Source organism: Phaethon aethereus (genome assembly GCF_964289735.1).
Source record: "Phaethon aethereus genome assembly, chromosome: 2".
NCBI lineage: Eukaryota > Metazoa > Chordata > Aves > Phaethontiformes > Phaethontidae > Phaethon > Phaethon aethereus.
In genome coordinates this window covers 6,315,320-6,603,677 of record NC_138582.1, presented here as the reverse complement: position 1 = coordinate 6,603,677, position 288,358 = coordinate 6,315,320, and the positions used below count along the sequence as shown (strand labels likewise).

General features: G+C 41.2%; 1 protein-coding gene across 1 annotated transcript; it reads right to left on the bottom strand.

Moving 5' to 3' along the window:
- Positions 1–61,518: 61,518 nt before the first annotated feature.
- On the bottom strand, positions 61,519–209,814 carry FAM135B (family with sequence similarity 135 member B; the record flags this gene model as incomplete). The annotated part of the gene is made up of 19 exons (XM_081996627.1): positions 61,519–61,724; positions 63,066–63,179; positions 68,698–68,808; positions 69,367–69,518; positions 69,813–69,910; positions 72,524–72,615; positions 74,924–75,090; positions 76,839–78,912; positions 79,959–80,113; positions 83,710–83,783; positions 85,884–86,039; positions 90,297–90,346; positions 93,058–93,211; positions 117,597–117,723; positions 127,496–127,669; positions 129,554–129,624; positions 139,330–139,469; positions 172,755–172,834; positions 209,738–209,814. 19 exons carry the CDS (start codon positions 209,812–209,814, stop codon positions 61,519–61,521), a joined length of 4,272 nt encoding a protein of 1,423 aa, XP_081852753.1.
- Positions 209,815–288,358: the final 78,544 nt, after the last annotated feature.

Sequence of the window (288,358 nt, the reverse complement as noted above, 5' to 3'; positions counted from 1 at the left end):
GCCGGCTGAACATGAGCCGGCAGTGTGCCCAGGTGGCCAAGAAGGCCAACAGCGTCCTGGCCTGTATCAGGAATAGTGTGGCCAGCAGGAGTAGGGAAGTGATTGTGCCCCTGTACTCGGCACTGGTGAGGCCGCACCTTGAATCCTGTGTTCAGTTTTCGGCCCCTCACTACAAGAAGGATGTTGAGGTGCTGGAGCATGTCCAGACAAGAGCAACGAAGCTGGTGAAGGGTCTGGAGCAGAAGTCCTCTGAGGAGCAGCTGAGGGAACTGGGTTGTTTAGTCTGAAGAAGAGGAGGCTGAGGGGAGACCTTATCGCTCTCTACAACTACCTGAAAGGGGGTTGTGGCGACGAGGGAGTTGGCCTCTTCTCCCAAGTAACCAGTGACAGGGCAAGAGGAAATGGCCTCAAGTTGCACCAGGGGAGGTTTAGATTGAATATTAGGAAAAATTTCTTCACTGAGAGGGTGGTCAGGCATTGGATCAGGCTGCCCAGGGAGGTGGTGGAGTCGCCATCTCTGGAAGTGTTCAAAAAACGTGTGGATGTGGCACTTCAGGACATGGTTTAGGGAACATGGTGGTGCTGGATTAATGGTTGGACTTGATGATCTTGAAGGTCCTTTCCAACCTTGGTGATTCTGTGATTCTGTGATTCTGTGAAATCTTACGCAGAAGCAGAGATCACGAAGACAATTACTTTCTAACAGGTTTCACAAAAGCAGCAATCTGAGTAGAGAAAGCTGTTCAAATGTTCATAATTTTGTTTCTAAAAACTTTCATGTGCTAACTTCTGCAATCAAATATGGCAGCCTGCATTTCACCATCAAATTCTATATTAAGAGACTGAGATATAGGAGAAGAAATTCTTTATAATTAAACACTTGATCAGCTGAGAAACACAAGTCTGTAGAAACCAGTCTTCATTAACTCTGCATCTCACAAGCTACTGGAGTTCGATTTGCTTGATTTTGTTTTTAAAGAAGCATTACTAAAGCATTACGTTTCTTCATTTTGCTCTTGCCTTTTTTCTGATGAAAGTGGTAAAAAAAAAAGAAGGAATGAAAAAAGAAGTTGAAAAGTATAAGGTAAAAGAGTTTCTCTTCTCCTGTGAGAAAAGCTGAGAACTGATGGTCATTTATTTCTGATCATTTTGTTGTTTGTTGTGAAATATAGTGCTTTTTAAATCAGCTGTCACAGAGCCCACTGTACCTCCATGCAGCTGCCAGAAAATATTCCTGCTTGATCTGCTTTTGTGTATTTTGGGTGTTGGCTCTAACTCACCAATTTTCCTTCAAGGAGCGATGCATTGGCAGTATTCTGCAAAAACCCCTGAGGAAAAGAGGGGTATTTGAGACAGGATTTCTGTTGTTCACTTGTTTGTGGGGAAGTTCAGGGTCAGAGCAGGGAATGGCTGATTTTTTTTTTAAGTACACAGTCTGTGATGATCGTCCTTTTCATATAAGGCAGCCGCACATGGGGGAAAATGATAGAACGTGCAGAATTAATCCCACTGAAGTCCAGCCAAGAGCTGGCTGTATACTGAGTTCTCTACCTGGGAAATGCCAGATGCCTGTACATTCAGGAGTGCAAAAATTACCATCAAAATTACATGTTTGTCCAGCTAAACAGCTCAAAGGCAGAAGTGACAACTGCAGAGGTTATTATTAGGTGCACGGAGTGGTCCCCGCTCCATCCAGGGAAACCCAAAACATCCATGCAAAGTGGCTCTGTACAGACTGGTCCCTTTGTCCCTGACTCCAAAGGACTTGCACACAGCCCGAATCTGTTGTGATTCAACTCTCCTTTTTTTTTCCTGACCCATTTCTTTCTAAAAAACTCAGCAGGTGTGATGGAGGGAAAAGCTGAAACTAACAGCACCATCTACTGGGTGTATGACATTATTTCCTGATTGATAGAGTTAATTTTAAGCATTAACGAATAGAGAAAACAAAGAAGAGCAACAGATCCTCAGGGGTATAGGATGTTCAAAGTCTTTTTCCCATAGGGTGGGATTTTTTTTTTGAGGGAATCTTAAATACAAAAGGAAATTAATTTATCTCTGCTATTTCTCTAAGAACAACCTGGACTGCTTAGCATTGCTGTATTTTGGACAATTATTCTTGTGGCTAGTAATACAGATCAAAATTACTTTTGCAAATAGGGAATGAACAGCTGGGTCAGATTCGTTTAAAGCTTTGCTTTCAAATCCAGGCTGTTTCAAAAATGAAGCAAACAAACTAAAACTAAACAAAACCAATCAGAAGTTGTCTATATCATATGGTCTTGATCTAGTTCCATTAGAAAGATGAGGAAGCTGAGAAAGAATAAAATGTATTTACGATGAAAAAATTCTTGGAAGCAACTGGACTCCATGCTCCTTTTACCTGGGTTTGCAACATGAGCTTGGGAGGCTTCTTGAAGGGGAAGCACAGACATCTATTTTCAAGAGAGGATTTTTGTCTGCATTTTTTATTCTTAGATAACAAGTATCTCTTAGCTGGAAGGCTATGGGTAGGCATAAATTGAAGCAGTGAAGAAGGAGTGTTGATGGTTTTTAAATACTCATTAACAGTCAGTTGACTGTCTCAAAAATGCAGTTTTGTGAACCTCCTTACAGGGACTTTGCAGATATCAGAATATTTTTCTCAGTGCTAATTCATACATGTAAAAGCTGTTCCTCCACTAGACTTTTCTGCAGCAGTCTATTTGTGTCGTAAAAGCCTGTCATCATCAAAATAAGTCACGGAATATTTCATTCCCTTTTGGTTCTATCTGAGATGCAGACGCGGAAAGGCAGACTGACTTCTGCCATCTCAAACCATTTCAGTGAAAGGCATGATTCTTCCCATCACACCCACCAAACCCACTATGCCAGAAGTTTGCTACAATTTATCCCTACCACCATGAGATGAAACCAAATTTATTTTATAAGCCGTTTCTAAATGTTAATGGTATTATCATCCTTGAGATATAGTAGTGTAGCTGCAGAAAACAGCAAAAAAAAGTAGTGTGCATAACATGAAATTGAATGATCCAAATTAAACTCACATCTGCCTTTAGCTAGAGGCAAAACACCAGAGCAGAAAAATGAGATCTGAGGAAGCTATAATACTCCACCAACAGACAAGAGCTTCCTCTGGAGGAGATGAGGCATCTTCTGAAAAGTAAAAAAGCCCCATTTTTCTGACAAAGTGAACGAGGGCAAAGACCAGTTTGTTCTTCTTCAGGCTTCTGGAAAAACATTTTTTATACTGGCTTATTTATGTCGTCTTACCTCTAAAATTAAAAATCAACTGCTTACCTTAGTACCAAAACATCTCTTACCCTAGCTTCCTTCAGCAGTTTCTCATAAGAGCACCCAACCATCCCTTGTTTCTGCCCCAAGGAGCTTATGCTTTAAAGAACAATCAGACTGACTTTCTCTTTCCTAATTCAAGACCAGATAGCTGTCTCAATTACAACGCAGTTGTATTGTGATTTAGAGGGGTTACACTTTGCCATTGCACACCTGCCTGGGGGATGCACCCTTCACAGTATGGATGGATGCAGGATTATAAACTGGTTCCTTTCAGGGCTACCTGATGACCCTTCTGAAGAGTGTCCCACCTGCACAGGGTCAGAGCCTGGGGCAAGTAGAGAGGACACTGGACACCAGCTGTAGGACTCTCGAAATGGGGCACAGAACCTGGGCTCGACTGGTCACATCTTAAGAGAGCACGGAATTCCAAACTGATCGGAGTGTAGTACCAGAGTCATAGAGGAGGTGGTCACTCATGTAGCGTCATGCTTGTTTTTTCTGTTTTGTTTTTGTTTTGCTCTTTCCATGGAAGTTACTCTTATTTTCTGTAATCAATTTAACTTTCCTCTTTCCTGGATTTCAAGACAGGAAATTATACTAACACCCCTTGGTGATGTGATTTTTACTCTACAGTCCTCAGTCTTTCTCCCAGATTCAGCTTCCTTCACAGGGGAAATTGATACTGAAGTGATATTTTAGTGATTTAAATAGTATCAGATTAGTTTTGCTGGAGAAAAAAAATCACAAGTAGCAATTTACCCTCTACAAAAACGTGTAAACAAGCACTTATTTCAGGATTTTATATCAATTGATGCCTGGCTAAAAGGATTTCCCAGGTGGTCATAGTGAACGTAGCTTCTTCCATTAGCCTCCTGGTGTGGTGGGAGAGCTTTTTGCAATATGAAAGGAACATTTTGTTAAATGTCCTCTTTTCCATCCATGCCTGCACGGCATCTTGCCATAACATAGCTAAGAAGTGTTAGAAGGAATTCACGTTTATGAATATCGGTTGGAGTAGGTGTCTGTAACAGATTCTGTCACTGCACACGAGGAATGAGCTTTCATTAACAAACACCAAAAACACACTTACAAGACAAAATAAAGCTTCTACTTTGAAAAAGCTTTAAAAATCCTTTTTTCATTCACAAAGCTCTAAGCAAGGAGAGCATTCTCCTGGGAAGAATGGAAGGGTAACATGAGGGAGTCATGCAGGTTACTGACACACTTTCTGGTTTCTACCTCCTGAAGAATGACTCTGCATCTCTCCCAGTCCTCCCACAATATCTGTTGATTCTGTATTTACCGAGGAGCTGCTTGCTATCAATCCATTCATGACTCCACCAGGGAACATTTGAGCCAGAAGTATAAAGCCAGAGTGACATTTCAGATCTTTGGTGATGGTCTTGACCCCATCTAAAATTATTTCTATTAATTGGAAAGGATGAAACAACTCTAATGGCCAAAAACTGTGGTCCTGTCCACAAATGACACACTAAGTGGAGCACTCATCAAGAAACCATTCAATAAGAACATTATCATGCTGTAAAAGTGCTCAAGTTATATCCTTAACTCCTGGATTTTGAGAAGGAAGAATAGGTTTCTGAAACAGATCTGCAGTTATAGTGGATGAGTCCTAACACTCAGCTACAGCTGATTCTCCCTTGTGACCTTGAAGTTTCAATGACACTCTGAAGTTTAGACATAGGTAACATCTCTGTTACAGCAATAGGAGGAGTGAGTGTATTGTAGTGTGTGCAAAACTGTTCTAGTCTAGGTCTGCCAGAAGCACAGTCCATGCCTGAGGCTGGAAATAAAAACCAAGAAGAAAGGGATTCTCTTTTTCCTTCTTCCCTTTCTCAGCTCCAGCATCCATCCTTACTCAGAGATGATCCTGGAACAAGGAAATGGGGAGAAGGACAAGAAGGAAGACTGAAGCCAAGACAGGGACTTGTCTCTGCCTCCAAAAACCTCTCAGCAATGTTGGGTAAGAAGAGTAGGCAACTTATCTGGGGCCCCAATTATTCAAGCCTGACCGTAATATCCTCTGTGAATGCTACAGTAAAAGCAATGCTTCACTGAGTCTTTTTGGTGCTTACATGACTCTCTAAGTCAGGTTCTTTCTTAATGCCAGTGCCCTAATTCATCTATTAAACGTGCTGGATTTTAAACCATCTGCTGGCCATGGCCTCTGTGCCTCTGACATGGGCACCATCTTTTAAAATGGTGCCTTTAACAAAGCTATTCGCCAACTTTTAACCCTATCTTTAAGCCAACTAGATTGATTGCCTACTTGATCTAGTCCCCTTCGGGCCTTTGAGGTCTCTTTGACTCTCATGGTGCTATTGGTATTGCTTATTTGAATGTATGATCTGGATGTGTTGCTCGAAGGGCTGCTGGCACCTGTCCTCTGTGATCCCACCACACTTTCTCTTATTAAAGCTGCCATCACTTTCATTCTGCTGGTTTTAGGTGTTCATTTTCTTTCAGCTTTGACCAAGTATTAGATTCCTGACATGCAGTTAGCCCATGGGATACACATCAACATCTCTCAGTCCTGATCGAGATGAGGGCTTAGAGATGCCTCCAAACCAAGGGAAACCTGTACATATTCACTGATGTGCTGCAGGTCTATTCCCAAACTTCTGTACATTGTCTTCATTATTCTGGTGGACAGGTGAAAAATAATCACCGCTTACTGGTTTTGGTGGCTAAACAAAAGAGCCATTACAGGACATCTGAGTCACAGGTACACTGTTTTGTGACTCTCTCTGCTTGTCTTAAGCTAATCAATATGGTGTTCAGAAACCCAGAAGGAGCTCACTGTTTTTCTCAGTATGCATCACAGGAAAAGTGTGTGGAAACCTGCTCCATTTTCCAACACCATTATAGTCTTAATAAGATGTTGAAGCAGGAGATTAGAAAAGAGGATTTAAGAATCAAATTAGACAGGGTTTACAAGTATGCTTGAGAAGTGGGGACAACACAACGAAATTTGAAATTTCAGTTAGAAAAATCTAGGATGTATAGGTTGTCCAACAGACCAAATGAACGCTGCAGGTAGGATTTTGGATTGGTCCCAGTGGACTGGTAGAATTCAGGATATTTCTGGCAAGTGCAGAGATGGAATCATGCTTCTTTCCCAGATGAATCACGGCAATCCAGGATTGAGGTCATTGACAAGACAATCTGGGACATTCCTGGCTGGTGAATAAAACCAGTACATCTGTTCCCTGCAATAATAATCCCCTAATCTCCCATTAGATGTTTCATGCTATAAAAAAACCCCACAACACAAAACAGAAAAACAACAAACAAACAAAACAAAACACAAAACTCTTAAAGTATAAGCAGTCATTTAATTTAGAAATAGAAAGAAATCTGTTCAGTCATTTCTGTTCTTAAATACCCCCAGACAACTGAACAAAACCCATCTGATACAATTTAAATAATTTACATGCAAAGGTTTTTCAAGGTAATTCTGTATGTTGCCTATCCTGAAGGTAAAAACTACACTTTGCAATGTGGCTTCATTTCACCTTCCTCCTCTCTCTCCATCTTTCCCTTTTCCCCTCCTCATCCGCTCTCCACCATGCTATGGAAGTGGGCACTGATTTATCTTCTCAGAAGAGCCACTGGAATGGAAGCACAATGCTGGGTCTTCTTTTCCTGTTGATCAATAATAACATGAGAAAACAAGATATGGGAAAATATGACTAAAGGTAGTCTGATGTGCAGTCTGTACCATGGTTCCCTCTGAAGTAATGCAGGAGCGATGGTGCACTGTGGTGGCAGTTTTATGTGTGTCTATGACTTGTATGTCACACAACAGTACTTTGCACGATAGACTGGCCTAGCAGACAGCCATAACATCCCCAGAAGACTTCACATCATCTCTGTAGCACACCTGCTCCAAAAGGAGCATTAGATACCAGATGTCCACCTGGAGTGGAAGTCCAGGTCACAGTTCAAGACTGATCCTATCCTGGCTACTTTATGCCTGGCTGTGCTTTGTCACGCTTGTCCCAGAACTGCGACCATCTTGGCTGAGCTGAGCTTCCCAGCGCTGTTCTCAGCTCTGGGACCTGGTTTGTTAAACTAGGCATCCCTGGGCAGTTTCCCCCCAGGAATTTCCAGTTAATTTTAAGTCAAAGATATATACACAAGAGATGGCTTTCAGGCATGCTCTGGGCAGTGATTCCTATCAGCTGATTTAGTTCGCCCCTCACTGTAGAGCAATTTTAGGCCTCTGATGCCTAGATCATGCATTCCTCTACATGGCAAGAAACATAAAAGTTGAGCATTTACATGGCTCAGTGAACCTCACTCCTAGAACATTAGGCTTACTGATTCTGAAATGTGGCTCTGATGCCTTCTTTCAACATAAAAAACAGAGCACATTAAACTCTTGCTTATTGCTCCAGTGGGTTTTAGTGTTGTGGCTGGAAATAAAAGCTTTTCTACTAGCTTAAGCATGGTGAGAAACCTCCACTGTGGCTGCGCTGTATCCTCTGGGCACACTTTCTCTAGGGTTATTCCCTTCTCTTTTCCACAGGGTCTATACCAGCCCTGTCACCATAGCATCTGGATGCCTTCCAGCAGAGGATTAACAGCTGTCGCACGGCTGCTTCCTGTCTTGTTCTTGTGCCTGAGGAAAACCAGGCTGACACCCTTGCACAAGGACCAGATCTAGCTTAAATTATCTTTTCCCAGAAACAAGATCCCTACTCTTGTATTTAAGTTAGTGTACAGAAAATTATAGTCTTCTACATAAATCAGTCTTTCTTTCTTCCTGTCTCTCTCTCTCCCTCCTCCTTCCTTTCTTTCCTCCCTCCCTCCCTGCAATCCCTCCATCCCAGATGTACAGGTATGAACTGCATTGTCTATTCTACCTGCAAAACCTGTTGTAAGTGATCAGCTGAGCTTCTATAGAAAGACACAGACACATAGTTATAACGTGTTTAGTGATATCTGTGGCAAACTAATTACACGCAGTCCTAATCAAAGAGATTCACAAATAGAGTTCTGCTAAGAGATGCTACAGGTTTGGGATGGGAATCCAGATATGCAACTGGGTTTTATCTCTTCTTCATTTTTTCCCCCCAAAGTCTTTCTCTGAAGGCTGTGAGAAAATAAACGAGTCTATTCACAGATGTAGCTGTTTTATTAAATCAATCTCCAATCAACCACAAAAGTGAAATGTAATTCAGCCTCCTAAGATAGAATTGGCAGTTCAAGAAAACGTTCAGGGCTGACGACTGACCCAGGGCATTAATGCATTCCGCCTTCTGCCGTGTGCTCATTTTTCTTGAAAGTCACCACCCCTGACCTGACCCAATTTGAAGAAAAACATACCCAAAAGTCAGTGTAATCTTGAAAGCAGGCACCACGGCTCTGATGAGGGTGACCGTCTCAGGGAGGAAGGTAAGGATTTGTCCTGCCACATGAGCAGCAGCTGCACACTCCTAAAGCAACAGCTGACATTAGATGCGTGGAAGGGAAAAGCAGGATTTGTTCCCTGTCTCCCCTCTCCTGGCAGGTGTCAAGGCAATAAAAAAGTGTCAGAAGACTTTGGCTGCAACAACAGCACAAAAAGAGGTGGGGAAAATCTGTCAAGGAGTTAGAAATGGGAAGATAACAGATATTTTTTGTTTCCACCACAGCTTTGTATGTGTCTGTGTGTGTACAAGGGACAGAGACAAACAACAACAACAAAAAAAAGACAAAAAATGACACTTTGTTCTGCTTAAAGCTTTTCTTAAACACGTGTCTTGAAAACCCACTCCCCCCCACACCTGGTATCATGTAAGAAAAGTGTTTTTCCCTTACAGTGAGATCTCAAAATTAGTGCTTATTAACATAGTACTCATCATCAATCATGTATTGTCCATTCTTTATTGAGCTAATGCCTTTACCATGCAAATATTTTCACAATTTTTTAAATCCTCTAGTTTTTTTATTATTCATTCCATCACACACTTACTTCTTCACAGTTTAATCTGTTTGTAGTCTGCAGCATTCACCAGAAATAACACAAAACCTCCAGCACATCTGAATCAAAGATCTTTGAGGGAAAAAAAAAAAACAACCAGTAAATAAATCCCTTCCTATAATACCTTTTATATTCTTCCCATAAGAAATTCACTGTCACACAGTGTTCTTCACTCAGACATTATTGTAGTTTAGATGGAGAAGTACCAAGTATAGTTTAATATCCCATCTTTAATCTCCTAAGATTAAGCCTTAATCATCAGGCAATGAAGTATCCTGAAAGGAGAGAAGGGGAGAGGGGAGGAGGACACAGGTAACTCATTTGTTTCAGTGCAGCTCTTGCATTTTGTATTAAAATATTTAGATAGTAATTGATTTTCCATTCCCTCTTACACAAGGTGAGTCAACCACATTGTAAAGGTCTTTCTCTCCATGAAAAGGCATAGCAGGACACTGGCATTACTGGTAACCTGTACCTGCTAGACATGGAAAGGGGAGGAACTGAGCCTTCTTTGCAGTTTGTTAGAGGGTTTTGGACATTGTATTGCCAAAATAAGTGAATCCTGAGAAGAGATGGAAGTGTCTGGGAAGCCTGGAGGCAAACTCCCAAATCTTTGAAAAAGTTGGATTTTCATCTGCCTTCTCATAATTTGTTTTTTGCTACTCTCTGTCCAGGGTGATGTCTTCTGCAAGTGCCATTTCTGTGTTCCCACCTCTTCACCTTCACCATGCAGGGAGTCCTAACATCTCACCAATTTAGGAGGTGGGAAATCTGAATCTCTTAGGTGTCCAATGTTCATGTCCCTGGGCTGAATGCTGGAGGAGTATTTTCGCCTTTGCTCTTCCCTTCACCAGGAATACACACCAATTTAACCATTTCTAAGATTTCAGAGGGTACCAGAAGTATTTAGAGCAGTACAATATATTAGTTCATCCATACTTTCTGACAGAATTTTACTGGCTTGTGGCAGTGACAAGAAAAGAGAAGACGTCTATCTGGACTACTGCAAGGTCTTTGATGAGATTTAAGCTGAAAGAGAGTAGTTTTATACTAGAGATAAGGAAGAAATTTTTCACAATGAGGGTGGTTGTGAAACCACCAGGTTGCCAGAGAGGTGGTAGATGCCCCAACCCTGGAAACATTGCAGGTCAGGTTGGACAGAGCTCTGAGCAACTTGATCTGGTTGAAGATGTCCCTGCTCATTGGAGGGGGGTTGGACGAGATGACCTTCAAAGGTCCCTTCCAACCCAAACTATTCTATGATTCTATGGTTCTAAGATTCTACGGTTCTACAATTCTATGGTTCTATGCCTGATACTGGTGTCTGCCTAGAAGAGGACAGCGAACACTGGAGTGAACCCAAAGCTTCTCAGAAGTATAGGTCAAACTTACATTACCACCACCACCATTATAAAGAGGTGCCTGTTCTGGGTTCCCACAGGGAAGGAATACTTTCTGCTACTCCCAGCAGTCTGCTGCTGACTTTCTATGTGCCTGGAGCAGGTCATCTTGGCCCTGCACTCCTCAGCGCTGAGAAACTGCCACCCCAAGGGCTAGGAGAGGACTCTCACATCCATTTCACAGCTACACTGACCCCAGCACCAGCCCAACACTACAGAGCAGTCGTGGAGAGACTAAATGTGCACATAGATTTGGCTTACGAAGGCAGAGGGAGAGCACAGTCAACAGGAGGGAGAGCAGCAGCACACATAATTATACGAACAAATTGATGCATCTCCTCGCTTTTTGACCCAAACTAGCAAGGATACTACAACAACCAGCATGTAATTTCTCCCAGTCACTGACCATAAGAGGCAGATAGTATCAGCTCACTAAAGACAAGAAACTGCTGCTTCTTTCAGATCGCAATTTAATTAACTGTGATTTTCCTAACAAGCACTTTTTTTCTTTTTCATTACTACAAAGAAAAGGACCCAGGGCTGATCCCACAGGCTTCCAGGCTTTCAGGACAATAACAATTTAATGAGACAACTTCTGTTGTGTTTGTCCTCCTGCCGCAGGCACAAACACTCCACGGGCTCACAGGCATGAGCTGAGAATGGAGCCAGCCCACCTAGGACTCAAGATGCAACTCGGACCTTTTCTGTGAGCAGCTTCCAAATCGGAGCCAAACTGTCCTGAGGCTTTTTCTGTTGTGGTTTCAACAGTCCTGGACATTTTCAGACACGTAACTGTTTAAGAACCTGGAAAAATTTAAAATGTAGATTATTTTGCCAGTGGCCTTGACTCTGCCCCCCTTTCTTCTCCCAGAGGGACCCTCTTCTATTTCTGTTCTATTTCTGAGGCTTGCAGGGAGGGTCTTGGGAAAGTCTGCCATGATTTTAAGTTAATAGTGCCATCTAGTGATATAAAGGACACGTGTTTCTGAGTCACCAGGCAGAGCTGCCAATGCTCATGGTCTTCCCCCGGAATTAACCAGCTTGTATAATATTTAATAATGTCTCTGTGGCATCAGGGTGACCTGTCCCAGAGGCAGGCAGAGTCTGCATACATTCCTGACAGCTGTCCTGGAGGTGGGAGCAAGGGTGAGATGACAGCATCCAGAGCTTGGGAAAAAAGGAAACCTGTTGCGATCTGTATGTGAGGTTTCAGGATACTCTGCTTAGCACCTACAGGAGTGGGGGAAAGTAACAAATCCAATCCTGTGGTGCCCTTGAATATTCCTGGTACATATGTACACCTCTATTCCACATACGTATATAGATATTTGTGAATATATGCATCTGTATGTTCCTAGCAGCATATTTCAATATGTGCAGAATCCTCAAAATTTAGCAACCTGATTCCCAGAGGCTGTATTTCATTGATCTATTTCCAAATAGGTGAAAAAGGCATGTGGACACACACGCAGAGAATAACCAATCCTAAATGACAACTATATTTATATATGCACGATCATTTGAAGTATTTCACTATGGTGACATAACCAAATATGTGTAAAAGCTCATTTTTAAAATTGAGATAAGTGAGGTAAAATACACCCCAGAATTTGAATTTTCAGCAACAGGTGCAACAAAAATTTATTCTCACTCCCATTGTGAAACTTTTTCTCTATACTCCCCCCATGTGCCATTCAGAGTTTACCTTCGTGCCTGTCGCTTAAGATATGAATAACTACCTGAGGACTTCTTTTTAAGCCCAGAGCATGTAATGACAACACTTTCTGTGATTTATTTTAATGAGAAGGCTAAGCACTATCATGAAGCCAGACTCCAAGCAAATCATTCATTCCAGCTGCTGAAGGAGTATATTGGATGACACTTTTCTGTGCCGCCTTATAGCTAAGGGAATGAAATGGGGTACAAAAGTGTTCTTATTTTCCTGAATAAAAGATAGGAAAAGTGGGTCTTGAAGAAAGGTCTGCAGGGATTTGTACCAGAATGCTTCTGTCAAAGATCTAAAAGGAGACCTGGCTGCTCTTTGCTTTCCTTGTATTTATTCTGTACCTTATGTTTTGCAGTTTCTGCTAATGACTTCAAACAGTTGGGGCAAAATAGTCCGCCTCTTTTCCTTTCCTTGCTCATCGTTTCTCTCTGGTTTTAATTACTGGTGGCATTTGTTTGTTTGTTTCCCTCTGACACTTCATAGTTTACCCAGGGGAGCAGGGTGGGATGTGCTGATGACAGGAGCAATACGGAAATTTGTCCAGAATCTGGATGGCATTTTTTCAACACACATTCAGGGTTGAAATGATTTTCAGGCTGCAGTCAGAAGGGCATTTTTGGGACAAAGCTCTGCAGATATGCAATGTATGGTTTGCTTCTAGAATCTCATGGACAAGCCCAGAGAGTTGTGGTGAACGGAGTTAAATCTAGTTCTGGGGCCAGTCTTGATCAATGACACAGTCTTGATCTCCTGACACAGCTGGTGAGTGAGCCCACCAGGGGAGGTGCCTTGCTGGGCCTGCTGTTTGCAAACAGAGAAGGGCTGGTGAGAGATGTGGTGGTTGGAGGCCATCTTGGGCTTAGCGACCACGACATGATAGAATTCTCAGCTGTGAGTGAAGTAAGGAGAGGGGTCAGCAAAACTGCTACCATGGACTTCCGGAGGGCAGACTTTGGCCTGTTCAGGTCACTGGTTGAGAGAGTCCCTTGGGAGACAGTCCTGAAGGACAGAGGGGTCCAGGAAGGCTGGACAGTCTTCAAGAAGGAAATCTTAAAGGCGCAGGAGCAGGCGGTTCCCATGTGCCATAAGAAGAGCTGGCGGGGAAGGCGCCCGGCCTGGCTGAACAGGGAGATTTTGCTGGGGCTCAGGGAAAAGAGGAGAGTTTATCACCTCTGGAAGAAGGGGCAGGCAACTCACGAAGAGTACAAGGATCTCGTTAGGTCAAACAGGGACAAAATTAGAAAGGCAAAAGCCCAGCTAGAGCTCAGTCTGGCCACAGTCATAAAGGATAACAAAAAATGTTTTTACAAATATATTGACAACAAAAAGAGAGGCAAGGAGAATCTCCATCCCCTACTGGATATGGCGGGGAACATTGTCTCCAAGGACAAGGACAAGGCTGAGGTACTTAATGCCTTCTTTGCCTCAGTCTTTAATAGCCAGTCCAGGTATCCGCAGGGTATTCAGCCCCCTGAGCTGGAAGACGGGGATGGAGAGCACAATGTACTCCTCATAATCCAGGAGGAAGCAGTCAAGGACATGCTAAACCACCTGGACACCCACAAGTCTATGGGGCCTGATGGGATCCACCCGAGAGTACTGAGAGAGCTGGCAGAGGAGCTTGCCAAGCCACTCTCCATCATTTATCAGCAGTCCTGGTTAACAGGGGAGGTCCCAGAAGACTGGAGGCTTGCCAATGTGACGCCCATCTACAAGAAAGGCCGGAAGGAGGATCCTGGGAACTACAGGCCTGTCAGCCTGACCTCTGTACCGGGGAAGATTATGGAGCGGTTAGTCTTGAGAATGCTCGCAGGACAAGTGCAGGACGACGAAGGGATCAGGCCCAGCCAGCATGGCTTCATGAAAGGCAGGTCTGGCTTGACCAACCTGATCTCCTTCTATGACCAGGTGACCCGCCTAGTGGATGAAGGAAAGACTGTGGACGTTGTCTATCTGGACTTTAGTAAAGCCTTTGACAGCGTCTCCCAAAGCATTCTCCTGGAGAAACTGGCGGCTCGTGGCTTAGACAGGTTTACTCTTCGCTGGGTGAGGAACTGGCTGGGTGGCCAAGCCCAGAGAGTTGTGGTGAATGGTGTTAAATCCGGCTGGCAGCCGGTCACAAGTAGTGTTCCCCAGGGCTCGGTTCTGGGACCGGTCTTGTTTAGTACCTTTATAGATGATCTAGATGAGGGAATCAAGTGCTCCCTCAGTAAGTTTGCAGATGACACCAAGTTGTGTGTTGATCTACTGGAGGGTAGGAGGGCTCTGCAGAGGGATCTGGACAGGCTGGATCGATGCGCCCAGGCCAACTGTATGAGGTTTAATAAGGCCAAGTGCACTTCGGCCACAACAACCCCATGCAACACTGCAGGCTTGAGGAGGAGTGGCTGGAGAGCTGCCCGGCGGAAAGAGACCTAGGGGTGCTGGTTGACAGCCGGCTGAACATGAGCCGGCAGTGTGCCCAGGTGGCCAAGAAGGCCAACAGCGTCCTGGCCTGTATCAGCAATAGTGTGGCCAGCAGGAGTAGGGAAGTGATTGTGCCCCTGTACTCGGCCCTGGTGAGGCCGCACCTCGAATCCTGTGTTCAGTTTTGGGTCCCTCACTACAAGAAGGATGTTGAGGTGCTGGAGTGTGTCCAGAGAAGGGCAATGAAGCTGGTGAGGGGTCTGGAGCACAAGTCCTATGAGGAGCGGCTGAGGGAACTGGGGTTGTTCAGTCTGGAGAAGAGGAGGCTGAGGGGAGACCTTATCGCTCTCTACAACTACCTGAAAGGGGGTTGTGGCGACGAGGGTGTTGGCCTCTTCTCCCAAGTAAGTAGTGATAAGACAAGAGGAAATGGCCTCAAGTTGCGCCAGGGGAGGTTTAGATTGGATATTAGGAAAAATTTCTTCACTGAGAGGGTGGTCAGGCATTGGAACAGGCTGCCCAGAGAGGTGGTGGAGTCGCCATCTCTGGAAGTGTTTAAAAAACGTGTGGATGTGGCTCTTCAGGACATGGTTTAGGGGACATGGTGGCACTGGATTAATGGTTGGACTTGATGATCTTGAAGGTCCTTTCCAACCTAGTGATTCTGTGATTCTGTGATTCTGTAATATCTTTATCGACGATCTGGATGAGGGGATCGAGTGCTCCCTCAGTAAGTTTGCAGACGACACCAAGTTGGTTGGGAGTGTTGATGTGCTGGAGGGTAGGAGGGCTCTGCAGAGGGATCTGGACAGGCTGGATCGATGGGCCCAGGCCAACTGTATGAGGTTTAATAAGGCCAAGTGCTGGGTCCTGCACTTGGGTCACAACAACCCCATGCAACGCTACAGGCTTGGGGAGGAGTGGCTGGAGAGCTGCCCGGCAGAAAAGGACCTGGGGGTGCTGGTTGACAGCTGGCTGAACATGAGCCGGCAGTGTGCCCAGGTGGCCAAGAAGGCCAACAGCATCCTGGCCTGTATCAGCACTAGTGTGGCCAGCAGGAGTAGGGCAGTGATCGTGCCCCTGTACTCGGCACTGGTGAGGCCGCACCTCGAATCCTGTGTTCAGTGTTGGGCCCCTCGCTACACGAAGGATGTTGAGTTGCTGGAGCGTGTCCAGAGAAGGGCAACGGAGCTGGTGAGGGGTCTGGAGCACAAGTCTTATGAGGAGCAGCTGAGGGAACTGGGGTTGTTTAGTCTGGAGAAGAGGATGCTGAGGGGAGACCTTATCGCTCTCTACAACTACCTGAAAGGGGGTTGTGGTGAGGTGGGTGTTGGTCTCTTCTCCCAAGTAACCAGTGATAGGACAGAGGAAATGGCCTCAATTTGCACCAGGGGAGGTTTAGTTTGGATATTAGGAAAAATTTATTTATGGAGAGAGTGGTCAAGCATTGGAACAGGCTGCCCAGGGAGGTGGTGGAGTCACCATCACTGGAGGTGTTCAAAAAACATGTGGTCATGGCACTTCAGGACATGGTTTAGTGGGCATGGTGCTGTTGGGTTGGCGGTTGGGCTTGATGGATCTTAGAGGTCTTTTCCAACCTTAATGATTCTCTGATTCTGTGATTTTATAAGTTTTTCCTAAATCATCGCTGGGTTTTGCAGGAAGTGATTATACCGGCAGTGCCCAACATCTCTCGCATTTTTTTCTTTGACACATCTTATTTGGATGTTTTGGTCTTTCACTATAAAACTCAGGTTTCATGTAGACTGCCCCAGGGTTTGAAGTGTATGTTCTGTGGACTAAACATTAATTGCATTGTTTCCTGTGAGTCTGAGGACTGGACTTTATGACACTAAAGGTCGCCTTGTACTCCTAATATCATTTTCTTTTCCTATTATTTTTTGTAGCATTATTTTCTTTAAATCATAAAATAGCTACAGCATCTATCTTGAAATTAAGTTGAAAGACTAGGATACGATCAAAGAAAGCCTGGAGATATATATCCAGGGACTTTTTTTTCTGTCTCTCCCCCCACCATTTGTTGCCAAAGACTGCAAAAATAAATGCACTCCTGGAAGACTCTGTCTGAAGGGCTTGTCTAAGGAATAGCACATGGCTACAGTGAGGAGCTGCAAGGTCTAACTGTTCTTTTCCTGATACAGGCAGGGAAATTATGTATATATGTGACACACAAAGACTAACCACAGTCCTGCAGCCTCTAAAGATCTTGCAGAAGAACGTTCATGCACACCAATGTGTATAATGTGTTACACACTGTGCTTGGGTTTTAATGGCTATGAGTATCTAAAAAAAATGCCTCTCAGTCATCCTGATCAGTGGGTCTATTGGATGTAAAAATCAGTTTGAAAGCTCAGACGTTTTTTCAGAAGTGGGAAAGAATTTCACACCATTCTGATTGCCTTTTGCCTGTAGCTAAAATACGTCACGTACGTACACATACCAATTACAGCCAATTATGAACTGACTGACCTGCTGTGACATGGAAATGTCAGGCTTTAATTTGGATTAAAAAGGATTAATTTGCCTTTGTAGAACAGAGAAGGTAGAACCCACAGCAGTGTTCAGGTATCCGGGATTTGCATATCTTTGTTTATAGCCTTTGGATATAGGTTGCCTGACTTTGTCTTTACAGGGTCCTTATTAGGGCCAGGTGGAAATGTGTCAGTGTGGGATCTTGGAGGGGATCATACCTGCATGAGATGTTGTATTGTGGCCAAAGCCATGCAGCAACACACCAATTTCCTTCTCTTTCCCTTCCCAGGATAGATCAACATTACACCTGTTCCTGGTGAACAGACATATAAAGATAAATATCTGGTTGTATTTCCTGCAGATTTTTATAGTTGATTTTCTGTCTGATGTATAAATTGAGAACCAGAACCTGCTCCTTGCCCCATGCTACTTCCCCCCCATATTCCTATCTGGTTTTTTAAGATCAGTGGCAAATCCATTTTGTGAGGATTGGGGGAGGGGGAGGAGGGGGAGAGAGGGCATTATCTAGGTTATAAAGTCTTGGGTCTTGGGGTTATCTAGGTTTTTTTGATGGGAACACAGAATCACAGAATCACTAGGTTGGAAAGGACCTTCAAGATCATCAAGTCCAACCATTAATCCAGCACCACCATGTCCCCTAAACCATGTCCTGAAGCGCCACATCCACATGTTTTTTGAACACTTCCAGAGATGGCGACTCCACCACCTCCCTGGGCAGCCTGATCCAATGCCTGACCACCCTCTCAGTAAAGAAATTTTTCCTAATATCCAATCTAAACCTCCCCTGGCGCAACTTGAGGCCATTTCCTCTCGTCCTATCACTAGTTCCTTGGGAGAAGAGACCAACACCCTCGTCGCCACAACCCCCTTTCAGGTAGTTGTAGAGAGCGATAATGTCTCCTCTCAGCCTCCTCTTCTCCAGACTCAACAACCCCAGTTCCCTCAGCCGCTCCTCATAAGACTTGTGCTCCAGACCCCTCACCAGCTTCGTTGCCCTTCTCTGGACAGGCTCCAGCACCTCAACATCCTTCTTGTAGTGAGGGGCCCAACACTGAACACAGGATTCAAGGTGTGGCCTCACCAGTGCCGAGTACAGGGGCACAATCACTTCCCTACTCCTGCTGGCCACACTAGTGCTGATACAGGCCAGGATGCTGTTGGCCTTCTTGGCCACCTGGGCACACTGCCGGCTCATGCTCATCCGGCTGTCAACCAGCACCCCCAGGTCCCTTTCCGCCGGGCTGCTCTCCAGCCACTCCTCCCCAAGCCTGTAGCATTGCATGGGATGCCACCTTCTTCTTGCTCTTCAGAGAGAACGGCAAACTGATAGGTTGGTAGGCAAATGCCTGCATGCATGACAGTTCTGTGGCTGTGACACGTATTGTTCTTACCCCTGAATGCAACGTGTGTGCTCAGTAACTGCTGGTCCCTGCCTTTCTCGAAATACTCATGTCAGGTTTCAAAAGAAGAATGTGTTCTCATGGAACTGAGCGAGATAACACTTGTGTTTGGAGCAGTGGGTATGAAACATGCCTACAGAGATGAAGTTGGTCCTCTAAAATACAGAGCACTTGACTCCTCTATGCCTGTGCTTTGGCTTGTTGGTTTCTATATTAATCAAAAGATAAGGGACTGAAGGTGGTGTCTCTGTACACCTTGTATGTACAGCCATCCCCCACAGGCTCTAAACGAGGTGGGACTAAAACCGTGCAGTCAGAGCAAGCTGGTGGTGGAGCAGTTTGAAGGCCAAGACTTAGATCAGACATTCCCACTCCTATCTTAGCCTGGGGTTTGCCACCTCTGCTCTGCATCCTGCATGTCTCTGAGTGTAAGGCAGGCAGGGCCACGTCACAAGTAGCTTTATTCTCTTTTGGGAGAGTCGCGTTAATTAGCATTCACAGGTCTGGGCAAGGACTCTTTCTCATCCTCACAGTCAACTAGTGGCCACTGAAGCTTGCAAGTCATGCTATCATGCCCTGATGAGAAAGAAAAATGTCTTTTTCACAGAAGGTCTGTTGGGTTTGGAGGGGTGGCATTTTACCTACTGCCTCCCCCAACATGGCTTAAAGGGTTAGATATCCACCTAAGGTAGTAATTTAAGAGGGTGATTCACCTGATCTGTTTCAATATCAGTCTTAGGATGAGCTGATTCACCCTCTGGAGGAGCATCTCTCTGTCCCTCACAAACCGGTGAGGAATCCTAAAACACCTAGCTAGTATCAGCTGAATGAACATGTGTGTCTAACGTGATCCATATGGTATCTCCATATGATCAAGTCACTCTATGCTCAAAAGAGTCAGTAGAGTTTATGAACCTTCTAAACTTCACTGATTATATTAAATTACCTTTTTTAACTATAATAACAATGCAGATTCCTGGTGCTGATGGAGACGCCTGTGCTACAAACATGTAGAAATGGATGAGAAGAACCGTGCACTGGTTTATGCAAAACCCCGCATTTTTTAAATGGGTAATGTTAGGTGAGAAGAATCCCACTTTTTGTGGTCATCCCGATATTTAAAGCAGAAGGCTTTAGGCAGGACAATGGTCTTTAGTTACTTCACATTTCTGCTAGTCTGTGCAGCTCTCTCATATGTTTTATGGAGAGGTTGAGGTATATAACATGTGTACAAAGATGTCAGAGTGCTATGACTCATATCGTTTCCCATTGACTTCAGTGGGAGCATGGATTACAAAAAACCCCCAAAAAACCCTAAAGAAAGTAAAACTGTAAATAAGTAAAAACCTGAGTAAACACAAAATGTTTCTATGACTGGAACAAAAATGGTCTTTTCAAAAATGCAGTATTGCTGGATCATGAAATCCATTTTTTAAAAAGAAACCCTCTTTGGAGCCATTTCAGATTACTGTTGTTAGTCTAATTAGTAATGGGTTTGTCACATTCCCAGTTTATTCACAGGAGAATGCATTCTAAAAGGTTGCTGCCTTTGAGCTCATTGAGACTGTATGTGCCATTACAGTTACAAAACTTATACTTTTGCTTATTTGGAAAAATTAGAGATCTACCTGAAATAACCCCTGACACATTCAGACTGCATAAATAAGTTCTTTTACATATTCACACCATCAATACCTTGTCTCATTTGTTCTACTCCTACCTACATTTCTAGGAAACACCTTCAGCCCAGAAAAAATGCTATGAATATTAGAATTTCTTTACACTTTCATACCTCATGAAAGAGAGCATTTACTAGCATAAGTCTTGTTTTTCATAAGACTCTTATACTCATTTGCAGCTATGACGCCAGAGTGAATTGCAGCTGAGCATGGATACAACTCTGTAATGCAAACTCTTTCCCAGCAGCTTGGAAGCAGTTATACCAAACGTAATGGAAGGCATTGACATGAACTGGTATGGGTCAAGAATGCAGACAGAAGACCTTTAACCTTTAGTCTCAGTGCTTTTTTACCCTGTTACAGCCCAGTGATGTTTTTAGACCAAAATATCTTTAAAATATCCATGTAAACCCAAATCAGCCATTTATTTTTGTCATTTTCCTACCTTTAATTCTTTTTTTCAGTCTTTCCTTCAAGAACAGTATGGTATGTACAGAACAGCGTATATACATACATGCATTTACAGCGACATCATATAATTCAAACCTACATATCTCTCCTAGAAAGCTGTGCTGGAGTGGTTAAAGACACTCATTATTCCTTGAGTCCTAAGGCAGTACAAGACAAAAGATGGAAAGGAAGAGAGGGAAAATGTGAGAAAAAGAGATCACGAAGAGAAAATGACTTCCCTAAAGAAAGCTGTTGAAACAGTGAAATTGAAACCAAAACACACGTAACGGGGAAATGCCATAAGCATGGCATTCTGCATGTATTAAGTGCCAGGGAGAACTGATTTTCTATTTATTTGAGTGGAATTGGTGTTTCAGAGTGTAGTCTGCTGCCACTGAAATCACCAAGAAATTTCATAACAAGTGGGAATAAAATTAAGCATGGTAAGGTATCATGGGTTAACTAGGACCATATTGAGGACTCTACAAGGATGGACTTGCAAGCTCCTTTTAGAATGAAAAGGTAATAAAGTGACCATGATGGATAGCTAAAACAGAGACAGCAGGCTAGAGACCTGCATCTACAAAAGGTGTGAGCAGTACTGAGATGATGGTAATACGCTTCAACACATCCTGTGCTGAGCTAAAATTCTGTAGGTGAACTGGAAGCTTCTCAGAATTAGCAAACCAATAGCAGAGAAGGGAAGAATTATAATTATTTAGCCAAGTGTGAAAGAGAGAGAGAGAGAGAGTAATGAATACGTAAAGTTTAAGAACTTCTCCAGAGAGAATTTTTTATTTAAAACTAAAGAAAGAGAATATTGTGAACAAAGAAAAGTACACCATTAATGCAATTACAGCTTTAGACTCATATTATAGACAGAATTGGGCCAGCTTTAACCAGAAGACCCAGCATTCATTATAATTTATTTAGAAAAGAAAATCAAGACGCTGAAAATTCAGTGAGCCGGTGGAAAGGAAGTAGGATCCACAGAAAAATAGGAAAGGAAAGATAATCAAAGACCCAGCCAGGGCTTCATGTCTCTTCTCTTTCCTTTCTTGTCTTCAGACCCACAGCGCTAGGAAGAGACACTTTCTCTGATTAGTACCTATGTTCCCATCTTTTACCCTGGAAAATATCCTTACGTAAAAAACGGGTTGCCACTGGGAGAGAGAAGAGAAGAGAAAGAGAAAGAGAAAGAGAAAGAGAAAGAGAAAGAGAAAGAGAAAGAGAAAGAGAAAGAGAAAGAGAAAGAGAAAGAGAAAGAGAAAGAGAAAGAGAAAGAGAAAGAGAAGAGAGAGAGAAGAGAAGAGAAGAGAAGAGAAGAGAAGAGAAGAGAAGAGAAGAGAAGAGAAGAGAAGAGAAGAGAAGAGAAGAGAAGAGAAGAGAAGAGAAGAGAAGAGAAGAGAAGAGAAGAGAAGAGAAGAGAAGAGAAGAGAAGAGAAAAAAATTGTTGATTTTTGCCCTTTTTTTGTCTAAAACATTACTTTCTTTTTAATGTTTTGCATTATCCGCATATTTATTACTTGTTTCTGATACCACACTGAAATCAGATTGAATAGGAATTTCTCTGCATATGATTATATCTCTTTAGCCAGATGTTAGTGGCAGCAAAGACAACAAATATCAGTCTCTCACGGTGGGTATTTTATTTTTAAAATAAATAAGATGAGAGGCCAGGTCATTATACAGCCAGCTTCCCTTTTATGTGCCAGGAAAACTGAAATTCCACTTACTTGATAATGTTTGTTGGTCTTTCCTGCTTCACAGTCACTCACAGCCTTTGAAAACATGAAAAATAGTGATCTTTTTATCTTTTATTTTTTTAGGAACAAAAGGGAAAAACAGACAAGAGAAACATGCAACCCATGTAGATGGATTTAGAGATGATTTCAGGCATGGACAGCTCTGTTCTGCATTGATCAAAAGGCTTAACTTCCATGAGCAGAAGGCAGGCAGAACTTTTGTTGACAAGAATTCTTTGTATGACATTATGGGACATTATTCGTGATACGACCATCAGAAATTATTAGAATTTAACATATTTCAATCATCTATGCTCAGTTGAGCACGATAATTGTTTCTCTTTTCAGAGGTAAATGCTAAATTAGGTAAGTAAATTATTTTCCTTAAATTCTCCAGCCTATTTGTTTTCAGGTAGCAACCAAAGTCTTTGCTTACTTCCAGACTTCTGTGTGCTGTGGGATCCTGTTTTGCTAGAGGGCAACTGCTGCCACCTGAAAAATAAGTGAAAATGTTCCAGAAAAAGAGAATGAACCCACACTGTGTGGGAGCCTGGTTGTCTGTGACTGTGGTCATGGTCCCTTCTAAAAATGACCAGAGGCCCATGCAGCATGGCAGGTTTCCGCACTAAGCGGACCGCTTTTCTCTTAACCTTTTCCTTTCTTGCATGTTCTTGGTGCTCCGTGTTGTTCACATGAGTGTGTACGTGCATGTGCACATAGGCCTCTGTGTTTATGTGCCTGTAAGAATGGATTGGCTAAATTTGGACTCCAACAATAGACCAAATAGTGGTGGTAGTACTTCCACTTACAGCTCCTCAAAGCCATTCCGGAGGATTTATTCCCCCTTCATTACTTTGCACAGTGTGTAACCTCATGCCAGCAGTACTGGCATCCTATGGTCCTGGTATGGTCTAAATCCTAAACACTAAATACCTGGGGAAATTGTAGCTCAAGTTACCTGAAGCAACACAAGAAAGAACTACAGCTTCTTCATCCGTATTTACCCAACAAATTGATCTTTGTGTAGTAGGTGCTGGATGGCTCACGCAGGTATCTACAGAAGCGTACTCAGAGAGTTGGAACCCTTAGCCTCCTTCTGTGCAAACTGTCTCATTAAGTAAATTTGTGTTGCTATGGAAACACAATACCTAGCACATGAATTGTGTTGGCAAGGGAAAAAAAAAAAATGCGTTCCTTTAAAGTTCCTCAGGGCTGACCATTCCCTTAGGGAGGATCTGCGGTAGCAACAACTCTGACTCATTTATTTATGTCACTGAAATCCCTACAGGAATCACGGGACTAGATGCGCTCCTCCTGAGCCCGTCTTCCCCCCCCGACTGTTCATCCTTCCCCTGTTTTAGACGCACAGTTGGTTCTGAGAATTGGATCTTCTTGCTAGACTTTTAGGATGTGAAACCGATTGACTACAGCCACCCTACCCTAAGGCTTATTTCTTTTTATCAACTTAACAAGTCCATGGCAATGTTTGTTGTCAAAGAAAATTGAGGCAGAGACTTCCAAATGATTTGTTTTCTCACAGTTATCAGACACAGTGTGGATGGAGAGAAAACAAGGAAGAAGTTGCAGGCACCACCCCTTCATCATCATATCCAGATCTCAGAACACACTGCTGTTTTGTTCTAGCAAGAAAAAAACTACCATACCTCCAGTCATCCTTGCTGTACACAAAATATGCATTATGAGAGAGTGTTTATCAAATCTGAACAGAAGTTGATGTAAAATTCTGGAGAAACAGCAACTGGCGTTAGTGTAGCACAGAAATAGTACAGGCAGCGCAATGCAAGCCCGGAATCCGGAAAGCTGCTGGGACACTGATGTAGCAGCACCGGCAATGAAAGGACTGTGGTGAAGTCTTCAAAACGTAAGAAATTTACCTTATTATTTATGTTTACACATTAGTAACGGGTTCGAAACTGAACTATTACATTCTTCATTATGACAGCCGCATGCATTTGTATTCATCACGTTTTATCGGTTGAGAACAGACATTGAAGTAACTTGTTTAAGAAGTTGTTTAAGAATATGTAGCAAGCCAGTGGCATAGCCAGGAGTGCAATTTGGTAACAATATTATGCTACCGGAGACCAAGCCTGGGCTAGCAGCTGCGTAGAAACATAAGATGTCTTTTCTTCAGAGTTTGCACTGATATTGTTAAATTATCTGACTAAGGGCTAAGCAAATTAAACATAAGGACCTGTCAAGGATCAAAGGAACAACGATAGGTGAAGGAACACTAGTAACCTGATCGGTGAAAACCTAATCACTGAAAACCAGAGCCCTGAACCAGCTGCTCCTCAGACTATCAAAGGAGAAGGACTAGACCATTATCCTGGTGTGGAACCTACCATGAGGAGCCAGCCAAAGACAGTCCCTCCCCAGAAAGCGGTGCAGACTAAAAGGGTTATTGCCTAAAGGGGTTATTGCCTAAAGGGGTTATCACCTTGTGGAAATGCTGCTTCATCTGAGGTTTCCTGATAAAAGTGCTGAAAACCTGTTATTTCCGAAGTTTCTAATTGGCTTCATCAAATGGTACCGGGTGACTGTAATGACATAAAGTTTGGTTGGATCATTCTCCACACCAGACAGTCAATACTGAAAATTTTTGATACATAGCTTGGAGCTCACTCAGATATGAAACCTTCCCCCAGCCTTCCCTATTTTTAATTCTTAAGATTATCAATGGCAAGTTTTGGAAATGGCTGCTGATTCTGGGTTTCCTGCTTTCCTGAGAGCCAGCCTTGCATGAGCAGAGCCTCTGCACCCACACAAAACTCAGGAATAGACTAACTAAATATTATATCAGCTGGGACTTCTGCATCCCAGTACTGGAATGACTACATCTATCTCGGATTGACATTGACTATGAGAGCATACATGTATGTATACTGAGCAAACGAATCATACTTTATACTGTACTGGACATTCAGCATCTTCACGGTCCCCAGTAGCTACACTTAGCTCTCAGGGAATTGCCTGAGATTGCAAAAATGAGCATCTATTTTTTCCTCTCTGTTCTGGAGACAGATGCTGATGGGCTAGAGCCTGGATTTACATAGATAGTTTAGAGGAAAACCTAGGTTCTTTAGTATTGTCTTTGTTTTCTTAATATACCATATTTTGTTGGCACATATGTACTTCATAAAATATATATAAAACATTATTTCAAAAATAAGATTTTCAGATATTAAGCTCAGGACTGCTCTCTCAAATAGTTTTTCAACAGCTTCTTCCACAAAATTTTATTCTTAAGCATTTAATTTCAGATTCTGCAAAGTAGCACAGTATTATAATCACCATTTAATTGATGTTTTAATCCGTCTGTTTGTCTGAGTAAAGGGAATGTCAATTAAACAGCAGTTTTGCTGTGAAAATATTTAAAAGCTATGCAAAAGCAAAAAAGGGGCCTTGACATTTCACAGCACTGACGTCTACCTGAAAATATTTTCTGTTTTAGTGAAATATGCAGTGAAAATGTATTTTTGATGCAATATATGGATCTCACTTGAATTGCAGATTTTTTTGTCCGTTGAAAAGAAGATGCTAGGACCTAGTTGAATAGACCAGGGATTAGGTTACAGACTTAGTGCATGCTGTTTGTGAAATGCATGGTTCTGTTTTCTTTTATAAATATGAGAAAACTTTATTGCCTTTTTCCACATGCTTTCCGTGTATGAAATGGAGAAGACACTGACCCAATGATGAAATCTAACGATACATCTTACAGAAAAGATAAATAATTTTTGGACAAGAGGCTGGAGAGCAGTCCCATGGAAAGAGATCTGGGGGTTGGGGTTGACACAAGCTGAATATGAGTCAGCACTGTGCCTTGGTAGCCAAAACCACCAACCGTGTCCTGGGGTGCATCAAGCACAGCATTGCTAGCCAGTCAAGGGAGGTGGCTGACCCACTCTACACTGCACTGGTGTAGCCCCACCTTGAGTACTGTGTGCAGTTTTGTCGCGTTAATATAAGAAGGACATCAAACTATTACAGTGTGTCAGAGGAGGGTGACCAAGATGGTGAAAGGCCTTGAGGGAAAGACTTAGGACTTAGGAGGAGCGGCTAAGGTTCAGCTTGAAGAGAAGGCTCAGGGTTGACCTCATCACAGTCTACAACTTCATCAAGCGGGGCAGTGGAGGGGGAGGTGATGATCTCCTCTCTCTGGTGACCAGCAATAAGACACAGGGAAATGGGATGAAGCTGTGTCAGGGGAAGTTCAGGTTGGACATTAGGAAAAGGTTCTTCAGTGAGAGGATGATTGGCTACTGGAACATGCTCCTGAGGGAAGAGGTCACAGCACCAAACCTGTCAGAGTTCAAGAAGCCTCTGGATGATGCTCTTAGTCTTACGGTTCAGTTTAAGGTAGTACTGTGAGGTACAGGGAGTTGGACTCAGTGATCCTTATGGGTCCCTTCCAACTTGAGATATTCTATGATTCTATGATTCTATGTTTTTCCTATAGGCAGAGACTGAAGTTTTGCCCTGAAGTTAGCTTTGGCTCAGAAATTAACACATTCCACTTATAAAACATCTCTACATATATATTTATTACTAGTTGTAATAAATAACTATTTACTATATGGTTGTAGTGATGTTTCAGAATAATCATTCTGCATTTGTTTTCTTTCTTGTCAGTGGGGTGCTACTCTATGTCATCTAGGTTTCAGTTCAGATCATGCTGAATCAGACACCAAGATTTGTTTACTTCGGTTTTATCAAAGAAGATTGAAGGAGATTTTGTTTGTCCCTGCGAAACATGGGATGAGAAAAGATAGGATTAATGACTGAAAAAATGAATATGTAGTTAACTCTGAGTTAATGTAGGGGACTGTTTCTGATTATGAGACCCATATTGCCCTGGAAGAGCCTCTAAGTTGTTATAGGGAGGCAGAACATCTACTGAGGTGGAGGTCTGTCCTCTGTTGTGGCTACTCTGATCAGTGTCCTGATTAATTTGGAAAGGTATAATGGAAGAATCCGGGTAGGAGAAAGGCAGTCACAGTGAGAAAAAATTACACTAATCGTTTAACATAAAGACTAGTACAGCACCTGAACAAACTGCTGATGATGGGTGGGAACATTTAGTGTGGCCTAATCTGCAGTTAAGTCTTATCTCCACCCTTAGATAAAGATGGTATCTGCCAACACTCTTTGAATGGCAGGGCACATAGGGGCAAATCAGGATGAAAGACAGAAAGCAAAAGTGGAGAAAAAGAAGTGAAAGAAGGTAGCTCCCACTTCTCTTTGAATACGTGCACCTCAACAGGATTGCACTGACATATCTGAAGGTCCAGCTTGAGCTTCACTGTTTAATTTACCATTGTTATTTCATTCTGTCCTCCTTCAACCACCAAGATTTCTCTTGACAGATATTCACTTGAAGGCAAGAATTAAGGACAGGGATCTTCCTGGGCTGAATAAAAAGAAGCATCTCCAGCGGGTTGAGGGAGGTGATTCTGCTCCTTTACTGCGCTTTGCTGAGCCCGCCCCTGCAGTGCTGTGTCCAGCTCTGGAGCCCTCAGCACAGGAGAGACATGGACCTGTGGAGCAGGTCCAGAGGAGGGCCACAAAAGAGGGATAGAACACCTCTGCTGTGAGGACAGGCTGAGAGAGTTGGGGTTGTCCAACCTGGAGAAGAGAAGGCTCCGGGAAGAACTTCTTGCAGCCTTCCAGTACTTAAAGGGGCTTATAAGAAAGACGAGGACAGACTTTTTAGCAGGGCCTGTTTCAGCAGGACAAGGGGTAATGGTTTTAAACTGAAAGAGTGCAGTTTTATACTAGACATAAGGAAGAAATTTTTCACAGTGAGGGTGGTGAAACACTGGCCCAGATTGCCCAGAGAGGTGGCAGATGCCCCATCCCTGGACACATCCCAGGTCAGGTTGGACGGGGCTCTGAGCAACCTGATCTGGTTGAAGATGTCCCTGCTCATTGCAGGGGGGTTGGACTAGATGGCCTTCAAAGGTCCCTTCCAACTCAAACCACTCTATGATTCTATGAAATCTAATTTCCAGAGCTGGTTCCTTTAAGTCTTTCATTAGCAAGTTTCTCTTTGTAATATTCACTCATTTGTTTTAATTAGTGAGAATTCTGTAGCCTACAAGAACAAACAAACATGCAAGGAAAAAAAATAACAAAACAACAACAGAAGCCTGATAAACTTTCTTACAACTATTTGTTTTTTAACAGATTTCCCCCAGTCCCTCAGGAAATATAACATCCACAGCACCAGCCCACCTACTCTGTTGACATATTTAAATTCATTTCCTCTCTGGCTGACTTGCTAAAAATACCGTTTATCATCAAGCAGAGTCTCCAGTAGAAGCACCTTTTTCCCCCCACCTCTTTTGTTCTGTATTCATTTACTACTATTCTCTGTCAAAGAAGATATTACCATCTAGTAGCCTTTTGATTTTCTTTCTTTGGGTTTGTTTTTTTTTTCTTAAGGTATGTCCTGGTATGCATATCTGAACTTTCAGGTGCATCTCACCTATTTCTTATGTACTTAGGTGAAAGACTTTCAGACTCAGTGCACATTCAGTACAACTGAGATCTCATCCTCAAGTAGGCTATTTAGTAAATCTATAAAAGTAATAAAAATAGTAATGACAGAACATTCTGCAGGTTTATGAGTGGACTGACCATGGGATGCATCTAATCTAGCATCTTTTCTTTCACATTTGTTGCAAGCTATTTTTTTTCTGTATCTAAACCTCCAGTGTCAAGGCGGATCAGTAAAAGCTTCCTGATTTAAAAGATCAGTTATTGTTAATGCTGGTTATACACAATTTTAATTGTTTTATAGCTATCTATTGTTTTGCAGTTAGCTTTTTTCATCAGGCTAGACCTTGAAATGTGCTGGCATGATGCTTTTAAGATCCTCTGTGTGCTAAGTAGCCATGCAGAGAATAAGATGGGCTTTTTTAGCAGGATGAGACATATGTAATTAAGACTACAGCATTCATATTGGACAGAATGAAGACTGCAGATTATTCTTTTTCTGAAAGAAGTGTTCATGTAATGGGAAGAAAAAGGATGCACCCGTTGAATGGACTTTCAGGATGTCTTGGTAAAAATAGACAAAATACTTTTCCTTCCTTATATTTCTTCCTTTTTTATGCCCCACTCCCTGAATCATACAGCAAATAAGGAGTAATAATACCAATAACAAAATCAAAAAGGCAGCCCTCTACGAAGATCACCCAAACTTCCCCCACACACTACTGCCTACTCCTCCCCTCACCCTAATAAACAATGTCGATCACTTTATATAAGCAAAGCCTTGTATCTCAGGAAACAGCCCGGCTTCTAAAAATCAGCTGAGCTACTTACAGCAAAGTGGATTTGACTTTATCACTAAATCGTAAAAAAGCAGGATTAAGGATTGTTTCCTTTTCAAGTTCTCAGGCTTGTGCTTCAAAGCAGGGTAGAAGCCTACCATAAAGTGTGGCTTCAGCGCTGAGAGCTAATCCCTTTCCTTCGTGCAGTGGTAGGGGATTTTTTCCCTCCACTGAGATGCTGCCCTGTATTTACCCATCTCTGACGGTGCCACTGAACAAGTTTTGTTCTTCCTCTCAGCCCTCAAAATAGGAATCTTGTCCTCTGCTTGCTTCATTAGGCACCAGATAGCTCCAGTTGAGGTGGTTTCTTTCAGGGGAAAAAAAGATGCCATCCTAGTGAATGAAGTAAGGGAACTGTAATTCTGCAGCTCTGCTCCTGAGCAGGAGTTTGAGGGATGTGGGGGCAAACAGGGGGAGAGCAGCCATTAGGGCCATTCAGAGCATGCAGACATCAAAGCCTCCCTACGCACTCAGGAGCCCACCTCGGCTTCATGTATTATGCAGACTGTGGAGATTCTCTTTGATCAGGGGGAAAATGAGAAGAAAAAGCACGGGGAAACAGCCCAAGAGGGTTGCTTTGCAAGTGAAGAGCTGCCTGCTCTACCGCAGTTACCTTTGCTTTCAAAGCTCTTCCTTTTGTCTTACCACTTTTCAAAGGATGGAGAAGAGCAGCTTTGTGTTTGATTCCCAGGTAAGGCCTCCTGGGAAAAAAAAAACCAAACAAAAAACAAGGAATAAGCAGGAGGCTGAGGGTCTACTTCTGTGAGAGGCTTTTAGTTAGCTTCTTTGTTTATACGTAGTGTCCTAGTTTTTAGCCAAGGCCTTAGTAACACATAAAACCAGGCACAGTTTAAAGCAGAGAGGAGCAAATCAACGTCTCCTGCAAGAATCACTGTGCTCTACCTTGTTGCCTTGCCTGGGCAAAGAGCAGGAAGGGTATATGGGGAGGGAACAAGACTCTTTTGAAGGCTGAATCCTTTCCTGTCCTCCTGCCGTTCCAGCTCTGTATTTTCTACAGTGTGGCTATTGCAAGCGGAAGGCTCCATCTGCAAAGGAAGATTCCTTTCCTTTGCTCAATACTGGTCTGATAAACCATGTGAGGTCTAAGGACTGTTGAAGTTGGGTCCATTTAGGACGGGATAACTTCTGGTTGCCTTATACTTGGCAAACCTAAAGAGCTACAGCAGATAATCAGGCTATCGGTGGCCAAATATATATCTGCTTGTTGGGCCATTTGACTATGTCTATATTCTACTTAGGCAGTGACAGAAACTTGTTATATGATACTGTTAATTTGTTAAAACAGTGTCTGGTGCAGTTTTGGTCAGGACCAGCTGGCACTCTCCAGACAATTCCCAGGCACTTAACCATTCAACACACGCCATGGACCAATTCCAAGAAGCATATTAGATGCAATCACCCTGTTTTGGAAGGCAAGAGAGTTTAATAGTGTAGATATGGACCACTCCATGCCAGTAGAATCAGTGTCAGAGGAAAGTCCCAGTGCATTTAATTTCATAGTAAACATGTACACCTGGAGCTGGGCACCTAATTCCTAACTGTTGGCATAGTGAATTACTTTTTTCTTTAAATCCATCCATTCTTTTCTGTATTCAATCCCTTTTTTCTCAATTTCCCCACCTTTTTGCAAGAGTAACCCTGCAGAACTCTGGCAGAAGTAAAGCAAATATGAGTTACAAAATTCTGAAAGCAAGGAGTCTAGATATTCAACTTCTACGAATTTATAACATACTTTTCTTGGATTGTTTAGAAAATTCACCTTAAACAGATGTTCAGATAGTATAAGTAATAAAATGAATAGAATAAATGCTATCCAGCTCACCTGGAAAGCACTCATTACAGCAAATAGCATATGCCAGCGTACCCCAATAATAATATTTAATTTCACAAAAAAAATATTTCCATAATGTTATTTGTGAGGCATATCTACAGGAAAAAAACACAATGTGTGCTCCCCATTTATTTATATTTTTTAAAGGACTTGGCGGCTTCTTCGCTTGCTGAGAATAGTCCCACAGCAGATGTCTAATGGCACTTACCGAGGTCCTGGAGACCAAGTTGATAATAACTAAAAAGTGCAATTACAATAATTTTCTCAGAGTGCCACTGGGTAAAATCCTCCCTGTTACTGTGCACAGGCTTTTAAGCAATTTTCAATCTGTGCCTCATTATACAGTTAGAAACATGTTCTTTCTCACCCCCAGACATTTGGAAGGATAAACAGGAGTGGAAGGGCTTTTACCTCAGCACTATTTTCAGGGTTATTTTCCCATTTTGTTGTGCTGATGAGGCTTTTCTCTCAACAACTACAGATTGCATCCTGTTTTGGTCCCAGTGAAGTGAAATCAAACTCAAGAAGGTAATTCAATTGCATGGCTAGCACATGAAAGCTGACGACAATTTTCTCCTGCATAGACTGTTCCATTTCTGAAAGTTCACAGTTACCTTTTGGTCATACTTTGAAATTACAGGGACTTGAGGGCAGAAACTGCCAGTTATTCTTTGTAACTTTGTTAAGTTGCACTGTTTAACACAATGTGGTCCAAGGGTGGATGAAATTAGGATGTAATGTCCAGCAGCAGGTGAAATTCTAGTGTTGGCGGAATATTCACTATAGGGTCTCAGTGGTTCCTTCTGGTCATAATATTTGTCAATGGGTCCAAAACTCAACTCTTTGAGACCAATTTTAATGGTATTGTACGCATAACTGAGCAGTAAATTACATATCCTCATCGATGACTGATTCAAAAGGGAAGTTAGACTTGCAGATCATGAGATAAAGACTGAAACTTGAAAGTCCAGGGTGTCCATTTGAAGTGACAGATCAATAACGACAGTACCATGTAGTCATATACATGTTTTTAGCAGGCATAGTAATTTTCTCCTTTGTATACTGTACTGCACTAGTATGGTTTGAAATTACTGTAATGTCTGAAAGCCAGCAGCATAAACGAGAAATTATTTCTTTCCAAGGTATTTGAGTGAGGTAGGTTTCTGTGTCTTTTTGAAGGCAAATGGAACTTTGATTTTCAAATAATTACTTGAGGACAGGACTTAAGCTAAATTATTCATATACTTTGCAAACATAAGCCATGAATATATTTCCTGAAAAAATCCTACTTTTCTCTTGAAGCAAATCTCACATTACAGCTTACATGTGAAATTTGTTATGTTTGCCAACTGTGACTGGTCCTATTTTTTTTTCTTTACTCATAGCTGACCATGACTATTTCTGTAAATAGTCAATATTAGCTTCCACTCTCACTCTTTCCCTGTTCTTGACCTTTCTTTTAACATCTGAAAAAGATTTGCTGAATGGAGAAAAGTTCACTGCTCTCAGACACAATGAGAATCAAATTATGATTCAGAGACACAGGTCTATGTAGGAGTATGATATTTGATTGAAAGGCATTTCTTAGCTTGCAGAGCTCAGCTCATTTTTATTGCAGAAAACAGCATCTTGGAACCTCAGTTATAAAATCACTGACCAACACCTTAGGGAAAGCTCAGCTTCCACCTCCCATTATTCTCACCAGAAGGCTGCTTCAGACCATAGTGCTTGGTGGCTGGAAGCCTTTTATTTTCAGCCAAATTAATTACATAGTTTCCATATCAGAGTTCTTTTTTGTGTTCTATAATTTTTCCTTCAAAAAAACAACTCTTCTTCTACCTAAGTGTTACTTCCTTAATGCTTACAAGCAACATTTCTGCCCCTTTTACCATGATTTTTTTTTTTTTAGTGAAGCTTTTTAGGTCTTGAAAGATTTTACTTATGCTCTGTTTTCACGTTAGTTTGTTTATACATTCCTTCATCTCCTTGATTCACTTAACCATTTTTGAACATTTATTGGACAGAAGTAGCCAGAGCTGTACGTTCAGTTTCAGATGAGATTTTACTAGTATCTAGTATGACAGATAAGATCTATGAACTTTTCTCTGTTTTTTTTTTTAATTTAATTGTTGTTTTATTTTGTCTTGGCTTTTTGTTGAGTTCTGTTGAATTTTATCTCAGTTTTGCAAGCTCCCCTATCTTTATCCTCAATCATTTCAAACATTGCATGCTAATCAGATGCAAGAAATGGATTTGTATCTATTCAGAGTTACTTCTTTGCCTCCAGCCTCACTTTTGTCCTGTGACAAAATTGATGACATGCATCAAGGACATACAGTATAGCACTCTGTGAGTGCAACTCAGATCTACCCTTCTGGATGATGCCAGAAAATGCTAGAGGGGAGAAGGGTCAGGTGCTTCGCATCCACTGCCTTTCTGTTGCCACAGGAAAAGGAGAGCATAATGCTGCTAAAAAACCTGTTCTTCTTTCTTTAGACTGTTTTATACATCTATCATCCTGGACTTCTTAATATGGTAATCTCTATAGCATAGGAGCTATCATCTGCTATCATCCTTTATCTGCTCATTTTGCCTCCCTGCTTTCCTTTCTTCCTCTTCTTCCCTTTCTTCCTTCCTTCCCTCTGTGATGACTTTTTCTCCTGCCAGCATCATCTCAATAGTTCTTTTAAACATGCATGAGAAAACATGAGATTTTGATTAATTGCCTGTAAAATATGAATCCTCACAATGAGAGGAACTGCAAATTCAGCCAGGTGTTTGGGGCCTGGTTGGCTTCCCAGTTACATCTTACGTGTCCTCAGACACTGATTGACTTATGAACTTCCCATTGTGTTTAAAGGTATGTCAGCTGGCACCTTGACAGCATAGGGACCAGGGACAGCTGCGATTGTTGAACAAACTAGATGGTATAATTATTTCATGGCCCTTTTAAGAGCAGGGACAGGACAAAACTCCTACCTGCTGGAGGGTAAGAGGGCTCTGCAGAGGGATCTGGACAGGCTGCATTGATGGGCCGAGGTCAACCGTATGAGGTTTAACAAGGTCAAGTGCCGAGTCCTGCACTTGGGTCACAACAACCCCATGCAACGCTACAGGCTTGGGGAGGAGTGGCTGGAGAGCAGCCCGGCGGAAAGGGACCTGGGGGTGCTGGTTGACAGCCGGCTGAACATCAGCCAGCAGTGTGCCCAGGTGGCCAAGAAGGCCAACAGCATCCTGGCCTGTATCAGCACTAGTGTGGCCAGCAGGAGTAGGGAAGTGACTGTGCCCCTGTACTCGGCACTGGTGAGGCCGCACCTTGAATCCTGTGTTCAGTGTTGGGCCCCTCACTACAAGAAGGATGCTGAGGTGCTGGAGCGTGTCCAGAGAAGGGCAACGAAGCTGGTGAGGGATCTGGAGCACAAGTCTTATGAGGAGTGGCTGAGGGAACTGGGGTTGTTGAGTCTGGAGAAGAGGAGGCTGAGGGGAGACCTTATCGCTCTCTACAACTACCTGAAAGGGGGTTGTGGCGATGTGGGTGTTGTTCTCTCAAGTAACTAGTGATAGGATGAGAGGAAATGGCCTCAAGTTGCACCAGGGGAGAATTAGATTGGGTATTCAGGAAAATTTCTTCACCAAGAGAGTGGTCAAGCATTGGAACAGGCTGCCCAGGGAGGTGGTGAAGTGACCATCACAGGAAGTGTTCAAAAAACATATGGATGTGGCGCTTAGCAACATGGTTTAGGGGACACGGTGGCACTGGATTAATGGTTGGACTTGCTGATCTTGAAGGTCTTTTCCAGCCTTAGTGATTCTCTGATTCTGATTCTGTGAAAATAACTCTGTTTCCTGGCCAGAAGAACAGGCGTAGACCAGGTAGAGCCATATTCTTCTCTACTGAAGCGAGTATGCTATATAATTTAGATCTAGTGCTAAACAACTTACTGTCCTCCCCCAAATAACATTTCATTTGTGAGGAGTCCCAGCCAGCTCTGTCCAAAAGCATAGTTATTGCTAAGCATAACAAGCCTCCGAAGAGAAAAGATAACACAGAGACTTTGCTATTCGTCATGGTACAGTATTGTAGAAAGTAACAGCCAGGAAAGCTGAACTAAGTGCCCATTACACAAACACCACGGTGCCCAAGCTACGAGCTTATTGGGAATCTTCTGTATTTGAGAGGCTTAACAGGCACTTTGTCAAAAGCCATCAGTTCCAGTTTGATGGCAACCAAATAACAAAGCAAGAGTGGGTTTTGTCTCTGGTTTGACTGAGGACAAAACCTTCTCAACCTGATGGGAACGGGCAGTAGGTCAGACTAAGAAACATAAATATATAGCTGACAGTGTTGTCGTGATTTAGCCCCAGCTGGCAACTAAGCCCCACGCAGACACTCGCTCACACCCCCATGGAGGGACGGGGGAGAGAATTGGAAGAGTGAGAAAACTCATGGATTGAGGTAAAGACAGTTTAACAGGTAAAGCAAAAGCCACACACACAAGCAAAGCAAAACAAGGAATCCATTCCCCACTCCCCACGGGCAGGCAGGGGTTCAGCCGTCTCCAGGGAAGCAGGGCTGCATCACGTGTAATGGTTTCTTGAGAAGACAGACACCATCACTCTGAATGTCCCTCTACCCTCTCCTTCTTCTTCCCCCAGCTTTATATACAGAGCATGACGTCATATGGTAGGGAATGTCCCTGTGGCCAGCCTGGGTCAGCTGTCCCGGCTGTGTCCCCTCCCAGCTCCCCGTGCACCCCCAGCCTGCTCGCTGGCAGCCCAGCATGAGAAGCTGGACTGTCCTTGACTGCTCAGCAACAACCCAAAACATCAGCACCTTATCAACATTTTCTCATCCCAAATCCAAAACACAGCCTCACACTGGCTTCTGTGAAGAAAATTAACTCCATGCCAGCTGAAACCAGGACAAGCACTGACCTGCCTGTGGTGACAGCAGGAACTGTATGATGAGGCTTTGATTTCCATCAGCCTTTCCAACACAAAGTAAACATTTCTGTTCAAAAACATACAGCTACTGCAGTGAAGAGAGTGAGTGTCCTGAAGGGACAGGTACCTTGGGAAACAGTTTTCTCTTATTTGCATTTGATGTAGTTTTTTATAACCCCAAAGTGCGTGTGACACACTGATTAGTGTGGACATTATCCACCTCTGCCACTGGTGAAGACGGAGTGGATGAACAAGACCTTTGGTGAATTTTGCAGCCTTTTTCTTTACTACAGATTGAGAACAGGCACCTGTGAGCCCAAACTGAATGCAGCAATACAGGGTATCAGACTGATAGAAATTTTGGAGCTCATTTTTTATGTTGTACCTCTTGTATCTTTCCTCATGAGATAGATAGAAATTTTAACTTTGTAGCATCACGAGATTTTAATCCCCATCAATAGATACAGTGTAGGTTAAAGTTGGTTTAGTGTCCAGATGAGCACAATGGAAACTAAGTTACTAATGCTAACTCCTTTCAGAGGGAAAAAAATGTTGGCTGGTTACTAGTAAAAGAGGGTAGATGTGTTTTTAAAGGGGAAAACCAAAAAAAATAAGAGACATCACAGTTCACTTCATCACTTAGGAACCCCAGGAAATACTCAATAAATTTAGATACCTTAATGTTAAACATTAATTTCAAAGGCAATAAATAAACTTTATAAAATTAAGTCTATACTAATGATGAGTTACTCTGCTGCTAAAAAGAAAATGAGCAGATCAACATATCTAAAGACCAAGCTTGAGCTTTAGGTTTTTTGGGGGAGGGTTGTCTGATAGGATGTCCTGCTTACAGAAGAATTTAACATGTTAGTGAATTCTCTCCTCCCATCAAATTTAGATGAAATTGGACTCCAGCTGACATGCTTAGCAGGACTGTATAAGCCTCATTTCCTCAAGAAAATAGTTTACAAAATAGCTGAGGGAATACTGAAACATTTTCACCCTGAAAGAAAAAGTGGAGCATTGATACTCCTTCACCACCACACAACTCCTTTATGATAGATTGCAAACATCTCCTGCATGCACTGACAATCAGAGGATGTGTTTAATTGATTCCACTTTTCCATTTTGTCTTTATCAAAGAAGGGGTCAATATTTGCACTGATTGGGGAACCATCAAAAAATTTCTGTTAAAAACCTCTAAACTACAAAACCTATAAGCACTCTTGTCCAATAGGAATATTGCTTCAAAATTGCCCCAGTGAAGATTAATCAGATGGTTAAAACATTGTGACTGATCTGAGGGTTTTCAGGGTCTCACAATTGGGGTTTTTTTGTGCCTACTTTACTTGTATCTTTCCTCTGTGAAGGGTGAGAACAGCAGAGATATCTGAAATAGCTTTGATTAATGTGTCTGAAGCTTTAAAAACCTCTGACAGAGTCTTGACTGAGTGCTCTCTAAACAAAGACTTTTTTCTTTTTTTTTTTACATGAGTTTTTCCCCCTACTACAGCATTCCTTATTAATTTCCCCTACTCCACATATTTCATTCTACATTAGGACTGTACTTGGTCTGGCCTCTGATGTCTTATTTCAGCCATTTTCCCAGTTGGAACAAGGGGGATGGTGCACCCAGCCCTTGAGGACATTGAACTTGGTTGGACCTACAATAATATACTATCAAATTAAAGTTAAGGGAGGTAGAACTTTCTCAGTGCAGATTTAAAGTTGTACCACAAACTCTTCTAAAAGCTAAGGACCACTATGCAGAAATTGTACTCCTGGAATATGCTTCTTCCAATCAGCCTATGGTAGAGGGTGGGAATAAAACTGATAAACCCCTTGATAGTAAAAAAAATTCTACTCAATGTACTCAGTTCCCCTCTGGAAGATTAATATTAATGAGCAATTTGCACTCCTGTGGGAAGTGCACTGGACAGGAGGGCATTCAGCACATGCTGCTGGTGAGGGCAGTCCTAAAGAGGGAGAGAGAGTTAGAGGTATGTTTTGGTGTTTCAGTCTGCATAAGGAGACCTTTATTATGTGGTGGAAACTTTATTCCAAGGCAAACTGAAGGACATTGCAGTATGGCTCAAAGGAAGGTGGAAGAATTGTGTTCTTGGGAGTATTTTTTGTGGCTTGAACTTTCCTTTTCCTTTTATTTGTTTATGAAAAAAGCCCATATGAAAACCTTTCACAGAGAGGCTGTGGCATTCACTATTTTAGGTTGGTTGAAAGCAAGATCAGCTGAACGCAGTCCTTTCACTTGTCCTTCATAGGAGTAATTCCACTCTAGCTGTTAGATCCCAGGGTAATGCAGAAAGTAGTGTCTGTGCCCTAAATCCTCCCTCCCTCCCTTTGGAATGGAAGAGGAAGAATGGTGGTATAGTGTGATCCTGTTATTTACCTGAGGAAGCCAAAAGGGCTGAAGTGCTTCCACTTTACCTCTGACACATTTTCACCTTGGGTTTCATTTCTGGAACCGAGCTGTTTACTGTGATACGTGAATCTGACCTGAGCTAAAGATGCCAGCCCAGAAATTAGGCAAATGGACTTGTTCTATCTCAAGCAGACAAGTCAGCAATATCAAGGCTTTTCCAGAATGCCTCAAGAGAACTCTAGCTTGGAAAGACTTCTTCTAACAGCCATTGATTTCCATCCGTTTTAACAAAAAGAGGAGACACATAGATGGCTATTGTGATATCCTTAGAGATCAGCAAAGGTGGTGGTTGATAGCAACAGAAGAATAGTGAAATGTTGACCCAGTTGATGCATCTGTTCTTCCAGAGAAGACAACACGGGAAGTTTTCTAAACAAATACAATGAAAAAAAAATCTAAAATTAATCTAAAATAGAAACTTGTTGCTTAACTTTAACAACTCCAACAGCTGGCTGCCTACTAGAGGGATTTAAGAGGATTTCAGGACTTAAATGTGATTTGTCTTTTTGCTGTTTTTTGTATTTATACCATCAAAATATGGCAACAAAGAAAACATGAATTTATATAACATTAACAACAGAGTTGTTCTTATGCAGTGCTAATCTTTCTCTTTTTATGAATCATCTTGTAGAAAAGGAAGTGTAGAGCACCAGAAACCCAGAAACCTAAGCAGGTTTACAGAATGTATCTAGCATATGTTTTCAGCTGAGCTTTGACATGTTACCAGTAGAATGGATTAAGCTTTTCAATACAAACTCCAGCATTATTCTTTAAAAAGGTTAAGGATGTTCAACCCCAAAGGAGAAATCCAGAGTTGGAGTATCCAAGTGAGAGATCTGTTCCAGTTCAGTATTTTCATGTTCTCAAATGGAAAAATACATCCAATCTTTCATATAAACTTCATGTCAGACAAGTATTCCCTTCTGATGGAGGACATGTCCATATCAGAGATTCACTGGCCATTTTAATGAAAGTCTCTAAGAAACACAAAGGTGGTATTTGACTAATGCCTTATGGCAATTCCTGTGTTAATAGCTTGATCCATTGAAATCTTCCTGTTAAATTCCAACAGGCTCTGTGTCCTCATGCATTTTGGTAGTACAGGAGCCTAACATAAGCCCATAGTTTTGTTAATAAGAAGCAGCAAACCCTGAACAGCCTGTAAAAAAAAAATCAGATTTGTAAGAGTTCAGAGGACAACTTCTAAGAAAGTCATGATGTAAAACACAAAGAAAGCCTATGGACACTAAGCCATGTGCTGGGTTTGAATCTCCAGTTTATGTCACCTGCAACTGGGAAAACATAAGGAAACACTAATTCATATACCTTTGGGATACATGATGGTAGTCTAGAAAAGAGAAATTATTTACCAGAGGCAAAATTGTGCATCGGAAGAACACACAGCTTTGCCTTTATGGCCATCCCATTTTGTGCACCTGGTTCTGTGCTTGGGCATGGTGTGCACCTACCTGGGGTTGCTTCTAACATCATATTCTTCGCCTGTCATAGTCCTGCCGGCGTGCACAATGACAGTCAAGGAAATGCACAGCCCGTTGCATTTGTAAGAACCTGCACTGACATCATGTGTCTGCCTGGCAAGGGGAGGACACCTCTTCCTCAGGCTTCTCTTGTGACTGTCCACTGACTGACTGTAGGACTAACAATCCCTGTGATTTTTAACCGATCTGTTAGTGATTTGCAGCTTGGGGAGCCAATGTAAAAGTAATAAAAACTGAGTCCGCTTCTGTTTTCCTTCTGAAAATTTCCGGTGGCAAAGGCCGTTCTTTGTGTTATGTACAAATTAATTCTGCAGGTTATTGGGGGCTGGTAATGACACCCTCCTGATCTACTTGTGTAGTCAGTGGCATGTCAGCTATGAAGGAAATGACATGGCCATGCAGGTGCTACACGGGATTCAAAGTTTACTATAGAGAATAGAAACAAAGATTTTCTGCCTGTTTAGCCATGCCAAAGACTTTTTTTTTCAAAGACATTCACAAGGACACAAGGCAGATGCCAGTTTCACAATCACTTCTCCCTGTAGCACAAAATACTCCTGGAAAGTTCACATCTAGCCCAGACTGAACCACACATGGAGACTCTCCAGTTACTATTACCGGTGATTTAAAATAGCTTTCATTTTGACTAGCTGTGTCTCCCTGCCATGTAGAGATTGCTTTTATGATTTATCAAAGCTTCTTAAGGATGTTCTTTCTGAGCTGCCTGCTGCTTCTTTACAGTTAGCACAGTAGTGTGCAGCACTAGAGAGATATTGCTGTATATGTTCCACATTAAAGATCAGACAGGGTAATCCATAAATAACTTTGCAGCTATAAAGCTTGTGGCAGCTTTGGATTATAAAAGCAGGCAAGATGAGCGCTTGTGGCAAGAGGCTGTACAATTTAAAGTGAGTCAATTCTGTGATTTTGATGTCCAAGTTCACCAAAATAATTTGAAATTTGGTAGAGAAGTCGCCAGACTTGCCTAACAAATTGATGGAGTATAGTCAGTGTTTCCTGAGATAGTCTATCGCTACTCCACAGTGCAAGGCAGACTTCCCGTATTTCTGCTGAATAACACCATCACTCTCTGCAGTCCCTGCAACGAACACTATTTTGAAATCCCACCTCATGCTGCTTATGGGATGAACCTATTCTAGATGTAGGAGCAAAAATTGCTATTGATTAATGGCTGAGATTGAATACAAAATGCAGTACCTGTGCGATGAGAGGGAGAAAAGGCAAGCAATAATGAAAGACAACATTTCCAATTTGGGTGTTGATTCTTATTTACAATATCATGGCTCAAGGAAGAAAAGGACAGCCCAGGTTTCATCTGCCTCTCCAAACATGTGCAGCTATTAGTTGCCTGTTTGGACAAAGGCCTACAGCAGAATTAACTGTAGATAAAACAGACGTTAATGTTATCTCTGTGTGCGTGCGTGCACGCATGTACGTGTGTGTGTGTGCCCGTGCGCATGTGTGAATATATGTCTCACACCTCTGACTGAAATGAGAGAGGAAACCTCATTGGGTCATGATAATAAAAACCTGATCAGATCACTGTGAGCTTTCAGGCACCATCCAAGCTGAAGAACAGGTTGCTAAGATCACCACTCTGTACGTATCAGTGCCTGAACAATGACACCTGGAAGGATGAAATGCAGAAAGCCTACACTCTTCTTCTGTTCTTGAGTAATTAGGTCTCAATTCCAGCACAGTAATGAACTCAAGGTCCAGCAGACAAGTTTTGGCTTATTTGTTTGCTAATTACAGTCTTTATTGTGTCAGTATGTTTTTGGGTCTGCACTAAGTCAGATTCTTTAGTTTTAAATTTGTGTCCTGACTTTCCAGCCAAATGTCCATCATGTTATCCTTGGTAATAGGCAAGGCAGAATCACAGAATCAGAAAATCATTACGGTTGGAAAAGACCTTTGAGATCATCAAGTCCAACCATTAACCCAACACCATCATGCCCACTAAACCATGTCCTGAAGTGCCATGTCCACATGTTTTTTGAACACTTCCAGAGATGGTGACTCCACCACCTCCCTGGGCAGCTTGTGCCCATGCTTGACCACTCTCTCCGTAAATAAATTTTTCCTAATATCCAATCTAAACCTCCCCTGGCACAACCTGGGGCCGTTTCCAGTCCTTCTGTTGCTAGTTACTTGGGAGAAGAGGCCAACATCCACCTCACCACAACCCCCTCTCAGGTAGTTGTAGAGAGCGATAAGGTCTCCCCGCAGCCTCCTCTTCTCCAGACTGAACAACCCCAGTTCCCTCAGCCGCTCCTCATAAGACTTGTGCTCCAGACCCCTCACCAGCTTCGTTGCTCTTCTCTGGACATGCTCCAGCACCTCAGCATCCTTCTTGGAGTGAGGGGCCCAAAACTGAACACAGTATTCAAGGTGCGGCCTCACCAGTGCTGAGTACAGGAGCACAATCACTTCCCTACTCCTGCTGGCCACATTATTGCTGATACAGGCCAGGACGCTGTTGGCCTTCTTGGCCACCTGGGCACACTGCCGGCTCATGTTCAGCCAGCTGTCAACCAGCACCCCCAGGTCCCTTTCCGCCGGGCAGCTCTCCAGCCACTCCTCTCCAAGCCTGTAGCGTTGCATGGGGTTGTTGTGACCCAAGTGCAGGACTCGGCACTTGGCCTTGTTAAACCTCATACAATTGACCTCGGGCCATTGATCCAGCCTGTCCAGATCCCTCTGCAGAGCCTTCCTACCTTCGAGGAGATCAACACTCCTGCCCAACTTGGTATCGTCTGCAGATTTACTGGGGGAGGGGAGCACTCGATCCCAGTGAAGAACATACCTGTCTAAGCCACAAGCTGCCAGTTTCTCCAGGAGAATGCTGTGGGAGACAGTGTCAAAGGCTTTACTAAAGCCCAGGAGACAACATCCACAGCCTTTCACCTGGTCATAGAAGCAGATCAGGTTGGTCAAGCAGGACCTGCCTTTCATGAACCCATGTCAGCTGGGCGTAATCCCTTAATTGTCCTTCATATGCCCTGTGAGCACCCTCCAGATGAAACTGTCCATAATCTTCCCCATTAATGAGGTCAGGCTGACAGGCCTGTAGTTCCCGGGATCCTCCTTCCGGCTTTCTTGTGGATGGGTGTCACACTGCCAAGCCTCCAGTCTTCTGGGACCTCCCCTGTTACCAGGACTGCTGATAAAAGATGGAGAGTGGCTTGGCAAGCTCCTCCGCCAGCTCTCTCAGTACTCTCAGGTGGATCCCATCAGGCCCCATAGACTTGTGGGTGTCCAGGTGGCTTAACAGGTCCTTAACTGCTTCCTCCTGGATTATGGGTGGGTTATGGTGCTCTCCATCCCTATCTTCCTGCTCAGGGGGCTGAATACCCTGCGGATACCTGGACTGGCTATTAAAGACTGAGGCAAAGAAGGCATTAAGTACCTCAGCCTTGTTCTCACCCTTGGTGAAAATATTCCCCCCACATCCAATAAGGATGGAGGTTTTCCTGTGCTCTCTTTTTGTTGTTAATATATTTGTAAAAACATTTTTTGTTATGCCTTATGACCGTGGCCAGAAGAAGGATGTGTTTGTGTTGGGGGAGCAGGTTAGAGGAAAAGGAGAGAGAAATTGGGATATAAAGATTATGAGAAGAGTCGGTGTTGCAGCTACATGTATAAGTTACATCTGTGAGAGGAGGACCAAAGCACTGGTATGCAGACTGGTGTCATGCAGAATGCACTGTGCTTCCAGGTGTTTAAGAGGCTTTAGACCGGATTCACTTTGGGCTATATACAATAACATTTTACTAACCTGCCTACTTGCTTTTAGTTCTCAAACCATAAAAGAAAAAAAGCACTGACTGATCCTGGTCTTGAAAACACAAGAAAAGCTCGTGGGATTTTTTTCTCTGCTTCACATCTCCCATGCTTGCCATGGAGTTATTTGTGATTCAGCTTATGTCTCAAGGGCACACATGTCCCTTGTTTTTGTACTCCCCTAAAAAGGTATCATCTGTCCTGCTTTTGGCTGGGATAGAGTTAATTTTCTTCCTGATAGCTGGTATCATGCTGTGTTTTGGTTTTGGGATGAAAATAACTGTGATAACACACTGATGTTTTCAATTGTTGCTCAGCAGTCAAAGACTCTTTAGCTTCTCGTGCTGGGCTGCCAGCGAGCAGGCTGGGGGTGCACGGGGAGCTGGGAGAGGACACAGCCAGGACAGCTGACCCAGGCTGGCCAAAGGGACATTCCATACCATATGACGTCATGCCCAGTATATAAACTGGGGAGTTGGCCAGGGTGGCGTTGCAGTTCAGGAAATGGCTAGGCATTCGTCAACGGGTTGTGAGCAACTGCATTGTGCATCACTTATTTTTTGTATTCTTTTTCTTTATTATTATTACTATTATGCCTTCCTTTTCTTCCCTATTAACCTGTCTATCTCAACCCACAGATTTTACTTTTTTTTTCCCCCTGATTCTCTCCCCCATCCCACTGTGACAGGAGGAGTGAGCAAACGTCTGTGTGGTGTTTAGCTGCCTGCTGGGTTAAACCACAGCAGTATCCAAAGGGCCAAACAGAGCCTTTGCCCCCATATAGGCATCTACCTATTGCCTTTTAGAAAAGAGACCTGTCTTTCAAAGTATTGCTTTCACCTTACTTTATTGGTCTAGGAAACACATGTGTCTCTGAAATGTAGGCTAAAATCTAGACAAGGTATGGACTGTACCATAGATCTTTTCAGAAAATACCTACCTCATCTTGGACAGTCATGGCAACGTGCCATGGCATTTCTTCACTAGGAGTCCCTGGCACAGCACTAGAACCTGATGAGGATGAAGTTTACCATATGGTACCACATTATGACTTACAATAATAATAATGTATGTTTACCTTTTTTTTTAATAATGGACTGAAAATACTAATTTGGACCAGACATAAGATAACTGGCATTGGTTTGACTTTCTAACATAGTTGTGCCAATGAGTTTCTCCTGATATTGTCGAGAGTATCTGCTTATCTGCTTGTCCCGATTGCTTTGAGGTGCATTCTGCTCAATTCCAGAAAATATGTCAGCTCCTGTAACATTTTGAGGATGGGCAAATGACTAGTTGGGATTAAGGTGAGGACAATTCATTTTCTGCCTGTGTGAGTTGAATGTAATTATAATCAAAAGGGAAATGCATTTAATCAATGTACTAATTATCCCCTCCTTCATGCCAGTCCTTTTGCTACTTGTTATGATTGAGAAATGAGTCAGAAAAAACCTATCTATACAGACACAGGCACAATAACACAGCCCTTCGTTGGCTACTAACCAGTTTGCAACACAAAGGCAGCAATACCCTAAATTTTGCACTCCCTCCTTGCCTGTGTCAGGGCTTCCATCAGCTTCTCCATGTATTTGCTGTTTTTTGGAGTCTCTGTTGAAGACACCATTGAACACCTTTTTTTCCACAAGAACTATCTGAAATAGCGTAAAGATACACTAGGTAGGGCCAGGAAATTTCTTCTGGGACTGTACTCTGCTGTGCTTCACTTCCTTCCTTTCCATTTCCCAAGACAAATACTCAGTGATGGATGCCATCATACCACACTATACCACTGATGGCATCAGCAGTCTGTAAATACCTCTGGTGTAAAATTAAACAAATAGACAGAGAGGGATATATCCTTGCTAGTAGATAAGGATAAACAGATGCTTGTGTTGCTGGTGTGCAGCAAATAATTTTAAGTACTGTCCTGGTTTCAGCCAGGGTAGAGTTAATTTTCTTCACAGAAGCTAGCGTGAGGCTATGTTTTGGATTTGGGATGAGAAAATGTTGATAAGGTGCTGATGTTTTGAGTTGTTGCTAAGTAGTCAAGGACAGTCCAGCTTCTCATGCTGGCCTGCAGCGAGCAGGCTGGGGATGCACGGGGAGCTGGAAGGGGACACAGCTGGGACAGCTGACCCAGGCTGGCCAAAGAGATATTCCATACCATATAATATCATGCTCAGTATATAAAGCTGGGACAAAGAAGAAGGAAGGAGTGGAGGGACGTTTGGAGTTATGGCATCTGCCTTCCCAAGAAACCATTACGTGTGACGGAGCCCTGCTTCCCTGGAGATGGCTGAACCCCTGCCTGCCCATGGGGAGTGGGGAATGAATTCCTTGTTCTGCTTTGCTTGTGTGCGCGGCTTTTGCTTTACTTATTGAACTGTCTTTATCTCAAACCATGAGTTTCCTCACTTTTACTCTTCCGATTCTCTCCCCCGTCCCACCATGGGGGAGTGAGCGAGCGGCTGCGTGGGGCTTAGCTGCCAGCTGGGGCTAAACCACGACAAGTACACATATATTTTTCTGGAAGTTTGTGGAGCAGAACCAGAACTTATGGCTGTAGCCCCTGTTCATATGACTGGACAAAAAGCTGAAATGTCCTTTCCTTGTTCTGTTAACTGGTATAGACATTGCCATAGGTGCATGAAGAACTAGCAAACCCCTCCAACCCGAGCCCACTGATTTCGGTAAACCTCCTGATGGCAGTACACAGCTGGGTATAAGGAAATTCACAGCCTCAATGTACAGGGCCGGAGGAACTCACATCTTCTTATGAATGAAACTTATGAAATGAGTTCTTAAACATTAAACACAGAAAAACCTAAAAAAAAATGTTCAAGCATTTAGTAATTTTCCATCGATGGGGTTTTGCTGCTTCAAGGTCTCATTCATTTAATCAGTCAATAAGAACTCCATATTAAAGGACTTTTAGGCCATAATTATTTTATTTAATAATTACTGATTCAGTATCTCAGAGCTATTTTGCATTCTTCAAACAGAAAGACAGTCTGTATCATCCATGGTGCTTCATAGAGCTCATTTATTCTCTGGCTTCATACTCGAGAATATTTCCTTCTACTTCTCTTTATTGCTGTCACCATGTTTGCCCCATACTACATGAACAAAAGGAGTTGGGGAACTTACTGTCTAAGTATCAAGAACCACACAAAACACAGACAAAAGGAAGCAAAGATTTTATTGACATTTCTTTACACAGAACACAAGCTACACAAAATGCCACAATAAAGCATATGTAGAAAAATAGTAGAATCATATTGGCACTGATGACTATTCATTATTATTATTATCATAATCTTATTATACAGGTTTCATTGTAATCATAATAAATAAGCATTAAAATTTCACAGTGGCATTATAAGCTTTACATTCATGATCTTATTTATACAAGGGACCATGTCAGATTTCTTCAACGTTTTTGTATGATCATGATTCAAAGTAGTAGATTTAAAAATTAAAAGCCCTTTCCCTTAACCTATAAGGATCTGTCCACATTAATCCATTGACTTGATCCCTTGGAGAGGTCTGCATTTGTCTAAAAAGACATTACTTTTAAAACACAGTTGATCAACTGGAGAATTGGCCTTTAAAAGAACCCAAGACATTTGCTATCTTCTGGTGGTCCAGCTGTGAGATGCCTGAATGCTACTGGCTGCCATGCGGCAAGATCCTTAGGCTGTATAAACTGCTTTATCAAGTTAATCCACAGGCGGATCTGGCCCATTATATCAAAGTGCATTTGAGCAGCATTTCTCAGGATCAGACCTTTAGTCAAGACCTTGTGAATGCTGTTGAGTCAGAACCTACATTTCAAGAAAACTGATTTACATCTTCATTTTCCCTAAAATGTCATGGAATTGACTCAACTGCATTTGTCTCCACTTTGTGAGATCAGTTTTGGTTTTTTGATATGTCTCACTTAAATCTTGACAGACATAGTTACAGAAAATTGAAGGGTATGGCAGTTGACAAATGTTCATTAGGGAAAGGGAAGTAAATTAGAGAGAGGCAGAATGGAGCATGTGTTGTAAATCTTAATGTTTTAAAAATAAATAATGAAACAGTACAGATTTTCCAAGCTCACAGCCTCTAATTATTGCCTCTTTTGTCTGATTTTAAATATAATTTGTGAGAAACACAACTGCCTCAATCAAATGTAATAAATGTATTATTTAAAAGTACGATCTCTAGTGTCACAGGACAGAATCAGTTGTACTTATATTCAGACCACAGAAATGGTTATAATTAAAAATACCATAGACTACTCATCTGCAAAATTCAGCCTCAGTATAAAGTTACTGTCTTTAAATCCAAATTTGCAGAAGGTTGTACTTACTGTTACATGCACCAGTTGTATCATGCATATTGCTTGCCCTGAACAATCAGCCTTAAAGGAAATACTTGGAGAATGATATAACTCTGATGCATTGCTCTGCAGCCTGTGTGCACAAACATGGGCATGTATATCAATGCTAGTATTTTACATCCACTATGCATGGATACAAATGGTTAGTAAGTCCAGGGGTCAGCCTCTTGATATTCTATAGTTTGTTATGAAAAAAAAAATTGAACTGCTTATAGATTAAATCAATTACTTGAAAGTCAGCCTAATAGTATTTTTCGGTTGTTTATCTGAAAAAAAACATATTATTTCTTTTAAAAAATTATCCAGCTTTGTCCTTGTTAACTAAAAATTATAAGCGTGCTTAAAGAAAACCACTTTCAGAGTTAATTACTTTCAAGAAATAGCAGGTTTTAATTCCAAGAGGTATTTTCTTATCATTTAATAAGTAGAACATAACTCTTTGAAACATAAGATAAGGATCTTCACAGAACTATGCTCCTGTCCTCTGAATGCTATTCTACATGTCAGTTGAGAAACAGTTAGGTATTACCACTGAGCTGAGAATTAATTTGGCAGTGTAAGAGGGTCCATCTGAATCCGTACTGTACCACTGAGAATTTATTTCTGATGACCTTGCTAACTTTAACTATTAAAAAGTTAGAGACTGCGCTTGAAGGTTACAATTTTAATTCCCTTTAAAGAGAGTTTCATCAAGGTTTCCAAGACTCTCAAACCAAGATATTGGTTCAGCATAAAAAACAAAGTAATTATGTTATGTTTGTACATTGCATACAGGGAAAGATATGACATCAATCAAGACCTGCCTCACAGATATGTTTTGTTTGGAATCTAAAACAGATTTTTCTAATTTTAAGTGCCCCAGTGTGAACTTGCAGCATGGAACGGAGGGATAGGAGAGAACAGGCTTCATCTATGTCCTTGATTTGCCTAAATTAGCACCCATTACGATAAGCTCCCTCTAAACAAGAAAGAAGGACCCCCAGCAAGCAAGTCTTCCCAGTTAAGGTTTGTACTATCCACTGAAGGTAATTCTGTGTATAGCAAAAGCTTAATTTTCTGATATATCAGATGCTGTGGCTAATTGTCTAAGCGTAAGTGGAAAGATGGAGATTTAAGGTCGGGTTTCTTTTTCTTTTAAAGAGGATTTGAGTATATATTAAGGGATTTATGAAAATTATTGAGGTCCTAGTCTAAGACTGTGGTTAAAAAAACCCTCAGTAATAAAGGGATTAATTGTTCAAGTCCAAGAAATCCAGTCCTGGGTTGATCTGTTCAGCATTTAAGAAAGACTACTATTAGAGACAAATCCAGGTAACAAAACTTAGACATAAATTTCAATTTATTTCTGAACTTTGTGTTTTGGAATATACCGATATGTGTTTTGATTTTGACCTGAGATTTTCCCAAACATACAATAATATTCTAGAATTATTTACTTTGGTGAAGTGGATAGGGCTTGGGAAACCGTTGGTTTTGCTTTTTCCATCATTACTGTGATCTTGGTGGAGGTATATTTGTGTTATATCATAGACAGAAGGAGGGTTTATCCTGCATCTTTGCCTTCTCCCATGCTCAGTCTATCAGAGTTATATCTGAACTCTTACTCACTGGGAGACCCTAAAAGGCATGGGACAAAACACCAGTGTATCTTCTTTCTTGGCAAAACACACATAGTGGAAAGTAAACCTAGTAAACACTAGCAGTTGCAGTTTTTTGGTGGCTTTTTTTTCAGACATGTAATCACAAAGGAGTACCATGGCTTGTCTAGAGTGATCTCTCTCATACTTCATAAGAAGATTTAATGACAGAGAAAGGAAATAGCCAATTTCCCAAACTGGATGCATAGTCAAATATATACAAGACTAAAATTAGTAAGAAGAGTGGCAAAGCTGATAAATCATTGGCCTATCAGCTTAAAAATGAACACTTGGTTGAAGAGGATGGATGTCAAGGAAAATTAAAAAATGATGACACACTTCCTGTCTCAGGAGATAGGGCAGCTGGGTTCGACAGGTTGCATTGACCATGGAAACCACGGAGGTGGTAGATAGCACACATTAAATTCAAGACTGCTTAGATAAGATTGGTCGACTAATGGTGTGCCAAGAATTTGACAAATGACTGTGCAAAACAAGATCTCTCCTCCAATGAGGTAGATGAAGCCAGCAAACTGCTCCTACGGAAGAGATCTGGAGGATGACCAAAGTAAACTGTAAACTGCCCCCAAAAGAGACAGAAACCTGTTAGACTCAACAATCACAAGCAGCTTCTAAGTATGGTATGATATACATACACCACGTATGGCAACATACATTCATTACATATGGGAACATAACATACGTAAGGGAACAGACATTTTCTGTATGCATATGTATGTAGGCTATACCACCCATATGGTATATATGGCATGCAAGAACTACATTTTGTATTATCATTTGCACTGAAAGTGATGACGCATCTTAGATCAAAAAGGTTCCCGTAGTCTCCTCTTCAACCTTTCCAGTGCAAGTAGCTGCATATATGATAGTGTATCAGAATTGCCTTGACATCTTTCCACACTTAGGATTGATGCAGGTAGTCTTACCCCTATAAAAGTAGCAAAGAGTAAGTGAGCATTTCTCCTGGATTGGGACAGCTAGATTTCTACTAGCACTCATGCTTTCAGGAAGGAATGAAAAACTTAAATTAGTTGCTAGAGACTTCCATGAAAATTGAAATATTGGGACTTTCAGCACCAGATGATGTTATACTTATTTGCATAACCCCATTTATGGGAAGTATAGAATAAGTGAGGCCGTCACAGTACTCAAACCACCCACTCCAAAAAACAGAGTTGTCTGAGACTGGACTTTTATATGGAGGAGGTTTTTTTGTTCCTTTGGATAAGCTGTTTGTGTTTGTAGCTGATAGCTTGCAAAGACAGAAAGGCATGCTGGATTGCAATAGGAGTAGTCCTGTTCACTGTGTCACAGTTTCCTATTTTCAGAGGCGGAAGCTACTTGAAGATGTGCAGCTCCATGCAGACAACCCGTGGATTTCTGGCACATATACGTATGTGTGAAAATCAGTTTTGGACAGATGTGATTAGTTTACTACACAGATAATAGGATCTTCCAGCACTTTGAGTGAAAGTAGAGAGCTGAATTTTCAAAAGCAGAGAAATCAAGTTTCAAGGTTGTAATAGAAGTTAATTTAGTTTGACCTTTTGCATAAGAGTTTAATACATATTTATTCTTGACGCTTTTATCCTATGCAGGGAAGGCCTGACTCATCTGCATTTAAAGCAGCTCTGCACTGATTAAACTGTTTTCATAAACATTTCTATTGAGGGTATGGATGTCTCCTTAGGGAAGTGCCTGTGTATTATACAGTCTTATTATTAAAACAGAGAAGAAACAGCAACAGCAGCTCTTTCAGAGCTGTCAGGGAGCAGCATTCCATCGACCTGATGACCACAGGGGAACTGATCATCTCTGCCTGCCCTGCAAGGACTGAGCAGACTCACATCAGGCTTCTTCCTTATCTGTGCCTGAAGTTACCGATGACTAAAATCACCTCAAATAAGGTGATTTTAACCTGCAAAACCTCGAGGGAAACAATTAGCATGTCAGTGAGCATGCCAAGTGTGCAACGGGGGGCCAGATGTATCATGTGCTGAAAAAGGGGCTCGTAAACGGTGGTGATATGCCACAGGTCACGACTCATTGCCCTTGCGAGTGCTATTAACTTAACGAAGACAAACAGGAACAACGAGTAAAGATGAACCCATCGGGCGATGCAAGCCAGAAGCTTGCAAATTGTGGCCACTGGAGAACAGCTCCAGCTCTTCAGATTAAAACCTGAGTTAGGAAGAGGGTATGAAGAGACCCCACAGCCAGTGAGCCCCTCCTGAGGGGAAGAGGCACCAGTCTGCACCAGAGCGATCATCCAAGGAAGACTGCCAGTACCTTGAGTGTCCTAAACCCAGTTCAAGGTTGAGAAACTGGAAAGGGCCCAGCAAAGGGCTACCAGGACGGTGGGGTGTGTAAGCACATGGCTTCTGAGGAGAGGTTGAGAGTCAGGTTTGCTTAGTCTGGCAAAGAGGAGACCAAGTGACAATCTAAGAGATGTCTGCAGGTATTGAAAAGGGATTAACAAGTACATCAGAAACAAGATCTTCCCCATGGAATAAAAAGGTGGTATAATAAAAGGTAACAGCAAGAAGTTGCAGCTTGGAAAGTTCAAATTAGATTTTTTTCTTTTTTTTTTCCTTAGGACTGAGGTACAACATTTGAAAAGGTAATAGCAAATAGTTGTAGTATGTCCAACACCAGACATTTTCAAGACTCAGCAAGACAAAGACATGGCTGACCTTACCGTGATGCTCATGATAATCCTGCTTTGAACAGGAATTAGACTGGGAAACTTCCAGCAGTTCCTTCTGAAACAAAAAATTCTGTCATCTGTAATATGTTTGGATAGGTGGATAACAGTTCACATAGAAAGGGCTGAAAAAATTTAGAATGAATGTGTGAATATGACGTACCACTCTTAGGTAAGTGGAATGACAGTGCTGAATACGTTTGTAAATGCATGTCTGCCCTGACTTCCCGGTCTCTGGAGCAAACACTAGCAACTGAATATTCACTGTGGCAAGAAGCTCTGTGTGTGGCTCTAAGTGGCACTCTTAAAGGTATTGAGGGCTTTTAATTTATTTCACGATGATCTGGACCAAGCTTATAGAATGTTTTAAGTACAATAATTATCTTTTTTTTTTTTTTCTCTTTAAAGGGGTATATCCCTCACTTAGTTCTGTCATTTTAAAGGGATGCTAATCACCAGTACAACATTTTTCTCTAATTTCTAGAGTTCTGTTGTGAGCAGCCATGAATATCACAGATGGAAGGGAGGGAGGAAGGCAGGGAGGGAGGAAGGCAGGCAGGGAGGGAGGGAAAGAGGAAGGAAGGAAAGAAGGAAGGAAGGAAAGAAGGAAGGAAAGAAGGAAAGAAGGAAAGAAGGAAGGGAGTCCGGCACAACTGGGAGCATATGACAATGACACAGAGAGAGTATGCTGAAAGACTGTCCAAAGCAGGCTGGAGTAAACCAGTGTGAACTGAGTACAACACCTATACAGAATCTGTAAAATAGCTTCTGTCCATCACGAAGCCCAAATTAGCCAAGGGATCTGTATTTCAGCCTCCCACTAAAGATTCATGAAGGATAAGGTTGAATTCTGGGAAAAGTTCTGTTGGGACACTTAATGAAAATCTCACATAGTGCACATGAAAATGCAGCTTGAATTTATCCAAATCCGTCATGGCTTAATCCCAGCAGGCAGCTAAGCAGCACACAGCTGCTCGCTCATACCCCACCTCAGTGGGATGGGGGAGAGACTAGGAAAGGTAAAAGTGCAAAAACATGTCTTGAGATAAAGAAGGTTTGAAAATTAAAAAACAGAAAGGTAAAAACAAAAACCACCCAAAGAGAAAAAAAGGGGGAAAAATCAACAAAACAAAAAAACGCCAAGTGATGACAAAAACCCCACAATTGTTCATCACCAACCTACCAGTGCCCAGCCAGTCCCTGAGCAGTGGCAGCTCCATCAAACCTTCAACCCGCTCAGCTTTTATTGCTGAGCACACCATTATATGGTCTGGAATATCCCTTTGGCCAGTTGAGGTCAGCTGTCCCAGTGGTGTCTCCTCCCAACTTCTTGTGCACCCCCAGCCTACTTGCTGGTGGGGCAAAGTAAGAAGCAGAAAAGGCCTTGATGCTGTGTAGGTGCTGCACAGAAATAACTAAAATATCCCTGTATTATCAACACTGTTTTCATCACAAATCCAAAACTTAGCCCCATACAAGCTACTGGGAAGAAACTTAACTATATCCCAGTCAAAACCAGTACAAAATCTAAAACCATTGACAGTGCTTCAACAGATCGTAGAAAGTAACTGCCTTGTTTGGATAGTTAGAAAATTTTGTAGCTTTGCATGACAGCAAGGACAGAGGACTAAAGAGAAGAGGAACTCATGGAAGACACAGGCAAAAAAAAGCAGGAGGTGTAGTCAGATCACGGAAAGGTGGCCATGCTAACTCGGGCATCACTGGACAAAGCAGAGCAGTAGCTGAGGGCAATTTAGCTACTCAGAGTACAGCAAATTAGGGGATCCATGAACAAAGGAAAGAGCAAGAGGGACAATCTTGCTGTGGTCACATTTGATCCAAAAGGCAAAACCAACCCAGAGGAGTGAGCTGTAGCTAAACAAGTACCACAATATGTATTTTAGGCCTCCAAAAATTAATGGACTAATTTTTACTACAGTGATGATGTGTGCACACAGTTGTGTTATATTTCCTTAGGTTCCTGAGACCCTGGTACTATAGCTTGCCATAAAGGAACTGCATTAAAGAGTTAGAATGTTTAGGCTGAACTCTGACTCCAACAGACCTAGATTTATACTGATTTATACCTGAAAACAATTCAATGATTGAATACACACTGGAAATTTGGAGGAAGTGTAAATAAATATTAAAGACTGAGGAAGAAATTATCAATTATTTAAAAACTTTCAACATCAAAATTGCTGAGCATATGTATTGAAATAAAACAAAACATGTCATCAGAGTTCTCCGTGGACATGACCTTCAGCATCCAAATGACCAGCTGGAGTGAAATATGTTAGGCTGTTCTGATAGTAATTTTTAGTGGAAATTTAACTCCACAAAGAAAATAATCATTCAGCTAGGCTGACAAATATTAGCATGCTGAGACCACTGCAGAAGTGCCCCGTGACTATGCGTCATATATAAAGTTTCATGGGACATTTGCATAAAGCTTCACAAAGGTCTAACCCTGTTATTAGAAGTTCTCACCTTTCTTCTGCATCACTACTTAGATAGTTCAAGTGCAGAGGTAGAAAGGAAGAGATCATTTCTTAACATGCGGAAAGCACCAGAGGAACCTACAAATTCTAATGAAAGCTTTGGCTTGAATTCTCAGTTTTAACATCATCTTGTGACAGCTTTCTCTCTCAAGCATGGTTCTTCTCTGGCAAGGGAACAGTGAAGAGGATCGGTCAGTGGATATTTATGAAGTGCTTTGAAACAAAATAGTGCTCAGTATTACTGTGAGTAATTTCCAAAGCTCTGTGCTAAGGTTTTAAGCCCTTAGAATACAATCCTTTAAAGCTAAGCAATTTCAACTTCCTCTGTTGTCAGTGGACAGACCTGATTTTGAAAACAAATCAAATCAACAATCTCATTAAAGAGAAAATGGGCATCCATTGGAGACTGGGAAATGACACGTTTCTGGCCAAATTTTAAAGGAGCCTGATTAATTTCTTAATTGTTTGCTTTTGATCAAGCTGTACAGTCAAACTTACACCTAAGCATGAAAAACTGAAGAGCTAATGATGAGGGATATTCTCCAGTCCACAAATGCTGGTCCTCTAATTTTTGTCTACATCTTAAACACACAAAAAGTGAGATTTATAATAAGTTCCCTGGTCAAGGAAGATGTGTAAGTAACCCTGAAGGCCACCAAAGCACAGAACAGGGCCACTCCTGCAGACTCTCAGCAGTAGCTACCTCCCTTCATTGACTACATAGAGAAATTAAAACTTTTATTTTAGTAGTACAAATTAATTTTGCAATTAATTTTTACGCACACATTAAGTGATTAAATTAGGCAGGCTAAATTCTATCCTAGAAGCAGAAACATATCCAGAGGTTTCTCCATGTTTTATGCAGGTCAGCACGCAATTGTTATCAGGAGATTGAAAAACACTCCCTTGAAAATCCTCAGCCCAGCTGCAGAAAGAACTAACCTTTTTGTCCCTCATCTACTCACACCTAATCACTACTGCAACTTCTTTCCATCCATATTCAAGAAACACATCTTCCATTTCAGAAGAGAATAAATTCATTCAAAAGTGGAGCTCAATGGGCTCTGTGAGCCCCAAAACAGTGGAAAATTTTCATCCAGCTATTAATAAAGGTGTGACAGCCACTGAATAACCACATTGTTTTCAAGTGCTTTAAATTTTTTAAAATAGTCAATGCTAATCCTTTAAAATGCTATAGACTGCTTTTATTTTTTATTTAAAGATTAAATAGAGATTGAAGACAAGTCAAGGCAACTTTGTGTCTTTTCACTATGTCCTATGAACTTATCAATAAAACTGGATAAGTTTTTGTTCTTTCTTCCAGAATTACTGTGCCATTCCAAGCTAGATAACTGTCACTGAAAAGGAAATGGTTTCAATGGTCAGGTGCTATTTCGAAGCACAATATTCCTCTTTGGGCCTTTGGGGTGCGGATAGAAGCCCATAAGAGTTCCAGCAATGCATAGAATTCATCTAATCAAGTGTAGGTGTCAAGTAAATGGATAACTAAATCTGGTATCCTGAATAGTCAGTGGAAAAAAACAGGCTAGAGAAAATTAGACGAAAAAAGAAAAATACGTCTGATAAATCACACCCTAAAAGTGCATCTTTCCTTCTACTGATCATATAGGAGTTAAACTCCCCCTATTAGGCCACAGACATCTACACCACAATTGCCTAAAGTTAAGTGAGGTGATACTACTCTGTGTTGAGTTTTTCAATTCTTTATAAGTTTGTTTTTTATGATGGGGATGGTGAGACATTGGAACAGGTTGCCCACAAAAGTTGTAGATGCCCCATCACTGGAAGTGCTCAAGGTCAGGTTGTCTGGGGCTTTGATCAACCTGATGGTTGATCATAGCAGGTGGTTTGGACTGGATGATCTTTAAAGGTCCCTTCTGACCCAAACCTTTCCATAATTCTATGAAATTCACCCTTACTGGTGCACTTTCCTGTCTTCCTTCCTTCCCCCAGTCTTTGCCACTGTCTCTCAAAGCCCCGAGATCCTCTGTCTTTGCTGTTCTTTTCCTACATGTGGGCTATCACCTTTCCTTGAAAGAACTACTCATCTTGGCTACAGCCCATAATTCATCTTTGACATTGGCAAATCTCAAAAGACAAATGCACTTTATTTGTTGGAACCAGGAGATCTACCATGCTGGTTGTAAGAGTTCTAGATGCTAAAGAAACAACCCCGCATTGCTGGCTTTGTTTTTTTCTTAACTAAAGAATCCTAATGAAGTGAAGGGAGTTTCACTTCAAATACAGCTAACGTTAAGCCCAGAGCTGACTCTGGGCATGGACAAGCTACAAAAAATTTCATGGTTGTCCACTCCTCTGTCCAAGTTCTTGAAATGCTGTCTTATCCTCTGTGAATGTGAGAGTTTCGCTGAAGAATTTAAGCACTGCCCCTATATATATATCAAGCCAAGAGGAGCTTGTGTGGTTTGAAGTACGGCTTGTACAGTACTGCTAATGTACTTAAATGTACTTAAAAAGGCTTTATGTGAAAGGACAATACATTAATGTTCAAAGGTCAAGACAGAAACAAAGATGTTAACTGTGAAGTTATTTTGCTGCTTGTTATGAAGGTACTTCTTAATATATATTTCTCTATATATAAACCACAAAATTCTGAAAATAAGTCTGTCTTGATTCCTATAGTTTGATGAAGTCTAACCACTTAGGTTTTTTTTATATTATAATGACAATGAAGATTTTTTTTTCAATAGATCCTACACAGTTAGAGCGGATTTACAATATTCTGAGTCATTATCAAGGCAACATCCCATTAAAAAAAATAAAAGAAGAAAAAGAGAGGGAGGCTATTCTGAGAACCTTAACATGAATGCTCAGCCAATGTTTCATACAATGTTCTGCCAGCATAAGGTAGATAAAAATCTGTGTCTCATCATTTCATGAGAATGACATCTCCCAGATTTTTCTGAGGCTCCATAGAAGTTCTCTGCCATAACCCACAAAGGGCAAGTTGTACGGACCTAATCCAACTCTGTAAAATCCAACTCCAACTCTGCGTACAATCCAGCTCCAACTCTGCAATCAGACTCTGAGCCATGGAAGAACATTGTATGTATAAGAACACGGAAACCTTTAGGTAGGTTTGTCGATCAGTCAGAGCACTGGGAGCAGTTTAGAGTGTGAAAGTGAACATACCGAAAGGGCCACCAACTTCTGCAGCAATACAAAAGAAATCTTTTCACATTTCCCTTCTCTTACAATCTCGATAACAGAAGGCTGGGAATGCTTCCTAATGAACACGGCAAGGCAAGAAACTACCGAGCTGAATGTTAGAACAGGTACACTGGTATGTTGCCAGACTTTGTACACTCAGGATTGAAAAAGTTGGTGTGTGAGACCTTGAAATGAGCATACTTCTTTGGACAGACTATATTCACACACTTACATTTGGCATGTAAATATGTGTAAACTAACCTCTCTCGTAATGTTTTTCAAAATTTGCTGTTGGCAGACTCCTGAACATTTTCTAAAAGAGGAGCAAACGCTCATACAGCACACTGAAACCTGCCGATGGCTGGAGATGGCTTTTCTTTCTTGTTTTTCACATACTCCTTAGAAGTCCACATCTGCGGCTCAAAACCACTGTCCTGTATAACAGCTTAACCTACATGTCCCGTTGTATTTAGAATTCTGTAAATAATTTACCAAGGAAGAAGTAAGCTGTGACATGTAAGTGTAGCTGTCACTAAAATGTTGGGGCCAAAAAGTGGTAAAAGACTTCCCAAACAAGAAGCGGGAACCAGAAGTTCTTGATTCTTGACACAATTTATTTGTTAACTGAGTAAATCCATCTTTTAGCTTTAAACTGTCAATTTATAACAGGGGAAAAAAGAGAAAATACTATCTACCTATTTAATTCAAGTACTGAGGTAATACTTAATGATTAAAAAACTTGTCAATATTGAAACACACCATGTAACTCTTTCTATATAATTTCTGGCCCTTTGTGGGGCAGATGATTTTTAGGTGCAATATACCTTCCTATTTTCAGGTGATCTTAATCTCACCCTTTTGTATATTCCTTGTTTCTCCTTTCTATTTTAAAAAACATGCCTATATTTTCAAAACAGCCTTATTCTTTGGCACCCTTTACCAGTCTGCTAGCAAGTCTTTTAATGAGCTAATACTGTGTAAGTTTTCCACTTCTTTTGAAAAAAAACCCTAGTTTTACTTTTTGCATGTACAAATATTTCCCTGTGGTTGAGAGGTTTTTTGTTTTCATTTTTTAACTCTCTTATTTCAGAAACCTCCACTATCTTGATCTTAATTTACTGATGAGAGTCTTGACAACAGAAACCACCTTTGTCTTTTTTTTATAGTTTTTGTTACACGATAGAGAGGGCTGGTCACTTATGTTTTTAAATAAATTATGTTTGCATTAAAAAATTGCCTGTCTTCCAAACAAAAATAATTGTGAAGAATTATTAACCTTTTTGAAAAAACTGCTGTGACATTGAAAATTTATCAAAATGGTATGAAAATGTATAGAAAGTTATTGAAATTTGTCACTTTAAACCTGATAACTTTTTGATAAAAAATTTAACTATAAATTGGAAAAAAACCTAAAAAAGTGAAAAATGGGTTCTCTTCCAAACCCTTAAAAACAACTTGGGTATCTTTGTATGAATAAAGTTTTAAATGTTTCAACCAGCTGTAACCATATACTAGTTAGGACTGTATAGCACTGTAAATGGGCATTATTAAAGCTTTAACGGAGCATTGCAGAGGAGCCTAAGAAAACATCCTTATATTTTTAACTTTCCACAAACCTTACCACTCTATGTCTCCTGCCTATTTTTATCTGATTGTTTTTTAGGAGTATTACTGGCTAGATTTTTGATTTCATGTCGGAGTAATACATTTTAAAAAAATAAAAATTTGTTGGGATCCATGTACTTAGATACAAATGTAAAAGTAAAAATTGTACTTCTGATGTTATAACAAGCACAATAATGGTCCTCTATAAATGTAAACAGACGACATGTTAATAGGTGCCACTGATATTTTACAAGTAATCCAATAGACTCTTGGTTTGATAGCTTCTAACTTGAACAAAGTTCTTCCTAAATTAAAGCTGTTTTTTTAAAAAAAGGACAAATATCATGATATCTTTATTCTATGTTAAATATTTCACTCCTTTCCATTATTTGAATGTATGTATGTGACAAATTATTACCAGTAATGGCACCATCCAAATGTTTTCCTTCAACAAATGGAAACATTGAAACTTTCATAAATGTTTTTCAGATGTCTCAGTTCATCACAAAGTAGGTTTTAACCTGAGTTCATATATACTTGTTTCTTCTTGTGTTAACTACCCCAAAAGTGCTACAAATATATAGCTTTGTTAATACATAAATAAGCATTAAATCAAGGACAGCCAAATTTCTGGGTTAATATTCAGGAGAAACGTGAATCATATTTGTCCAATCACATTTAGAGAATTAGCCTTCTTATTCTAATTCTGTACTTCAGAAGTGGCTGATGTATTTACGTGGACAAAAAACATAGAAACTCAAGAGGAATATTTGTTTCTTCCAAAAGCACCAATATTTGGAAGCTTGAACGCCTTAAAGCCATAGCACTTTATTTTCTGAAACAGAAATGGAAATGGAGGAGTTTGAAAGTCCCATCTGATCTCATTTCTAGCTGTACTCTTTTGGCTAAGGGATTCTCCTCCGCTCAATGAAATGATTTGCCTCTGTTGCCCTGTACTTCAGGCACTATTTGAAGTAGTTGAGTCCTGCCACGAGGAAAAACTTCTCCAGGAAAAGTTCGGAGTCCAGCACGGCAATGTGGGCAGCCCGCCCTATCAATGTGTTGGCGGTGTTTGGCAGAGCATGAAACACGTTGTGTCTGATCAAAGTGCAGTCTTTCGCCCCAATCAAAGGCTGGAGAAGATTGTTAATCATTTCTGCATAAACAGGACCTGCAAAAGAGTTTAAGTGTCACACCTACATGCCAAAGATGCCATATCCCCTTTCCTTCCAGTATTGTTTAACTATATCGCAATGAGAAGGAAAATGGAAGCGAGGCCAAAATGCAAGACAGCAGTCAATTTAAAAGATTTGCCAAGCGCCGGGATGCTGTTAATCTAATGGAGGCACTGGCCATCCAAAGAGGTCTGCTGAAGCTGCTAGCACGAAGAGTGGGATACTCCTCAGCATTTAGTCTCATTTCCTTTGTGGTGGAAGGAAACACTCTAGTTTCCTGCAGGGGAAGAGGGTTGGACTCACTTTGTCTGTGAATACAAATGCAAAAGGGTCTGGCAAAACAGAGAGGACCATTCAGGTTTCTCTGGGGAATCTAACGCAGGAAGAACATCGTGCAGATAGCTGAGGAGTTTATAGGGCAGCAATAATGGCTCAGGAAACCTGAACTCATAAATGATCTACACTGAATATACATCTGGATCCTGATAGGTCAAACATCTCCCTGAGGAACAACCACTGGAAGAAAGAGTTAGAAAATTACCTTTTAATTCATGTCTGAGGTAGGGTAGAAAGAGCTGTAATTTAGATAAGATATGTGAAGGCAACCATGTTCATTATTGCACCTGAGTGTCTCTTTCTACTTCCAAGGAATACCTCCATTCCTAGGTAATCACATATGTGAAATGGGTACAAAATTACACTGAACATTATTTCTGGAAGTAGTATCAAACTGAAGCTGTGAAACATTTTATAAATAAAGGAACTGCTAATATCAAATGCAATACTTGGGGCCATACACAGCCTGAGCTCACAGGAGGGCTAGGCCTCTGATGGCATGAGTCCACATGTGCTTTACAGATTTTATTACAAACCAGTATGATTTTACATGTGTCACTTAAATTACCTGGCAATCATCCCAATTATTGAAAACAAAAGGAAAACCCCTTTGGACTTTGGACGTGCTGAGAGAGATTTCATTGTGTGAAACAAAGACAAGACAGTACTAGTAATTCAATAGACTGCAGAAAAATATTGTCAAGAGCTAGTTCTATTATCATCACTTTTTAAAAAATAAATTAGAGGGAAGGGAAAGCAGCAGTAAGAAACCTGGATTACGACCTGATTGAATTTGTGTTCATCAGATAAAGATCTTCTTAAAAAGCTGCTTTTATTGATTTCAGTCATTTCCTGTGGGAAGAGAACACTTCCTTCCTTATCAAATAAACCTTTCAGTTTTCATCAGGCTGATGAAAAACCCATCTAATGCAATGACCTCGGTTACAAAAAAACACAATTCCTCAACAGCTTTGTAAATATAGAAAGGATCTTAAACATACCTGTGTGTCTGTCTTTAAGGGCATTTTTGCACATTTCTATTCTTGCTGAATGAAAAGGTACATATCTGTCTTGGGGTGAGGCCACTAACACGACATTTTTAAAGTACTGAAGACCTGTGGCAAATGCATTAAATACATTTATCACAATGATGTACAGCAATGAAAATATTATGTCAGCATAACTACTTCACTTTCAAACACATTTGAAAATCTACAGTGCAAAATAGATTATAATAATTAAAACATGCAACATGCTTAGAAAGATTCATAATAGCTTAAATGCATTTCTGATGCTTCTGCAAACTATTTATTTGTTACTTATCACCACTCATACAGGTTAATTGTGTGTCAACAAAAAAAGTAAGAACTGTCCCTCTTCAAAAAAAAATATTTGATTAAAACCTTGATCTTAATATTTGTGCTTCTATACACTGGAAACACACGTACAGTCCCACTACAAAGAGGGGTTTTGGATAAATAAATGATCACATTCAAAAATAACACAAGAAATTAGTACAATTTTCAAAGAAAATAGAGAGAGGTAGGAGAATAGGAACCAGCGTCACTGTTGTGATGTCATGCTATCATATCAGTGTTGAGGGAGGCTCGGGATCCAGTCCCTGCATTCAGCAGTCTCTTGATAAACACACACTGCTGGTACATGGACTGGAAACCAGGAATCCGTCCTCTTCCCTGGAGGCAATGAGGACAGGATGGGCTATGGAAACAGGCTCCTGCTGTTTGCCCTGTCTGTGGTCTCTTGAGCCCTCCATCACCCACATTCAGCAGAAAGACAAGCAGGCAAGTGGACAGAGATGATCTAGTCTGCTAGTCCGGAGAGCAGCCTGAACACAGAACAGCCATGGGTTTGACCTTCATCTTTCTCTCCCCCTTATGGAAAAGGGGCCCAGAACCAAGTCCTTTGATTTCTAGATTTCTATAGAGAAGGTAATCATCACCACCACAGTCTTGATGGCTGCCTTCATTACTCCTGGCTGAAGTTGTCTATTATTTTCTTCTTGTGCAATCAAATTCACTGAGTTTGTGACTTCAGTTTGGGGTAAAAGGTAGGAGATGCATCAGTGAGTGTTACCATATCTAAAATCTTATGTGAAGACATGTAATAGGGAATAATGTTTATTTCACAGAATCACAGAATCACTAGGTTGGAAAGGACCTTCAAGATCATCAAGTCCAACCATTAATCCAGCGCCACCATGTCCCCTAAACCATGTCCCAAAGAGCCACGTCCACACATTTTTTAAACACTTCCAGAGATGGCGACTCCACCACCTCCCTGGGCAGCCTGTTCCAATGCCTGACCACTCTCTCAGTGAAGAAATTTTTCCTAATATCCAATCTAAACCTCCCCTGGCGCAACTTGAGGCCATTTCCTCTTGTCCTATCACTAGTTACTTGGGAGAAGCGGCCAACAACCTCGTCGCCACAACCCCCTTTCAGGTAGTTGTGGAGAGTGATAAGGTCTCCCCTCAGCCTCCTCTTCTCCAGACTAAACAACCCCAGTTCCCTCAGCTGCTCCTCAGAGGACTTCTGCTCCAGACCCCTCACCAGCTTCGTTGCCCTTTTCTGGACATGCTCCAGCACCTCAACATCCTTCTTGTAGTGAGGGGCCCAAAACTGAACACAGGATTCAAGGTGCGGCCTCACAAGTGCCGAGTACAGGGGCACAATCACTTCCCTACTCCTGCTGGCCACACTATTCCTGATACAGGCCAGGACGCTGTTGGCCTTCTTGGCCACCTGGGCACACTGCCGGCTCATGTTCAGCCGGCTGTCAACCAGCACCCCCAGGTCCCTTTCCGCCGGGCTGCTCTCCAGCCACTCCTCCCCAAGCCTGTAGCGTTGCATGGGGTTGTTGTGACCCAAGTGCAGGACCTGGCACTTGACCTTATTAAACCTCATACAGTTGGCCTCTGCCCATCGATCGAGCCTGTCCAGATCCCTCTGCAGAGCCCTCCTACCCTCCAGCAGATCAACACTCCCACCCAGCTTGGTGTCATCTGCAAACTTACTGAGGGACCACTCGATTCCCTCATCCAGATCATCTATAAAGATATTGAACAAGACCGGCCCCAGAACCAAGCCCTGAGGAACACCACCTGTGACCGGCCACCAGCCGGATTTAACGCCATTCACCACAACTCTCTGGGCTCGGCCATCCAGCCAGTTCCTCACCCAGCGAAGAGTAAACCTGTCTAAGCCACGAGCCGCCAGTTTCTCCAGGAGAATGCTGTGGGAGACAGTGTCAAAGGCTTTACTACAGTCCAGGGAGACAACATCCACAGCCTTTCCCTCATCCACTAGGCGGGTCACCTGGTCATAGAAGGACATCAGGCTGGTCAAGCCGGACCTGCCTTTCATGAACCCATGCTGGCTGGGCCTAATCCCTTCATTGTCCTGCACATGCCCTGTGAGCACTCTCAAGACCAACCGCTCCATAATCTTCCCCGGTACAGAGGTCAGGCTGACAGGCCTGTAGTTCCCAGCATCCTTCTTCCGGCCTTTCTTGTAGATGGGCGTCACATTGGCAAGCCTCCAGTCTTCTGGGACCTCCCCTGTTAACCAGGACTGCTGATAAATGATGGAGAGTGGCTTGGCAAGCTCCTCCGCCAGCTCCCTCAGTACTCTCGGGTGGATTGCATCAGGCCCCATAGACTTGTGGGTGTCCAGGTGGTTTAGCATGTCCTTGACTGCTTCCTCCTGGATTATGAGGAGTACATTGTGCTCTCCATCCCCATCTTCCAGCTCAGGGGGCTGAATACCCTGTGGATACCTGGACTGGCTATTAAAGACTGAGGCAAAGAAGGCATTAAGTACCTCAGCCTTGTCCTCGTCCTTGGAGACAATGTTCCCCGCCATATCCAGTAGGGGATGGAGATTCTCCTTGCCTCTCTTTTTGTTGTTAATATATTTGTAAAAACATTTTTTATTATCCTTTACGACTGTGGCCAGACTGAGCTCTAGCTGGGCTTTTGCCTTTCTAATTTTGTCCCTGCTTGACCTAACGAGATACTTGTACTCTTCGTGAGTTGCCTGCCCCTTCTTCCAGAGGTGATAAACTCTCCTCTTTTCCCTGAGCCCCAGCAAAATCTCCCTGTTCAGCCAGGCCGGTCGCCTTCCCCGCCAGCTCTTCTTACGGCACATGGGGACCGCCTGCTCCTGCCCCTTTAAGATTTCCTTCTTGAAGACTGTCCAGCCTTCCTGGACCCTTTTGTCCTTCAGGACTGTCTCCCAAGGGACTCTCTCAACCAGTGACCTGAACAGGCCAAAGTCTGCCCTCCGGAAGTCCATGGTAGCAGTTTTGCTGACCCCTCTCCTTACTTCCCTCACAACTGAGAATTCTATCATGTCGTGGTCGCTAAGCCCAAGACGGCCTCCGACCATCACATCTCTCACCAGTTCTTCTCTGTTTGTAAACAGCAGGTCCAGCAAGGCACCTCCCCTGGTGGGCTCACTCACCAGCTGCGTCAGGAAGTTCTCCTCCACACACTCCAGGAACCTCCCAGACTGTTTCCTCTCTGCCGTGCCGGTAGGTTGAAGTCCCCCACAAGAACAAGGGCCAGCGAATGCGAGACTTCTGCCAGTCACTTATGGAATGTCTCATCTGTCTCTTCATCCTGGTTGGGTGGTCTGTAACAGACTCCCAGCAGGATATCTGCCTCATTGGCCTTCCCCCTCATCCTTACCCATAAGCACTCTACTCTACTTCACAATCTTCGATTTCTATGCAATCAAAACACTCCCTGACATACAGAGCCACCCCACCACCTCTCCTTCCCTGCCTATCCCTTCGGAAGAGCATATAGCCATCCATTGCAGCACTCCAGTCATGAGAAGCATCCCACCATGTTGCTGTGATGGCAACTACATCATAGCTGTCGCGCTGCACAATGGCTTCCAGCTCCTCCTGTTTGGTGCCCATGCTGCGTGCATTGGTGTAGATGCACCTGAGCTGGGCTATCGATTTCAACTCTGGCACGCTACCCCTAGGTTCAACTCTAGTGAGCCCGGTTTTATCCTCTCCCTCCTCCAAATCTAGTTTAAAGCCGTCTCGATGAGGCCTGCCAGCTCATGAGCAAGAATCCTTTTGCCCCTTGGAGTCAGTTGCACTCCATCAGCTGCGAGGAGGCCCGGTGCCGTGTAAACTGCCCTGTGGTCAAAAAACCCAGAATTCTGACGACGGCACCAGCCCCTGAGCCATGTGTTGATCAGGTGTGCATTTCTTCTTTCAAGACAAGCATAAGGAAGATTTAAAGAGATTGAAAAGTAGCAGGGACTTCTACTTTAAGAAGAAAGTCAGAAATTACTGGAGGCTTGAAGAGTTATCTGGGAAGGTAGGCACAACACTGCTTCTCCCTCTGTAGATTCTCTCAATTAGTTTTGGGAGCAGGGTGCTAGCGTTAGGGACACCTCTATTTTGACTCAGTATGCCAGCTCATATGTTGACATCTGGAGCTACCTACTTCAGATTTTTTGCCTAAGCATCTAACTGTATGATTCTGACTTTACAGACAAACTCTTCACATTTAAATTTCTGCTTTCTGCTTTTGCATGGACAACACCTTCATTTATAGCCCATTAGATCTCCAGTCTACCAAGCTAACAAACAATGAATTGCTTTGACTCACAGCACATGCTTGGGAATTCTTTGCTCAGGAGGTTATGATGTGCGCTTCCTGTGTAGACCCAGTTTTATCTGAACAAGACTAGTAAAGCAGATGTCAACTGTACTCTATAGAAATGAGAGCCAGGGAATCAAAGAGAAAATTCAAATAATGCCAAGATACAGCAGCTTCTTACCGTTGATTATGTCATGTACTGTGTTCATGAAATTATGAAACAGCTCTATGTCTGTCAGACTGAGAATTAAGAAGTTAAATTTATCTTAACATAGTCTTTGTTTCCTATTAGCAACATACCAAAGTATGAGAAGAAAATTAAATATCAAGCAGTGACCTCAGCACCAGTTTGCTTACACACAATATTAAAAATAACTCTTAAAAGAAAACATTCATTTGAACAGAAGGATCATGCTTGCTTTCTTTTCTTAAGAAAAGCCTGATTTATTTAATTTATTCATGACAGACCAAGGAAGGGGTAAAAAGATCTCTATTTAGACATCATTTTTCCAGTGTGAGGCCATACATCTCTCTCTGTAGTACAAAGGTGTCACAATAGACATGAACAAAATTTGTTCTTCATCTGAGAGAGTCATATTTCCTAGAGACAAGAGATGTTAATCTTAAATAAAATATACAAAAGGAAAATTGGTTTTCATCTAGTAGCATAAATTAAGCAATGGTGTCCTGTCAAGAATGATATTTCTTGCTTCCAGAATATAAACTTAGGTGCATGTTTACTACAGCATGGAAGTTTTATCTGGTGCTAAGAGTTTGGCATATATATTCTCTGATAACTGGCACAGGAAAAATGCACAGATAAAATAGATACTAGGTTTTAGACAGAGTAGCCCTTCTCAAAAGCAAGAACGTTTAAAGAAAGATCATTAACAAAACGCAGATTTCCTTTATTACCTGGAGGACATGGCAGTCCAGCACAATCCTTTGGAATAACCCTTGATACTTACACAGCTACATCAAGCCCTACTCACCCGTTTTTTGGCTGAGCTGATAGAGGAAACACTTGCGCAGATCCGCATTGTCCCTGAAGGTCAGTTGCAAAAGTGACCCGGATTTTTTCAACTTCTGCATGAGCCATAGACCTGGAATGAAAATCTTTGCATATTTTTATCCTGTTTGCTAATTATTTACCAAGGTGTTTGAAGACGTGTGCCTACAGTAAGGGTAGCACTGTAACTCAATATAAGTCTTTGTTTCCTCTTTTATTGCTAATCAACAGGGAGAAAAGTCTAAGGGCCTCACTGGATTATCCATGTCATGGTAGTATTAACATTCAGGAAGGCTAAACTGTGGGACATTCCATTCCCATAGCACTGTAAGTGTCTTCTTCAGCCTTGGAGATGCCTCTCTTTATTGGCAGTGTACAGAGAAGTAGAAGAATACAGTGAAAGCAAGGTAATCTCTCACTGCTGCACACCCTTGGGTTTTCCAGGGAGCACTGTGCCGGACCTTGCAGTAGATACTGAAAGTCCCTCTCACTGCATTTTTTTTCTGTGTGAGTTTGAAGTCATCGTCAAATATTTTCCACAACTTCACTGTGCAAATCATGTTGTTACAATTTATTGCCACCTCCATGTGTTGCTCTCTGATGCCCTCTGCCATGGACTGCAGCCAGTCATAGCTTTCCCATCAACTCTTACCTGTACTAACCAAAGTACTGTTGTTGTAAAGTGTTCCCAGGTGAGGCCCAGACAGGGACAGGAAGGTGTGCAACTTGTTGAGGTAATAGCGGAACCTGGGGCGAGTTAGTACAGATCGAATAATGACGTTGCCAAGGGAATGTCCAATGAAACTGTTGGGAAAGAAAGAATTACATCAACACAAAAACCATCTGTGGTTTATTTAAATTAAACATAAGTGTGGCATAAATTGCTCTTGAAGGGACTCCATCAGGGCCTTCAGTAACATCCTTTAGTTACCTTTTCACATTTTTCCAGCATAGTAGATACTCTTCCATCTATAACAATGTAAAAATTCATCTCACTGATTCAATGTCTTTTGACACAGGGCATTTTTGGAAAAGCTAACTTCATTGAATGTTGCTCATGTAACTCAGTTACAGACTATTAACTATCGGAATGCTTACCTTATTCGGGATATGGAAAGGTTGTACAACTGGATATGCTGAATAATTTCATCCAATAATCGGTCAGTCATTGTATCAAAATCAGCAAAAGTATCAGTCTGGTAAAAAATTGAATGAGTCAATTAATTAAAATATATTGCACTTATTGCAGACTGATGTTATTTTCAAAGTAAAACACAAGCAGAAACGTAATAACCAGTCCAAATTTTCTTATACATACTCAAGGGGACAATATGGAGATTTTTCTCAGTCTCCAGGTTTTCTAAAAATTGAAGTTGTCCTTTGAAAACAGGGTCATAAAATTTCACTTTCAGTTTATTAGCAAGTAGCTTCCAACTAGTATTGGAAACTTACTCAAGGCAAGTATTTTCTTTCTCACATAGCATCAACAGTAACAATGATATCATGGGTCAGTGTGGGTCACATAGCTTTCATTAAAGCCCGTGTGGAAATTCACAGTCCTCAGTGAGTTCGTAGGTAAGGTAGGACAAAATTTTCTGTCACAGAGACGTTTGACTCTACGTTATGCCTTTTAGCTTGAAGAACACAGCCTGAGAACTCAAGTTAGGACTAGAGTAACCCTACAGTTTGTATGGCATGGCAATAGGCGCCTGTGCAAGACAGTTCATATTTATAAGGGGGTTAAATTACCTCCTCTTGTTCCCTCTCTTTCTCTACCGACTGTGCCTCTAACTTTGGCACATGTCATGATAGAATAAACCTGGACCAACGATTTATTAATAGTAAGATTAACAATATTAGGCTGAGGGATTCCAGAGTCGTAAGTATGATCTTAAAGCAGCCTGACTTCACACTGGTGCAAACTACTAACACTCAGCTGCTTTAGATACCATACTCTGCACATGGAAGTAAAGCTTTTGGCATTTAGGATTTAACAGATTACTATGATAAAATACATTTGCTGCATTATACACTGACATGTGGGTTATGCTGATGTTAAGGATGTAATCACAAAATTATTTGACCACCTTAAAGAAATGCTGTGTGTTTGTTATTCAACAGTTATCAGTAAGAGAATGAGTGCTACAGAGAGACAAAAAATTGCTTGCTTGCAAGAGTACTGCCAGTTGTGATAGAATAAAACAAATAATATCTTGTCCAGTCTATACAATTGCAGGCAGATCTTATTCAGAACTGTGTCATTTGGCAATCCAACAGGACTCTAAATCAAATTTGTAACTAATGAGAAGCCACAAAAACAACCATCAAATTTTGGAACAGCTATTCAGAGCAAACATAACTAATTAATGCTTTTGTGACACAACTCATCTTGCTAATTGCAGCTTTTGCAAAGGAAAACATGAGAATATTCATTTTGCAATACAGCCTTAAAATAAATGTTCTCATAAACTACAAACAGTCCACTAACCTCCTGCCTGTTTGTTTTGTCTGCATTGATAATTAATGATTTCCTCCTAGGTTCATCATCCCAAATCTTTCATGTTGTTTAAAAGTGGAAGAATATCAGCCTGAACATTAATCATAAACAAAGTACATCAAGTATCATATTTCACCTGGTTATATCTCCATCCTTTGGTATCATCACAGCCTGATTGAGCTTGCCAAATGTACCACAGATGAATGCCTAAAAAGAGTAATTTACATTTTCCTCTATAAGGAAAACTTCAGCTAAACAACTGATTTCTTGGGTCATTTTCCATGTGGTTCTCAGAGCAGGGAAAAAAGGGTGAAAGGATGCTTTACAGCACCCAAATAGTCATCAGACCACATGGGTTCTGTTTCCAGTTCCATGGGAACTTCCTCACCTTCCCAGACCATAAGCACACTAAAAGTGCCCGTTATGGGCTCTGCATAATGTTAAACAGAGATGTTCTAAGATGTTTCATTCTCTGAAAACATGAGAAGAGGCTTTGATGCAAGTTTGAAGTGGTCTCATTATTTTCATCTTGCTGACATTCATTGTGCAGGTATGCTGCTGACAGAGGTGTGCACTGGCAGGTGGCAAGTTCACAGACTAACACCAACTGGCCACTTCAAAATATAAAAGCTGTTGAACGAAGAAGGTTGGAAAGCTTTGAATCAATTTTCTCAGATGTTCATAAATCAGAACCATGTTTCTTACTTGGGCACTGGAAATCCTTATCTTGTGCAAAAAGTTAGGCCTTTGTGTCATAAATATGGGTTTATTGCAAGGCAAAGCACAGAATTAATTTCTGTTTCTCTGCCTAGACTAGCACTGAATTTTTCTGGAAAACATTTATCATTCATGGAAATAAATCTTGCAAACATTGCAAGAGGAGAAACAATGTCCGATTCAGCAAAGGAAGCTGACAACAGCTGCTGGTTATTCCACATCCTCCAGAGAATTTAGCACCATGAAACTTGCTGCTTTCTGTTGGTTCTGGTTTGCCTGGCACCCAACAGGCTGCTAAGTTTGCAAACTGACAGGATAAATCAATTTTCTTCTTCTAAGGTCTAGTCCTATGAGTGCTAATGTTATTGCCTTTGACTTTAATGCCAAGAATATTTTTTGGTGGGTTTGAACACCCTATCAAATTAGACAAGAACAGGACCAGACCTTTCCACTAAATACTACATAAAATTCCTGGAATTGCCCAGTGCTTTTGCTTCATTCAGCTGGTGAAAAGGCTTTACAGCAGGCCCTGTTTCAGCAGTGTCAATTGCTTGTAGGAGATCTAAAAGAAGACAGAAATTAGCTCTGTAAGTACCTGATTTCTTTCAGACATTAGGAAGTCCAGTTTTCCACCTGGGAGTCCCAGTTCTATAAAAGTCTTTACAAGCCGCAGATCTGCACTGTTACCTAGAAATAAATGATATTTTATAAGAAGTAATTCAACGGAAAAATAACTAATATAGAGTCAATGTAATATATTCGTCTTCCTATAAATCTTGACACCAGGGAGCGCTTGCTAAGAGCTTCTACGACAGCTCACCACACGTAGGACCACACATTGCAACAGCAGGAGAGCAAGAATAGGCACAGCCTGCACAAGGTGGGGCTGCGCCTCACCTCCTGCTGCTGGGGACTGCATACATGGTGGGGAAGAAAGGGCAAAGATCAGGCCCAGAATAACTCTGTCCCCTATTTGCTGAAAAGCAAAGGTGAAACAAAAAGAGAAAAAGCTGAGGTCTGTCCTTCCATCTTCACAGCTAGTGAGACTCCCAGGGGACACGGCAGCCCTGCCAGGGACCTCGGCACGTGTGCTGGGTGTATAGGGCTGTACCTCCAGATTTAGAGTAGCTTGCCTCCAAGTATTCACAATTAGAGACCGTGCTGAAATACTGTCAGACTCCTAATATTTTGGGAGATGCCCCATTCCATACCAGGAAGTCTCAAAGTCTTCTGAAATGTTTTGTTGGAAGAGGAGGTACCTCTGCCTCATGAGAAGGACATTACTGCCACTGAGATATTGAACGGCAAAAAGACTTTGCTTAAGGCAGCAGGTGTTTTTTACCCACCTTTCTGAAAATGTCTGAGATTTCATAGACTTTATGCCTCCTCTGTAGTTTCAAGGTTAACATCTACATCATTCCCATTGATACCAATAATTTTTCAAGAGAAGTTTCAAGTTTAACATAATTGTTTTCTTTTTAGAAAGCATATATGTAAAAAATTCCAGGTCATGTTTCCTCTGCAGTGAATAATTATTTTTATTCTCTCACTTTCACAGAATCATGGAATCATTAAGCTTGGAAAAGACCCCTAAGATCATCAAGACCAACCATCAACCGAACACCACCATGGCCACTAAACCATATACTGAAGTGCCACGTCTACATGTTTTTTGAATATTTCCAGTGATGGTGACTCCACCACCTCCCTGGGCAGCCTGTTCCAATGTTTCATTACCCTCTCAATAAGCAAATTTTTCCTAATATCCAATCTAAACCTCCCCTGGCGCAACTCGAGGTCATTTCATCTCGTCCTATCGCTAGTTACTTGGGAGAACAGACAGAATCACAGAATCACAGAATCACTAAGGTTGGAAAGGACCTTCAAGATCAGCAAGTCCAACCATTAATCTAGCACCACCATGTCCCCTAAACCATGTCCTGAAGCGCCACATCCACACGTTTTTTGAACACTTCCAGAGATGGTGACTCCACCACCTCCCTGGGCAGCCTGTTCCAATGCCTGACCACCCTCTCGGTAAAGAAATTTTTCCTAATATCCAATCTAAACCTCCCCTGGTGCAACTTGAGGCCATTTCCTCTTGTCCTATCGCTGGTTACTTGGCAGAAGAGACCAACACCCACCTCACCACAACCCCCTTCCAGGTAGTTGTAGAGAGTGATAAGGTCTCCCCGCAGCCTCCTCTTCTCCAGACTAAACAACCCCAGTTCCCTCAGCCACTCCCCATAAGACTTGTGCTCCATACCCCTCACCAGCTTTGTTGCCCTTCTCTGGACACGCTTCAGCACCTCAGTGTCCTTCTTGTAGTGAGGGGTCCAAAACTGAACACGGTATTTGAGGTGTGGCCTCACCAGTGCCGAGTACAGGGGCACGATCACTGCCCTACTCCTGCTGGCCACACTAGTGCTGATACAGGCCAGGATGCTGTTGGCCTTCTTGGCCACCTGGGCACACTGCCGGCTCATGTTCAACCGGCTGTCAACCAGCACCCCCAGGTCCCTTTCCGCTGGGCAGCTCTCCAGCCACTCCTCCTCAAGCCTGTAGCGTTGCATGGGGTTGTTGTGACCAGCTTTTTAAAGCCAGACACTATCTACCCTATAACAGTGTGCGTGGGTCTGTGTTAAATATTGTTTACATCGTGGTGACATACTGCAAAACAACTAAGCATCTGCAGAAAGACAAGAGAAGTTACTGTAATGCACCCCTCTTGTACACAGAAGGACTGATGTACTTTGGTGTAGAATTCTGTTTAAACAACAACAAAAAAATTTGCAGCATCTATTTCTTAGAGCAAATATTTAATATTCTCCTAGATCCTTTCTTACAGTGGACTGAATGACATAATAAAGACTAAACACCCAGCTAAGATAAATACTATCCTTAGATTCTCCATTCTTGTACACTTGCTGAACATCTGCCCTTTTTTTTTTTCACACCAAAATGACTTCCAAACAGCAATTCCTCATGGCCTTACCATCCAGTCCATGGACACAGACAACTAGGTGAATTCCATCTTCCAAATTTTCTTCCTCTTCCTCTGGTGGAAAATATGGGATATCAGAAGCTAGTACAGATAAGTCACTGTACAGAAATCCTTCAATCTTCATTTCTTTTTTAAATTTTTCTTTGGCCTGATAAAAACTGGAGAATACATTAATTAATCACAATAGAACTGGCTATTCTGCTATATATATATACTTCTATATAACAGCAAACCTTCAAACTAGAAATGAGGAGGCTGGTATTTGCAAGAAGTTAAGTTTGCAACTTTCAAGTAGAGACCTGTATACTATTCTTTATCTATTCTGATTGAGTGAAAACAGAATGCAGGGAAGAAAGTCTGTTTCTGAGTCATTTGGCTACATACAGGGAATAGCTAATGCCCGTTAACACCTCACACCTGCCAGAGGAATGAAGGATTTACAGAAAATCTTCTGGTGGCCCATAATAGTGAGAATAAGATACAGAATTAGCAATTTTGCATCTTACAATGTAATCAGCCATATAGATTCTGAAATACAAAATGTATCATTTTGATAGCATGACATGCATTTATAGGCAGGTAGATGGTGTTCTCCCCATTCCTCAAACCGTGGAGTTAAGGAATGCATCTCATATGGTAGATATTTTTGGTTTGACTTGGTTTCAGGTTCTTTTGAAAACATTTAGTAGCTAAGAGGAAGAACAGCTCAGTGCTAAAAGAATTAAGTTAGCCCCTTCCCTGCTCAAAGCCTACAATTTGACACAGAAATTCACCCTGAGGCATTCTGCTAGCTGAAAATGCCAAACTCTTCAGTGGCTTTTTGACTTAGCAAAACTTATCCAGAGCTTTTAGGAATCACTAATCACATCGTAAGTGTAGAATTAGGTAGAAAACTAGGATTGACCAGGTTAGGAGATATAAACCTTTAAAGCCTGGGGACTGCTTAAAGCCACTTGATATAACGATGAGCAATTACTTATATCAGCCCTACTGACTTTAAAGGAATACAAGAACGATAAATCTAGCATTTGAGCCATGGACCTGGAGGCCCTTGATTCATGTGCATGAATACATGCTTAAATACTTTGCTTCACAAAGAAAGAACAAATTTTGTGCTTAAATTAAACAGGACTTACAGCACAGTTTATAAAACAAATCTCAAGATGTTTTCAAAAAAATAAAAATAGAGCCTTGGGTAGCAAATGAATGCACATGCAGAGAGCCACCATTCTGAGCCGCTGAATGGGTTGAGAAATTCTCATGATGCTATTTTCCCTCAGCACAGCAGAGGAACCAAAATGTAACAAAAGTATACATGTGCTAGCATGTCAGTCTGTGAAATGGGCCACTGTGAAATCAAGTCCATGATGTTGCCCTTTTGCCATGGGGAATGAAGCAAGAAAAAAAATCAGTATCTCTTCTCCAGCTACACAGGATGCCAATTCTCCCATTTTTCCAGTTTGAGAAGCTGAAGCTAAGACCCTACGAGCCAATCTGTGCACCTGTTTCATAGTTTAGCTAATGAGCACAATTATCTAAGCAGAACAGGAAAACAAGTTATGGCACTGCCATAGTGAATTGACTATCTGGGATCAATACCCACCTCTGGGTAATGTTGACATCAGGAAGGAGGGACAGATCTTAAAGTCTATTTAGACACCTAAATCTTATTGATTTTCATGAGGATTAAGGACATAATGTCTTTGACCCCAGTCTCTCTGTGTTTTCATCCTTCCTGTCTATTTAGATTATTTATTCTATATAAACCATTTGTCTATTTGAATTATTTATTTTGGATGTCTCAATGCAAGCTTACCCTATGCTTACTGTATTAGGGCCTGGAACTTTGTCAGGGTCTCTTGGCATTATAGTAATTTTAATGAAGAGAGTAATTAGACATTCTTACTTCAGCATCCTTTCATTGGTCTCTTCATCCTCCTCATTTGAATTGGAAGAGACAACTCCAAAAGAGCCCAGAGGCTGGTGTGTGATGGGGAACGCAGCCTGCTTTGCAGAGAAGCCCACCATAGCAGGGGTCTCTTTGAGCACAGAAGAAAAGGGAAGACACGTGGCTGTGCAAGAGACAGACAGATTAACCACATCAACAGCCTTTCTGCTTTCCAGTGCTACTCCCTCCGTCGTCATTGAATGAAACCCGGTGCCATTAGCCACAAGTTTATGCTCTCGACTCTCGAGTTTCTGAGGATATTCAGCCTGGTAGGATCCTGCAGCAGGGTCTGCTGAGGCAGGTGAGTCGTTGAGCTCAATTTCTTGCAACCCCTGCATTTCTGCATACACTGCCGGGTTCTCATCAGCAAGAGAGCTTCCACACTCTCCTTGCATTAAGCCAAACTCAGTTGAGGTCTCTGAAGGAGCTGGAACAGGATAGCAAAAATCTGTTACCAGCTTTATGCTTTGTGGGAAACTCTCCTCTCCTGAAGTTCTGCTATTGGAGTAAAAGCCTTGTTGTACTTTTAAACCATCCGGCTTAAGTTTATCTTTTAGATCCTCAATGCATGTATCAAACTTATCGATATTCTTCTCCAAGTAATTACAAGCCCTTGGTGTTTTTAAGCTGCACTCACTATTGATCTCCAGTGACTGGCATTCAGAGACGTTATCTCTGAGCTGCTTTGGACAAACGGGTAGTCTTGCACTTTCCAAACTACAGTAAGTCTCTGGAAAACCTTCCTTCTCCTCCTCTCCTTGTAACTCAATGTTACTGCTACTGTGTTTGGCAGAGGGTTTGGGATATCCTCTTCGTTCTAGTTGTCCACTTCCAGTGGTTATTTGACACTCAGAAAAGTCCACGACTAATTGCCCATCTCCACACTGTGTTTCTGTGCAACTTTTTAAATTTCCTCCTGAATCTCCTGAGGTTGCTTCACTGTGTTTGGATATATCGACCTCCTCCCCAGGCTCTTCTGGACTACTGATCTGAGGAGCAGAGACAGATTTGGTCAGCTTGGTAAGCTCCACTTCCCTCTCCTCTTCCTCAAAGGGCAAAGAGCTAATGGATGTGAGTGACGCTTGGATCCCACTGGGCAAGCTCGTATTGCTTTCTGTTTGGCCACCCTCCAGGGAATTTCGGTGGATGACGTGTCTTCGTACCAAGTGGTGCAAGATCTCTCGATCACCGGGCAGCTCCAGTGCCCGGCTACGAGCATCAGACCATGCCACTGAACTTGGTTCACTTTCAATGCCTGAATCGGATATTATAGAGGAGGATCTTTTTATAACCCCTGACATCAGGGTAAATTCTTCACACTCCTCACCTCGTTGCTCCTTTGTGAACAATTTCACTTCAAAGCTGTGGGTGGGCAAAGCTTTCAAAACAGGGAGCACAGTCTTGGTGTCTGGATCTCCTGTTTTTTCAAGACTGGTTAATTCATTCAGTGCAAGCGCAGATGAAGCAAAATTATTCTCAGGATGGCCAGATTTGGCTGCTTTATGTATTTCAGTCCTGCTTTCCAAGCCATCAGTTCCACATGCTCCACACTCATACTGAGCACTGACAATTAACACAGGCTCACTTTTGTGGGAATCCTTATTGCTAGGTTTCATGTCTTCATATGTAACATCTGCCACAAGTCTATTGCCTTTTAATAAAACTTCCTCGGATGCTTTAAAGTCTTCTGATGTGCATTCTGTATTGCCTAGATCTGAGTCAGAATTAGTTTCCTTACTTGAAACAAAAATATTTTCAGGTTTCCTTTGGCTGCCTTTGTTCACTGTACATACCTGAGACGTGGAGTGGTGGTTTAAACCCTCAGCTGTATAAGCAGCACCTTCAGTACCACTGCGTATGCAGGAGGGATTCCCATTTATCCTATCTGTGTGTATTATCAGAGTACCTTTCCCAAAGTCTCCTTTCATTACTGCAGTGGCATCATTTGATGTAAAATCTTCATTGTCATCTATTATATCCATTTGGGTGTTTGCAGGAACCTCAAAATCTGGGAAAACTTCCAAATTCTGATCTGAAAGAAAGAAAAAAAGGAGTGGTACCTGCAAGAACACAACAAATTACTCCAAGTGATGCGGGACTTTGAAAAGTGATTGTAAGGCCTATAGAAGTATGTATATTTATACTATATAAATTATGCATACATTAGAGCATGTTACAAATGCAAATGCCAAAGTGTATTGAACTAGAATAACGCTTATTAAATTATAGTTAGGCCAAAGAAGACAATATCAATAAAATATACTTTCCTCAGTATAATTATATCTAAACTGCTAGTTTCTACAGTGTAGGTAAGCAAAACAGAGCTGACGCTTCTTTGTATTCCTGCTGTCATATGACATTTTTCATAGCATAACTCCTACTTGTAAGTCAATTTAATACTCAGTTTACCAGTTTAAATATCTGTAATGAGCATTGCCAAAATTTAGGTAGTTAGATAACTCTGGAAGAGTGGAAATTTTGGACCACAGGTCATATTTACCACACTATGGTCAAGTACAATATTAGTACATATTGCTTGCTTGCTAATCTTGGGTAAAAAGGGAACCAAGGGCTATGAGGTTTTAGTACAAATCTACAGAACTAAATAATTTCTTAATTGAAAATTTGATTTGTGTGTTCAAGAGGAAAATATTTTTTTGGAAAGCAATGCTGCCTTTCAGGGACAGTGTCGGGCTTTAAGCTGAAATTATGGGTTTTTTGTTCTGCGTTTTCTTACCACTAGATGTCACACTGGGGATGACATTCACAGTGGTGATTTTCCTTTAAATTTGTACCGTAACAAAAACCCAAAAGGTTTTGTGTTCTTTCTAGATTTTGCCTCCAGCTCTTGTAACTAAACAGCTTACTTTGAAGATGAAAAATATGAAGTTACAGGAAATGCTCCAGTTTGCTGCTAGGGAAACACAGAAGAATTCAACTATATTACATAGTGGATCCACTCTGATCCACGCCGGAGTCAGCCCACGGAATGTGAGATTGCTTACCTTGGGCTGGGGAAGTGAACCTCCCTCAGCTCAAGCTGTCTCATGAAGCTGTACCTTGTGGTGTTTCTCTCACCTTTGCAAGGCGTATCCATGTACCTATCTTCAAAGATAACTGGGAGCGTGTTCCAGTCCCCATCTATGTCGAGGCATTCTGCTGGAAGCGGGGGCATGCTGGTGAAGTACTCCGAATTACGAATTTCTGTAGAAATCTGTCCATGACTTTGGATCCTGGCAGCAAAGTACAAAAGAAATTGAGTGTTCGAGTAGTTATCGTGCTGTTTCTCCATCACTTCTGCAAGGCCAGCAGCAAAGCTGGATGCGTAGGCAGAAGACAGAGGAAACGTGCTTAAAAGAAGAGGAGGCAGCACTGCATGATGGCGGCGTACCCAGCGCTCCTAGGAGGTCTCCAGTGAGTCGATTTCTATCTCTCCGTTAGAGATACCAACAACTTGTGCAATCTCTCCCTCCAAAACCTCTGTCTTCCTGAGATTGTTCCAGCCGCCCCTGCCCCCGGCTCCTGTCAGCTACCGTAACGCATTGCTGTCCTCCCAAGCAATAATCAAAAATGTAGCTGAGCAGTACAGGAGGAACCAAGGCCAGGAAGGATTCATGGCAGGCCCTCGATCTCACTTACAGCAATCCTCAGAGCACTGCGATATCTCACATACCTATGCACCTGGAAGAGCTAAAGAGCTAAGACACATCAATTCAGTCGCTGCCTGTTGACAAAACTAGAATAACTGTTTCCATCTTTTGGTCTATGTAAAGTGCTACCTGGCTTTTATCAGTGAATGTGACTTTAAACCGGCACACGGATGTGGATTCAGCTATAATAAATACAATAGTTTTTAGTTCTGATGAGCTTTCCTACATAAGCATCTTCCTCAAAAAATGGGGAAAACATCAAATACAAAGTTTGTTTATTTGTGTTGACCCTTGGACTAATTAGTCTGTTTATCCCAAGGATTGAAGAGGAAGGCAACAAGCTTTTCCTACACTGTCAGCTGAAGGCAATTCTGCACAGATCCCACAGGACAGCACAATGGTAATATTTCAGATTATCATTGGCAAAAAGCAGGTAATCATCATGTGGCAGTTATCATGAGGAAAAAACACACTTTATATATTATATATTATAATATTATATTATTTATATATATTTTATATTTATATATAAACTCAAACAGGTTTGTAATTCAATTGGTCTGTCCTTATGCCTGCATGGAAGATTCCTATAACCAGACACAAATACCTTGTTTTGACCAGCATATCAGCTTCAACTTCAGAACATAATTGTTGCTGTCTACCATTTACTCTTCCTTTTAGGCCAGTTATTTTTTCCTCAAAGATAAATAAGTCATTGGTTGCTAAAACATGACTCAGAGAGGAGACACAAACAGCTAACTGCTCATTCTTGCCTGCAGCAACACCTTGGTGTTTAAAGTTACCTCTTAGCACCATAATAAAGTTCTCACTGACATATTAATTAGTAGCATCAGCATTTTACTAAAGACCACATGTAAAGATAATAAACTAAACTTGCTTCAAGACCAATCTCTAGCATAAGACATGAATCATTGATATAGAAAAGTGTGAGAAAAATATTTTTTCTGTAAAATATTGGGAGGATATGTCACCTGCTAGAGGGTACCACCCTGTGTGATACCCAACCTGTTGCAAACGGTGTGTACTCTTCTGTCTAAGACATCAAACGTTGCCAGGCATGTAGGTGCATGGCCTCACACAGAACTCACAACAGCACTACAGGAGGAAAAAAAAAGCTCTTGTCTGGTAACAAGGAAGAAAGAATTGGGGGAAAAAACTGTTACTGTTTGAGGTGATTGTACAGCACCTGGCACGCTGAGAGCTGATATCACTTGGAGCCTCTGTGAACCCAGTTAATAGTCCTGTCTTCCACTCCCAACATTAATAATACTCCAGGACTCAATAATACACTGAGTCCACTTTTCTAACTGCACCACCCAGCACAATCAAAAAAAAAACATGACTCTGCCATGAAGCCTGTATAGGCCAAATTTACTACCTAGATCAACTTTTAAAATTTGTAAATTATTTTACTTTCTTTTACTTAGTTTCCTTGGTAATTATGGAGGAAAAATTATGTTTATCTGTGGGAAATGTGTTAGTTCTGTGGCTGCCTGGAGAAATAAAAGCACTTCATGCAATTAGGCTTCCCCCTGTGCAAAGTTATATTTGCTTGAACAGGGCCATGAGCGTCTGTGCCCTCACCCCAGGATCTTGACATGGGGATTTCCTTGTACATAGCTCACTTAAAACCTGACATGGGAGGACTAAGTAAGCACAGCTGGGCCCCTGCAGCCGTGGTGCTGCTCTAATTTGGCAGAACAAGGTAGCCTTGTACAACCACTAATGAAGTCATGGCCCTTTCCACCAACACTGAATCAGCCCTAATGTCCCTAGTGACAAATCTGAGAAAGTAATTTTCTTCTTTGCACTAGGTCAGAAGCAAATGTGTCACTTAAGCCTCATCATGACAGGACCTGATGTCATGACCTTTAAGCTTCGTCTGAAAGATGGATTTCCAGGCTGGTAATGCTGTGGTCCCCCATGGTGACAGGCTGTTTCAGTGCACAAATAGTCTGGACATCTCTCATTACTCAGAAATTCAGATCTGAGTATCTGTCTTTGAACTCTGCCTTCAGGGGTCATGTCCTGAGTATTATCATATAACTGTAGAGTCATAGAATAGTTTGGGTTGGAAGGGACTTCTGAAAGTCATTGAGTCCAACCTCCCTTCAATGAGCAGGGACATCTCCAACTAGGTCAGGTTGCTCAGAGCCCCGTCCAACCTGACCTTGAATGTTTCCAGGGATGGGACACCTACCACCTCGCTGGGCAACCTGTTCCATCATAAAAAATTTCTTCCTTATATCCATGTGTTCCACTTGGGATCATTGGCTAAAACTGAAGGCAGGATTTGTCCTGCTGAAGCTTTAAAACTGGCTCCTCATACTGTGCAGCTTGGCTCCAAGCAAGAACTGTCAAGCAGAAGGAAGTACTTACCTTGGCAATGTTTTACAGAGTATTTTTATGAATGCAGGCCAGTGCAACATTTGTTTTCACAGAATATTTTGCACTGTTGATTCTCCGTCAATTAATTATCAACCCTGAGCTCACATCACTCCAATGGTTCCTCCAGCTAACGTGGTGGTATTCCCCATTCCTGTCCTCCACTCCTGCATTGAGTGAACATCCCCAGCTTTGCATTGGCCATTTAATGCTTCTGTCTGCATTTAAAGATCCTTTCTGCTATAGGAAGTAGAGCTGGACTAAACACCAAAAGAAATCCGTGACTGCCTACCCCCGAAAATTTATATTAGTGATGGTAAAAAGCAAATTTTTAAATGCTAAGCTTTTGCTGCTTGTCAGCAGTTATTTCTCATTAAAAGTGCCAGTACTGGGTCTGGTATAGTGTGTTCAGGAAGTTAATTAAAGACATCAAAAAATATTTCTGCCTGCCCTGAGGATGATGGTGTTGGTGGAGATACATTCTGAAGAGAAATGCAGCTGAGAAGAGAGGTGGGGGGGAGAGGATCTCCTGCACCATATCCCTAGAATATATAAATCTTGAAATTAATAATCTCTGGAGCCTGATTGACGCCTCTTACTTTTGACACTGATTTCAGTGGGTTTAGAATATGGAGCTAGAACGGACCCACTGACTTCTCTCAAACCAAACTGCTCCACATCCAGCATAAAAAGACCTCAGTCTTGATTGTAAAATGTTCTAAACTACATTTTCAGTCATTCCAGTGATAGGGGAGAGTCAATGGGTTACTTACAGGCCTTCCTGGAATGTGAGCACAGCAAGTTTCTGGTGTTCGGTGTAGAAGAAGGCTTCTGAGAATCTCCTCACCTGAGGGAGAAACACAGAGGTTAAACCTAAGATCTGCTGAAAGGTGCCAAATACCATCAAGCTAATGAAAGGGCAGTGACTGTCAGGACCGGATTCCTCTGTGTGCTCCGTCTGCTTTGTACCACTCCAGTAACTTAAAGAAACAAAGAGCTCAATTCTGCTCTACTTTTCCAGTCCAGCACAAAGCAGCTGGTGGTGCTGCTTATTTTGCTGGGAGTTAAGAAGTGTCCCTTGACAGTAAATCAATATTTGCATATGTGCATCTTCTGACTACTTTTCTAAAAGCTGTCAAATTGACCATTTTGTCCCGTAATCTTAAAAAGGGGAAGATCTCTTCCTTTCCCAACATGCAAATCATACAGCAGCAGAGTGAGTTACTAAATTAGAACAATTCATATTTGATCATCTCTTCTATGCAAACTTCCACAGTGACTCCCAAGAGAGCAAAGAAAGTCGTCTATATCAGCCCAGAGGAGAGTAAGCCCTATCATAGTAGAAACCCATCTGCCTATGTCATGATACTTACAAAGGAGAGCTCTTCAAATCTCTTCATGGACATTAGATCTGTTCAGTGTTGGATAATCAATTACAAAAGAGCCAGAGATCTGAAGCGGCTGGCAGAGCAGAGAGTGTGAAATAAGCTGTACAAAATTCAGTGCTGCCCTGGAATAAGCTTTGAGTTTCAATGAATCAAGCATAATATGCAATCAAATGTACTAAGCTGTTAATCTGCAGCCCATACATTAATAATAATATTTGTAAGAGTGACCTCTGTTACAGTGTCAGAAAATGGCAGCGAAAAGCATATGTCATAGCATCTTGGCACCTCCCTAAAACCCAGCTGTGCTTCAACAGCTTTCTAAAAAAAGGACTAGCATCCCTTCAAAACCATTTTATCTTAATAGTATGACTTTTCATCTAGGGCACTCAGATTTTTTTCCAGATCTGGGAAAGTATCATTACACACAGCTGATATGGGGAGGAACTGAAGAACACAAATGTATGCAATTCGCCTGCCAAAGCAGGCAGTCAGCATCAGTGGAGGCTGGAACCACAGGCTGGGATTCACCATGCTGGAGCTGGGAGCCTATAGAGTTGGTTCCTCTGGCTGAAAGCCACACAGGTCCTCTTAGAGTCCAAGTGAGACCTAGTCAAAATAACCAGGGGAGTGTCAGCATCGGTTACTTAGTCACCTCTTCCTGAATTTTATGCCTCGTTTTTGCAAGCTCAACTGTGCTCTTGGGGAGAGCAACCAGAGAGTTGTTCTTGTTACTCTGGAGAGTAAGTGGACCTCAACTGAATTTGACAGGAATCAGAACATGAGCTGAAATGTCAATAGCTACACTGTAGATGTCTAAAGCTAAGCAAGGTGAATCCTACCCTTTTCTCTAATGATTAGATCAGACTATGAGTTCAGCTCAGGTGATGTGCTGAACTGATGTCCAGTCAATAACCAAAACTGTCCTAAAGGAAGACACAGCACTTGTTGAACTAAGCAGATAAGCAGATCTGACAAAGTTAGCTCAAAAGACAAGTGCTTTTGTGCCTTCTTTATTACCAAGTACAAGAAGCAATATCCACATGAACAATATTAATATTTTGTTCTGTGCACCTCACTAGGAGAAAGGCAAGAACTAGCCCTATATACATATATGTGACACAGTGAAGAAAACAAATATATATTCCTCGTGGTAGTTTTGTGAAAGAAGTTTAGAGAAAATAATCTTTTTGGTTATTTGTCATTGTGATGATTGTGCTTTCTAAAACAAATGTTTATGATTTATGGATATACAGCAAGTACAGGCGATATCGACCTCTTCCCATTCACCTCCTGTTCCATGTTAGATTCTGATGTTCAAGGTGCACTCATTTTGCACAGGATCCTGGGTCCCAGAAAAGCAACAGACTTCATTCCAGAAATTGAAATCTGTAATTTCAAATCCTCTGCTTCACCTCCTCTTCACCTCTTGTCCTGCTTACCCCATCTCCAGTAAATACTGACATGGGCAGTATAGTATTGGAAACCCGTATCCAGATAAATCATTAACGTCTATCAGGACTCTACCATTACTGAACTTGCTTTTAACTACGTGACGTTACCCTTAACATGTGATGTTCCTGAGTCAGATAAGCTGTGACTTCTGGATGGAGAGTTGCCACCTCCAGGAACTGGGTCCACAGGGCCAGGAGGTGGGAGCAAAGCCAGGAGAGGTCCTTGCTTATCTGTTCTGCTATCTTCTCCGGATTGCTCAGCAGCTGGAGGAGAGAAAGGACATTTTGAGATCAAGACAGTGGGAAAATCAGTTAGAATGTTAGATTAAGTTCTTCTAAGAACAACAACCCCCCAAAATTCCTCTTGATTTAGAATTATTATTAAAGCTACTATTTTCAGTTATTTTACCCCAAATAAAGCTATTGAGATTTTTGCTTTTACTCTTTAAAATCCACATATTTTAGCGCAAAGGGTCTCAGCTACAATTGGAGAGCAAGATGTGGGAACAGACTCAATTTTTGCAGACACTTTACTGGGAAAAAAAAGTCAACATGGGTTCCAAATTAACCACCAGATGGTGCTGGATGCTCTGAAATAGTAAACCATGGCCCATCATCTGCTTTCTAATAGCAAAAGAAGCCTTCTCAGCCATGTCACACTAGGGTACCAGATGGGTGATTGGCGGGGGGGCAGGAATGAACAACAAAACCAAAACACTGTGTCCTCAACACATGATGAAAACAGACATCCCAGAGTCCGCTGTTGCTTCTCTCCCACACCAGAACATGCTGGGGCCCTCCGTGCCCCTCAGCTCTAGGCTGCAATTCTGCGCTAAAGCCCTGCGGCCCAGGAAGCGCATGTCAGCAGCAAAGCCTCTGCATACCCAACACCCTGGTTTCACAATTGCTTTAACAAGAGCCAGACATTGCATTTTACCTCCATGTTTTGGCACAAAGAGTACAGAACTGAGCCTTCGTCTATTCCTAGGGTCCCTCCCCTTCCATGAAACAAGTAATACTACCAGAAATAGTCCAGAAATGATACTAGAGGAATCTCTTATCACTTCTTGGCTTTTTTTTTTTTTTTTTTTTGGCTAGGACAGCAGTCTAGCTGAAAGCTTGCTCATTTGTCACATTTTGTTATGCAGGTAGTTTCCATATTGGTGACACTGCAAACAAATCATGATTAAAAGTGAATTGTCTGTGTGAGACAGAGAAACAGAGAAAACGCCTGTGTGGCTAACACAGATATTGTCACTGAGTTCACATTGTTTGGGTGCTATTCTGTTTTAACGACGAGTCCAAAACAGCACAAGCTCCAGTACACATTTTGTTACTGGAAAAATCAGGGGGGTGCCGGTAGACGATAGATTCTGCCCAAACATTTCTCTTTGCAGAGTCAGGCACTACTTTATTTAACAGCACTCGATTTTACATGCTGTATGTAATTTGTCATTTTTTTCTTTTAGTCAGTCAGCTGCCTCTTACGCCATATACTGAAAGCACAGTCTTCAGAGAAGATTCATTATTAACGCAGGCCCTACTAGGAATAGTTGTATGATGGCTGTTTCTCTAGTTTATTGGTTCTTAACCTTTTGAATATATGGAAAGGAAAGGAAAGGGAAAGGGAAAGGAAAGGGAAAGGGAAAGGAAAGGGAAAGGGAAAGGGAAGGGAAGGGAAGGGGAAGGGGAAGGGGAAGGGGAAGGGGAAGGGGAAGGGGAAGGGGAAGGGGAAGGGGAAGGGAAGGGGAAGGGGAAGGGGAAGGGGAAGGGAAGGGGAAGGGGAAGGGGAAGGGGAAGGGGAAGGGGAAGGGGAAGGGGAGGGAAGGGAAGGGAAGGGAAGGGAAGGGAAGGGAAGGGAAGGGAAGGGAAGGGAAGGGAAGGGAAGGGAAGGAAGGAAGGGAAGGAAGGGAAGGGAAGGGAAGGGAAGGGAAGGGAAGGGAAGGGAAGGGAAGGAAGGGAAGGGAAGGGAAGGGAAGGGAAGGGAAGGAAGGAAGGGAAGGGAAGGGAAGGGAAGGAAGGAAGGAAGGGAAAGGAAAGGAAGGAAAGAAAGGAAAGGAAAGGAAAGGAAAGGAAAGGAAAGGAAAGGAAAGAAAGGAAAGGAAGGAAAGGAAAGGAAAGGAAAGGAAAGGAAAGGAAAGGAAAGGAACGGAAAGGAAAGGAAAGAAAGGAAAGGAAAGGAAAGGAAAGGAAAGGAAAGGAAGGAAAGGAAAGGAAAGGAAAGAAAGGAAAGGAAAGGAAAGGAAAGGAAAGGAAGGAAAGGAAAGGAAAGGAAAGGAAGGAAAGGAAGAAAGGAAAGGAAAGGAAAGGAAAGGAAAGGAAAGGAAAGGAAAGGAAGGAAAGGAAAGGAAAGGAAAGGAAAGGAAAGGAAAGGAAAGGAAAGGAAAGGAAAGGAAGGAAAGGAAAGGAAAGGAAGGAAAGGAAATGCCTGCTTTACTTATGAGTGTCTTATTGCACTGACAGTCCAGGGATTCAGTTCCTCAGAGCAAAACCCAGCAATTACAACGATCACCAAATGTGATTCTTAATCGACAGGGTTATTTAGGAGTTATTTTTGCTTGTTTGTTTACAAATCAATCATACAATTAAAAAAATATTTCCCTGCCACTTTCTCTTACATTGAGTATCTGCTGTGTTCTTGGGTTGAGTACAAAGCTATGGCAAGTTAAACTCAGGTTTTTCTTCTTTTGTTTTTATTTAATTTTAAAGATGGACCTGGATCTGGTAACACAGTGGTAATGGGAGACTAACCCCACAGGCTTCTCTCTATATGGTTGTAAAAACATTTTCTTCCTTTATAAATGTCTGGGTTTTGCATGTTCTGCTGGAAAGAAATTGTTTCAGTTCACATAATCCTAGAGGCAAAATACTGAGACAGCATTGTAAATACTAATCTGTACACCATACAGAGATACACATGACTTCAGGACTTACACTGCAGTGACGGTCAACACTGCGCCTATGTCCCACCAATATTGTACAAGATCTCAACGTTTATATCTTGAGAGTCTTTGCAAATTCACTGTCTTTATCATCAAATTGTGCATAGATGGATAGAAAGCTATCATCCCAAGCCACCAAGGCAAAACCTTTTCATGGTGTAAAGGAAAACCAAAGTTTTTATAACACCCCAGAGATCCAGCTGTTCCAGCTGTTGTGTTTGCCTGTTATTATGTGTTCCCTGCAGCTTTCAAACAGCAGTGAAAGCAGTCTGGTTTTATTAATATTGCCATGCAAAACAAGTCAATAAGCTTTATGTGAGAACATGAACTGAACAGGAATAGAAAATACAGAGAAATTAATGCTGGCATTTTCGGATGTGTGCCAAACTAATGTAGACTTTCTGAGACTCATAGAAAATAAGCCCAAAGGAGACTCTAGATTGTGTTGTCTGATCTCCTATACGCTGACAGCTTCAAAATCTAGTAGACCTGAGCCCAATAACTTATGTTTCTCTAAATCAAATTTATATGAAATCAGATTTCTTGCAGAGTATCCAAGACATAACTTAAAATTAAGAAATTTGTTATTTCAAACATTTTTCACCCAGGGCTGACAAACATTAGCCCACCATTTGTAACGGGAGTGTGAATGTACTTTCAGTTTTGTTTGGTTTCACCTTCTCTCCATTAATTGTTATTTTGTCATTCTTCTTTATTCTGTCCTTTCTGCTAATGAACTGAGCAAATCAGATCTATTAAATCTGATTATAAAGCATTTTCCCCAATGACCAGCTGACGTGCATTTTTTCCTGGCACCCTTGATGACTTGTCTGTGTCTCACTTGAAATAAACATGGCAGAAGCAAGTTCAAGAGAATAGTTCAGTCGCTTCTGTGCCAAAACCATTTTTTTCCTCCCATGAGCTTCCTTACGCATTTAGGCTTTTTTATTTGAAAAAAAATGGTTGTGCAACCTGCCAAAGGATCTTTTCTCCTTCAGCATAAAAGCTGAAATTGCAACCTACCCCCAAATCATTCTTTTCTGCATACTCTGATACTCAGGGCTAGGCTTGCTGAAGGATGTTAAAGTAATCTAACTAGTGATAGGACGAGAGGAAATGGCCTCAAGTTGCACCAGGGGAGGTTTAGATGGGATATTAGGAAAAATTTCTTCACCGAGAGGGTGGTCAAGCATTGGAACAGGCTGCCCAGGGAGGTGGTGGAGTCACCATCTCTGGAAGTGTTCAAAAACGTGTGGATGTGGCGCTTCAGGACATGGTTTAGGGAACATGGTGGTGCTGGATTAATGGTGGGACTTGCTGATCTTGAAGGTTCTTTCCAACCTAGTGATTCTGTGATTCTGTGATTCTGTAATCCAGGTGGTGACTTGATAAAAGTGACAGAAACATCTTGTGGCTAATCAACATTATGTGAAATTGTTGGTGGAAGAGAAACATTCAACAAACTTTCTGCTGGCACCAAATTCCCTTTCTTCCTGCTCTGATACATGACTGAACTGTCTCAGCGCACTTGAAAAATGGACTTGAAAAAAATAGGGGCAGATTCTGTTGAAGAAAGTACCTGCAGCTCCATACAAAGATGTGATAACGTCTCTTCCACAGATAGTTCCTCTAGGGAAAAAACACAAAGAAAGAGATCAGGATTGAGAACAGTAGATGTGAAATGTTAATGCTTTTCTGTTTATTCATGTGAGAAATAGGTCATTTGATATCTTTCCCAACAGACAAGTCTCTGTTTGGAGTTGGGCACTCCACAACCCACCTTGTACTTGCAGAGGTGCAGGTACAACTTCTGCGTGTGTAACCTGGACCAATAAACCTGTAGGAGTGCTGGAAGGTTCTTGTCAGGACAAAGACAACAGAATTTGGCTTTTTGTTGTCTACCCTCTCTTTTACTGGAAGTTTGCTTATTAGCCTTTGGTATTTATGGCCAACTCCAGAGCTGAATGCAAAGTGTTACCATGGCAAAGTCTGAGGATATGATGTGCAAGAAATGTTTCTCCATATTGCACTACACAGGACTGTGTAAGAGATACCAGAAATAACTGACTAGTAAAAGATTGGGCATCTCTGTACTGCCTTGTGGAGTGTAAGGACCTTTCCACCCCTACAGCAAGCAGCATTGCTTTGATGTGGTCTTGAGAGAATCCAACACAGGGACATTCCATTTTAAATGCAGCCACAGACTATAAGGCTAAGGAGGACAAGAATAAACTCTCCAACTTTGGCAGCTTGATTTTGCAATGTGGAACTTTCTAATAGTATCTGTAAAGAAACAAAGCAGAACAACCAACAGGCTAATCCCCTCCTCAGTCCCCAAATGACTCTTCTTAAATAGTACTAAAGAATGAGAAAGGACAGGCTGAGATGGGTAGCACCTTGAAAAAACCCATCCTTAGCTGGTAAAATTTGGGAAACAATCATTCCCACTTTTAATGCCTAAACTAGGATAGTATTTTTTTTTAATACACTACTCAGGGAGCTAGAAAAAAGAATCTAGAAATTCTGCAGAGATTTATAGTCTTGGCTTTATCTTAAATATCTTTAGAAACCTATGACAAGATTAATCTGACCAGTATAGAAGTTTACAACTGAATGAGTCATTTATATTCTTCCCATGGTCAATGGAAAAAAAAGAGCAAATACAAGGTGCCATTCATGCCATCCCAAGGTAGGAAGCACTACTTGTCAGATAACATATTTTACTGTCCTAAATGGGACTTGTGTTTCTCCCCAGTGACTGCAAGGAGAGAGATATAAAAATTTGTTTCATATTCAACATACTGGGTGAATCCCACACCCCGTGATTTTGCTGAGTTTTGCAACAGGTGTCAGAAGATTAGCTTTAAAACCAAATCTTCACTAGATTTTCAGACTGTGAATAAAATGATGCAAATAGCACTCTGTTTAAGAGGCTAAAGAGAGTATTTGCATTTAGGAAATTTGCATGCGTTACAACAAGTATGTTTGCAAATTAAGTGCCAGCTTCAGTGCCAGTAGTCATTTGAAACCCAAGCAAATTGTATTTAGAAAGCCAGTATGTGCGTATCTGGGGTCGTTCTCGAGTTCTGGTCAACCAACCATACATAACTCTGCCATCTCCCAACCTATAAGCCTGTCCAGGTGAGACATAAATCATCTACTAAGGTGCCTGATAACCAAGATGCCTGAAGCATGAGTTTTGTTGCATGTTGGATTCTGTCTGAGAGACAGAACATAAGTTGAAAATAAAAATGCTGTACTTTTTTTTTTCTTTCTTGTGGCTGCATTGAAAAAAACAATATGTGCTTTTCCCACCCTATGAGTTTTAGGTTATCTTGAAGGGAAATATATGTTGGGGAACAACACACGAAGTGGAAAATAGGAGCTATCAAGCCCATAAGTCTGTAAGGCATAATGTATTATGTTTGATAGTTCTTGTATACAAGCACTATACAGTGAAACAGGAAAATGCTTTTTGCTCCTTTTTAAAATCTGCTGACCTATGCAATCAACTCTCCTAATATAATTATCTCTGCAACATAAAAAATTGATAACTTCAAAACCTGCATAGAGAAATACAAAGACACAAAAACACAAATGTGAAATCATGAGCCACATTCCTTCAATTCAAAGAAACAGGTGGGAGAGCAAGAATTAGTCAAGGATGCGCCTCATTTTCACAGGAGCTCATGCTGTCGTTACAAACATGACTGAACACAAATTACAGAGCTCCATCAAATCCAGCCAGCCAGCACTTGCACATTGGACCAAAAAGGCCTGACCAGCCAAAAAGAACTTCTGCCAAAACCAGAAAATCTATTAAACAATTGAATTAGGAAGAAAAGCAGAATCATTTTAAAGAGCAAGTTGCAATTATGCAATTGGCAGGGAAGAAATACACTGCAAATTGCAAATGAGGGAGTATGTTTCATAAACACTCATATCATCTTTCAGATTTTTCTTTTCAGTTTTAAAAAAATATTTGCTCAAGAGAAGAAAAAGTGCTAGTTTTTCCCAGATCTCGTGGCAATTCAGAACGGGAAGTTCAAGTCTTCAAAAAGCAACTGAGACCAAAAATCACTGAAAGGCAAGTATGTGGGGAAATTTATCAGAATATTTTGCCCATTTACACATCAGGCCACCTTCAGTTCCTGTAAAAGGATTTATATAAACTGAGAAGGTGGTCATCTTTAACAGTGTGCCAAAATAATCACTAATCAAAACAGAGGGATAAAAATCCTCCAAAAACTCTGAGCAGCCCAAGAATTTTGGTATTGAAATGTGTATTGAAAATGCAGCACTGTACAATACTCAGTGATTTTAAATGTCTGTTCACTTACCCAACTTCAGCTGTGGTAAATCAGGAATCTCCTTCATGATGAGGGTGTAGTACATATGAAGTCCTCTTTGAGCATTCAAGAGAAGACGACAGAGGTCCTTATGCCATTTGTAAGCGTGCTGCATGCAGTTTTCAGATGGGACGTAAAAGCTGCCCTGTGTAACAAAAGTACCAAGAAAATAAAATATAGAGATTAAAATTCATGGTCTCCATTTGTCCTAGACATTTCCACAAAAATCCAGTTGTGGGCAGCCTTTCATTTCTAATGAAGCAATTGGCACCAAAGAGATTTTAAACATCCCTACCTCCTAGCCACTAGCTAGCTGGATGTGTAGCCGTAATAGTATCTCATTCTACATATACATTTTGCCCAAACCACACCGAATCTATCAAGTCCCAGCAATGCTGTCACGTGTACAAAAACCCTCAGTCCATCAGTCCAACAGAGAAATCCATCTCTGCCCTTCACATGACCCACTGTGGAGCCAATGTCTCCCCACAACTCAGACAGTGCTGTACAAAACACGTCCTCTCTACTCTAGGGATGGCTACATTCACTTTCTTTTTTCCTCATAACCTCTTATCCCCTTCTGCAAAGGTTGTAGCTTGAGAGTATTGTGGTATGCTTTTTTATTAATATTAGTGGAAAAAAAATGCAGATGGCATTGCTATCCTGTCAGCGAAAGTAAGCTACTCTGTACTCCAGGATCAATGTCTAGATTAGTATATCTCTTGTGGGAGAAGATGTAATTGGATAGATCACAGCATGTTTAATACAAAAATTTCCCAAACAACACATTTAGACTCAGAACATAAGCTGAGTTTGCATTAAAGCACCATAAATCAAAGTTCTCACTCTGTCAAAAAACACTGCTTCTACAAATTACTCATATTTTAAATTTGCACTGCTCGGATTTAAAATAAAACTATTTATTAAACTGTGGTTTTGTGCCCAGGATTTCATGAGGAGTTGCAAGCAGTAGTATGACAACTATCAGTAACAGCTCATATTTCTGAGGTTTCTGTATACATTTTACAATTTTTATCCAATGATGCAGTAGAAGGATATGTGACTACTTCCTAATCAATTATTATATCTGATTGTTTTTCCCCCAAACAGATGTACATAAATTATCTGTATTGCAGGAGAAGAAAGGGTTATGAAAACAGAGAACTGAAAAAGCCACCTTGGTTCTCTGTCCTTGAGCTTTATGAAATATCGCGTAAATTGAGATACATCTAGATCTCCTTTTTACAGCATATGGGCTGCACAAGGGCACCAGGATAGGACCTGCATTGTTGCATGGCCATGGAGAAACATGAACAATTTGTGACTTAGTCCACTGCTGGTCATTGACGGGGTAAGAATAGAGTTTCTGCATGCCAGCTAGTTACTGATTGCCTTTTTGGACACTGGCAGTCCCAATAGCTATGCTCTCTGGAAGTCCCGGGTAGCAGTTCTGCCGACCCTCCTCCTTACTTGTCCACGAATTGAAAACTCTGTCAATTCATGATCACTGTGCCCAAGACAGCCTCCAACCATCACATCAACCACAAGTCCTCCTCTGTTCACAAACAACAGGTCCAGCGAGGCATCTTCCCTAGTTGGCTGACACACCAGCTATGTCAGGAAGTTGTCTTCCACACCCTCCAGGAACTTCCTAGGTCTCCTCTCCACCGTATTGTATTTCCATATTTATTGTTAAGTTGAAGTCCCCCACAAGAACAAGGGCTAGCTATTGTGAGACTTCTCCCAGTTGCTTATAGAATACTTCATCAGCCTCTTCATCCTGGTTAGGTGGTCTGTAACAGACTCCCACCATGATATCTGCCTTGTTGGCCTTTCCTGATTCTTACCCATAAACACTTGACCCTTTCATCACTATCGTCAAGCTCTAGACAGTCAAAACACTCCCTAACATACCCCACTGCCCCTCATTCCTTGCCTATCCCTTCTGAAGAGTTTATAGCCATCCATTGCAGCACTCCAGTTGTGTGAGTCATCCCACCATGTTTCTATGATTGCAATTAGATCATAGTTTTCCAGGTGGACAATGGCTTCCAACTCCTCCTGTTTGTTGCATTGGTGTAGATACACTTCAGCTGGGCTATTGATCCTGCCATCTTTTTCTGGGAGAAGACCTAATTCCTGTGGGACTGTTCTCAGGTGCTTCCATGGTTTCCAACACAACAACAACCCTTGCGTCTTTGCTGCCACGTGGATCTCCATCCCCTGCCTCCACTGAGATGGCTGAGGTGTTGCACAGGACATTTCAGATGTGCTCCAGTGTACTCAGCACATCATGGAACATACTGAAGGACCTTGCTAGCACACCATCCCTCAAACATTGGTGTGCTGCCCCCAGGCTTATCTTTAGCGAGCCTGGTTTTACCTCTTTCCCCTTTCAAATCTAGTTTAAAGCTCTTTCTATAAGCCCTGCTAACTCTTGCACAAAGATTCTTTTCCCCCTTTGAGACAGGTGTAGCTTGCCTGTCACCAGCAGGCCTGGTGTCGTACAGATTGACCCATCATTAAAAAAAAACTAATTCTGCCAATGACACAGTCACAGAGCTAGGTATTGATCTCATGGCTCTTCCTGTTTCTTCCCTCATCATTCCCTGCAACTCAAGGATAGAGGAGCAGACTGCTTGTGCTCCTGATCCCTTAACCAGTTGTCCCAAGGCCCTGAAATCTCTCTTGACCGTCCTTGCACTGCTTATTGTAACGTTGTCACTGTCTACATGAAAAATCAATAACGAATAGTAATCTGAGGGCTGTACCAGAGCAGAACATTTTCTCATCACATATTTAACCCGGGCCTCAGGGAGGCAGTAGATTTCCCTCAGAAGTCGGTCCAGGACTGGCCTTCTGTTCCCTTCAGAAGAGAGTGTCCTATGACAATGACCCATCTTTTTTTCTTTATGGAAGTGGTTTTGATACAAGGGCTTAGGCAACACCTCCAACCTAGATGAATCATTGTCCTCGTCACTCCTTGGTTCCATTTGCAGAGCCTTGTACCCATCATGCCGGGGCAGCTGGGAAGGTGGGGTGGTCATGGAGGAGATGTGCCTGCTGCACTGGGCAGGAACTCGTTGCCATTGCCCCCATCCCTTAAGCCGCCGTGTTCAGCCGGGCGGAGAGAGGACAGGGACTCCTCCGTACCCTGTGTCCTGTCTGCCTGACAGGCCTGTCCCAGGGAAGGCGGGTGCAGTCCCCATAGTCTGCCTCCCTCTCGCACTCCCTGGTGCTCCCCAGCCTGCTCTCCTCCTCCCGGAGCTCTGTCCCCGAGCGGAGGAGCTCCTCTCCCCGGGCGCACCTCCCGCAGCCGCGCTCGCTGCTGCGTCCGGCCCTGGCGTGAGAGCAGGGCGCAGCCGGCAGCCCGGCACCGGGCTGGCAGCGCGGTCCTGCCGAGCTCTGCCGGGGAAGCGGCGTTGGTCGTGGTGGGGGCAGAGCTCAGAGAGGACGGGGCCTTGCGCCGGGTGGGTGCCATTGCTCGCTGCTCGAGCCGGCAGAGCTCCGGCGCCCTTCTGCGCGCCCTCACTGCACGAACCGGAGCTGCTCGCCTCAGTGACAGGCCTCATCAGCACTGCCGGACGAGCTGTGGGCTCCTGCCAGGTCTCTCCACTCCCCTGAGGTTCCCCCGGTTCAGCAACCCCGCTGTGCCCCGCGCTGGAGCGCTGCGCTGCCGATGCCGCTGGCACTAGAGCTGCTCACCTCGGCGACTGAGTAAATGTAAAATACGTCACAGTTTCTTGCTTCTCATTGGCGAAACAGAGAAACTAGTTTTCCTACGTGTCAGGTGAGCACCTAGGTGTGCACATTGTGCCAAAAAGGATATATCACTTAAGGTATGTTTGCAGGGTGTAATGAAGGATCACGTACATATAGTTTTATTTTCTCCATTTCTCTGTTTACTGAGCAGTGACGACATAAAGAAAAACCTAGTCAAAAGCCATCTAAAAACAACTACTTGGTGTTTTGGAATTGTAAAGTCTTCAGTTCAATTTGATCATGTTCTGCAACACTAGATCCTAACTCTGGGTTGTCACTAGCCCTTGTCCATCTGTCCTCTAAGATGTTTTTCTAGATGTACCCGGCCAAGTAAAATAGCCTGTAAAATCAACAATTCAAATAAACTTGAACACATCCCTGTTGAATACGTTTAAATAAATCAGCCTTTTAAATGAATAGGTGTCCTCTGTAATGCTTTTTTCAGTCACCAGATTTCTCCTATAATTAGAGTGTATTACTTTATAAATGTACTTTTCCTTTATAATAAGAGAAAGGAAAATTAAATGAGAAATGCAAACACTGTAATTAAATAAGGTTCATGCCAAATCATTATTCAAATGCAGAGAACAATTTGTGAATATCCATTTCCAGTGTACTAAATCCATCTAATATCACAAGGCACCAACTGGATTTTATGCTTTGTAATAGTACAAGTAAGTTACTTGTATTTGTTTTGAATTAAAGTCTTTTCACAAGCTATGTTAACTGTGTGCAATGTTCAACAATAGCACTAACAGTTGGTAAATTAGACCCTTTACATTTAATCTAATTCAAAACATCATTTCACAATTCAGATACAAATTCAAATTGCTTGTCAAGAATTTTAAGATGCTAAAAAGCCATTCCAGACTAAATAGACAAGTTTTGCAGTCTCTAGCGGCATTTTATTAGCAGGCAGAACTAGCTTACCTTGCCTACTTCTGGTGAAGATCTAGAAAACTGCTTGAAAAAGAGGAACAAATCTCAGCATCCCAAGATGAATTCAGTTTCTGAGAGCACAGTGTCTGCCCATTTGTCTGCCTGCCCATGTTTGTCACCTAACGTATAAATTTTATTTTATCTTCAAACCCACTGAACCAGGAGATTCTTCATCTTTGCTTTGGAGACTGTTTTCTAAGACAGGAGATTTACTGTTATTTGGTGGTGGGAAATGAAGTTAGAGTTATGGCTTGAGCTAATACGTTAGTGTTTACACCTCATTATCCTTTTTTTTTTTTTAAAAAAAGAAGATTAAATAATTTCTCGTAATTAGGTATATGAATGAAGCATACGGGCAGAAGAATACTCTTTCACGTGTGTAGGAAAGAGGGCTGTTTGTACTCTATAATTAAAAAAGAAAAAAACAAAACAGGAAGAGAGCCAGGAGTTATATCATGCAGCTTACATTATGCCAGTTATCTTATGCTTGTTAATTATTTCACAAAAATTTACAACTTCAAAGTGTTTGCTAAAAAACCCACCCAACCAACCAACCAAACAAAAAAACCTTAATTTATTGGGATCTTTGCATCAGGTAACACTTGTACGGGAATCCAATCTCCTGAACAGGACAGTTGGTTGCTGTCTAGATGATGCAAGTCTGCATTGCAAGGGTCTTTACAGTGATCTCCAGCTGGAGCTGGTAGGAGTCCCCCAACTGTTGCTCTGCTGAATTCCTACATCCAGCCGGGCTGTGGTCCTGTGTGACCACTCCAGCTCATGCATCATCCATTGTTATTCAGTATCTTAAACTAAATGCAAAATATCTGATTAATATCTCAACTGTTAATGTAGGACTGTTCTAGCAAAACCTCTGCATGAATACTTGCTGTTGACCATCCGTAAGAATCTCACCTGTTTTCAGCAAGGTCACTTCTGCATCAGGAACCTCCCAGCAGAGTCTCCGGGACAGCCAGATTGGCCACCTAGATGTTATATTTATAATATGCTTACAGCTCTTGCCACCTATGATAAAATGCTTTATTTTACAGAAGCTGGCAAATGCTTTCAAAAGCATAATTTCCAAAAGATTCATATTACTTATGTTGCAGTTAAGACAGAGACCCCAATAAAAACAGAAGGTCTGCTATACCTAGCCCTCTACAGAGACAGAAATCAAACATAGATTTACTAACTGGATAAAATTATTTTAGGTTCTTCTCCTGACCTTTGTTTCTCTCCCTCCTTTAACCCTGTTTTTTATTTTTTGCTAAGAAACTAATAGTAGACCCTTTTCACATGAAGGGATGCACATGTTGAGGGAGATGTGATATATCCCTCTTAACCAAATCAGTGTCGTGAATGTAAAATGTAAAATCTACAGCTTGAGCAGAGGGTACCAGTGGTGGGATGAGGACAAGTTCTTACCCCATTTACTGAAACTGGTTGCATGTCAGAAATTATTTTTGTCTTAAAGAGGTTATCATGTAAATATGCTAAATGGAACTCTGAGAGAAGACCGAAGACGCAAAGGATGTCTTTTTCTGAGATCCAAAGTGGTTTGTATAGCAGAACTGACATGAAATCCAAACAAAAAAAAAAGAACCTTGATGTTTTGAAATGAAGTAGTTTCAATGAGAATGTTTCATGAGTAGAAAACCAGAAAAATCATGCATTTAAATAAATATAATAATAATTTGACTAAGAATATTTTTCTAAATATATATGGTATGTATATAAAAAATCCTATATGTATACACACATGCGTGTATATATACATGTTTACATTTCCATTCAACTATAAAAAAAAAACCAAAACAAAACAACTCCTACTCATTAATTCACTCATCAATAGAAAAGAACTTCTAGATCCCTGTGCCAGACAGTGAAAAATTATTGGCGTATCTGAAACCATACCATAGTTCAAAGACATGAAAGTTCCACAGTAGCCAACTTGTGGATGCCGTTCTGTGGTGACAGATTGTTTCTTCTTAGCCTGGTTTCCTCAGCAAACACTACATATTGAATCACACTGTCTGTGTATGTGCCACTCTGCCAGTGCTCACAGCAAGTTTTCAAAATGGTGGCTGAATTTAGCCTTCTTTGAGAGGTAGGAAAAAGTCCCCAAGACATTAAATGCCTAAAGGTGTGGTGAAAATGGGTGTTCAAGAAAGAAAAGGGACTTGAAATATTTGTCTAACAGAAAGACTGTAGACTATGTATAACAGGCATGGTACACAAAGGTTGGTCCTATCTGGGGGGAAAGCAATACACCTCTGCGTTCTCCGTCTGGCAGCAGCAGATCTGTGAACACAGAACTTTCCAGAGGGATGGGTGACAACCACATAAGCCAGCTCCTATAAACCTCATTCCTCTAATATCCCCTAACAGGAAGACGGGAGAAACAGTTATGGAAAACCGGGAAAATTAAGTACCTTCCCTCAAACAAAGTGAAACCGAGAACCAGACATGTAAGATAAAGAGATATATTGGACTAAGATGCACTTGAATGTGCATATTCTATCACCTTAATTAATTGACTTGCTTGTATTGATTTACTAGTCTGCTATATGATATGATGGTTCATTACCCAAAGCTCTAAAATAAAATAAAAATAAAATTTATGACATTAGTAACACTAATCAAAAATGTCAATAAAGGACAATGGTTAGAAAGACATATATGGAATTATTTATATTTTGCCTCTCACTAAATCTGTTATGTAAGAAAACGTACGCTGGTATTTCATGAATAAAGATACAATTTGACATTTATATTAACTCTTAAAGTTAGAGTTATGTTGTCAAAACCACCAGGATGATAATAAAGAGAAAAAATAGTGAGATTGGAGTCTGATTTAGTGATAAATTACACTTTGTACAAAATTAGCAGGAAGAAAGCATTTGACTTGAGACCCTTGAAAAACAGGAACCATCAGTCTTGAAAAAAAGGCCATCCTCTGAACAGGTAGAAGAGAATTTTCCTGGTCAGCTCTAATGGTTGTGTCTCGGGATTTCAATACTATAAGTTACTGTTCAAAGCACAAGCTATAGGTTTCTTAATTACAAGTGGCTGAGAAAGAATTTAATAGGAAAATTTAAATCTAAAAATACCATTCTAGTAAAATGAAATGCTTCACAGGTCACATAGATTTCCTTTCAAGTTCGTCTAGGAGGAAAACCTGGTGAAACACTGACAAAGTTCCAAAAGTATTGACACTCTTAGAACAAAACATTTTGATTTTTCATTTCAAATAAACCTTCTGGCTTTTTTTTTCATTTGCTTTTGTGTCAAGATCATGTTCAGATAGGAGTATATAGTATAGTTTGAAAGTCCAAAACAAAACAAAAATTATGCACAGGTGTTTTGGTTTGTTGTAGCTTTTTCCTAGATTTTTCTTTTAGGGGACATTTCGCAATTCATTAATTTCTATTCAATAGAAATTAAGCCAAATTCTGAAATCTCCTCAGCTTGTCTGAAATCTATTTCCTACATCATTTTGAAAACTGAACCTAACGTCTAGAGGTCAAGTTACATCTTAATATATCATCACAAGCGCCTACAATCATGATGGCTCTTCATGTAAAAGCACACATAGGGGATTCTATAGAAGTCTTTAAACAATTCAGATGAAGGGAAAAAATTCCATTTCCTCCACCTGATCTCTAGGGTTATACATCACCACAGGGAAAATGAAAGCCATAAAGACTTCTTTAGCAGTAAATTAAGCACTGGGGATGACATCTCATGAAAGTTAGAGCAGGTATCTGATAGGAGGTATACTTCTTCCAAGATGAGCACTGAATCATCTGACACAAGAAAAGTCATATGCTTTCTGTTCCGTCTGTTGGATATATGTATGAAAATGACACATACCTGTCCACATCTTCATCTTGTTATTAGCAAGAGTCTGTGTAGAGAATATTCACAAAGCACGCTGAGGTTCCCTTTGTCTAAGAGATGATATAGCTATGCTGAATAATTATTTTATGGGAAAAAAAACGTGTCTGATTTTCAAACTGTTTGAAAATAATTGTTTATGGAAAAAAGGGGCCAGCTTAGATGCATCGCTAGACAGAGAGACAGACATATACATATAAAAACGCATTCTTTATATGTATAAATACACACACAGAGATATGGTGTAAATCTGACCTCCTAAACAAAATAACACAGTGGTGATGTCAAAGACTGCCTTAGTACATTGTCCTTCTTGATTAAAGAGAGTCCACACTCTTTACTCACAGATAGGGAAAGCAAATCCAGTCTTGTTGCTGTGATCAAACTGAGCTGAAGAATTGCCTTGTTATTACACATCACTGTAGGCAGCAGGCATAAACTCAGTTCTAAAAGGACAATTATTAACACTTTTTTGTCTCTCCCACCTCACATACTCGCTCCTATAGAAGGAGATACTGTTTAGTGGTGTAATGCAATTGCGCCGGTAGAATCGGCATTCAGGACAACAGAAAGTACCAAAAACCTTTTTCATTCAATTTTTACACATAGCAATGGGGAAGGAAACGTTCAGCTGCTGCCCTGGCTGGGGTGTAGATGACTTTATGCTCTGTAATCATGCAGGTTAGCAGCTGGCAGAGGGCTTTGGCCCTTTTCATTAATGGTATGTACTGCCTGACACGAAATACATGAATAATAAATAAATAAATACATGTAACACGGGATTTTATAGCATCTTAATATTTTTGTTTTTAAAAGTTTGCAATTAATTACATAGGTATCAATGATCAAAACTCTAACACATAATCCCGGTTTGCTCACATATGAATGGTGAGATTAGTATCTAGTAAAACTTTCATATTTGGACTGTAAACATGATAAACTCAGTTTATCATCCTGGACCCCCTTCATAGCACATAGAGAGAAACAGGCATTTCTGAGCACAGTACATCCCCTCTACTTCAATGTTGATGTTACAATGCATTATTCCCTAGAAATGCTCCTTGCTTTCCACAGATTGTGTATGAAGGAAAATTAAACTAGAAGCTTGGATGCAGACAATTCAGAGATGTGCAGAGAATTTTCACCCCAGCGCTTACGTAAAAAATAAATAAAGTAATTCATATAGTTTGGAACTGTCTTTTCCTAGTGAATTGTGACATTTTAGGGCTTAGAGGTAACAGAGCTTTTAATTTAATTTACTTTTTTAATTCTCTAGCTTTTGGAGAAAGAATCAGGATTTAATTGGGGGATTATATTTATGTCAGTCTGGAAATACTGAAATATCAATGGCAATAAAAACAACACATGAAGATTAACAGGCTCTGTTTTTATATAGCAGTTGTCATTTATAAAATCTGAAGTGCATCATAAATAAGTCAGTACCATTTTCCATATTTTGCATTTGAGAAAACTAATGCTCAGAAGATCATCTGAGCAGTTCTTTTCAGGTGCAGGCAGAGGGAGAGAACTGCAGGGCATCCTGAATTTGAATAGATATTTTCTTCCCTCAAACAACATGAATGTTTCAGACACAATTATTCGGATTTTTCATTCAGCGATAACAGTTGGCTCCAAGAAGCTGACAACCAGTCCCAAGAGCGTGTATTTGTCTGGGTCTAGTGTGAGCTTGGAGATCCTCTAACTTAGAGACAAAACAAGAACTGGAAGGACTTGTGATGGAAGTGAAGAGGTGAGTAGAGAAGTGAAGGTCCCATCTTGTGTTGTCCTCACAGTGTACCCTGCAGGAGGGTACGGCTAAAGGAGGTACAAGAGCCAACTGAAGATACTTTGCCAGAGCATATGGGCTAGTTCAGACCCGACAAACAAATTAGTTAAAACCAGTTCTCTTGCAGATGCTATTTCTCTCATCGTGTTTGGCACAATATGCTATTAAACACAGTGAACTTCTGTCATACTCCATGCACTGAGCTACTTGGCTCAGTGTTGCTTTCTGATCCACAGACTCAGAGAAAATGGCCACACTGAAATGTTCTTTATTTAATAAAAGCTACAGCGAGGACCACATCTTCCTATTTAGAAATGCCAGGCTCTATTAAATACTGCCAGTCACTGCCAGAGAGAAAGTGACTTCAGACTTAGATATCTGTTCATGTGTGACTAGAGCTACGGGAATAATTGATTTTACACTTAGGTGCCCAAACAGGGAAAAAAAGAACATGTTAGGTCAACTTAGAAAGAAAGTATTTCCTTGTTCAGAGTGAAATGAAACACTTCTTTTTTTTCTTTTTTTTTTGAAGACATTTTGATACTGATTGTAAGTTACCTAATTATGGTGGTTTCGTATGTCAAGGCTTAAGCACCATAACAGACCTTGCACACCTTCTTAATGCACTACAGATACAAATCAAAACACAACCTTAAACTCATCTGTCCATTGTGAAGTGAGACAAATTGCCGTGTGCTGAATCATGTAACATAGCACAGGATGCCACAGCATTTTTTTTTAAGCTGGGGAACAGTAAACAGTAGGTTGCAGAGAGGATGTTCATATGGAAAATATATTCCAGCCTACTATAACACATGCCTATTTCACGGTTTCCCCCAAAGGTGGCGGACTGAAGTCAGCAATTGCATCACCCATTCATATCTCTGATGACAGTATTTGGGCTCTCCCACTTGTTAGGAAAATGGCATACCAATGGACTACAACATATAGTTGTAGGCATTCAGTTTCAGGAAAGTCGCAGTACACTTGTCCCACCGCCACTCCATTTGGGCTTTCAGAAATTTTGTTCCTTTTTTTCCCTTCCAAACTGTTCACTTGAAATTGCCTCAAAATTCAATATCACAGTGATCAAACATTTGATGAGTCCTACTTTTAAGGTCGAGTATTATCACTGGAAACAGAGGAAGAGGGTCCTGACTCATACTTTGCCACTAAGCATAGGGTCAACTCAGCAGTCTCGTTAAAGAAATCTACCTAAACAACCAAATTCATTTTGTTTATGCAGCAGATCATGACAATGAAAACTTTGCTTGGGCCTAGTGAAATTTCTCAACAAACTGTGCTTGAGTTGTGTGAAGACCTTGAGAGAGAAGCACATAAAGCTGCCATTTTAAGCCTAATAAGCACAACCACTTGCATCCTGCTACTCTCTTAAAATAAAACTATACTCAGCTACAAACATATCCATATATGGAGGAAGAGTTAATTACTTCAAACACTGGAGCACCAACTTGATATAAGATAAAGGATGGATTTTTAGTGTTACTGCAGCCTGAAAAAGTAGTTTATTTTGAAGACTATGTTTCAAACCAGGAGGTTGAGTAAAAAGTATCAGCCAGGAAGTTATGGTACTTACGACCCTGGTGGTACACAAATCATGCACAAGTTATACAAAGCAGGAACTTGAATTAGAGAACTGTATGTGATTTGAAAGGTGAGCTCATTGGTGCAGCCTATCGACTATGTATTAGCATTACCTATAAGCTGAGCAGAGGGGAAAAAACATCTGCGACTAGCGAGTGGGGAATTTGGTGACAAAGTGAACATGGATCCACATCTATGGGGACAGAAAGGGAGAAATTAGATGGGGATGTAAGACTGGAGTCTTACTTTGGAAGATGTGCAATAAGAAATGGGAGGAGATGGATTGCTGATCACTCCAAGAAGTAGTATCCTGTTTCTGTATTTCTTTTTTTCGTGACTGGTGTAAGACATAAAAGTAGAAGTAGAATTTGCTTCTCAGATATCATTGAGATGAGTGCGTTTGACATTTGTGCAAAAGAAAAGATTCAAAGACAAAGACAAGGATCCTATTGTCCAAAGAAAGAAATATATAACAAACAAGTGCAGAAAGGATCCAGCAGGGTTGCTGGAGCATGTCCAGAGAAGGGCAACAAAGCTGGTGAGGGGTCCGGAGCACAAGTCTTATGAGAAGCTGCTGAGGGAACTGGGGTTGTTCAGTCTGGAGGAGAGGAGGCTGAGGGGAGACCTTATCGCTCTCTACAAGTACCAGAAAGGGGGTTGTGGTGAGGTGGTTGTTGGTCTCTTCTCCCAAGTAACTAGTGATAGGACGAGAGGAAACGGCCTCAAGTTGCACCAGGGGAGGTTTATACTGGATATTAGGAAAAATATCTTTACTGAAAAAGTGGTCAAGCATTGGAACAGGCTGCCCAGGGAGGTGGTGGAGTCACCATCCCTGGAAATAGTCAAAAAACATGTGGACATGGCACTTCAGGACATGGTTTAGTGGGCATGGTGGTGTTGGATTGACGGTTGGACTTGATGATCTTAAGGGTCTTTTCCAACTTTAATGATTATATGATTCTATGATAATAAAAAGATTGACAAAAATCAAGTCCTGCTTAAATGTGGTGATGAATTTCCTCATTTCCTGTTCACATTTTGCAGAAAGGACCTTTATGATTTCAATGCTGCCACAAGCAAAATCTGAGGACCATTACTTAAGCATTATGAAATATAAAATAAGAGATATTTCCTTTTCTTGGGGAACATAGAATTCAAAGAGGCTGGACAAAACAAAAACGAACAAAAAAACCCCACCCAAAAAACGAAACCAAAAATACCCAGAAACCCCAGGATCTCCATGCATTACAGCATTTCTCTATATTCCCAGTCAAGCTAAAGGCCTGAGCCTTTGCTTTAATCAAGACCCACTGGTATTAGCTGTAGGGAACACATATCTACTGTCTTGCAACATGGCATGGTGACATCAATAAACCAAGAATTATTTTAATAGAAAGGGTATTTTTGATGTGTTGTCATTCCTGCCTATGAACAGGGTGTTTATGAATTGCACCACTTACTTTTCAGACTACTTCTGCAGGTGGACAAGATCACTGAATCCTTACTCTCACTGGATTGGCTTCTGAAATGACTTTTACAATAGGTATTATCTGAAAATAGCTTCCCAGTGGGTCATTTTAGTTCTTGATCACACAGAGTCTTATAGGACAGAGGGATATGGCACCAACCATACCCACCCAAATCTATTTATTTGGAAGTTTTGCCCAGAATTCAGTCTGGAGACCTCTAAAATGAGAGCAGTTGTTGCATGCTGGTTAATTTGCTTTGTCTTTACAAATGGAGATAAAAATTAGAATAATCATAACACTATTTCTGATCTCTTCCTCAACTTGGTAAATTTAAACATTAGTAATGCTGTCAAACAATGGCTAAAGAGGAAATATTTAGTTGTCTCTTGGCAGTGACAAATTACTTCAACCTTTATGGGTTCAATTTTTTAAGCAGTTTGACATTTCGTTACTAAGGCAGATTTTTATTTTATTGTTTCTCTCAGTCTGTTGCACAGGCACACTTACCAAGTAGGTTCCTATGAGTCACATGCAGGTGGGAAGAAATCATGTCTCTATTGATAGCACTATTATTTCTTTATTATTATTTGCAAATGTTCTTGCATATCCCCTTCTTTCTACTTGGTACATGATTGACTTTTCATTTTTCCCCAAAGATGTGGGCAAAATATGCTGGTTTGTATAGGCTCTGTCAAATTGGACCAGAACAGAAGTCCAAGAAGTCTTGTGTTTTGCAACTGATCATAGTTAAGTATCAAATACTCACTGAGGAGACAAAGGTAAAAAAAGAAAAGAAAACCCCAACCTAAGTCCTGACAATTCCAGAAACTGCGTGCCTTCAGGCAAAGTCTTCCTCAGATTGCCCAAATATTGCCTTATGCCACAGCCCTCACGGTTCCCATCCTTTCTGAATGAGGACTGTAGGAATTGTCAGTGTTGTCATTTTGAACAATTGTGGCAAACTGCTAAGTTCACAGAAGCACGTTCCAGCAATGTGTTATACCAGCTATCTTATGGTCTATAAAATTGGAGAAAAAGAGAATCCTTTTATTGATTCTAAATATGCTATTTTTCCGGTTACCTGAATTTTGTCTATACTTGTATTATGAAAAAAAAAATCAACAGAAGATCTTTTGCAAGATCCTTCTCTAAGGATTGTTGTAAGACAAAGACAGACAAATAATTTTCCACTCCTTCCCCAGTCATTTTTCTGCAGAAAATCTTGTGGTTAAGAGAGTTCCATTACTCGGATAGTTCAAGTTTTCAAAGTCACCAAATGAGGTCCACTGGCTTTTTCTCTTAGCAACGTTTGAAAATCTGTTCTTTCTGGAGTATTACTGTATTTCAACCAATCACACCCCAAAATAATAATTTACAGCCCTGGTTACAGGCACCTTCCTTCTTGCAAACAATTATTCTGCACAAGAAATGCTCCACTCTGGCCTAGATGCTATATTGCTGGTCTGTTTTCTTTGGTGTGGGGGGAAGCCTTTCGCTGCCAAGAAACAGCTTGATGTCTAATACTGTCATTATGCTGCATTCTTGAAGTCTTCACTTATGACACTCACAGGCAATGAATCATTTATAGCTCTTTGAAATGCATGCAAATATATATCAAATTGGAAAGCCGATTATAAAACAATATACAGTCCTTTTTATCACTTCAGAAATCCACAATTTCTATGTTAACACTGAAACAGAAGTAATGGCTAATCAGAAACTTTCCCGGGCATGTTACTTTAAGGCAATTACATTAATTTGCGATAATTTATTGCAACAAAATGGGGAACTTTTGAATAGCTGGAGCTGTATAAATTTGCATAAGTATTACATTTGCACAGGTTCATTTTCCCAGCCCAGTAGATACCTCTTGTATTATGCATAGTACATAAACCAGCCTTCAAGTAATTTACACTCAAAGACAATCAAATTTCATGAGCCATGAGTAGCTCCTTATTTATTCTGTAGGCCATCATTTTATGGTTTTAAATAAAATACTTCTAGTGATTTTAGTAGAGGAGAAAGAGGGTTTGACTGACAGCTCTGGAGACTCAAACTGTACGTGTTTACAAAAGAGGCACAGTATGTGAAGCAGAAACAGTGCCTTACCACCCCCAGGAACATGACTTAACCCTGCTTTGGAGGTACCTCTCTGTTCTATTCAGGCCTTCACCCTTGCTTCTCATCAGTCAACAATGCCTACCAACGCCAGGTAGGCTTAATTCCAACAGCGACGTTGCAGATTACTTCAAGACATAACAAAACCCTGTGAGATGACAATGACTTTTGGTTTGGGTCATCAGAGAGCAGATGTATAGTGCCTCCACTCACTTTATGGCCCTCCCTTGCATGCGGAAAGAGTTTGGGAACATCTTGGGAACAGGGTGAGGAAGAAAAATGATGGGAATAGGCTGCTGGCCTTATCTGACTTACTAGAAATCAGAAGCTACAGATGAACGATACTGCAGCTCCTTCACACCTCATGACACACTCAGCTACTCCGGGATAATACAGAGACTGAATGCACAGACAGCGTCAGTGCACCAGACCCTGTTCAAATACTATACTATGAAGCTGGGAACAGCAGAGTTATACACTATTGTAAAACCAGGATGACTGGAAGCTTGATTTCTCAAGGTTTATGCTAGTCAAAGAAGTAGTGTAAGCTCATATGCATACTGACTGTGTCTAGCTTACTCTAAATAAATCTTTACACTCAGATTCTCACCCGGATACTCATATGTCTAACCGCCTGAATACTCACACACCTTTCTCGGTTATGCAAAGAGCTTCCTTGAAGCGTTACCCAATTCTGCCCCAAAATTATCTTTTTGCCACTCATCCAAACACTCAAATCAACTTTAGGGGAAGTTATTCTTGTACAGGAGAGCTTCTAAAATTATTCTTATCTTTCCATGAAGCTTCAAAAAATGCTTTCTCTATATTGGTTAAACCTTTGCTAACGTTATTCACCTCTGACTGTCAATACTTTTTAGAATCATAACACGCAGACCCATCTCTGTTCTTTTAGCCTATTTTTTCTGTTTGTCAGACAGCTTAAACTGGTTTGAGCCTCAGAGAACTTGTGAGATCATTGGAGCAGGGGCAGTCGTTTGTGCACAAGCTGATGTCACAGGGACTGCGCTTCTAAGTGTTCCTCTCGGACACTGCACCAAAACTTAAAATTCGTATTAGCTGTGAAACTGATTCTTGGGTCATTATGGCTGGCATGGTGGCTTTGAACAGAGGTACAGGCTCTTGCTGTCACTTGAAGATTTGTTTCTACAAAACACGACAATGTGTTTGGAAAAAGAGGGAATATTTTTTCTCATTCACCAGTCCCTGAACTGCTGTCTGGGACACCTGCCAATAGCAAAGATTTAGCTTCCAGATGATGGATCTCGACTGTGCTGTTGTTGGCATCTGTGCTCCTGTTGGAAAGGACGTCAGCTCAGAAGCTATGAGAGTTGATTAGGTCTCCTTTCAAGACTCTCTCATCATCAGTCAGTGGGAATTATTGTAGTGTTCTTTAGGGCATATGAAGATAATTTTTCAACAAAGTACCACTGGGAAAAAAGTACTGAAAAGAAAGAAAAACTGAACCAGAGAGCACTCTATCAGAAAGTGAAGAGCAGCCAAGTCCACTTCCTAAAGAGAAGAGTAGAAAGGCTGCTCCTGCTGCTCACGGATTCCATTTCAGGGAAGAAAGAAAGAAAGTCACAAGCCCCCTCCTATAAACGTCCTCAAAAATCAATGCTGAAATCTATAGAAAGGGAAATATTTAACTGAGAGAATGTCAGTCGGGTGAATGACTTTACAAGACACATCAGTGGGTTTCAGCCTCAAAGCAAGAAATTATGGTGATGGGAGCCAAATAAGTTCTTCCGGTTCATAACAACTGTAATAGTAGCTGTGAAAGAGAAATAGACTCTCTGTGCTCAGTCTTCCTTTTACCATTCTACTCACAAATACTCTAAATTAGCCCTAAAAAACTTCTTTTCAGTTATACAACTCTAGGTGTGATTGACTTTTTCACAGTGGTATGCAGAGAAACGGGGAGATTTGTAAGGAGAATGCAGCAGTCTGATACTTTCCAACACATGAGCATTGCAGAAAAATAGCAAAATAAAAGGTATAAGAAGTGGGACTTCCTATGCAAATTTTATTGATTTTCAAAAGGGACCAATATTAGCTGTCCAATATGAGCAATTCCTGAGGATTTTCTCCAGAAGGAGACACTATCGCTGTCCTGGCTGGAGTCTCACTGGAATCCCCACATGATTTCATGACATTTTCATTGAACACCCACAGTGAAAAGATAGGAAAGCTTTTTCAACATCATGTTTTAGGTCTAATCCCAAATTAATCTCAGTTTTGAATTCTGTCTTAATGCAGGTCATTGCCTTGTTGTACCCTGCATATACCAGATCAAAAGGGAAGAGCCACAAAAAAGAAATATGCCAATGATTAAAGAAACCGGTTATTGTCACATTATTAGTTACCATGTTTTCTGCCACAGCTAGGAAATCATTTAGTTCTTTCTAAAGATCAGCCATTTATCTTCAGGCAACTGAAGATTAAAGATTTCATCAGTAATTATCACAAATGGTGCCCCGAACACACTGATTAAAGATACTTGTCGTTACACCTTATAAAGAACAGTATATCAGCTCTCTTACTACTTCAGAATAATTACGCGTTGGACATCTGCTGGAGTCCCAATCACAACTAATCACCATTTGCATAAGCAACACACTGAAAGAATCCTGTTCCTTTAAAAGCACCCATTACAAACGTGTGCTAACACACGAAAGATGTGTTCTCCATACCACACATACACCCCTCAAAGCAGAGAAGTCCGAGACCAAAAATAAAGCCATTTCCATGTAAAATTAGCAATTCAGGATGAAGTTCTGATGTAAGATACACTTCTGCAATCTGGATTAGTTATATGGAGTAATTATAAGCAAAAGCTATTTTAAATACTGGTGTTGTTCTTTTTTTAATTCAATTTTTTAAAAAATGTTAAATAATATATAGCGGCTGTCTTATGTACTCCAGTTCTAAATTGGTAAGATCAGAATCTTAACTATACCTTAAGTTTGCAAATAATCAGGCATTGTTTGTAAAACATCTCCCTTGTTACACAGTTAAGAAAAAGAAAAAAAAAAATAAAATAAAAAAATGCTTGGCAACTTCACAGCCCTCTAGACACATCAGGTATTGTTTTTTCTAGCGGGAGACAGAGAACCTTTTCTAGTTTCAAAGGGAAAAAAAGATAATAATACACATTGCCCCTCCTTTAAAGGGAACAGGAGAGTTTAATCTTTTGCAAAGTTTTAGTTCTCTTGCAAAGATAACACCTTTTTTTTTTTTCCTTGCCTTGCCTTGCCTTGCCTTCCCTCACCGTACTCCTCTCCCTTAGCCTTCCCTGTCTGCTCCCTCCCCTTCTCCTTCTCTCTCTCTCTCTGTCTTTCTCAAGCAATTTTGATTTGGGGTCAGGACACAGCAGATGCCCTGGAAAAAAAAAAAAAAAGAATAATGGAATGAAGTTAGAAAGATGGCTGCTGTGCCGATAAATACGACAAAGGGTAACAGGAATCTCTACAATAAGGTTCCTATGTCTGAAGAGGAATTAAGTTCACAGCTATGTATTCCTCTTCTCCCTGCTAAACTGGGATTTCAGGGCATACTGCCATTCCCACAATGGGTCCTACATGGCCTGTTCTCTGATGCACAACCTTCCCTTTTCAAGAAGTGAAAAAAGTGAAATATCGTGGCCGAAGAGCTGTAACTTGGGCTATACAGAAGAAAAGAAGAGTAAAATACAGATTATTCCTATGTGACATGCATTTGAGTAATGTTTTGGTGTTAGGCTGAAACAGCCTAGGTTTTTCATACATTGCTGAAAAGATGAAAATATTAGCAAACTGTCTGTGGAAAACAACTCATCATCAGTGCAGTTTTATTTGAATGACACTCCTAGTTCTTCTATTATGCCAGGCATAAGCTTTATGTCTTTTGGGATAGCTAGATCAATGCTAGATGGAAGAAGAACGCTTCTTATCCAACACTAGTGCCTTATTAATGGGAAGTCATATGATTAATCAATCTGACTACTTAGAAGTCAATTTATCTGCAGTGCAACTGTTATCCAAATGAAAATAAGATTACTGTGAGTACAGTTTATTAATAACCCCCAGTATGTCATTGACTCAACTTGATTATAACACAGCAGGCATGTGATGCACAATATTACCAAGACATTAAAACAGCCTGACAACAGTGGATACCGAAGAGGTGTATGGTACAGGGTAAGGCAGAAAACACCTGAAGTGTACAAGACCATTCAATTTTCATTTCTTCAAAGAATATTTTCTTTTTTTTTTTAATTGTGGATGTAGATTCTGTAGGTAATTTTCAGTGTCCAGCTCTTATGGCTGCTGAGATCACCTGAAAGCATGAGTCAGGGTGACGTTCAGATACAGACCTTGTACCATCCAAACAACCCCTTGAACTTCCTCACAGGGAAAAGCAATTTAGCACACCCAAAGTGGAATTCAGATGCCCCTGAAGGAAGTCAGTCACACACAGCTCGTGAGTCTGTTTCATCCCGCTAGATCTCCCAACCCTGCTGTAGATATGATCCTATTTTGAACATATTGTTAATCTACCGTGATATATATTCCCTGTGAATATAGGTTATGGTCTGAAGAGAGCTTAAGAAATTACTAGTAAAATTTCTTATTCTGTAGATTTTACTCTATTTTTTTGACCACAAAAATATTTTCCTTCATATTTATCTGATAACAGAAATTTCTTATTTCAACAAGAAATACCTTTGTTGTCTTAATTTTGCTTGAAATATGTCCTGGTTTCTTCTGGGACAGAGTTAATATTCTTCCTGAGAGCTGGTGTAGTGCTGTGTTTTGGATTTAGAATGAAAAAAATGTTGATAACATACTGATGTGTTTAGTTGTTGCTGAGCAGCCAAGGACTTTTCAGCTTCCCAGGCTCTGGCCTGCCAGCGAGCAGGCTGGGGGTGCACGGGGAGCTGGGAGGGGACACGGCCAGGACAGCTGACCCAGGCTGGCCAAAGGGGTATTCCATACTATACAACATCATGCTCAGTATATAAACTGGGGGAGCTGGCTGGGGAGGGGCTGTGGTCCCTTACATATAGGCCCCCCCCCCTTTATATATACTTATATATTACTTATATATACTTATATACTGAGCCTTCTTGCTAAAGTCAGAAGTGCAGAATGAGGAGCCTTCAAGATCTATGATTAAGCAGTGACACCTCAGCAACCCAAACACAGATTAGCTCGGGAAGTGGCAAGAGGAGCTGACAGACTTTCTTTAGAAATTAAGGCAGTCACTTGCATTTTCAGCAAGGAAAAAGCAAATCAATTGCATAAACTAGATGAGAACTTCCAGTCAATCTATGGGCCTAAAACGGAAAATCATCTCTCTGATGCACTCATGTTTTATGAGGAAGGAAGAGGTAAAATGGGATGTATGACATCTAGAGATGATATGTCAAGATAAGAGTCCTCTACTTTGTATTCAAGACATGTCTGGAAAACATGACTTAGCAGTATTAACATCAGATTTCAGTACAATTCTGGTTTTCCCGAGGGCTTACCACTACTCTGCCAAAGCTATGTGCTCAAACCTTGTCTGAACCATGTGTGGTGGGTTGACCTTGGTTCACTGCCAGCTGCCCACCAAGCTGCTCTATCACTCCCCTTCCTCAGCAGAACAGAAAGAGAAAAATAAAACAAAAAAGTCATGGGTCAAGATAAGGACAGGGAGAGCACCTACTAGTTACTGTCAGGGGCAAAACAGACTCTACTTGGGGAATTTAATTTAATTTCTTGCCTATTAAACAAAGTAGAATGAGAAATAAGAATAAATCTAAACCCACCTTCCTTCAGGGCACAGACACATGCTCTGGCATAGGGTTCCCACGGACTGCAGTGGGGCAACCTACGTCACCACGGTCTTCATCACAGGCTGAAGGGGAACCTCTGCTCCAGTACCTGGAGCACCTTATCTCTTCCTTCTTCAGTGACCTTGGTGCCTGCATAGTTGTTTCTCTCACATTTTCTCATACTTCTCTCTCACAGTTGCTGCACAGGTTTTTTTACCCTTTCTTAAATACGTTATCACAGAGGTGCTACCAACGTCACTGATGGGCTCAGCTTTGGCCAGCAGTGGGTCCATCTTGGAGCCAGCTAGAACTGCCTCTGTCTAACACGGGGACAGCTTCTGGTGTCTTCTCACAGAAGCCATCCCTGCCTCCATCCCCTTCTACTACCAAAACCTTGCAACGTAAAACAAATACACCCCGCCATTAGCCCATCTACTGAGTACGATGACACTGGTGCGGGCAAAGTTTACTTTTGTGATCAAGTCTACTTCGGGACTTTGTAGAATTTAGGCCAAACCTATGAAAATTGATAAAGTGCAGAGTTAGTAAGTGCCTCAGACACAGTAAACCATTGATTCCCTGGGGTTTTAAGCCATTCAGTTCCTAGACTTGAGGAAGAGGGTGCCGTAGGAATGATTGAGAGTTCCTACCCATTACAGGCTTCTGCTCAAATGAAGGTGTTCTGGAGAAATAATCTGGCTGAAACCAGGGTGGGGAAAAAGCTCATTTTTGCTTTACTCACAATAGGTAAACCTCAAATAAGGGAAGTGTCATTTGTTTGCAGACTTACAGAGAACTGAATAATCAGATTCAGTTCTCTAGAGAAGACATCAGACAGAATATACTTGCCCAGGAAATGCATCTTAAGAGCTTAAGCCTGGAGACTTCTCAGATCAAGGAAAACACAGTAATGTACATAAAATTAGAAGGATCCAAACTCAGCTTTGCAGAGATGAAAACAAAACAAAAACCAGGATAGCCCAACATTAACTGTTTCACAGTATTTTATGACATAAAAAGGAACTAACTAAAGTCTCTTTAAAATTAATTTTCCCGTGTCCTGCTGCCCAGTGAAGCTTTGTCTGCCGTGGAAGACAAGATATGTTAATTGTTTTAGCATAGATTTAACCAGTTGCATCAAAACAGAGTAGCTTACAAACAAAACAAAACAAAAAAGTGTGGCATATATTAAGGTATCTGACAGTTACTAATTTGGACACGCAGTAGGCAAGGTCCAACCAAAAATATATATAGTGAGTAGAGGCCTGCAGTTTTCGTCTAATGAAAAGGGTAGGATCCATTCTCATGTCCACTGATGGTGATTGTAAAATTCCCCAAATCTGGACATGTCTATACTCCAGTTGAAGTTACATTTAACAAAAACATGCAAACAACCTGAAATGAAATTTCCAAATTTTTAAAGGGAAGTAAACTTGACCCAGTGCAAAGCATTGTGGCTCTGTAAGAAGTATAACTCCTCTTCCTTCAATTTCTTATGGCTTGATATCAACTCCCACATAAAGCAGCGGTCAGTCATAAAGCCCTCACTTGGAGTTAGGTATAGCCCCATAGCAGTTTCTTTTCTAGATCTGGATTTTTATTTTTCATCTTAAAATAGAAGACATAGTCTTGCTCATTATCATCTGTCATGGATAACATATGCAAAAAGGCCATCAATGTTTATTAAATTAAAATGCTCAGGTCAAGAACAGATGTCATTACTTATAGAAGTTTCTAAAGCTAAGCAAATGCACATCTGACCATGTGGAGATGGAATGTGCAGCATTATATTTATGATTATTTGGTGTGTGACGTTTGGATGACCTGCAGTGTAGCAGAGTGCTAAAACCGGTTCATGACAGAGTGCTTTTGCTTTGGTATTTAACAGATCACCGCTAGGATAAGAATTATGCTGTCATTAAAAAAAAAAAAAAGTGCCTATAATCAAAGAAGATTAGTTAACAGAGACAGGTAGAAAATAGAGTTTGCAGCTAAGGAAAATACTTGGAAAGGAAACAAGGTTTCCTAATCACAGCAGACTAAGATTTTTACATGGAGAGTAAAAGGAGAGGTGGAGATTTAGCCTTTCTATTTATCTTCTTGCAATAAAGTTTTATACAGAGGATAATGAAAAGTAGGAACGACTCTCCAAAACCTCTCTCTTGTGTGATGTGCAGAGATGTACAAAGATTAGTCTACAGAAACAAACACTTGAATCAGTTATTTAAATTTGTATGATGTGAATATCTACCAGAGAGGCAGAGGCTGAGGCCAGTGTGTTTGCCAAAAGCATACAATGACCCAATGGTTTGGTTAACAGCCTCAGGCCAAGCATTCTCTCAGTTTGAGTTAATTCTCTGGTAGTTCTTCTGCACCAGCCACTCCAGGCTAGCATATTTTTTAATATTTATACAGAACAGAACAGCTTGGACAGGAAAGGTTGAGGGAAGCGGAGGGCAGCATGCTAATCAGAACCTCTGAATCATGGTTTCCTAACAAGTTAATGATTCCAGTATTCTGGGTTGAGTTTCTAGATCTGAGGAAACATTTCTGAGAAAAACCACTTCAAAGCTAGCACGTAAAAAAAAAAAAAAAAAATCCAACCAATTAATCATTATTTTCCAAACAAGCAAATTTGTACTAAAAGTTGCCCAACAAGCTCTCCTCTTCACCTGCAGTAATATGATCAAAGGCATACACTGACCTTGAGTAAGGCAATGTGTGTAACACCCCATCACCAACACACATAACACTCTACTCCAGACAGGAACACTTCCTTTACAATATCCTTAAAATTGACTCAAGTCCTGTCTGTCAAACATAAGTCCTGAAAGCAAGGATCTTTTACTGAATAATTAATTTCACCTTACAACAGACACCTTCTCAGGTGAACCCTCCCTTAAAAATGTCATTGGCAATCAGGGGTATATCCATACATCTTGAACTTTTCTGAAATGAAATGAACACCCAGGTGTATCCAAGTGCCAGGTGGTTCATGCAGAAAGGCTTCAAGGGTTCTTCTTCCAACAAAATTCCTCTACCAGTGACATAAACCAGGGCATGTTCTTCACAGATAATGTGGACCCTTTGTGTGACCAAGTGGAAGTAAGACATCGTTGTTTGTTCTCCTTACCTCTGAAGAAGTGGGTTTGCAGTAGCCAGCTCCAAACACTAGATTTTCTAATGACATACTGGACTGGTCTGGTCCCACCTCCAGGTTGCCTTTACCCAGCCATGAACCTTTCCCTGGACGAGCAAAACTAAAAGAAAAATTGAGAAGAAAAATAATCAGAGAAGTATTGTTAGAGCATAGTGATTGTTGTCCCAGTGCTGTTTCTTTCCTTAGAATGTGTTTGCAGTTTTGGTCTTGTTGTTTTTGTTGTTTTTTATTTTATTTATTTCAAGCTGACACTGTTAAGTCCATATATTTCCCTTTCAAAATGAATTTTGTCCAGTATGCACTAGCTCAAATGATGTGAATTGAGCTTGCTTTCTTGGCATTCAGTCCAGTGACTTGAGTGTTCTTCTTCACTTAGTCCTTCCTCTGCTGTCTTACAGACCTTTTTCCAGCATAACGTCTCAACAATCATACAATCATAGAATCACAAAATCTGTGGGTTGGAAGGGACCTTTTCAGGTCATCGAGTCCAACTCCCCAGCAACGAGCGGGGACATCTTCAACTAGATCAGGTTGCTCAGAGCCCCGTCCAACCTGACCTGGAATGTTGCCAGGGATGGGGCATCTACCACCTCTCTGGGCAACCTGAGCCACTGTTTCACCACTCTCATTGAGAAGCATTTCTTCCTTATATCTAGCCTAAATCTACCGTCTTTTCATTTAAAACCATTATGCCTTTTCCTGCTGCAACAGGCCCTGTTAAAAAGTCTGTCCCCACCTTTCTCAGAATCCGCCTTTACGTACTGGAAGGCTGCAATAAGGTCTCCCTGGAGCCTTACAATACAATACAACCTTTCCATCTATCCACACAGATAATACTTTTACTCAGCTTCTCATCAGCTTGCATCTTGATTGATTCAACATCTTTTCTCTGGCGTTAACCACATCACCCTTCCTCTTTGAAGGAAGAGGAAAGGCATGATCTCTCTTTACTATCAATGTCCTTTATAGTTCATCCCAATCTTTTATAAGTTTACTTCCCAATTCTCACTGTCCCATGACATAAGTTTCCAGTATCAAAATGACTTCAGCCAAAACCACGCATTTCCTTTTGCTGGGGCCAGTCCGTTCATTTGCGATGTGTTCTCTCACACCCACATGCAACACAAATTTGGTGTTATCCAAATCCTTCCTCAAAAGCCTGATAGAATTTAAGGTTTTTAGTGCTGAGGTCGTTACAGCTCAGTGCTGACTATTATGGTCACTGTGTTCCCTTTTGACTACATCTATATGTTTCCTATCCTACAGCATGAACCCTTTAAGAGTGGAACATCTTGTTTGGGGTTTACTCGGCGTCAAGCCCAGCAGGGTCGCGATGCATAGCTACGGCTTTTCCTCTGGATTAACCTGAGCAACTCTCTACATCCAAGTTAACGATGTAGGCTGCCTTTATAGTCGCTGGAGAGGACTTGGCATTTCCAGGGTACAAGTCATCTCATTCTGAAGTAATGATATCAAATAGGTCAGATGAATTTCACCCTCAAAGTGCTTATTTCTTATTGTGCACTATAAAGAGAGGCTAGGATGACTGCCTCAAACAACTGAACTTAGGTGAGATAAACCCTGTTGCTAGTCCCTGTGATAACATGTGCTATACGTAAACTACATCAAGATTTCAAGAGAGAAATCAGGCTACTTGTGGTGAATACATTAAGCCAAATTATTGCATCTAAATGGCGATGCAAGCAACCACAAGTGTTCTTAAAAAGCATGTAGGCAAAGATGGAATCGAAATAATGAACTGCAGAGAAAAAAAAAACCAAACAAATTTGCTTTTCACACTCAGGGCAGAGGTAATGGCACTGAGTTTGTGCTGCAGCTTGCAGACTGGGATCACCATTTACAGGCACCTGCTGCCCATCCAGGCATCCCAACTTACATCATACTCAGGAGATCTGGTTTCCTTGGAAGAGCAAAAGCTTCCAAGATGGGGAGCACAGAAAACAATTTAAAACTATAATGTGGCAGAACGAGAAGCCACAGGGCAGTACCATTCATTCTGCCAAAATTCTCCAATCTGAGGTTAGTCCTTTATGTAGATGTGTATCATGCCAGCTCAGAGCAGCCACAATTCATGGATATCTACACCTGATTCAGTTTTTAAGGACAGACAAGAGTCCTGACTGCTGTACAGAAACACACACCAAAAGAAAGGATGCTTATGTTAAGGATACAAAACAAAACAGAGGTGCAGCACCCAAATAACAGGTGAGGTTCTGATGTGCACGGAAACTCAGCGATGTGTGCAACATCAGAAAAAGAATCTCAAGCAAAATTAGGAATTGGGCCAGTTTCAGAAGGTTAATCACAAATCCCCAACTTGCCTCTAAGTCAAGACTGCTCTTTGTTCTATACCCCTAATTCATATACTGACAAATAGGACATCCTGCCACAGGACGATGGTGACCTTAGCATATATCTGGCCTCGCTTATGTATATATTAATTTCCAGCTGGCTGCTTCTAATAAACATGAAGTCCTTCCATGTATTTCCTACATGCAACATTTAAGATTAAAAAAACAATAAATAAACTAAAGCAATTATTAAGAGCCAAGAGATAAACATTGCTCTGAATAATTTCAGCTGTTTATTCAATGATGTTGTCTGCCCTGGTCTGCTGGAAAGGCTCAAGAAGCAGAAATAAAAATGATTGCTGTGGTATCAGAGAGAGAAGCTTAAGTAAATGTCACCTGCACACAAAAAACTCCTCATCTGAATATTAGCAAAGCTTTCAAAGGTTTTAAGGGAGAGAAAAGCACTTTTTAATGCCTTTTTTATTTATTTATCTTTTGATTTTACGACAGAGGAGGATTTTAATCTGTTGGTTTTATGGAAATTGATTTCAGATAGCACTGTAAAACAAAGATTTGGGGGGGGAAACCTGCCCAAATGTCATCTGTCTGTTGAGGGAAAGTTTAACTGGAAGGCTTACAAACTGTTGAGGTTCCTCTAATGTTTTCTGAAGCACATAATACTTGAAGACATTTTTTATTAGCAATAACAGGTTAATTTGTTACATCAAAAATTATTTTTTCTGTATTTAGTTTTTACTATTATTCCTGCAGCCATGCTCATTTGTATGAATCTTGAACCTGGGTTATTTATGTGTCCATTTGGGCTATGTTTTACTAGCATTGATTTAATATCAACATTTAGATCCTTATCCTGTACGTTAACCTTAGCTTTTATTTGGAGTCAGGATTAAAAAAGGTCAAAAGACATAATGTGTGTGTGTCATAGAGAATGAACATGTGTGCAGAATTATTAATATTTTTCATGAAAGAAACAATTTATTTTTCCTCGGGTTTTTTTTTCAGCTGTTCTTTTGATGACCTTATCCATGAGGTGTCTTTATCCTTCAGAGGACTGTCATACTTCTTATAGTAGCCATCAATGGACACACACTACAATAAACTGCCTTGAAAAGCACGTTTTTTTCTTATGGTATAGCCTGCAAGATACCAGCAATCAAAACTTAAGAACTTTCTAACTCAGACGTTATATTCAGGCAATTATCTCCAGCAGTCATAGTTATCTTCCATGAATTTGTGTCCATGCCTTTTTGATTTATACTTTTGGCCTTTCTATCATCTTTTGGAATGAATTACACGTTGTAACATGTGCTGTGATTTCTGTCAGCTTTGAACCTGCTGTTAGAGAACAGAACGTGGCACTTTTTAGTTTTTGTACGGTGCAAAATGTTAAATAATCATTCCCTGGTTCTTATATTCTGTGGACAACTCTTTAATATATAAACCAGATGGCAGTTCCCTAGCATAAGAAATGGATTGACCTTGATAAATGTTAATTCAGATGTGTTATTGAAGTAATTCAGAATAAATGCTTTAGGCCAGTTTAATCAAATATGATATTCTTTTTGAGATTAAACTGACCCAAAATGAAATAACCTTTTTTTAATTTTGCATTCAATTTTTTTTTCAAAATGAAGAGGGTTTTTTTGGTAAGCAAAACTTAATTCTAGATTTCAGCACAATGGGGCAAAAGAACTAACAGATTGGGATCTTCTGAATCTTGCTTGGGATAAAACTGTCTTGCATTACATGAGATGATCAAACTGTAAAAAAACCCAAAACAACAACAAAAAAAACCCACACCACAATCTTCACATTTTTATTGACAAGAAATTTTAATCTTGTGACTGAACCAGGAGTGGAAGTTAAGGAAATGAACATGCATCCCATTTAGGTCAGACCCTATGGAGAAATCACTTCTTTTTCCCTCAGTCCCTTATATGTAAAATATTACTGATTTTAAAAACTAAAAATATAAGTAAGTCCCGTAGAAATAACACACTTTAGAATCAACCCCCCACATCCTCCACTGACAGCACTGTTTGCATTTCACCGGGAACTTCCTTCTAGCCTCCCACAGATCAGGAAAGATGTAACGCACAACACTGATTTCTCTCGCTGTTTTAACTCAAAACATTAATATAGCTTTTGGAAAATTACTGCTGGCATGTGGCCATAGGATTCATGGTTGATACCTTATTTGTTTTTGAGAATAATATGTGGATATTTACAGTTGTGCTCCCTTAGACAAGTTTCTCTCTTACACAAGGAGTCTCACTAAGATACAATCGCTGACTGGAAAATATTATCATAAAATCATAGAATCATAGAAGAGTTTGGGTTGGAAGGGACCTTTAAAGGCCATCTAGTCCAACCCCCCTGCAGTGAGCAGGGACATCTTCAACTAGAGCAGGTTGCTCAGAGCCCCGTCCAACCTGACCTGGGGTGTGTCCAGGGATGGGGCATCTACCACCTCTCTGGGCAACCTGGGCCAGGGTTTCACCACACTCATTGTAAAAACCTCCTTACTTATATCTGGTCTAATTTTGCCCTCTTTCCATTTAAAACCATTACCCCTAGTCCTATTGCAACAGGTCCTGCTAAAAAGTTTCTCCCCATGTTCTGAGCTTCTTGAGTAAAACTATAAGATTTATTAAATTATACTTTGTAATGGAAACCGATCTCTCTCCCTAGATCCCAAAGAGAGGGAGAATCTGTTTCGAAACCTCTAATGATTTTGATTGCTGGCAAATGCTGGTTCATTTGCTCTGAACACCCTTAGTTGCTATAAAATTTCAAAGCAGGCAAAGTCATGTGGTGATATGTATTCAGTTTTGGGTGGGGTGTCAGGGGCGTTTATTTGGGGGTGGTGGTCTTGAAAGTTTGACTCAGAAATAGTCAGGTTTTTCTTATGTGACTTCTCAGCTGGTAGCTCGATAGCATGGGTTGTCAAAGTGGAGGTTTATCTTTGCAGATACAAAACAAACAGTAACAAAAGAAAATTCAGAGGGAAAATTATCCAGTTATTATGCAAGAGTTCTTAGAGGAAAACAGTATTATTTTAATAAACATATTATGGAAGCAATAGCTCTTTACTGCATAAATATTCCATTTTCTTTCTACAGATTAATTTATTTGCAAATGAGATGGAGCGGGAAATATAAGTCATGGATTTTGCTACCGAGCATTACATCCGTGGCAGTTTCAGATATAAGCTGCCCATAAATAGGTGCCAGCTACACTTACAGTTGTAGAAAAATTGATGTGACAGTCCACACCCAGATTAAAGGTGTACAGGGTAGTACAGTGTGCGTATCACATATAGATATGTCACTTGTGCTTTTGAGGAATAGGAGGATGCCTGGGAATAAAAGAATTTAGGCAAGATAAAATTGCTCAGGGATGGCCAGGGTTGACTGATTCCCATGCGGTGGAGCAGAGCAGAACTGGGTCAGGGCTGAAACCTTGAAACACCCTGTGTCCCTTTGGTTCTGTTTCTTCTTCCCAAAGCAGAGCAAGCTCAAGGCACTGAAAAATTCAGTATCTGCATGTGTCTTGATTTCTCCACCTGCAAAATGTGTATTATGTAATTTCCCCATCTCAGATGTCACCAAGATTTCTTGTTTCTCATACAGTGATTTGGATGTGGGCAATTAAGAATTAAATAGTAAGAAGTAAAATCCTGAAAGTATATATGAAAGTGGGGAAGAGAATAGAAATTTGAAAACATCCAGAAACCTGAGGAAATTAAACCACTTCATTGTGCAAACAAGAGAAAACCAGTTTGCCAACTGTTTGTGATAAAGGATCTTGTTTATTTGCAGCAATTTCAAGTCTTGGGTGTTTTTTTGTTTTTTTTTTTTTTTAATTCAGGTTAAAAATGTTTTCAGCTGAAGCCCAAGCCAGAGCAAGTAAAACTGCAGATGTTGTGGCCATCAAGTGAGACGTATTCTGCACAGTCCTCAAACAAAGCCTGGCTTTGGGGAGACCAGTCTGTACAGATAGTAGCAGTCTGGTGCTGAAACACAGCTCTTACATTTCCAGAAAGCTTTCAGGGGAAGAAAGTAAAAATCATCTGAAGTCACCGGTTAAATTTTCAGTAGAAGACAAACCAACCATTTCTTATCGTCCATGCTACGTCATAGGAAATAGAGCGTATGAGGCAATGCGTTCAGTGGGGGAAACTGCACGTCTGTGAAACTATGTATTCTGGTACTTGTTTCAGAGATTATTTGTGAGTTGTATTTTTACTTATAAATAGTAGCATATGCTAAATCCTTTTGGGAAGGAGTGGTGCAGAGGTCTATGGAATTAATGAAGCGGGTAACCATCCATGTTTCTTGCTGTTTGCTCCCTAAATGAGTCCAATACAAGAAAGATGCTGACCTTGCAGCATGCCTGAGGCTAAGGAGACCTGCATGCTGTAGAGGTGGAAGTGTCTCTTTTGGGACAAATCGAAATATTTCTTGAAGTCTGAACTATTCTGGAGCAAAGCACCTTTTCTAACAGCTGGTGCTGGGCTAATAATTGTTGATTCCACTTATAGACTGGGCCAAAGCCGGTGACAGGGAGATAAAGGAGAGGTCAGTGCCTCAGGCCAGAAACCAAACTGATCTATACGAAAGACGAAACAGAAAACTGGAGTGCAAAAGCCCTCACTCCTCCTCGCCTTCCTCCTGCAACCGGGTACTCACATTTCGTGAGCTTAGGTAAGAGAATAAAAAAGGTACTTAAGCAGCTTGTGGAGGCCAGAGCATTCAGCAGGGGAGTACTCCCAAACCTGAACAGCGTTCACTTTTTCTGTTCATCTCTTCTCAGACTTGCTGGGGTTGTCTTCTCTCACCCCGGGCAGCACGGCGCTGCCAGAGGCAATCTTTTTACTTCCCAAAGAGAACTGTCACTTCTGTGATGTTAGGAGAGACGTGCCAGCCAACTCCTGCTCTAGATTCTCCTCTGTTTCTCCCACATCCTAAAAGTCTGAAAATACTGCGCTGTGATCCGCAGCTGCCAAAAGCACCGACCTGCGGGGCGGATGTCGCTGCGGAAGGGCGAGGGGCTTGGGGTCTGCAGCGGCACAGCCCCAGCCCTGCAGAAGGGCCGGGCTGTAGGGAAGGCGCAGGTGGGGGGAGCAATGTTTCAGGTCACAAAATTTCCATCCAGAGTCCTGCAAAGGATCCCAGAAACATGAATTTCATTCATCCTCCGGTGGGCAAGAGGCGAGGGCTTCAAAGTATCAAACCTAATGTAATATTTATCGTATAAGAATTATTAACCAGGACAAACATCAATATAAAAATGTTCACTTGTCAAAAAACAGGAGGTAATGGAGACACCCTGACAAGGTTTGCCCAACAAGAACTATTCGTGGGCGTACATTGCTCTGCAGGGAAAGGCCTGAATCGGTCTTGATGGTTTCCTTATTGTTTTCACTGTTTAAATACAGACAACAGTATTTAACAGTAATTTGCCAAGAGAGGTAACAAAATATGAAAAGCTGAGTCCACAGGGCACGTGTGAGCAGATAGCTGTGATTCAGGCCAAGCTGTTTTCCTGGACACCTTCAGTAGTGAATTTCATTTTTATGTAATGTGAGATCTTTATTTTCAAGGCAGGTCTAGAACTGTTATTGTTTTACATTTAAGTGTATATACAGGCGTAGAAATAACGTGTATATACATGTAAAGTACATACTATCATGGGACAGTTTAAGGTGATGAACTAAAACACAGTGAAACACTACATAGATATTTTTCCCAGAAAATGTAACTATCTTGTGTTTATTTTTGCTATAATGTGACAAAAAAGACTTTCCAGTCATTCAGGTCCTATTGTGTTACAAAAACAAAGATCTGATTTTACAAGTAAACTTTTTTTTCTATGTCCCTAGTAAAGTCCAATGATAAGTGATAAGCAGGACACCTCTGAGCTGGGAGAAAAGCAAGTAAGATTTAGTTAGCTGGTTTTGTTTCAGACTGCTTGGAACTGGTATTTCTTTTACACTAGTGTCTTCACCCTGATTTATACTTAGAGAGGGCACGATATATTCTTCAGGTTTTGAATATTTATCAAGAGGAAGATAAATCCTCAGTATCACACTTTAAAGTTATTTTACCGGCTTAAGTAAATGAGATTTTATATTGTGTTGTCAAAAATCTTCACTCTGCTGCGTTAAGTAAAAATAAGGTATACTTCATAAATGTCCACAAAATCCTATTTTAAAAGCTATGATAATCTGATTATGGAGTAGTTGCTCATCATGAGATTTATGCCTAATAACAGTAACAAGTCTCTGCAGCCCCATTCATTAGAGGATAACAAAGCACTGAAAACAGTCATTAAGCCTGATAACTATTGTTCTTTCACCCTTTTGTATAGCAGAACAATGGGCAAATTATCTGAGCAAATTTATCTGCTTAGAAGTCGTCTGCTACAATCTAATGCACTATTTTAAAAGTCAACACATAGCAGGAGAGAGATACAGCAGTTACCTGTATCTCAGCAGCAGAGGAAAGGACAGGTACATCAGTCTGATCTACTAATATGACTCACGTCACGGTCACAACTCAACCTCTTACAACCTTAATTCATCCTATGGCATCACGTACAAGCAATGCCTTTATACAAACGGAGAACTGAAGTAAAGGTGTATTAAGTCAAAACATGAAACCCGAGCAAAAAAGAGTACAGGTTCATCTTTTCTTTCTGACACAGTGCTCTTTGCACAATATTTGACAAAATTAAGAGTCTCCTGGTCGTTCGGTAAACAGCAAGGAATAAGGGAAGCTGAACGGTGCTGAACACTGCATTTTGCTTCGGGACCAAAGGAGTTCCCTCCCCCTCAGCACTCTTTATCTCCCACGATGACAAGATCGGACACAAAGTAAATTGTCAGAAAGACCTTTGCTTCCCCTCTCCTGCTCTAAATATTAGAGGATATTGACCTCCGGCCCTGTTTTATTTGAAGGAGTTCTGAATTATTTTCTTGTCATTATGAATCAGATAACATAAATAACACCTAGACCCCATGGCAACTAGTATTATACTGCTGCACAGTTAAATCGAATGATGCTGCAAAGGGAAAATTAAATGGAGCCTTACCCAGTACTGACTCACGCATGCCTCCTATGCATGTTATGAATTATGCTACTGCAGAGGCCACAGATGAGATTAGCGTCTAACTGTCCTAAGTGCTTTACAAAACAACAGGGGAACAAAATGTAAATGCTCTTAGTTGCTTTTAGACTAAAGAGGAAAAACAGTCAAGGAGAAGAGAATTTTCACTTTTGTCATGTAACAGGTGGGAATAGAGAGATCAAGACTAACCAAAATTTCTGAACCTCCACCCAAAGATTTTGCTGGTTTTTGATCAGAGCCCTAGTGACTTATCAAGGGAAGGAGCCTGTGTCAGAGGCTGGCTCTAAACCCCAGTCTCCAGAACCCTAGCCCATTAAATTATCCTCTCTGCTTCGCCTATACAATAAGCAAATGAACTCAGAAGACGGATCTGCTCCGTCTTTCAACAGACATTTCTGTGTCCTTTACCTGATCAGAGGCTGGTGTAATGCTACCAGTGACGCATGTACCGTGACGGATATCACTGACAGGTGGAAATAGTCAAACATGACAGGAACATGGTGGTGCAGACCTCTCCGGGCGTGGAAGTGAAGACACAGTGTACGGCTGCTGATCATGGGGATCGCTGGAACATCCCTCAACCTGGAAGAGAAAGGTTTGCCAGGGTTAGTGAAAGCTTGCGTTGTTACAGCCTGCAACTTGCTACAGGCAGCAGGCTGGGAGACAGCTTGAGGTGAATTTTTATCTCTTCCCAGCTTCTTAAGGTTTTACATAACTGATGAGTATCCTGTGTTGTACTTGTGCCTAGCATAAACATAAACATAAACATAAACATAAACATACATAAATTATAAATAACAGATGTAGAAAATATATATAAATATACTGCATAAAAGAAAAATAAATGTGATGCAAATCTGGTTTCCCCTGGTGATTGTCCTTGATGTCCACTTATGCACTAGTTCTGGGGCCATCAAGAACTAAGTAGCAAAAGGAAATGCATTGTCCAAACTGCTCAGCTTATTTGAGTGTTCATAGCCAGGACAGCCCACTACTTGTGATTTTCAGTGTAAGAACAATCAACTTGGGCAAACTGTGGAAGTCAGAAGCAGTCTGGTGTCAGAGAGAGCTGAAAATTTTCAGAATACCTTTCTAGATAGCTGATCTTCTGAAAAAACTTTTTGCAAGAGGTCAAAAAAAAGTTGGTGAAGTAACTGCAGAGAAACAATACAAGTTGGACTGGCTTCTCCTTCTTTCAGTAAATAAAACCCAAGACTTTAATTTAAAGTTTGGTTATTCTGGAATAACTTTCCTAGTGTGCGGTCAACCACATGACATCTGAGCCACCGATAGGTCAGGTGACTGAGATGTGAACCTAGAGCATGCCTAACCACATTGTCCCAATGGAATTGAAACTCACTTCTAAAGAAGAATTGTTTTACAGCATTAAAGACCCTTCTGAAGCCAACTGTTTCCCAGACATAAGAAAACCTATGATGAGATGGTTGAGTATGGTGCATGGTTAGTCCCAAGAAGTGTTTCAATGAGATTTGCAGAATATCATTTATAAAAATCACTGCTTTTGTTTATAGTAAATCAGATTAATCATTCACATGATAATAGAAATTAAATCTAAGTGTTAGAGCACAATTTTATAACTTGAAAGCTTCGGTTCTTTTTATTCTTGGCTATTGCTTAATGTTTGTTTTGTCTCTCTTATAGACCCATCCGCATCAGAGTTGATGACTGATGGTCTAGTCCCACCTGCCTGAGAGAACAACTTTTCACCTTACATATTTTGAAGATGAAAGAAACATGTTCTTGAAATTTGTTTTGGTGTGGTTCATTATGGGTATGAATAAAATCACATGGGGACAGTCTTAGCATGAAACAGAGCTCAGATGATTTCTCTGCACCCACTCCCACTCCCTGCCATAAATGCTGCTGAAGTGATTAGAATCCTTTTCTGTGTTTCAGAGCGGTTGAATAACATCTGGGACCACACTTTCTGCTATGTCTGAGGAAGGGATGCTACTCCTACTTCACCTAGGATTATGGAATCAAATGCAGTGAGAAGAGATCAAAGTCAATGGGAAGATGCTTTCCTCCTAAAATATAGAGACAGCTTTGGTTCTTATACAACAAAAGCGCTAAGCATGTTCATACAATCATCTTCAGGCAGAAAATGCTTCGTTGTCTCTTGAGATAAATGCATTCCTGAATTACAGCTCCTGTTCACATGGAAGTCAGTGATGATATTCCCTTTGACTTTAAAAGCAACAGAGAGTGAGCAACACTTAACACCTTTGAAAACATCACACTTAAAAGAGAAAAAATGTTGTTCTTTTAAAGAGGAGTATGAGATACACTCTTCAAATACAGAGAGGAAACAGAAAGATTTCAACACTAAGGCAAAGGAAAGATTTATCAAACCTATCCCTTTTTCCAAAGGACTTACTTCATCAAAGTAATTTCCCAGCTGAACAAATGCCTGCATTACCAACTGAGCTTTAAAACAACACTTACTGTTGTTCGCTATCGGTAAAGTGCAGGTCCAACTTGAGTTGAAAATCTGCCTCACTCAATGCATCTTCCACCTACAAAAAAGAGAAAGGCGGGGTTACCTTTATGAAATGGCACCTAAAACATTGAAGGCAAAGGTGGATAGGTTTGGTAAGAGCGAAGGCAAAACCATGCAGCAAGAGCAGCACCCCACCACGGTGGCAGAAAGGAGCAAATGCGCCAGCAAGTCGAGGTAACTGCTGAAGGAGTCGGACAGAACCAGAACGGTCAAAAGTGTTATTTGCTCCTGGTGTCCTCTCATGTCAAAAAAATCACTCCAGACAAGAAGAAACCGGAGTGTGTAGAGCACTGCATTTGCTGGATGCTTGCTCTTCGCACACCGAGGGTCAGTGGAGCACTTGTGAAGCTAAGCTCCCTTATTGAGTGTTCGTTTGGGTTGTCTTGTCAGCTGAATGAGAACAAGGACTAGGTTTTCTTGGTTGAGAAATAGCTGTGAATCCTTCTGAATACCTGCCTGTAACTAATGCAAGGTTCAAAATTTACAGCTTAAACCAATCAGAAATGGTTCAAATAATCCTGACAATTTCTGATCTCTCATCATTAGCCTTTCAGTCTGTTTCTCAGCAAACTGAGATTTTCCTGCCTCCCAGTCACACTTTCTGGCCCTTAAATTCATGGAGGAAGTTTGTCATTCTTGTCTAGACCATTTTCTTTGCAAAATTCAAAGGTTTTTGTTGGTTTTAAAGCTTCAGTTAACAGAAGTTTAACTTGTTCACTTGTTGCAGGGTACTACATGGTAAGATTCGGTTTGCCAAATACACTGAAGATATCATGTGTAATCATAAGCTTACTCACTAGTATCTTCATCTGATAGGTCCCACTTGCAAGATTATCCTTCTTTTATTGCCAATAAAATACTTTAATTGGATTTTCTGAAACAGTACATGAAGGCAGCTGTCAGTTACCTTCATCTAGGAAGGACTACATTGGATAACTTATCCCAGCTTGGCAAATTTAAAGCAACTATAAAAAATGGAAATAAATAAATCAGAATGGAAGAAGGATTAAGCTTCCCAGCACTTTCACCTTCACTCTTCTGAAAAATTTTTTCTTCGCCAGAAATACAGGTTTAGTAACATAAAAAGTTTTATTTCTATCTTCCTAAATGGAAATATGAACAAAAAAATCACTCATTTTATTACTAAAATAGTCTTTTTCTGTGAGTATAAGCATCCTTTATCGTACACCAGAGTACAAGAGGGGATGCACAGGAATGCAGGTGGAAAAGTGGAGTTGTTCACTGAGGGTAGGGTATTATAAATACAACTTCTTTTTACCCAATTTTTGCCACAAAAAGGTGTGATGAGACATCTAGGATCTCTCTTTTGTCAGTGGAAAGCAACAAGCAGATGCATACAGTGAGCTGACCTGCCCTGAGGTACACACATCGGAAAAGGACAACTGATTTCTGTTTGTGCCTGTCTCTTTCCATTGACAATAAATAAAGGCTAGACAAATATATAGGACTGGATACACTGTAATTTTAGATGGCTTAATTTAGGCAAGATGAATTCTACTTTCTCCAGCTGATTAGCACATTCTTAATAACAGACTATACTGAAAACATACTGAAGGCAATGTCAGAGTCATCTAGCCTGCTCTGACAGGTAGCATTCATAAAATATATAACATAAAACATGTTTACATAGGTTTTCCAAAGGTGAAACTCCATCTACAGTTTGTCTTTTTCTGTTGAAGCAAGAAAATTGAGAGCCTAGGATTGATTGCACTTTGGCAAAATTATCAAAGATGTAAATTTCAAACCCTTCTGAAGCAATATGGTATTTCTTCCAGGACGACCACAGGCACAGAGATGTGAGGAGAAAATTGCCCCTTCTATTTATAGAATCATAGAATCATTGGGTTGGAAGGGACCTTCTAAGGTCATCTAGTCCAACCCTCCAGCAATGAGCAGGGACATCTTCAACTAGAGCAGGTTGCTCAGGGCCCTGTCCAACCTGAGCCGGAATGTTGCCAGGGATGGGGCATCTACCACCTCTCTGGATAACATGTGACAGTGCCTCACCACCCCCACTGTCAAAAATTTCATCCTTAGATCTAGTCTATATCTGCTCTCTTTTCATTTAAAACCATTATGCCTTGTCCTATTGCAACAGGCCCTGTTAAAAAGTCTGTCCCCATCTTTCTTAGAAGCCTCCTTTACTCAAAAGCTTCAAGAAGGTGTCCCCAGAGCCTTCTCTTCTCAGGGCTGAACAACCCCAACTCTCTCAGCCTTTTTTCATAGGCGAGGTGTTCCACTCCACTGATCATCTTTGTGGCCTCCTCCGGACCTGCTCCAGCAGGTCCATGTCTCTCCTGTGCGGAGGCCTCCAGAGCTGGACGCAGCACTGCAGGGGGGTCTCACCAGAATGGAGAAGAGGGATAGAATCCTCTCCCTCACCCTGCTGGCCACGCGGCTTTGGGTGCAGCCCAGGAGATGGTTGGCCTTCTGGGCTGCGAGTGCACATTGCCAGCTCATCTCCAACTTTACACCTACCAGGACCCCCAAGTCCTTCTCGGCAGAGCTGCTCTCCATCCCTTCATCCCCCAGCCTGTGCTGATACCAGGGGTTGCCCCAGTCTGGGTGCAGGACTCTGCACTTGGCCTTGTTGAACCTCATGAGGTTCACACAAGCCCATTCCTCGAGCCTATCCAGGTCCCTCTGGATGGCATCCCATCTCTCAGGCATGTCAGCTGCACCACACAACTTGGTGTCATCTGCAAACTTGCTGAGGGTGCACTCGATCTCACTGCCTATGGCACTGATGAAGATATTAACCAGTACTGGTCCCAGTACAGACCCCTGAGGGACACCACTCGTCACCGATCTCCATCTGGACATTGAGCCATTGACCACTACTCTCTTGATGTGACCATCCAACCAATTCCTTATCCACCCAATGGTCCACCCATGAAATCCATCTCTCTCCAATTTAGAGAGAAGGATATGGTGGAGGACTGTGTCAAAGGCCTTACAGAAATCCAGAGAGACGACATTGGTCGCACTTCCCTTGTCCACTGATGTGGCCACTCCATGCTAGAAGGCCACTAGTTTGGTTCAGGGAGGACTTGTCCTTGGTGAAGCCATGATGGCTGTCTCAAATCACCTCCCTGTCCTCCACAGAAATCTGCTTTCTCTTCTGTGTTTGTCTCAAAACATCTGGAAGTATGTCTTTCAGAAAAGACAGACTTCTTTTTTAATGAATTGTTGTCACTAAAAATCACATTTGATGGCATTTGCAAAGGAAATAATCAGTATTGAAGCTACAGTCTGAATTTAAACTAAGAATTCAACTCAAGTAGTGTTTCAGACAAAGCAAACCTCGTCCTTCAACAAAGGGGCTGAAATTTTGGGTCTGTGATGAGTATTGCTGAGCACCTGCAACTGTCACTGAAATCAGAGTCTGTGTTTAAAACAAGTTCAATACGTAGTGACACCAGCCCAAAGCACCCTGAGGCAATGAGTGGATGTATAAGAGACTTAGAGATATTTATCACTGCATGGGGTCATACATTAAGGTGCAAGTATAGGACATTTTTAATCCCCAAACTGTATTGAAAATGGTCTGCTCAGAACAGTGCAAAACCCCACATAAAATCAAATCACAGGTCTCACTATAGGGTTTACGGTTTTCTCTTGTATATTGGAGGTGTAAATATATATATAAATATATATAAATATATATATATAAAATATATATAATTTTTATATATATAAAAAAATATAAGACAAGTGAAACCTGGACAGTTAGTCAAAAATCACTGGACTCTTCATGAGAAAATATCATTAAAAGTTTTATGCATATGTTGAGACACAACAGAATTATGTACAGCAATCACAGGACACAAGTTATTATACAGCTTTGATACCTGCTGGCCTTTCCTGTGTTTTACTTTTTTTCACCTATTAGAACCACAGGTGCATAAAATCCTTTACATGGGAAAAAATGAAATGGCCTTTCCATAGCTCATACAGAAGAGGCACTGAAATTTCTATCATTCCTCAGTCTCCTGTACAAAATAATATTGTCCTTAAATGAAATATGCTACTTCTTTTAACACTAGTGGGACTATTATGGCATTTTCCACAGTTATCACTTACAGACTGTATAATTTTCCAATAGTTAGATAGACTATCAGAATTTCTAAAATTTTTTTTTTCCCTGAAGAAAACCTTTAAAATTTCGTACCAACATAGTTAAGAAATTAGCCTGAAAAATTTCTCTGGAATATAATTAGTGTTTGACTGGTTAAGCCAAGAAGTGTCCTGCCAGACACTCTGTGAAGTGTCTTCCAGTGTTTTTTACAAAGCTCTTTGACCTTTCAGCTGTGTGAATGATTAAAATCACAAGTCATGAAAGAAAAATAAAAATCTGTGTTTGTGGGAATACATTCATACTAATCAAGGAATATTATTCTGTTCTGTAATATTCCATACACCCAAACAAAAGTAAAGGAAATTCAGAACCTGACCTCTGGGAAACATTATTGCATTTTACATGTTGATCTTGTCTCCAGTCAAAAATAAAATAAGACGGTTCAGAACAGAAATTTTTAAAACTTTCTTTGAAATAGTACATGCACTTAATTCTTTTTTTCACCTAAAATCAAGCAAGGGTGAAATTAATTTTCTCATTTCTGATTTGATTAATTCTTCATTGTTTTCATCAGTTTCATATTACTCTGCATTTTCTTGTAACATCGTCTTATGTTTTGAGGAAAGTAAAGTCTGCAAATTCAGTATTCTGTTCTCTGCTGCTGGGATGTGCCTACGGTTTCCCTAGCGGTCCCACGTTGGACCTCACAGCTTGTGCAAAAAGAAGACCCCATATTCATCTGTGAGCACATACAATTTTCCAGAGTTCAGGCTGGTTTATAACCTCTGTCTCTCTTGCCAAAGGACTGCACTGATAGGAAAATGCATTTTATTGAACAGTGTTCAGAATCTGTACAATAGAAAGTATTTGTATTTAAAAAGTGAAAGTATTTGTACAATAAAGACTGTATACAAAGCAAAGTACTCCAATTTCTGTTGAACTGGCCTGGAATCAAGTGCATTATTTCAGTTTTAAATTCTAATTTTTCCAGTTTACATTGACATCTTTGGTTTAGCTTTTAAGATCTGCAATAATGCAGCAGATGCTGCATTCTTGTGATGTACTTCCATAATACTTAACTGTTTAGCCAGAATGTCAGACTGAATGATCTGGATGTCCCATCTCACACAAATTCATCCAGAAAGTACAAAATCTAATATACTGTGTATCCCAGCGTGCCTCACTTTATCCTCTCCCTGCTACTAAATTGTCCCTGAATGGAGCCAGCAAGCAAGGAGACAGACAAGTTACTTGTTTTATTGTTTGATGAAAGAGGCAGAGCTCCTTTTTTAATAAGAATGAAAGTAAAAGCTTATGAAAATAAATTAGACTTCTTTGTAACACTAAAGGCTGCCTCAGCCCTGCAATATTGTTTCCTATGAATTCAAAGAATGCTGCATTCTTGGATAATATAGAAAAGGCATCTAATAAACCAGAGAGTTTTAAACCACCATTTATATGGTGAAAGGTACGCTCAGTGCCACTTCTAGGTCGATAATTGAGGTTTTTGCCATATAATGCCAGACAAAAAAGATGTATTTCCATCTTTAAGCTTATCTAGGGTTATGCAAGAGGAGGAGGAAAAAAGAGAAAAAAAACAAACCAGTAGCAAATAATCTAATCTGGACATGGATTTGTTGTTTGGGGATTTTTTGTACTTAGCCTACCTCAGCAACCTGTCCCATTAACAAAACTACTCTAGCATACTGCTCCCTTGAGATAATATTTGATAATTCCAGCTCTGACAGCAGGAACTACATGGAGTGTATGAAGTCAGCGCTCCATTACCCTCGTCTATTTATCATAACTTCCACTTTCAGAAAAAGCAGCAAAGAGATTCTTCACCTTCAACCAAAAAAACTCACCGTAGCACACAATTGTCACAAAAAGGGCTTGCATCTATTGTGTTAAATAAGTTAAGAAGTTATGGACAGAGATAACGTTTAAAACATTTGAAAAATATTTCCAGGTGTTTTGCCAATGCCACATTGCAGGGATCGCATCCAACATATGACATTACAGGACAGAGATGCAAAACCGCCTCTGAACAATAGTTGTGAATATAGAAGTTTTCTTCTGATCATGGTGGAGTGGCACACTTTGGTCTCTCCCTTATTTATATCAAATTTGTAAAGTAATGGAGGATAAGACATCAAAGCAGAAAAAGAGGTCTGGCAGCATTGTGCTGATCTCCTCAACACCCAAAAAGTTTTAGGGACCTTTATTTTTTGCATTTCATTCTTTAAAGTGTCTTCAGCAACTCACCAACAGACCTGCTTATCCTCTTATTGTACGCCCCTGAAAACCCAAAGCAACTTCACCATACAGAGATAATGGGGTTTCCTCCGTGCGAAACTGTTTTGTATCTACAGAACTGGGCAGCTGCCCTTTGCCCGCAGGACCTCCTATGAAAGGAGAAGTGTGATGCACACAGCACATCAGGAGTCAGAATGAGTTTTAGCTATGAGGAATCTTTGGTTGTTTTTCACGTTTTGTGAGGTGCACAACTTTCCTGAATATTAATGCAAAAATCATCAGAAATCATCCCTGCTCATCACAGCGGAAATTGCTATAATTTCAGGGGAGGGACTTTTAATCAGAAATGTTCCACTGTGGAAGGAAAAAAATAATATTCAATTATGCATGTTGGAACATTTTCCTAATGAATATTGATAAACTTGCATTTAGTAATTTTTCATATAAGCACAAAACAACATTTCTAGAGAGGAATAAATTTATGACACTATGTAAAAAAAATCCCACCAAACAAAAGAGACAACCTAATCAAAACACCAAGAAAAACGTGGGAGGGAAAGGGGACCATGTGAAATGAGCTTAAATTAGGTTTGCCAGCTGTTTTAATTTATATCTATACATAACCCATGTATATATGGGTTAAAATAAGACAAAGCAGAAATTTTAAATCTCTTCATGCTCAAATACAAAATTATACAAGGAAGGACAGGTGAGCATCTCTGGCCCCAAGTTCAACACACAGCATTTGATTTACACTGGCTGCATAACTAATAGAACCTATTTTTGATGGCTTCCGGATTTTGCAAGAACAGCTGATGTCACGTGTCTCTCACTATCACTGAGAACAAGCACCAATGCCGTATAGTCTGTACCAGTCCTTGTGCCGGCAAAGCACATCTATGACACACTGGGCCAGGCCTAAGTGCCATTCTACAATGACACTTTCTCCTCTTTCTGTTTAAGAGTCCAGGGAAACAGTACTCTCCATGCTCTAAGGCTGCTCCTCTCTTGTAGCTCCTGGGAACCGGAGTCATCACTGGGACACATTAATTTCACGTCAATAAGAGGAAGCTGAAGGTGCCCTACAAGAAAGGTGGCTCAGAACACATACTTCCCTTGTGTGGGTGCAGGTTGCTCAGAACCCCGTCCAACCTGACCTTGAATGTTTCCAGGGATGGGGCAACTACCACCTCTCTGGGCAACCTGTCCCAGGGTTTCACCACCCGCATGGTGAATAATTTCTTCCTTATGTCTCGTCTGTATCTACCCTCTTTTAGTTTAAAAATATTACCCCTTGTCCTATCACAACAGGGCCTGCTAAAATGTTCATCCCTATCTTTCTTAGAATCACGGAATCACAGAATGGTAGGGGTTGGTGTGGCGGACCGACACGTGGACTTTGTCTTAAACATTTCTTGGTGCGGAGGCCTGAAGAGCAGAGCTACAGCGCAGCCATAGTGGTAAATATCACCCGACTAGACCGGTTTCGGAGCACAAAGGCGAGATGCAGGGAGTTGTGAATCGACTCAGCTTGGTCTCACCTTGACAGACCCTTATCTATGTGGAGATGACTTGGGGGGAGCTGCAAAAACGGCTCAGCCCAGGGAACAATGATAAGAACAAAAACCTGAATGGAGCCCTAAGTACGGCACTTAAGGAGGGCACCAGACAAGCAACGACCCCCCCCCAAACATGCGAGAAGAACGTGCCCCGTGGGCACTAAGAACGTGCCATTTCCTTGGGCAACCAGAGTGAAAAAGACGGGACTAAAAAGTATAAAAGGAGATGTTCAGAGGGGCTGGGGGGACCCCCACCACCAAGGAACAACAGGAATCAAGAGGACCAACGGGACGCCGCTGGATCCACGGGTGGTGATATCTTTGTCTCTGTCTCTTTCTCCTCATCTCTTTGTCAAACTGTGAAAGACGTGTTTCACAGGACTTGTTGGTCTGGTTAGATTGTTTAGTTTCCTATTAAATTGTTAAATTGGTTGGCTGGTGTCGTTTCACCTTAATTCAGTTCGGAGGGATCACAAACCTGGTCGTTGGTCCCAAGGGGAGGGAGGTCATCCTAAACGGCTCCTTTCAGGCGGCGACAGTTGGAAGGGACTTCTGAAGATCATCTGGTGCAACCCTCCTACCAAATCAGGATCACCCAGGGCAGGTTGCAAAGGAACGCGTCCAGTCTGGTTTTGAAGGTCTCCAGAGAAGGAGACTCCACAAAGAAGCCCCCTTTAAGTACTGAAAAACTGCAATGAGGTCTCCCTGGAGCCTTTTCTTTTCCAGGCTGAACAACCTCAATTCTCTCAGCCTGTCCTCATAGCAGAGGTGTTCCATCCCTCAGATCATTTTTGTGGCATCCTCTGGACCCGCTCCAACAGGTCCATGTCTTTCCTGTGTGGAGGGCTCCAGAGCTGGACACAGCACTGCAGGTGGGGTCTCACCAGAGCAAAGCAGAGGGACAGAATCACCTCCCTTAACCTGCTGGCCACACTGCTTTGGATGCAGCCCAGCATACGGTTGGCTTTCTGGACTGCAAGTGCATATTTCTGGGTCATGTTGAGCTTCTCATCAATCAACACCCCCAAGTCCTTCTCCTCAGGGCTGCTCTCAGTCATGGGAAGAAGGATCTTGTTATGAACCCAATCTAGATGAGACACAATGTAAAGAAAAGGTGTCATACATGGAATATAGGGAAGGTAGGCTCCAGCTACTGCCACATGCTCCTGCAATCAGGAGCACTAAGGAGGAGAGTGAGGAGACCTCTAAGTCATGGAGAGGGACTGTAGCAAAAACTAATCACAAGGAGAGAAGAGGAGGAGAAGGTAGTAATGGATGGTAAGAGTAGAAGATGGTCCTAGCAAGATGCAGAGAATTCCCAGTTTTCTCTGGTGAGGTTGATCTACACAGATATGTAGAATGAGTGATCTAGTGCACAAATGACAATTTACAGTTGATACACTTGAGTTTCTGATACACTGATTTACCAGTATACATCAACATCTTCTTCCACTGGAAAGCCAAGGTTTAGACTACTCTTCATAACAGGCACAGTGCATAGGGTCTATCTGAACTAATGCAGATGTTTATAGTGTTGGCATTTACAAATAAACAAATCACCCCAGGCACCCTCGTTAGCATAGGTAGTGATGGGTACAGGATGGTAGATCTCCTTCTAATGCAGATGCTGGTATTTGGTCACATAAATCATGCCTTTACCTCCACCAGCTACACTGACGAGACCTGTGACAGCACAGGGACCCTATGACAACTTCTCCAATTGACATATCTGCGCAATGGACACCTGAAGTTAGGTAAGAGGAATCCCAGCCCTCCTGGTTTTTATGTGCATCCCAGAACAACTCACCCTTTCGCCATCCAGAAGCAGGTGCACTCTGAAGTTCATTGATTCATTAAGAATGATCTCTTCATTCCTGTACAAAATCTGAAATATTCTGCTGTAAACGTTGTTTTCGTGAACGCAGGCTGAGCAAAGGCTGGAATCACCTGCACAAAACACAGACAGACTGTGGTGTGATTTCTGCAGGGAGATTAGTTTTTCCTCTATACTTTCACTTCAGGATTATCTAGGCCAGTTGTATTAGTACTTGTAATTAAACAGTTGCATTCTCAATAATTAATGGTAATGGAGCAGATTGTTATTGTGGGTTGCAGGTTCCCAAACATGATATTTAAAGAAACAAAAAAGTTGAACTGTAGGCAGACTGGATTTTAAAATGAGAACAGCTGGCTCTGTTACAACACTTATCCATTATTTCACTTATCTATTATTTCATTTCTAATGAAAGCTACAGCATCAGATATCTTCTAGGGAGGTTAACTACCCAGCACCATGAGGACTGTGGGTGTTCACCTGTGAAATTTCATCTTTTTTCTGCAATGGACATCTTTCAGAAGAGGGAGTTTTCTTGTCATCTTTGGTGCTCCCAGAAGTTACTGCCTGGGCTAGAAGATCCCAAACATAGAGCTTGGAAGTGTAGAGTTAAGATACCGAAAAAGAAAAAATTAGCCCTTTTTTCAAGTTGCCAAAAGTCCTGTGTACTCCTTCAGGCCCTTGACCCATGTGAGAGCTGCCAAGCTGGCCCATACTATTGGGATTAATCTGAGGAACTCAAGAACCAGAACCCTAAGCTTCTCCACATTGAATTCAGACAGTCAATAGCTTCATCTGTGTGCTGGTGATCATCACAAATTAATTTCACCTAAACTCAGGTGGGATTTGTCCTTCCTAACTTTTAGGTGCCTCCAGCGTATGCATTTTTTTTTTGTTACAATGGAGCCTATGGAATTTAAGACCTCATTCTTCTGATGAAAAAAAAAAGTGCATGCTTTAGACTAAGGCAAATTTTTGCTTAAAGTCCACTGCTTATTGAGTAATTGTCCTTTAATTAACAGGAAAACAGTGTGACTTGCTTAGCTGTTCAAACCCACATTGGAGGCAATAATATTTACTACAGTGTATTCCTTCCAGAGGAGCCTGCAATGACTGTGTGACTATTTAATGAACAACTGGGCAACAAAGTTAGGTACTTTGAAGTCATGTCTTGGCTGTTAATCAGAATCCCCTGCTAATTCTAATTCCATAGCCCCTGAGCAACAACATCTTGCAAAATTTACTCAGAACCAGTTTTGTCCCTTTCCAGCATTCAGTGCTGTAGAAAACTAAGCTTTTGAAATATAGTCCTTTAGCAAACGGTATTTTGGAACTCTCCTGACAAGATGTGCTTAAAAAAGATGTATCAGTATCTGTCCTTCAAAGAGAGACACATCTGTGGTCATCATCAGTAAGCCATCAGGTACATGCTTTTTACAAAGATAATTTTTCAGAAGGTACTTCTGCGAATTTGGACCTTTGCAGAATTGTTTTGAGTCCGTGAACTGTGGTAAGATAAAAGTCCAGGTCAGAAAGTCTTAGGGACTGCTGGTTTGTCAAGCATTTCAAACCAGGACAGGTCTACTCTGCTGTGCTAAGGCTACTGCTTTGCTTTTCAGTGCAAGAATCATACAGCGAGTTAATCATCAAGTCAGCGAGTTAAGATTGACTGAGGAGCAAAGATTTCCCACGGTAAAGTTTGGTTAGGTGGAAAAAAACACAAAAGGACTAAAAAAAAAAAAGTAAAGGCCCTGGTAGACAAATAAATGTAGTTTTGTCATTATAATGATTAATTTTTGTGGCACTGGTCTGCTGGAACTGAAATACTGCAGACAAAGAAACACCTCAAAAAAAGAGAAATTCATATGAGGCAGAGGGAAGAGTTGATTAAATACCAATAAGACCAATAAGACTTCAGCTAATTAATCAGCAGGAACATAGCACTGTCACCCAGAATATATTCAAATCAGTTTTCTATTATTGACTTTTACAAAGCACACTCAGGAACAGCCTAAGTGTTTCACCCTGTTATTGTCTTCCCATCACATATCCTGCACAATAGTTATGCATAAGTCCAGGCAGCCTAGATTACACATTTATTTCCTTGTGCTACACCAGTTAAGCTAGAATGTTTCAGCCTGATTAGCTCTTCAAAAGCATGCAGTCATATTTATTTTAATTTAAACCTCATCATATTAGAGACACTACAAAAATCATATTAGAGGTATAATGCATTCTTATTCCTAGCTGGCAGACAAAGGAAGCTTTATGTTATTTGATTTGGATATTGATATACTGGTACTCTTCTAGGATGGAAAGTTTAATGTAATTTTCTTTTCAAACACACTCCTGCGCAGACCACTCCTAGTGTGTAATTGCTTTAGGAGCTAGATTTGCAAGGTGGCATAAAGAGTCATTTCTCTTGTTGGAAAGGTCGAAGTCAAAGACATGCTATAATGCTTAGGGTTTCCTCAAATCAGTGTGAGGGCATATGATACAACAGGGCCAAAAATTGCTCAGTTTTAAGCACAGAGATCTACCTTTGCAGAGATCTGGCAGAGAACTACAACAGATGAGTGCCTGATCATCTCCTAAATACAACCCATCCCTGCCTATTTCAATGGTCACAATTTGCTTCTTTCTGTCTTAAAGTATGACATAAAGCTGTGGCAGGAGTTTCCTCAGGGGAGTGCTTGGCAGCATGAAGATGTCTTAGTAGTTCTGATGGCAATGCAGGCATCCTGCCTCTCAAAGAAAAGGGGAACAACACCATCTCCATAGATATTGCCCTTCAGCAAGCAGCATTCACTGATGTATTCTGTGCTTTAAGTTATAGACAGGGACCAGGCTGTATGACTGTACTAGAACCTCTTTCACTAACAAGAAATTTTACCTGTACCAAACATACACTCCTTTAGTCGATGAAAACATCATCATCCCAGTAACTTTCAGAGACTTACCCTTGTTCCTGGGATACCACCTGACACTCATGTCCCTCTAAGCCCACAGACTTGCCTGCTGACCGACAGTGGTAATAACGTTGGCCTTTGCCACCGCAGACATTGTTCAGAGAGGGTTGCTGGCACGACACGTAGCAGACGTACACCCATGTTCACACAAGTACCTCTGTCCTTTGGCACAGAGGGAAACTTGAAACTATAGGCTTTCCCAAATCTCTTTTTAGCATAACCTTGGTTACATAAACAGCTCTGAGCTATGTCCGCACTGCTCAGCAGTCACATGCAGTCCAAGGAAGACAGACATAGCGTCTGGAAACTGCTGGGAGCTCTCACTCACTGGTAAGAGCTGGAACTAAGACTGTATTGATCTGCATTTAGGTCTTTATTCCACAGTTTCGAAGGCTTGAGCTTTGGTGAACTCAGTAAGGAAAGTCTAATTTTGTGGTAATGAGCTTTTACTCAGTACATTTCCTTGTTAAGAGATTTATTTGTGACACTTGCAGTGTCCCTTAAGCCAGAAGGAATCTTATCTCCTTTTCCTATGTGGCTATTCCATTTACTGCTTATCTTCATTGGGTTGAATAGGTCTTCAAATTATCTGGAAAGTGAAAGAGCTCTCGGGGGCATAAGAACCATCACAAGCATGAACAGGACAGCTGTGCTCCACAACCATTTGTTTAAGAGAATGAGAAAAGCCTGTTGATGCATCTCTTTCCATTCTTTCCACAAGAATTATATTGCCATCCCACCACCACCCTCAGCAATCCCTTTACAAACTATTAGGTAATGCCATTTTAAAAAAAGGAAGGGAAAAAGGGCTCTTTGCAGTTGTGCACCATTTCATTCATACAGCATAGGCTGCCTGTACAGACCAGTCAGTATATCATGTCCTGTTTTCCCACTGTCTCCATACCCAACCTACCAAGCTCCCCCAAATACACCTTAGTTTCTATGGATAGAGATTTCTAAATGTTATTGTAGCACATCATACAGAAATTATTCATGCCTTTAAACACTCGGAGGGAGGCTTTGCTATTTACATCCAGGAAGGCCCTGAAAATACCTGTCCTGGTAATCTTACAAGGAAGGAACTGATGGACAGGTGATCTCTAAACAAATTTGCTACTTGTCTTCAGTTAAATTTAGTGAGAATAGAAACTATATTGTTCTGATGACCACTGCCATAAGGAAGGCATTGGGAGGGTGGGAGGTATCTGTGGCGGATGTCCAAAAATCTCTGAAATAATAGGACAGGACAGGATAGGATAGGACAGATTTGCATAATGCCTCAGAGCATATAATGAGGTTTGGAATAGGAAAGTAGAAAGCAGTACGCAATGTATAAGAAAATCTGGCTTAACATCTTCAAGAAAGAGCACTGGAACCTGAAGGACACCGTGAGAAACTATAGTCCCTTACAGCAACATGTAACATCTGGTCAAACTCACTTAACCATAGCTTTGCTCTTGGTAGTAGATATAATTTGATAAAGTTGATAATGAAATCAACTATAGTTGACTAATGTGCTACTCTATTTGTGTTTTGAAGGGGTGTGATATGCAAAAATAGCTTGTCCTTCTACTCGAAGGACCCACTGCTACATGAACTGAAAGTATTGCCTGGCTACACTGGCAGCATCCTTCAGCTGGTGCAAAGCTATGACAGAGACCTATGTTCTTCTGATTTTTCACTTTGAAATGGCAATGTCTTGGTGTAGCTGAGACTTCATGATGAATGACTTCCCCAGAGCCACCTAAGTCATACGAACCCTTGCTGTTTGCAAAACAGTAAGACTGTCCAGTTTTTATGCCCTCTGCAATTTGTTTGGCATGTGATTAGCATGCTCTAATTTCAGCAGCTAGATTCTTTCCATAATTACATTTTTGATTGTGTTTCCTCCTGATGTCTATAATCGCCAAAGAAAACTGGAATAAATGTTAACCAAAAAACCTTTTCAAAATGGTAGGCTTCCTGGTCTGAGACCCAGATTTGCCCAAGAGTATTGGTATAATCTGACCTTTGAAAAATGCTGGAGTGTTGTTTGTATTTATTTTTTCAAGCCTTTAAAACATGTAGATGCCTAATTGCACAACACCTAACTCAGCTCTCTTGCACGAGGTAATGCTTCTATGATAGGACGCTACCTTCAAAGCCATGGGTGAAAGGCGGTATGTTTTAGAGAGTAGCTGAAAGAAAAACAACCTTTAGAAAGGAAGAGGTTCTCAGCTGTAGTGCTACAGAGACCATGCACAGCAAGGGTGATCATCATTACATCACTTGGCATTATTTTTTAACTCAGCTTCCAACAGGTACCAGAAGCATGAAGAAAGCCTTGGAATTTGGTCCTTGGTTTATTTTTAAATTGTCTACCTCGTTAAAAATAACTTTAAATGATGTTAGATTTCCCTGCACAACATGGAGCATGAGACCCAAATGAAATGTGAAAAAGTGTGTTCTCCAGAGGAAACACATTAAAACCTGCTTCCCAGCAAATTTTGTCCTATACAATTTTTCTGTTAAATTTGCAGGACTTTGCTACAGCTTTGATGAGAATTACAGGGGAAAACATCAACCCCTCCATTACCTCTCCTTTAGTACACTTCTACTTCTGGTTTTAACAAAAAAAAGAGCAGAGAGAGGATTTACTCTAACTGTCCTCTATTCAGCAGCCCAGAGAAGTAAGATTAACTATTTCTTTTTCAAAATAATTGTTGTGGTTTAATCCCAGCCAACAACCAAGGACCACACAGCCACTTGCTCACTCCCCACTGGTGGGATGTGGGAAAGAATAGGAAGGGTAAAAGTGAGAAAACTTGTGGGTTGAGATAAAGACAGTTTAATAGGTAAAGCAAGGCAGCATGAGAAGCTGAACAGTCCTTGGCTGCTTAGCAACAACTGAAAACATCAGCATGTTATCAACATTATTTTAATCACAAATCCAAAACATAGCCTCATACTAGCTTCTGTGAAGAAAATTAACCCCATCCCAGCTGAAACCAGGACTATAAGGAAGGAGGAAATGTGATGACTCAGTCCTGACACTCTGCTGCTGGACAAATTGCATCATTTCCCATCCCCTGCACAAAGCAGAGAACAAAGTAAGTAATATTTTTTTATTCTAGGTATAAAATTACAATATGACCTTTTAGAAAGATGACTTCAGGTTTACATACTGCTTTCTCCAGAATTATCTCTCTGCAGCTTATTGAGCATTGTGCAAGAGGTCTAAAATGAACAGGGAATGATTACACAGTCAGGAAAAAATACATATGGAAAACAGATCTAACTTCAGATCTAGCCTCCTTAATGCCTTTATGACTATAGCACTGGAAACAAGATAATTACTCAGTTACTGGCAACTTCTTAAGTCTCTCTTCCTATCTGGGAAAAGCAGTAGTATTATGCTGCTGTTCAGACAAATGGAAAAGCAGGATTCTGCTAAGTTTTGCTTTCATGAAAGAGATGATCTTCAATAACGTGGGGAAATCAAGGTGCTGCAGTTGTAAATGGTTTTACCATAAATATTTCATTACAAATAACAGTGCACACTTAAACATTTGTATTTCAGATTAACACAGAGCCACAAGAAACATACCATAGTCTCGATACTTGGGTTCCCACACAAGTAAATCTGAGACATATGATACCTTCAAAGGCAGATGGGTTCATTCTCCCAGGTCACTCGTGCACAGATGGATGAAGGGCATTGCAACACACTCACTTCAGAAGGAGCTGCGAGCATTCTGAAACCTTCTTATCCACAAGCCTTATGTTACCACCCACGCGGACATGCTGTGTCAGCGGTTCGCGTGATCTTTCCTAATCTGCTTCAGTGAAAAGTCAACTGTTGCTAAATCACAGCTCAAGGCAGTTTAAACTGAGCTAGATGCCCTTGCCCTGAAGCAGATTAGAAGCAATCACACAGTCTATTAACACAGGTGAACAGGGAGGGTGATAATAAATGGGTATCGATAGTATTGCCATTAAAATCTCAGTCTGGACTAGCTGTAGCCCACCTGCCTGTAATCGGAATCTCTACAGCACACGTCATCCTGGTTGGTACTGTCATAAACATAACCCAAATCTGCCTAGTGGATGACTACCTCCCTCATCCATCCAGACGCACACTTCGGGCTGTCCCATCTCTTGGCCTTCAGAATTTGAAATTCCTACTTGCCTTGGAAGGAGAGTGGGTTCTTCTACAGAGTCCCTACAAAACAGGTATGGATTTACTAATTTCTAAGTTTCCTTGTCACCTAAATTCTCCTGCTATTGCCAAAATTCTTAAACACTTGCAGGCCATACTAATTTTGCTATTCTTTAGAGAAAATTAAGACATGTGTGCATTCCTCGAATGAACAGTATGCCATCTTGCTAGAACCTAAGCACTGTACTGCAAAATATAACCAAAAGAGACCAGATAATCTTGTACAAATAGCCCTGTTTATCTAACTTGCTTTTTTCCTTTACCATCTGTCGGAGCCATATGCCTTCCTAAATAAGAGCTAATTATAGGTCTCCACCACAACTAATCAAATAGTGGTAACTCTTTCAAACTTCAGCTGGAAATTTCATTTCTTCTTTACAAAAATTCCCCCCAAACCAGACACTGAGTTGGTTGCCTTTCTCTGGTCTTCTGCACTTGGATACACAGCAGTTACAGTCGACGCACACACGTCTGTGTTATCATATAGGAGAAATTCATACCAAGCTGGAGAAACAATAGGAGCCAAAGCACAGTTCCCACCAAGTACATTAGGAGGGGTGACTTTGGGACAGAAAGTGTCTGTGTCTAATAAATATCCACTGACATGTACTGTAGCAGAGCTCTTAGTGTTTTGTTTTCTTTCACTGTCCCTGTGCTGTTGTACTGAGTGAAAGAGAGGAAAGAAACAACCCTGTCACAAAGTTACCTGGCTTTTAGCACTGAAGAACTGGAGCAAAGTATCCAATACTAAAATTAAAATTTGGAAGAGAGATTCCAGCCCATTTAGAGAACAATAAATCTCCCAATGAGCTCAAAAAAGACAGGATTCCACTTTCATGTCCAATGGGCGTTTGTATAAATGTCCGTTTGAATAAATGTCAATTTACACCATTCAGGCAAATGTTTTATAACTGCCTCCAGTGTTTAATGTCACTCTACATAGCTGTGTAATGTGGAAGGACTGAAGGATAAAAATTAATCCATTCCTAAATATGGGAAATGAAGAGTTGAAATATCTTTTAAAACCCCCAAACACTAAATATCTTTTTCAGCATCGCAAGACTGTGGTGATTTCAGACTGTCACGTTGACCTTCCAGGAAGCTTAGAACTGCTCTGGCAGAAATTAAGATATTAAAAAAAAAAAAAAAAGGAAAATGGAAATTGCATGTTTTAAGTTAATTCGTTCCCACCATCCGACAGGTAGTTGTTTCCCATTATAACAACCACAACCTCTTTGTCTAAACGAGTGGAGCACACAGAAGAAAGAGAACACTTCCAGGATCACATTTCAGCTGTTTTTTTCCTCTGGCTACCAGTGGGAAGATTTCCTTCCACTTTTCTCACCACTGCTCACATGATATTTTGACAGCTGGAACACCACAGATGTTTAAAGATCCAGATATGTTAGAGTTGAAATACATTTAAAAAATGTGAATATGGGTACTTTACAGAGACTTCAAGCATGGTTATAAGATTAGGACCCACCAGTTATTTCCTCAGTGCTGCATAGCATAGCTGGCATCACCTCATCAACACACTGGAAACTGAATCAGAAAAGTCCTGAGCTAAAATCACAGCCTTTGAAGCAAATTGGAAATTAAACATTTCCCAGGCGAGGCTGTAACACTTTCAAGTCCTCTGATCAATGGCACGGGTTGGGAACTAAATGCTCTCTCAATGTACTGTTGTAATGCCTGCTGTGTTCAAGAAGATGATGGATGGAGGTCATACATTTACCAAACTTTTATCTCCAGTATTACGGCCAGCTGCACTTTACTCAGAGGGTAAATTACTTCAAATTAAATATGTAAAACATTTTGTAACAGTCTAATAAAAAATGTGACAATAAATCTAATTTGTCAGTTGTAAGAGCTAGTCCCTAAGATCCCACTGTAAAATAAGAAGCCTGACAATTCAGAGTGAAGGACCTCAGACTCCCACTGGAAGAAGCTGCCACCGCTGCAGCAGCTGTGGCTCTTTCATTCCGCAGGCTGCAGGTTCAATTTCTAGTGTGATGTTCAAGGTGGGTTCGTAACATCCAGATTTGCAAGATGTTCGTGATTCCTCCACATTATGTTCTTCTTCCACCTTCAGGTGGACCTGATCAGATCCCTTGCTCATTCAGGAGAGACCTGATCCTAGTTCCCAGGTGTTCGGTGATTCTGACTGCTAGATATAATATTGGTATATAGTGGGAGAAAGGGCAGAAACACATATACCTCCTTTCTACCCATAAACCGGATAGAAGAACTCGATCAGTTCCCAGGGCAAGATAATGAGCTATAAATCAGACGTTCCTCTTCTGACCCCAATTCTTTCTACCAATTAATATACAGTATTTTCTCTGGAGATATCTCACAGATACAGCACTGGTTTCTCAAGGCAAAATATGAGAAACCAGCCTCCAGTCATTGTGATGGAGACTGGCAGAATCAGACCACGGGTAAGTTACGTCAAGGCCTCATACTTTCAACACAAGTGTCATCACAACACTGGAAGCAGGCAGGTTACACCTAAATATTCAAGCGTAACTGTAAAATGACAATTTTTGATGCTTATTAAAGAGGCTAAAGCGATAAAAATTCACCTTAATACTAACACACATGCGCACAAAAATAAATTGCAGTTCACAGAATCACAGAATCATTAAGGTTGGAAAAGACCTTTAAGATCATCAAGTCCAACCATCAACCCAACACCACCATGCCCACTAAACCGTGTCCTGAAGTGCCACGTCCACACGTTTTTGAACACTTCCAGAGATGGTGACTCCACCACCTCCCTGGGCAGCCTGTTCCAATGCCTGACCACTCTCTCCGTAAAGAAATTTTTCCTAATATCCCATCTAAACCTTCCTTGACACAACTTGAAGCCATTTCCACTCGTCCTATCCCTGGAAAACAGTTTCTGTTCAAAATAAAACTAATATTATAAAGTAGCTTCCACAGAAGCAAACTAGATTGTTTAATCTGTGGAACAGTTTCAATATAAGCCATAAGCTTAATGAAAAACCAAAATGTCCTTCTGTATGTTTTGTATCTTTTAAATATTCCTTTGAGCAGATATTTTAAAAATTCACATCCAGCTGAGATGTAGAATAGCTCCTTTCCTAGGTCAGCCAGCTCTTGTCTGATTAGTGATTTAATTGCTGAACTGTCTATACAGCTCAGCACAAAAATGAAATAAAAATATTTTTTCTTATTCATTTGCTTCTCCAATTAGATTCCATCAACCTCTGCCACTGCATCAGTAATTTTTTTTTTCTTTTTAATTATGCACATTATCTTGGTTGAAATCCTGTAGTTTCATCTGTATCACACATGCACATAAATCAAGAAGAGACCAATCATACTTTGTCAATGCATGTCAGGTACAAGCCATTTGGCTTCTGTCTGGGTTTTCATTAAACTGCATTAATGTTCTCTCTGTCTGTGGTGTGCCAAGAGTATCATTAGCTGTTCCCTTTCTTTGGGCAGTTTTCTAGTAAGGCTATTCATCGCCTTCAGTCTGAGTTAAGGGTCATTCAGGAGAAGGATCTCTTATCACTTTCTGAACAGCCTGTCTTTTTATTTGGCATAAACTTTGCATACATATCATAGTCCTGCAGTAAGCTCTTAAATGGACTAAACAATAAGACAAAGGGTCCTGAATCTAATCCTACCTGCCTTCCTCAACAAAACCTGTCTAAGACATCGAAACTGAAATGGGCCAAATCCTGTCTATAAAAAAAAAAAAACTCATGTAAATTCCCCTAGACTCAACATTTTAAATGCCTTTACCTCTCCAGGACAAATAACGGTGCTAAAAAAGTCTTACTACCACTACACTATAGAGAGTAAACTTGCACAAAGTTATGGTAGATTGCTCAGGATAATCCTGAAAATCAGTGATAAAGCTGGGAATGAACTCACATCCAGTGTGAAGAAAATGGTGTATTTACCACCAGACAGACATATAAACTGCTATTGTATTAGACATTTACATTGTGGGGGTATGTGGCTACACTGACACTGTTCACACAGCATTCAAGAGATCTGGATTCCTGTGCTGTCACCGTCTTCTTGAGAGACATCAGGCAAATCATGAGGCATGTCTGTGCCTCAGTTTCTCACATACTAACTTCTTCTTCGCTTTGTCTCTTATTTAAGCAGTTTTTGGCTGCCATTTTGAGCTCTGAGTTTTATTACCATATTTATCTGTATTGGGTCTGGCTGAGATGGAGTTAATTTTCCCCACTTTTTCCCCACTGCAGCCCTCATAGTGCTGTGCTGTGTGCTGGTAGCTGGAGAGGTATTGATCACACACCAGTGTGTTGGCTGCTGCTGAGCAGTGCTTGCACTGCATCGAGGCCGTCTCGCCAACATTCCCCCCCACCAGTAGGCTGGGGGTGGGCAAGATCTTGAGAGGGGACACAGCCAGGACAGCTGACCCAAACTGGCCAAAGGGATATTCCATACCACATGACGTCTGCCCAGCCGTAAAAGCTAAGAGAAGGAGGGGAGGGGGGCATTCGTTATTACGTTTGTCTTCCAGAGAAACCGCTACGCCTACTGAAGCCCTGCTTCACAGGAAGTGGCTGCATATTGCCTGCTGATGCGAAATAGAAAATATATCTTATGTTTTCCTTTGCTTCCATGTGGCCTTCATTTTTGCTTTAGTAAACTGCTTTTATATGGACTCACAAGGGTTTTTTCCATCTTAATTTCTCTCCCACTATCCTGATGAGGAGGGGAGTGATAGAGCAACTAGATGGGCACCTGGCATCCAGCCAAGGTCAACCTACCTTAGCATAATGCTCTCGGCTGTTATACCTAACTGGGCTGAGAAATACTTGCTGAACCTGGGATGCAAGACTTTAACGACCTTCACAATAGATTTGATTGTGCAGATATTTCCCTGGATATTTTTTGCCTAGTGACAATTGTACAGTTTTTGTAATGTCTTAATAAAATCTTGGTTCTTTTTCTTTGTTCTCTAAACTTATCCATCAACATTCCTAATAATTTTGGAAGTAACAATCCCAAGTGCAGCTCATGGAGAGAAATACACCTCCCTGATGCAAGTTGACAATATCAGGACATGATTTGCAAGATTTGAATTGAAGTCCACTGGGTCATTTCCTGGAGGTATTATAACTTCTTACAGTTTTCACAGAAGATGACAGATCAGACCTATGTTGCAGCTGCTTACAGCTCCCTTCCTAGCTTTTAACTCTTTCCCAAAGAATAATAAAATGTATAGTATATATTCAAGTGACATAATTCTGGAAAAAAACAACATTTTTGCTGCTACATTTGAATTAAGAGAAAGAACAAATAAATACATTGTTCTTCTGGTTTTTGATGGTAGGAAAATCTGAGAGAACAAATATTGGAGATCCCAACTGGTAAATATTGCACTAGAGTAATCAGAAAAATTATAAAGTAGGTTAAGAAGAGTCAAAGCTAGTAGAAACACAGTCCCTTCTCTTTTCTTTGTTGTTTTTCATCATAGTGATTTAGGTTAAGATTGTTCTACTGCTATTAAGAAGGAGACAAAAATTACAGTGCCTTTTGTGTAAGGCTTTTCCACATGCCCATGTCCTTGTAAGGATGGCTGTCCTTGGAAATGAGACCTATGGGAAACCATATAAAAGCCCATGGATATGAATGATGGGGAAAAGACTAAGATTTAGCTTGTTCTTATTTAAAATTAATAGAGGGAATTTAAAAACTTGAAGGGAACTTTTCAAGCAGGCAAAAAAAAAAAGAAAAACTGTGGGGAAACTGGAAAGCATCCAAAATAGGTTTGACAAGAATCTTTAGCAGAAATGTTAGAAAACCTTCATAAATTATGAGGAGAATAAAAAAGAAAAAAAAAAAGAGGAAATGAAGGAAGGAAGATTATAGACTTTACGAGGACTAAATCATCACTATCGTATAACAAACACCTTACTACATGAGCTGTTCAAATTTTCCTGTTTCTGTGAAAAGACATGGAATACTGTACTGCACATCTAGTTGCTTTATCAGTGTTCTACAAGCAGATGAATTTCTTGAGGGATTCATATGCAGCCCATCAGTTCACTTTACTTTTTACATCCCTATTGAGATATCTGGATATTCTTATGCATCTTTGTCCACTGTTACCGAATTCGACAGTATTTGGTGCCAGCGAGTTTCAGAGGCTAATTATCTTGAAAAAAAATTCCTTTGATGATGCTTCAGTTTGTGGTACTTCAGCATCCTGGACAGTCCTTTGTTCTCTTTCTGTCTGAAAGGCTGAATTCAGAGGTCAGACATTATAGGAAAGGTGCAGACAACAAGTCATGAGTTGAAGGAACTTAGCAGCTGGAGACATTCAGAACTGCAGAGTTTATCTATACAGCAAGACAACCATTTCTATGCAGTAGTTAATATTTAGCTGTTACAGACTTTCTGCACAGATGTTTTAGAAACAATTGATACTCAGTAGTTTTCTATCATACTACTCTTCCTGTGTTACTGCTCTTATTTTCTTCTGTGCACTGAAGCCAGGTACTTTCCCCTTGCACATGTCTGCTTTACATTTTAAATGACACTTTGGTCTGGACAGCTAGCCTTAAGTAAACAGTAGCAGGGGCTTAAAATGTCAATCAAAAACAGTAGATGCAACTTTTTGCAGATGTTCGGTAAACGAATACCAAAATAGAACAATTAAACTCTTTTTCTTTGAAAAAGAAAAAAACCAAAACATTCTTTCTCTGTTTTTTCTTATTTGCAGATGAAGTTCTGCAGAGCATAAAGGCAAGAACATGGACCTGTTGAAGCAGGTCCAGAGGAGGCCACAAAGATGATCAGCAGGGTGGAACACCTCTCCTATGAAGAAAGGCTGAGAGAGTTGGGGTTGTTCAGCCTGGAGAAGAAAAGGCTCTGGGGAGACCTCATAGTCTGTCTTTCCAGTACCTAAAGGGAGCCTACAAGAAAGCTGCAGAGGGACCTTTTAGAAGGGCATGTAGTGATAGGACAAGGAGTAATGGTTTTAATGTAAAACAGGGTGAAATTAGGTTAGATATAAAGAAGAAATTTTTCAGCATGAGGGTGGTGAGGCACTGGAACAGGTTGCTGAGAGAAGTTGTGCATCATGTCATGTCAATCCATCCCTGGATGTGTTCAAGGCCAGGCTGGATGGGACTCTGAGCAACCTGATCTAGTTGAAGATGTCCCTGCTCATTGCAGGGCAGTTGGAAATACATGATCTTTAAGGTCGCTTCCAACCCAAACCATTCTATGATTCTATGATTCTAAGGTTTTTTGCAGGATTAACTCCTGCAGAAACTGTGTCTAAAACAACCAGAATCAGGGCTGAGCTGCTCAGATTAATTAATTAATTAATTCAGAAGATTAATTTCTACAACCAAATTAATAATTTAAAGGACAGTAACATTAACACCTATTATGTTTCTTTAATATCTTGTTGCCATGTCTCATCTGAAATTACTCATATTCAAACAGTTTCGTTTCATACTTTTAATATGGACTTGTGTGTCTTTTTGAGAAAATACTCTGTCAGGAAAAGACATGTAAGTGAGCCAGTTTCAAGCAAAATTTCCTCTAAAGCTGGGTCAGCACCTCTGCTCATGTTGGAATGACAGCTCTTTCTTCAGTGCAGCTGTGGTTTTCCTGCTTCAGAACATTGTTGAATCATTTATGACTGGGTAATTTCTAGGAACTTTCTCAAAATAGATGAAAAAGAGAAGGATTTCAACTCAAACCTGCAGGCTTTAAAGAGTAATCCCTGCTGGAGTGTTTTTGTTTCTTTTCTGCTACAATCTACTGAGATGTTTCATACGAGTGAACTCTTCCAAGCTGAGGATGGCTGTTCCCTTCATGCTGTTCCCCTTGAGCACTGTCCATATACTGAGGTTAACCTTGTACTCAGATTGTCATAAAACCTGCAACAAGGAGTCCCTTATCATCTGGTGAGAAAGAGGAGACACTTTGACCAGATCACCCAGTCACATCTGCTACTCATCCTTTAGCTTTTCACTTGTTCAATTCCACCTTCTCATCTTTTAAATTAAGGCTACTTCTTAGATCCCCTTGGCCTGTGTTGGACTACATCTGCAGACATGGGACTGATATCAAAATCAGGTGTCTGCAATGTGAGGTCAGAGGAGAATAAACTTTTCAGTGGACTATAATGTATGTAAGCCCTATGACTAATCTCTGTGGAGGCATAGTTTCTTCTTGAATTCTTTGAAGAAAGTGGGATGGAAATTGATAATTTCTTGTTTGCACAAAAGCACAACCAAAATACTGTTTATTCTTCCCCTAGTGATGGGTCAGCCACTTGAATCAAGAAGGATAAGCGAATACACTCAAACATCTGTCCAGGAATAGGCTGGCTATCTCAGATGTCTGCAGTCCCCCTTTTCCCCTGGCTGCTGATAGACCTAAAGGCTTAAAGAACAAGGAAGGTTTTTTATCCTTTTTATCCATGGTTATATTTTTCATCTACAAATTGGCCTTAAAAGCACGTATTTAGCCTATGGTTATCACACCGTATGAACCAGCAGTACCTCTTCCCATGCTTCCTCAAGATTGCATTCACCATTTTGCTTTGTTGTATGAGCATAGATATCAGGCTTTTGTTTGCAATCATCAGGCAAGCAACCTCACAGACACAGGCAAGCACTAAGTTAAATTCAATTTACTTGTGTTTTCATTAATTGGCTGGCTACCATGAAGTATAAGACCTCCCACATCCTGCAACTGAGCGCTGTGTCAGGAAGCACTCTCTCTTCTTAAGATGCTCCTTACTAATGAGCCTCAGATTCCTTCCTTTCATAAGCCAATTTTCCATTCCATATAGCAATTATGTAAATGAAGGTGAAGTTCCAGATAACTTCCATTGGTTCCTCTCAGCTCACAATTAAAAAGATTAAAAACATTAAATAACTTTCATTTCAGCCTGGGGAAAGTGCTGGCTATCCAAACTGAAAAATAAAAATGATATATAAAAAGGATATTTTAAAATGGGTTTTCCTCTTTATCCCAAAAGGACAACAATAAATGGTTGAAAACCCTCCTCCAGATGATACTATTCAAAGAGTTTACTTCATTGTGTGCAGTCACTCAATTTCCTGTTGCAGCTAACCACTGCCAAAACCAGGCACTGTGCAATGTAAACAGTGAGCAACTTCTGGATTAAATCTATTTGATATGACACGAAAACCTTCAACGTTGTTTGAATGGCTTAGAGGCAATCCATCATATGAACATTTTTATGGTATTCACCACATCCTCACACGGTGAGTTCTTCACCTTCTTCTTTATCCCTTATAATGCTGATTGCAGATATTGTTCGTACCCCTTTTACAGGTGGGAACCTGAGGCAGAGCATGACTTGGGTCTCTCTCCTCAAGAGTATTCAATATAAGGCAATGTAAATTAAGTCTTTGAGGGATTTTGAAGATCTGAATCGAAGTGTCTTACCTAGCATTGGAGACAGTTGGACTTGATCATCTTAGAGGTCTTTTCCAACCTTAATGATTCTATGATTCTGTGATTCTGTGATTCTGTGATTCTATGAAAGCCTGTTGGAGAGTAGGAAATTGAAGCCAGATCTCACAGTCCAGTGACAGTTTAGATGCCCTGTTCTCTTCCTCTCTTCCTGATACTATAGAAATTTCTAATACTGGAAATCAAGAGACACAACAATTTGCAGTTTAATTTGGTTTCATTAAAACCTAAACCCCAATTCAATAACAGCAACAACAAAAAAGAAAAACCCCAAACAACAGCCTTCCTATTATAATCCACAAATGAAAGAAATTCATTATAGAAGTCTAAAACTCTGCTTCTGTTTCCTGAATGAAACATTAGGACATCAGGACATAATAATTCCTTGGATCCCCTCAAAGGTCCTTTGTAGCCTCTTCTAATCTAAATCTTGAGACTCTGAGCTCTCATGAGTGTATCTGGTGAGCGGTTCATTTTGAGAGTGCTCACAGGGCGTGTGAAGGACAACCAAGGGATCAGGCCCAGCCAGCATGGGTTCATGAAAGGCAGGTCCTGCTTGACCAACCTGATCTTCTATGACCAGGTGACCCATCTAGTGGATGAGGGAAAGGTTGTGGATGTTGTCTTCCTGGACTTTAGTAAAGCCTTTGACAGTGTCTCCCACAGCATTCTCCTAAAGAAACTGGTGGCTCGTGGCTTAGACAGGTTTACCCTTTGCTGGGTAAAGTCCAGAGAGTTGTGATGAATGGAGTTAAATCCAGTTGGTGGCCAGTCACAGGTGGTGTTCCCCAGATCTTGGTTCTGGGGCTGGTCTTGTTCAATATCTTTATTGATGACCTGGATGAGGGGATCGAGTGCTCCCTCAATAAGTTTGCAGTTGACACCAAGTTGGGCAGGAGTGTTGATCTGCTGGAGGGTAGGAGGGCTCTACAGGGATCTGGACAGGCTGGATCAATGGGCTGAGGCCAACTGTATGAGGTTTAACAAGGCCAGGTGCCAGGTCCTGCACTTTGGTCACAACAACCCCATGCAACACTGCAGGCTTGAGGAGGAGTGGTTGGAGAGCTGCCCGGCGGAAAGGGACCTAGGGGTGCTGGTTGACAGCCGAATGAACATGAGCCAGCAGTGTGCCCAGGTGGCCAAGAAGGCCAACAGCGTCCTGGCCTATATCAGCAATAGTGTGGCCAGCAGGAGTAGGGAAGTGATTGTGCCCCTGTACTCGGCACTGGTGAGGCCGCACCTTGAATACTGTGTTCAGTTTTGGGCCCCTCACTACAAGAAGGATGCTGAGGTGCTGGAGTGTGTCCAGAGAAGGGCAACAAAGCTGGTGAGGGGTCTGGAGCACAAGCCTTATGAGGAGCGGCTGAGGGAACTGGGGTTGTTGAGTCTGGAGAAGAGGAGGCTGAGGGGAGACCTTATCGCTCTCTACAACTACCTGAAAGGGGGTTGTGGTGAGGTGGGTGTTGGTCTGTCCTCCCAAGTAACTAGTGATAGGACGAGAGGAAACGGCCTCAAGTTGCACCAGGGGAGGTTTAGATTGGATATTAGGAAAAATTTCTTTGCCGAGAGAGTGGTCAAGCATTGGAACAGGCTGCCCAGGGAGTGGTGGAGTGACCATCACAGGAAGTGTTCAAGAAACGTGTAGATGTGGTGCTTCGGGACATGATTTAGTGGGCATGGTGGTGTTGGTTTAATGGTTGGACTTGACGATCTTGAAGGTCCTTTCCAACCTTAGTGATTCTGTGATTCTGTGATTCTATTTGCAGTCAAATATTATTACATCTAGTAACACAGAGATCCTTACTGCTTTATGTGTACAAGACATTTTTCATCTCCTGTAAATATAATACCTACTTTATTAGCGGTCAAATGGACTTATTACACTACTTCCCACTGCTTAAAAGCAAGGGATGGGAATGAATTGGTATTTCTGACTAGGTCACATGGTGACAACTGAAATCATAGCTTCCACGTACTTCTTAGAACAGAGCCTACTGACAAGGCTCCCAGATCCATGTCATACCCGTACTCCCACTCAGTTGCAGACACTAGCCTTGAATAAAATTTTTAGTGTGGGTCTGTCACATCTCATTTTAGTTACAGAAAAGGCAGGCAACTAATTTAGGGTTTTTTTGTTTGGTTTTTTTTTGTGTGTGTGTGTGTTTTGCTTTTGTTTTTTTTTTTATGATCAGTAGAGAGAAATAAAGATCTAATAGGAGAAAATCACTGTAATCTAAAATTCATCCTTCAGATATATGGAATGAAGTCCTTCCAGTGTTACTATGAAGGAAACTTACACTATGGTCTTAGGCTACACAATGTGACTATAAGACTACACAAGTCTGTAATTATTGCTAAGACCATGTGACAAACTCCCTTTCCTCCTCCTGAGATTATGAGTTGAAGTCCTTTGCCAAGACCAGCAGAGAGATGCAAGAGATGATTCAACCCTACCAGGGGTAATGGTAGAAACTGTAGACATAGACGCAAAACTCAAATCCGAAGCAAATTGCTATTCATTTTTGTAAACGGTTTCTAGGTGAAGTGCAAGATGAGAGAGAACAGATGGATAGACGTAAACAGACAAGTCCAGGAAATAATGAGATGATATTAGTCACCATGACTGAAAGTACTCTCAGCACAGCAGTAGGCTGGACTTGCATGAGGCCTTTACCTTCACCAAAGCACCATTATTGTTGAAAAATCTCATAACTTTCAGTGGAAAGAGAGGTGGTTCAGGAACAGTTGCATTAAAAAACCTCAATCAGTATTTTCCATTATTTCCATGGATAAAACTTGACCTCCAGTTACACTGTTTTCCAGCTCCTGGGACAGCTTGCAGACAAACCACAATATTTTTGGCCTAAATCTGTGGCTTTGGGTAGTTTTTTGGGGTGAAATTTATGGGAAAAAACCTTGGCATGATGCTAACAACTGCACAACAGAGTACGGTGCAAGTACACCTAAGATAACGGCCAGCAAACTTCCATCAGAGCAAGAGGCAGGATGAATAATGGAAAATGTGCTGGTGAGGAAACATTCAGCACAAGTACAGTGCTCTCAGGAGGCAAGCTGGGTTAGAGAAGGTTTTTACTAGTTCGCAGAACGTACCAGGTCAAAGCTAGGCTAACGAACTTCAATCCTGTGCTTCACAGTACAGACATAAGCTTTTGTTTACAAGAACTTGGCCTTCAAGCTGAGTTAACTCACATATTAAGGCATGTTGAGATGTGCAGATGGTAAGTGCTACACAGAAGTGGCAAGACCTGGTAGCTGTTAATGATCAAGTACCAAAAATCATTCATCAGTGTATCCATCTGAGCTGTTTAAAATGAAATAGTTCTTTTTCCCCACATTTTTAATCATTTTGCTCTGTTGCTTCTGAAGACATAAATATACATCTTCATATACAAGATAGGCACTAAGCTTTAGTTTCCCAGAAAGTGAAAGAACGTTGCCCAGCAAACAGGAAGGTGACATCTGCCTAAGAGCAGCCCTAAGATGAAGGTATTAAAGAGAGAATTTCCACCACAGTAGTATCTGGTTGCATATGTTATGCTATCCAGGCACTGTGCAGAAGGGATATGGCTAAGCTGGTGGAGGAAGTGATTTTTGCTGTTTGGGACTTAACTTTCCTTCCCTCTGGATAGCCCTCAACTGCACGCTCAGCTCAGCTGGTCTCTGTCTCATTGTCACAACAAATTGTGCACCCATAGTGTCCCTTCAGCTCCAAGTTTTGATGGGCACAGAGTAGAGCAAGTGAAGTACTGAATCTCCTGCAGACATTGCAGTCTCCTGCAATGGGGCGGCAGCTCGAGCTCCAAGGAAGCTCTGCATGCAGCCCTGAGATCAGCATGTGAGTCACCTCCTGAACCTGGAGCCAGAGGTGTGCATCATGCACAACGAGGCACCAGCCACTCTGAGAGGAGTTTCCCGTGTTGGAGGTCAGGTGAATTGACAGTAGTTTTGACGAGCATATAAAAGAAGTAGTTTTATATTTTCCTTGGCACATAATAAAAAAATAGGTCCTAGACACCGCCTCCTCCTCACTATGCCACCTACACTGGAGAGCTTAGGGCCAACACCTTCCACCAAACTAACCCTTGTTTCTTGCTATGAAGAGCTATGGGACTGATGTCACCACAGAGCCACTGGTTGTATTCAAACTGTGAAAAGCAGAAGTCGGTCCACTGCTGCAGATTTTCCAAATGCATATTAGTTATTCCTGGCAGGTTAATGTGTAGAGGTGGGGGAGAGATGTTTTCATGAGCCTCCTAATTTTGGATGTTGTACAGCAGCTATGATGATGTTGCAGCATACTTCCATTTAGGACCCAAGCCATATCCAAAAACCTCCCACCTAGAAGAGAAGTCAGCGGTTTTAATTACATTAACAGACTCCCAGATTACTGTTATTACTTCAACTCATTACACAGTGCGTGGTAGAGATAGTAGGTCAAACATTTCCCTCTTTGGATCCACTGTATTACTCCCTAAAGAGTGTGAACCAACCATAAAAAGTTTCAAGACCATAAATAATTCTTGCTCTCCTACACTGTCACATGTCCAAGAATATCAAAGCTCTTTATATTAAGTAATTAAGTTTCACAATACCCTTATGATACAGATACAATTAACCCCATTACACATATGGGGAAAATAAAACAGAGGGAGGCTGATTGCTCAAGATCAGAGTTGGGAAAAAGAGCCCAGAAATTATAGGAATTAAGGACTAGTAAATCCTCCCAGGTCCTCAAATCTTCCAGCTGTCATATGCCACACAGGCACATTTATAACTTCAACACACCTCAGTGCTACAAACACTTAGGGGTTTTTGTATCTGTTAAGCTCTGTCCTCAGGTTTTGCTTCAGGTATTCACTGGCTTGAGTGAGTACATTAGACATGGGGTATTGGACATATATGTTGGTTACTATCCATATGTGCCACAGTTTCATTTTTATTTTCTTTATTGTTTAACCAGGTGGAATGTCTGTCATGACTGTTTCTTCTAACATAATGAGAAAGCTTTATTCTTACTTTTAAGGGATATCGTGTTTACTTCGTAGATTTTTTCTAATTTATTTTTTGTGGTTTTTTCTTTATTTAAATATCACCTTTGACACTAACATCTGATGCCTATTAAGTAACGTGCAATACCACTTCTTTAAGAAGAAAAAACAGAAGGTGGAGTATCATCCCTCACTTGTATGATCTTTTTTCATAATACATTTTCTTTTGCTCCTCAGATATCATTCACAGCATTTATAAAATACTCTTGTGAAACAGATCTCTCAAATTTATAGTCTGCAATACTAGAGTGAAAAATTATGGCCCATAGTGGCTGGAGACCAACTTTATCACTTTCTACTCTGACACAGAAAGATGTAGTGAGTCAACTACTCTACTATCTACCCACTTACATGCTCGGAGGCATATTTAAATGGACACAGTGCGATTTCAGGGACTTTATGATCTTACCAGTGGAGGGTGTTGTGGTAGAAAATTTTTAATTGTTAAAACTTCCCCCACAAGTATGCAAGGGGAAGAACAAGTTACATGGCCTCTGCAGTAGAAAGTGAGCTTTCACCACCTGTCTGTAAAAGCCAAGTCTGTAATTTTGGACTTTCTTAGTTCATGTAACACATGCTATTGCACCATATATTTTTATGCTACCAGCTATATAATGTAAAATCAAGATGAAATCGGGAGTTTTCCTGACATTCAGCCGCAACCTATCAAACATTTAAGCAAGTGTTTCTCTAATAAATTAGCAGGATCTATTTAAGTCAACAGGATTGTTTTCAAGCTTCAAGTCACTAACCAGCATTTTACTACACAGAATTTTACAGCAGTCACCAGAGAAAGACTCTGCTTCTGACAGATCAGGCCATATTCAGAGGCTCGATACAGTGTGGAGGAAGTTGTTTCTTTATGGAACATGAAAAAGGACCCAAATTTACGTTACCCTACATATAGAAAACAAGAAAACACAAAGCAAAGTCTGTTTTTTTTCCCCCACATCACTTGCACCTGTTTGAGCTATTTGGTTTGTTATCCTCCTCCAAGTTCTGTCTAATCATTTTTGCAAGTGCAAAGACAATGCAAATTGTTCCCCGTTCAGAATACACATTGCTTTTAATTTTTGGCAAAGGTGTGAAAGTTTTGCATGAAATCCAAGACAAAAAGGGTATTTAAGTAAATGTATAAACATACACACAGCATTACTTCTGCATGTGGAAATCTGTAGGAAAGAAAGTGCCGAATTCCAGCATTACCTGCAGACCCTGTGGTGTCACACCAGCAGACAATGCAAGTCTGAAGAAGGAAGAAGAAGGTTTGAATTGTTCTATTCTTCAGTATGTTACACAGACCTGAAGTCTGATGTTCCCTAGGCCTCTATCTTCTTCCCCAGTTTGCTGTAGTTCCCTTGACTTCCCAATGACTCCCTCTCAAGTTTTTTTGTCAGCGAGAGAGCAAGATCAGTCCTTGTAGGCAGCAAATGGTTCAAGGCTGCCGTTCAAACCGGATTCACTCTCCGTGCAAATGGATGCTGGCAAATGGATGCTGGGAAACTGAGGGTTTCCCACCGACACACACGGTGCAATGCCAGGACTGATCAGTGCATCGCCAGCATATCTGTAGTAGGTTGCTAGGCACTGCTGGATGGGCTGCCTACAGCATGTCTCAAAGGTCCCACTACAGATGGGAGATTGAAAGATAAGAGACCTACACAAGGAGGTTTGAAAGATGAGAGACCTACACAAGGAGGTCTTTCTTTAAGGGCAGTACACACACCATCAGTGAAAAAGCGATTTAACTCTAGGTACATATATGGTTTTATACCATCACACACATTCTGCTTGTGCAACTTTAACATCAAAATGAAATGTTAAGTACTTAAAGGGCAATCTCCGTCCAGCAAAAGTGCTTATGCTTAAATGGACCAATTTATTTACTCATTTCTTCTCACAGTTAATGGGCATATAGGGCAACTGTAAAAAAAATTAAATGACTACATTCCACCCCATACTCTTTGTTCATGCTGGTCGTGATAATTTATACTTATAATCATAGAATCATAAAATAGTTGGGGTTGGAAGAGATGTTTAAATTTCACTTAGTTCCAACCCCCCTACCATGGACAAGGACATTTTTCACTAGATTAGGTTGCTCAAAGGTCTATCCAACAGATTGTATCTGCTTCTTTTTGCCTCCTTTCAGCAATAAGTAGAACACGGAGAAGATAAAGACTAACTAAAACCACAAAAGGAGGAGACATCTCTGATTATAGCTGCTAGAAAGAAAATGGGTGTTCCACTTGTTTCTACTACAAAAAGCTATTCACAGAAAGCAGGCCAACCCTTTCTCTCAAGTGGAAATGAAAACACCCCAACAAACCAAACCCAAAAGCACATCCCAGAAAACATCCCTCTCTCTTAAAAATTAGCATTGAACATCCTTCTACAAACATACGCCACAATACAAACATCAGAGCTGGGCTTTGCACATAAAATTCTGGCTGAAGTTCTACGGCTTACGTTCAGAGGGTATCAGCCTAGCTATAAAAATGGTCCTTTCTGGACATAAAAGAATCCATGAACAAATCCTCCAGAACTTTTCCCTCTCATTGTCACATCATTATCCTACCTGAGACATAGCTTTTCTGCTGATGGAAGATTTTGAATCACCTGCTAGAGGGTATATCTCTCTAACTACTTGGATTCTTGTCATTTATCTTACACATTTGGAAAGTTATTAAGTTTTTTTTACATATATATATATATTTGCATCTTTGAAACAGTACCATCATTTTACAGATAAGACAGAGACAAGGACACACAGTTTGTCCTGCTGTGTATGTTCCCTGTTTTAATCTGTAGGCCACACAATTTTTCAGAGCAGTCCCTGTCAGTGTTATTGGTGGGAAATTAAACCAATCAGCATTTCTTGTCTGGAATAGTAAATTAAACAAACATTTCTGAAAGGCCCACATATACACTTGAATGCACAGAAAATTTTCTCAATTTTCTAATTTATGGTCACATCTAATACATAAAGTTAAGCTTCAGAGTTACTGACCACAGAGTAATGTCCTAGAGAACTGTTAATAGCACAGAATGCTTTGCTGAACCTCAGCTTCAGTTCCTGGTTCATCAAAATTCAAGCCTGGCTTCGATTTCCTAGTATATTCTTTGTCCATCTATGAAATTTATGGTGAAAGTATAATCATAGTTTTAGTCTTACAAAATATAAATAAACAAACACCACTTCCACAATTTCATTTTCAATTAATAAATCACTATGCCATTCCAGAGGAAAATGTGAATTCATTTTTTAGATCATTTAGCTTTATTTCCTGTTAGTGGCAGAATGAGATCCAAAGAAAAGAGTAAGACAGTTGTTCTCACATGGGAGCCTTCTCCTTTCTCCTGTATTTTACCCTGAAAAACCATTTGGAAACATTATGCAAAATCCTGAATCCAGCTATCATCTTTGATTATTTGCTGGGAAGACAAGGGTACCATTTGCTCCCTCTGTATTCTGTGTCACCTTTCCTACTTTTTATTATGGCTTGCCTAATTTGCATGCATACATACATGAAGGCACAAACTGCAATCACAGTCTTTTTGTGCCAGATCTTTTACAAACACAATGGAAATGTCTCTCACTGCAGAAGTTCCTGCAACTTCTTTTATAGTAAATGGACAGAAATAGGTGTGATTCAATTCATCTTGAAATAGATATGTTAAATTACTCCCTCAAATTACCTGTTTCTCTCCTCTGACTATAAAGAGAGACTGGTTGATTAGCTGAGGTGGAGACATTCACAGCATAGATACCAGCAGTAGACGATTTTTACCCTTAGTCACAGGTTCTCAGGACTTATTCCATCTCACAGCTGTAACTCAAGTTACAGAAGATTTATTGCCTGCCCTTAGAATACAACCTAACACATCATTAGAAGACAACTATTTCCTGCTAGTACAGAAAACTTGCTGAAATAAGGTTTGTTAGAAAACTTATATATAAATCATGTAGCATATCCTCCCCAGGGAAGAACCATTATTACATATAACTGTTAAGAGTATATATATATGTTTTAATTAATATTTACTCATTCCATAGCAACTGTCATCTATAGATCTCAGGATATTTAAATCCTAATTTTTTATTATATTCTACATCCCATAGTCACTCGGACATCCTGACGACCTATATTCTCAAGAAGCCATCGCTCCCTGTGGCATGTCTGTAATGATTTGCCAAGCAGAACACTGGGACTTAATGCACCATCCCTAAGTATTTTTAAAGAAAGGCTTAGAAATACTTGTGTTCCCCCTACAAAAATACAGTTACACTTTCCTGAAATTGTAGTCACTTAGTTCCTATTAATTTAGACCCCAAAGTCTTTCAGCTCAGATGACCAGTGAAACTTCATATTTATCACCTTGGTTGGGTAGCAAAATCTTCAGCCCAGAATTATATGCTAAATCTGAAAGAAATAATGATGAAAAGGCTGAGGTGCCCGAGACTGTGAGCATGCTAAACGAGCTCCTTGCTGGGGGACGCCTCTAACACATGGCTACAGACATGCGGCCATGCTGAATCCTCCTTCAGGAAATATGAGATCTTATTGCAGATTTTAAGCTGTGATAGGTTATTTAGTTAAGCCACTTTGGCATCCCATTTTCAGAAATACCGTTCCGCTATAACTTTAGTATTTCAGTCTGAAAAAAAAAAAAAGAAAGAAAAAACCCTAAAGTAATACCAACAACCAGTGAATTCTGAAAATTTAGGCTCTAAAGGCAACAAACGAGGGTTGAATGAGACACATTGATCTGCATGTATTGAGTTGCACATCTGTTTTTAGAAGCCTTGAAAACTCAGTTGCTGAAGACTGAAAATAGACATTCTTTAGCAGAGGAATACTTGTGCAGACCCTCCATTTTTACAACTGAGCTAAAATAAGCCTACTTCGAAAGTGCAAAGACAACATTTTTCAGGCACAAACTCTTTCAATGCCTCATCATTTTCCTATTTACATGTTTGAAGAAACTTGTTTTAGTTTTGCAATATTAAGTTTAGCATATTTATATTTGGAATAAATACAAATGTTATATTTAGGATAAATAATTTCTAAAGGAGACACCATTATTTTTAAATTGCTTGATCAAAAAGTTCAGAATGTTTTCTCCCTCAGTGTGACTTTTGATTAAAGCTGCACATTTCTGAGATGAATCCTTTACCTTAAACTTGCCTTTTGACATTTTGAATTAGCCTCACGGAAAGAATTACATAAAACTGCCTCTCTACCCATACATAGATTCAGTGATGATAAAAAGCAAGATGTCCTATTAATTTCCTTGTATGAAAGATCCTAACATAAATGCAGTCTCTTATCGCTGTACTGCTCTATACACCAAGGTTCATTTCTCAGACATGCTCAAATGTGCGATGATAGAACAGCTGACCCACTTAGCATCAGCAGAAAATTTTGTCTTTGCTTTCTTAAATAATGTTTTGTTAAAACAAGCACAATCTATGCTTTCTGTAATGTTTCATTTCTGTTTCTAAACTCATTGCCAGTTCTCTAAGAGCCTTGTTCAGTTAGAGGATTCACTTCTGAAAATAATTCTGTGCTTCAGAAATTTAGGTGAGCATATATTAAATCATTGTGTCATGTAACTGTGTAGCTGACACTCCATATATTTATTCCAAATACAGGTAAGATAATTCACCGAGTAAAGTACAGGACATCAAAATAAGATAGCACTAGATTTTCATCAGTGCAGAGCAGGAGGAAACAGTCGTCTGGATGTAATTTACCTATTGAATTAATGTATATAACTATTCAATGTTTAGGGTAGTGGTAGATTTTGAAGGACTTGTAAGACTAAACCTTGCATTAAACTGAAGGCAGCAAGAATCCCTATGTGGGGAAATCAGAGACAGGTAAGTAAAGCTGGAAGGCAAGAGAGCCCTCTGAAGGTCCAATTTACATCAGAGCGGCAGGTCTGAAAAAGCTGTACGTCCTATTAACCACAGAGATGAAGGTTATTCTTGGCCTCAAGCAGCAGGAATACTGTTCTGGCTCTCTGCATCTGAACAACTGGATTCCCTTTCCAGTTTTGTTCTCTGACTCACTGCCCAGGGGAAGAAGTTCGTGGCATGTGTTGGTGTTTACAGGCCCTTCCTCATTCTGGCTTTCTCCACGTCCGAGTTTTGGTTTGGGATGCTGTCCAGCATCTCCAAGACTGTGGCCTACCCCACTGACATCTGTGTGACCTAACACTGCTTCTGGCAGAGGAGGGAAGGGAAGGTGTCCTGCATAGTTCAGGGTTTGCAATGGAAAATCTCCCAGCCACGAATCCATCTTTTCACCTTCCATGCTTTGAGTCATTTCTGAAAGGCCGTGACTGAAAGAGGATTGAGACATGCACACAGAAGTAGCACGTCAGTCAGGGGTATCTTTAGTTTACTCCTTTTCATCTTTTTACTGTGTTTCTTTCTTCTTATCTCTTGGAATATCATGGAATTAGCTCTGTTCAGATTGTTCTGTTTAGATTCTTAAAATGCCTGACCACCTCTTTTGATCTCACACCTAATGAGGTTTTCTAAGACAACTCATCCGCAAAATAACTTCTCTTACAGTAAGGTTCCCTCTGGATATAATTTGTCAGGTATGCTTCATTTTACATATAAAATACATATTTATTTTCAGATTACTTTAGTAAGCTTTGAAAACAAAACCATGTGTTTGCTAAAACATGAATCTCTTCCCCCCCTTTTCTCATGCTTCAAAACCAGTAAGCTTATCTTCACTTAATGGAGGCAGAAATTACCTTTCAAAAAGTTATTGAAACTGATGACTGCAATTTCAAAGTGTTCCACAAGTCATGGTGCTGTTTCTTCTTGCTCTAATGAGCAACTAACTGCAAGTGCTTGTTTTGACTGCATTAAGAAGCCATGTACAAGAAAAGGATTTTCTTTAATAATCCAAGCAGAATTCCTTCACTGGAACTTCTTCAAGATATCCAAACACTAATAAAGAGATTAGGATCACTAACTGTTATTAAAAACAGGAACAGTTAGTTAAAGGGCATATCAGAAACTTAAATAGCCCTTCAAATTACGTCTTAGGTGCAAGGTAGTCACAGATCAACATTTAATTTATAGGAAAAGGCATTCAGTGTGGGTGATGATGAACTTGTACAGCACAATGCAGACACAGGTTACAGCAATGTTCTTCATTTTCTGATACTCTCTCCTACTTTCCCTTTTGCACATCACAATTTCAATTATGCTAATTTTTTCTTGTCACCTAATGTCAGATATTCCATTTTATGAAAAAGCATCAAACTGTGTACGTGAAACACCTCTATATCACCAGTCAAAAGACTTAATGTGTAATGACAGTCACAGCTACCTTTTCTTGACTTGTCTGGAACAAATATCACACCTGAACTCCCCTACCTTATATCAGGTAGATGAAGAATGAACTGCCTTCCTTGGCTGTGTTTGGCTTTCTGTACTGTTAGACAATAATCCAATTTCATTACTTAAAATTAGATGGAACTGCTACAATTTAATAAAGATTAGCCTGGCAGGTAATAATTTTTCTTAAAAACTTCTTATTACTTGCAATTAGATTTTCAGGCCAAGTTTTCAAAAGTGTTTGTCTATTCAAAAAGTTTCGAAAATCATTAATGTGGTTCTTCTGGATGAGAGAATTAAAGGAAATCTGGACACAAATTGAAGTCCTAAGTAATTTCTTTAGTTATATGCCATGCAAAATATTTTTTTTCTTAATGTTCACCCACCAAAACAATTTCCTTGTCCTGTAAGGTAAACAGCTAGTCTAGTTGATAGGCAAGCAGCTATCTGTGGTTGCAGTATGAGAATGAGGCATAGTGGGTCTAAAAACAGAACTTATAAAAAAACCTTTCTGCAACTTTCACTAATAAAGAATAATTGTCTCTCAAAACAATACTACATCCAGGTGGTATGTAGACTACTTCAAAACACTGCAGAGAAAATTACTATATATACTTTTCCTGAGATTTGGCTTAGCTGGCATCTTCATCAGTGTAATTCACCCTCATATTCTTCATAGGCAATAATGTTGCTAAGGTTTACCCCATGCACACCATCTTCCTTAAGTAATCCTCATCTATACTTTTCTCCACCATTCTCCACTCTTTCAGGTGTAAATCAAGATAAAAGAGCTAATCCTAACTGTTTCTGACCAGTGTTATTTCTCCCAGTGTTTTGACCAATGATCTTGGGTGCTTATGGACAAACTTTAAAAGAAAAATGTTTTAAAGATATGTTTTTAAGATAAGCTCCTGCAGTCTTTCATCTTGTATCTACAGCCTCAAAATCAATGAATGACTGCATTTATGTAACTTTTACAAATCCTTGTCCCAAAATTTATACGGTAGCCTAAAAACTTATGGAATACACTTAGTGGATCACAAAATTAGCCAAGGAGCTAATTGTACAACTGTGCTACGGTGGGATGGCATATTCACTTTCACAATCCTTTAGCTGTTCATGCTTGAGTCATGCAGATTCAGCCCACTGCATGTTTCAGGTGGACACCTTCACAGGGCAACTTCAACAAGCTATGCTGCTGAAGAGCACCAGAGGCAAAAGCCCCATAAATCTGCTCAGAAAGGCGTTTCTAGAGTTTAGCTTTAAGAGATGTCTGTATTGGCTCAGCCCTGCAGAACTCATGCTGAGGCCAATGAAATATGTGCTGTTATGAGCTGCACAAGAACAAGCAGAGAGCATAATTTGTTCTTTATAAGCCAAAAGCAGGATGCATCAGTCGTGATATCTATTCAAAGACAGGAAGTTAAATTTCAGGGGGGTTGAAAACCTGCATGAGAGCAACTAAAGACTGTGCATAAGCCTTGTTCCCTCTTTCCTTCTCATTGCTGAAAGCCACCAGCCACCAATCTTCTATTGTCTTTAAGGAAACCCACCTTGCTAGAAATGCTTAGGAGTATGAATTAAGTGTATACATTTTTATGAATATATATATATGCAAATGTACATATGGTACATGGCATATTTATGTTCATACAGCCTGACTCAACACAAACTAATGTGCAACCTTCATGGCCTAAGTGACCAAACCATGGGGGCTACTGGGCTCCAGCAGAGCTCCCCCTCGCTTTGACTGGGGCACATAGCCCATTCTCTTCCCACAATGTAGACAGGATACGGCCAGCCTGTGGACCATGTAGCAGGTCGTCAAGGCTGCCTGTAAAACCTGTCGGTCCTGTGCCAGGAATGGAATCCTTGCTCTTCGGATTTGTCTGGCAACCACCAAGGCAGTGCCTGATACAGGCTTCAGCTTTCCCTCTGCTGAATTCTTGAAAACTACTTTTTTTTGACCTCTGCTGCTGAAAATATCTAGCGGGAAGCAAATATCACTAATGCTGTCAGTTCCCAAGTTTTTTTTTTAAACATGGCAAAATTTAGTAAAAATAAAAGGCCACATGCACTGGAAGATAAATGTTACCTCTTATTTATTTTATATATTTACATATGTTATATACTTATGTATTTTATATATTTTATTACTGCATATATTCACAGATGTTACTTTATAAGTTTACATAATTTTTTTCAAAATATATTCTCAGTCCTCATAGATCCTACGAACCTGATAAAGAAAAGATTAAGAATATTTCCTTTAAACCAAACTCATGAACCCGACTTGTTTTGCATTCATTCTTGTGAGGTAGGAGTTTAATCACTATTTTATAACACCCTTGTTTTGCTGTGATACTACTTTAATAGGGGTGACTTACTGAAACATGCACAGCAATCGAATCAGTCCTATCCCAGCTATCCCTGTACAGAGAGAGATCAGTGGCATGAGAACAGAAAGAACATTATGGCCTGTTTGCCTTTAGGTTCAGTCCCATTAAATGATTCTCTCTTGCAGGCCTATGAAATCAATTAGGAAGTACTTGTGAAGATAGCCAAGGAAAAACTGTTTAAAGCCTTAAGAGCTTAAATACCCCCTGTCTTGATGTTAGCCCTATAAAGCTATTAGACTCTGTTCTGGATTGCATTAGCACTATGAAAGTCAGTTGCTAATCCTGTAACCGCAGTGCCTGCCTCGCTTGTCTCCTGCCCATGCTTTTACATTAATTGTTTCTAGCAGAGGTGAAAGCAGATGGGACACTGAAGATGTATCAGGCAGAAGAAAATACTAATCTGAATAATAAGTAAATATAGAAAATGGTTGAGCTGCTAGATGCTTCCCCTATAGAGCCAGTGCCAAGGCCGAGCCCATCAGCAACAGTGGCAGCACCTCTGGGAGAGCAGAGTTAAGAAGCTGAGAAAGAAAACTGTGCGGAGGAGTGAGAATACGTGAAACAAGTTGTTCCAGGCGCCGGAGCAGAGGGTCCCCGGCAGCCCTGGGGGAAGCCCACGGGGAGGCCGGCTGTGCCCCTGCGGCCATGGAGCTCCACGGGGGAGCAGATCTGCACCCGCACCCGGGGAGGGCCCCACGCCGGGGCAGGGGAATGCCCGAAGGAGGCCATGACCCCGTGGGCAGCCCGCGCTGGGGCCGGCTCCTGGCAGGGCCTGTGGCCCCGTGGGGAGAGAGAGGAGCCCCGGCTGGAGCAGGTTTGCTGGCAGGACCTGGGACCCCGCGGGGGCCAGGCTGGAGCAGCCTGTTCCTGAAGGACGGCACCCATGGTGGGACCCAGGCTGGAGCAGCCCGTTCCTGAAGGACGGCACCCGTGGGGGGACCCAGGCTGGAGCAGCCCGTTCCTGAAGGACGGCACCCGTGGGGGGACCCAGGCTGGAGCAGCCCGTTCCTGAAGGACGGCACCCGTGGGGGGACCCGGGCTGGAGCAGCCTGTTCCTGAAGGACAGCACCCGTGGGGGGACCCAGGCTGGAGCAGCTCGTGAAGAACAGCAGCCCGTGGGAAGGACTCACGCTGGAGAAGTCCATGCAGGACTGTCTCCCGTGGGAGGGACCCCAGGCTGGAGCAGGGCAGAGGGTGAGGAGCCTCCCCCTGAGGAGGAAGGAGCGGCAGAGACAGCGTATGATGAACTGACCACAACCCCCATTCCCCGTCCCCCTGCGCCGCTCGGGGGGAGGAGGGAGAGAAATGGGGAGTGAAGCTGAGCCCAGGAAGAAGGGAAGGGTGGGGGGAGGTGTTTTAAGATTTGGTTTTATTTTTTATTAACCTACTCTGATTTTAATATTAATAAATTAAATTAATTTCCCCAAGTCGAGTCTGTTTTGCCCATGACAGTAACTGCAGAATGATCTGTCCCTGTCCTTATCTCGACCCATGAGCCTTTCGCGATATTTTTTGTTTGTCCAGCCGAGGAGGGGAGTGATCTGTTAGCTTGGTGGGCACCTGGCACCCTGCCAGGCTCAATCCACTATACACTGAAACAATTTTCATCCAGAATTCATTTACAACACTAAATCAACTCTTTCCATTGCCACCAAGGAAAGCCACATATAAGAGAAACTGCTGATGAGAGGCAAGATGGCGAGAATTTCTTCTACTTTTCTGACAGACACAAACACTAAAACTCAAGCCCAACTCAGCCCAAATCTATACCAGAACAGGGAGCTGAATAGCCACCGATCATCAGGGAAATCCAGGTTCGGATCCAAATCCAGGCTCACCCGCTCCCCACACACACTCTCTTCCTCCATGCTGCCCCACTTCCAGCCATGTCACATCCCTCTGGGACCTGCTTACCTGTCTGTCCTGCAATCGTAGCAAACAGCCTGTGGGGAATCCTGGATGGGATCTTCAGCCCAGCTCTTATCTGGTAATATCTGGGGAGAAAAAATTAGAAATGACATGCTCTTAGATAGGTCACCACTTGATCCAACCTAAAATTCTGTGAGAAGACAACCTGGGCTTCACTTCAAACAGAAATGCTCAAGAGAACAGGCATGCTCAGAAATAGCGAGTCTTTCCTTCTGCTTTTTAGTTTTAACTAAAGTAGGTTTATACTGGCCCCTCCTATTTTACAGCAGGCAGAGTGGACACAATGGTCTGATGTGTGACTAATGAGGGAAGATTGGGAAAAGCTCTTGGCTTCTTGTAGGGAAAAGAGACACAGAGAAATATCTACGATAAAAGGCAGCGAGATCAGACAAGGAGTGACAAAAAATTTAATATCAAAGAAAGAGGAAACTTCTGTGGAATAAATGTGCTAATCTCACATCTAGGAAAATTCAATTTGTACATAGTGATTAGCATTCTGCTGTTTCATATTGAGGCTACCATATCATGAAAATGTTAGTGTTAATCATCTCTAAACCAGCTGTATTCTAGTTATTTGCTACCCCATGGGTGATCACGATGTTAGATGAAGGAAGACAGAAGAAGTAAACATCAGAAATTTCACCAGCTTAAGTTACACATGGTGCAGGTTACTTTAGAAAGTTTGCAAATATGAGCCCAGTCTAAACAGAGAAAAAAACTCATCCCAGTCTTCCCTTAGCACCACTTTTCAGTACTGTGCCTGATCCACTGCACTGTAGCTCAGGATACCTCCACCTGGCTGCAGATCTCCCGCTGACCTGCTGTAACACCATGTTGGTGTCAGTCTCCCTTTCTCAGCATTTTCCCTCCTACCCTCTGTTTGGTCTATTTGTTTATAAATGCCTCATATCTCACAAGCATTTGCAGATACTTTCAGCCTTTTGTGTCTAAGCCTCTAAATACAAAAATAAAACTCAAATTATTAACTATAAAGGTCTACCCAGCACCTAAAGTTATTATGACACTTAGCAAATTATTTCCTCAGAAGGGTATAACCATATGTGGAAATAAACAACTAGTTTTTTGTGAACTGCTGTGTAAACAACATTTCATACACGTTATGCTTACCAACAAAATCTTTGCTAGGGATGTAATAGTGGATAAACTAGATCTGTCTCTGCTAGGTTAAAAGCTGAAGAAAGGGGTTTGATGGGGAGAAAAAAAAACACTTCAGAGGCAATTGTGTCATGGTCCTTCACAGCTGAAAGCTCACGTTACGCGACCTACTCCAACTGGTAGAAACCCGCCAACTTGGGTGTAATTCCAGCACAACCTTTGACATTTTTAGGTATCTGTTTTAGGCAAGAACTTGGGCATACAAACTCTGCATTTACATTTTAGTTTTCAGAAAAGAAATAAAAGAAGCTCAGATTCTAAATACACACAGTATCTAGTTAAAAAAAACAGCAACCAAATCTAAACTGCCTGATCTTTCTCTTCCTTATGCTGTCCTTACACTATGGTAGGAGTTTGCTAATTAATACTATTGCGCTCGATGTCTTCCAGTGCAAGTGCAAGAATTGTGCCTTAAGACCCTTAGCATTTTCTTTACAATTATATGCAATAAAATTTTTAACTGAGAAAAATACCCTATTTGGACTACCCATACAGTCTATTTCCAAATAACAGCAACGTGGAGGTTTGGCACAGCAGTGTAAGAGAATGCTCCTCAGTATGCAGGTATCAGTATTTTAGTACATATCCATTCCACTAGACTTATTCCTAAGAATATCATCCTAAACTATCTGGATACATCTTTTAGATTTTTTGCTGCTTAAGATTGTGGTGGGTTATCCTTGGCTAAAGGCCAAATTCCAACCCAGATGCTCTCTCACTCCTCCTCATGAACAGGTCAGCGGGGGAAAATAGGATGAAGGGAGATGACTTAGCAGTTGCTGTCACAGGCAAAACAGACTCAACTTGAGGAAAATAAATTTAATTTATTCACAATAAGAAACAAAACTCAACATTGAAACAACATCTCCCCCCACCTCCTTCTTCCCAGGCTCAGCTTCACTCTTTCTGACTCCTGTCCTCCAAAGCAGCTCAGTGGGATGGGGATGGGCATTACAGTCAGTCCATAATGGCCCCTCTGCCATTCCTCCCTCCTCACACATTCCCTGCTCCAATGTAGACCCTTCCACAGGCTGCGGTTCCATCAGGAAATATCCAGCTGGCTACCTACTGCCACACTATGATAATGTCTGTTTTCCCTCGTCATGTGTCTCATGTTCAGAATCGTCTCAAGCAGCCCTAACACTTTCATTAGGAAACTGATTTCCAGCGGCTTAGCTGGTGCTCCCGATTAAGCCACCTAAAGCCGGGGAGACTATACATAGGTGTCTAAGGCACCAGTTTCAATGACCACGTAGTCAAAACTCTCAGCAGTCTTCAGCTCCTAAGAGGGGATGCTGGGCAGACCCTGGCTTCACTTATTGTCCAGACTAGGACTGCTGACTACAATACAGCCTTGGATATCAAAAACACATGAAGGTACCTCAATACTGATGACTTCATAACAATATTATTTCCACCCTTTGTTATTTCCTTTTAGAAATGGACTAGGTGTAATGTCGTAAAGCAGCTAGGTCTTCATCTTATTTTAACCTTTCCCTGTTCATCCCCTGAATTTTGGCAAATTCATTTGAATGTCAGAGATATTCTAGAAGACATAAATAGACATTTTCCTGTGTACCCACCAAGTTTGACTGCTCAAAACAAAAACTGCATAGAAAAGTCATAGAAACCTAAGGAACTCTCAGATTAAGGTTAAACTCTAAGGTTAAAGGCCCAGATGTAAAGAGAATCTGGAGACTTGTAAGGTCTGCAGTTACTGAGGAATGCAGCCAAAGATGTCACTCGTTTTATAAGAGAGCAAACGTTTTCATTCTTAATAAAAAGAATGACACTAAACACTGAATAATAAACAATTTATTGCAGATGGTTTGGCACCTGATGTCAAAAGGTCTGGCCTTGCATAAAGCAATGTTGGTATAAACCATCATGGAATTAGATACATTCATCCTAAAGAAAGACTTCAGAGAATAGTCCTGCGCCCAGAAGACACAAGAGGCTTCTGAATATCCTGTTGTTTTAAGATTTGTGCAATTGTGCATACATGTGCATTGCAGTGCCTTGCACCTCAAGGTAGTGACACTGTTGGTCAATGAGACTAATGGCAGAGAAGGACGGTGATGTAGAGGACCTCAGATCAAAGTCCCGCAATATCCCAGTGACATTCATGGAAACTAACTCACAGGGCAGTGAAAGTGTTAAAGGCTCAAACCCAAAGATTAAATTAAAATTTAATTAGAAATAGAAATGTTCATAATTTACCAGTATCTTCCTTTTAAAATTGAATAGTTTCCCCAAAAATCTTTGTGAACATGCAATTTTTTAATGAAATTTCAGGATAAACGTTAGCAACAGCTCCAAAGGAGGTTATAAATATCACAAGCAGAATATGAGCAACGAACACCTTCACCTTACATGGCCGGAAAAAGCTAAAGACATCCTCACTTGAGTTTCACCAGACCTCTTGTTATCCAGTTAAAATAAACAACCTTCATACAGGCAACTGAATAAAACCCATTACTTTTTTTTTTCTATTTTTATACCACATATCAATATTTAAATCATAAGGCAGGCAAATATTATCCATTCCTCCTCAGAGTTTCCTGAGTCTCTGCAGGAAGGGAGGAATTGTGAAACAGTGATTTTGTGCCTAAGTAAAAACATAAAAATGAAAGCTCCTGCTCCCGCACTGTGATGTTGGCAGTTACTTCACAATAATTGGTGCATTTTGAGGAGAGTTTTCCTGATCAAAATACAGGCTACTACAAGACTCAGAGTCCCATACATTTTCTTCAGCAGCAAACATAAATAAATATCTCCATTTCCCCACTCCACTACCGTGCATACTTCTTAGTTGTGCCAGTACAAGTAACAGTGAGACCAAGATGTAAAACAGAACCATGTTAATGTGAGCACAAATAACAAATAAAGCACTGTTTTTATCAGTACCTCTACAAAAATCCACACTGTTGTATGTCTGAATACCGTGCTCAGTCCCTGTTAACAGGACAGAAGATGGAAAATGTTATTTACATGCTAAGGCCACTCATTCTGCTACAGTGAGGTACTGTCTGAACTAGAAATGGCATAAATCATGCTGAGAAGCAACAGGTACGGCTGACCATAAGTGTTTCTGGTTTTCCTCAGAATGAAGCAAACCCTCTCCAGCTGCCTCTAAATAGTCTCATCAGGAAGTGGCCTCATAGGCTGATCATCCTCAGCAGCCTCTTCTAATCCATCCAAGCAAAAGAGGGATTAGTTTAGTGGCCTGAGCTTTCCTAGAGTATGTATGACCTGTTCTCACCTGAGTGGAACATTTGTTGTGTGGACACTGTGGCAACAGACCCTTGAGGATGAGCTGCTATCTGGGTGGAGGCAATTGCACAGACATGGCTTATCCTTCTTTGTGTAAGTAGCTGCTGTCTGTATTTCAGGCTTGGGAGGAAATCCTACAGACAAATCTCTGCCCAGCTGAGTGAAACTCTCCAAAACGATATGAGGCATGAACAGAAAAATTACAAAGAATAGGAACAGGACCTGGAGGTCAAAATCTACACCTGGGGAAAAAAACAAAACAAAACAAAAAACAAACTGAAAAATCAGGATGAGGTAAAAGTTGCAAAAGCCACCAAAATAGTTACAGGAGGTCCTCCACCACATATGTGCAGGAAAGAACAGTCTGATAGTGATATGGGACTGATGGTAATGATAAATGAGAAATTGTCTCCAAAAAGAAGAAGCTATTTTGCCTTGCTTCTTACCTTTTTTTTATGAAGAGCACAGACAGGAAGGCTAAAGTGGAGTACAAAGCTTTGAAAAAGATCACAGTCAAGGTGCCAAAATCAAAGAGGTTAGCACCCTTAGTGAAGGTAAAGCTGGAGAACCTTGGCAGAAATGGCATGTGAACTGGACGCTCAGTAATATAGGCTTACAACAAATCCAAGAAACTGGTAAAGGTACAGAAGGGCTGGTGATGTGCAGAAGTTAAACAGTCATTTTGCAAAGGGGTGAACTGGTCAGCACTATGGGCCCTGAGTGTGGTCCCAGAAATACGTAAGGTTTTACAGCAGATTTTGAAGGAAAGACTTATCAAGAAATTAATGAGAAATTGCCATAAAATTCCTGCTTTATTACAATTAAGCTAAGTCTGGTTCAGTAGAATTAGTCTAGGTAAGTACCTCTCTTTGAGTAAACATCTGGTTTGTGGTGTGTTTTTTTTTTTAAATACAAGAGCAGTGCAGAAAAGCTTATTTAGACTGCAGTAAAGTAGGGAGACCATGGAAAACCGCCAGTTAATGTGGAACAGGCACTTTGAAGGCAAGATGAGAAAACAGCAAGCTGATTTTACGAAAAGAACTAAAGGAACTTGGAACACTTAACTCAGCAAAACACAGAGCAATCAGATCCCGTCTCGATCTATAAATACATTGTGAGGAAAAGCATCAGGAAGGAAGAAGAAAAGTGAGATACAAGAAAGTACAACATTGGCACAAGAAAAAACACATATAGACTGCCCATGAATAAGTGCAATTTAGAAATAAGAAGCTGTAGCTGGCAAAGGAGCAAGACTGTGAAACAACCTCTTAACAGAAGCAAGAATGAAAAAGCCAATTTACTTTTAGGGGAAGTTCAGCAAATTTCCTAAAGATTCTTAGGACATGGATCCTTGTATTTGCAGGATGGATGTTATTTACACAGGCAGTGCATACCAGTCCAAGTCCCTTCTCTCCTACAAGACAACCTGTGTGGGTCACCCTAGTAGCAATGAATTTGCCATCACCACCTTCACTGGCCATTTGTAAATTATTCATCTTTAAAATTAAATAGATAATTTGAATATTAACTTTGTTTTCCTGTGCCTGGACACACATTGATCCCCGATGACTTGTAGTGACTCACCTAGGGTGCTGACATTAAAACCTTCCTCGGGAGCATGACCTCCATTAACAGACACTGGTGACACTGCCTCCTCTTGCCTTCCACTCTCACCTTTCAGCCTCTCAGCACTGCGGTGGCCAGTCCTCCTCTCAGGAGCACCAAGATCACTCTCAGATGTTAAGTGCTCACTCAGTGATCAAGAGGTGCAAAGGTTGGGTTTTTTTGCTGTCTTTTTTAATTATTACACTGCATACAAATACACAGAGGAAATATTTACTTTTAGGAGAATAAAATGTTTCTGCTTCAGATAATTCATTGTGCCATCTCTCGTGATCTAACCATACCACAGGGCAGTAACTAACCCCAAAGGATTTACATTAAAAACAGCAGAGACATATGTCAAGGGACAAGCTGGTACCAGCTTTGTTACTGACACTTTAAACTCCATCCTTCCCTTGCTTCCTCCTCTCAGATCAATGCCAGAGCTTCACAGTTCTCTTCTAGTCCTGCAAGCTGCTGTCTGCTTGTCTTCCCCTGCCATGGACTGCTATAATGGCATTGTAGAGCCTAAGTTAAGAAGGAATGACTAGTTTGCGAGAGAGCATTTGTTGGGTAATATTGATGCATCACATAACCGAACTAGATCACTCCCACCAGGAGCCCTGACAGATCAGGCTGCCCCTCCCTGATCATTCCTGCAGCATGGAAATTAAAAAGATTGGCTCAGTAACGCTGTCATAGGAGCCAGACAAGTTCAAAACTACATAGCCTCCGCCTGAATTGAATTATACCTGACCAACTGGAAGGCTCAAAATTTCATTCTAAGTTAGGCTACATTTTAATATACAACCCTTAAACTAATACACACTGCAAACAAACTAGCTGTATGCTTAAGCCTGATCAGTCAGCCTAGAGTTTATGTTGCTCCTCAGATCAGAGTTGGAGTTGCCCTCCATCAGCCCATCAACAAAACTTCTCTGTTGAATTACTGCTGCTGCGGAGCCGAGGCAGCACACTGTTTTGAAAGTCAGTGAAGTAAAGCCTTACAGGCAAGGAAAAAGACAGATTTCTTCATGAAAACAGCATAAGACAAGACCTCAAATCTTCTGTGTCTTCTATGCAAGACATAACTTTGTTCGCCATAAGGAAAGTTTGAACTCGGGGGTTTCAGCTGTAAAAAGCACATTCCCTCTCCGGAAACATTAACAGACCTTTCTGTCCTGCTCCGATGATCCCTAGAAGAGGATTCCCAAGTGTGTTACCATCTGAGCGCTACCTGCTACAAATTCCAGAAGTTTATGCAGGACAGAGGAAATATCTGTGATCATCCAGGTTGATTCCCAGGAAAATACAGTAATCAATAATCAACCAAACAAACAATTATTTCCTATACAGACACTGGGGGCTGAAACATTACAAAAAGAAAGAAAAAGACTCCCATCCAGTTGGCTTCATGCTGAGAAAGTAAAAAATGAAAAGCAATACCTGTCTTGAAGGTATAGGGAGAAAGCATGGGTACAAGCGGCAACACAGAGTACTGGGTTTATTTCTCTTCCCTTCAACGAGACAAATCAGAGGTGTAGCCATGAAATGTTCTGTAACTTTGCATCAAACAGTGGAGGATTTTCCTTGTTTGTGGCAGTAATTCTTTCTAGGTTACATGTCTGACAGAGCCAATAATATTTCACAAATCTATAAAGAGCATGAATCAAACAGCAGTGCACTGTATGAATCCATCACCTGTTCCTTTCCTGCCTATGTTTTGTGTTTTGGTGGATGCCGGGTATTCAAAGACAGCAGTACATGGGAAAAGGTGATGATTTTACACCCAAAATTGAAGACAGACAGATAAATTAGACTATGTTGCGTATTAGAAAAATTATTACATTGCTATCTAAGCAAGTACAGTGTACAATACCCATGCACATGAGGAAGTCCTACAATAGGACAACAAAATGTTCAAACCATTTGATCCCTTTAACACTAAGGAACAGCCAGTGTCAGTAGTTCACACACTTCCAAAACTCTTTGTCGGCAAGTTTTCTCTTTATGATAAATCTCCAAACTCTGACAGTACAGCGCTCATAGCAGCTGTGGATGATACCGGGGAAAGCAAGTATCCGTACAGAGCAATGCTTAGAAAATATGTATTGATCACTGATATAGTCCATTTACAACCTTTAATAATGTACCAAGTCCGGGGCGCCGGGGGGGAAACAGGACTCGGAAAGGGCCCAAGGCGGCCCCGGCAGAGGAGGAGGGAGCCCAGGAGGCGGCAGCAGCAGAGGGAGCCCGAGGCCGGAGGAGGAGGAGGGCGGGAGGGGCTGCAGGCCCGGAGCAGGGATCCCCCGCAGCCCTGGAGAGAGCCCGCGGGAGCAGAGACCCCCCCGCAGCCCGGGGAGGGCCCCAGGCCGCAGCAGGGGGATATTTCCTGCAGGAGCTGCGGCCGTGGGGAGCCCGGGCGGGAGCGGGTTGTCCCTGAAGGGCTGCAGCCCGGGGAAGGGCCCGCGCTGGAGCAGGGAGACCTGTGAGGAGGGAGGAGCGGCCGAGAGGGGCTGGGAGGGGCTGACCGCAACCCCCGTGCCCAGCCCTGCGCCACTTGGCGAGGTAGAGAAGCTGGCAATGAAAGAGTGAGTTTGAGATTGGGGAAAAGGTGAGGAGAGGAGTCAAGAGTGAAGGAGTGTGTCTGGCTGAGCTTCAGAAAAAGGAGTTGATGGGGGAAAAGTGTTTTAGTTTTTGTTTCTCAGCATCCTACTTTATTTTAAAATATCAGTAAATTAATTTTCTCCAAATCAAGTCTGTTTTGCCTGTGATTGTAACTGGGAAGTCATCTCCCTGTCTTTATCTTGACCCAAGAGCTTTTTTGTCTTATTTTTGCCCCCCTCTCCTATTGAGGAGGGGGAATGAGAGAGCAGCTGGCCGGGATCTGGCAGCTGGCCCAGATCAACCCCCAACACCCAGATCCACCTTCAGGTGCACACTCTCTGACTGAAGCTGAGTGATGCTGGAAGTCTTGTGGTTTTCCTGCATCTCTAACTGCAAGTTCAGCTGTGATATCTCCTAATTTTGACTGATCAAATAATCTTTATATTCTTCCAGTTGGTCTAATAAGGCTGAAATCTCTCTCTTGTCACAAGTGCTTCCTGTTCTGCCTCTAACAGTTCCCTTAGCACTTGATCAGAACTGCCTTCTGTAGGTACATCATGCCTTGTATCATCCAATTTAAACTGTAGAGCAGCCATCTGAATCAGGTTATTGTACTGTTGCGGTCATAATTCTTCTTCATTTTGTTTTAATTCTGTTTCCACTTTCTTCATTTTTTGTAGTTGCTGTTCCAACTAGTTTACAGTCTTCAAGGCTTCAGTACCTCTGCTCTCCAGTTCTTGCATTTGTGCCACCAGTTTCTCTATTTCTATGTCACAAGCTGTAAATTCTTGATGGTTTTGTTCCTTTTCAAACAAAAACTTATTGTAATCATCCATCATCTATTTTATTTCTGTTTGCAAAAATTCTACCTCATATTCTCTGAGCATTTCAGAAGTCTTTGGTGTTTCTGTAAGTTTTAACTGTTCTTCCAGTTCCTTAATTTTTTGTATCCCATTAATTTTTCCTTTCTACAACTTACTTATCCATCAATGGCCCCTGGTTTTCAAGCTGTTTTCAAGGACTTGAATTTGCTTGTTTAGATATACAGCCTCCAATAATTATTTAACCAAGTCCTGATTACTATGCAGTTGTTCATCATGTTCTACATCGTTTTTTTTCTTTTCAGAGGGCAAGCTCCAATGGTCCTTTCCTGCCTGACACTGAAGCTCTAATTTCTCCATTGCTAAAAATTCCCCTTCCAGTTCTATGTAACAGGAGCCAAGGGGCTGCATAATTTCTTTTACAGTTTTGTGGCTTATCACTTTCTTTTTTGTGTCTTATGGTGTTGTACAGGATATATGAAAGTCGCCAAACTAATGCTCTCTTTGTACAGAAACTGTACAGTTTTTGCTCCATGTTCAACTCCTGAAACATTGAAAAATGTCCACATTTCCTAGCTTTTGCTTGAGTGTTTTCTTCTGATTCTGTATTGAGACCTTTAGTATTTTAGAATAGAGAATGCTGCGTTTCTTTGTGTTTTATTTCTTTATTTGTGCCATGTGTGACACAGTCATGTCTTAATCTGTGTTTACATCTGACAGGAGTTACCCTTGTAAATAAATCTATCTAAATTAAGAACCTCATTTTGAGAAGAGCTGAACAATTAAAACCCTATTCTCTTTAACAGGAGAAAATCGAGTTGTAGTGAGATCTAGGAACCAAGCTCCAAAAGAGAACAGGATGAAATTCCTCTCTCAAACCCACCTGAGACATTTTAGGAAATGGCTCAAAGTTTTTTCAATTGTTTCTTCTGAAGGAAAATGTAGCCTCTAAAAAACTTGTGTTTTTTAAGGAAAACCTTTATTTTCCTCCTTCTATTCCCTTAGTGACATCTTCAAAGAAACTGGAAATTTAAAATTAATTTTGAATAAATTACAAAAGTAATAATCTTCCTTTCAGGGAGGCATAGTAGAGACATACATGTGAGTTGAAATTTTACTACATCAAATGGTATATGTGGGTTCTGCTAGTTTAGACTGTTTGTCAGAAGAAGAACTTGTCCGGACAGTCTAGGCCACAAAGTGTAAGTCATTTATAAACTACAACTTCCAATGTAACGCATGAGAGATATATAGCCTATGTTAAGCTGGTGCAAAAGAAAATATTTCAGGTAAATATTTGAATGCAAAGAATATACCCCCCCCCAAAAATATACAACAAGAAGAAATAAAACTTCATTTCAGCAGAAACCACTGAAACAGTGTCTTTGCACTTCTGAGATATATATTTATTTTCTGACAGGTTCCTTAAGAATTCATCTGGACCCAGATAGAAATGCTGAATTCTCCGGATTTATGATGAGTGGCTGTTTTAAATTCCTCTTTGCTCTGGTACCAATCTGCCGTCACTGGGCTCAGTTTTATTCATCTCTGCACTGCCTTTAGGAAGTGTCAGGCCTTGGTGGGAGGCACTTTGCAATTGCAGTATGGTAATGTGTCTCCTGTCTTTTCCTTGTTCTTCCAGCCTGAAAACAATGGTCGAAACTGAGCCTAATGATGGCAGATCAGTACCAGAGCAATGCCTGGGTGGGATTACAGACCGGGAGATCATCCTGAAATTGCCAGAGATACAGGTATAGCCATGGAAAAAATCAGGTCTTATGTTGAGACTGTGCAACTTGACCTATCTGCACGACTTTCTTCCATCGTAAGAAGTGTACATCTTGTACGGGACTTCCAGGTATTTGAACTGATCAATTTAGTGACAGCAGAATTTTGGGATCTGCTAGATGAGCTAAGTGGCATAACCTGTCCTGGGATCAACAACGTTCAACAAGGCCAAGTGCAGGGTCCTGCATCGGGGTTGAAGCAACCCATGGTATCAATACAGGCTGGGGGATGAAGGGATTGAGAGCAGCCCTGCTGAGAAGGACTTTGGGGATACTGAGGGATGAAAAGCTGGACATGAGCCAGCAATGTGCACTTGCAGCCCAGAAGGCCAACCGTGTCCTGGGCTGCATCCAAAGCAGCGTGGCCAGCAGGGCGAGCGAGATGATTCTGCCCCTCTCCCCGGCTCTGGTGAGACCCCACCTGCAGTGCTGCATCCAGCTCTGGGGCCCCCAACATGAGAAGGACATAGACAGTTGTTGCAGTGGGTCCAGAGGAGGTCCACAAAAATGATCCAAAGGATGGAACAGCTCTCATGAGGACAGGCTGAGAGAGTTGGTCTTGTTCAGCCTGGAGAAGGCTCTGGGGAGACCTTCTTGTGGCCTTCCAGTACTTCAAAGGGGGCTTCTAAGAAAGATGGGGACAGACTTTTTATCAGGGCCTGTAGCGATAGGACAAGAGGTAATGGTTTTAAGCTAAATGAGGGTAGATCTAGACTAGATCTAATGAAGAAATTTTTGATAATGAGGGTGGTGAAAGACTGGCACAGGTTTCCCAGAGAGGTGGTAGATGCCTCATCGCAAGAAACAGTCAAAGTCATGTTGGACGGGGCCCTGAGGAATGTAATCAAGTTGAAGATGTCCCTGTTCGTTGCAGCAGGGTTGGACAAGATGACCATTAAAGGTGCCTTCCAACCGCAACTATTCTATGATTCTATGATCATGATTCACTGTGTGTCAGATCACAATGTGTCTCCACTTTGCTCATGTCCCCAAACTTCCTCCTTTTGGAAACTAGTTCAGAGGCAATGGCTGGAAGATACTCAGGTTTTGGATTCATTTGGGGTTAGACAATTGCCAGGCTGTGAATGAAGTGAAAATCTCTCCTTGATCTGCTGGGTTAGACATACCCATCTTTCCCCTGTCGGTTTGTATCTCTGTTTCATGGTCACTTTGGTTTTCAGTTTTCTGGGAAGTTTTGAGAATCAGAATATGAAAAGATTTGCATATTTTTTAAAGCAGCAGCCTCTGAGAAGCCATTTCCTGGCTATAATTTTCTGTTGTCTCTATTTTCCAGGACTGGGATCCAAAACTTAATAAAATTTAGTGTAAACAACCAGTTCTCTATATCTGTTTATCCCTTTCAATCTATAAACATTATAGAATGTTTATAGATATATATAAACTTTAGATCTCTCATGAGACACCGTATTTGTCTTATTCTTGTAAAAAATATGTAACAAAAAAGTTTGAATTAAGAAAGAAAAATAATAACCTTCAGGAATATTCAGCTCCTTTTATATCTATTAAATGATTGTTACAGAGTGCCTCTGGTTTGCATCCAGAGCAGTTAAGGGTTACTTAACTCTCTTGAGATTATCAGAGTGTAGTATCTTTCAAGTGTTTCAGTTAAAAGAGCAGAAAATCTCTAGCTGTTCATATGACATAAAAGCAGATTGAAAAAGGTTACTACTTGACTATGAGACTAAATTAAGCCATGTTTTCAAGGTTTCTCATTGCCTTTGTAACAAGGATCTAAGTGCTCTTATCCTTATTAGGGTCTTAATTTTTCTGCCCTTTCCCTTCCCTGTCTCTCTTTTCCAACAATAAAGCATGTTTCTTTCATTTTACTCTGCTTTTCACCATTCTACTGCCTACTCCTTTTCACCCCTACTTTCCTAAGCTGTCTGAAAGGGAAGTAAAGGGCAAATTGCTTTAAGAGTATGGATATGGGACGAAATAAAAGGTGGCATTGCTACCTTGGTGAGCATAAAAGGGCAGGAGTCCCTGACGTGAGCATAAAAGGAGATGTAAAGAGTGCTGCTTGGTGTAATTGTCAGAGAGCTGCAGGGATGCAAGGGCTGGAGCTTTTATGGCCTGTAGGGTTGCAAGTTTCTGCAGAGAAGAGATGAGCTGATGAAAAGCTACAAGAAGATAGAAGTATAAAAATTATCAAGGTTGTGGCTTACCTGGATCCAAATGAAAGCCTTGCCTCAAATACATCAAGTGCCAAGTGTAGGCTCTGATTCAGTAATGCACTGAAATATGGGACCTCTCCTGTTAACGCTAGTACTCATGTGCCAGAAGGTGTTTATATCTTCTCCACATTATACCCAGAGCACTCAGCTATTGAGAGCTTCCAGCTCTAAATCTTGGACTCAAAACACATCTACCTGTGTTTGATCCTGGGACATGCTGAACACCTCCAGAAGATGCTGAGAGTCCTGGCATACTGTTTGCTTGGGTGAGAATGAATCACACCAAGTACCTCTCGGGTCTGCAGAACTGGACAGCATTTGTTGTTAAAACAGGATTTTCTGTCAGGATGAAAAATCAAAAAAGAGATCTGCCCTACATTTATAATTGAACAATTTCCTTTTATTGAATGCACAACTCCCTTTGTCATGCTTCTTTGTGTCTGCATGTTACAGCCTCCTGGTAGGTGAGAAGTTTGCTTTCAGTAGACCCACTATGCCTTCTAGCTAGAAACAAGGGCAACATTACTTACTGTACTGCAAGGAGAGTATAGATTGCCCTCCTCTTTCCCTGTTAATTTTAGACCTGCCTTCATGAAAACTTAAAAAACCTGAGGATAAATCTGGGTTGAGAATTGTAGAAACTTGATGTGATAAATGGCTGTGGAGTCTGGATTGGAGTGCTGCAGTTGTGTTTGACTAACCTGCTGTTGTGCCCTGGCACAGCAGCCATGGGCATCGCAGAGGAAGCTGCCAGACAGATCTTACACAAACCTTGTTCAATTTCTAAGACAGAGCACTGAGGGCTGAGGAAAGCCTTCCTCTTGCCACCTGCAATAGCTTCCCAAGTGAGGACAAGGTTCCCTGGGCTGTCTGAGGTGTTCCTCCTACTGCCAAAAACGTGGGAAGGAAATGCTGATGGTGGGAATGGTGATGGCTGCTGTGAACAAGCACTTTCCGCCTGTGGTACCTTGCGACTAGTAGCTCCTGTGCCACACACTCACTCCTTTTTTCTGTAGCTTTTCTATACCCTGCCAGGAGCCTGTGGTAGAACTAGGTCAGAAAGGCTTCTTGAAATAGCATTTAATTGGGAAAACGCCTGGACTGGTGTTTGTAGATGTGTGAAAGTTCTCAGGAAATATCACACAATTTAAATGTTTTGAAATAAGCTTGCAATTTTGTTTCAAAGTTTACATTTGAGTTTTATGCCTTTTTTTTGCCTTCAGAATGCAATAGACTAGGAATGATTTCTCATTTTTTTAATTTTATAGTACATTTAAAATAATTAAGAACACCTTTATTCTAATGCACCTTGTATTCTTCTCTGAGTCAGTTTACTTCCAGCTCCTGTAACAATGGAGTCTGAGATCAAAATGTCCCTGTTTGTATCTGATTCTTTGTGGCATAGTGGCAAACTCCTTGGTTGCAAAATGAAATATTCTGCCCTTGTATGTAAAGAAAAATATTTCTGTAATTGGAAATGTTGTGTTTCTGTGGTAGGTTAACCATGGCTAAGGGCCAAACTCCTACCCAGTTGCTCACTCACTCATCGACAGAGATAAAAAATAGGATGAAAAAGCTCATGGGTTGAGATAAAGATAGGAAGATCACTTCCCAGTTACAGTCATTGTGAAAACATACACAAATTGGGGGAAATTATTTTTTTCCCCCAATTAAAATAGATTTGAGTAGTAAGAAACAAAGACAAACATTAAAACACCATCTTCTCCTCAACCTTTTCCTAGGCCTTTGACTTGGGCCTGAGTGAACAGTGAAACACTGTTTCAAGTGATAAATCGGGACAGTTTATCTCAGTGAGCTGATGAAGAACCTCCAGACTTTCATACACAGGTGCGTTTCTCCTACACCAGGACTGGGGGTGACCAAATCAGTATGCCCCAAGAAAATCATCCTCCTCCCTTTCTCCTTATTTTCCTGATTTTTACTTTCTGCATTAGATTTTCTTTCCTACTCTTTCTCAGGAAATGGGTCATCTCTATTTCCACCTACTCACTCCACACGAATAAAACTAATTGCTAAATGTGGGATCTTAACCAAATTTACCCATTTTTCATACTGAATTGTTGGCAACACTGAAGAGACTCTTTCCCCTCTTCCAAGAAGGATGAATAGTCTCTTCTAAAAGTACACTTGGTGCTGGCACAAGCCTGACAGCTCTAGAGATGGAAATCCCATTTTCTGTGGAATGGATTCAGAACTAACAACTACATTGCAACCTTCCTTCACAATGTTTTTGTCAATATGAGTCCTCTTCACTTTACAGAAAATCTGTACAGAGAGGTAAAAAGACTTTTCATTCCCAACTGCATAATGAATCTGTCCCCTCTGCTAAAGTTCTTGACCTCATTTTTTAGCTAATCATAAAAAAAAATAATGTTAATCATGTAGAATTAACAAAAACTTGTGTTTCAGAAGTTTTTTTCACAGGAGAAATTTTTCACAGAAGGCAAAATGGAACTAGATCAGTACTGAACAACACAGCAATAGAGACAAATGTTGTGTCCACCTTAGCTGCCACCAAATCCTGGAAATGTGAAGAGTTTGTAGCCACTTAGCCTTACATTAGTAAAGCCTCCACGTTGGTTGCAAATCTGCTCGTTATATAAGGATGACTTATTTCCTAAATAGCTAGACATGAAACCCACACTTACCTTCTATCAGCATCCACAAATCAAATACTCATGGAATCATAGAATAGCCTAGGATGGAAGGGACCTCAAAAGATCATTCAGTTCAGCCTTTCATGGGAAAGAGAGCCTAGATAAAATTATCTAGCAGCCTGTCCAATCACATCGTGAAAGCCTCCATCAATGGAGACTCTACTATGTCCCTGCTGAAGTTGTTCCAGGAAATTGTTTTGTCACCGTAAAAACTGTCTGTCTTATACAAGGATGAGTTCTCTTTTGGTGTAAATTGCCTCTTCCCTTCTCCATGTGGCTCCTCGTGAAGAGAGGGCCTCTGTCCTCTTTGTAGCTGCCCTTTAAGTAGTGGAATACTATGATGTGGTTCTCCCTGAGCCTGCTCTTCTCCAGGGAGAAAAGACCTAAATCCTTTAGTATTTCCTCATAGATCAGGTTCTCAAGCCCTGCTTCGATCACCTTCATGGCCCTCCTTTGGACTCTCTCCAGTCTGTCCATGTCTGTCTTGAATTGTGGGGACCAGAACTAGACACGGTGCTCCAAAAATGACTGGACAAATGCTGAGTAGTGGGATGATCACATCTCTGTCTCTGCTAGTGATACCCCAGTCAATGCAGCTCAGGATCCAATTTATCTTTGCTGCAGCAGCACATTGGTGACTCCTGTTCTGCTGGTTGTCTACCAGGACCCCCAGGTCCCCTTCAGCAAGGCTACTCCCAGCCACACAGAGTGTAGCCTGTACTGGGCTCCTGGTTATGTCATGCCAGCTGCAGGACTTTGCACTTGTCTTTGTTAAACTTCATACAGCTGTTGCTTTGCCCGCTGTTCCAGCCTGGCCAGGTCTCTCTGTGAGATGGCTCTCTCTTCTGACGTGTCCTCCTCACCACCCAGTTCAGTGTCATCAGCACCTTGGCGAGGGTGCTTTCAGTCTGATCATGCAGGTCATTTATGGAGATGTTGAAGAGCGTGGGGCCTCGTATGAATCCCTGGTGGACCCCACTTGTGAGAGGCTGCCAGCCAGAGTAAAAACTGCTGATCGCCACCCTCTGAGTGCAGCCTGTTTGCCAATATCCCACCCATCTCACAGACCACGCATCCTATCTGTATCTTGCCAGTTTGTCTAGGCAGAGGCTGTGGGAAACAATGTTGAACACTTTGCTGAAGTTCAGTATCACATCTGCTCAGTTAAGGTCTGTGCAAACTCCTTTCAGAAGAGAGAGTGCTGCCACACTTTTCCGCAGTTTTTCTGTAACCTAAGTCAAACAGTATCTAGGTCCAGTTCCTTCACATGTCTGAGATCATCTGCATCTTTTATCTTTTCTGTATTTATCCATATGGTATTGTTTTCATTCCTGCTGAGACTGTTCCTGTTTTCATCGAATAAAAATATTAATTGGATCTCAAATCAGCATTGTATATTAGTCATTAGCAGAAGCAAGAATGAAAACTGGGGACTCCACTGACATAAGTGAATTCATTGTGGTGGAGCTACACGTTCTTATTTCTCTAGCCCTTCATCCTATTTCAGAATATGACTCCCTAACTTGTTCCATCTATTCACTATTTATCAGATAGACATGTGTAAACCGGACTTGTGAATTCCAGTCTGGAAAGCAAAGCAACTAAGCATTTGGTCTGATAACGCTAAACACCATCAGATTCAAGCCTCTCTGTGGATCTGGATCTTCATGATAGCATTTAAGATACTAATGACAGATATGTGAATTATTTCATCAAACGTATGAGATCCTCCAAAGGGAGCCAGGACTCCTCAAACCTTCTATCACAAGCAAGTAAAAAAAAAAATCTCAGCTGATGCCTCAATCTGTAAACTTGATGCTTCATTATAGTAGAATATATGTTAACTTCATCTAGATAATGATTCTGGCAACAGCCTTAATCTTAAGAATATTCTCTTCACACCAGGAGCACCACAAAAGTATGGCTAGACATTGATGAAGTAATCCTGATTTGTTTATTCTTCCTCTCTCCAACCAACTAAATAGGCCACCTATCTTAGAGAATAAAAGGCTCACTGGCTCCCTTTAACTGTGTTCCTACTCTTATTAATCTTTGCTAGGATTTTCAGTGCCTGAATTCAGTGTATTTTGTACCTTGCTAGTTTGGCTAGCAGAGAATCCTGAAATCCATCTGAAAGTGGACTAATGTTTGGATTGGATCATCCTAAAAACACAGTGCCTACCTGCAGGTAGCAAATAGGCGTGACCATCAAGTAGAGAGCCAAGAAGCAGTGCAACAGGTCAAGAATAAGCCAGAATTCTTTTCAAGGAGGGAACCACTAGGAGCTTAGAACAGGGGCAAGTTTTCATGTCTTCTTACTGGCCAGAAGGTGCAACAGAAAGGTAAAATTTCAGTCATGAGCTGAAAGACCATGAAAGTAACCTAGGTGCTACAAAAGTTTGAGTGAGATAACAGAATTTCTCTCAGAGTTCATTGAAAATGATGGCAATGTTAACACAGGAAAGCAGAGTCAGCATGTAGGACATAAAACTTTTGATACGATGATGCATTTAGGGCTGTAGACAACAAACCTTGCAAAAGGAAACAATATTCACACTGAAATACAATATTATCTTGTAAAATAGAGAGAACAAAGACAGATATCCAAAAGGCATGAATGTTAGATCCGTAGAGAGATCTCACCAACTCAACAAATAGGCTTATATGTATTTAGATAGGTGCTATTTTCATCAGTTAGGACATGTAACACAGTAAAATTCATCACTGTCCCAGTGGGTCCTCAGAAAGAGACTCTGAGTTCTGCATCACAGAGCATAGTGGAGGTGAAAAACACTCCATTCTGATTTTTCTGAAAAAAAATCTCAAATGGTAGTTACAAGACTAGAACAATACAACTTTAAAATGAGAATTCAAGTGTTCCTAGAGTCAAAAGAGACTAGATATTATTGAAATCAGTGTCATAAGGACAAATGATCTTACTGACTATAGAACTTGTGAAAAGTCATGGAAGTTAAAGGAGACAGCACTGCCATGGGAACTCAGTTGAACCACGGAGCAGGGACATCCAGAAACTTGCATCTTTTGCATGTTGTCTGAAATAGCATACAATATATTTTGCATCATGGACTACAGGTACTCTTGATTGTTTTCCGGTTTACTGGGATGCCATATCATCACAGGCAGGGCAACGGAAGGAAGACAGCACCAACATTCAACTTTTTTCAATAGCTTTTTTCTACTTGGAAAAAGGTTCTTGAAGCAAAAAATTAGATCACATTGATATGCTACCATCATTGAAAGACATTTTTTCTCGCTATCAAAAGACAGAATATTGTTGGTGAGATCTGCTAGAAGATTATTTAAATCAATATCCTTTGGCAAACACCAAATCACAAACTAATGGGAAAGCTGGTTGCCTGACTTGTAATGCAATTTTAATTCATTTTTGAGCTGAAACATGTATCAGAGATTAGGGGTTTTCAGAGAATCCCTGTGTAGCATTGGGTATGACAACTTTAAGTAAGGGAAAAAAAAATGTCAGAAGCTCAGGTGAGATAAAAATTCTTAGTTTTCAATGTTTACAGACCTTTTATCCACTTTAGTCTCTGAAATATTTTCTACTGTTTTATTCTCTAAAAACTGCTAATGTTTTTAGCCTTTAAATAACTCCATAAGGTAGGGGAGCACAGGCATATTTTCGTTACCTGAACATAGTTAGGGCAAGCCATAAATAGGTTTATTCATCCCAAACTGGTAATTTTACATACTGACTTAAATGAAATTATCTCTTTACTAAAATCTGAATGCTTAAGTATTGTGCCCATTGCCAAAAGGAAGAACTTGAGTCCAGTATGTTTTCTGTTAAGGGATTTAGCCTTCTTTCTTTATCCAGTGGTTGAACAAACCAGGCTGTTCTTATCTGAGAATCTTCACACCCAGTCACTTTCCTTAATCTCTAGTAGGTCTTTTTTATTTCTCTCCACTGCTTGACAAAGTTTATCTTGTGCAGAGGAGGACATGTCAGTCCTGGCAATATCTAAACCAAAGAGAATACGTTAAACTGATCAGCAAAAAAATCACAAAATACATTAAAAATCCACAGCTTCCTCAACATTTTTGGTGTTGGCTGGTTGCAGACAGTCACATTATAAACTGATGTCTCATTTGTTTTTGGACATCATTATAAAGATTTATCATGCATAGCCAAATGGGAACAAGAGATTACTAAAGAACAGTTCATTTTTCATCTGCATTTTATTTGTAATACCTTTTCTTGGCCGATGTTATCCCCACAAATGAATGAATGTTCTGAAGTAACAAAGTGGACATGGACTGATGGGAGAAATTGATGTGCATTTGTTAATGTATTTTTGCTGCAGCAAGTACATTAAGTAATTGAAGTGCTAAAAAAGATCCTCCCATCCAGAAACACAACATACTGAACTCTATTAATGCAAGGACAAAGGCCAATTGTTTTTTCCATTGCATCTCAAGTGCACCTTGTCTGCAGTATACACACCATATAGTTTTATTGCATCCATAGAATTAAACTATCCAGTTACACAAACAGTTATTTATCTCAAGGCGACTCTAAAGGATGAAATGTCAAAAAAGAGTAATGATTTTGAGTTCCTAACGTAAGACATCTTAGAAGAATCTGATCCAGCGACGTTGTAAAGTTTTCCATTCCGCAAATTAGACTTTGGGATGTTTTAAGCTGAATACAAAAATATTTGGAAAATAAAAGTCAGACACACTGTAGAACAATCTTTTCTCATGCACAACGACGTTTTCTATTATCACAGCATCTGAGCATTTGTGATTGCACCTTGTTAAGAACAATCTTCTGAGATATTACTGCTACTCCCATGTTTGTAGATAATAGCTGATGAGATAAAAGGCTGTTCAAGCCTGCCTCAAGAAATTTCCTGAACTCATTACTCACTCCAACAACTAATAACAGTCATAGATCACTTGGGTTTGGAACAGTTACATTAAAATGCATCTTACAAAACTGTGCAGAAATGTGTGGACAGTATTGCCAGGAAACAGGATTTCTTCACATATAAGGCAGGAAAATAGAGCTGAACCACATCTCCTAGGCACTAGGCAGTGCTTCCTCTCTGAAAATGATGGGCATGGGGTACTAATTTAGGGACATACCAGTGAGAGAAATTACTGGTGTGTTTTTCTTCCTTCAACCCTAATTTGCATGGCAATGTGAAATTTTTCACATACAGTTCCCAGCAATCATCAATGCAGAGTTGAAACCAGGCATGTGCAATATCAGAGGGAAAATTCTGCACAGCATGGTTATTTAAAACAAACACATGTTGGAGAGCTCAGACATGTTATTAATTTGTGAGCTTAGGAGAACTCCAAATGTCGTGTTATCACTTCTCAACCCATATGGGCCAGATTCACCACTTGTTCTGCTCCCATTTGGTGCCCATGTAGCACAACAAGAACTGTCTGAGTCGTATCTCGGGAAAGAGTGTGCTCACTTTACTTCAGTCACCTTCCACACATGCGATAGCAGCCGATTTTCCTTGGTCATGAACACTAGAATGATAACTGGTTATTAAATCAAATTATTTAAAAGTACACATTGCACAACATTCAGCAAATTGCCCTCTGTTTAGTCATAAGTATTAGGGAAAAAAAAGTTTAAGTATAATCAAGTGAATCAGTACATTCACCTCCTAGATTTCTTTCTGATCCTACCCTTGTTACAGCTGTCTCAGCTTTTTCCTATCTGTAGAATACAAACATCTAGGACTTAAGAAAGACATTTTGAAGGATAAGTAGAGGTTGTAGAGTGATTTCTGATCCAAAGATAAAAGGTGGTGATTCTTATGCAGAGCACAGTTTGGTATAGATACTCTGGCTACCCAGGTGGAAAGCTTTGTACACAACAGGACAATTCAGAAGTCAAGAGGCAAGGATACCAACAGAGAAGGCGTTCTACTTGTTCCTGGAAGAGAAACATTAAAATATATCATACAGACAGTACTAGCCAAGAGGAATGTCATGCAAACAGATGGAATCCAATCTCTTAGGAAATAAAATGCAAGGTGTGATGTTAGATTAAAATCTTGGGTAAAAAATATCATTAAAAAGAGAAGAAGAAACTAAAATGAAGCTTTTGGGATTTAGCCAGGTTTTAATGCTCATCAGTCATTAACCTGGAAGACAGCTCATTCTATCATCTATAACATTAAAAATTGACCATCATAAAATTTTCTTCAAAGCTCTTGGTGTGTAATTGGGCAGTGCTTTGACTATTTCTATGAATCCAATTCATAAAATAAAAATATTCCTACAAGCAGAGATCTTAAATTTAAAGTATTATCCTCTGGAGTATCACAGAGTGGCTTTGATCACCCTTGAGAAAGTTAATTAAGTTTTAAGTTCAGCAAAGCAAAGGTTTTTATTTAATGGGCTAAAAACGTGTCTTTGAGGTGAATTTCTACTTGAACTTTGTACAATAAGTGGTTGCTTTTCATTCGTGGGTCTTCTAGAGACAGCTGTGATCTTCACTGATGCACTCAGGTCTAACTTTTACTCTCTGAGTATTTGTGCTTCATGATATCATGGAGAATTGATAACACAAACCCCATAAATTCTTAGAATCAGCTGGCATTAAGTGCAGCATTGAAAACTGGGATGTGATGCATTTGTTAAGGAACTGGACACAATAACATCAAGACCTAAGGTGTGGACCGTTTCGTATAGATGAGAAGCAGAACTTACTTTTACTTGTAAACCGCATCTCTCAGCTAACATCATTTTTTCATGCTAATCAAATAAACCTATTATGTGCTGTAAGCTAAACAGCTAGATGAATTACTGGAGGACATCGTGCTGATGATAGATCACTAAAACATAGTGTCTGCTGCACAGGTTGAAACTGAGCAATGCAGAAGAAAACTGCACAGGGTTGTTTCGATGCCAAGGAAGGCTATGGTCACACTCATCCTAGAGTTAGGGAATCAATCAGGCTGGAAGGGAACTTGAGCAGTCTCTAGCTCAATGCCTGCTCAAAGCAGCACCAATTTTTGAATTTAGACCGAGTTGCTCATGGCCATGTCCAGTCAGGTCTTGAACACTTTCCAGAATGGAAATTCCCCAACCTCTCTGGACAGCAAATTCCAGAGCTTGACTATCCTCATAGGATTTTTTTTTCCCCTTGCAACCAGGTACTGTAGGAAGGGACCAGGTCTAGCTGTTCTCTCAACAGCTTGTCCTGAATTTAAAGACAAGATTTGCTGCTGGTGATTATGCGATGCTTCCCCTAGGGATATGCACAGTGTGTAACAATGTGATAACACATTCTGAACACAGGTAACTTCATCTACCTCAGTTAGTTGCAATTTGCAAAGAGAGGAGAAGTGCTAAAAGAGTTGCAAAGCACCACACTCGCCCTGTAGAGTTACTTGTAGAGTAACTTCCCATTCCCTAAAATCTACACACAAGGAACACAGTGGGTTTTTTTGAAGGATCTCATAGTTATTTTATTACCAGAGCTGCTCATTCAGCAATTTCTGGCATCCCCTCTTCTTTAGAATAATTGCACTGACAGAGTCTGTGCTGGTATCTTGTTTCTGGTTTGTTCTAGTTAAGTTCAGTGCTTTAAAAATGTATCACTTCACTTATTCTTAGGTAATAAAATGTTGCAGCACATACACATACATCCTTTCACAAGCCTGAGGGCTTAGACTCCCTTCCCATACACATAGAGCCGAGTGATCCCCAGCAGTAGACATGGGTCCGTCTGGTACTCTATGAATTAGGAACTGCAGTCAACATTTGAAGTGTAGCTCTAAATCATGTTAGGGGAAATTGAAGCTGCCTTCTGACATAACTCACTCAGAAAGTCATCAAAGCAGCAATGTAAATGTCACTTGGAGACAGGTGATACTTACTTTCCTTAGAGGAGGTAGTATCCAGATGTTAAGGGAGCAAAGGTATATTTTTTGGTCAACTAAATACAACAGCCAAGTTTGGGAATTTTTTCTTTTGATTCTTTTTTTTTATCAATAAGGTTTGAAAGGAACACATTTCTTTTCCACTCTTCCAGCACTGATTACCAACAAGGGATTGTTCAACAAGTGAAAGGAGTTAATATTTTAAAAATATTTTTAAAAACTAATAAATATGAAATTATTTTTTGAAGCTTTGGGATAAAACCTTCTGTGGTTTTCATAGCAATCATGAGCATTAAAAGGTTAAATTTAAATGGTACAAGAATTTTTTGTCTAACTGCCTGTCTCCAGGAAACACGGCTTTAAAAAAAAGTGGTAAGTAGGACCTGTATCAAAAGCATAAACATTGCCAAAGGCTCAGCTACAAACTCTGGCAGAGAAAACTTACTAGAAATGTCCTTGCTTAATATTGGGTATCACAAAGAAACTTCTTTGGAGGCATGAGTTACAGAGGTGCATTGCTTGCCAGCCTCTAAATCAGAGATGACACAATCCAACAAGTGGATGGAGACATGCCTATTACTGTCAGTGGTTTTGAGGAAGGCTATACAAACCTGATTAACATAAAATGCCGCAATGTTTTAATTGATTTCCAGAGTTCTCAGCAGACTTGAAAACTGAGGCTGGAAGAACAGTAAAACCCCTGTATTTTCTGACAAGATCACCACACAGTGTTCATTCTGTTATGGTACTGGCTTTGTCTAAACATCCACAATCTTATAATCTTCTTTAGTTAGAAACATGCACCTAAGCACACCAGCTGACAAGCTTTTTCCTTTTTTTTTCCCCCCAATCCTATTTAGTATGACATTCATATCTGATATCAATCACTAATACCTGACTAAACCTCAGCAGTGCTTCTATGAAGAACAATGTCTGTCATACAATTTTCCTTTTATTTTCTCCCCTTGGGTAGAAACTTGACCAGAAGAGTGTTTTCTATTTTAAGTCTGTACACTTTGCACACAAAATCACATTACTGTGTGCTCTTCTCAGAAATTCCAGATTGGTTCTAAGATCATAGAATCATAGAATCATACAATCTTTGGGTTGGAAGGGACCTTTTCAGGTCATCGATTTCAACCCCCCTGCAATGAGCAGGGACATCTTCAACTAGATCAGGTTGCTCAGAGCCCTGTCCAACCTGACCTGGAATGTTGCTAGGAATGGGGCATCTACCACGTCTCTGGGCAACCTCTTCCAGTAGTATCGCCCCACTAGTGGAGGTTGCTGGTTTTAGCTTAAAACCGTTACCCCTTGTCCTCTCTCTACAGGCCCTGCTAAAAAGTCTGTCCCCATCTTTCTCAGAAGCCTTTAAGTACTGGCAGGCTGCAAAGAAGGTCTCCCCAGAGCCTTCTCTTCTCCACACTGATCATCCCCAACTCTCTCAGCCTGTCCTCAGAGGGCTCCAGAGCTGGATGCTTCACTCCATGTGGGTTCTCACCAGAGCAGAGGATAGGGGCAGAATCACCTCCCTCTACTTGCTGGCCTTACTGCTTTGGATGCAGCCCAGGATACGGTTGTTCCCAGGGTCCTCCTTGCTACCTTTTTTAAACATGGGTGCCATGTTTCCTTTTTTCCAGTCTGCAGGGACTACACCTGACTGCCAGGACTTTTCCAATCTCATGGAGAGTGGCTTGGCAACTACATCAGCCAATTCCCTCAGGACTCTGGGATGCAGGTCATCAGGTTCCATAGACTTGTTCGTGTTGAGGTTCCTCAGGTGATCCCAAACGTGATCTTCTCGTATAGTAGCAAGGACTTTGCTTCTCCAGTCCCCATCTTGCAGTCCATCCCCTCGAGAGGAGTGGGAAGAGATGCTGCCAGGGAGGACTGAGGCAAGAAAGTCATTGAGTACCTCAGCCTTCTCTTCATCCATTGTTACCAGTCTGCCAGCCTTGCTCATCAAGGTGGGTACACTTTCTTTGACCTTCCTTTTTTGGCTGACATACCTGTAGAAGCCCTTCTTATTATTCTTTGCATCCCTTGCATCTTATTATCCTTTGCATCCCCAACAAAGCTGTACCTTGTTCCTCCTGACCCCATCCCTGCACAACTGGGCAGTGTCCCTGTACTCTTCCCAGGATACCTGTCCCTGCTTCCACTGCCTGTGCATTTCCTTCTTGCCCTTTAGTTTGACCAGCAGGTCACCACTCAGCCATGTTTGTCTCTTGCCTTCTTTTTCTGTTTTCTTACACCTGGGTTCAGGAGTTCTTGCGCTCTATGGAAAACATCCTTAAAGATCTGCCAGCTCTGTTCTGCTCCCTTGTCCCTGAGGGCAGTTTCCCAGGGGGTCCTACTGACCAACTCCCTGAAGAGATGGAAGTTTGCTTTCCTAAAATTCAGGGTCCTGACTTTACTCTTTTGCCTGCCCCATATCCCTCAGGAGTGTGAACTCCACCAGTGCAGCCCAGTCTGCCTCCAATCTTGATGTCACCAATTAGCTCACTTGCATTGGTGACCAACAGGTCAAGTATGGCATCCCCTCTGGTAGGGCTGTCTATTACCTGGCACAGGAAGTTGTCCTCCATGTACTCCAGGAGTCTCCTGGATTGCCTACAGCTCACCGTGCTACTTTTCCAGCAGATGTCGGGGTGGTTGATGTCCCCCAGCAGGACAAGAGACTGCGAGCACAATGTCTGCTGTAGCTGGAGTCAGAAGGCTTTGTCAGTAGACTCCCCTTGATTGGGTGGCCTCTAGTAACACCAGCCACAAGGTTCCCTTTGTTGCCTTGGTCCCTGATTCTTACCCATAAGCTTTCAACCTGCTCATGGCTCTTCCTCAGAGACAGCTTTTCACACTCTACCCATTTCTTGATGTAGAGGGCAATGCCTCCACCCTTCCTTCTTTGCCTGACCCTTCTGAACAGCCTGTAGCAATTGACAGCCACACTCCAGTCATGGGATTCATCCCACCAGCTTTCAGTAATGGCAACCAGGTCATAGCTTTCTAGCAGCACGGGGGCTTCCAGCTCCTCTTGTTTTTTGCCCATGCTGTGTGCATTGATGTAGAGGCGCTTCAGCTGGGCTGTCAGCCATGTCACCTTCTTAGAGGAAGCTCCTTTTCTTCCTCTGAGGTCTTTGGTGCAACAGGCTGAGGGGCCTCGCTAGCACCCCATCCCTCTAAACCTGGCATGTCATCCCACAGTTTGTCATGTGTTAGCCTGATACTATTCCTCTCCCACTTTGAATCTAGTTTAAAGCCCTGTCAATATGCCCCGCTAGCTTGTGAGCAAAGACCCCTTCCTCCTTTGAGAAAGGTTAATCCCATCTGATGCCAGCAAGCCAGGTGCCATGTAGGCCGTCCCATTATCAAAAACTTCAAAACTATGGTGGTGGGACCCGTCAGGGAGCCATGCAGTAATAGGCTGGGCCTGTCTGTTTCTTCCTGTGTCACTGCTTGCAACTGGAAGGAGGGAGGAAAAAATAACCTGTGCAGCAAATTCCCTTACAAACCATCCCAAGGTCCTGAAGTTTCTTTTGATCGCTCTTGGACTGTGACTTGCAGCATCACCACCACCCACATGGAAGAGCAATAGGAAGTTTCTTAGTGATGTCTTGAACCCAGGCCCCAGGGAGACAGCAGCCTTCCCTAAGAGAAGGGTCTGTCTGGCATGTTGGACCTTCAGTTCCCCTCAGAAGGGAGTCGCCTACAACTATAACCCATCTTTTCTTCCTCGTGGGAGTGGTTGTGATGTGGGGGGTAGGCCTTTCTGACCTTGACAGCACCTCTGGTTTAGCTGGACTGTTGTCCATATCTTCCATGGACTGTTATTCCATGTCCAGAGCCTCATACCTGTTGTACAGAGGCACCTGGGGAGGCGAGGTGGGTGACGAGGGGGTTCACCTGCCACCCCAAGCATGAACTTGCCTCCATCCACTCCTTTACTTTAAGCTACTGCTTTCAGCCATGCAGGGGGGGATACAGGACCCCCTTGATCTTGCATTTTTTCTGGTGGCAGTTCCTGCTTCTGTCTCAGGGAGGGCAGAGTATGGTTTCTTGAATTCATCTCTTTCTCTGACTCCCTGATGCTCCTTCACCCTTCTACCTCCTCTTGCAGTTCTGCTGCCAGGTCACCCCTCACCCAGCTGCTCTCACTGCTGCCACTGGTTGCCAGTGAGAGGCTCTGGCCCTCTCTGCCGCCTCAGACCTGGATGGCCACGTGTTTCTGTGGGAGCTCTCTCCTGGTTGCCACATCCATTCTGGCGAGTGTAGAGGACATGGCGTTCTACCGGGTGGCTGCCATAGCTAAGCTCCTCCTGAGAGGGTGATGATCACCAATAGAACTCACCTCTTGAGCTGATGTGGCCACTATACCCTCCTTGCACACCCTTCCATGCAAACTGCCGCGTCACGTGCTGGCTGCCACGCCACGCTCTTGTTTGCCTGCTCTGTTCGCAGCACTCCTGGTCACTCGCGCTCCCCAGGCTGCTTTTTATAGGCGTGGGGTGGGCCGCCATTGCTCTGACAATGCCCAGGCCTCAATAGCGTCTCCCGCAGGAGCTGCCAGCTCCCGGCAGGTCTCTCCATTGCGCTGGCATTTCCCTGCCTCCCCTGTGTGCCAAGATCTGCTGCTCCACTACGGGTCAGACTAGCTCTGGAGTAGCTCCCCTTGGCAACCAAACTAAGATGCCTGACCCTTGGAGACAATCCCCTGTCTGTAGAGGTTAACTGCATGGCACCAGTCAGGTCCCAGAGAATGTATGATCCTTCACAAATGTTCATTTTCCATTTCTGGCACAAAGTTCCACTTCGATTAAAAAAAAAAAAAAACCAAAAAATATTGCTGAACACCATGTTCAATCCTAAGATTAAGAACCCTTGTCTAGATTCTGGTCACAGGCTGCAAAGCACTCTGAGAACAGAAAGATATTCTCTGCCATCCATCCAGAGGGACCTGGACAAGCTCAAGGCATGAGGTTCAACGAGGCCAAGTGCAGCATCCTGCACCTGGGTCGGGGAAACCTGTGGTATCAACACAGGCTGGGGGATGAAGGGATTGAGAGCAGCCCTGCCAAGAAGGACTTGGGGATCCTGGTGGATGAAAAGGTGGACATGAGCCAGCAAGGTGTGCTCGCAGCCCAGAAGGCCAACCATCTCCTGGGTTGCATCCAGAGCAGCGTGGCCAGTAGGTCGAGGGAGGGGATTCTACGCCTCTCTTCCATTCTGGTAAGACCCCACCTGGAGTGCTTCATCCAGCTCTGGAGCTCTCAGCACAGGAAAGACATGCACCTGTTGGAGCGGGTCTAGAGGATGCCACAAAAATGATCTGAGGGATGGAACAGCTCTGCTGTGAGGACAGGCTGAGAGAGTTGGGGTTGTTCAGCCCTGAGAATAGAAGGCTCTGCGGCTGCTCTTCTTGCAGCCTTCCAGTACTTAAAGGGGGCTTCTGAGAAAGCTGGGGACTGACTTTTTAGCAGGGCCTGTTGAGACAGGCCAAAGGGTAATGGCTTTAAACTAAAAGAGGGCAGATTTCGACTAGAAATAAGGAAGAAATTTAAGAAATTAGATCTTAATTAATTGACAATGAGGGTGGTGAAACAATGGCACAGGTTGCCCAGAGAGGCGGTAGATACCCTATCCCTGGAAACATTCCAGGTCAGGTTGGATGGGGCTCTGAGCAACCTGCTCTAGTTCACAGAATCATTAAGGTTGGAAGGGACCTTTGAGATCATCAAGTCCAACCACTAACCCAACTCCACCATGCCCCCTAAACCATGTCCCAAAGCTCCACATCTGCATGTTTTTTTAACACTTCCAGTGATGGTGACTCCACCATCTCCCTGGGCAGCCTGTTCCAATGCTTGACCACTCTCTCGATGAACAAATTTTTCCTAATATCCCATGTAAGCCTAAAGTTGAACATGTCCCTGCTCATTGCAGGGAGGTTGGACTAGATGACCTTTAGAAGTCCTTTCCAACCCAAACTATTCTATGATTCTACACCAGCTTCCTATGTGATTCAGTGTCCAACATTCTCACAATAAACTGTGGGGCTGAGGAGATAATGTGCAGTGTTTTGTAGCAATTCCCTCATGATGACATTTCTGTATCTCAGAACAATTGGCATTAAGACGTCAGAGCAAGAGGTTATATCTCCTATGCAAACAAAAATAATCGGAACAGCAGTCATACATGTTATGGTTATTACCAGCAAGCAGCCAAGGGACAGTCCCAAGCTACAGTCCAGATAGACCAGTTATGGTTAAATATATATCTCTCTATATATCTTTCATCAAAGGGTAGCGAGCCATACTCTACAAGAAGCTGTTGTCTAACTGCTAACTTGTGTGTTGCTTAGGTTCACCTCTCCTTTCTCTGCTCCTCGCCGAAGCATTGTAGTGTGACACACTTGTATGCAACAGACGGTTATGCACATTCTCTGCATAATGTTGTCACTTGACTTTACACCATCTGGTTAATTGCACAGTCAACAACTATTGCACAAAAATGGCTGAAAAGACACAAAGGGAACTGACCACAGTAGGTCACAGAAGAAGGAGCTCCAGGAGACAGGGCATAGTTTTCATCTCTGTACACTGCTTGCATTTCAGAGAGGACACACTAAGGTTCTTTGCCACATCTAGCATATGAAACATTATCTCAGGGTCCTGAATACCATCTCTCCAGGCCCCTTATTTCTGAATCTAGATTTTATTAGCCCTGTGATTTTGCCTTGGTTAACCAACCTATTAGATGAGTGTGCTGGGTTGACCCTGGCTGGACACCAGGTGCCCACCAAAAGCCACTCTATCACTGCCCTCCTCAGCTGGATAAGGGAGAGAAAATACCATGAAAGGCTCATGGGTCGAGATAAAGACAAAGAGAGATCGCTCAGCAACTACCATCATTGGCAAAACAGACTCGTCTTGGGGAAATTAGTTTAATTTACTACCAATCCAAATCAGAGTAGGATAATGAGAAAATAAAAACTAAATCTTAAAAAACCTTCCCCACACCCCTCCCTTCTTCCCGGGCTCAGCTTCACTCCCCATTTCTCTCCCTCCTCCCCCCGAGCAGCACAGGGGGACGGGGAATGGGGGTTGTGGTCAGTTCATCACACGCCGTCTCTGCCGCTCCTTCCTCCTCAGGGGGAGGCTCCTCACCCTCTGCCCTGCTCCAGCCTGGGGTCCCTCCCACGGGAGACCGTCCTCCACGGACCTCTCCAGCATGAGTCCTTCCCACAGGCTGCAGTTCTTCACTAGCTGCTCCAGCCTGGGTCCCCCCACGGGTGCCGTCCTTCAGGAACAGGCTGCTCCAGCCTGGGTCCCCCCACGGGTGTCGTCCTTCAGGAACAGGCTGCTCCAGCCTGGCCCCCGCGGGGTCCCAGGTCCTGCCAGCAAACCTGCTCCAGCCGGGGCTCCTCTCTCCCCACGGGGCCACAGGCCCTGCCAGGAGCCTCCCCAGCGCGGGCTGCCCACGGGGTCACGGCCTCCTTCGGGCATCCCCCTGCCCCGGCGTGGGGCCCTCCCTGGGTGCGGGTGCAGATCTGCTGCCCCGTGGAGCTCCATGGCCACAGGGGCACAGCCGGCCTCCCCATGGGGCTTCCCCGGGGGCTGCTGGGGACCCTCTGCTCTGGCGCGCACCTCCTCCCTCTCCTTCTTCACTGACCTTGGTGTCTGCAGAGCTGTTTCTTTCACGTATTCTCACTCCTCTTTCTGGCTGAAGTTGCACAGTTTTCTTTTTACCCCTCTTAGATATGTTATCCCAGAGGCGCTACCACCATAGCTGATGGGCTCAGCCTTGGTCAGCGTAGGGTCTGTCTTGGAGCCGGCTGCACTGGCTCTATAGGGGAAACATCTGGCAGCTCCTCAACAGAAGCCACCCCTGTAGCCCCCCACTACCAAAACCTTGCCATGGAAACCCGTGTGACTCCAATGAGTTGGAGTTGGAGTTTAGCTCAGTTCGCTGTAAGTAAAGTGACAGAGAACAGTTACCTAATGTATCTACAGTAAGATCAGTCAGAGTACTGCTTATTTGAAGGAGGAAGATAATTTCTGGTACAAGAGTATCCTACTTTCCACTGACTATTTTGATCATCGGTCAAAGGAGTTTGTTGAGATACTGCTCCTCACCTGGAGAACAGTCTCATATCTTAGGCTTGATGCTATTTAGTTTCAATCTTTCCCCTCTACCACTGGCACTGGAGATCCCACCTCTCTTTATCAGATACAGGGTGCCTGAAAATTAGAGACGGCTACACTAACTAACCAAATGAGAGGTTTGTATTGACCAACTCTCATGAAAATTAACTCCTCATACCTGATTCTCCTGAATTTGGACATTTGCTACAGTTTGGGACATTGATGCTTAGCTTACTGAACATCAGCACCTCAGCTACTTTCCTGAGTACGGGCTTGTGCTACACTAGTTTCAATCCTGTCAGTTCAGTTCAGCAGGTTCTCAGCTATCACTGCATGACCATGTAGACAGTCATTGCCTTTACTCCTGAACTTTTCTTTTCTTTTTTTTTTAACATATCTGACGCTGCCTTAAAGTGAAGGTCTATTCAAGAGTCAGAGAATTAGTATGTTTTCATGCCAAGAAAAAAAGTCAGCTCTGTCAATACATCTGTTCTAAGGGACAGCACTCATTATTCCAGAAGTGCATCACTTCGGCATGCCTATTAGCCCTCTTCATTTTCTTTTTTCTTCTTTGCTTTTACTTCATTTATATTAGAGTCCTTGAATCGTAAATGAACTAGGTAAGTATTTTCAAAATGACAGAGATTTACGGTCCAAAAGTGATTTACATTTCATTACAGGTGAGAAGATTGAAGAAATGCATATTGTTATAAAAAAACTAACAAGATTTGCCTCTGTCCTACATTTTTAAATGTTTTGGGGTTTTTGTTTGGTTTTTTTTCATATCCTGACACTGTACCTCAAAGACTCCTGGAAAGAAGGTCTGAACCTCTGAATATGATGAGTATTTTCCAGGTATCCATCCTGACAAGAAAAGCGTTGGTTGATTGTCAAACCCCATTTTGCTGAGAAAAGGAGCTGCTGCATTGTGTCTCTCAAGGGGATGATTTCATGACTAAGTACACTGAAACACTGTTGTCCATCTGGTAGGCAACAGGGATGTTTTGCCACATAATGGTTTTGTCTGTTAAGTCAGAATATCATGTTTTCAACATCTCTGAATGCTACTGGTACTTGGTCTGATACTTGTATGGTTTTGGAAATTCTGCAATCTTTTCCCCAGGGCAAAGCTGCATTCATTTTAGAAGAAGCTGGGCTTTGTTTTTCCACTCATTTTTAATCACCACCACCCTTTACACACATAAAGTACCAGTGTGTTAGACACATACAAATTGCAGCCTGGAATTTGAGGAGTGAAAAGACTGATATGCAGTTGATTCAGTCCTGTGATTGGTAAGTAATGGCTTATATTGATCCTTATTTTTTAATACATCACTGCTAGAATCCCAGAATTATTAAGTCACTATTTCACCTTCTTTATGCCCTCTATTCCCTCACAGACTCCAAGAGTTACTTACCCGATGAATGCACTAGTTGTGGGGTTGTGTTTTTTCTCTGTCAAATAGATTTTGAAAAGCTTGAAGAAAAAAAAGTGTAGAAGGATTGCTTCTGACAGAACCAGACAAATCAATTAATTGATCTCTGGCAGTCAAGGATAATTTTATTTCCTACTCTATTAAGGACAATCACAATCAGTTAGCTAATTTCACTAGAGAAAATATCTGTCACCAGTTATTAAGCAGCACGTGATAGAATTAATGACAGAAAATTTAAACATGTTTTTTCTTCTAGAAATTGCTTATTACTTAAACTTTAGAACTCTGGCATCACACAGCATTGCAAATCCTTTGGTTTGACCAAAGAAAAGGTTCTTTCTTCCCCTATAGCAGTACCTACAGCATTTAACTTTTGATGTCTATAAATGCTGACAGTGTTATGTTTGTGCTTCAGAAGAAGATATATTTAACACTAACTGACCAAAGTAAACTACCTGCAACACATAATTTGCTGATGAATGTTCCGATTATATATGCCAGAAACATATAACTCTAACAAATATTTACCAGAAAAACTCTGCTTAATTTTATATGTCTCTTTCAATATTAACCATCCATACAGATTAAGAAACATGATTCAAATATCACAGGGTGTAATTCAGACAGATTAAGGAGTTTCCATTTCATGTGGAGACGGAGAGATGGCAAGTGGCTGTGTGTGCACACAGAATTCAAAATAGTGTCTAGTGCAATCAAAACCAGAACGGGACCGTTACTGAAGGCCTAACATTTTAAAGCACTTTGGTTCTGTGGCTTACAGCCAGCAGATCATGTCCTTAATAAAGTTTGATTATTAACCATTACCTAACGGCTCCAGAATGGCTGATTCTCCCAGGGTTCTCTTGCTAAACCTTGTTGATTTATTCATTCCTTTATTTGCATGCAGTGCCCTTCTCCCTTTGGGGCTCACTCTTGGTCCAGCCATACTCCCCCTAAAAGTACTGTCTTTAGAAGGACAGTCAGCCAAGACTAAGTGCTTTTGGAAAATACTGTCCTTATTTATGCAGAGTTGCACAGTTCCATCCCAGGAATTTCAACCTGATGTCAATTAGGCATACAGTAGCAGGACTGCTATGTATTTGTGGAGATACATAATCAAGTTTATTATGTTTTTTAATTTTGTTTTTGTACCAAAGTATTAAGAGAAAAAGTAGGCAACATAAATTACTATTAATACTCTTCATTGTTGTTCTTGCTTTTGTTATCAAAAAACACAGCATGTTGGATTCTTACAGAAATTAGAATCCATTTCAGCTCCACTGCTATCCTGATGGACAACCTTCCTAAATCACCTCTCTGGCTTTCATCCGGACTCAATGATATTGACTCAATTTACAAGGCACTCAAAGAAGAAAATCACTAGTTAAATAGAAAATTCCCATCATTATTACTTCTACCACCTCTCATCTGGGGAGACCATATGTGAATCCAAGATGTTCCAGTTGTCTGTAGTGAATATCAACAATGGCAATAGGGGAAAAATAAAAAATGTGCCCAAATAAAAATGGAATTTGTCAAGGTCATCTATTCCTTTTCTTCAAACTTTCATGCTACAGTGATAGGGGTTGCTGAATAGATAAAACCAGCCGGAGGATACTGATCAGCAAATATGAGACACAATAAAGGATTTTGTTGGAAATGCAAAGGTTAAAACCATGGAAGGAAAGCAAATGTAATACTATGCAGGATACATAGAAAGAAAAATTATAGTAAACAAATTAATACAGTATAACCTATAGTACCATGTGTTTGGAATATTAATTGGTAAAGCAAGGTAAGCACCAGTGGGGAAAAAAGCAAGCGTAATTAGGAACTCATTAGTGTGACAGCAGAATATATTATCTGTGTTATTGCTGGTTTACCCCCACACCAGAAATTTGATCTGACTGTCAAAGCCAAAGAAAACATTTTACAGAAATTATTGAATGCAAAAGCAAACCAATATGACAAAAAAAAAAAGGCAGCTCGTCACACAGGAATGTGAGCAGTGGGAAGATTCCTAGCTAACCTCTAAACATCCTACTGTCTAAGTCCAAAAAATTACTGAACACACAGATGGGTGTGGATTTTCAAAAGCAAGGAAGATCAAAGACATTACACTGATTACCAGAAGGAAGAAAACAATCTACAGCTAGGACTGTCTCCTAAGGTCATAAAGACTGGAATACACAGGAGACTTCTTTTATAACTCAGATAAACCAAACACCTCAAGCACAGGTGATTTATTTATTTTTTTTCTATTTAACACAAGTACTTGGTATAGTCAGAATGCTTTCTAACATAAAGCTGGTGGATATTTGCTTGGAGACATGAACAGAATAACTGATGTCAGCTGTTAAAACAAAATAGAGATGTTGTTTCCTTTATTCAAGTTCACAGCATCTTTTCCATGTAGTTCAACACAGTAAAAACAAATAACAAAAAGCCTGTATACAGATGGAAACAGCTTTACCTAACACATCCCAATACCTGAAACAATTCCATAGTTTTCTTCCTCAAAATGGTGCTCAAAATGGACAAATCAAAGGGAATATCGAGTGTGCTGTACACATCAACCCTCATAGGTGAAAGAAAATTATATTCCACAAGACCCACTATTGTCCATGAAGTACATTCCTTTGACCCGTCTGGGTCTTCTGGTTTCCTCAAAAAGTGTTTCAGTATCTTATCTTTTCCTCACTGAAAAACACCTGTGGGGTCCAACATGCAAACAGAGCAAAAACTCACACTTGGTTAGGCTTCTCCACCTCACAGCCACCAGCTTGTTATAAAAGCTATTAGGAAGAGAAGGGCAAAAGAATAGGGGCAAAAGTTTCAGTAAACCAGAAAAGGTACATGCTCTTCTAACTTAGAGGGATGGGGCAAAACAATGTGGCCACCAGAGCCAGAGCTTTACCCAAACATGAATATTCATGTTCCCTTCTGAAATGGTGGGATTCAGCTAAATTTAATTAAAAGAATATACTCATTAGATTTATGACCCTAAAATGAACATGTTTTCATTATAGTTCAATGCAGCTGTCATTTAGCACAGAGGCTCAACACCAGTCCAGAAGCACTTAAAGCAGCTACTGTGCTTATAACTGAACAGATGCTTAAAATAATTTGGAGCATTACAACATTGTATTACAAAAACCAGTCAGTCAGTCTGACTTTATAGTGAAAGTAATGTACATTGATCTCCCTTGACAGCAATGAAAGCCCAATGACATCCTTTCCTGCCCTGGAGACTGCAAGAAATATAACTGCATTTGGCAGAAAAGAGCCTGTTTTAGAATTTAACTCTTTTCCGTAAGCTACTCCTCTGTAATCAGCTGCAAATTAATGGAAACGTCAACTCACCCTCTCTGGAAGAGGTCCACATTATGGAATTTGTGTAGCTCCACAGAAAACTCGACTGTTCCCTGGACCTCAGACATGATTTTTTCAGGTCATCACCTAAACAACACATGTATACAGGCATTATAAACATTGGAAGTATTTTTCTTAACAAATCCATGAGTGGTTTACTACATTTTATTCAGCATCTTGGGGTTCATACAACGCTTGAAATCGACAGAAATCAGCTGGAATCTTTCCAGTAACATCATTTGGCTCCGTCTTCAGAAAGGCTCACTAGAAGTCAGACCAAAGCAGTAATTAAGAGAGATAAAAAGTCTAATTAAGCCTGAGGACAGAATGATAATATTATGGAAAATATAAGAAGCAAGAAGTAAATAACATATTATGTGCAAGAATCTCAAAGCAAATTTTAATTAACTCTTGTGCTACTCTTGTATGGGAAATGGATTTTTTTCTTCCCGTTTCACCAAATGGCAGCTATCCAGGGTCAGTACAGCTCATTTCTATAAAAGTATAGGCCAAAAAGACAAAAGCTCTAGACAGATGAGAGTAGAATTCAGAATTCTCTTGCGTTTGACCCCTTCTATGACTTAGCTAAAGTCCCGAAGGTAAGCTTCTGAGGCAATATGAATAATTTAAAGATTAATGAATGGAAGAGATTAATTTAGAATCATTTAAATTCATTTAAAGAGATTTTAAGGAAAAAGTTGACAATCAAAGCACCTAACAGGCCACAACAGCCAGATCAAGATTTTGAAGCATTACAGCCATTTACAGGTAATATCTCATACATTCATTGAATCACAGAAAATTCAGGTTGGAAGGGACAATTCAGGGTTGGAGGTCATACCTTACTAAAGGAATATTTGTGAAAGTAAGTTCACATACCAGCACTATTTAATACACCAGTGTAAATCCTTAGCGTTAATTGCAGCAGAGGCAAGCCAAGGGCTTTTACAGCTTTTGGACAGGTTTTGAATTTGATATTTACCCTTTCCTCCTTTTCTCCCTGAAAGTCTACTTCTGCAATGCGCACGCTCTCTGGAAATTGTCTGTAACAACACTGAGAAGATAGAGATCAGATTTGTTTAATTAACAAGTTCGTAACCATCATTTTGGTAGCTGTTTCACAGCAGCCAAGTACAATCTCTGAGGTCACCCATGTCAGGGCTATTAATAACTCCCCTATCTGAGACATAAGGGGACATCCAGCTCAGACTGCAAAGCGGAGGATTTCTCCAGATGTGCTAACAATTTCCATGGCACTCAAAGATTTGACCATTTCCTCCAATGAAGCAGGAATGAAGAGGAGTTTGATACATGAAGTCCTCAGATAAGCAATAAGCTGTAGCTTTCTGCTAAGTCTCAATGCTCACTCCTGATTAGTAATTTTCCAACTGACTGCCTTATTACACCAATTATTTTAAACTATATTTTCTTTCTGGCTATCCTCTCAACCACTACCATTTTTCAAAAAGAGCTCGTTCCAGAGTGAAATGGTTGTTGATTTTTCTTTCACCCTCCTCAAAAACAAACATTGCAGGTGTTGACTCTGGAATGACAAGAATGGGACATAAGTTATGTGCAATATACGTAATATATGTCTATAACTGTGAGAAAGTAAAGGACAATTGTTAAGATACCCATCTGATATATCTCCAAGGTGAAGAACTCTACAGTAGCTTATGTCAGGCCATGATTTAGGAGCAGAGAAGGTAGATTCAAATGCTATTACTTGACAAAGTACTGTGGTTTTTTTGTTCCCTCCCGTCCCCCTTCAACAGGAATGAGACTAATCCTTTCCCCACAGCCTAAGGAGTTGTACACTGTTTGTAAGGCATGTATACCACACATCCAGCTGGTTATGTGTGTGATAGTCTTGTCTGAGGGTACAGCATCAAAGCAAAACAGACTGTGAGAAAACCACACGATACCACAAAGTGGTAGTTTGACGAGGTATTTAGCCTTGAGGAGAGCGTTAATTAGAAGAATTGCCTCTGGATAAATCTGCATGTTGTGCTGAGGCATTTCCTTAGACCAAAAGCTCACGATAAAAGGAAACTCCATGCTTTTGAAGGCACCAGTTGAAAGAGGAGAGGTGTGAATGGATGGCCAGCCAGTTCAAGACCAGCACCGATACTGTCGAAGACAGAAAGAATCATGTTGAAGCTAAGGTTAACTAGGGTGAATGAAAAATTAAATACATGGAAAATACACACAGAAATCTTAACTGTATTTACATTTTATTTTGCATGCTTTGTACCTTTTCAATTCAAGAAGAATTGCCCTGAAAAAAAAACCCCACCAAAACCAAACTGTTTCTGTAACTTTATTTCTATCACTGATCACCAAAATGAAACAGTCAATAGCTACTACACCAAGTTGGACTTCCATCCACCCCACTGGCACACCAGAGGATCAGAGCACATAAATCTACGTCAGGTGGCTATAGGGGCTGAACACCTGATGGGGCCTCTGGTGCACCTTATCATCATGGCACTTAGCAAGGTTCAAAGAAAAATTGCTCAGAGACATGGACACCATGTTTTGTTGAAAGAAGCTATGAAATTTGACAAAACAGCACAAACAGTGCCATCAGGCACCCCTGGATCAAACACACAACTGCTTAAAATGATGCACTAAGTTTTCACTGCTGTACCAGGTGCCTCCTTAAAGGAACCTGGTCACATCCCTTCAAAACCCAGAGCTTGGGAAGGACCTCTGACTATCCCTTAGTCATCAATCACTGTGTGGGGACAACATTGGATTATAAATAGAGGATCAGTGCATAAAAATAATACTGAAGTGAAGGATGCCATTACATCAGCACTATAAACACAATAGGGAATGTTGCCAGTACTGAAGCATCATCAATTTATCTAACAAACAGTTTAAAAAAAATATAAAGGTGATTCTTGGGAAGGTTTTAGTACTTTTTTTTTTCTCTAAAATGTTTGTTTTTAAGTCAAACTCTTCGCATTTTCCAGAAGAGGACTGAAGACGACACTGGTAAATATCCAAGGAAAGCTACTAAAGCAACATGGGACTTGTTTTGATCATATGCTTCTGTAAAAGCAGGGACCATGATCATTCTTATCACTTCCAAAGCACTGGACTGCTTCATAAGGTGCTGCCATGATCACTAGCTGTGCTGTGGTGTCCTCCAGGCACTAACATTATGAGTCAGGTCACCACTGTGACAGTGGGTCCTTCCAACTAGAGTTGGTGTCCCAAAAGAAAGAGTCGATTTCAATTGTCATTTTACTTGTATCAAGGAGACACTAGTGTGAGAACGCTTTATACAAATAAAGCCCTATCAAAATCTAGATGTTTAAAGATTGGAGGATCTCTCATTTGCCTTTTTAAAGGGAGGCTTGATTTTACTGCCCACATAGAATCATAGAATCTTTGGGTTAGAAGGGACCTTTAAAGGCCATCTAGTCCAACCCCCCTGCAATGAGCAGGAACATCTTCAACTTGATCAGGTTGCTCAGAGCCCCGTCCAACCCGACCTGGAATGCTGCCAGGGATGGGGCATCTATCACGTCTCTGGGCAACCTGTGACAGTGAGAAAGTTCTTCCTTAGATCTGTTTGAAATCTGCCCTCCTTTCGTTTGAAACCATCACCCCTTGTCCTATCGCCACAGGCCCAGCTAAAAAGTCTGTCCCCATCTTTCTTATAAGCCCCGTTAAAGTCCTGGCAGGCTGCAATAAGGTCTCCCCAGAGCCTTCTCTTCTCCAGGCTGAACAACCCCAACTCTCTCAGCCTTTCTGGATTGGAGATTGTTCAATACTGGCCAAATTGCATCTTTATCCTCCATTGCTCTCTGCAATCTTTTTGACTCGCAGTATTTGTGCTAATGGCATTTAGAGGTACAGCCAACTGACCCAGCCCTCTGTCAGCAGGTGATTAGTTGGTCAGGTACTACACACACATCACTGTTAAACACCCTGAAGCTAAAAATGAGTCTGACAACTGCCTGCTGAGATAGCAATCAACATCAACCCAGCCAAAAGGAGTAGAGGAAAGTGAGATTGCGACAGAGCAGGGTGGAAATAGGGAGAGGACACTGCATACTCTGACAGTCCATGAACTTTCTACCATTTGTGTAATTATATCTGAGTGAAAAATAAACCAGACATTTATTTAGTGCTTTTACCATTCCTGTCCATATCCATCACAGAAGCCAGAAGAAAAGAGAGAAAAAGAAGACAAAAACCCCAAGGACAAAAAAAACCCCCAAAAAACCCTGTGATAAAGGGCAATGACTCATAAACCTAGAAACATTCATTTAGGAGATAAAGCTGCCTCTCAGGAAACACAGCACATACTATCTCCAGGGTAGCACCACTGTCCTTACTGCTTTTAAAGTATCTTTTATTTCATTGTGAATTTCTTCAGAAGCTGGTGTTTGCTGCTAGCTCGGAATTTTTATTTGGTTATTTATTTATTAAAAATTCCTTGCTTAAGCATGTAGAATAAAGTCACAGTGAGATAAACTTACTCTCCTCTCCACAAATACGTTCACCTACAGAACAGAGAAACACAGTAGAAGGAGGAAAACAAACACACACAAATATGCTCTGAGACTAAAATATTAGGAGAAGCAGCACACTCATTAGACCAAATCACTCTTTTGTTGTTGTTGTTTTTCCTTATTAACTAAATTGCTCCAACGTTCACCTCTTCATGCACCTGAACGGGATCCCGGTTCTTACAGCAGTGACTGCACCTCATGCTTTTCTGAACATACATCGATTGCTTGAGTCAAAGCAGTCACAAATGTCAATAAGTCCCTTCACTACAACATTGTCATTAACCATTCTCCAGTTTACAGAACCTGTCATTTTCTTCTGTCAGCACATCACTAAAGCAGAAGACGTGTGGTCTTCAACAAAACAATGATTTCAAAAGTTAACACCTCATTTTGTTAAAATAATTCAAGCCAGCAATTCTCTTTTAAGATTTTGGGTGATGGCAAGGTATCTCCTTTACACTTTTAAAAGGAGCAGATCTAAATACAATATTAAAGATACAAACAAGTGACAAGGCTTGTTTAGCAAAAGTATTAAATGAGTAGTTACAATATTTTCTATTTTACCCTTTCTCGTTAGAAATTGCTGACATAACAGGGCCTAGAACCTGGATCTCCCAAGAGTAATATATTTTTAGACTATTCTAGGGTAGAGGTGGCATTGCATTTTATTCAGAATACCTCTTTTTTTCTTAATACAGTTTTTTTTTTTTCCCCAGCACTGCTGAGGCTAAAGAATTACTGGGATGTAAACTTTTTACTTGAATTATTATTAAACTTCCTTTTTCCTGAGACATGTATTAACCCTGCAGAAACCAAAGATTATGGTTTTACTTGAGCAAAGTGATTCAAGCATGGGTTTATGTCCCTTTGACTTGCTGAATTAGACCTTTCATCTTCTTATAGCACAGTCAACAAGCTAGAGCTTTTATCTTGGTCATGAAAAGCCAACGAAGTATGAGATCCCTCTAGACTTGCCTTTTGCCACAACTTTAACAGTAACAAAAAAGCTCTGCCTAGTATCCATTTTCTCACATGTAAGTACAAGAACTTCAACAGATTGATAAATCAAGAAATCTACACTCCATGGAAAACAGATATCTCAATATTTGGCCTCATACAACAGTATATAATGACGTTGAAAGCAAGGAATATATATAATAAAGTTTGCATAGATGATGCACATACACAATTTAGAACTCAGCCAGAAGGCTTGTTAGTTTGTTTCCTAAATGCACTTACAATATCGACAATAAGGTCCTTGCTTGTTTGTGATTTTTCTGTTTGTTTTAATATGTGTTACCATTTGAGACTTCAGTCTCAAGTCTGCTTCAGATATCGTGTTATTCTTAGCCATAAGAAACCTTCTAATGCTCTGTTTAGTCATGGAAGTATCAGAGATTACTTTGTAAGATCTCCAATTTTTACTATCACCTAACATTACCCAGTATAGTTTACAGAATGTGATACTATTGCAACACAAGATAGCAATAATCCCTTTTGCGGCTATTTTGCTAAGTTTTTCACCTTTCCAGTCTGTTGTAATCCTTTGAATTCTTTCTTCAATATGTAAGCCAAAATAAAGACTTGTGATGTAGGTAAAAACAAATGCAAGGCACATATAGTCGATTATATCAATTAAACATGGGGGGTTTTTGCACTGTATAAGCTTTCAGCCTAGTTCAAAATGTTAAAGACCAATTTGTTTTTTATACTCTAAAGAGCTAACTCAGTTTGGATGCAAGACCTGAAAATAATCTTCAAATATTAGAAAAAAAAATTGCTGTTTAATATTCTTTGGAAAATCAATGTCCACAATTTTGTCAGGTGCATTAGACGTATGTTCATAAAGAGTGCAACACCATGAATCAATTTTCCCAAGGTTCATTGATTGCTACCACCAAAATGTTATGTTAAGACAGAGACAAATAATAAATGATGCTTTAAAAAATTACTCATAATCCAAAGAGTATTCAGAGAGGAGCAAATAAGAAGGAAGCTGGTTTATTTTATGTTTGGGGTTTTTTTTAACTTATAAACTCTACTGTCCTTTGTCTTTTGCCAGCACAGCTGGAATTCACAAAGTACCAGTTCGATAAGGGTAGATACCCATTCAACCTCCAGCAACAAAATTAGTGTTATGGGTAAAACCACTTGCACCTCACTAGTTGACAACCTTCACTCTAGATCAATGGCTTCAAATATATGGTCCAGATAGTCATGTATGAAAACAGAGTGTACCTAAGACATCCAAAGAAAGTCACTTAGGAAAACAAGTCAACTTACTTCAATTCCTCTCACATAGTGTTTGTGGGACCAATCCACATTGGAGAATTTCTACAAGTCACCAAATCCAAGAAGGCTGAAAACCAATGGTCTAGATTATACCTTTCATAGACCGGTCACTTCAAGGGTATTTAGATGAAGGAATAAATCCACTAGGGAAAAAAACAGAAATAGCAGGTTGTGCCAGAGGATTTGTAGGGCAGGACTGAACAAGGGCCAGAATAAATGTCAGGTGCCAGTAGGCTGCTCTTATGAGATATAAAGCCTTTGAGCTATTAGGCAGGATTAAATGTGAACACAGCTGTGCAAATTTAGGTCAGATCACTCGAAAAAAAGAATGAAGAGCAACCTCGATTTCTCCTCTGTTAGCACGTGACCAGTTCTGAGTTCAGCTCAGCACAAATCACTATCTGCTTACACCAGTTAATAATCTGCTGTTGGCATTGTGCACGAAACGGAACAGCAGGAAAAATCCAGACAGAAGAGGAAGGAGAGCAAAACAGAAGGAAAAGGAGATAATACAAACTTTCACCTGGACTAGCTTCCCACTGCTACATAATCCTCTCTTCTTCACACCTTCCTTACCTCTTCCTTCCCCCACTTGTATTTCTTCTTTATGATCTTCAAAAGAAAAAGAGGTTTTAAAGTTTTATGCACAGCTGAGAACTAAAACTCTAGACTCCTAAGAACATCATCATCTCCAATCTTCAGCAGTTTTTGTGTCTTATTCCCACTGTGCACTTGAATATTTTTTTCTGATATTCCCATTGTCAGTCTTAGAAACACAAAATGCATCAAAAAGCAGCAAGTTATTTGAAGCCTATTTGAGACACTCAGACAGAATTATCCATCATTCTCACATTTGACTGTGCTCCCTTCACCAATAAAAGGAGCTATATTCTTCTCAGTCTGGGCTCTTTTGTTGGTTTTGTACAGGAAATTAGAGCTCTTTAGGGCACTGACAATATATTATCTTCCTGTACTCAGGAAAGAGCCCCACAATGATTTTTTTTTTTTTTAAGTTTTACTCAAGTTTATACATGGTTGATCTCCGGACTGCATGAACATAGGTCTATACTAAGTCCTTGGGAGAATATCACGATTTTTGACCTCATTCAAATTTTTAGCAACACCTAAAGGTCAATTCTGTCTTCTGAATAGGCTATGTCTGGATGTGACAGTCAGCTGACCAAGATCCTCCTTGGAAAGGTGCTGTAGGGATGGAAAAGAGATGTAGGAAAATGGATGAGATGCATCCTCTTGCAAGAGCCATGTGGCTGCCTGATGCATGAGTAAAGGAGCTAATTGCTTTTGAGCACAAATTGTCATGTCAATAGAGACATCGTCAAAGAATCCAAGTACATAATGGAGGGACTTGGATGTCACCATGATGCTACTAACTAGTGACAGATAATGAACTTATCTGTCCTTGTCAGATTTTAAATGCTTGTTTTGCATTTTGCCTGATCAAATTCAGTACAGAGTTCCACTTGGACAAGTTACAGTCTCCTTCAGATGTTCTGAGGACATTCTAAGTAAGCACATAGTTTACTTTAATCTCACTGATTATTCTTGTTTGTGAAAAATTTAAAGCACAGACACTTGCCCATGAGATTCATCTCACTAACTAGAAATGCATTCATATGTATGAGGTCTTTAGAGTCACACTATAGTCAATTGAAATCTAGCAAATGCACTCAACAATATTCCTGTGGCCATTGACACCTACTTTTATGCTGACTACCAAGGGAGCTGAAGGTAACTTGCTTGGGTGTAGCCATATGAGGCAAGTCCACATCTAGTCAGATAATGTTAGATAATTCATAGCAAAATTACACATATAAACAGAATTTTGAATGCGCCTGCAGAATCACACATGAAAAGCGTAAGAGAAGCAGAATGTGTGTGTCTGTACAGATATTATTTCCTTATGTGTTTAAAAAGGATAAGGGAAAAAAAATAAGCAAATCCTCAAAATAATACCACCTTTTCCCTCCTTTTGCCCTACAACATTTTGCCATTTGTGATGCAGATGTAGACATCTAGATAGAATCAACATTCAGAGTGTCACTGGATTGAAAGGTGTTCAGCACTCAGAAGATAGGAAATACCAAAGATTTTGGCCATGGAGTCTCCATTCTCTCCTTACTTAATGCACATGCATCATGTTATGATCAGACGCTAATCTACAAAACCACTTCTGCCTCTTGCAGTGCTCAGGGCAGACAAGAATTAATCTGGACTTTTTAGAAGAGTCAATTCCCTTTTTCAAATTTCAGAAGATGTGTTATAAGTGAGACAAGCGATCCCAGGGAAAAAGAGAGGACCCTGCTGGTCCAAGAATATACACGCATATTTACCAAGTTAGGTTTTCTGATGTCTTGATCACTTGATCCAAGTTTTGAGCAAGTTAAAGGCTCTTAACACAGCCCTTTTTATTTAATAAAATTCTCTGAAATTACTAACGAAGTAAAAATTGTCAGCAGCTGCCTTGGAGCTTCTGATGCTCACAAGGAGCTGCTGTTGTGTGTTTGCCAGCCCAAAAGAGAACGGCGCCACAATCAGTGTCATACTCTCACACACTGAGCAAGACAAGAGCTTAGAGCATTGAAAGCTTGACAGGCAGTTGTGGGTTGGATTATTGTCACCAAAAATACTCACAGGCTGGGACAGTGCAGGAAGAAGATAACAATGTTGGGGAGAGAACTTGATGGAGAGGGACCGTCAGAGCAGAATCCGCAGAACTAGAATCCTGGTACTACTGGAAGAGGGAATGTTTGCAACATAGAAATTAATACAGCATGATGTTTTACTTTCAGGCTCACGAAAAAAAAATACAGCCATCCTCAGCTGCAAAATATTTAACAAATCGTTCAAAAACTTTGAAACAAATGTTTATTCCAAGGGGCATTGACTACTATAGAAAGTAGTGAAGAATCTGTAGACCATTTCCCATTATGGTGGCTCTTTGGACAGGCAGTAACTATTGAACTAGAATGCAGCAATGGAGGAACAGGTGCCGGTTTAGAGCAGCATGATTTAAAAATAGGCAATAAAATATGCAGAGCCATAATCAAAATGCTGACTTGCTTTAAGTGTTTGGGGCTATGTTGATATAAATAACTGCGCCAGGTTTTGCTGTAGAGCAAAATCTAAATTAAGTGGTTTACAAACAGAGGAAAAGGCTGACTTATATGTCATGGGGTTTCTTGGTCTATGACAAAAAAAGAAAGGACCAAGTGAGCCGCTGCTAGACATGGAGACAACACAACCGGGCCTGAGGTACGGCTGCTGAATAGAAGAAGGGTAGCAGAGTCTACTGGAAAAGGAAAAACATTTCTTTCTCAAGTTCAGGCCAGCATCTTAGTAAACTTCACCAGAAGGATGGCTTTGCACAGCTACAAAGTTTGCCTCACAAAAGGGCTGTCATTTTTCCTGGAGACCTTGGTTCTTATTCCAGCCTCACAGCGGCTGTCCCTCAAGCTTTGCCCGAGAAACCTGTCATCATGCAAGCACGCTGCTCGGTCATCCCACGGAGCTAATGACCCTTCTCAGCTGAGTAAGGGCTTGCAAGATGGATGTTGAGCTCTTGAGGTTCAGTTGGACAGGGAGCTGGAATTTCCTTTGGAGAGCTGGGGGCCCTGGCAACCCATCACATGGCATGAATTACTGATTCTCCAAAGCATCTAAGTGTTGGCTTTGGTGTTGTCCTTAACACATTTACTTGAGTTGAAAAGCAAACAGTGTTGGAAGAGGAAGGAGATATGCTAACAAGATAAAAATATCCAACTCCAGGCTATTTTCCTGAAATCCTCTTTTCTTTTGCTCTAGTACTTCCAGCCAAGCACACTTGGGCAGCACAGACAGGGAGCTTTCTAGAAAGTCAGCTGCTGCGACACCAGTACCACCATCCTGCCACACCACCTCCATGTCCCTTGAAGTTCTGCTTTCCTACCTGTGATTGTGAGCAGACTCGGTGGATGTCCATAGCGTGCTGCAGGTGTACATATACCAGCAATAACTGCACATTTCTGATGCAGATAACAGTCTGGTGGTAGCAGCACGGTGTGTACAGCAGGATAATGCCCTCTTTCTGCAGTTGTTTTGCGGCCTGTGATGAACTACGTACTGCCACAATTTGCACTGGCACCAGGGCCCAGCTAGGCTAGCTTAAGGCAAGTGGGGTACCCATAACCTGAGGTTACAGAGGCCACTATTTAGACATATCCCTCCATTTCAAAGGTCTAAGCAGATGGCAGCGGGAGATGCTTCTTGCCAAAATCAGACAGAACTGTGTTGCTAACATCTCTACACCCAGGAGAGAATTGCCTGCTGAGATGTGGGCAGAGGAGAAACTTTCTCCTTCCAGATGGGGCTGCTGAAGCCATGCTGCGTTCTAAGGGAGTTTGACTGTACTCGTGGCTGGCTCCTCGCGGATACCGGAGCTGTTATTCTGCCATTATAAGCACAGACCGGGTCCTGAAATCTTACAAGCGCTGTCATCCTTCATGGTTTCCAGTGGGCTTAATAATGAAGAAATGGAAGGAGTTTGATTTTGGATCCAAATGGTCACTGGGTCCTTTTGTGGGAGCTGATCATCTTTACAACGAATGGAAATGCTTGTTATATACAAACTTCCTCCTTCCACCAATGAGTGCCTTATAAGCAAAGTATTGAAGGCTTCTTCAGTATTTTCTAGTTCTAGGTTTGTGTCTAAGCTCTCTCCTAACTCGTCTCTTTCACAGACAAGACTATGCACAGGACAGTCGTGTCAGAACATGCCTATAGCAAAGCTGGAAGCTGGAAGCAGAAGGATTTTAACCTCACGACCTCTCCAAAGGCTGAGGCAGAGAGGAATTGCATCAAAGATTTTATAATCTTTTCATTACAACATCAACACTATTGCAAACTATAAAAATTATGGTCAGCATTTCCAGTGATAGTCATTGGAGAATGAAGGCAATAAAAACAGACATAGCAAAACCATACTTGGTTCCTCCTCACTCAGTATCGCATCTCTAGCAGTTAGGGAAAGAATGTAGTTGGTGGAAGAAATTTCATGAGGTCATTCATACGAGAAACCCCACCAGGTACAGAAATCTGGAGACTTTGAGAAGACAAGGCTGTACAGATACCTCATCTTCAAAACACTGTGGTGAAATTCTCCCTCTTAGATCCAAAGGACTGTCCTTCCTAATTTTGTTGTCAGACTATTGTTCCCGACAAGCAAAATAAAGTACAGATAACTATTTTACCTGTTGTTTTTGGTTTTTTTTTTTAAACCTCCTTTGTCAAAGCTCTGTGTCCACGGGTACACTGTATGCCATATTGCAGAAATACTTAGAAAAACTAAGGAAAATTTCATTGTTGTTCTTGACCACTGCCATATAGCAGTACTAAGTGTGTTTTGGGTACAAGACTATTTACGATATGGCAGTGATGACTGCTTTTACTAGTTTGCCATGGCTTACAGCTAGTTATGTCAGAGCTCTATTTAATTTTTTTGTTGGTTTAGGTAATGCAGATACACAATTTCAATTGGCAGCCAGAACCAGACTGCACGCACCAAATACCGCAATTCTCTAGAAACTCTTCCCATATAAATATTTATACTCAGACATAACATGGCTAAAGCTTCTAGGAAACCATCACATGGGAACTCTCCCCAAGGCAAAATATTGCAAATCTGGAAATTAGGGAAAAAAATGAAAAGAAAATGTTTCCTGCTAGACCTTTCCATATTGTGTGGGATAATCTCAGCAAAATGAAGCGATACACCCAACACTATGTACCTCCTGTGACGAATTTGCAGTCTGCAAAGGTGTCATTTCGATTATTTTGCTCCCATTTCACTAATAGAATACAATTCCAGGAAGAAGAATATCTTGATGAAAATATATAACACCACAAGTATCTTGTACAACACTGCAATTGCACAATCACGCACCAAGCTGCTGAGCTAAAAACGAAAACAAAACAACTTCATGTACTCCAGGCCAGGAATTCAGTAAGAATAAAACACCTGGTCAGAAGCAGAGAGGTTACCTACGAGCTGAGGAAATTTCATCTCCCAAGCAGAAACTGCTTTTGGACTAAACACTTCTTATTCAGAGCAAGATTCTTAAGCAAACAAGGATGAGATGCAGACCAATATTCTAGTTTTATGCCAACCTGAAAGACAATACTATAGAGATTTCCTCTGACACATTGGAACTTACCAGATCATTTGCTTTGTACTAGTTTGAAACAAAATGTCATCTCAAAAGTTATTGACATTATTTCCTAAGAAACTGAACTCTCTATAGAAGACTAGCCTCCAAATCCTGACCCTGCTAAATTTTTGAGCTCCTTGTAGGAGCTCAAAATCTCCTTACAGGGAACATACAAGATCTCTTAAGAATGAAGACTCAGCTTAGGAGAGGTGCTAACAGCTGCTAGAGCAAGATGTGACGTGACTCTCAGGCACAGATCAAGCATCTCTATTAAAACAAGCAGAAGGCTTTTCCTCAGTCCCCACACAAGAGAGTGTGCCTGAAACTGAAGTCAAGAGAATGTGGTTAACCATAAAGCTGTAAGTAAAAAGAGATGCATCAACATCTAAATAAAATTCCCCGTCATATGAGCATCCCTGCTCAGAGCAGGCGTATTTAGCACAAATGCCTGCTCTGTTCCTGCAGGTTTTTCATAGCCTAATTCTTGGTAACAGGTTAATCATTCCTGGTGTCCCACAATCAAATGCTTAACCCCCATTGGTTTTTATTTTTGTATTAGAAATACAATCACTATGTAGAACATCAGGAGAATTTGCAGTGCGCTCAGTGCTATGTGCAGCTTAACAAAACATGAACAAAACCCAGCAAATTTATTGGATTTCTTATGACCTCATTTTACCTCTGTTGTAAGAGGGTCCAGCTGATTTAAAAATTCTGTAGCATAATTTTATTTCCAGAATTTACAATAGAAGTGATGATGGCCCTGCAGGGCAGAAACTAGCTTCATGTTTGCATCTGACTGAATTTTAAACACTAGCTTGTTGTGCAAGCAAACATTTCAGATTTGGTCTGAAGATCAACAAGATGCAATGAACAGAGGGCCTCCAAGGTCTTTTTATTGCCGCCTTAGAAGCAATGGCACTTTTGCCTCTAATTTTGACTCCTGAGAATGTTTGTATCTACATAAGATAGTTTGGGAAAAGGGTAATTTTGGATATCTTTCAGACTCAGATGTGTAGCCAGAATGTCAAACTGCTACTATTTTCACCCATGTCACTAGATACGAAATTATTAAAGATCTACCTTCGATACCAGTTAGGCACCTAGGGAGAAATTCCAACGTCTAAACACGGAGATCTAGTGCCATTTTATACCCCCTAAGGTATAAGATAAGACATCTATTCACAACTGGCAGCTTACCCACGGTGTAGGGCAGTCCTGTTTCCTTTTAAAGCAGCAGCTAAATACCATACGAGGCATCCTAAAGCCTCTCAAATGGCATCGCACACTTACAGGAAGGCAACTGAATCTTTCCTCTAAAGTCTGCAAACAAATAAAACCTAGAAAGTGATTGAACTTAGCCTGAAACAGTCACCCAGCTGAACTAATTCAGGCTCTTGTGACTGTATCTCTTTTGGCTGTAATGGAAGCTTAAACACGTGGATCTCTACATACGACTCACACAAATGTCGGTGTCTCAATGTGGGAATGCATCCCATTCTCAAACTGAAATTCATCTCACCTATTTCAGGTATATACATTGTTTATCTCTACATATGGACTGCTTGTCTAGCAAAGAGAAAAAAACTAGGCACCTTTAGAAAGAGATTCCTCTGACCCATTTTTCTATACCCATTTTACGTTGAAATGAGTCTCCCATTTCTCTCCACAGACTAGCAAGGGAATTTCGGTGCTTATCTCTGATGTAGACTTCTTAAAGACAGGTGAGAAATCACACTTCTGGAAAAGTGGGTATTGATTGAGAACTAGATACCTGCCTCTCAGAAATACCGCTAGACAGCCACACATATCTTCAGACACCTAAGATGCACTTGAAACTCTAAATTTCTTAATTGCTAGATTTCACTGCTCTTCAAAACACAACTCGAAACAATCCCCTTAAAAGAAACAGAATTTTCCAATGATATACATATCAGACAAAAAACTATTGCTAGGTGTTTAAATGCAACTTTGACCTACCGACTGTATACCTCAAGCGGAAAAATAAATCACAAGATTTAAAAATAGGACCAAAACTTTGATGAAGGGACTTTGTGTATGAACATCAGACTAAGTACTCTCAGTAATTTAAAATAGAAATTTTTTTTGTTTATCTTATCTTATTTATATTTTACTAAAATCTGATGACTCCATGGAAAGGAAAGGTAAGATTAAATAATAGCAAAAAAGACCTCAGATGCAACAGGAACTATACTATGAAACTAAGTCCTGTCCACTCACAGGTAGAAATTCCATTGCCCTTCACCTAACTCCCAATATAGGGAATTATATTTTCTGTCTAATAAATTTTCCACTGACATATTTTCTGTTTCAAACCAATTTCCAGTTTTGATGCTATAAAATAGTTGTTTTCTTCAGCTCATAGAAAGAAAATAAAAATATGTAAGCTGGAGAGCACTTTGGTGCTCCTCTGTGTTAAAGAAATGTGAATTATTGTTAGAAAAAAGTGACAAAGCAGCAAGACACTTCTTCCCCAGGAGTCATGGCCTGTCATTCTGGGCAAGAAAATATAAAAGCTTATGTTCTGCAACTCATGTTATCATCACCAACATCAGTTTTCTGTGCCTCACAAGATTCCTCTCTTAAAAAAAAAAAGCTTAATTTTTTTTTTTTTTTAAGTATGATATCAAGGGGTAAAGCCTCAACAAGATCTTTGGAATTTTAATCATAGTCTTGAACTCGTTGTATTGAGTAAACATTCATCATGGATTTCTGATTTCATCCTCCTATTAGCAGCCAGATGTCCATGAAATGTAATTCTCACACAGCACTGAAAATTAGGAAAACAGACAGAACACATGACTATGGCAGGAGCAAGATTTCATCAGGCCATAAATAGCAAGTTGTGAAATGTTCTATTCTTCTGCATTTGAATAAATATCACTAAGAAGCAGATGAAGACAGGTGACCCAAGTTGTTTACAATTTTTGTCATAAGGAAAATGCAGTCGTGTTTCCAGGTAAAAAATCAGTTGTGGGCCGGGATATACATTTCACCTGGCCTAGAAACTCATCCTGATCCTGCAAAGGAGAGTGAGTCTTGGCTGAGTCACTGAGTCCTGTTTGCAGGACCTAACTCTGTCACGGGATGAGCATGTTTTTAGGCTGCTCGAGCACTTTTTACTTTGTGTTTATATGCAGAAACATGCCATCTGTGTGTCTTCTGAGATAAAATCTTGGCAGCAAAGACAACATCACACATTGAGTAATAGCCCAGTGATTCCTGGAATATACCGATTGCAATAAGAGTAGCAATGTTGGATAAAATCCTGGTCACGCTGGTGTCGACAGAATAGCTTTATACTCCGTCTATGAGTGTTAAACCCCTATTTGGGGATAGCAGAAAAAAAGAGAAAATAGAAACCACTATATCTGTCTTCTTACTCTGAAGTTGCTTTTGAGGTCAGTGTTAAGATTTTATCAATAGCAACTCTGTGTGCACTAGAGAGCAAAAAAGGTTTTAGTGATCTAGATCCTCACACATATTTGAAGTTGAACATCTGAAACATAAGTTAACTAAGATACCATATCTGTTAAATTCAAAACCAGCTTCAATATTTTAGAAGTAAAATCTTTGCAGGCTAAATAACACATTTAACATTGTACATCCTTCTGGCACAGTGTAGAATTTGACATTTACCTCTCTTTCCAGATGTCTCTCCTTTCGATAGAACAACTTTCAGTATCTTGTGTGGGAATTGCTTTTTTTGTTTGTTTTTCAGGCTAGTGACAGAAGCTTGTTTCTACTTGCATGGTCAAAGTGAGGATAAACTAAGCCATAAGATGCAATTCTACAGAGATCTACTTATTGCACATAATCTTATTTCATGCACGTGCTAAGCCAGGAAAAAAAAAAAATCTGTGTTTGTAGAACTAAAGAATAACTAAATTCTGCATGTTATTTATGAAACATTGCAAAGTGGGCCAATGATAAAGCTTTCTGCAGAAAAGGTCCCATTCCCATCCAAAGCAGTAAAATGGCCATTTAAAAATTTTTTTGCATATGACTACATGTCACTATTAAGAACAAGAGATACAAACAACTCTGGAAATTACAAAAAGTGTTCTCAGAAATCTGTCAAGCTGAATGGGTTCGTGGGCTGATACTGTACAAAGAACATTAATTAACAAACACCATTCAATGTGAACAACATGATATCTGGAATATTTCTCATCATAGTCAGGTGCTCAACCAATGAATATCAGTACAGTTTGACTGAGATCAGGAAGATTTTTTGGCTACTTATACCATGGGATGATATTTCCCACTATATTTTTTAAATATCTTGTCCTTTCCTGTTCTTGTATAATAAGCCATTATTTCTGCAGCCAAGACTTCTGAAAACCATGATTTCTGTGTCAGAGGGATAAAAATATCCCTGACACAACACTGGATTTCATTTAGAAAAGCATCATAAGATTCACAGTTTGAGCTGGAATTTATTATTGATCCTTTCAGCTCAATGCAAATTTGAAATTGTGCTCTGAAATAAGCAATACACTTTCCTTAGTCAAATCCTTACAGCTGCATTAAGAAAAAGGTCAAAACAATTCTAAAATTAGCTACTGTTTTTAAAAATATTTTATAGATCTGTCATTAGACATGTAGATAAAAAAAAAGGCAGGATTTTGGTTTGCATAAGAACTTGTAAAATGTGCATTTTCTTCCTTTTGGTTTGTATTTCTCTGATACAATTGTAATTTGTGTTCTGAGAGCACCAGGCTGAGATGGGAGACTCATTCTAATAAGCCCTATAGAGACAGAGTAACAATACGTAATTAACCCTTGGAACTTGACAAAACACTGCTTTAAATCTGAAGCAATGACTTTTGAAGAAAAATCAACTTGATTCAACTTCTTTTCTATCCAGATTGCTGTGCCTGTAGCATCTTCTGCACAAAAACTAAACTCCAATTTGGTTTTTATGGGTTTTTTTAGTCATAAAAAAATGCCCAAGTTTCTTAAACATTTAAAATCCAGAAGTACAAAGTAGCTCAGGTATTTGTAGCCCTCCTATGCTGAAATAAAGGTAAGGAACCAGTCTTCTCACTGCCCTTCTTCCACCCCATCCAGTGCCTTATCTGAGTTTTTACCGACAGAGCTCTCATGGTACCTGCAATTCTGTACAAGGCTTGACTGACATAATTTTGGCTGCACTGAGCAGCTTTGTTCCTATTTCCCAGCTGAATGGGACAGGGCAGCTTCAATACCTGCATCTTTTTGATGATGGGGTCCCTTGAGTGGCTCAGTCAAGAAAGCATCTTCTGGACATGCTTAAAGCATATGGTAGGGAGCAAACTGCACTCCAAATACAGTGTTTAGGATTACTTTCACCCCAAACTCAAAACGCTCATTGCAGAGGCTATAAAGGGAGAGGGTTTGAGGACTGAATGAAGCACCCGAAGGATCAGAGTTGGAGACACATGGCTTAACAGTCAACACTTAATGGTCAACACTCAATAGTCAACACTCATTTCCTAGTATATGTCCCCACCTTATATGCCTTGCCTGACGACTCCTACATTTACAGTCCTGTCTTTGGCTTTGACAACTTTAGTCTTGATGCTCTAAGCAGTCCTTGTCTGTCATTCTCAGCCTTCCACCAGAAGTTTGTCTTCTGGAGCACAGGCTGCAGAAGATGTGTGCTGTGATTTTCCAATACACTTCTTTAGCAAGAGACCACTTTCATCAATATTTCATCTAATAAACTGAACTCTGAAGTGAACCTCAGATATCTCCCACCCTCTATTCTTACTCTTCTTGGCTGGTGGGGCAAAAACCTCCCACAGAGGGACAGAGGAGACATGAGTATGAAAGTGTCCTTAACCTTCAGAGATCTGACTATAGTCATTCATCTGCCAGGGACCTCATACTCTGAAGCGCCATCAGTTCAGAAGCCAACAAAAATCCTTACTGGTGCCCTTTATTTTCAAGCTTTCTAAAATTTGAGTATTTTAAAAGAAAAAACATAAATGTGGAGAGAGTAGGACTTTCCTGGGGAGTATAATTTTTGGCAGCCAGCACAGTGAGCAAGCTGCAGCTGGAACTTTCTGTCTTTGAACACCCCATTTACAACATGATCTTTCTCTGGAATAAGCCTTTTAGTGATGTTACAGCTGTTAAGGTTGTAATTCTACAGAACCAGCACATCACAGACTCCCTCTGAAATCACCAGCTATTTCAGAGGTATAAAAGAACACATTGGATTTCAGTGGGAATGCAGTACACTAGAAAGCTTGCGAGGAAGCCTGCTTTTTCACAAGAAGGTTTTCAAAGAGACTGCTTTTACCAGGCTAGTTTGTGAACTGCTGGCTAAGCAGCCAGGTGCTGGCGCTGATTCCAGTTATAGCAGGTCTTAAAAATTACAGCAGCGCTGTATAAAAATAACATGGGGAGAGCATAAACTCTGAAGAGAAGGAAAATTTGTTCCCATGCTTCACAAAATTTTGGGTCTCGGCTAAAAGAATTCTGGGATATGTCAGTAGCAACTGATCAGGTGTGGCCTCTTCTGAGTAAGCTTATGAACATTTATGCATAAAGACTCTGGTATAAAACACTTTATTTCATTACTATTTCACATAGTAGGGAAAATATATCAGTGGCAGAACGCAGTGGTTCTACAAAACCCATCCTATGGGAACTTCAGCAGTGCTTCATCTGCATATTCCCCTGGGAATTAAACCTACATTGTCATCCTTATTCTATAACTGTGTGGTGGCAGTGAAATGTTTGCTAAGAGCAGCTCAGGAGAAAAGTGCCGAACAGGGAATGCCATAGGAACATTCATAAATGATCAAACTAAAGGTCTCTCTAGGCCTACAACGTATTTTTAGAGACCAAGAGCATCAGAAAAAGCAAGGAGCCATCCTCCTTACAGACCCTTCCTGCACTCTGCAGTAATGCCCTGGCTCCCAGGCAGTTCCTCCCCCAGCTGAATGCACCAGTCTATTTGCCTCTTTCATTATAGAAACTATTCTGTCTGTGGTGACTTGTGCCCCACTCTCTACTTTGTCAGGAAAAAAGACAGAAATAGAAACTATTCAGAGAGACAGAAATATAAACTATTTAAAATGTGTACTCATTGTTGATGGCACACAATACAAAGGCATAATGAATTTCTGAATTTGTTCACTACTATTTTCCTACTGCTTCCTACTTCTGATTTCCCTTTTCATTTGCTCAGTAGTGAGCTGCTTGCAAGAATTTTTCATTGTCTTTTCAATATCTCTGTGCTGTAAGCAACTACTTTGGAGCCTTAGTTTCATTTAGCTATTGAGGATTTGAGGATTTTCTTCTTTGGGTACTTTTCCTCATCAACTGACACAGAAATTCTGCTTCTGCAGAAAAGTTCATCTGTGTTTGACTTGACTTTCACTGAAATCAAGGACAGGCTAAACGTTAAACACAGCTTGTGTTTTGATGGTTAGCATGTCAAACCAGGTGTCATCAGAAGGGAAAATCCTTCACTCATACCACAAGGAAGATGATAGAGAAGCCAATATACAGCTGGGAACTTCATATCAGCCAGAGGATGATACCACAGTGATAACAACAATAACAAAGTATAATCAACTTTTCAAATCGAAAGATAAGTGGCTTTCTAAGATCCATTTAGTGGATTATCCTAGAAACCTCAATATCAGCAGGTAGGTCAGTTAATCCAGGGTTGGGGAAAGTCCCCAGGCAAAAAAAAAGAAAACAAACAAACAAAAAAAACCCCAACAGAAAAAAAGGGAAAAAAAGGAGAGTCCCAGAGAACTGTAGAGGCACAGCTGTGAGTACATAAGCACACGCAGGGACATGCATCTCCTCTCTGCTCACAGAGCAGAACGACTTCACCTCTCACCTTATTTGAACCAACAAAAGCAAATCTGATCTGAGAAGCATTCTGCAGCAGAAGTATAAAAATGATAATTGAAAGTTTATTACTTAACGCTTGGAAAAGCTATTTCCCATGGCAATTTGATAATATAATTTGATAATATAAAACTTTTCTGCCCATCATAACCTCAGACGTTTATTGCCTCATTTGCTGTAATAAACGTTCAGTTATATTCCAGCTACCTGGCTTATACTTAACGGACTGTACAGCGGGAATGTTGCCACAAGCCAAAAGATGAGACTGGAGGTTCAGGTGGTGGGAGAGACAACAGCTTTCCAGAGAACTGCACCCATCTTACACAAGCTGCATAATTTAAGCACAAATCCTGCTTCAAGAACCTTAGGGAAGGAGAGGGTCCTTTTTCCTGATGGAGTCCCTCCTCACACTTCCCCAGCTACAGGGAGAGCAGAGACCCACGTCCCCACAAACTGCCATAGGGCAGCCAGCAGAAATCATCATGGATTAAGTCAATTGGACTGTTGAAAAGTATTTATCGCTTTATTTACTGCAAGCCAGTTCTTGTTTAGGCAAGGTGATCTTAAGACAGCAGGGCTTTGCGATCAAAAAGAATTGGGGGGGGGAGGAGGAATCCAGTAGTGGAGTAGATTGTAAGCCAGCAGTGTGATTTTTATGGCCAAAAGGATAAACAGAACTCTTGTAGCAACTCACTGCTCGTCCTCCCTTTGGTTAATGCAGGCTGACACTGCCGCCAGTTTGAGCTCTCTCTGCCGCAGTGGATTAACCGCTTGAAGGCACAGAGCTATGGGGAGCATCACCATGGCGGAGCAGGACAGGGTTCTCTCCTCCCTGTGGGGCACCCGGGCAAGCATGTCCCCAGCCAGCAATGCAAAATACGTACTACAACGCTGAGGGCGTTTTGGAGAAGACATGGAAAGATAACCTGGTGCTAATTTGAGAATCATGGGGAAAATACTGCCATCAGAGGACAGATCCACCTTCAGTGAGCTTTGGTACCTCACTCATGCAACTCACTTTAATCGTCAGGTATTTGTGATCAGTATATGTGCCATAGAGGTGCCACGGTGAGGCACAACTTGCCCTCCTCATAGAGTGTCTGTATGTGAAGGTGATGGTTATGAAGCAAACCTGTCCCAAGTCATCTCCCAGTGACACTAAGGGACACTTGTGACACCCATCTGGGCAGCACCCACAGCTATTGCATCCTCCACATCTGGAGACTTTTTATCTTTCACATAAGAAAGTGAAATGGAACAAATTTCTGGCGGAAAAGGACCTGGAGGTGCTGGTTGACAGCCGGCTGAACATGAGCCGGCAGTGAGCCCAGGTGGCCAAGAAGGCCAACAGCGTCCTGGCCTGTATCAGGAATAGTGTGGCCAGCAGGAGTAGGGAAGTGATCGTGCCCCTGTACTCGGCACTGGTGAGGCCGCACCTCGAATCCTGTGTTCAGTGTTGGGCCCCTCACTACAAGAAGGACGTTGAGGTGCTGGAGAGTGTCCAGAGAAGGGCAACGAAGCTGGTGAGGGGTCTGGAGCACAAGTCTTATGAGGAGCGGCTGAGGGAACTGGGGTTGTTTATTCTGGAGAAGAGGAGGCTGAGGGGAGACCTTATCGCTCTCTACAACTACCTAAAAGGGGGTTGTGGCGATGGGGGTGTTGGTCTCTTCTCCTGAGTAACTAGTGATAGGACGAGAGGAAAACGGCCTCAAGTTGCACCAGGGGAGGTTTACATTAGATTTAGGGAAAAATTTCTTCACTGAGAGGGTGGTCAGACATTGGAACAGGCTGCCCAGGGAGGTGGTGGAGTCACCATCTCTGGAAGTATTCAAAAAACGTGTAGACGTGGCACTTTGGGACATGGTTTAGTGGGCATGGTGGTGTTGGGTTGATGATTGGACTTGATGATCTTAAAGGTCTTTTCCAACCTTAATGATTCTGTGATTCTGTGAAATTTCCAAGCTAATAAAAATTTACCTGAAATTTCCAACAGAAAGCAGATAATACTCATGAAAGGAGAAAAAAAACACATGGAAGATGATTGCAGTGTAAAGCATCAGTCCTGTTGTTTTCAGTGTGTCCTTTGGTGCTGGGGTACTTCCAGCAGTTGTGGAAAAATCAAAGGACCCCAGATAGACCTGTGGATTATAATATCCTATGGAGCCAGTATTAGAAGCTTATTCTTTGGTCTATATTTCTCTGATATTATTCTAATTAGCATTATGATGGTGCTGCCTAGAGGCTCAATTATTTCATTTCACCAGGGATGGCTGCTGTATTAATTTTTAAACAGCTTTAAATATTTACCAAAGTTTTTAAGAACCTGCAATGAGATGCCGAGAGATGCAAAGATCCTTCTTGTCAATAGGAAAGATTCAACTGTTTTTAGCACAGTTCTGCTTGTTTTATCATTCAGCCAAACCCCAAAACTTAAAGGGAAATATTAACCTGTCCTACTTTGTAATAACTCTCCAACCTGAAAACATTTGTGATGTGTTTTTTTCCATTTATTTTATTTACGCATCTAACCCGGAGCAATTTTCTGCAAAGGACTTAATTCTTTCAGTGATAAATCCCCCACCCTCGATAAAGAGAAGGGTGAGGACAAAGCCAAAAAAGAGGAAAATTATGAAAAACAGAATTATTTAATCCTGAAGTTCAAAAACAAGTTGACAAATAACAGAAATGTTTATATACATATATGGATATACTTCAATCAAACATTTGAACAGGTGCCCAGAGAGGCTGTGCGATCTCTGTCCATGGAGATACTCAAAGTTCACCTGGACAAGGCCCTGAGCAACCTGACCTAACTTTGAAGGTGGCTTTGCTTTAAGCAGGGGTTATGGCTAGGTGCCTTATAGAAGTCATTTTAAATCAGTCTATGAATCTATGTATATAAATGATAAATTATTTTGGAGGACCTTTAATGAAATTACAAAGCATGGAGTAAATCTCCAGGAAGGAGACCCATTTGATCAATCCTTCCTGCAGGCCCAAATTTCTCCGTATATTTAGAGATGCAAACCAACAAAGCAACAGATGCAAGCACAGGCCTGCATGGGGACCTTGAGCAGTCCCCCGATCATATTGTTCACAGACTAGATCCAAACAAAGCAATATTAGGTCATTCCTCAGAGATAAAGGTTGGATTTTGAATCAGAACCAATGCTGAATTTTGAAGTTTCCTATGGCAGACTTTCAGTGTAACAATCTTGGAAGAGGTTTTATTCTTCTTCTTCCTCCTCTTCTTCTTTTTTGAGAGGTACAGAATATTTGTTGTTGTTGTTGTATTGAAGTGAAAAGAAACCTCTAATAACCATTTTTTTGAAACATGGTTTTGTCACTGCTGATGTGTTTCATTATGTTTCAGTTCTGATGTTTGTTTTTCCTGCTCAGAACAAAACTTCATCACAACGACCACCTTTTTGTAAAATTGCTACCTTTTTTTGATAAAAGCAGCATTTTCTGATAGGAAAATATTTCATCACCATTTTTTCCTCCAGCTTGATCTGTAATATTTGTTCAGTACATTCTATTCCCTGCACAGTAGCACAGGCACGAAATAAAAAAGAAAATAAACTAAGGAAAAAATGCTCATCTAACCTGAAGCAGTGGAGATGGAGGGAAGTCAATAGAGCTATGCTCAGTTACACATATGAAGGGCGAAACCTGCAACGTAATGCAAAATATGTGTAGCAATACTTCAAAACCAATCACTTTTATCTATTGGAGAACTCTCATCTTGACCATTCACACGAAAGACTTCTCATTTTCTCACTCAGCTCCGCAGAGTCATACCTGACATTTCCCTCTCTGCTTATCTAAGTATTTCTGTTCATATGCTATTTTAATATCAACATCCTCAAGTTAATTTATTGGGCTTTCTTGGTTCACAGATGAGGAATTAGGTTGGATCTGGTAGGGCTAAGGGTTCTACAGTTGAAATGATTCTTCATGGTGCTAAGTCTGTGTTATCTTGATTGATATGTCCCAAGCCAAGGACATCCACCTGCTACTGGAAGCTATGGATCCAGTACAATTTTAGCCTAACAGGTGTCACTCAAAGCACCCAGGATTTACGCAAAAGGCAGGTTAAATCCTTGACACCGAAGTTCTGTCCTCTTTTTCTGCAATAAAGATCAATTAACAACAATATTCTCTGTCCACTGAGAAAATATATATATCTCTCTCTCTTCATAAATAACCAAAGATCACCTTATATATGAGACAGAGTTGATTACATCAGTCAAAATATTTAACTTAGATGACAATGGGCATAAGTTGCAGCAAAGAAAATTATGATCAGAGGTAAGGGAAATATTTTTCACTGTGTGGGTGGCTGCACACGGGGAACTTGTTCAGAGAGGTGATGAAATCTCCATCCCTGGAGATATTTAAAACTCAACAGGACATGGCTCTGTGCAACCTGGTGCACCTTCAGAGGTGCCCCTGCTTTGGGAGGGGATTGGGACAGATCATCTCCAGAGATCCCTTGCAACCCAAATTAGTCTTTAATTATATGACCAAGTTTTACAGTCTTTTGCAGCCGTGCCCTGCTGAGAGACAGCTTAATCTAATCATGCTGACAGTTTAAACTGACTGTAAATCACAAGGGTGATCCCCTCCCAAGAGGCATAGCTAAATCAGTACATTTAAGACTGCACATCTGTGTTGTTACAACAGAAAGGATAAAGGGGGCAAGGGTACCATGAAGTGACATATTTCCTGGCATATGTAGCGAAATGTCATCAGCTGTAAAGAAATGCGTCAACTGTAGAGGAAGTCATCAACAGATCTATTGTGGCCCTTTCTTCAGGAGCAAGAACATTTCAGAGCAAAAATTCAATGCATAACTCGGCAGTCATAACTGTAAGAAAAAAATCTTCAAGTGTTACACAAAGGCTATCAGGTCCACCTCCTTGATGTCCTTTCCTCATACCCCAGGACTCTGCAACATCGAGATTACAAACTGAGAACAATCAGACAAACAAGACGGGCTGTAGGTACTATCTCAAGAGGGAAGTAGGTGGAAGTTCTGAGGTTTCATAGCAGGCCACTGGCAAACACCTACACAGAGTTGCTCATGACTGTGAGGCTCACAGCTTGTACCGACTCACCCAAATCTCTCCGCACTTCTCAGTCTTGCAGACCTGAGTGCAGAAAGGTTACTGAAGGGTAACTGCACGTGTGGAGGGCTGGGGAGGAGAAGAGGGGAACCCAAGATGGAGATGAGCTCCAGCACTGTAGGCTGGTGGTACAACAAACGTAGGGGTCTTTGGTATGGGAGGTCCAGGGGGTAAGACATAAAGATGATGGGTTGGAGGATGCCCAAGCCGAGGTACCCTTCTCATTCCTTGCTTCATATTGCCCATGTCAACCATGTTGCAACATAAGGTGTAAAAGCAGGAGTGGAAGAGATGAGACTGAAACACCTGATAACATTGGTGTGAGGCAGACTAGAGAAAAAGACTGTCAGAGTTGCAAGCTTAAATGCATACTCATGCTCACACACTGCAGCAACATGTGAAGAAATTAATAATCAGGCAGGGTCAGCTCTATCTGAAAAGCTAGTCTAAAGTATTAAATTGCTTTCTGTATTCACATTTTGAGCCTAATTTAAAGAATATTGAGAGAAGTGAAACCTAAAACTACTGACTAGTAGTTATCATCTCCTTACTCAGCAGAACTTTGTTTCAAATCTGTAGCTGCACATGCTCTGAAATCAAAATAAAACAAAAAGTAAATGTGTTTTGTAAATTTACTGTTTTCTCCATTGCTAATATCCATCGGCTGGCCTTTGCAACAGAATGTTCGTCACCTTTTTCCTGGGTACCCATATGCTTGTGTTGTGAAACAGCTGAAGAGAAAGCTCCTAAAAGGAGGATGAAGGAGAAGGAAGACTGGAAGAGGATGTAAGTTTACTGTCTGGGTAATATAAAGATCAACTTAAATGAAAATGTCACCCTAACCTTCCCTACAAAAAATGCATATATGAATAAATATAGAACATATATCAATATTTAAAAGAGTGCTAGGTGAAACCTTTTTCTCTTCCCCAGGAGAGTTGTATTAAAAGCAAGAGCCTTATTTCATCAAAAAAAGGAGAGAAGAAAATGAGATCAGTGTCACTCCTCATCCCAGTGGGTAGGTCACTCCCAAGAGGCAGGGTGCTGACATTCATATCCTCCATCTTAGCAAACCAGATCGGGGAGCCCAGTACTCACTGTCCTCACAGTCCTGCATTTAGGGGGAAATTCTAGAATGGTTCATTCCGGCTTTAGCCCAGTGGATGTGTTCCAATGTATAGAAATAATTAAAAACTTGATTAGTCAGACAGAATTTGTCTTCAAGTGGGGGCTAAAGAATTTGGAGACGGTTGAAACAAAGGTCTGAGACAAGGAAGAAGGTTTTAACATGTAAAATCAATCAAATGTGAGGTTTGTAAATGTCCTTTTGTATGCGAGGATTGTGTAAGATAAACTGCTGTGGAGAACTTCTTTTATCTTAACCAAGTAACTGGCAGGAACCGATAAGAACCAGTACAACGTTAAAATACAAGCTAAGCAAGTAGATAAGAAGGGTTCCTCTGGAGGACGGACAAGTTAAGGGGACCAAGTACTGCAAAAACCCACCAGAGACCACCAGAGGACCACCAACCCGTTTAACAGCGCATGCGTCAGGGACATTTGAGTATGTTAAACATTTCTTGGAAATGTCATGAATATGCTAACAATTGCAATGAATATGAATGTATGTACTCGATAGAATTCAGATGCTGGTAACATGAGGCATACATGTTAGGAGGAGATATCCCCCATGTGTCTGGCACTGCTTAATAACACTTTGATGTTATTAAGTTTGAATTTCTTAAATTTGAATTTTCTTCGCATTGGCTCCAACTGCATTGTCATTAATGTCTAATTATTTGAACACAAAATAGGACAATTTAAATAAATAAAGACCCACTTTAAAACTGAAAGCCCTCCACAACACTGGCAAACATCTCTCCTGGGAAATGGGAGATTAATTTCTGCTTTGAGTAGTCTTCTCCAGTGATCAAACCACGCAAAGAAAGGATTTAAAATTCCTAAAATCTCATAGATGGCACTTGAGCTTGGATATTGCTTAACTCTAAATGTGAGGGGAGGTGTGGGGGCTGCAGCTGCGACACCACTGCGGGCAAATCAGGGTTTTTCTGAAGTCTCTTTGCTCACCTCTGCTTTAAAGAGCTTCTGAACACCTGCAGCTCTCATTAACTGCAATTTGTGGAAGCCAAGTTAGTCTAGAAATCAGCGCCTATGCCCACACCACAAAGTACATTAAAATGAATCACACTGGTGCTTTAACATCAGCAAGTCACTAATAATTTAAGTAACTAATAATTGCTGAAAACCACCTGTATGCAGCCTGCCCGGAAGTCTTCTCTTTTGGAAGTATGCATGTGCCAAGCAAGCAAATACCTCCTTTAGCTCAATACACTATCTGCACATCTGCTTTTTCAAATAGCTATTAAATTATAGTGTGGTACCTCCTTTTTTTGAAACAACCTACCAATTCAGAACTCACTCCCATCCCTCTGTATAATTTTTGTGCCAGGAAGAGATTGAAATACCAATATAGCTGCTTTAGCAGCTACTCACTGTTGCTAAGAGGGCATCGACAGATCTGTTAGCCAGCAGCCTCATGGTAGAGATTAACGTTTCAATGGCTTTTTGTCTAGCTTCATAGTCTAAATCGAGGGAACAAGAGAAGCTATTTTCTTTTATTGTAAAAATCTCCCATTAGTAATTCAAAGTCATTTAGTCAGTTGAACTGACATTTGTTCTAAACACACCCATCAATGAGATGTTTTAGTGCAATCCATGTAACACCATTAGCCTCACTTAGGAAATAAAAGATGATTTTCACAACAGAACACAACCACTCATGTTCATTATAACAGGTATGTAACTACCTGCCTAACAAATGTGTGATCACATAAACTCTGACATACACAAGTCTACTACGCCTGCAGAGGAACAGTATGGTGCATAAATTTCCGTTCCAACTACTGTGTACCTGTACATGACAAATTTTCAAAATTTCTTCATGTAAATTTACTTGTTGCATGTATCCCCAGCTGCAAAGGTGGTTCAGCAATGCATTTTTTGATACTGCTTTAAGGCGAACATTCTGAAATTTCAAATTTTTACAGTAAAGCTTTTATTCATTTACTGAGTTGAAAGTATCTGTGATGTGGTCAGGGGAAAATAAACTTCCCCTCAAGATTTTTAAGTGTACTGGTGCTGTCCTATCAACAATCATCACTGGAGATTAAAGTGTTAAGAGCTGTAGACTGCAGAGCAAAATGTTGAACTTGCCTTTTCTTGCACAAAGCTAACATCATGTGGCTCTCTGATATGTGAAAGCTCCTCTTTTATTATAGTCATGATCTATGATATAAAACCTTTCTGCTTGGTCAATTACTTACATTACACCCTAGTTGGGCAGCATTTATTTAAAAACAGATTTTTTTTTAAAGAAAAAGCACAAAGAGAAATTTCTTTTATTAGAAGTGGAGAAGGACAAAGGAAAAACTGAAAATGCACAAAGTGTCACCTGACATGTGGATGATTCCTCCATCTGTGAACCTAGATCTATAATTGCAGCCACCTATGCAATAATATCATCACTGAGCTCAAATACCAGCTATGCAACTCAGAGTAGGAAGTTCAGTATGAAGCTGGGAACGTACAAAGTCTCAAAATGTTCTATTATAAGAAAATGACTACAAACAGGATTATAGGAGCAGCTTTTTGTTTCCTTGTTCTGAGGTGTTGGGTCTGCTGTTATTATTGCTTCTTTATTTTTGAATTGTCATCTGAAGATTTAACAACCAGACATTTGGTTCAATGAGAAACAAAAAAGAACTAAAAAAAAAAAAAAAAAGAAAATATTTCTATGGTGAACACCATGCCTGGGAAAATGCTGTTAATTTTGGAGGCTTTGCAAGAAAAGCATTCCAATTTTTAAGTTCTATTTCATTTTTTCATGTTGCTGCATGACGATTGAAATAAGAAACCACTTCACAAAATATAAACACAAAATACTAAAAAGGTAAAAAAAAAAAAAATTACATGATCAATCTTTAAGAAAATTATTTTTCCTCCCTTCTTGACTTACAGTTCAGAACACTCCTGTAATTTTCTAACCACCATGGTAGAAATATTCTCAGGAAGATGTATGACTTCAGAGGGCAAGGACAGTGCCAGGATGAGAGATAGAAGGCAGCACATCCAGCCTAGACAAACTGTTATCACACAATAAAGACACCACACCAAAAGTGAAGATTTTAGAGGAACTGACTCAAATACTTTCAATCTTTCCCTTACATATGAACATGATTTTTTAAATGACAGAAAAATTGCTCATCATCCACTTCAAAATACCAAGACAACAAGCCATGACAGCAGACTATAGGAAATGTCAATATTGGCCCAGCCTGAGGTACAGGAACAAGACAGGAAAGGTATCATCCTCCTTCAACCCTGGTATACATGAAAATTGACGTTAGGAGCTGTATTCTGTTGGCCTGCACAACACAGAGTCAACGGGATTCTTTACAGGATGAAAAAAGAACTGTTGTTTCTCTTTTTCCTCATGCTAAAATCCTCACTCCACTTTGAGGAAAAGCTGCCTGTTGGTTTGATGAGTCAGAAAAGTAAAAAAAAAAAAAAAATTTAAGATGACTTCTTCCTTTCCAGTGCATTATTTTGGATGCAAGAGATCAATATTCAGCCATAGACTGCATCTGATCTAGTAACCTAAAACCCAATAATCCACTACTGATGCTTCAAACAAGACCTCAGTAAAGAAAGCTCAGGTTTAGCCCAGACACTAGGTACTGTGTCAACCTGGCATACAAATACGGTGATATACATCTAGACATTTAAGCAGAAAAAATGAGACATGAAATACCAGGGAGTTTTCTTGACTCTGAAGTACTCAATGTAATTCAGCTTTTGGTAAATTCATAATTAAATTCTTAATCTTGCTATACCCAGTCAACAGCTGAAAGCAATGAAATAGTTCCTGTCCCTCCTTCCCAGGGATTTTCAAAGTAAAATATATAAAGTTCTTATATTTTGAAACATACACAACTGCAGCTGAGTGGAATGAGTGGATTATTACATTTTACTGCAGCAAGAAGTGCACACAGGAGGTATCGACATGCTGTACTTTGTGAAGTCTGTCTTCATTCCTCGCTGCCTGTCAACAGTCTAGAGTGTTTCACCACTACAAAAAGGTGGCTAAACATTTTAATAAGAAACAGTATTTTCTTTTTCAGTCCTCATGAGGGAGAGAAAATAGCTGGGTATTTAAAGATTGCAAGCAAGAGATGAAGATATATTACTGTTGAAGGATTTCCTTAGTCAACAGACCACAGGCACTGGAAGACAAGAAACCCCACAGCTGAGACTGATGCTTATTCAAAATATGTTTATTATAGACTGAAAGAAGAGAAATGCCTACCAACACATGTCCATGCATACACAGAGACACATGCACCAAATTATACACACATGTTGAGTTATATAAGGTGAATGCAGGACAATCTTTTATATAATTTCCGTGCTTGTTGCTTGGACGATGATATCTAATGGGAAAATCTAAACGTCTAGAAGACCATATCCTCTTGTTTGCGAGCACGGCTGGCAATCCCCGCATCAGGCCTGATAACAGTAGGGTTTTGTTCCGTGTCTGAGCACATCCTGTGTCTGAAAATATCCCGAGTGCTTATTTGAAGCATAGAGAGATGGTGAATGAAGACTTGTACAAACATGCCAAGTACATGTCAACACTGAAAAGCAGACCCTGCATTTTCAAGTGTTTTTTGTCATTTGTGCTGAAAACGCTTCAAATTGCAGCCAGTGACTACGCTGTCTCATCTCGCACTTCGTCGAGCTTTAGTACTTGCTGCTGAGGGAGCGTCCTTTTAAATTGCTGGCTCAAATCCAAAACCAAAAAGGGCACACTCAAGTTTAACGATCCTGACAAAGACGAACGATATTGAAACAAGTCACAGAAGCAAAACCAGCCAGAAATCAAAGTATATCTCTAGTAAAGCCTGCGCTTCTGCAGCAAACCTAGGCAGAACTGGATTCACTGACTTTCTCTTACAAGAATTGCTCAAAACCAGCAGAAATCTCACAACAATTGTGATTATACCACAGGGAATGTTCTGGCTTTGGGCTTTTTTTAGTTTTTCAGTTTAGTTGCTGTTAATAGGCATTTATGTCACTATCCGAATTAGAGAAAGAACATTAAAAGACAGTATTTCTTACAGACAGAACAGTGAGGTTTATGTCAGCCCTTTGCTGCTTCTGGAAGGTCACTTGTGGTTTTTCACTGAAAAATTCCCTCTTACACACATAAGAGCCTTTATTCTGTAGAGTTCAAACAGATCAGAAGAGCTGTCTAACAAACTATGTTTTTTATCATCATTAGATGATCTCCAAGGTGTCGTGTAGTTGTCTGATGCTATTGAAGAGTAGAATGTTTCAACTATTCTTGGACAGAAGATAAAATATATATGCATAAGGTTGGTTGCCTGATGTCTCTGAAGATACATGTTTCACTATTCTGTATAATTTGTACTTTCTAAGGTTTATGTACAGAAATATCACATTTTCATAACTCAGCATAGAAGAAATGAAATTAGTATCCATCTATCACCTGCCAGTATAGAGTGGATTTTCATATATAGCCAGGGGTAACTGCTGGCCTCTTGGATGTTGCTAAGAGCTCAGGAGCAATTAAATATCCAAATTTCTAACCAAGAGAAACTACATAAAGGCTTAAAATTCCTATGAACTCTAAAAAAATTTTGCTCTGTCTATGAATTTTCCCCGTTTTCCTCATAATCACTTCATCCAGTGTTACTGGTCAACAGAGAGTCACTATAAGCATCATTTTTATTCACTAAACATTAGTCAATGTTCTATGCACTAAACATTTGATGAAATTACCTGATCTAGTTAGCTCTTGGATCTCTCTGTGAGGAATGAGTGATTCGTGTAAAGAAAATCTAGTGAATATAAGCTTGAAGCAAATGTCATTTATATTGAAATAAAGGAATATATGTAGGGCATGACCATAAACAGGGGAGTGGTAGTCTTTATGTAACTTCCTGATAAGTATAGTTTGGGTAACTCCCTTGATATGTGTAGCTTATGTAGCCTCCTGATATGTGTATGTTAGTTCCTGATATATTAGTGCAAACCAGTGTTGTAGATAATCGCAGAAATGTCGAGAAGATGTTTAGCCAAATGAGGTAGCATAATAGAAGTAGAATAACGGAGCGCATGCGTAAACAGAGAGGTCATGTAGAGTGCACTGACGAAGAGGAGCATCTTCCTCCCAACGACCACCGGACGACCACCTAGAAAAAGATGAAGCATGCGCAGACCGGGGAAGTGGTGACGTACTTAGAGAAAGAGTCATCTTCCAAGAAAAAGGCGGAGAAAGGCGAGAAACGAAGCCTAGAAAAGTATAAAGGAAGGAATTGTAAGAAGTGAAGGTGTGCATTTAGGTGGAGTGGAGACTCCCGGCACACCCAGCGCTGTTTTCTTGCCTCTATTTGTTTAATAAATTGTAAACTTAAATTGGAATCCTGTTTGGGACTAAATCATTTATCACAACTGGGGGCTTGTCCGGGAGGGTCTTGGTTCCTGAAACTGACTTGATCTAGGAGAGGCGTCCCACCATTTGGTGGCTCCTGATCGGGTCGGGTCGGGACTAACACCATCCTGAACCCAAATAGGGGCAAGCAAAGAATTTAATTTTTATGAGCTCCCTTGCCAGCTGCAGTAGTTTATTTTGCCTGTAATTCTGCGCACGAAGATCCGAACGAAGACGACGGGGTTGTAAGTATTTAAGGTGTATACCGTTTGGTTGGGTGGGATTCGGTTGCCTGTGTGTGTAAGAGGGTGACTGAGACGGAACCTTGTTCTGAAGCGATTGTGGAGGTCTTTAACCGCGGTTCCAATCTCCCGTGAGGGACTTGGCCGGTGAAGGACCGAAGCGATTTTTTATAGGATCCGTAGGTGAGTGACAAGTTTGAAACCCCCTGCAAGACACTCTTACTGACAACCAAGGGCAGTAGGAATTGCCAAAATAAAATTTCTAAGATGGGTCAGACAAAATCGAGAACCCAGGATCAGAAAGAAGGGAGCAAATTACCAGATATACCTCCGGAGAGCCCGTTGGGAATAATGCTAAAACATTGGAATAATAAGGGCCCTAGGAGAGGAAAAACAAAGGAGGAATTAGTTAAATATTGTATGATGGAATGGCCAAAGAACCCCTTGAGACCCCACGTTTTTTGGCCTGTATTTGGGTCATTTGAGGATTGGGTTTGTCAGGCGCTAAACCTGTATGTAAATTCTAAGGAACCATTTTGCCAAGAGGAGAGCGAGTATGCTAGTTCATGGATAAAGGCCCGTGTGGGCATTTATAAACTTAAAATAGGAGTAAGGGAAAATAAGACCGTAGGGGAGCAATACATGGAAAAGGAAAAGAAGGATTGGGACCCCCTAGATCACTTACCTCCCCCGTATGATCCAGCTACCCGTCAAACACTGTCACCTAATTTGACGACCTCCCCTATGGCCTCGGGGTCGAATTCAACTCTAAGGAAAGGATCCCAAACTGAGCACCCAGAAATGTCTTTGTATCCTTTACGGGAAGTACCTCTGGGTGGAAATAGAGGAGGAATTGGATATGTAACTGTCCCATTACATACAACGGAAGTAAGATCTTTTAAAAAGGAATTGGGTGCTCTTTTAGATGACCCTTTAGGAGTATCTGACCGTTTGGACCAATTTCTAGGTCCAAACATTTATCCTTGGGAAGAAATTCAGTCAATCTTGACCATCTTATTTACTACAGAAGAAAGGGGGATGATTAGACAGGCGGGAATGAGGATATGGGAAAGACAAAACCAAGCGGGACCCCCGGGGGATCAGAAATGGCCTAATATAGACCCCCAGTGGAATCCTCAAGTCCCCGTTGATAGAGAAAACATGAGGGATTTGAGGAACCTAATTATACAGGGCATAAGGGAAGCCGTCCCCAGGGGACAAAATATTAATAAGGCATTTAGTGAACAACAGGGAAAGGAAGAATCTCTGACTGAATGGTTGGAGAGGTTGAGAAAAAGCTTACAGATGTATTTGGGAATTGATCCAAATACTCTGGCTGGAACTGCTCTCCTAAGGACCCAGTTTGTTACAAAATCCTGGGGGGATATAAGGAAGAAATTAGAGAAGATAGAGGATTGACAAGAGAGAGGGTTGGAAGAATTACTAAGAGAAGCTCAAAAGGTTTATGTCAGGAGGGACGAAGAAAAACAAAAAGCAAAGGCAAGAATTTTTGTAGGAGCAGTGAGGGAAAGTCAGAGGAGTAAGACTCAACTGGGAGAGAAAAAAGATAAGAGACCAGAACAGCCACCCCGGGGACAATCTTATCAAGACAGACCCACAATTCCCGTCTGTTACTATTGTAACAAAAAGGGACATGTTCAGAAAAACTGCCGTAAACAGGAACGGGATGAGAAAATGTTTAAAGAGGATTAGTGGTGTCAGGGGCTATATCTTCTGGGGACCACAACATCAACAGAGCCCTTGATAAAACTATTAGTAGGTCCCCAAAAAGAAGAATTTTTATTTTTAGTAGATACTGGAGCTGAGAAGTCAACGATTCAGAAACTCCCAAACGGGGTAGGAAAAGGAAAAGCCTATATGTCAGTAATAGGTGCAAAAGGAGAGCCCTTCAAAGTCCCCATCTTAGAAGAAGTAGAGATTGAGACAGAGACAAAAATTTGCTTAAATGATTTACTTTTGTTACCAGAAGCAGAATATAACCTATTAGGGAGGGACTTGATTTTAAAACTAAACCTAACTATTCAGAGCCAAGGAGATCGGTTATATATTAACTTATGTACCTTAACCCAAGTTGATGAGGAAAAAATTGACCCCCAAGTATGGTATAAGGAAGGAGATGTTGGGAGACTAGATATGGAATCCATCAAGATACAGGTAACAGACCCTCAGAGGCCAATTAGAATTAAACAATATCCTATATCTATAGAAGGCCGGAGGGGTCTAAAACCTATTGTGGACAACTTATTAAAAAATGGGACTTTGGAACCGTGAATGTCTCCCCACAATACCCCGATACTCCCTGTAAAAAAATCAGATGGTACATATAGGATGGTACAGGATTTGAGAGCTGTGAATCGGCGAACAATCACCAAATTCCCTGTCGTAGCAAATCCTTATACTTTATTGAGTCACCTGTCTCCTAAACATATTTGGTATAGTGTAATAGATTTGAAAGATGCCTTTTGGGCCTGTCCTTTGGATAAGGAGTCCAGAGATTCTTTTGCCTTTGAATGGGAAGACCCAGAAACAGGACGAAAACAACAATTAAGGTGGACTGTGCTACCACAAGGGTTTATGGAGCCACCAAATTTGTTTGGACAGACCTTAGAGAAAATCTTACAAGGTTTTACAGTACACGAGGGGGGTAAAATTATTACAATATGTGGATGATTTACTGGTAGCAGGAGAAACTGAAGAGGCGACCCGAAAAGCCACCATTAGATTGCTAAATTTTTTAGGGAAAAAGGGATTAAAAGTGTCCCGCTCGAAATTACAATTTACAGAGCAAGAAGTAAAATATTTGGGACATTGGTTAAGCAAAGGAGAAAAGAAATTAGACCCTGACAGGGTTTCTGGTATTTTAATCCTAAGACCTCCACAGACTAAAAAGGAAATAAGACAGGTATTAGGATTATTGGGATATTGTAGGCCCTGGCTTGAGAATTATAGCGAAAAGGTAAAATTTTTGTATGAGAAATTATCTAACAATCAACTTAAGTGGTCTGAGGAAGACACTAGGAAGCTGGGGAAAATTAAAAGAACCCTTGTAGAAGCACCTGTCTTGAGTCTCCCAGATTTGGAAAAACCTTTTTATCTTTTTGTGAACACTTCTAACCAAACAGCTTATGGGGTCCTTACCCAAGATTGGGCGGGAATGAAAAAACCAGTGGGATATTTATCCAAATTATTAGATCCGGCTAGCAGGGGGTGGCCAGCATGTCTCCAAGCCCTAGTTGCTACGGCATTATTGATAGAGGAAGCTAGGAAAATTACCTTTAGTGCACCTCTAAAGGTATATACGCCACATAATGTTAGGAATGTCCTCCAACAGAGGACAGAGAAATGGTTGACAGATAGTCGACTTTTGAAATATGAAACCATCTTGATAGATTCACCTAATTTGGAATTAGGAGTCACCTCTGCCCAGAGCCCCGGGCAGTTCCTGTTTGGGGAACCCTCAGAAGCAGTAGCGCTACAACATAATTGTTTAGAAGTTATTGAATCCCAGACAAAAGTAAGGCTCGATCTTAGAGATATTGAATTAGAGGGAGGAGAAAAATTGTTTGTAGATGGAGCCTCCCGAGTAATAGAAGGGAAGAGAAAATCAGGATATGCAATAATTAATAAGGACTTAGAACTTGTGGAATCAGGACCTCTGAGTCCATCATGGTCAGCTCAGGCTTGTGAGCTTTATGCCCTATGTAGGGCCCTGGAATTATTAAAAGGAAAAAGAGGGACCATATTCACAGATTCCAAATATGCATATGGAGTAGTCCATACTTTTGCAAAAATTTGGGAGGAAAGAGGCTTGATTAACACTCAAGGAAAGAACTTAATACATCAGGAGTTGATAGTAAAAATCTTAAAAGTGTTAAGAGGACCAAAGGAAATAGCAGTGGTGCATGTGAGGGGACACCAAAAGGGATTAGATTATCGAATTAGAGGAAATAATTTAGCAGATAAAGAGGCTCAGGAAGCAGCCTTGAGGATTGAAACTGTTAAAATTAATCATACACAAACAAGGGAGGACACTGGTGGAAGGGGACAAGAGGAAAAGGAAAAAAAGTTTACCTTGGAGGAACAAGCGAAATTAGAGAAAATAGGAGCTAGAGTGGAACAAGGGAAATGGACATTGCCTGATGGGCGAGGGATGTTGCCAAAAGCCTACACCAGGCAAATATTAGAACGCTTACACACGCAAACACATTGGGGTACAAAAGCATTAAGTGATCATTGCCTTAAACAGTTTGGCTGTATTGGAATTTTTGAAATAGCAAGGCAAATTACACAAGGGTGTTTAACTTATCAAAGGGTAAATAAGGCCATGTTTCGACAAGTGGCCATGGGAGGAAGAAAGCTAGCTTATAGACCGTTTGAAAGGATTCAAGTCGACTTTACTGAATTGCCGAGAATAGGAAGATTGAAATATTTGTTGGTTATAGTAGACCATTTAACACGATGGGTCGAAGCCTATCCTGTACCAAGAGCAACAGCTCAGACGGTGGTAAAAATTTTATTAGAACACCTAATCCCCAGGTATGGGATAATACAATATATTGATTCTGATCAAGGCACTCACTTTACTTCTAGTTATAAAATCCTTGTGCCAATCATTAGGTATTAAATGGGAATATCATACCCCATGGCATCCTCAAAGTTCGGGGGTAGTAGAAAGAATGAACCAAACAATAAAACAACAACTAGCGAAACTAATGGTTGAAACACAGATGTCATGGATTAAATGTTTACCGCTAGCCCTTCTTAACATAAGGACCAAACTGCACGGTGAGACTGGATTATCGCCATATGAGATTTTATACGGCATGCCCTATCTCCAAGGGATGCCCATTGGAAACAATATAGTGGAAGATTATAATTTTCGGAAATATATTATCGTTTTAGGAGAAAGGTTGAGAGAACTAAGAGATATAGGAATCATGGCACAAACCCCACCTTTGGGGTTTGCAATCCATCAATTCAAACCAGGGGATAAGGTATTGATCAAAACTTGGAAGGAAGGAACTCTAGCTCTTTCATGGGAAGGACCCTTTGTTGTATTGTTAACTACAGATACTGCCATCCGGACTGCGGAAAAGGGATGACACACGCGACTCGAGTAAAAGGACCTATGAAAGACTGGAGAGTTATTTCACAACCTGGAGCTACAAAAATAACATTAAAAAGAGAATGAACTCATGGGAAATGATCACAAATTAAAGGCTATCACACTAAGCAATTGTCAGGCAGGACTAAGTTTATGTTCACTATGTAAATGATGTTGTATGTTTATAAGAGCTAAGTGTAATCTGTGTAACAAATATATCATTTCCCACGGAGGCAAACAGGAACATTTTCCAAATCAAAGCTTAAGTTTATTCTACATTCGGTGTGGGCGGATCACTTTTATAGACGATTTCCGGTGGGTGAGATATTATTGCTGTCACCGAAATCAAGGAGTCCGCTTGAGATAGATTGAGGTTGAGAGGGCAAGACCGGATAGGGATTTTCAGTCGCGACCAAGCAAGGCCAGTCAAGGACGAGCACCCCTTGTAGCTGACGCCTCCAACCATGAAAACCCTTACCGGACCTCTCCTGATTCTATTCGGACTCACTAACTTAGTGACCAGCAACCCGGATTGCACCGAGTGCATGAGAACCACCCGGCACAGACAAGTAAGTACTAAAACATTAATATACCACACCTATTATGAGTGCAAAGGGAAACAGAACGGGGGTTGTATATATAATGGAACGCAATATCGGAAATGCTTAGTGGGAAATGATACTATTTGTTATAATCCAGAAAATCTTCCTGCTATGTATTGGATTGAACTCAAGACTGGAGGACGATTGGCAAATTGGCAACCAACATTTAGTAAGAAGTTGAATACTAGTGTAATAACAACAAGCTTAGAACAGCCCATTTCGATTATTTTTGATGTTTGTCAAGCAATAGACTGGGAAAAAAGCACCTCATGTGGTGATATCGGGTGGCAACGTTATTATGCAACATTACCCAAGTACATTTGTATGCCTCCCCCGGGTACTCATTGTACACCTGTACTGGGCGGTCATCATTGTAACAACGGTTGGGATTGTACCTGCTGGTCTACCGAAAAAGGATGGGGATATGAACAACATTGTGGGGAATTAAAAGCCACAATAACTAATCTCCCTGCTCCACCAAATTGTGGACCAGGGGCGTGCACTTTAGTAAATTTAACAATAGAAAATCCTCAAAAGTGGAAAGATAAGAAGATAAAAGAATTTGGAATAAAAATATATGCTAGCGGATATGATCCCGGAGCTCAGATTAAGATGGAAATAAAGGAGGACATACGTGAAAGTAAAGAAAACCAAATTTTGTTCCATTCTTTTTATCATGAGATGGAAACGGGGACCAAATATGAAATCCCAATGGTTGCAAAAAACCTTTTTATAAATTTAGCCCAAAACATAGCTAAATCTTTAAATGTAACTAATTGTTATGTATGTGGTGGAACTAATCAAGGAGAGAGTTGGCCCTGGGAGGCCCAAGAAAGCAACATATCAGACCCTAATGTCTGGAAAAAATCAACCCAGGTTAGGCAGCGGCAATGGATATTACAAACAAGCATAATAGGAAGAAGCTGTTGGCAAAATGACGGCGGGAATAAACCAGTCGGATATTTAGTATGTGAAGGGGGATATAACTGGAATAGTACTTACCAAAAGTGGGATAAATGGGGCACTGCCCAAGAAATAAGTGGAATTTATGCAAATTGGACCAACGGAACCACTATTAATAAAGGGTGGTCAAGTCCAGAGGGGCAATATTGGATCTGTGGAAAATTTGCATATAACTGATTACCAAAAAATTGGGCCGGAGCATGTGTGTTAGGAACTATTCGGCCAAGCTTTTTCTTATTATCTGTAAACCGAGGAGAACACCTAGGGGTACCGGTATATACAGATGCATTAGAAACTCACAACCGAAGGGAAAAAAGAGAGCTACAAATAGGAAAATGGAAAGATAATGAGTGGCCACCTGAAAGAATAATAGCATATTATGACCCAGCGACGTGGGCAGAAGATGGGTCCTGGGGATATAGGACCCCCATTTATATGTTGAATAGAATAATCAGGTTGCAAGCTGTAGTAGAAATAATTGTAAATAAAACGGGTAATGCTCTAGGGTTGGTGGCTAAACAAAATACTAAAATGCGTACAGCCCTGTATCAAAATAGACTCGCGCTAGACTATTTACTAGCACAGGAAGGAGGAGTCTGTGGAAAATTTAATCTCACAAATTGTTGTTTAGAAATAAATGATGAAGGAAAAGCCATCAATGAATTAGTAAGGGAAATGAAAAAAGTAGCCCATGTGCCAGTCCAAACGTGGAATGGAATAAATGTCCAAGGACTACGGACAACGTGGGAAAATTTATTCTCAGGAAACTGGGTAACAAAAATCATTATCGTTTTGTCAGGATTGTTTGGAGGTATGTTAATAATACCATGTCTAATTCCTTGTCTTTCACGAGCTGTAGCTTCTGTGATTAATGGAATGAAATTTACAGCCACTCCAATAGAATCAACACAAAGTGAGAGAAAACATGTTTTAATGCTGGTAAAACATATAGAGGAACCCGAGTTAATAGCCATCAAGCAAACTTTAAATAAATTTTACACGAATCACAGTGGTGAAAAAGAAAACGGGGGATTGTGAGGAATGAGTGATTCGTGTAAAGAAAATCTAGTGAATATAAGCTTGAAGCAAATGTCATTTATATTGAAATAAAGGAATATATGTAGGGCATGACCATAAACAGGGGAGTGGTAGTCTTTATGTAACTTCCTGATAAGTATAGTTTGGGTAACTCCCTTGATATGTGTAGCTTATGTAGCCTCCTGATATGTGTATGTTAGTTCCTGATATATTAGTGCAAACCAGTGTTGTAGATAATCGCAGAAATGTCGAGAAGATGTTTAGCCAAATGAGGTAGCATAATAGAAGTAGAATAACGGAGCGCATGCGTAAACAGAGAGGTCATGTAGAGTGCACTGACGAAGAGGAGCACCTTCCTCCCAACGACCACCGGACGACCACCTAGAAAAAGATGAAGCATGCGCAGACCGGGGAAGTGGTGACGTACTTAGAGAAAGAGTCATCTTCCAAGAAAAAGGCGGAGAAAGGCGAGAAACGAAGCCTAGAAAAGTATAAAGGAAGGAATTGTAAGAAGTGAAGGTGTGCGACTAGGTGGAGCGGAGACTCCCGGCACACCCAGCGCTGTTTGCTTGCCTCTATTCGTTTAATAAATTGTAAACTTAAATTGGAATCCTGTTTGGGACTAAATCATTTATCACATCTCCAATGTTTGTTTCTTGGCTGGATCCACAGCAAACATCATCATCTCTTCAAATCAGTGCTTGCTGTGGTCCCCGTGTCCTTTCCAAAACTGCATTTCACAGTCCCACTCTTGCATGGATATTTGTTCAATACCAAATAGCCTGTTATCCTGCTCTCACCTCAAGGTGGAATAATGATTCAATGAACAATGTGCAACCTTGTGATACAAGACATCTGAATTTGTTTCTGTGTCGCGACATTTTATAGCTGACTTTGGATGAGTCATTTAGTTTCTTTATGTTTCTACTCCCTTTATGGAAAAAAACCAAAGCAAACCAAAGAAACAAAAACCCCAAACCCAAAGAACAAGTAATACTCACTTGGCTCAAAGGCTGCAACTAAATGCTGAGGCATCAGAGCTACGCAACCCAGGAAAGATAGTGTTTTTCTCATGCTATTCCAAACACTTTCTTTTTCCTCCAGCACACCAGGCACTTTGTGCTCCAGCAACTTGCTGGTATTGAACCACTTTCCATAAATGCCCACCAACCATTCCTACTTCATGCCTTAAGTGTTTTCTTTAGCTTATATTTAACAAGACCGCTTTGGAATTGGCGAAGTGGAAACCTGGCTGAAGGGCTTGAACAGTGACTACCAACCCACATTTATCCCTACTGTGGTCTCATGATTTTTTTTTTAGACCGGAAATCTCCTAGAATACTTTAGGAACTTTTCTGCATAGCACCTATTACAGGCAGATAATGGGAAACTTTCAAAATCTTTGATGCTTCAACCAAGTATCATCTGTTTTCTAAGCCTTTGTGAAATATATACAAAACATTGCACACAGCATGACTGTTTTGGGGACCAGCTGGGACCTGGTCAGTTTATCACTTCAGAGACAGTTCTACGCTGGGATCTTCATGCTATCCTCTGCTACAATTTAGTTTTTAAACAGCTTCTGTCTGACAGCACAGCCAAAGAGCAAGGAATTAAAAAAAAAAAAAAATTCTAAAGAAAATAATGGAAGATCATTTTAAAGGTTAAATGTGGTAAATTTTAATCAAGAACGATCACCAAAGAATGAATTCATTCTGCACTGGTTTATATCCATACAACCTGACCAACTCTAGTAGGAAGGGACATAAAGCAGAACTTGAGTTTTTGAAAGATAGGGAACTGAGAGTGCCTTATGAAGAAGGCAGGTCCCCCCATGGTCAGTCTCTGGTAAAACAGACAATGAGTTTGAGCAGCCAGTAGTTTCAAAGAAGGGTCACAATCTGCATTCTGCTATAAAAATGTGTCAGCCTCTCAAAAAAAAAAAAAATCTGAACACACACATGCAGTGCTGAGTTTGTCGTTATCTTTACTTGTGACAGAGTAGGATCTATATTAAAACAGAGCCCCTGTCTCAGGAAAACTATGGTTCTCCAAGTCATATGAGGACTTCAGGAATGTGTTTTCTTTATAACATCTGAGTGTCACAGGTCAAGGAGGCTTTGGTAGACAGAGTCAAAAGGAACTTTACTGGGCTTTGGATGAAATGATGCAAACCATAGGTACTACAGATTGCCAACACTGCTGAAAAACAAACAGCAACACAGCAGGACATGGAGATGCAGGACAAAATAGTCATGGTATGACTATTAGTCACACCATGGTATTAAGATTACATGGACTATCCAAAAATGGTGTTGAAAGTGAACGTGGAAGACACATTCAATAACAACATTGAGCCAAAGAGCAAGAGCTGACTATAAAGCACATACTACCATGGAATGATGGAGAATATTTAAAGGAAATCTTTATATGGGATTCAGTTCCATATTCGGACATAGAAATTTAGGTGAATACAGGTGCACCTAGGTACTTTCCCCATTGCAGTCAATAGAATTGTTGGAGCCTGAAGCATTTCCAGTGCACTCTAAAATAGGAAAACCAGAATTGCATCCAGTCAGCTGAGTAGACTGTTTCTAAGTCTCATTATTTCCAAGAAGTTGAATAGTTTTGAAACTTTTTAAAACCCATCATTTTTCCAGTAACCCATCTGAAATCAGAATAAAGTACCCCAGGACTAGTCACTGAGCTTCAGTAAAGACAATATTTCCTTCCCATTGATATTGGTAGTCCCCCTCACAAAAAGCCCAACAGAACACAAAGCCACTTATTTAAGCCTGCATCTTTGTATTCATATGTGAAAATATTTAGCTTTTTAAAATTATTATTAGTATTAACTTTTTTCCTGAATGTATTCAAACACCACATCAAAAAAGTTAGCAGGTAAAGTGCTTTTAAAGTTATATAAATCACAAATCGTATTTGTTAACTTAGCTGACCCTAATATGGTAATTAATATAGAATTAATCTCTCTTGAGGAGATAGAAAACATACGAAAACAAGACAGTCTGGAATCTAGCCCAGCAAAAGAGTTATATAAAGAGGATGTACTGAACCATTTAGTCAACAACTTTGCACTAATCTTTTAAAAGAAGGTTCTAAATGCTAAATTTTAAACTGCTAGAATAAACTAAAAACTCGAGGACTTTATTCTTGACACCATGAAGCAGAATCTTAATTACTTCTTCAGAATGAGGTGACTTCATATGCATAAAAATTGTTCACAGGTTAACCATCCTTTTTGTTAGAGGGTTTTGGCAGCTAGGAAGATTCATTCCTTTAAATGTTAAAAAGAAACCCACAAAAAAAAAACCCCAAAAAACCCAAACCAACCAACCCAGACACATGCTGTCAGCCTTATTATAATGGCAAGGAACAAATCTGGCAAGAGTATCTAGTGGCCAAATCATTGACTGAGTCTCTCCAGCAAAAAACTCCAGCTAAAAGCTGGAGAACAGACATGCTATTGGAAAAACAGACATATAATCTGTTTTTAAAATAAAAATAACACAAACATTCCAAAGAAGGGGAACAAATCCACGAAGAAATGAGAGCAGTGAGCAAAAGAAAAAGGGCTAAGGAGAGAAAGAATCCTTTACAGGAGGACCCATGGTCTCAGACAGAGAACCCATCACAGAATCATAGAATCATAGAATGGTTTGGGTTGGAAGTGACCTTAAAGATCATCTAGTTCTAACTCCCCTTCCATGGGCAGGGCCGCCTTCCACTAGACCAGGTTGCTCAAAGCCTCAACAGTTCTCAAAAGCGATGAAAACTAAGCACGTATTTGCTAGTCTCCACCCTCCATAACTTCCAGGTACTTTTCTGTCAGGGAAGAAGGCTCATCCCTTGTCCATTTGCAAACTTTGGATCTTCAATTTCTTTGAGGGTCCAAAAATGTTGAAACGTGATCCTGAGGTGAGCACAAACAAGGTACGGAGGAAACTCAAATGGAGCTGAAGTCTAGAAGTATCACACTGCAGGACTGTATCACCGGGAAGAATGCGGTTGTGTAGCAGCGCTACATCGCCAGGGCACCCTCCGAACCCACTTGCCTTAGGAACCTCTGTAACTCAAAGCTGTGATTCGCACAACACGTTGGCAACAGTCCAAAACCAAGGGAGGGCAATTTTCACACAGGAATGTATTGCTTTCTCCTAGTGCCTCGGGTGTCAAGTGGACATAAAGGAGGTGTATTTCTTTCAAGAAGTGTATGGTTGCATCGTTCACAAAGCAACTGGTGATTTCTAATCCCCCATTTTACTAACCCAAATCAGCGTGCATCCATTAGCGCAGAAAGGAAGCATAAGAAACCTATTAGACAGAGAAACTGCCTTTTCACGCCAACGGTCTAAATATACTCCCGTCATCACTCACAAAGGCTGAACACATACCTCAATCCCAAAAAAGCCTAAGCAGATTTATCAGGGGAAGCCCTAAAGATGCCTAAATATGATAAATACATTTAAATAAGTGCATCTGCTTCTTAAAACTTGTAGACTTTGTAAGGGAGGCAGAGGAATTGCAGATTTATTAGGCACTGAACAATTCCCATGTCATTTAGATCTCTTCGTGGCCCTCAGCAAGCAACTCTTTGCCTTGCCTGTTTGTACAGCCTTAGCACTAGGGGTCCATCATTCCCAGCATTTAGCTCTCGAGGCTTTGACAGCCAAACATATTTAGTATTATAAATAGAAAAACATTTGCGTCAGCCACTACACTATGTTAATTCCCTAAATTGCCATATTTTCATTACTCGTTATAAAACATTCCTTTTTCCCCCTCATCAGGGAATGATCTCTTGTGTAAAGGAGAGAAATGTGGTTAACAGTCTAATTAATCCTCACGTTAGATCATATTTTCTTAGAAGGAAATACTTAAATTCATAGAAGGTAGAGAAAGAATATAAATGAAATGGAAGATCCCCTTTCCAAAAACAACAGTTCAGGTTTTCTGTCTACTTCTAGCCCCTTTAATTGCAGCACGTCAGACATCATTCCTTTCATCCGTAGCATTTCCCTTCCCATTTCTCAGGAGGACCTTGCAGTCCTCTGCCTGTTAAGCCACATTGCCACCACAGTGGATTCCCATATGAACAGAAGAAGCTTCTTTGCTCCTGTCCTGGTTTCAGCCAGGATAGAGTTAATTTTCTTCATAGAAGCTAGGGAGAGGCTATGTTTTGGATGTGGGATGAGAAAATGTTGATAACGTGCTGATTACCATTACATTATGCTCACACTATCCGATACAACCTCATTGACCACTCCCCCCTTCCAATCCTTTGATATAATACACAGATTATCATCCCCTTAGTCTATAGACCACCCCTGTAAAATGTCTGTGAAATGTCCAGAAATGTCCATGAAAAGTTCCATTGAGTTCATTTAGTCCGTGACTTTGGGCTCCATCTCCCATGACTGGACAAACTTACCTTCTCTCTTCCTGTTCTCCTCAAGCCATCTGCCATAATACAGGAATTATACTGCAGCATTGAATAAACTTTACAGCCCAAGTATTCATAATGGGTGGTCCCAGTGTCCCCACATCACAAAAATTTCTTTGAATTCCCTAACATATATGACCTAGTCTTATAACAAGTATGGTTATTCTCATTAACTGGAGGACAAGATAATCAGATAAATATCAGGATATTTCATAGGGCATTGAAGCAGCAATTAATTCGTTAATAATTGCGCAGTGCTTTGAAGAGGTAAATAACTGTAAGTGCTGGGTACTATAATTAAGAAATTGCTAGGTGCAGATAAACTGAAAAACAGAATTTCATATCTGAAATTACTACAGAACTATTCACCCTCCATCTGTGCAGCCGCTATTGATTGCACAGCAGTAAGCTTGAGAAGACTTAATTCTGAAAAACCAGCAGGTGAAATGCTGGTCTTATTCAAGCCAATAAACACCTTGCCCTGGCTTCAGAGGGTCCCTATCTTGGGAAACTTAACTTTGATGGTGATATTTTTCTAGTTTAGGTACCAACAGGTCATTCTAGGTAAGCTGATTTATTTTTCAAGAAGCTGCCTTACCTGCACACAGTGATTGTTGTTATCGGCTGTGACCATCTCAGGTGCTTTAACATTATTGCAGGAGGAAGGCAGGTATGAAGGAAAAGCTTCTCTGCTTCCATGCCTGGAGATCAGTTTCAATAGCTTAAAATAACTAGTGTAAACTCTGAATTTTCCTCTTGCTCATAGGTGGCAGTGAATATACTCATACTGCAAATCAGACTTAATTTTTGCTTCAGAGCAGGCCCTGAACTCTTTACTTTGTCTCATATTCACCAATATCATTAGAGTCACTTTGACAATTAATTGGCCACAAAGTGCTGCCACCTTGTTCTGCATGGATCAACAGAAGACAGTGGCCTGCAGCAACGAGTGATTTGGGCAGGGATCAGCCTGGCTTACCACAGAGTGATTAACGATTTGCATCATCGATGGAGGAAGAACAGTCTTACTGTAGCTCAGACATTGTAAGAAAGTTATAAGGGAATTATCTACTGTGGTCTACTGGGTTGAGAAATCCCAAAGAAATTAGTCTTTTCTTTACGTCAAACCAGAGAGCTCGACTAAAATGTTGTCTCTCCAGACAAGAAGTCAAGTAAAATCATCCTTCCACTAATGAAAAAATAACGAATCAAAGGCAATATGACTTCCCTTATATATGCTCTTCCAGTACAATGTGCAAAAACTGGTCTCACTGGCTGTGTACGGAGAATTTGTACAGGGAACTTGTTTGCAATATCAAAGAAAACAAAATCTGCTTTTCCAGACAAAACTTGATACTGAGGTCAACCTGGATGCAGAGCAGCTCAAGTCCACTTGTAGTCTAGCCTGATTTTGGAGGCACAACACCCAGGGTAGAGGGAGTGCAGCTTAATACTGCAAACCCGTGCCTAAACCCAAGCAAGCAAATCTTCAGGGGATTAGACTTTTCTACCCACAATATGCTCCAAATCACTCTGTTTTGCTTTGTGATATTTCTTCATGTTGTCTGTCAAATACTGAGTTGGCACCACTGGACTGATCGTGCCCAAAACACGTTTCCGTACATTTCTAGTAAAAGTAAACAAAGTTAAGGAACAGCTCAGTTTGCTTTCAAAAATATGCACAGATCTACTAGTTTATTTGATTTTGTGGCAGTCAAAAAAAAATCTGCAGTCTCTCCCTAAACCCCCAAATAAATAATCGAGCTGAAAAACACCATTTGAAGCATTATGGGTAAACAGTCACTTCTGGTAATAGAAGCATATGGAGTGCAGCCATAGAGTACATGGAAACCCAAGACCCTCCAAGGCTCATTAGAACAACAGGGAGCTCATTTCAGTAAGAAGCAACTTCCAGCTTGCATGCAGTTAGGTAGGCAGAAAATAGAACTGGTTTGCATAGCACAAGCTTTCTTTGTGTTGGGAGAAAGCCACTAACATCTAAGAAAATGAAATGAAACAAAACAATCCTTTGCATAAAGACCACATGAAAGTGAAGAAACAGTCTGAAATAGAAAGGAATATCCACCATTTCCTCATTATCATCATGTGATAAAATGGACTACCCTGAACAGAGTCAGAGGAGGCAGCATCTCAAGAAAACACAACTCAAACCTACACCACTGCATCTTTGGAGACACAAAGTGCAAAGACCCTCATACTGCTGGAAAACAGCAGCATGTTTTACATTGTGGATGCCCAAATAAAACAGAAGAAAATGGATTATGCAGGTTCCCCACAGCTTTATGAAGACATTTGAAGTATAAAAACCAATCAGCAGTTTGTTTTTTTTTAATCAGTCTCATCCTGCTGAGGGTTTTCTATGTTTCCTTTTCAATTTGCACTGGAAGTTTCTTGCCTCAGTGCACTAGAAGGTCAGTAGACTGTTTTAAAGCTACATATGTTCGTGTTGCCATTCCAAGACAGAATTATCATCATCAACTTCACTTGGCAAAGCTAGCTAGCATTTCTCTGTCTTAACCAGTCTAATTAAGGCTGGTATTTAATGAGTGGAAAGATCACAGTAAAAAAACCCAACATTTAGTACCTATGCCCCACCTCCCAAATTTTTGTATAGTTTTGAGAAACACACAATGCTGTATAGCGGTTAATATATTTGGACAACTTAGGGTGGCAGGTTACAGGTGAAATATTGGCTGAAGCACAAGCAAAGATGATAAACTATCTACTCTGAACCCTGGGTATCACTACCACAATAAGTAAATAAAAAAAAAAAAAAAAGAAATTGAACATGGATTCAAGGTGACTCTTCACCAGAGATTCACTGCTACAAAATATAACAAGGTATTGTATCCACCTTTCTTCCTCTGAAACTCTTACCACTACATCTCCAGGTATTCAAAGACAAACTGGCAAATCTAAGGGTAAACAGATCCAAGAGAGTGAATAACTGATTCCCCTTCTCCTTTTGACACCAATCATAGTAATGAGACCTTCCTTGAAAAATAGACAAGCTACATAATTAGTCTGCTATCCAGAGACTCTTATATTCCTCATTTCAAGGAGCATCAGTCACTTGCATCCCACATTACTTCCATTCCACTCAGGCACAGCATCCTTCTTAGTGCTATCACAGAGCATTAATTCTGTTAGAAATGCCAAATCACATAAGCAAAGTGATAGAGAATATTGTTTACAACAGTGTAAGGAATCCCATAATGTTTTCTATTTCCTGCTTAAATTATATATATGTTTCCACTTCACATTTGAGCCTTGGCAGGCTCAGAATCATGCTTAGCAACTCAGTTAAGAGACCAGTTCACACTCTCACGAGATGCTCATTTAACTCCAAGTAAACCAGTCAGATGTTGGAAGATAGCTTCCAGATCACAGCTGCACAAGTCAAAGGACACAGCACACTTTATAAAAGCTGACTATGAAAGGATAACAGAGAGGAAAGGAAAGATGTAATCTCGAACCTTAAGGGAATGCATCCCATTTAACTAGCACTATCTCCTGGCTGGCTTGCTGACTGATGACAAGAGCTACAGATGGAACAGGTGGGAGGGAGTTAAATGGAAAACTGTCCAGCTCTTACACTTTTCAGACTGTCAACAGCTCTTCTCTTTTACTTTTTATGAAGCTTTTTCAATTTCCCTAGGAAGAATTGTTCATAGCTTTAATTACTTGAAATTTCTAAGAAACAACATTGAAACAGAAAACAAAGACACTGGAGTTCTCTGCTCCTAAATTCAGCAAGGACCACATCATTGATTCCCACCGGCTTCACAGGTACCCGCAGAGAACAATTATGACTGGTCGTCACAATTTAGGGACAGCTTCTTTCAGGGCTCTGCTGTCCAAAGCTCAATTATGAGCCAGAGTGGCCCATCTTTTTACAAGATCCACATACTTCCATATTGATGGAAGCAGTTACTCTGATGGAAGTTATTCTGAGCTCCTCCAGTGATGTTTTGTCCCAGGCTGAAACTCATCAATTCCCTTAGATCAGCCTGTGCTACTGAGGAAATCTCACTAGAGATAGATTTTAAATGTGACATTGTTTTTCTTCCTTACCCTTTCCCCTCCTATCTTCAAAAGCCAGTTATGTTCAAACCGAACTGAAAAGAGAGTAATAAGGTTTGACAGAGATCTGAAGCCTAAGATAATATCTCACCAAGGTGTTAAGTCTCCCGAGCCTTTTGTAATAAATAAATGGCATACTGTAAAACACAAATGAGCATCACTGCAGCTGTGATTTCATTGCCCCAATGGGGGACCTGTGCCTGGCACGAGGCCAGCTACGTAATTCAATACTGAGAGCGAGCACACAAATGGACCTTGGGAGAGGATCGATTTAAATGTAATCCCATCTACTAATCAAAAGAGACTGAGGGATTAACATTCACTAGGAAATGTCTGCTCAAAGTTGTCATAGCTTATTGATAAAGATAGTTTTGTTTTAATTAAGATACAAGATGCCAATTCCGGGTCTAATTTTAGCTGCAAATAATCGGTTATTGATGATGTGCTTGGCTGAATTGTTTCAACGTGCCCTAGAATGTTGTTTTTTAACTAGATTGGCCAATGTGGATTGTTTTTTCATACTGCAGGGAGACCACATTCTCATACTGTCTTCATCATCTAGGCATTAGTTGTCCATAGTTTCTTATTTTCCCAATACGAGATGCATTGTTGGCCCCATGCTAAACCTAAGTCTCCATCCACCACTGTCTATCCACCCGCTGTATCCCACTTTGTCTGTCCTATGACATGCTGAAAGCAGCAAGCTGATACGCCCACCTCAAAAGGTCAGATGACATCTCAAAAACTTAAGGAAGACATGTCCCAAAAGGTTATCTCCTGTACTATCTCCTCAGGGAGAAAACACCATACCTGGTCTAGGCTGGATGAGTTTTCCAAGATAAGCAGAACTGATTTGCTTAAGACTACATTCAATAACAAAGTACAAGATCTGTATCTTCTGAGCCTTGTGCCCTACCCTCCCTATCACTCTTGAATATTACCATTTATAAACACTAGTCCTGTAAATCCTTTTGGCTGCACTTCACGTTCAAAAATACAAATTATACAAACAGCTATTTTCAGTGGAACATGACAAACTGACACATGCTTTTGCTTTTATGACCCACAGGAAGCTTCATCCATCAGTGGGGCAGTGCTTGCAGGGGATGTTGTCCACACAGGTGATACTTTCCCCTGAGTCTCAGAAAGCAACTAAAGGCCAAGGCTTAGCTTCACAGAGCTGACAAACTACTTCTGATCTAGTGCTGTAACACAAAAACAGCACTTAGGCTGAGCAGTGGTACGTGGAAAGGCACGGTGTTTTGCTGCAGTTTCCTTCATTCTGCGTTTTTCTCACTCAAAAAAAGCTGCAGAGTTTTGCTGCAAATCAAACACAACACACCCTAGCCTCTGCAAGACCTTGGTGGCAAGCAAGGACCCCTGTCATAATTTCAGCAAATCGTAGGCTCAGACCCAGGTTCAGAACTGATTTTTGCATCTGGAGTCCCTCTCTGTAACGGGCCACAGATGCAGAGAGCTTCATCACATTGATCTTAAACACTGAAACTTGTTTTCTGATTTGACTCAAATCATAGTGCATTTCTATTTCAAATTTTGGTGTTCGAGGAGCTACATACAAGTAGTCACACCAAGGCGCAGAAACTAAATCCTACACTACATGTGCTAAAACACATAGCCTCACAGCCTGACAGATCCTCTGTTGACATCCCACTCCCATCGTTCGGATGGGTTGCTTTCAAGGTGTGATTTAACTTAAAAGCTCAGGCTTTACTTCTTTGACAAGCATTAGGTTGCCTCCATCTCCCTGCTGCGGAGCTGTCAGTCCAAACTCAGCCCTGCTCACTTCCCAGGCCTGCTGATAGCTCTTTATTCATACCTTGCCCGTAGAAAGTACAGGGCCTGTTCCCCTCCCACTCACTTATTTGCAATCAGCTGGTGCAACTATGACTCATCCACTTCTAATACAGACTTGAGAGACCCATTCAAGGAGTTTATTAGCTGATCTTACAGTAGCTGTAGTCTTCATAAATTAGTTGCGACAATTTAGAGAGGAACAATTTTAAAGATTGCTATTTTCCTTCTTTTCTCTCCCTGGGTTAGAAGAGGATGGTGTCCTTCCAGAAGACAGATGGCAACAGCGATAAGAATGTGTCCTGCCTGGGAAAACTCGTCCCCTCCCCAGTACAGGGGGTCTGGGTGGTTAGAACTCTATAGGAGAGGAGAGAGAGGATGGGAAAACAAGCCCCATTACTATGGAAAGATGCTGAGATTTTGGAGAAACAGAGCTAGTTTATAGGTTGGAAGGAAAGGAAATGAAGGTATGGAGAGGGAAGCCAATGAATGAAAGGAAGAATATGGATGATCCATCTTCTTTTACCAGAAAATACAGGAATCTCAAGTCCACCTAAGATGAAAGAGTAATATCAGTAAAAATATGATATTTATTTCTGCATCACTTCAGTTGCTTTCAGAGACCTGTTCCATCCTCAGAGCTGAACAAGCTTCCAGGATGCAGAACTGACATTCTTCTTCTAGAGACAGAGATACTATGCCAAAGGAGGGAAGGAGTTGAACATCCTTTTTGACACAAAGAAGCACAAGGATAGACGCACCTCAAGATCATCTTTCCAACATGGGACAAAATGGGAGAAGAAAGAGATTTAATTTTGAGGGCAAAGGAGGGAAGAAAGGGAGGAGCTACTTTCCAAAACCAGAGACAGGTCAGCACAGCCCTCTACCTTGGCTAAAGGGGAGAAGGACAAAAGGGAAAGCAAATACCTGGGAACCACACAGGCCAACCCTATTACATGCTGAAGCACCACTAAACTCAGGAACTGTTCCACCCAGGGAATTATGCCTGGGCAGATTAGCATGAAACAGAGGGATCTAGACAGGCTGGATCAATGGGCTGAGGTCAGCTGTATGAGGTTTAATAAGGCCAAGTGCCAGGTCCTGCACTTGGGTGAAAATAACCTCATGCAGCGCTACAGGCTTGGGGAGGAGTGGCTGGAGAGCTGCCTGGTGAAAAAGGACCTGGGGGTGCTGGTTGACAGCCAGCTGAACATGAGCCGGCAGTGTGCCCAGGTGGCCAAGAAGGCCAACAGCATCCTGGCCTGTATCAGCAATAGTGTGGCCAGCAGGAGTAGGGGAGTGATCGTGCCCCTGTACTCGGCACTGGTGAGGCCGCACCTCGAATCCTGTGTTCAGTTTTGGGCCCCTCACTACAAGAAGGACGTTGAGGTGCTGGAGAGTGTCCAGAGAAGAGCAACGAAGCTGGTGAGGGGTCTGGAGCACAAGTCTGATGAGGAGCGGCTGAGGGAACTGGGGTTGTTCAGTCTGGAGAAGAGGAGGCTGAGAGGAGACCTTATTGCTCTCTACAACAACCTGGGGGTTGTGACGATGGGGGTGTTGGTCTCTTCTCCCAAGTAACCAGCGATAGGACAAGAGGAAATGGCCTCAAGTTACGCCAGGGGAGGTTTAGATTGGATATTAGGAAAAATTTCTTTACTGAGAGAGTGGTCAAGCATTGGAACAGGCTGCCCAGGGCGGTGGTGGAGTCACCATCCCTGGAAGCGTTCAAAAAACATGTAGACGTGGCACTTCAAGACATGGTTTAGTGGGCATGGTGGTTTTGGGTTGTTGGTTGGACTTGATGACCTTAAAGGTCTTTTCCAACATTAATGATTCTGTGATTCTGTGAACAGAATTGCAGGGAAGTGTTTATGAGAAAATTTCACTTTTTTCTGCAGCAATCTGTGGTATGGGGATATGGAGATAAGAACGGGTCCAAGAATTACCTCTCATTATATTGAGAGATTTTTTGCATAACTCTGTCTCCATCCTATATGTGACTAAGGGGGTCATAGAAGATGCTGGAAAAGAGGGAAAAGAGATGGGACAAGATGTGAAGTGTGTTTCTAAGATGGGACTAAAAAAAAAAAAGAAAAATGCCTGCTGGAGTTTTGCTACCTTTAGCCTTCCTGTTTTAAATGTGCCATCATGAACATTGCGGTTTTTAACAACTGCCTTTTACAATCACAGCTACACAATAATGGCAAGTATTAAATCCCACTATGGCACAATGGGGATTTTTCTTGAGAAAGACACTGAATATTTTAATCTATTGTGGTAAAGCAGATGAGTCTCCTTTGAGCCCTGAAGAAGAGATTGATAATAATCAATTTATTATAGGACAAATTTACCATGCAGGTGGAAGAGAAAAAACTGTTTTCAGTTTTCTTTTCTGTTGTTATAAGCATCTTATTTCTCTGAGTATACACTGAACCTTGGCATTCTGCAGTGCATTTATATTTCTTCCACTCTGTTTTTGATAGTTGCCTATTCTTATTTTCTACACATTGAACAAATAGAATTCTAATTTTTACGAAAAGAAAAAAAAAATTAATTAACAAGTTTGATTTTAAAAAAAAGCCCAACTTTTGCATAACACAGTATGCAGCACCAAAACCAAGCTTTCTGAATGCTTTTAGCAAGGAAGGCAGTGTGACATGCAAAAAGCAAAGCAAAATACAGATAGCATTCTATGTACTGAACTCCAGTATTATGTGCACAATGGCCTATCAATTTCAGAACTGAAAAAAAAAATTTAAACCACAAATATCTCTACATATCAATAGGGCTTTATGAACCAAGAAATAGATGTCAAAGTTCACCTTTTGACTTCAGACTACTGGAGACAAGTATCATACACAGATAAACAATAGCAAGACCAATGACAGAGCTTTCAATGAAAAGTAAAAATAATCTTGTAATGACAAACTAAACAAACTGTATCTATGAGACAAACTGGCAAGATACAGATAGGATGGGTGCTTTGTGAGATGGGTGGGATATTGGCAAACAGGCTGCACTCAGAGGGTGGCGATCAGCAGTTTTTACTCTGGCTGGCAGCCTCTCACAAGTGGGGTCCACCAGGGATTCATACGAGGCCCCACGCTCTTCAACATGTCCATAAATGACCTGCATGATCAGACTGAAAGCACCCTCGCCAAGTTTGCTGATGACACTGAACTGGGTGGTGAGGAGGACACGTCAGAAGAGAGAGCCATCTCACAGAGAGACCTGGCCAGGCTGGAACAGCGGGCAAAGCAACAGCTGTATGAAGTTTAACAAAGACAAGTGCAAAGTCCTGCAGCTGGCATGACATAACCAGGAGCCCAGTACAGGCTACACTCTGTGTGGCTGGGAGTAGCCTTGCTGAAGGGGACCTGGGGGTCCTGGTAGACAACCAGCAGAACAGGAGTCACCAATGTGCTGCTGCAGCAAAGATAAATTGGATCCTGAGCTGCATTGACTGGGGTATCACTAGCAGAGACAGAGATGTGATCATCCCACTACTCAGCATTTGTCCAGTCATTTTTTGAGCACCGTGTCTAGTTCTGGTCCTCCCAGTTCAAGTAAAACATGGACAGACTGGAGAGAGTCCAAAGGAGGGCCATGGAGGTGATCAAATCAGGGCTGGATCACCTGCCCTATGAGGAAAGACTGAAGGAGGTCTCTTCTGACGGAAGGTCTATTCTCCCTTGAGAGAAGAAGGGTCAGGGGATACCTCGTCACAGTATTCCAGTACTTAAAGGACAGCTACAAAGAGGACGGAGGCTCTCTATTCACAAGGAGCTACACTGGAGAAGACAAGGGGCAACCATTACAATTTGCACCGGGAGAGGTTTCATCTCTGTACAAGAAAGAAATGTTTTACTGTGAGAACAATCAGTCACTGGAACAATCTCCCAACAGACGTAGTAGAGTCCACATCACTGGAGGTTTTCAAGATGCAACTGGACAGGCTGCTAGACAATCACATCTTGGCTCCCTTTCCCACAAAAGGTTGGATCGGATGTTCTTTTGAGGTCCCTTCCAATCTGGGCTGTTCTATGATAATGAAAACTTACAGAGTGTATTTCCCAGTGGGCAGGTTTTGTCATAATTTCCCTCAGATATTGCTTGATACAAAAATGAATCTTATGGAAATCTTTCAATTTTTTTCAGTCTCTGTGTCACCACCTGGGAGATTTTAAATTCATCCTGTAACTACAAATATTTTCATTGGCTGTAAAAATGTGTAGTACTTTCCCCTACTCCCCCATTTTCTTTCTTTAAATTCTTCTAAGCTTTGGCCTCTGTATTTTTGTTAGTTTGGGTTTTTTGCAAGCTTCATGGTTTAAGAACATTTTCTAATCTACATTCAATGTATTGCCTTTCACTTTCACAGAATACTATCCTCCTCTTACATTTTAGAAAATAAGAGAGACAAATGTAAATTGTTTCACCTTTTATTATTCTAGGCACTCACCAGTTAGTTCTGCAGAACACTACTGCACCTAGCCTGACATATAAGGTACTTTGATAATATCAAAACCAGGGGTGAAAATCCTTCCCCATCCAAGTGGACGTTTTTCCATTAACTTCACAGGAGCTGAGAACGTCCGTACCTGGCCATTCAGCTAAGGGATTTTCTACATTCACAGGTGAAATAACATATTCATTCTACTCAAATCCAAAGCACAGAAAAGTCTTCCTATCAATAATAATTCTGGTCATCTGCTTCTGAGGCTTCCTACTTATGACGTGGACTCCATAAAGAGAATTTTGGATCAAAATACACTATTTTAGGAGATACTATGCTTCTGGTAAGACATTGTAATATTTTGGAGAGCACACCCATGGGACCTCTAGCAGGCAATTCTCCAACTGTGAGTGGGTGGGTATTTGTGTTCAGACTGAAAATGAAAAACCTGTATTTCCCCCAAAACAGCATTTTTTGACAGAAATAAAAATATGTGTTTCAGTGAATCAGTACATTTAATTTTGAGGTTTGGGGTTTTTAAAAAATCTAAGTAGCTTTTTTTTCTAAAACAATTGCATTTTGAAATTAAAAAAGGCATTTCAAAACAAAACCTTGAACTTTCCAATAGGATTACAGAACACTTAATTTCCAGCTTTTTCCCAAAACAAATTTTAGAATATTGATACTTTCTGCAGGTTGATGTTAATTTAAGTGAAAACATTTTTTAATTGACAAATATTTCACTGCTGGGCTTAAAAAAAATGCCAGTTCTTATGCACCAAATATTCTATTTACTCACAGAGGATTTTATTTTCCAAGATAACCATACATGTAAAAAGGTTTTCTGGAGGTTCTCCACTCGGTAAGAATTTATTTAGAACCCAGCAATGAATCATTCAAGTTACTTCTTTCCATTGTACATTACTTTGTATTCATCAACAGAGAATTTAATTTTCCTTCATACAGCTTTGTTAAGTTTCCACAAGTCTTGCCTAAGCATAATAATTCTGCATTTTCTACCATCTTTATTACTTTGTTGATCATTAAATCAATGACCTGGAAAAAAATCATGTATTCAACACTGATTTGGGGCTTACAGTAGATTTGCTGAGACTTGACAAAGATTCATAAACAAAACACAATAAATATTGTTCTGAAAATTAAAAGAAAGGAGTTTCCATTCTCCCTCAGCAGTTCTATTGCTCCAGAATGGAAGACACAAATTTCTTAAAAGAATAGTTTAGGTTCTTGATAAGAACCCGCCCACCTGACCTGCAAATCCTACCGGAGCAACCACAGAAGTCAAGTGAAAAGCAGTTGTGCAAGATTGTGTACTACACTGCAGAATGGTGAAGAGAGAAGAAAACAAGCATTTAAGTTGTCTTCTCAACATACTGTCAGCAGTGTCTGGGACACAACTTTTGCCAGCAGCTATCATAGCCACTCACTTCGGCAGCTGTAGCAGCAAAGCAACTCAGCATCCTTCCTGCACCACCAGCCACAGTCAGTGGGCACCGCAGGTTGGACGGGCACGGCTCATCCCCCAACCGGAGAGTGGCTTCCACGAGAGCTGCTGGTGTGCAAAGTGTGGCACTCGGCACCAGGGAAGCTGGAGACAGAGGCACATTGAGTATATCTTACACACATGATCCAGATTGACAGGTCTGCGCATGGGGTGGGGGAAGACAGGCATGGGTTTGGGGCCTAATTTACTATCTGGAGTTTTCAATTTTTTTCTCAGTTCTACATACCTTAGGCTGTAGGTATTCATCTGGCATCATAGAAACACAGAATAACAAAAATGTTTGGGTTGGAAGGGACCTTTAAAGGTCATCTAGTCCAACCCCTCTGCCATGAGCAGGGACATCTTCAACTCGAGCATGTTGCTCAGAGACCCATCCAACCTGACCTGGAATGTTTCCAGGGATGGGGCATCTGCCACCTCTGTGGACAACCTGTTCCACTGTTTCACCACAGTCATCGGGAAAAATTTCTTCATTATGTCTAGTCCAAATCTGCCCTCTTTTAGTTTAAAAACATTTATCCTTGTCCTGTCACAACAGGCCCTGCTAAAAAGTATGTCCCCATCTTTCTCATAACCCCTTTAAGTACTGAAAAGAATATCATACTGCTGCTCTCCTTGACTTCAACCAGAGGCAGAGAGGTGAATGAGCCAGGAAAAATCTACTACACGTTAGAAATTTAGGCTCCAGAGTGATGAAAGGAAAAGTCCAGATGGGTGTCCTGAAGAAGGCAACAAGGGCCAAGCCTCAGCATGACTCACTGTCACGCTAATAGCAGTTGTAGGAACAAGGCCTTAAGGTGCAACGCTTTTCATAAGCTTGTTGATTTGCTTACTACCAGACATACTTCATTCTTTTGGGAATCAAATTCCAACCCCTTTTCTCTCCCCACATGAAAAATCTATTAAGGTACAAATAAGATATTCACAACTAAAAGTGTTGTCTGCAAAGAGCTGCTGGCGAATAATGGAAATTTCCTCCACCAAAAGGTTTCTTGTTTTTTTTTCTCTTAATGTGCAACCATAACATCTGCAAACACCAGAAACACGTCTATTTCTTTAAGAGAACCTGTGTGTTCCCATATATGCACTCACACAAAGCACTAAATTACTCCTCCAAACAAAGGATGCTGCATATCTGAACCACTGCGGAAGTGTGCTTAAGCTACCTCTGAACAACCTCTCTCAGGGGCAAGGAAAGGGCCCTGTTGAACAGGGGTGGATCCCAGTGATGTCCTGGTACAGCTGGGCAGCAGGCTGAGGCAGTTATAGTGCCTCTGTTATCCAAGCTGGCTCATGGGGTTCGCATCCTCGAAGCTCGACTGCACTTTCCAAACATGCTACATTTTTGTCATATATGCCATTTATTCCCTGAGCATATCTTAATACTAAAATCCTTCAGTATACAGAATCACATTATCACATAATCATTAAGTTTGGAAAAGACCTTCAAGATCATCAAGTCCAACCGTTAACCCAACACCACCATGCCCATTAAATCATGTCCCGAAACTCCACGTCCACACGTTTTTTGAACACTTCCTGTGATGGTCACTCCACCACCGCCCTGGGCAGCCTGTTCCAATGCTTGACCACCCTCTCGGTGAAGAAACTTTTCCTAATATCCAATCTAAACCTCCCCTGGTGCAACTTGAGGCCATTTCCTCTTGTCCTATCACTAGTTACTTGGGAGAAGAGACCAACACCCACGTCGCCACAACCCCCTTTCAGGTAGTTGTAGAGAGCGATAAGGTCTCCTCTCAGCCTCCTCTTCTCCAGACTGAGCAACCCCAGTTCCCTCAGCTGCTCCTCATAAGACTTGTGCTCCAGACCCCTCACCAGCTTTGTTGCCCTTCTTTGGACATGCTCAAGCACCTCAATGTCCTGTGAAGCAATGCTAGGGGCTGTTTCACCATTCTTTCACTGTGGTAATGCAGCAACCAGCCAGGAGTCCAAAGTGAGACATCATCCAGAAGAACGTGGTAGCAGAGCAGGAGGAAGGTGGTCTGGCCTTGAGAAATACCAGAACAGACTGGAAACCTGAATAGCAAAGGCACGAGGCCTGCACATGAACCCTCCTACAAATGAGATCACTATGCCACATATCTTGGGAAACCTAAAGACAAGTGACAAGGGTGTCTGGAGAAGAGAGATAAGGCTCAGGATGTCCATGCTCTGTTCCATATTTTGACAGTAAATAAGATTGGATACACTTGGTAAAATTACAGGCATCTACAGTGTAAATGTCTGTTCCTTAACTATTTGTCCAGGTTCCTGCTGAGACAGTGGAGACAAAGTTTGAGCATGATCTTTCTATCCTAAAGTAGGCATTTTAAAAAAAGTTGTCTGTGTAGTGCCTTAGAAATACCTGTTCCTCTGCCCTGCCCACAAGAAGAAAGCTGATGGCTACTTTGGATGAAATTGACTCCACTGCAGATCACTAAAGTAAAGCAAATTAAATTCCACCCATGACCAGGACCTCATACAGAAAGCAAACACTCATGGGCCTACATCTTCCCATAGATGAACTAGCAACATCATTTCTGCATGAAGATCCTTGCATAAAAAGGTGAGGAGGGGATGAGCAGGCTGCATTGCAGTTCAGAGATCTCACAGATTGCGTGACTGGTCCACAAAATCGAGGGGGATGGGGAGAGGCGAGGAATCCATCCTCTCTCCAGTGGTCTGGCTGCACAAACCAATGTCTCACAGGATAAGCTGGAGCCACCATCCCACCAGTTTTGTACCTGTGCAACCATCAGAGGAAATATTCTCACACGACTTGAGTCTGTGCTTCACAGTGGCAGTAAAAGGAGCTGCATTGCCTCCAGACAGTTTAACACCAAAGGTGGGATGAAGGCAGAAAAGAGGACTGCTGATAATGAGACCATCATCCCCATCACAAATGCACCATGGCTGAATAACCAGGTCCATTTATAAAATGTTTCAGAGTGGAAACTACTCATAACCAATATTCACCCCACCACTCACACTGTATAGCTAGTGGTATATACCAATTTTAGATCGTGTGTCTGTCTTAAGACTAAGAAATACTGTTCTTTCTAGCCAGAATAGGCTACAGGGATTCTGTTGCCAACCATAACATATAAAAGAACCTACAAAATTACAGTCACACACTAAGGCATATGTCTCACATTTAACTTAATGTTTATCTTGTCAGGAAATCCAGCTACACCATGCCAACATTTTGTTTCATTCATGCTGTCTTCAAAATCATCTGTTGTTGAGGGAGGAAAAGGAAGGGGAGAGAAAAGAAAATGCAAGAAAATTATACACATATAAAAAAAAAGAGAAGAAAACTGAAGTTGAGCTCATGAATGAGGCTCAAAAATGAAAGCATTGTCCAAAAGATTCCATCAGTAACAGCATTCACCTTTACTCCTCTCCCATGGATTGAAGATGTCACCCCCAATTTCATCTGGAAAATAAATAATGATTCTAAAATCTGCCCTTGGCACATCTACAATAGGAAGTGGACTTCTCGACTTCTGATAAACCTTAGTCTGCTGAAAGATTTTGCGATTGTTGCTGCTGAGGAAGTCACCTTGACATGCTACAGGCCTGGTATCAACCACTCCTGAAGAACAGACTCATGACAAAAATCAATTGCAACATAGACAGAAGCAAGAGAGTGAAATGGCAGCTACTTCTTTCAAAATTATCTAAAATATCTGCATTTCCTTCACATTAAGAAAAGCATTTCCTTACATAAAACACAGTTTACACAACTAAATAATTCATCATGATGAATTATTTAAAGAGGTGTGGACCCAGTATGTTTACAAGTCCCAAGCTGTTTTACAAAAGAGGAAACATTTATATACTTGATCCTCAAACTCTTTTTTAAATGTTCTTACAAGGAGAGATTTCTGATTATCAGTGGCACTGGTCCTGAAAGCAAAGCTTTTATAAACTGAGCTTTTGGTGGGAAGATGGGATAAGAGGGGACTGACTAATTAAGTTGATCTTTTCTTAGTAATTGGTGATTATTGCTGCTGAACAGATGATTCTTTCAAAAGCCATCCTTTAAGACTTGAGTTATCTCAGGTATGGTAAAAGGTCTCCAAAACAGACATTATTAAATCACTGACCTGAGGCATTATCTCCCAGAACAGTCATCTGCCATGCACAGAAGCAGGGCAAGCCAGACCCATTTCACTGTAAACAGCAGCACTTTCCTCTCGGCAACACATATTCCACAAGTCCCCAGAGGAAGCCATTTATGCCTAGGAATAAACCTGCCCTTGACAGCCCAAGGATGTTTTTGGTAAGTTCATCTTCACCTCTGTCATGCTCTGCACGCTACTGTCCTCCCAGAGTGTCCGCCAGCTTCCTCTGGGTGTCTCCACAGTCAGGAGTCCTTATGGAAATGCTCTTTGCATATACTGTCAGATCTCCTCTCTCTCAAAACAATCTCTTCTTGCTGACCCTAGTCAGGAAAATTCAAAAGCTTTTACAGGCTACCCACTTTTCATTACAGATGGGTAAAAAGCTGGACTGGATAAAACCTTGAGAAAGCCAGTCTGACCCCACAGATGACCCTGATTTGAGCAGGTGGTTGGAATAGAGGTCCCTTCCAACCTGAATTATCCTATGAAGAAAAATGGCTTTTTGTTATTCAGTTCATCGAAGAGTAAGTAGAATAGCAGTCCCAGAAAGGAGCTAAGACTGGCTAAGGACAGGGAAGCAAGCCTGTCATTCCTGATGCTCCCTTTATCTAGAGGACACTCATCCCAGAGATGTCCACACGAGGCACTTTTCGCAAGAGAAATAACCTCTGTGCTTTGCCTGCCCCACCTACAGCTGATCCCCATGACTCCAAAGACTCTCAGATGAGACACAAGGGAGATCAATGTCCTCAGATTTACTGGTTGTTATATAGCACAGAAGGAAAATAGTCAGAAGAAAAGTTCAAGTGCATTGAGGAACGGGCTTACCTCTAGGTTGAATTTTTCAAAACCAGTTCTGTTTGCTACATTTCTTCATAGAATATACTGCCATTTTTTGCCCTGAGGGAAGTGCCTGTGCTCGTATGGTAAGCAGGCACCTGACTTGGGAGGGGAAGCAAGGCACAAGTGCTGATGCAGCAACTTGTATTCCTCCTGTCTGCAGGTGTGGTGACCAAAGTAGCTACAGTCATACCCTTGCCCATTCCTATCCCAGCCACAGTTGTGTCTGTATTCAAACCAGTGAAGGATTCTTACCACAGCCAGGGTCTTACCACACACATAAGGCAGGCATTTCCAATTAGGGCATTCAGCCCTTGCTTCTTTTCTTCACTCTTTCAGCACTATGTTGTGTTTGTGTCCTTTATCCAGAGACAACGTCTTATCACTTGTACCCAACATAGTCAGTTGACTCCCTCTTTTCATTGAGCATCTTTCTTCCTCTACAGTGTGTTCCTCATCTTTGATCTACCATCTGACAATGCAGCAGACACTCCACATTGCACTGCTGATTCTAGCATTGGATGTGTCCTAATTTAATCTAACCTATTTCAGGGTCCCCCATCACCACTACATCTGGGCCACTCATCATGGTTTATTACCATGGAGATGTCAAAATTCATAGCAGAAAAAAACATGTACATGCTAAATCAAATTTCACCCTTGTAAAGCCCAAGTTGAGAGGTTGGGTATGTCCTGGGAGACGGCAGAGAAAAATGGATAAGTCTCTTCAAGCACGAACAACCCTTGCGCAGCGATAACTCCAAGGCTCATAATTCAGCAGGGATTTTGACATCTGCTGTTTATCCCCAAGTAGGAGCAAGGAGCAGAGGAACAGAGTAGCCATGGTTACATCTCTGTCCCTTGTTGCAGGTCACTCCCACCTCATCGAGTGCTACCATGATCACCCTAGGTGATCACCCTACCCCACCCTAGGACAAGCTGGCTTCCCAAATCATCCTACATGGTCTGTTTCGCCCTATATAGTCTGTTTATGGCACTGGAGAATGATTAACTTGCCAAGGATACTCATTAACCTGCTACGAGGGGCCTTGCATATCTGAGCTAGAGTTTGGCGGTCACACACATGGGTCACTGTGTGTGTGTGGTCACCATGGAGCACTGCTGATCTAGCAGCTGCCGAAATCAAAGGAAAGCCATTCCCCCCACTGCCAGAGCCCAATGTGCGTTCAGTGTGTGCTGCTGTAGGCAAGAGGGTTATGCTGTTGTGTATTTTTAGTTCAACTAGCAGCGACTATTTCTGCATTCCAATTTCTGACGCCGAGTTATCCCACCTTCTGTTTCTCGATTAGGGTATTATTAGTAGCTACACTAAACCGATGAGCTTCTCAGCATGGCAGTTTAATAAAGCACTAATGTCACCCACTACCAACGCAAGTCACCTAAAGGAAACGACGCCTAATTTACAGTCCTGCTAAAAACTAGAAAGTCTGCTCATCATTCCTCACTAGTTTTTTTACTGTTTTATTTTTTCCATCAATCTTTCTTCCCTCTGCAGACAAAAGAATTGATCATCCAAAATCTGTTTTTCCCTTTCCCACCATAAAAGACAGAACATATCTAAGGGCTTTCCTCATAACCTTCTGGAATTATTATTGCTATCCATTTTAGGCCAACCTGCAGATGTTGACTTCTAGCAAAAAAGTAGCCGTGCTGAAATAATGTCTCTCTATCTTGTCCCTCTTCTGCCTCTCAATGCCTCTGACTGCTGCTCTGTTCCCCACACAGAGGCAAGGAATGTTCTGGTGATGGTGACGTCCCAGGCTAAAACAGCAGCATAACTTTGATCCATCTACAGCAGCCAACAAAAGCTTTTTCTCCGACGGGGTTCAGGTTTCCATGCCGTCCTCAAACAACAATCTCTTCACAACCTTGTGTATTATCTTTCCTTCTGAAAAGACTTTTGTGTATGGGGATGAATCCTGCTGTTTCTGAGGTCAGTGGCAAGCATCCTATAGCCTCCAGTGGCGAAAGGGCTGCGTGGCTGTAGAGCAAAGCACTCTAGAACACAACACAATGCAACTTTATGTTCTCTAACATCTACCCTGGCAAAATGCACCCTCACACAGCTCAGTTTAAACACAGCTGCAAAGGGAGAGGGAAACAGAGAGAAAACAATGAGGAGACATGGAGACAAAAGAGAAGTTTTCAGCTGAGATTTTAAATCAAGACAGGCAGGCAAAGGAAATAAATAGGGCTGTGCTGCTGCGTGGTGTAAAATAGCTTTATGCAGCGTAGCGTACTCTGTAAGCGCCTGTCAGAAGAGTCACTTGCAGCAGCAGATAGTGCTCAGCTCTAATGAAACCCATCTGCCTTGTCCCACAGAGATCCTCGTGTATTAAGACGTGCGATAGTTGGGTCCTAATAGCACAGAAGAGCTGTGCAGATGTAAGCCAGTACCTGCCGAACTCAGGTACTCAATCACACAGAGGGTGATCAGCTGCTACAGGTATTGGCAGCTAGCAACCCTGCATCATAGGCTCAAAACCTGTGGCTCAGAGTCTCAGTCCTCTGCAGAAGCCAAAATACCAGTGTAAGAACCCAAATTTTGTTAGATCACATAAATCCAGAAAAGTGGTATACAAAGGGATATGATCTTCTGCAATTGTGTATCGCCGCATGCTTCCCCATCACCTCTAAAAAAATGGGAGACTTATGCAAACAAAATCATTTCAGTAGTTGTTTCATGCAGACATCCTCAAAGCTGACACTCACAAGCCAAGGGCATATTTAAACTAGACCATGAGGTTACACCATCTACAAGCATCATCTGCCCACAATAAGGTCAAGTCACAGTCATCAAGAAGAACAAGCGGCTATGAGTAGAAGAGAGAAGGAGATAATATAACAAGGATGGAAATTTTCATACTGAAACTCCCCACTTGTAGAGGAATCAGTGGAGAGAAATACTGGCCCTTTTGCTCTGTTCTGTATGAAATCGTTCTCAGAAAATAGGATTGTTTTTCCTACTGCCACAGTGATTTTGGCAGTATGGGCTGACAAATTGACAAAGATACAAACAAGATTTCTCTCAAGCCAGATCCTCCAAGTAATACTCATGTTCTTTTGGGCCATAAAAAAGTAATAGAACACTGCTTTCTAGCCTTTGAAATAAATGCAGTGTTAGCAGCATGTTAGAACTAAAATTACACATTAGAAGATGCTGGTAAAGCTCAATCCCTTCCCAGTCGTGCAGATCTGGATAGTAATACAACAGGAGAGTTTGTTTGCACAACTAGCTGGACAAAGAAAGAGCCTGCTGCTCCCCAGGCTGCTAAATGGTGGCATCAGGGGTCCTAGTAGCATAAGTAGTCCCTACCAAGTCAAGTTACATTAAGAAAGTCCTGCTTGTCATTGTGCTGCATGCTGTGAATCCTTAAAAGCCACACTGTTACCAGGAGGTCAGGATTTGAAATTGCCGTGCAAGAGAGACAGAGACCAACTTATTGTAGCAGGACTGCCATGCATCATCAATACAAATCTGCCATACGACGAGTGCTATCTGCAGTTCTACCTTTAAAGCCCAATAGAATGCATAAGGTCTGATCTATCCATGACAACACCACACAGCTAAGAACAAATAAAAACACATGTAGATAAATATACCTAGTAGACACAGATCAGAAAGTACAAAAGCAAGAAGTTGGTAAGTGTATATACCAGCAGAAGGTCAAGCTACTCCTTGGGCTGTCTTACACCTGTGATCCTAAGGACGAGAAAACACAACAGGTATCAAGAACGTGTCAGGATATTTCATCTACCTGCAGTGGCTCATGCGCAGTAAGAAAAGTAAACTTTGTGGATCCCTCAGTGTCCACTGAAGATGAACTTAGATTTCTCTGTGGACATCAGCAAAACCAGAATCACTCTTCACCTAGCATAGCCATAAAAATGGCTTACTTCAGTACTGAAACATAGCCACACCTGAAGTGTGGGCACTCCAGACACAAAGAAACCACAACAAGGCACATCTGAACACCAGAGAGAAGCAGAAATGCCATGAGATTTCTGGCAGATTTGTAAGAGAACCAGAGAGAGGACCCACATCCCTCTGAGGGATTCTCTTTTGATCTGGGACAACACATGGATGCCAGCAGCATCTGAGTGTAAAAAAGAAAAAAAAAATTTCTTTTACACTTTGTTCAGATGCTCTGTCTGCTGCAGTGAAACAGGGAAGAAGTAAAGCTGCTGAATAACAGAGTCCTTAACATTGCAGGCACTAATAATGGGATTAGAAAGAGGATAAAACCGCATCTTCTTGGATTTGGAAGATTTGAAAGAAGCCAACTTCTGACTCACTTGCCCAACAAGTTGAGATCCAGTGTGTCATGGTGTTGACCTTCTGAAGAACCGGGTAGTTTCAGCCCGTTACCTCCTGGAGCAGTGTTAGAAAAGGTCATGCTACATGGCAGGCCCTGGATGCTTTGCAGCATGTCCGGCATTGCCAACATGCAAGGAAGGGAACTGGGAACAGGGAAGATCAGAAGAAATACACACAAAGTGAGACACCGGCACTATTCATGCTCTTAGACTCACTTTTCTCAATGCTGTGCTGCTGGGAAGCAGAGACTCACAGTCTGTCTCACCTGCAGGAGAGGAAGGTTTTAATCCATGAACAAGGAAGCTGCTGGACCCCAGGGGATGTTGAGCAAAGAGACCAAGACCTTCCATTACCTGAGACAATAGACTAGAAAGGAATTATAACATTTCCAAGCGCTAGTGAGGGTATCTGCTAGGTGGACACAAAGGTCCATATTATGTGAGCATGGGTATGATCCGGACTTGAGGAGAACCTGCCAAGACCACACTAACCCCTCAAGAAGATGAATATTGGCAAAAAAAAAAAAAAAAAATCCTTATTAGATCTGGATGGGCCACAACTCCTGCTAATTTCAAGGGGATCAAACAGATCAGGAGTGTCCAGTCTCCAAATTAAAGATCTCACCCTCCCCCTATTCACTGGGAAAACTTTTATTGTAAATGGTTATGTGTCTGTCTCAACAAGCAGCAAATCTAGCCAATCACCACAGGGTGTAAAGGGAAAAAACTACAATATTGCAACAGGGAAAATCAGAGAGTGTGATTATTGAATGGAGTAATAAACAGCAGTTTACACATAGCCTCAAAATAAAATGAATAGCATTGTTAAGCTAAATGCAAGGTACATTATTCATCATCAAATCATCTCTTGCCTCAGGTTACTACAAAGGAGGATCTGGAAAAGGGCAGCTTCCTTGTTTAAAAAAAAAAAGAAAAAAAAAAAAAAAAGCCCTGGCTGCAGCATTTCAGAAATCCCTGTCTCAACCTGTTGGCAAATGCTGACTTTTGAACGGCAACTATTGTATAAGTCTTCTTTTGTTCTGAGCTCTAAGAGAGACAGTGGGTGACTAATGAAAATAAGGATCGGGATTTTAAAAGATGCTTAGTAATATCATTAGCTACAAAAATAGCTTTTTTCCTCAGAACAGTGCTACTTAACACTAAGTGGACATCAAGAGACTGGCTCTTAACGACCGTGAACAAAGCAAAAGAAAGACTGTGTTTCCTTCCATTATGAAACAAATAAAATACGATAGAACAAGCCATAAAGCAAAATGAAAAAATCTCTCCTAAGCTTTCCAGTTTAAGCAAGGGAAAGAGGTGTGGGGGTGGGGGACACCAAGCATCAAAAATTGGTTATCTGAGGTGGGGAACATCCTTGCTGTTTACACTGGTATCAGAATCAGTGACCTGACTTCCCTTAAACAGCCCTCCACAGAGGGTTTTTATGGCAAAACAGTGCTCATCAAAAACATCAACCTTTTCTGCCTTTCCCAGAGCCATTTCTAAGAGAAGTTTTGCAGCTCGGCAGTAATCAAAAGTCCATGTATGAGCTCTGGCTTGCCTGTCATCATCTGCCCACAGCTAGCAGCAAATTAAGACTATATAAGAATACTTGCAGGGTGTTAATGTGTAATCCCCAAAGCCCTTTGACCTTCAGTCATTTGCTTGCGCTGATGAGAGGATCACCGCTCCATGCCTCACTGAGGTGCCCCTTGATTATGTACTTTACATCTCTGCAACACGTAGAAACAGGATTTTGATTCTCTTACTGGTATCTCAGCATCAGAAGTATGATCAGGTTTGTGCTCTTCTTACAGGCATTTTTACAGGCACTTTTATTCCCTCCCTTGCAAAGGAGAATTTGCAAGATTTAAATATTCTATAGGTTTGAAGCAGACACCAAATCTTACGCAGAAATGCACTGTGTAATGTGGCCAGGTTAGTCTAGTGTCCTGAGAACTGTAGCCCTACAGTGCCTCTGTTTAGTTAATATAAGTATCCAAAATCATCCCCTTCAGTTAAACTTGGTGTCTGTGAGCACTGTTATTAACAGGGATCAAAGAGCCCCTTGAAGAGAAGACCTGTTGTGATGACAAGGTCAGGTTCCTAAGGAAATTATTTTGCAAATCCAAGCATGGATTCCAAATACTTGTCTGTGTTTTCTTTTTCTATCCCTCATCCAATCCCTCATTCCTTGGGATGGAACATAATTCCCAAGTAATTTTTACAACACTTTTGCTTAAGAACGGGGCATGAGCTCCTGCCTACACAAATTCCTTGTTCTCCCGTATCTTGCAGGAAGAGGATGTTTCTATTCAGAGAGAAAAGGTGGGCCCAATTCTGCCTTCTGCTCTATACCTATAATCTCAAATTATCTTCCAGCTCCTGCTGATTTTAGGAGGATCTGCAGACAAACAGCAAAACACAGGATTGGGACCAGAAAGCCCTGTGATTTTCAAATTAGGTTTAACATGAAAGACAGGTGCCTCTTAGCCCTTACTGTATTACTTGGTATTGGGTCATACCCAGACTGTCCCCACCGATAATTAGGAAGCAGAATAATAACTGTACCATATCCCGGGATGGGCTCAAAAGCCTTCTGTTAAAATGTTTATTGTTTTAAAGACAGCGGCATTTCCAGCCACACAGATAAGGATGATTTGGGGAGGACAGGGGAACATCAGGACACCAGAGAGGGAGAGCAGAGGTTTAGAGAATTAGATAGAGACAGCAGCATCAGCAGCTCTCTTTCTCCTTACCACTGACAAAACAAATAAATAAATACATAAAAATAGTTACGTGGAAGTGGAAAGAGCTTTCTGCAGTCATTACATAGCAAACACCGCTTGGCTTAAACTTACTTCTTATTCTCTCCCCCTTCACACTCCTCAGACATGCATGCACTCATCCACATATATTTGCCTGCACAAGGACACTCCACGGCTTTGCATCTTGTCTGGTTTTAAAATGACAAAGACTGTCCCCATATGCCTTTGGATTAGAGCCGATCTTCCAACCTTTTTAAATGTACAGTTTAACAACCTTTTTAAGCCAGTACATGCTTTCTCTCACACAGATGAAGTGAGCATCTCTTCCTGCCTGGCCATCACACCCACATCTTTAAGAAGATTTTTTTTTTTTTTTTTGGTCTTAGGTGTTGTAAAGGTTTAAAAGCAGTATTTTTACAAATATATATATACACATATATTCACAGGTATTGCAATGATTTAGTCTGGCTTTAAAGCGCTTAAGGTAAATGTGGCAGTTGTGGACTACAGCGAGGTTTCTAGTCTTGGCTATTCATACACCTCTCTGGTTTACAGCTCTCTGCTGAATATGACGAGAGATATTTATTTGTGGAGTGGCAGAGACAGAAGTGTGTTGTTGTATGATTATTTTTTTTTTTAAAGGGTTATTAATTACCACGTCAACCTTTGCTCTGCTGCTGCTGTCCACTTTTATTTTGGAAGCACAGCCGTTCAACACTCTGATCACATTGGGTTCCCCGATCACCCCATTTTCTACCAACCTTTTTGCATATTATTTATTATTCCTTATGTATTTGGGTGGAGGGGAGGGAGAGGGACAGTATGGCAGGGATGGGAAACATGAGCCGGAAAACACGCTTGCCTTGAATTGTAATCACACTGCCATTGGAAGGAGAGAGCTGGAAAACTAGCAACAAACACTCGCACGCAAACACACGCCAGGCACACACATCGATCACGGGGAGTTTGCGAGCAGCCCCACAGCTCTTACCTGGGATGTCTGGGATCCCTCTGCAGTGCACCTCCCTCAGCTCCCTCTCCCCTGTTTGCCCCCCGTGGGCAGCAGCGGGGCCGGTGCCGCTGCTGTGGCCGGGTGACGGTGCAGGTAGGGAACGGCAGGCAGCTGGCTGCAGCCTCGGCTGCCGGGCTCTGGCTCCTGCCAGGGCTGCTGCTGCTGCCGCTGCTGCTCCTGATGATGCCGAGGAGGAGGAGAGCCGAGTGAGGAGGAGGAGGATGCTGGCGGTGATGCTGTTGCTATGGTTACCCAACTCGGTGGCGGCGGCGGCACCCGCTCAATGCAACAGCTGCCCCAGCACCCAGCTCTCCTCAGCACCCTGCTCTCCTCAGCACCCGCCCCGGCCAAACGGCCCTCGATGTACGGGAACGTGCACTTCACCCCAGAGCCCTTCCAGAGGCACCGCGGCGGTGGGCAGGATGGAGGTCCCTCCTTGGCACGGCGCTGGGGCTCTGGGAAAACGGACGGAGAGGTGCATCCGAAATGTTTGCATTCTACACTGGTGGGCAAAGAGCTCGCTGCCTTGCACAGGTCAAACACCAGCCTCTAGGAGGCCAGAGTTTCATTTTTGGGGGGTGCCTTGCATTTTTTATGAGGAAGTGAACAAAATAGCAAAGCTGAGGAAGGGAATAATTTTCAAAGTTCCTGTTCTGATGAAATTTTAAACTTTTTCTCTTTTAAACTGAAGGTCAATCCTCTTTAAAATAGGAATTAAAAGTGGGATTTTACTGTCTTCTTGTGTAAAGGTGTTTTTTGCATAGAGAAATCCCCTTACAAGTGAGTTCCTTGTGAGAGAGAGAACTGCCTCTTACCACGAAACAGTGAGAAAAAGCCTTTCTGAAAGGAACCCCCTCACACAGCCCAGGACACTAATACTTTCAGGCCTTATTGCATGAAGCAAACAAGCTGAACTTTGCCTTTCTCTAGGGATCTGTAAAATAAGAAAGGAAAAAGACCTCATGTAGATGGGCTGCCACATGATCAAAATGCAGTGTCCTAACTTGAGAGAGACATATGAAATCAAGGCATTCAGTTGCCGCTTATCTATCAAATACGCATGTCATGAGGCTCTCATTTTGCACTGGAACATCACAAAGCACAGCAAGGTCACAACAATCAAATGTCACTTCCATCCAAAAATGTCAGTGCAAAGCTGCATAACGCTCATAAGCCATGACAGTTCTTTCAAGAGCTGGTACTGTTTGCAGGACATTGCAAAACACTGCCTAAAACCCACTGAAAAAAAAAAATAACTGGTGGAAACTTTCTAAAGCTTTTTGCTTCCTACTGCCTGAGCTCCACTTGCAAGCTGGGCGCATGTATGGCCCAGGGGTTTCCCTGCTGTAATTCTGGGTGAAGGGGGAGAAGATCACATTGCATTAATTATTGTCAGCAAATCCACATCACCCACTCCATAAATAACTAGCTGACAGCAAAACCCATCATTATTCAGAATAGATCGCTGAAACCACAGACAGACCTTATTTCTGTTAAATCAGGGAGTGTACTGCAAAATATAACTGCTGAGGTACATGTAATCACCTTGCAAGTTTATATTTTCCAGCTTTGCTTATTAGAGCTATTTCTCGAGAGCTGCATCTCTGATTTCAAGAACACATATGAGGATAGCAGAAGTTAGTTGGCCCCTTTGGCTTCAGGTGCTTTGGCTCAGCGTGGATGTGTTACGCCACTGACAATCTGCCCACCTTAATCTCCTGTTGGCATTAGTCTGCAACACTGAGGAAAAATTCACCTCTAAGGACAGGCACAGCCCACTAAAACCAATGGCTCCTATGCCTCACTGTCTTGACCCTGAAAAGTGCGTATTTTCAACTGTGCCAGGGGAATATAAAGTGGATATAAAGCTCTAACAAAACACACAAAAGCCAAACAAAACAAAAAAAGGTGAAAAACTTGACCTCAGTCATGCAAGGAGGTGCTGCATGGTGGGATCAACGACTTGCACCAGTTCACTATGGGATTAAGTCTTGTTATAATATGTAAAGCCTGTTGATTGATCACATAACTAGATATGAATCTGTAAAGAAAGGACATGTCACAGCGATATTTTACAGAGCCTAGAGGAAAGGCTGCATTTTCAGCCTACCTTTAATTTTTAAGGGTAGAAGCTATGTCATATCTTCCAGCCCTGCTTAGGAATTACAGACCCTTAGGACATCTCAGATGGTACTAAACACCTATGTTTATGCACCTTTGTCATATCTAGATTATTTTCTTACTTTAAATACTGAAGAGAGGTAAATCAACTTAGCCTAATACAGACCTCTAAAGCAAATCAGTTAAATTTTCCCTTGTGCCTCCTTTTATCTCCCCTGTTGTTAGGAAGACACCAAGGCTGACTAATTTAGCTGTACTTAGATACAACACCCTGAGGTAAAGGCAATTCCCATCCCTAATTCTAGTTTGGAAGAGCTATCCCACCAAATCAGACATCTGAGATATGATGCTTGTCAACAAAGATCAAAACCAAAACTTACGTTCTGGAAATGCCTTCTGAGCTGCCACCTCAGCCCTGCAGGAGCCTGAGGTTTCAGCAATGAAGATGCCTGTGTGCCTGTTTAGTTGCTGACTGTCCCCAGACTGGCTAAAATCTCAACAGCACAGCAACCTTGGCTCCATGTCTAGATGGAGATCAGTGACTAGTTGTGTCCCTCAGGGGTCCGTACTGCGACCAGTACTCTTTAGTATCTTCATCAATGCCATAGACAGTGGGATCGAGTGCACCCTCAGCAAGTCTGCAGACAACACCAAGCTGAGTGGTGCGGTTGACACGCCTGAGGGACAGAATGCCATCCAGAGGGACCTGGACAAGCTCAAGAAGTGGGCCTGAGAAGTATGAACTTCACGAGGTTCAACAAGGTCAAGTGCAGGGTCCTGTGCCTGAGTTTGGCCAATCCCTGGGATCAGTACAGTCTGGGGGATGAAGGGGTTGAGGGCAGCCCTACTGAGAAGGACTTGAGGGTCGTGGTGGATGCAAAGCTGGACATGAGCTGGCAATGTGCACTCGCAGCCCAGAAGGCCAACTGTCTCCTTGGCTATATCCAAAGCAGTGTGGCCAGCAGGGCGAGGGAGGGGATTCTACCCCTCTACTCTGCTCTAGGGAGACCCCCCCCTGCAGTGCTGCGTCCAGATCTGGAGCCCTCAGCACAGGAGAGACATGGACCTGTTGGAGTGAGTCCAGAAGAGGGCCACAGAAATTATCCAAAGGATGGAAGACATCTCCTATAAAGACAGGCTGAGAGAGCTGGGGTTGTTCAGCCTGGAGAAGAGAAGGCTCCGGGGAGACCTTATTGCAGCCTTTCAGTACTTCTAAGTGGGCTTATAAGAGAGACGGGGACAGACTTTTTAGCAGGGCCTGTTGTGATAGGAGAAGAGGTAATGGTTTTAAACTAAAGAGGCCAGATTTTTACTAGATACAAGGAAGAAAATTTTCACAATGAGGGTGGTAAAGCTCCGGCACAGGTTGCCCAGAGAGGTGCTAGATGCCCCATCCCTGGCAAGATTCCAGGTCAGGTTGGATGGGGCTGAGAAACGAGATCTAGTTGAAGATGTCACTGCTCATTGCAGGGGGGTTGGACTAGATGATTTTTAAAGGTCCCTTCCAACGCAAACTATGCTATGATTCTATTCTATGATCCTATGCCCGGCATAGGCAGCAAATATCATATTTTAGATTCTTTGTGTAGAGCCTTTGGGTTATTTACCAATAACCTGAAGCAGATATTCCCTCTAAGTAACAGGATTCCTAATAGATATTCAGAGGAGGAGTCCATCCTGCAGGGCCCATGTTGGGCTGGGAATTACTTATACAGGCTGTAGATGCCTTTTCACTCTGCTACTCTACACTATTTCAGCTGTAGTGTAATAGTCTACCAATTCTGCTAAAGAGCAAGATAAAAAAAAAAAAATCTCTAAATTCTTTGAAATAAGCTCAGAACCGCAAACTCCCCCACGTACCTGAAAGTCAGCACATAAAACCTCACACGATGAGGCACAAGCGTGTGAATTAAACATGCATACAGGGCAAGGAAGGGCGTGTGTCTCAGGCAAGCTGTCTGTCTCGTGTGGTAGGGAAAGACCACAACACTAAGAGCACCTGGAGCACCCAACGGGTGGTCACAGGCAGAGACCACATACTGGCTGCAACAGCTTTCTTCAAGCTCTGGGACACAGCCTGAAGCACGAAAACACTGTGGATGTGTAACATGTCAACAATGTGGCTAGGGAGCAGAAGGTAGGGCCAAATGCATGCTTTAGGCTAGGAGCAGCTCTGTAGTTAATGCACAGAGGAAATGAAACTTCCCTTTTGATTAACTGAGAAACTGAATTCACCTCTTGGTTGCGATGTGGAGTTTCCAGGGACTGCTTCTTTCTACTCAATCTTTATAATTTCAGGAAAACGTAAGGTCTGAGGGAAAATATCTTGCCCACAAAGATCAGGCAGCGCTTTCAGTCTTGGGGCTTTGATTTCTTCCGGACACTCTATACCTCTAGGAGCATGCAGATGGCCAAGACCTTTTAGAGAGTATTGCACCATATTGCTATAGCAGGGTTTAAAACACCCTCTGATGTGACAGGCAACACAGTCTCACGTAATCCAGTTTCATGCTATGCAGCAAAGGAGCAGTTAAGCAAAAGAAGGAGAAAAACAGGAAAGGGGATCAGAGGGTGCCTTTCATACAGCTGTTTGGCAAATAATGGTTAACTAAGATATACCTATTTTGACGTAGCTGGTGGGAGTCAGAGCTCGACCCCTGCCCCATCACTGGAAGTGTTCAAAGCCAAGTTGAATGGGACTTTGTGCAACCTGATCTAGAGAAAGATGTTCCTGCCCATGGCAGGGGTGTTGATCTGTAAAGGCCCCTTCTAACACAAACCATTCTATGATTCTATGACTTTCATAAATGTAACAGATTCCTGGGGAGTACCACAGTATAAAGGTGTTCATAAAATCATGCTGCATTTTTTAACTCATGCAGCATTTAAAATCATGCCGCATTTCCACATATCATACAGGAGAATTAAATGTAAAGACTACAGCACTAGAAACCAAATAATCTCTCACAGTATAATTTATCATTTCACTAAGTACATATTTCACACAAAACCCACGTAGCATAATATATACAAGGATCACAAAGACTTGACTTGCTCACAGTAATTGTATCCAAGAAAAAATTCAAGGACATAAGCTTATACTTTTCCTTACAATTCTTTACACTTATCCAATCCTCAAGCCACAGAGTCCTTATTCAGCTTTATCAATTCAATATTTTGTTTTGTTCTACCATTTAATTTGTAGTCCAGCATCTTACTTTTTACAGCTAACCTGCCAAGTAAACAGCCTTGCTTTAAAAAGGAAAACGATACATTTACCCACCAGTGCTTCCCTTACCTGGAAGGCAGTTGGAAATCTCAGGATAAAGGCTTCTCATTCATGATCCTGGAAGATATCCTACTAGATTGAAAACCCAGAGTAAACAAACTAAATACATTTCAAATACCTAAAATGATACAAACATCTGATAGGACTTGAACAGCTGTATTAGGAGGTCAAAAATAACTTCCCAGAATCATAGAGTAGTTTGGGTTAGAAAGGACCTTTAAAGGTCACCTAGTCCAACCCCCCTGCAATGAGCAGGGACATCTTCAACTACATCAGGTTGCTCAGAGCCTTGTCCAACCTGATCTGGAATGTTGCCAGGGATGGGGCATCTACTACCTCTGTGGGCAACCTGGGCCAGGGTTTCACCACCCTCATTGTGAAATATTTCTTCCTTATTTCTAGTCCAAATCTGCCCTCTTTTAGTTTAAAACCGCCACCCCTTCTCCTATCACAACAGGCCCCCCTAAAAAGTCTAAAAAGTCCCCATCTTTCTTAGAAGCCCCCTTCAATTACTGACAGGCTGCAAGATGGTCTCCCTGAAGCCTTCTCTTCTCCAGGCTGAACAACCCCAACTCTCTCAGCCTGTTCTCACAGCAGAGCTGTTCCATCCGTCGGATCATTTTTGTGGCCTCCTCTGGACTTGCTCCAGCAGGTCCATGTCTCTCCTGTGCTGAGGCCTCCAGAGCTGGACGCAGCACTGCAGGGGGGTCTCACCAGAGTGGAGCAGAGGGGCAGAATCCTCTGCCTCGCCCCGCTGGCCACGCGGCTTTGGGTGCAGCCCAGGAGATGGTTGGCCTTCTGGGCTGTAAGTGCACATTGCCAGCTCATGTCCAGCTTTTCATCCCCCAGTACCCTCAGGTCCTTCTCGGCAGGGCTGCTCTCCATCCCTTCATCCCCCAGCCTGTGTTGATACCAAATTTCTGAAATGTCTTTGTGTACCATAGAGCAAAGTTCTGGAAAATAACACATCTACCGACAGTGAACTATAGGAACAAGGGCTAAACACATTGTGGACATCTTTAAAGAGTGACCAATATTGGATATCTAGTTAAGTGCATATTTCTAGCATTCTCTGCAAAAAACAGTAGTTTGATTTGAAGGGATGCTTATTATCTTACCAATGGCTGAAGCAAAATGTGAACACAAGCATGCAAGATTTTCATCCTCCATCTTCAGTTTTATGCCCACCGAGGGAGAAGCGGGGAGGGAGGGAAAGAGGAT